This window comes from Uloborus diversus, chromosome 10, assembly GCF_026930045.1.
Source record: "Uloborus diversus isolate 005 chromosome 10, Udiv.v.3.1, whole genome shotgun sequence".
NCBI lineage: Eukaryota > Metazoa > Arthropoda > Arachnida > Araneae > Uloboridae > Uloborus > Uloborus diversus.
Window position 1 is genome coordinate 1,735,115 of NC_072740.1, and position 288,358 is coordinate 2,023,472.

Consider the following 288,358-nt stretch of genomic DNA (forward strand, 5'->3'; position numbering starts at 1 on the left):
TCATTTTTTAGCACTATTTTTATTATTATTATTTTTTCCCTATATATTAGGCCATAACTTTCCTATTTTTTAATTTTTTTCTCTCCAAAAACTCTCTGCGGGCCCTTCATTTTATGTTATTCAAAAGATGTATTTCTCCATCAAATAATTATGCTTGAAAATGAATAAGTTTAATTTCTAACATTTCAGATGAAGGTATCGATGAATACAGTTTCCCGCTGCTTGATGAAGAAACGATCCGATTGTTGATTCCAAAAGCAGGGCCTCGATTAAAATTTCTAAAACTTTTCAGAACAACTCATACTGCAGAAAATAAGCCAGATGAAATTGGCTGTGAAAAATGTGACTCGAAAACAGAAGAGAAAAGTAAGGGAGCGCAAGAAGACGGAAACTTAGTCAAAAGTTCTGAAGCAGAAGAAGTTAAAAACTTAGGGAAAACTACTTCAACAGAGGAACTTATTTTAAAGAAAATTAGAATAAAAGAACTGCTCGAAAGAAAATTACCGGAAATTTATTTGAAGCTGGTAGCCGGAGTACCTGGTAGCATAAACATAACTGCCAAGTACAAAATAAATCGAGCTGTGGTGGATGCCTATATCTCAAATTTCGATAGTCAACCTACAACACAAACGAAACTACTGCTGGCAAAAAAGATCGTCGAATGCTTTCCTGTCTTGAAAGGGTTAGATGGGGAAGGGCATGTAAGTAAACATTCCTTAGTCATTAAACATGTTTTTCTATTTGCATGAAATTGTGTTCCATTCGCAAAATTTTTTTAAAAAGTTTTTAAAGCATGTATTCAATTACATGTCTTCTTTTTTGTCAACACTGTTTACTTTTGTCAATTTTTCTTCATGATGTCCTTTGTGCCAATTTTTGAAGATTGAAATGACAAATGCATACCTGCCAACTTGTATAGGGTTTAGCCGTACAATGTACGGTTTTGGACCCTATTGTACGGTTGTAGGGTAAAAGTGTGCGGTTTTTTCAAAATGTTTACCGATTTTGACGTTTCTTTATAAATAAAACTACATTTCAAGCACTGAGCTTCTTCAGCATTCATTGTTAGGTGTGTTAATACGGGAAGAAGAACTTGAACGAACTTCGTCATATTTCAAGAGTGAATACGTGCTTAGCTGAATACTGGTTCCCGTGTTTGAGATCGCTATCCTTTTGCATCAAGCAAATATTTTTATATTTCTGGAAACAAGAGATTGTATTAACCTTTGCTTGCTACCCTTAATTAGTTAAACTTTTCATTTAGACAGATTATTTTATTTTTATTGTTCATATTTTTTTTCTCAAACCTGCTTAATTTAACATACTTCACAGAAAATTACATAAATGAAACAAATTTATTTAACTGAAAATTGAAGTAAACCTGCTGGAAGTGACAGTCATGTAATTAAGATCTCATATATAACGTCGCATTTTCAGTTAAAAATGTTATTGTCTTTGTACAGTTTTGTCGAGAAAATTGTAGGGTTTTCGAAGTAGACATGTTGGCAGGTATACAAATAACTAAAAAAGTGTAGATACAGAGATTTTATAAACATTAAGTATGTTTCATTTCTGTACTAACAATTTTATTCTATTTATGGTTATTTCTTGATTGACATCTTATTCTAAAAAATAATAGCATACGTTAAGAATTTAGTTCAAGTTGGGGGGGGGGGGATGCATGCTTAATTGTTTTACTAATGAAAAAAAGAAAAAAAGATCTCCAGTTAATATCTACTGGGTTGAGGTTAATTCTATAATTGCTCGATGATTAATTCCGAACATGTAGTTTGTATTTACCATAGAGTTTTATTTATTATAATTGTCAAAGTCTGTGTACTTCGACTCTGCTGATTTTGCAAGAAAAAAGATAATTGTCAAGTATTTGGCGAGCCATAAATTCAACTATTGAAATATACCCAAAGAGGCAGTTAGTTGCTTCTCTGAAATGGAAATGAAATTTCATCCGTCAAACCTTGACAGGCTTATTTCCTAATTACTAATAATACTCATTATGTAGATTTGTTAAAATGCTATTCTACAATTATTTCACTTTTTTAAATTAATTTATTTGCTGTTTTTATATTCTTGTCGTCTTCATTTCGGAAAATGTGATATTTTTGCATCTGATAGGATAATAGAAATTTTCTCAAGTTTGATGCTTTCTACGTTTTTTTAGGAAACAAATAAAAGAAATTTCTTTTTATTTTTGTTAAAGTTGTAAAAAAAATTCAAGCAAAATTCTGCATTCTGTATTAGAGTTAAACCGTGAATTGCTGGTTTAATTTTATATTAAGTCAATAGTTATTAATTATATGTTTGTCTTACACACAAGTTTTTAACAAGTTTTGTTAAACAAGTTTTGTTTTTGGTTTAAGGGAAAAGGCCCTCGCATTGAATTGAAATTTTATCAATTTTGTTCGGAATTATTTTATTTCCCTCTGCATAAGCTCATTGCAGTCGACTTTTTTTATTGCTTAGGAACAATGGTTTACTGCTGGTTATGATGGCTCGCCTGCAAGAGGCTTCATAGCCGAGCGGTTCAGAAATTTCAGGCTGAGAAATTTATCGACTACAGAAAGGAGATAATTAGGAATACCTAAAAAAAAGAGAGAGACTCCAGATGTACGTAAAAGATTTTCGGAAGACAGCTCGTTGACATTCCTACAAAGGCAACAATGGCTCAAAGAAAATTCTGAGCCAAAAGAGGAGGTGATATTGCTTATGGGCCAGACTTTTGAAGGACGACGTTTCCAAATATTAGAGAATGCAGGAAATGTGTTTGAATCGTGGCCTAGACTTTTGAACCAACATATTGTAAGAAATAACTTTTATTACTTCCTTTTATTTAATATGTATATAGTTAGAAATAGAGTTATTTTCAGGAAGTGTCTGGAGTACCTGCCCGCGGAAGGGTCTGCAGACTGCACCACAGACATTTTCAGAAGGGTGCTCTAAGGGGTATTTTATCTTTTTTTTTTGGGGGGGGGGGTGTTGGAGAGCGGTTGGAACAGTAAATTTTTGTATACACTTGTCAGGGGTGCTGGGACGGACATAGGTTACTTATTTTTTCCGTTCAGGTGTTTCAATTTTTATCAGATTTTAAACTTTATTTACGAAGGTTTCTCATTGAAACGAACTGTATGTTTCAAGTTTTAACTTAAACAGGTTTTTTTACGAACTGTGGCCATTATTCCGACTTGTGGCAACATTCCATCATTTATTTTCCTTTATACAACTTTGATTGTTGGACACGTGGCACTTGAGATGTTTTATTTTTGAGCTATCCTGTGTTAGTCAATAGAGTTGATAAAAATCACAAATTAGTGTTTAAAAAATCAAGAAAATAGGATTTTTTAAATTTAAATCAGACTCGATTTGATTTTGGTAGAGTTTTTAAAATTTAAATTCTGTCAAGTGCAATATTTGATAATAACAAATAACTTGTTTAAGTTAGATTTCTAAATCTGATAATTATTTCTCTCTAAATCATCAAGCAGATTACCTTCACAATTTATATTATTTCCACTAGCGGTAGGAAAAAAGGTAATCCCTGGGTCTGGACCTCTCCCTTGAAGCTCGAAATTAACCTCCAATAATTTAAAATCAACCTACTCCCTTCTGTTTAAAATAATTTATTATTAATGAATAGTTTATTTATTGTGTCAAGACATTTTCTAGATCGATGCAGAATTTAACCTGCTCTACGAAAACAAAGGAAACTCGTTCTGTGCTGACTTCGGACTTCTAGCTACATCTCTAATTCTGCAAGCGAAACACTGCGGAAGGCTTGCTGCAGAACAGTTTGCGAATGGTCTACAGTTAAATTTTGCTACAATAGAACCTTCCAACGAAAGTATGTCATGAATAATTTAGCTTGTCTCTTTTAGAAAATGTAAAATTTTCAGCTACAAATATTTTGTAAAAAAAGCAGCCGAAAACTTTACTATGTAATGAGTAAAATGAGCACAATGTGTATAAAAGTACAAATGAAACATTTAAAAAGAGTTAAAAAATGAGCATATGCTGAGTTTTTAAATGTTTCATGTGTACTTTTATACACATTGCATTTCTGCCAACTTGTAGGGTTTAGCCATACAATGTAGGGTTTTGGTTCATTGTGCGGTTGTAGGATTCAGGTGTAAAATGAGGGATTTTGCAAATTTTTACCAATTTTGAAGTTTTTTTTTACAAACAAAACTAAATTTCATGCACTAGGCTTCCTTAAACATCGTTACGTGTGTTAATATGCCTGGGAGAACATGAACTTAGTCATAGGCGGATTTAGGGCTGAGTTCCTGGGGGGCAAGGTTTATGTTTTTATTATTTATTTTAGGATTTGGCATGCATGCTGTCATTACTTAAAGTCATCTCAAAATTACTGGGGGGGGGGGGCAATGCCCCCCCCCCCATAAATCCGCCCATGAACTTAGTCACATTTCAACAGTGAATTTGTACTTCGCAGAGTACTGGTTCTCTGATTTGAGATCGTAATGCTTTTGAATCGAGCAAATATTTTAATATTTCTAGAAATTAGAGAATATATTAGCATATGTTCCCTAACATGAGTCTATTTAACTTTTTATTTAAATAATTTATATATGTATATATATCCCTCGTTAAATCGAATCTTGTGTTAGAAATTACATTCTTTTTGCATCATTCTTTATAATATTTTAATATTTTTGGCAGTTTTAAGTAATTTTGGCAGGTTATTTTATTTTTATTGTTCAATTTTTTTTCTCAATCAAGCTTAAATTTGACATAAATTTGCAGAAAATTACAAAACTTAAATAATAAATTCATTCAACTGAAAATTAAAATTAAAAAAAAAAAACCGCCTTAAAGGATTCATGCAATTAAGATCTCCTATATAATGTCTCATTTTCATTGTAAAATATTGTCTTTGTACATTTTTGTTGAGAAAATTGTAGGGTGTTTGAAGTGGACATGTTGGCAGGTATGATACTGTGCTCATTTCATTTATTGCATATTTTCTATTATCTTTTTAGAAACTTGTGCAGCATTGCTGCTGCTTCCACTGATGTTGCCAGAAGGAGGCTTTAAAAAGAAAGGAACTAAGACGAGAAAGATAAAACCTACGGGCGCTCAGTCGCAGGATAATTTTATACAGTTTCTCCCTGTATGTTCCATTTTTTCTCAATTCATTAGCTATATATTTTTGTCCCAAAGCTAATGTAGGAACTACGTGTTTGCATATTGTTCATAATACTCTGTTGAATACTGAGGAAATTATTTCTAATTTTATTGCTTTGGAATATTTTTTGTCGAAAATAGCAGTTTGTGATGCATGTAATGTGCCATACCAGTGGTACAAAATAAATTAATGTGGAAATTATTTTTAATTTTATTGTTTTGGAATACTTTTTGTCGAAAATAGCTTTTTGTGATGCGTTTAATATTCAGTTTAGGAAATGAAGTTTTAGTTACGCCTGCTTTTTTAATGTAACATATACCCCTGATAGGTATTTGGCTTTTTTTTTTCTTCTCTCTATATTTTGTTTACAAAGTAATTTTTCATTTAAAAAAAATGATATTTGATATTGTCTAAAAAATATTTCAGCATTTTGTATCAATGCTACGAATTACAATAAAAAAATGTTATTGCATGAGCTTTGTGTTTGTGTCATGTTATTTCATATTCATTTATTTAATAGGTAAATGATTTTCTAACGCGCAACGAGTCCCACACAATAGCATGCGAGATGGCATTATTTCATTGTTGCATCAAGTAAAATTCGGTAATTTTGTTAATAATTTGATAATATTTTATGACAGCATTTGAAAAGCAGAGAATTCGCTGCTATGACAAGGGCAAAACTGGATTTAGTAACTTAATTGTTTTACTAATGAAAAAAAGATCTCCAGTTAATATCTACTGGGTTGAGGTTAATTCTATAATTGCTCGATGATTAATTCCGAACATGTAGTTTGTATTTACCATAGAGTTTTATTTATTATAATTATCAAAGTCTGTGTACTTCGACTCTGCTGATTTTGCAAGAAAAAAGATAATTGTCAAGTATTTGGTGATCCATAAATTCAACTATTGAAATATACTCAAAGAGGCAGTTACTTGCTTCTCTGAAATGGAAATGCATTTTTTATACGTCATACTTTGACGGGTTATTTTATAGTGAATATACTACAGTCTGCGCTCATTATAACAACCATAAAAAAAAAAGCCATCCCATTAAAACGAACTGTGAGGAAAGTCCCAACTTATATATATTCTATGTTAATTTGCTTCTGTTATAACCACCACTCGTTATAAAGACCTTTTTTCTGAGGGACGGAGATGGTCGTTATATCGAGCGTTTACTGTATTATACATTCAAGGGAAGCAAGTTTTGGCAGAACATAAAAAGCAATATGGTGCATATGCTTCGATAATTTCGCATAGCAAGTTTCAGTCTTTTATTGCATTTTAAAAGTTTCATGTAAGGAAAAGAACTCATTTTTGCCTGTGCTACTTTAAATAAATTTGTTATGTATGCTTTATTTTAATTATTTATATATTAGTATCTAAACCTTCAGTTAACAGTGCTTTTTAGACATTCCAGAATAAAATAAATGCAGAAATATGATGAAAAAACTGATGCATTGAAATGCAGTATTTTATTGTATTAAACAAGAGTTATTTTTGCTATTACAATAAAAATAAAGACACATGTAGCGAAAAATAAAATTAACATATTAAAAAATGAAACTGACATACTGAAAAATGAAACGAAGAAATACTCATAAATGAAAATACATACTAAAGAATAAAACCACAAATACTAAAAAATGGAAACATGCACAAGCTCACAAACGAAATAGAAACATACTCGAAAACAAAACAACGTGTGCTGAAAAACGAAACATACATATACTCATAAATAAAACTTCACATTTTCAAAATCAGAACAAACACATACTCAAAAATAAACCACACATACTAAAAATTGAAACCTACACATACCCATAAACAAGACAAACACATTCTCAGAAATAAAACTACACATACTAAAAAGTGAAAACATGAACATATTCAAACACCACAAACACATTTTCAAATATAAAACTGTAAGTACTAAAAAATGAACCATACCCATACTCATAAACAAGACAAACACATACTCAGAAACAAAACTATACATACTAAAAAGTGAAAACATAAACATACTCAAACACGACAAACACATTCTCAAAAATAAAACTATAAATACTTAAAAATGAAACGTATACATACTCATAAACAACACAAAAACATTCTCAAAAGTAAAACCACACATACTAGAAAATGAAACACAGACATACTCAAAAAATATCAGTAACATATACTCGTAACTGAACATACATACTCGAAAATGAGAAGTCTCATACTCAAAAATGAGTATGTCAACAAATACAGATTAAATACAGCTCATTTTTTTGAAACTCAACATACTCAAATAAGAGTAATTTTGACTCAAAATTGAGTAGTTTTGACTCGTTTCTGAGTACTTAAAATAGTTTCAAACCTGAGCACATTCGAGTTTCATATTTAAAACCCATGTAGTCGGAGCCATTATGAAACGGTGAAGTTTTCATAAATGAGTAAATTTGACTCGATTTTGAAACTTTTGTTACGAGAGTGTTCTTGCGTGCTTTTTTCTTCCCTTCGCATTTTAATTAATTTATTTTTTTTTTTTTTTTCAAAAACAATGATTTTCATAGCTGCGCGCATTTGAGGTAAGGTTAAAAATTTTCACCTTAACCTTAGCTTCAATATGTATTAGAAATGTTCCATTAAGGTATTAGAAAATTGTCTTTGAACACAGTTTTCACAAAGTTCTTCAATATTCCTAGAAGAATGAGCATGGGTGGAATCAGAAATGGGTGGACAGGCTCATTTTGGGCATTTCTCTTCCCAGAATTTAAATTTCTTGAAGTCCATTGCGGTTTGCATGTAGTGAGATTTTCTATATTAAAAACAGGGGTCGAAGTTAAGAAGACTGTCAGTCCTACGGGGGGTGCTTCTATCTGTCAGGAAAAAAGAGCATTAATGAGATTTCAACACCCTAGTTGTATTTTGAAAACTAGAGCTAATCTGAACTTTTTATGGTGATTTTCGTGTTTGGCGAGGCAAAATACTTTGGAAACAACTATTTTTTGAGTCGGATGGATTTTTGGTGTTGACTAGTGTAATTAGATAGTCATTTGAATAAAGGAGAAAAGTTGGTCCCCCCTCACTTTGAAAATTTAAATATACATATATATATGTATATACATATATTCGCACGATTCAAGGGAAAAATACACCGGACTGTAACTGGAACTCGACGTGGAAAGGACGAGGATTTTGGAATCGTGGCTTTATTGAACATCGCCACATGGAATGCCAGATGCTTAGCAACAAAATAATCTAAAATAATGAGAGGCTTAAAGGAAATGTCTAGCTGAGGTCTCTAAAGAGCTGCAAACTTAAGGACAAAATAAGGAATGAAGATATTGGAGCATAATTGAAAGGTTTTAGCCTCTGTGAAAGAATCAACTTATATCGCATTGATAGGAAAGACCATATCCATTGTACGAAACGATGGAGATTTACTAAACCAGCCCTTTGGGCCGCTTAGAACCAAGTCGGGCCCCTTGTCATTTTGGTCATCGAACCCCCCCCCCCCCCCTCCATAAAACTTATAAAAATTATATTACTTTGATTTCAAACCGGGACCTTTGAGTTCATTTAAATATACTAGTTCCCTATTAAACTGGCATAGTCTCACGTCGACCCTGCTTTTACGGGTATAATTGTAGTTCTTACAGGCGCTCATTTTCTCCCGTCTGCGTGCACATATGCAGTATCTTTTTCACTTTGTCGAATAGCTTTCCTTCTTTTTTATTAATGCATTCAATGATTACACAAACATTTGACGATGATGTTGACCTATCTAACGAGCAATCAAAGGCCAGGGTCTAGAGTCTTTACATATATATATATATATATATATATATATATATATATATATATATATATATATATATATATATATATATATATATATATATATATATATACAGTAGGTGCCGCTTAATGTGATCACGGTTAATGTTATCATTCGCTTAATGTTATCAGAATCACGAAGTCCCGGAACACTTGTATGTTAACACACGTTAAAAAAGTCGATATTGCAATCATCATCGTCTTTGTTTATTGTTATCACTTTTTCATAAACTTTCAATTTTTTCTCCTTTTTTATTCCTCAATTAACAGAAATACATAGGCAAAACCTGACGAGACTAACTTTCTGTGTAGCATTTTGTGGTTTTTAATAGCAGTTCAAAATTTTTCTAGGAATGAATCTACAGAAAGTTTGCCCCCAGCGACCACAGACACCCCCTAAGAAAACTTCCTTTTGCACCTAAAAAAATTTAGTCGCTGGACATGTGTCAGTCATTGATGTAGGACCTCCATTGTTGCCATTACTTTGTAAACTATTAAAGAATTGTGTCGAGATTGAAAACAAAGCGAAGTTAAATTAAAATTTAAACAACAAGCAAAACCATGCTGGAAAAGATAGAAAAGCTGAATGTGCTTTGAAACTGGTTTACGAATGTCAGGGAAAACGGTCGTATTTTACTTCACCTATTACTATGTGATTAAAAATTGCATAATTTAGTTTTAACTTTTTATAATTCAGATCTTTCCATTCTGTTGATTTAATAATTTGTAATTTAAAACTATGTTCAGTTGAGTCATTGTGATTTTAATTTGAGGTTGCCAAAATAAATGCACCTTAATTGGAAAAAAAAATCATTATTTTGTGTCTCCTGGATTTTTTTCGGTTATTGTTATCAGTCGGTTATTGTTATTAAATTATATTTGTCCCAAAGTGATCACATTAAGCGGCGCCTACTGTATATGTATATATATTTGCTAGTAATTGAAGAAACGATTTTCGTTTGAACTTTCCGATATGTTCAGTTTTTCATCAGAATCTGTAAAGCTTACTTTTCCTTTTTTTTCTTTTTTCGTCAAAATTCAAATGATATGATTTTTATCAAAAAATCTCAAAAGTATCGATAAAACCCACTATTTAAATTATCAGTACCTGACTTTCAAACCACTAATAATATTTCTTAGGTGACGTTCCTTCTTAACTCAAGTATTTTCGTTTCCTTAACACGAGAAAGATCGACCTGGGTGGCCCCTAGCATAGCTTTTTTGTTTAATAATCGAAAAATAACGACTTAAACGGAATGGAACTTCCTGAGTTTTAATAATTTGACCCTTTGAGTGCTTAGTTAATATTTTAATCATTGGCTTCATTAGAAGTGTATTTATTGAACCATGTACCTAGAAAGACGGGAAGGGACACAGTGGCCACTGAGGTATTTTGCAAAAAAAAATAGGGAAAATTTTCCTTTCTCAAACATACTGTAGCATGAAAAAGTACTCTTCACAGGGCCGGCTTTAGACTTAACAGGGCCCTAAGCTGTTTCTAGTATGGGTCCCCTTTTGTAGTTTGTACAACGTTTCTTTCGGTGGTGTAAGAGGCATTTTTTAATTGTTGTTGTATTGTTGTTGTCGTGTGCCAGCTAGGCTGGCAATTTGGGGTGCGTTGCTTCACTTTTTCAACTGTACCGTAATTTGGTGTGAAGTCCGACTTCCACAGTACACACATGCCATAAGGACCCGTTTATAGGGTAGGCAACCATTCACAGCACAATAACAAATTCTCACAAAGAAAGGACAAGAAAGAGAAAGGACGTCCATGCCCGAGCTGGGATTCGAACCCGAACCGTCTTGTCACAGTCAGACATCTCTGACCACTAGACAAGGCAGGCGGCATTTTTTAATTTTTTCCAATTTACTATGTTAGTCTCTATCCTCTGATACATAGAGCAATACTTTTACCTTTTTGATCGTATTTTACTGTGTCTTCCCTCATGTCCTATTTAGATTGACCTTAAACGGTATCAAGAGAATACCATATCAAGAGAGACCCAGGACTCCCCTTTAAGTGGAGTAGAGATTATCCCAAATTGTAGGGGGCCCGGGGGGGTTTCCCCTGGAGGAAATTTTGAAAAATAGATATAAAATTCTGCATTTTGAAGCCTTATAAGATGTAGTTGGAACTACAAAAGTATCAGGACAGAAATAGGCAAACAAAACTTTTTTAAATATATATACCCTTTTGAAAATTAAAATAATACACAGTAAAAACTGTTTTTGATTCGACAAACCAATGACAGCAGTTGACAGAGAGGAAGAGCTCGGGAAGAGAAAACACAATGCATTGTTACTTGCTCACATTGGCTTTCGGTACAATTAGTTTTTAATTACCCCTCCAAGTCACCGATAAATGCAACAATAAATTAAATATAAAATGATCGATTGTAAAAATGCTTTAAAAGAAATGGTACACATATTTAGAAAATAGGTAATTCATAATTTATACACTTGATAAGAAATGAAATTGGTGCCTAACTTTGCTTAGGATTATCAAAAAATTATCCAACTATTTTCAAGGACTTTAGAACAATTAAAATTATTTAACGCACTTCATTTGTACTTTACAATCTGATTTTTTGTACCTGACTGTAAGTTTTTACACTCCTGTTCTAACTTTGTAATAAACAGCTGTATTAAATTTAAAAGAAACTATAGATTTCTTGTGACAACTTTTCTTCAGTTGCAAGTGGGGCAGAAAATGAAAAGGAATAGAGGTAGCGTATTTTGTTCCGTGCTAAACAGATTAACAATATGCAGAAGTTAGATAAAATCAAGCAATAACAAAAGAACCTCCAAAATACTGCATTCGGAGTTATATAAATAGCAAGATATGAAACCTGTGAGCCACAAAAATGTGTAATATGTTTCACAAACGTGAGAACCATGGTTTTTACATTTTTGCTTCAAAATGTAGCAAGGAGCTGAATTTCATATATACTAGCATTTCTTCTCCCTACCCCCTCCCATTTGTGGTGTGTAGCCGCACTTTTTCAAATTTTCAAGGAAATGAAAAGAGAAAATGAAATTTATTTCTTCAAGTTCTTTTCTTTTTTTTCTTTTTGGAACACATGATGCTAATTTCCAGGAGTTAGGGGCCCCTAACAAAGCGGGGGCCTTAAGCTAAGTACGTAAATCTGGGCCTGCTCACTCTAGTTTCACCTTTTTCTTCCTATTTTTGCAGTCGAATGAAATTTCAAAAGCGAAATACTTCCGACTCCCCACAATGCCGCATTGTAGGGACTATTCTTTAAAAGAGAAACTAACACTTTACATTTTAGCGTTTAAGCAATACATCACAGAAATTACTATGAATTCATTCCTTATTTGGTCATTAGAGTAGATGCATGCGGCATGTAGACTCACTTAGAAAGAAATTTATTAAGAATTTAATAGGAAATCACGAAGGGGCCACATTGGACCCTTCCGTCTTTCTAGGTATACGGCAAATTTCAGTCTTTCTAGTGTTATATAAAACTTTATTTTTTACTTTTCTTTTCTTTCATGTGAGAAACTCTGAAATGAAATATTTAAATTCTGAATGCGTAATGGAATATACTACTGGTGGAGTCGTATGCAAAATGTTGAGTCACAATAATGAGTTAAATTTTGGTAGAAACCTTAACAATGTATTTTTCTTCACACAGAATTTGCTAATGATTCAACAACACATTCTTAGTCCACTTCACAACAATCTCAACATACGACTGGTGATAGGAAGATGCCAAGTTGTGGAAAAAATTGTTCACAAATATCTACCCTGGAATCGCAAGTAAGAAAACTTTTCACAGCTCTTTTACGTACAAATCTGACAGGTCTAAAAAAGCACAGGGTGACCAGAAAAAAGCGCCCCAAAAGCAAAATGAAACGACAAAAAAAGTGTGAACAAATATGTTTTATTCCAATAAGAGAAAAAGTTATGCTTTATGAATTTATGAAATCGCCAATTCGATATGTTTTCCTTCCCGTGCAATGACGTAAAGCATACGCAGACCAAAATGTTGCATGACAGACTCTAGTGTTGGCTTATCAATAGACTCCAGTGTTGGCATCAATAGACTCAAGTGTTGGCTTATCAATAGACTCCAGTGTTGGCTTATCAATAGACTCCAGTGTTGGCTAATCAATAGACTCCAGTGTTGGCTAATCAATAGACTCCAGTGTTGGCTAATCAATAGACTCCAGTGTTGGCTAATCAATAGACTCGATTTCTCTTTGAATCGCAGCCCAGAAACCGTTTGAGGATTATTCACATAAACTTTTTCTTTAAGATTTTCTCACAACAAAAAGTCGCACGGATAAAAGTATGGAGAATAAGGCGGCCAGTTAATGTCCGTTCCTGCTTGATCCGGATAATCACGGCGAACATTAAAGTGATCTTTCAGCAGAGCAAACACGTTGGAGATGCGATGTGGTTTATCGCCATCGTGCATAAACAACCTCCAACCGAAGTTAGGATCACTTTGAATGGCCGGTTCAAATTACTGACCCAAAATCTCAATCGTGTAATTGTTTTCCTTTTACAAATGCTCTTAGGACGGTAACGGGGCTTTTCTTGCTTTCGTAAAATGTTTTCACGATGAAAATACGATCAGAAATAGAATATCTTGACATTTTGGCAAAATTGCAAAGAAACAAAAAAAGAATTACTTTTTGCGCAAAGTAAATTTGGTTGTTAGCACTGTTTATTCCCAAAAGAATTTGACTGATCTATGTACAGTGGTTTTCGAGTTCTTACAGTTCCTTATTGGGGCGCTTTTTTCTGGTCAGCCCCCATCTTTCAGAACTGCTAATTTTTAACATTTAATTTTAAATTTAATTCAATAAGCCTAGAAAGGCAAGTTTTTCTAGTCATTAGAAGCATGTGCTTGGCTAATTTAGGATGTAGAAATCTGTGTTGAATAAATATTGGTGCTAAAAAGTGGAATGATTCCGCTTCGAACACCTCAAATCGTCGCCGTGTAGAAATTCCGCAAACTAAGGGGTTTAAAGGAGGAGATATGACGCTCATTCAAAGCGGAAAATGACCGATTTTTTGCGGAATAGGGTCCTTTTAAAGAAGTTCAATAATATTCCACATTTCCTCTGTTGACGACTTTTAGTTAACACCTAAAAACGACAAGAGTATAAATTCTGCGTTTTATGACAAGCTGTACTAAATTCAAGAATATAGTTACAGTCTTTTGGAGTGACTTTGAACCTTGCGGCTTGACTTCGTGTGACTTCTTACTTTTTGATATATTTAATAATGAATAATATTTATAATGATAATAAACTATAGAAAACCAAATGCTGCACGCTACTGGCAAATTTTTACTATGTTTGTTTTTTAACTTTTTATTTTACAAAATACTTTAGTATTTTGTAAAATAAACTTGAACTGTGCACCAGTTCAAGTTCATTGTATAATCTAATAGTTCTGAACTGATTGTTTGGAAGCTTCTCTTCAAAGCTGATTTGAGTCCTTGGAATCTCTTGTCCTCTGTATTGTATTTTTCTAAATTACAAAAATTTTTCAATGGTATGAAACAATAGTGGGGAGATTTTAAATGTTTAGAGATATTGCATTTCTGGCTCATAGTTCCACTACTTTTATTAACATGATTTATTTTATATCGCATTTCTGAGATGGCCCAAAGTTACTCCAAGTGGAAAAATAATTGAACCAGGTTAATAATTCATTTTCAGCGACTTTTATAATAATTACTTCTCAATATTTGTTTATTACACGATGCTCTGGAGCAGCGTTCCTTGAATTGTGCTCTCCGTGGAGATCATTCAAGGATTCCATGAAACTCGGATTTTTTCTTTCCCTAACGTTCAAATTAAGTCATTTAAGAAACCAATAAATAATGCATTTTTTTTTTTAAAAAAGGGCGGAAAAGAATCTCAAACAACCGTCGGTCACTCACCCTACATCAGTGTTTCAACGCAGCAGTCAACATAAACAAAGAACTGATTTTTCGAATAAAATCTTGCAATTTTCGTTATGAGTATATTAATTGACTGATGCATCAGGACTAGCAAATTTAATTGAATTCGTTAGGTACCAGTACGAAAATGCATTTTTGGAAGATCCTCTGTTATACAAAGAAATGTCAAAACGACAGATAGAATAGGGAATACTTAGTCTATTCTTAATTTTCTTCGAAGACAAAATTTTTCCATGGCAAAACTGTATTAATATCTTTAGTGATGAAGTAATGCCATGGGTGGCAAATTAATGGGGTTGAGCAGCTTATTGAAAATAATGTTAGAACTTTTCTGGAAGCTAATAAATGATTCATGTGTGTGCACTTGCTTCCTCCCCCCACCCGAAAAAACCCCTTAAGTCCTAGTTTTAAGACGACTATTGATGAGGTCGTCAAAACCATTAACTACTGAATTTCGGTCTGCAAATCATTGCTTAACCGGAGAACGTGAAATGTGTACTTAAATCTCCTCTTTAACATACTGAAATAAGATGGTAGTCTAAAGGAAAGATGCTGACCAACTTATTCTAGCTGGTGGCTTTTTTTCAGAAACCAATTTCGAACTAGAAATTCGACTTTTTGACCAGCACTGACTGACTCAAACTGCCTGTTTTTACAGGCATTTTACTAAAAGTAACGAACTTGGTGTTACTCTTCATGAAAAACTTTAAAGTGTATTTAGTATTCAAGTGTTAATGAAAATATTGTACTTTCAATTTTTGAAGTTTTGCGTGCATTCAAAAGACTTTACTTTTTCCCAATAATAAAAAGTTTAAAAAGAGGAAGGTGTTGAAATTGGAGAAAGATATCTGATTTTTCCTTATACAGTGGTACAGCAGGGGGAGGCAGAGTAAGTCCATCGAATCCTTGATTTTAAGCAATAGTTCCAATCTTAGTATGGTAATATTAGCATATTGAGAACTGTTAGAATTAGTGATCAAGTGCGCCCATATGGGGGCAATTGGGCCTCAAGGCCCCCCCCCCCTCTTTGAAATTAGAACTTCCTTTCTTTTAGTACTTTTTTCTTCGCAAAAATGGAGAAACATTTCTTCTCCAGCAATTAATGAATAAGTTAATAAAAATGTCCAATTTTAATAACTCCAATCTGTACTGATATCGGTTTCTATGGAGAAAATATCTGAGCCCCCCCCCCCTTAAAATTTTGCATATGGGCGCCCTTGATAGGGATGTGCCCGATCGTTAAGTAGATCCACGGATGCGGATCATTAGCATCAAGATCCGCGGATACGGACCTCAACATTTTTTTACCCTAATCAACTACCCAAGCGTAAAATTTGTTGTGGAATGTATTCTCGTCATGGTAATGGCACTGATTCTGCAAAAAATGTTATCTTCGGCGAAAACATAATCAATACTATGATTTACTATTTAAAGAACTCTCTGTTGAAATTGAGGGAGAGCTGGAAGGAATGGTTAAATTGGATAATGAATTAATGCTTAGATATAGAATGTGAAAAATTATTTCTAGCTTGTTCGGTAGATGTAGGATACAGGAGCAAGAGTATAAAGCTGCTTCTGGACAGGCTAGAAATAATTTTTCGCATTCTATTTCAGCATAAATGCAGCGCTGACCCATTCCACGCAACTTACCCTGACCGACGAACAGGGCCTCAATTCCCAAAAGGCTCGGGAAACTTCTGCTTCTCCTCAGAATTTTTAGGGGGCCCAAATATGGCTGTAAAACTGTGTTCCAGTTTCTGATTTTAACTGCGTTTTTTAAAGAGATTGCAAACATTTGAACTTGCTAAACAAAATGTTTGAAAGAATTAAATTATTGAAAGTGAGGACACATTTGATAAAATGTAGCTACAAGCTAGATTTTCAAATGTGAGATTTCAACTTTATTGCAAAGGAATTTTATGATCTTTAATTTCCTTTGTGAAGTGTCAAATATGATTTAAAATGTTACTACCCAAATTTGCTGAGAATTCAAGTGCAATATGTATAATAAACAAAAAGTTTCTGTCAGTCGGTAAAATGAAATCAACTCTGAATTTTGCTGGGCCACTTAGCATTAAGTGTTGTATCAATGTGCATACAATGTTAAGTAAAATTACCCCAAACAAAAAGTGGGGGGAGGGCAAATTGAGGTCGAGCTTCCTCTAATATCAGAGGTTAATTGGGCCCTGCCAACGAAATAATGAAGCCGGTACCTTTACAAACAGTAAATAGAGAATTTTGTCTCACCTTTTTTTGAAGGATGTCGAGAAAATCCAAAATGAAGAATAACACTAACCCCAAATCAATTACAAAAACCAAATCAATTACAAAAACCAATATTAAATTAAAAATTTAAAAAAAAAACATGTCCCAGAGGGCCAACTTCATATTAAGTGAATTTCACGGGTCAAAACACACATTGTTAACAAATATGAACTGACAGCAGATAGAAATTTTAAATTGAGCTTTTCCTCCTTATCTTCCGACTATGAAATCGCTACTAATCACGCGTATAAAGGCTCAGAATTGCATTTAAAATTTTCTTAACAAGATTTACAGCTTCTACTAACTTGAAAGTTCCAAACAAATATCAAACGCAGAAAACTTCGTTCTTTCAGTTAGGGCAAATATTTTTAACGTACGGGTGAGTTTTTACTACCATAATTGTGAAAAACGTTAAGTCGGTTTTTAATTAATATCTCCGGTAATTAAAGGTCTACAAAAACGAGGTCAAGCTAAGAACACTTTCTATCAAGTCACCTTTTGAACGAAAAAATTAACTATTGAAATCAGTTCATTTGCTTAGGAACTATGATGCCACAAATAGACATACAGATACACATTTTAAATACTTATTACGCCTTCCTTTTTGCGACTGGGGGTATAAATTGGCTTCGGAAATGATACCTTTTAATTTACGAATAAATAGGGAATAAAACCTAATTTAAACGGAATTTCGTCTTTTATTCAAAGATTAAAAATTTTTTGGAACAGAAAAAATCAGTTTAAGATGCGTCAAAAAAGTAACGGATATGGGTACTGATCCTTATTTTTCCTTGGATATCCGCGGATACGGATATCTGGAACATCACTCTAGTTAGGACCAGGATATCCTCCTCCATGAGAAAATTCTAACTGCGCTATTCCTATCCTTTCAACATAAATTTAGGTTTAAACCGCTTACATAATTCTGGTGCTCATTTAAAAGATGAATGTTCTTGATTGTCAGGACGTGTAGACACTTTTACCATTTGCTAATGCATAGGAGAGGGTGGCCCAAATCGGATAAGTTAACGTAGAACGCTCGAAAGTTGTAGTTTTTGGATTTTATCGCAGCCATTTCGGTTTTATTTCCTAGCAGGGCTCTTGAACTTTAAAATAAAAGTGATTTTTGCATTATTTCAAACCCAATATTTATTTATTATCAAACATTACAAAAACTTGGAAAAACCCGTTTTGCCCAACTAAGGGGCCTAAAGCGGGTAAGGCGTTTGACTAAAGCGGGTAAGCTTCACTAACAGTGATTTAGTACATTTGCCAATCAAATATGAAGTTATAAATGATTAAATTAATTGACAAGCCGTTATAAGAAAAATATTAAAAAGTTATACTTATCCAATTTAAATTGAAAATCTAAGTCAGCACATTTGTTTACAAAACATAAAGAAATAACTGATTAAATTAACAGACTAACTAATTGTCATCATTAGAACTAACTTTTTAAAGTTATACTTATCCTATTGAAATAGAAAATCCAAGTCAATACATGTGCCAAGAAATTATAAATAAATATATTATTAAATCTTATATCCACTTTGCCCTGCCCGCTTTGTCCGAAGGCACGTTTTTATTTCAATAATTATAACCTTAAATTTAGGAAAGAAACAAACAAAATGACCATTGTATTTTGTAGGTGGATGGTGTCAGAATAACGTAATACTATTGACATTTAAAAAAATTAACTGGTGTTCGACTAATCACAAGTTACATACCTTCAGTTTTTTTAGATATGTATCATTTTTCTTATTTTAAACCTAGTTACTCTTCGCTGCTGCTTCGCTGTGACTGATTGAAACTCGGGGGTGTTCGGGTAAACTCGACATACGCATACATCGCAGCTTGCCCACCATACGGTGGCATACTCGCTTTGAGCCAATTGTGTACAAAACGTGGTTCTATGCTTATGTTATACGTCGACAGAAATAAATATCACAAAGGGCTTGATGCCGAGCCTAACCTGAAATTTCAACTTTCATACAAAAACAATATTATTAATCATGTTTGCGATAACAAAAATAGTGTCACTCAGTTCTTAAAATAAGAATTCTTTTTGTGAATTTTTGATATTTTTAACATTTTTTTTTTTTGACAGTTCCTTTACTATTTTTAAAAAGGGGGAAAAAAAACCTTAGCTGTTCGCAAAATGTTTTTACAAGCGTGTAACGGGCCCCGAGTCAAAAGGGTTTTTTTTTTTTTGCAAGAAAGAAAATAGGGGAAAAACCTCACAAGTGTGATAAAATTTCATTTGTTTTTAACGGTCAGCAAATCCAAGTTTTTTTTTTTTTTTTCAAATAAATAAAAAATATAAATAAATAAATAAATAGAAAGAAAAAAAACAGAAGAAGAAAACTAATCACCGGTCCGTGACTTTTTTTAAATAGCTCTGCCGGTCCGTGGGTCAAAAAAGGTTGAGAAGCGCTGCTCTAGATAGAGATATCTGAACGAGGTACTCGGTAAAATCACTGTACTTTTGAGTTATTAATTGTATTGTATATTTCACAGCGTGCTTCCGTATTCGAAACTGATGCCATTCTTGATCGATGCCCTTCAACACCCTGCTTCTTCAGTAAGAGCAACAGCAGAAAAGATTATACTATTTCTTTATGAACATGACAGCAGCAAAGTTGGAAAGTATTTCCCTTCTGATTCAGATGTTCTGAAAAGGAACTTAACGTACCGAAGACTGCTTCAAACTTTTGATAAAGTGAATAAGAAGGTAAGTTCTTTCTGGTCGATTAAAAACCAGATCTTGAAGTCGTCTCGAAATTAATTCTGCTATAGGTGAACAATAATAATACTATGAATAAGACACACTTCCTAGTTCAAGGTTGTTGTTTTTTTTTTTTTTAATTGCAACGATTATCCTGGCTCTGCTACATCGAGAGATATACTGATAGTCGTGTTGCAAAGCTTTTATATTGCAAAAAAAAACGAACAATAAACTCAGAGGAAGACTTAAAAACGGCTTGATGTTCTCAAAGAGCTACAAATCATAAGGATTACCAACTGGAGAAATTAACCAGTGTCGCCTTGCACATGAGGCCAACTAAGAATCGGAAAATGCCTAATAAGATGAGATAGCTTTTCTTGAAGCTGTACCAAAAGCACAATGATTTATTTGAAAACAAGCGTACCAATTTACTTTTTATTCCACAGATATTTTAGCTATATGCACGCTTAATTGTAATTAGAAATAAAGCTTTATTAAAAAATAACTAGATGCTTTCTAGGTCGGTAATGTGACTTCCATTTTGAGATCCAGATTTTCCTCACGGAAAATAACCAATGTAAGACAGCCCTGTTCACATTTCTGGTACAGTCAAGTGCCCATACTTGGGACAGGTTTGAACTTTTGCCTTTAGTTGCATATTAATCATACGTTTTTTATTCAAACGAAGTATTCTATTTTTAGGATGTGCCTTAGTACTTCACCTTAGGACATGGTATAGATGCGTAAATATGCGCCTTTAAAAATAAAACAAAAAAAAATGTTCATTCCCAATTTAGGGATCCCATTCTCTAACTTGGAGCACTTAATATTTTGATAATTATTTCATTTATGCAGCAATAGAAAACTGTTTGAGACACCAACTCTCATTTTAAGGAAGTTTATTTTACCACTCAATCAAGAAAAGTATATCATTTTATAGAAATAATAAAGTATTGCAAATGTTTTAACAATAACAACTTTTGTGTATGTTGTGACACATTTATTGTCATCTGAATAGTCATCATTTGAAAAAATATTTGTATTTATGATTTTTTTCTAATATAATTATACACTTTATTTCCTTAATGTTCTGTACAGACCCTTGTTATGCCTTAGTACTCTTAGTCCCAAGTTTGGAGCGTGTTTGCAATTTCTCAAATTTATGAATAAATTAGTTAAACTGAATTAGTTAAGTGGAAATGAATTTGCTCAAATAAGGCACAGGTACATGGCCAAGGTGAAATGTGCAACGAATTCAAATTAATGCTGCTCTGTTAGCGTAAGTAACCAAAGTAATTTCCATACTTAAAAATCGCATATTATTTCAAAATTTTCAAAATCATTAAACTAACCCAAAAAGCTGCCATATTAAAGTTTAACTCAAATAGCCTCAAAAGATAACTATTCCTTTATTCTGTTACACCATTTATTTCTCGGAAAAATGTCCCAAGTTAGAGTAGTGTCCCAAGTATGAGCACTTGACTGTATCGATTTTAACTGCCACAGCCTTTTTTTTACAGCTTAGTTATGTAGTTTTCTCTTACATGGAGTTGCCCTTTAAAAAGCTTTTTCAATACATAATTCTCGCAATATGTACATTTGATTTACGTGCTCAACAATTTATTATACAAAAACAAATTATAAACGGACAAAATATTTTGTCTTCATTCGTTTTTGCTCGACTTCTATTAGATGATACGAAACTGTAATTTTAATAATATACTAGTAACAAATAAACTAAATACAAAAGATTCATTTTCATAAACAGTTCTCAAGTTTTCATTCTTTTTAACATATTTGATAAAAATATGAGTTTTAGATTAAACATCTTATGCAATTTAATATTAATGTAGAAAAAAGACACTAGGAGGAATGACATCCAAACTTCCAAAGAAAATTCTAAGCACAGTAAAGAAGGTCAAAGTACTTCCCTCTCCAATGGAAAAGAACACTTGTTACTTAAGTGAGTGTTTAAAATTGTTTAACTTTTTTTTTTTTTTTTTAAGTTTTTTCAACTGTAGGATAAAAGTTTGAGTTTTGTTTTTGCATGTTATTGCAGAACATGTATTTTTTGTGAGAAACAAAGTGACCAATTTACGGCAGAAGGTTTAGATGAACATTACGACAAATACTGCCCGATGCTCCTTCGATGTTCGAACTGTAAGCAGGTAAGAATCGACATTTAATATTTTGACTCGTACAAAAAAAAAAAAAAAACTCTCCTTATTATGCCTAAAAGATTTTATGAAACAATTTGGAGCTTAACTTATTTTCCCACAAGGCTAGGTTTTTCAGTAATAATTTTTAAAACTGTTTTGCATACTTATTTTTTAAGGTTATAATTAAAATTTAACAGTAAAATTTTAAAGTCTAGGGTATTTTTGGAGTAAAATAACATTGAAATAGTAAATACTATACTGTTTTGTAGTAAGTAAAACACTACATCACCTAACCGTTTACTCATTCAAGTGGGATTAAAACTTATGCGAGAAATACAATGTGTACGAAAAATACTTGACACATTTAAAAATTTCACAGAAAAACAACAAATTTTGGCAATGCGATTTTCGAAAGAATATTTCACATGGTTCACGTTCTTTTTTGCTTTCATTTGTGTAAAATTGTTTAGCATTGAAAATATGAAAATTTCAAGCTACCTATAAGTAGGTTTAACTGTTGGAACATGGAATGAGCTCGAGTACCGATTAAATGTGTTTCGATCAACAAACGCGCAATCGTTCAACTGATTAAAGATATTGCTTTCTATTCAATAAATGGTTAAACACCTCAAATTACGTTGTTTGTTTACTGTTGCGGTACAACGCTACCTTTAAACACACAATTTGGATTTTTTTTTTTTAGGATGTCATAAAGAATTCGTCAACTTGAGAAGTATTCCTGTGCAAAACGCATATTCATACGACCGACGGTTTGCTGTTTTTTGATGATTTTTTTAAAATGCGTCAAAGGCTTTTTCGGACCCTCTTATCATGCAAATAACATTTAGAGCAATTCGAGTAGCTACTTAAGCCTTAGAATTGTAATTAAAAGCACTTTTTGTACACTTTACGTAAATTATTCTTATTTTTTTTTAATCCTTTTCCTTTCTTTTAATTAATTAATTTATTTTATTATTACTATTATTAATTTTTTTGCTGTTATTTTACACTAAATTATTATTTTGTTCATCACTTATTCACATTTCATGGTTATAGCTCAATTTTTCGGAGTTCATTACTTTTGAAAGAGAGGGGTATTTTAGATTGATAAAAACAATTCATTGCTTCAATCCAATAACATTGCATTCTCGTTTTATTCATTACTACATTCAACGTAAACATGAAACGAGATCACATTTAGGAGCTTTCTGCTAGTAACTATTTTACTCCATTGCTCCCTATGCTGAAATAAAATTCTGGAGGGAACTCTTATCTATTCAATAATGCACACAAAAAAGTACCAGCCTTTATAATATCACCAACAGTGGACGAATTGAAACCGAAGTTTAAAAAAAAAAAAGCCAACTTTGTCGCCAAGTTAGCGACAAAACATGGCGATCAAAAGATTGGCGATATATCGCCAAATGTCCGACAAATTCCACTTGAGTTTACATCGAAATCAATAATGATTTCCCCCAAAAAAGGGGCAAAAGACCCCCTTAGAAACATCCGAATGCAATCAAAAGGGAAGTTGCACAACTAAACCCCACTAGAAGTTCTAATACCAAATTTCAACTTTCTAGGACATACCGTTTTTGAGTTATGCGAGATACATACACACATACATACGTACATACGGACGTCACGAGAAAATTCGTTGTAATTAACTCGGGGGTCATCAAAATGGATATTTCGGTCTGTGTAGGTTCCTAGGCATATATCCATGTGTGGTCGGGTCGAAAAAAACTCAACATTCATTCGGGGGTGAGAATAATGGAAATTAAAGCCGATTTTTCATTTCGCGAATACAATACTTCCTTTTTTGTAAAAGGAAGTAAAAATGACCTATAATTAATATTTTACTTTCACTGCTTGAATATGAATAACAGAGTGAAAAAGCTTTAAAAATCCTTACTGATCGACCAGTATTAAGAAATGAGTCATGTGACTTACAGATCTGTTTGTGAAACTGGAATATGTTATGAAAGAAGGAACCCAAACTTAAAGCTGAAACCGATTAAAGAAAGCCCTAAACTTTTCTGTTCCTTAAATTTAAAACATTTTACTTCCTTTTACAAAAAAGGAAGTATTGTATTCGCGAAAAAAATTTCACTCAAAAATCGACCTTAATTTGCATTTTACTTACCCCCGAATGAATATTGAGTTTTTTTTTTTTTTTTTTTTTCGACTCGACCACACGTGGATAAGTGTCTAAGAACGTATAGATACGCGAAATATCCACAATGACGATTCCCAAATTAATTACAACGAATTTTCTCGTGACGTCTGTATGTACGTATGTATGTGCGGATATGCGTATGTATGTCGCTTAACTCAAGAACGGTAAGTCCTAGAAAGTTGAAATTCGGTACGTAGACTCCTAGTAGGGTCTAGTTGTGCACCTCCCCTTTTGGTTGCTTTCGGGTGTTTCTAAAGGGGTCTTTTGCCCCTTTTTGGGGGGAAATTGTTAATTTCGATGTAAACACGAGGACACTTGACGATTTATCGCCAGTTTCTTGGTCATCAAGTTGTGTCGCCAACTTGGCGACAAATTTGGCGATTTTTTTTTTTTAAATCTGTTTCAATTTGGCCACTGTTGGTGATATTTAGAGAGTAAACTATTGAATCACATTAAAATTGCCAGTAATGGGGAAATGACATTAAATTGGAGTAAAAGGAAGTCATGTGATGCACACATCAGCTCGGTTTTTTTTTTTTTTTTCAAATAGCAGAACTAAAAAAAACTAAGCTTCAGACGCATGGTTTATATCCTTCCTCTTATTTAAGTTTGATAGGCACACTCATAGGCAATAAGTAATTTTACATTATAAAGTTCCTATATATCAATTACAAATGCAGTTATTTTGTACTTGACATTGAGTTTTTTCTTCCAGATTGTTGAAATAGCCGGATTGACAGAGCATCTATTAGATGAATGCGATGCAAGAAATAATTATAAGCAGTGCCCAATATGCTTAGAAGCAGTTCCGTCACTCAATTTCGAAAATCATGTGAAAATTCGAACGTGTGTTAGTAAGTGAAATGAAAAGAACTTTTAGCTAAATTTTTGGCCATTCCACGGAAATGCCGTCAGTTTGCCCCACTCGTGCTAACTGACATATTTCATCAAATAAATAAATAAAAGGTAACAAATTAAGCGCTTTTGTTGAATGAATCACACACAGATTAGTGATTTCTGAAGTTAGAAAATGGTGTTCATTATATTTTTTAACTATTATTTTTAACGCATAAGCTCTCTCAAACTGACAAAATATCAGTTTTCCGTGGAATGGACCAGCATAAGTTTTTTTACTTCTCATTTTCGCGACCAAAACAGATATAGGGGTGAGTGTTGTACCTTGGGACATTTTTCATATTTTAATATTTAACGTCAATTATTTGAATCAAATTTAAAATATAAAAATCAAACTAAAATTCCCCAACATGCTTCTATGCAATATATATATTTTTTAATTCAGACAGTTTGAAAATAAAATTTTGGCAGCCATTTAAAGTAAAACTTCCAAGCTGTCCCAAGGTACAACATCCTATTTTACCTTGGGACACATCCTGTTGTACTATGGGAAAATCTTCATGATCCAGGAAACAGCCATATACTTGAACTAATTTTGCACCAGAAAAAAAAAAAAAAAATATTTTTTCATCGTAGTGAATTAAATCATGAATATTTAATGATGAATTATGAATTATTATCAAACATTAAATGTGCTTAAAAGACCGCATAAGATTAGAGCATTGTTCCATGTTCCTTAACATATCTTAATTATTAAGAACCATGCGTATGTTGTACCTTGGAACGTGTACCAAGGTACAAAATGTTTGGCTGTTCCCAGGTACGATCACCACGTGGTTTAAGAAACACCAAAATAATGGTCAATCTGGATGCACTATCATTATTTTCTCATAAGCAAATTATTTAAAGTACTTCTCTTTTATAACAAAATACAATTCAGTTGATTAAATTTACAAATACAAAGACAGAAAATTAAATAAAAATGAAGAAAATATTTACTTTTGAGGCATGAAATTTTCTTTCTCTCATAAAATCGTCAATTTTGATCATTTGATGCTGATTTTTACCATGGCACCATTCAGTGTTGAAGCTTACTGATACAGATTATAAAAACATGGCTGACAAAATAGATTCTTAGAAATTAGTTCTGTCCCAAGGTACAACACTCTCCCCTTTTAACATTAACGTCAAAAAACCTCAGGAAGGAAACCCCAGCCATTTTCATCGTTTTAGATATAATACGAACTGTAGCGGCTGTTTTTTCAAATTGGTTGTATCTAAAGATATAGAGCATTTATTTCGCTAGTATTATTAGTTTGACTTCCTATACTTGAAATTTATCCTCCCCTCCCCCCTCTCTATGATTATTTAATTTTTCCCCTTCAAACATTTAGAAGCGCGGTTGCGTTCCGCGATATTACAAATCATCCTTTTTTTAAAAATTGCAAATGATGAACTTAATTGGCATAAGGGATTGTTCAAGAATAAATTGTTTTTATCAAGAACTCTAGCGAAGAACATTGAAAGATTGAAAGCAAGTATCACTAGCAGTTTGCAGATCATCGCTTACGATCACCTATTCCAGAATGATGGAAATACAACTAATTAAATCGCCGATATCTTATTAAACTTATATGGTACTCAACTGAAATTTCTTTAAAGGTTGATACATATACTTAGCAACGAAATTTAAATGTTTTAATTTGAAATCTTTTGCACATCAGCAATGAAAAATCATTTCCTTTAAATATTCGTATTTCATCAAACTTTCAGTAATTTAACTTCAAATACCAAGATGTTTCACTTTTATGTTATCAAGCTTTCTAAAAAGTGATAAAGTTGGGTACAAAGCTGTGTGTGTTATGAGAAAAAACCTTGCAAAAGAAATTGATATTTTTTAAAGAAGTGCTCCTATCTTCGTAAATATGAGTGTTCTTACACGAAAATTCATAAAATAACTGCCCAAATAATTTATAGTAATTTGAAATTTACAGCTTATTTCCAGCTTTTATCGATTCAGGAGGACCTGTTATTATTTTTTTTCGAACTGTTGTCCCCTAAATATGTATGTGATTTAATTTTTACAGGAAAATGAGTTTTCCCCCTTTTTTATAACAAAAGTTGCAGAATAATTGGTATGGTTTTTCTCGACAAATTCGAAAGAAATGTCAGTTTTCAAAAGTCCGGAACGTAAATCATACAGTATACTCGTATATACACTCTATAACAAAAAAAAATAAATTAAATAAATAAATAAATAAATAATCGACGCACCAAGGAGGAGTTGTCAGAATGAAACGAAATTTTACACCCGTGAGGAAACATAGGAAAACATAGGTGAGGAAAACATAGGAAGGGGATTACAAAATGAAAGCAAAATGGTCATTTATTACTGAAAAAATCTCAAATCAAAGGAGATTTTAGTATCCGATTGAGAAATTTCCAGTGTGAATGTATGAGGCAATACAGTTTTTCCTACGTTATCTCGTACACAGTTACTGTAAACGCGCCCAGGGCCCGATTAACTAAAAGTGAGACCAAAGGCCCACACTGCTTTAGAGGCCCCCTCTCTATTCTGTTATTTTAAAGTTCATGCAAAATAATGTTCAACATTTAAAAGAGGTATGTTTTCAATTAATAAATCGTTAATTTTTATTATTTTCACAAAAATAAATGATTTTTTAATGCTATGCATACGTTTTTGAGAAATTCGGGGCACCTTAGGAAGGTGAGGCCCCATGTCCAGGCCGAGTTGGCCTGTGCGATAATCAAGCCCTGAACGCGCCACTAATTTGATCAAAATCATAGGCCGTCCAACTTACCGTCTCAATTGATCCCGGAACATGCTCCATTTTGTGACAAATCAGGTTATCGCTCTGGCTTTCATTTCGTGTACTTATTAAATCACTTACGTATTCATATATTAATTTATTTGTTTGCCCTCACTTAGTAATTCAGTTATTTATACATTCCATCACTAAATTTTCTTATTTATTCACTATTTTATTTTTTCTCACATATTGCATACCTACTTTGTTCATTTATTCGGTTATTGCTTCATTATACAACATACCCCTACACTCATTCTTTTATTTTCTAATCCATATAATCAAAAATATTTTCAATTATAAATTAAGTACTTTTTTATTAGAAAAATATTTTGTTTTTTACTTCGCGACATCAGAGGCACCCCGATAAGAGGTCATGGAAAGTAACTGTAACCCTCCGAAGAACCTTATTCGACAAATTTTGCTGACGATTCGGCAAATTTGGTGACAATCTAGCGATTCTCTTTTTTTTTTCCTTTATGAAAAGTTCCTTAAAATGTTTTTAACGATGCTTAATATATATGTATATATGATAACGTATTTTATCATTTGTCAAAATTGGAATTTCAGTCGGCAAATTGAGAATATTTGTCAACCCAATCATTTGTTCGGGGCGCCCCTGTGCCCCATGAAAAAACGAACTGATATGTGCATCACATGACTTCCTTTTACTCCAATTTTTATGTCATTTTCCCATTATTGGCAATTTTAATGTAATTCACTAGTTTACTCTCTAAATATCACCACCAGTGGCCAAATTGAAACCAGATTTAAAAAAAAAAAAAACGCCAAATTTGTCGCCAAAACTTGGCGACCAAAAAACTGGCGATAAATCGCTAAGTGTCCACCAAATTACAACACCACTTGAGTATACATCGAAATTAACACTGATTTCCCAACAAAAAGGGGCGAAAGACCTCTTTAGAAACACCCGAATGCAACCAAAAGAGGAGGTGCACAACTACGCTCCACTAGGAGTCTACGTACCAAATTTCAACTTTCTATGACACGCCGTTCTTGAGTTATGCGACATACATCCGCACATACATACATACGTACATACGGACGTCACGAGAAAAGTCGTTGTAACTAACTCGGGGAATGTCAAAATGGATATTTTGGGTGTTTATATGTTCTTAGGCACTTATCTGCGTGTGTTCGGGTTGAAAAATAAACTCAACATTAATTCGGAGGTGAGCAAAATGGAAATTAAGGCCGAATTTTGAGTGAAATTTTTTTTGCGAATACAATACTTCCTTTTTACTTCCTTTTACAAAAAAGGAAGTATTGTATTCGCGAAAAAATTTTCACTCAAAAATCGCCCTTAATTTCCATTTTGCTCACCCCCAAATGAATGTTGAGTTTTTTTTTCGATTCGACCACATGCGGAAAAGTGCCTAAGAATGTATAGACACGCGAAATATCCATTTTGACCATCACCGAGGTAATTACAACGACTTTTCTCGTGACGTCTGTATGTATGTGCGTATGTGTGTATGTGCGTATGTGCGTATGTGCGTATGTATCTCGCATAACTCAAAAATGGTATGTCCTAGAAAGTTGAAATTTGGTACATAGACTCGTAGTGGGGTCTAGTTGTGCACCTCCCCTTTTGGTTGCTTTCGGATGTTCCTAAGGGGGTCTTTTGCACCTTTTTGGGGGGAAATCATTGTTAATTTCGATGTAAACTCAAGTGGCGTTATAATTTGTCGGACACTTGGCGATATATCGCCAGTCTTTTGGTCGCCAAGTTTTGTCGCCAACTTGGCGACAAATTTGGCGGAGTTTTTTTTTTTTTTTTGGTTTCAATTTGGCCATTGTTGGTGATATTTAGAGAATAAATATTGAATCACATTAAAATAGCGAATAATGGGGAAATGACATTAAATTGGAGTAAAAGGAAGTCATGTGATGCACACATCAGCTCGTTTGTAAAAGAAATTAAAAAGTTGACATTTTCCCCTCTTTTTACTTCCTTTTACAAAAAAGGAAGTATTGTATTTGCGAAAACATTTTCACTCAAAAATCGGCCTTAATTTCCATTTTGCTCATCCCCTGAATGAATGTTAAGTTTTTTTTTTTTTTTTTTTGACCCGACCACACGTGCATGTATACTTAAGAACGTATAGACGCCCGAAAATATCTATTTTGACGCGATTCCCGAGTTAATTGCAACTATTTTTCTCGTGACATCCGTATGTATGTGTATGTATCTCGCATATAGTCAGGGGCCCATACTTGGGATAGTACCCTAACTTGGGACATTTTGCCGAATTTAGTTTTGAGGGCTGGTACAACCGTTGGTATTTCACCTAAATAAATGGTAATATATAAATAAATTCACTTCAAATAAATGGTGTTACAGAATAAATGAATAGGTATTTTTTAAGGCTGTGTGAATTAAACTTTGATATATAAGCTTTATGGGTTAGCTTAATGATTTTGAAAATTTCGAAAAATGTGATCTTTAAGTATGGAAATAACTTAGGTTACCTACGCTAACTGAGCAGCATTAGTTTGAATTCGTTTCACAATTCATCTCGGCTATGTACCTTAATAGTTTTCTTGTGAGGCTATGTGAGTTGAACTTTGATGTATCAGTTTTATGGGTTATTTTTATAAGTTTGAAAATTTCAAAAAAATGTGCAATTTTTAAGTATGGACATAACTTTGGTTACCTACCCTAACTGAGCAGCATTAGTTTGAATTTGTTTCACAATTCATCTCGGCTATGTACCTGTGCCTTATTTAGACATATTCATTTCCACCCAACTAATTCAGTTGAACTTATTTATTCATAAATTTGAGAAATTGCAAATGCGCTCCAAACTTGGGACACTGTTGTAAGTTAGGATACTAAGGCATAAAAAGTGTGTATAGGGAATATTGAGGAAATAAAGTGTGAAATTGTATTAACAAAAACGTATAAATACAACATTTTATTAATTGGGGCTATTCTGTTGACAATAAATGTGTCATACCATAACAGGAAAGAACAGTTGTTATTGTTTAAAAAAAAAATTGAACCTATTAATAAGCAAAAGACGTTTTGCCAAAATATTACATATATCAGTTCTACTAATGACAATGAGTATCAAAGTATAGATGAGGCTAATTTATTTGTAGTGAATTTCACGCATCATGAAGGAATGAAGATGAATGTGAAATAAGGAACATGGAGAGCTAAAAGTAAGCGGTGTTAACAATTATTTGGGTACACCAACTGCTTTTATGTTTCTAAATATAGAAGGGAAAACAGAAATATTACATTCAAACGAACTACAAAGGCTGGAGGGATATTCAATGTTTTCATTAGCTTGTGTACATTCTGAAATCATTGAAAGCTTACAAGATTATATTATTTCTATCTAATGATATTTTTTTCTTTATTGGGTTGTAAAATAAACTTCTTTGAAATGATAGTTGGTGTCCCAAGCTATTTTCTATTGCTGAATACATGAAAGAAAGATCAAGATAATAAGTGTGCCAAGTTAGGGAGGGGGGTCCCTAACTTGGAATAATGTGCCTTATGTTATTATATGTACCTGTGCCTTATTTAGGCAAATTCATTTCCTTAACTAATTCAGTTTAACTAATTTATTCATAAATTTGAGAAATTGCAAACACGCTCCAAACTTGGGACTAAGAGTACTAAGGCATAACAAGGGTCTGTACAGAACATTAAGGAAATAAAGTGTATATTTATGTTAGAAAAAAATCATAAATACAAATATTTTTTCAAATGATGACTATTCAGATGACAATAAATGTGTCACAACATACACAAAAGTTGTTATTGTTAAAACATTTGCAATACTTTATTATTTCTATAAAATGATATATTTTTCTTGATTGAGTGGTAAAATAAACTTCCTTAAAATGAGAGTTAGTGTCTCAAACAGTTTTCTATTGTTGCATAAATGAAAGAATTATCAAAATATTAAGTGCCCCAAGTTATAGAATGGGATCCCTAAATTGGGAATGAACATTTTTTTTTGTTTTACTTTTAAAGGGACATAGCTATACATCTATAACTTGTCTTGAGGTGAAGTACTATGACACATCCTAAAAATAGAATACTTTGCTTGACTGGAAAACATGATATGCTACTAAAGGTAAAAGTTCAAAACTGTCCCAAGCATGGGCAGAAATTTGGTAAGTAGACTCCTAGTAGGGTCTAGTTGGGAATCTACCCTTTTGGGTGCATTCGGATGTTTCAAAAGGGGTCTTTCACACCTTTTTCGGTGGAAAACATTGTTAATTTTGATGTAAACTTAAGGTGTTATAATTTGGCTGACACTTGGTGACATATCGCCAGGCTTATGGTCGCCAAATTTTGTCACCAACTTGGCGACAAATTTAAAGATTTTTTTTTTTTTAAATCTGGTTTCAATTTGGCCACTGTTGGTGATATTTAGAGAGTAAACTATTGAATCACATTAAAACTGCCAATAATAGGAAAATGACATTAAATTGGAGTAAAAGGAAGTCATGTGATGCACACATCAGCTTGTTTTAGTACAAAGTCACTCCTGTTAATTTAAAATAATGTTTCATTGCAAGTTTCATCATAAAATGCATTCTTCTTTCTAAATGTACCATAATTTTCAAAACAAATTTCCAATTAGTTCATTTCGAAAAAAAGTAAGTTAGCTTAACGATTTCGCTTTCTCCACACATTCCCCCACTAATTTTAATTTTCGGAAAATACATATTTCTCTTAACTATGATAAACTGATTTTCATTGCACGAAGAAAGAAAAATATTGCGTAATTAAAAGGGACAAATAAATATGTCTATCGGATATTGCTGCGTGATAGTTTTCACTTTAAATTATTTTGTTATAAATCACCAAAAATAAAACACAAAATGTCAAGTTCAATAAATATCGGCTACACGTTATTTTTCGAAAGAAACCGGAATAGAGTTCTGACAATAACATAGTGCAGAAAGCACTGTCTTATAATTAGCATTTGTCCGTTTGTAAATGTACTGTCATACAAAATGAATGTTTTTTGGAATGAAAGCAGACCTAAAATGTTTGTGCTTGATTCTCCGAGGCACACTTGTGTACCTCAAAGCCAGACTGACGTACGTCCAAAAATTTGCATTTTTCCGTTTATTAGTGCATTGTATGCAGAAGCCTATTCCGCATCGATCCGATGTGAACGAAATTCTTTTAAAAAAAGAAAATCATATTTTTACCAGAATTAAAACAGCGCGCCCAAGCCTTTGCATGCGTCAGAAAAAAAAAAGTTCTCTCCTGTAAAATTACCATACTGTGCCTTACGTCCTTCTAGCTCTGAAGTACAAATATTATCAAATTGGCTTCCGAAACTTTTGATTAATGGTTGAGTACTGCAGTGCAAATTTTGATTACATCACACTATTTTTGTTAACATTACGCTTTAATTTGTATTTGAGAGAAATTACGTTTTAAATCGAAATGTGTACTTGAAATGATTTTTTTTAATCGCTAAATTTTAATAAAGAGAGTTCATAATAACGAGATCCATTGCTGATTGAGAAAGGTTGCGTGTATTTTTCCGCACTTTCCAAATATCTTCATACCCCGCTTTGATGTTAATGACATAATTATGACCGATGCTATTCTTATGATCAAGCCAAATGCTGGAAAGTACGATTGTTTTAAATTTGTTGCTCTATGTTTTTTCCCATGAAAGGTATATTTAGGGAAACTTATAACCTCATTATTGGTTGATCAATCCCTCAGTGGTATTTTGCATTAAGAAGCCATTTCAGAATTATTAGAGGATTTCAAGAAATTCAGCGTTAAAGGATACTGCATCTTTCAAGAAAAGTTTGAAGATATTGGAATTTGTTAAATTTTAACCTCCAGTTTTGAGGGAACTAAATTTTAAAAGTATACATGTTTTAGTCACTTTTCGTTTAATGTGGTGTTTTTTCAATGAATTTTCATTGATGAATAGCTAAACTTTTGTGATATAGGCCTAATCATTTGATTTTACCTAAGCAATCACTCTAATATTGTGAATATAATGGCCTGATCTTTTTTACTTAATGGATAACTAAAGTATATAATATTTTGCTCTCATAAATTGTTTTTATTTGACAAATAACTAAAATACTAATAATGTTTAAGCGCAATGATTTGTTAATTTACAAAATAACTGAAATATTGTTTAGGTCTGAGCTAATAAAGTTTTGAATTCGACTTCTGCCTTTCTGCTGATGTGGAGTAAGATTCATTAAAATTATATGTGTAATACTTCCCTCAAAGAGTAAACATTTTGTACATTCACTTCAGATATCACTTATTAAAACAAAAAACACTATTAAACTAGAGTTTTAATTTTCAATATCTTTGAGTCTTCTTACATTCATGAAGGGGGTCGTGTATCCCTAAGTGTTGGGGCAAGTCTCCCTAGATTAAGGGACACTTGGCTCATATGCAGACTTGAGGAATATAATTTTTTTTGTAGCATTTTTACTAAGAATTATGCTATTATTTTTAGCCATAATCATGTGCAAAATAACTATGTATTTATGTATATTATTTATTTCGTTCTAACTATTATACAAAAAGGGGGGGGAACCAAAAATTGGGTCAAGTCTTCCTAGTTACCCCTATACCTTGAAATGAACTGTCCCAGCGCTGACTGACATAGTTCCTAGATTAGTCCAATCCTTATCTCAATATATTATAATTACTAAATAATTTTATTTAATTATGTATTTTGAATACAGGCCAATATTGCAGCTCAGTCTGAATGATTTGAAAATAGATTTCATTTCACGTAAAACTGAAACTATTTAATTTTTTAAGTAACTAATCTTATTGCTTGATTCATTTATTTATTTATTTCAACGTTGTTTGAAACTAGCAGGTATTAAAACGATATCGGTACCCTTCCAAAATTATAACATAAGGTAGTCCAATGACTTGAATCTTCTTTTTTTTTTTTTGTCAAAAGTAAGGTTCCGAAAGTTTTTTCTTAGATAAATTGAAGTAATATCTTTCCTCTATACCAGTGGTGCGCAACCTACGGCCCACGGGCCAAATGTGGACCGCGTACCTGACCCATGTTGTCCGTCGTTGTTTTCACTGTTACAAAACGAAAAATATGTTCTGAAAGCTTCCAATACTACTAATCATCTTCTTCCGGTGTTGTGATTAATTGTTGCAAATTTGAAGCCAAGTAGTCATAAATTGATTTCCAAAATACAGATACCAAGTTCGTATCACTAAAATAAGCAAGTAGTAATGACGATAGCAATTTTGGTTTGTAATTGTCTTTCATTTCCCTTGTTTTTACATGGTATCTAGAAATTTAAAACATATAATTAAATTTTATATTTGTTCTGGCCCGCGAGATTCCTATTAATGTCAGTTGCGGCCCGCGGGTAAAATGAGTTTGGGCACCACTGCTCTTTACAATTTTACAACCGAAACGACAAGAAAATGTTTCGTCGTTACGAGTGTTGCTGCAGTTTTTTTCCCCCCATTTCAAACACCTCCCCTCTCCCCACCCCCCAAATAATAATAAAAAAAAACAAGACGCAGAACTGTACATGTTATCCATTTCTTTAAAAAATAATAACATGTAGCAAACTCACTAATACGATATAAATGGTTTAACAATGAGCACTTTTACACATGTTGAGTACTATTTATAAAATAAATGAAACAAAAAACGATCACTCTCTGGATCTGTTGTGTGTTGAGCACTTTTAGAATTGTAGAAGGGATCCTATTTTACCGCAACCATTTCCAGCATTTTTTTTTTTTTTTTTGAAAATTTATGCCTTTTTTTTATTTTAATCAAATTTACAAAATATTTCCCAGACAATTTGTTTTCGAAATGCTATAACTGATAAATGAAGAACAATTGCTTCGACACGGTCAATTCAGACACTCACTCAAATCCTTGCAGAACGTTTTGGTAATCAAAAAATATCTAATTTTTGATCAACGGTAATGCCTGATGGTGTATTTTAAGATCCACTTCGAAGTAGAGCAATGGCTTTCACAAATTTTGCTTCATTTAAAACACAATAACATTTCTATGCTTCATGGGTCTCTTTTATGAAAATTTCCTGAAGCCTAGCGAGCCAAAGAGTTAAAAAAATTTTAAAACAAGACATTAAGAATGACGAAAAACATTTTACTCACCAATTAAAGTTTCTTTGATGAACTTGAACTTGAATTAATACGTTTAAAGATCTTCCAAACAGTCTTAAATATCATCAGTTTATTTTAAATTGATTCAGTCAAATAATATTTTGTAAACTCTGTAACACAATCCATTTCACTGAGGTGTAAATAGTGCAATACGTTACATAAACCTTCACTCACGCAGAAAAATGTTCTTGCGATTCTATATAAATCCGCACAGAGGCTAAATGAGACTTAATTCTTGTCCGTACTTGAAAAAAAAAACGTTAAATCAAAATGTGTCATGGCAGTGCTTCGAAATTTTGAATCACTATTTCGGATCGCTACTTTCTCGGGAATAAACAAACGGGTTACCATGTTTTGGCACCAATCATTCAGTGATATTTTCTTTATTTGAACGAAGTTCAAGTTGTGAAACTGTACAGCTCGGAAAAATAAATTAACTACTTCAAGTTCAGGTTCAATCGAGTTTCACGCAATTTTAAGAAGACTGCGAACTAGAATAATTTGTTTTCTTTAATAACAACATTTTTTTCGCAATCACAAATTGCAACTAGGTTTTGAAACTTTTTCTTTTTAAGTTATTGATTTTCCGATTTTTGAATTAAATATATATATGCTTTTTATTTGATTACTCCATGTTTCTGAAGTAACAGTTATGTACAAATATCAGGTCATATTCTCAGATTTTTTATTCGTAGGAAATAGGCGTTGAAATAAACGCTTTAAAAATTATGCAACAATGCACAAAGCAATCACAAAAGAATAAAAAAAATATCAAATAATACATTAAATTAGAATCTGTAACCGGTAATCATCACACGCACAATATATGTATGAATATATATATATACACAACATGAGATACATTTTAAGAACATATTTTAAATATAAATTCAAAGTCATTGAAAAAAATGAAAGAATAAAAACTAAAGTGTACTGTAATGCCAGCGCAAAGCTGCTAGAAACAAAAACAGCACAAACATATTCATGAATAACAATCTAGATATAATTGAAGATGCAAAAAGCAAGAACATCAAAATGAAAAAAGGTGAACCGGGGCCCGACACTTTCTCAAGGGGAGGACCAGTCCCTAAGTTCACAAGGCCCTTTCTGTTTAGCAAGAGGGAAGGTCCCAATAACTTGCTATTCTCTCCGAGAGCCTTGGAGGAAAATTGAAAACATACCTGAAAAATAATGAACGAAAGCGTTTTCAGATGAACCATCAAAAGGAACAAACAAACAGAAAGTAGACCCTGAAAAAGAAATGATATGCACGTGCAAGGCAAAAATGCATTTAAGACACGTAGAAGTGTCTCAACTGCATGTTTGCCTTGCAGCAAGTCTAAAAATAAGCAATTATATAACACCGATGACGTTAAGGTAAAAGAAGGATGGGACTCACTCCTCCAGAATTTTGTAGAAACAGAAGTTCCAAAAAAAAAAAAACAAGTCAATTTGAGACGATCTTCAATTAAGTTAGGAGGTGAGGGTTTGGAAATTAGTAAAAGGGTAAAAAAATGAAATCAATTGCCCCCTCCTTGAATACTTTCTGGATCCGTCCTTGGATTCAGATGAGGCCACCGATAAACTGGTAAGTAACCAGAAATGCTTGCCAAATATGTTTAAAATGTTAGATGCAACTAGACTACACGACTACAGTGTAGTAGTTTCCGGTTAACGAGCGCAACAAGCTCGAATCCCAAAGGGTTCCGCATGGAACTGCAAAGCAGTTTCGGAGCGGTGAGGTTCCATCTGACCCAAACTGTCAAACACATCAAGATAAGCTTGTCACGTGGAGAACACCTACCTCCTAATAAAGAAAATTGAAAGTCTGGGCCACTCCATCGCCATCTTTGCCCACTGTCTAAAATAAACTGTTTTGGCGATCCCTAAATATCGATAAATGCCAATACTTGGTGGAAGGATTGCTTGCAATGGAGGTAGGAATACAGGAGGGAACATGCTGTGTTATCTACTCCTATTGTCGAGGGATGGTGAGAAAGGGGGGAAAGACTCGTATTACTATGGCGAAAATTTCGCGTGTTTTACTTTTCTCGCTCAACTTGATAATGAAAGTATTTATTGCCTATATAGAAAACAAAAAAAAATAATGCACAACACAATTATATTTTAAGCTTAAAATTTCCAAACTATAAACTAATTACATAATTAATGTCTTAAGTGAATTAAAATTATTTTAGTGACAAATGAATGATCAACTGATTATAAATGCTATTTTTGTTTTCAATAAAACGCAATGATTTTCCCATAGAGAAGTTTACAAAATTATCGAAATTATCAAAACTATGCAGTCTATGTCCAGATTATAAAATTAGATTACAGCACAATGAAAAAAAGCAGCTAGAAATCAACAAGGATAAATAAAGGAAAAACATAAATGAAAAACTTATTTTGATAAAGTTACCAGAATGAGGATAAAAAAAATAAAACTAATAAACTTTAGATTAGTTTTTAAAAAAGCAATCCCGGGTAAATAAATGTTAAATAGCATAAAATTCTAAACAACTTCTTGAAAACCTATCCACCCAGTTCTTTGAATTTTGATGATTCATTCTTTCTTTCTTTATTATTATTATTATTATTATTATTATTATTATTAGTTTAGAGATGCACGGAATACTTGGTATTCGGTATACTGTATATCGGCAGACAAACCGACTATTTGTTTTGGCAGAGTAGGGGAATGTCGGGCAAAGTGAAATGGTTAGGCTGACTGAGCTTTTTCGAAATGAACAAGTCAGAAATTTGTTTTGAAAATTACAGTACATGAAAGAACATTGTATTTTATAATCAAACGTGCATTGAAATGGTATTTTTCATTTTTGGCAATGAATTTTCGCTTTCAAAAAAAAAGTGGAAAAACTTCGCTTTATTTTTTCATGGGGCAAAGTGAAAAATGAAATAAGTTTGAAATAAAATATTTTCTATTCGTTTATAAAAAATATTTTTGATCAAAGGAATCAGTAAATAAAAGGTTGAATGAATAAATGAAAAGATGCTGCAAGAAATAAACGAATATATAATTAAATAATTTAATTAATGTATGGGGACAAATAAACGAGTGAGTAAAACAGTGAATGAATAAGAAAATAAGTGTATAAATGAATAAATAATTAAATTACTAAATTAAGGTATGTTAATAAAGTAATTAATAAAATGCGTAAAAGATTTAATAAATGATTGAATAATTAAACGAAATTAATTCTCCACTTTTCCCGCATGTACTTGTCTGACTGTGCAAAATAATTAAAATATTAATAGGCTTAATATTAACTAAATAAATGTTACATCGAATATTAGGTCTCAATTAATAGTTCAAATGTTAATTACAAGAAATTTATCATTTAATAATACCTAGAATAATTTTCGACTTACAATAAAGTATTACAGTATGAGAATCATTTTTCGAAAATTGCTTGTGTTATCATATTCTATGATTGTCAGAGTTATTCTTTTCTTAGCTAGAATAGGCTACATTTTTTACTACATAGTTAAAATATTACTAGATAGGTAGCGCTAACAGCAGAGTAAATATTTCACCATTTCACTTTTCCCCGCTTATTCACTTTGTCGCATATTCCCCTACTTCAACATTCGACGACCGCATAGTGAACAAATTTAAAAATTCGAAAATTTCCAACGAAACATTTTTTATTCAATGAATGAAAGTATCAGTATAATACCATGTCACAATATTAATTGAAATTCTTACTTATTATTTTTTTTCTCATTTAAATTAATTTAAATGTTTAAAAAAAATACTTAGACCTTAAATTTAAATCTTGTTGCTTTTCAATGTTTATTAAATCTTCTGACACATTACATTAGTTTTACTATTCTAAACAAATATGACACTATAAACAGAAAAAAAAAATTCATAATGTTAATTAGTTATAAATGTAAAAAAAATATTAATTTATTGCTAGTTTACATTAACTGCTACTTTTTTAACTTAAAATCATGGATGTAATGTAAAATGTCCAGCTATTTTTTTTTTCTCTCAAGTACAGTTTCAAAAATTGAAAGCGAACGATTTGATCAACATTTATATGCTATACATTAAAGGAGAGCAAATTAATTCTTTTCAATTATTTTAAAGCATGGGATTTTAAAGTATTCTTACTTATAAAATCCGAACTATTGGAAAACTTGATATTCAAGTTTAGTTTCTAACGTTGTATGCATCTTAGGTTAGCAATGAAATACAACGCTAAATTTTCATAAAAAGGAATTAGTATTTCAATCAATGTTTTGAGGTTTTCCACATTCCCATTAGTTGGAGTGGATTGAAAAAAAAATAAAAAATAAATAAATAAATAGATAAAAAAAATCTAGGAGTCGGAGTCGGCCATTTTCCATCCGACTCCGCAGCCCTGGTTCAAACGAACCTTTTGAAAGCGATTTGTCAAAAATCGATTTTGAAATATGCGATTAATAACAGATTTTTTTTTTTAAATACTAAGCACTTTTCATAATGCACTCAAAAGGACAAAATAACTTTTCCGGGTCAGAAAAGACAATGTAAGTATCTATGTAGTTTTCAACTATCTAAGAAAAAGGTTTTACAAACGAAGTACGGCTCAACGAACGGTCGTACGAAGTACGACGTACGGCTCAAGTCATGTAGAGAATGTTTTATCATTTTCTAGCTTTCAATCATAAATTTGAGGGTTGAAACATGCATACTTTTCTTAATGGGAAAGTTTGATTTGAAATGACTTGAGCGCACTTTTCTTCGTTAGTGAAGTCTTTTTCTTGAAATAATTGAAAACTACAGGAATACTTTGTCCTTTCTTATATAATTGCCTTTCTGAATCAAAAAAGTTTTTTTGTCCTTTTGAGTGCATCATGTAAAGTGCTTAGTATTTTTCAAAAAAATCCGTTATTTTGAAGATTTTCGCTTTTAAATAAAATTTTCATTTAGCGTTATGTTGTACCTTAAGAGTAAACAAATCATTTAGTGAAATTCCGAAGTCTCGAAGTTAGCTGAGATATAAGCAAAAGAATGGTTCACAACATACGTTTTGTGATAAAGAATCTAATATGTCTCTTTACTTAGCCCTGTTATCGATTTTTGGCATGGATGAGGATAAAAACCCTAAAAAAGCAACGACAGCGAATAAATTTCATTCTTGCTTCATTGAAGCCTTGATTCAAAATAGTCATTATGATTACGATTAACAATACTGTTTCAAGGCAACAAAATTTGTAAGAATGGGTTTTATATTCAAACATTTAATGGGGAAATTGCATGAAGTTTGCTGTTTTCCATCCTAACCGAGAAAATAATTTGATTTTAGAATTTTAATTTTTCAGCGTTTAGCTGTACCATTAAATTAAGCAAATCATTAAAAGAAATCCCGAAATCCGTAAGTGGTTTAATTGCTGAGATATGAGTGAAAGCAGGCCTCAGATTTTTTCGTGACAACCAGGCCAAGTAATAAAAGTGCTTAATAAAAATGGGGTTATTTATCCAATTTTCAATTTAAATACGCTGGAATTGGTTACTTGAAATTTGATGATGTTGCTAAAAAAAGTAAGTTTTAGCATACTTTTTTGTGTATTTCCTGAAAATAATTGAACTCAGCGAGCATGACCAGTTTTAGTTTTTAGTATGGCCCTGGCCCTTAACTCAGGGGCGTGCACAGGGTGGGGGTGGGGGGGGGGGCTCGGGATTTTTAAAGGGGGGGGGTTGAAATATAATTAGCACCGTAGGAGTTAACAATATGGAAGGGCGACCGTAAAAGTCATGTGCGACGAACCCAAAAATTTCTGTGTATGCCTCAACCATTACTAAGCTAGAGTGACAATAACTGGCCAAATCAGTGCATTTCAATTTATGTCAGAAAAAATGTATGAATCGTTGTTGAAAATTAATGAAAATTTCACAGCTGTAAGAGTGCAAAGTTCTATCACCATGAGAATTAGTTTTTACCAAGAACCAGAACTGTAACATCACAGTTCAAAAACAATCTAAGTTAAAAAAAAAAAAAAAAACTAAACTATGCCCATAGTTAGTCATTTAATGTAACGCAATTCTCCTGATTTTTTTTTTTTAATTTTTATTTTGTCTATTATATGCTAGTAATGACAAAGAATATTAATGACCTCTCCAAAAGTGGAAGCTGAAGCTGCTTTGATGTGTGGGAGAGAGAGAGTGTGTTTTGTTTGAAAAAAGTTACTATATGTTTGGAAAAAAAAATGGCATTTGAATCCATGCACTCCACCATTTTTTGTTCTCTTGCTAAAATATAAATAAAATTATTGAGGTTCATACAATGTAAGTGCGGCTTACTAAACGCTTGTGTTTATAAATCAATACGAGTTATAAACTTCTGTTTGCACATTCTACAAAAAGTACAATACAATTTTTTTAAGATCACTTTTTTTCTTTTTACTGAATTTTTAAAAAAAGTCAAATGCAAATGAGAGACTTTTGCTGGGGTGTCCATCTCTAAACGCAGAAGTATTCTCTGCTGCATTCAAAAGTGAATATTTGATCCGATCGGCTAATAATACTAAACTTTATTTGGAACTTAGAAGCATATGAGATGAGAAACGCGGTTTTCGAGATGAAAATATATTTTTAAGTTAGTTGGCAAAATCGTCAAATACGACCCCCCCCCCCCTCCTCCCCCGCTGAATTTTGCTTAAATGCACAACTGATTATGTGCAAAATACTAATTATCAATTATTACAAACTAATTATCAATTATTACAACTGTTATTCAGAAAAATTTAGAGAAAATAGCTTCCAAGTTCCTGATCAATCATTCAATGAACGCTAAAATTAGCTATTTTAAAAAAGCGATTATTTGCTCTTTTTTAATAAAATATTATTACTCGGTTTTAATAAAGGAGATTATTACTTAAATTAGCATTTGATTTTTTAGTTTGAACAAATAATTAATAAAGTCATTATACTTAATTTTTCAGTTGAAAATAAACTATAAATGTTTATTATTTTCCTTAGAATTAATTAATATTTTATCACTAGAATGTTTTTTAACTTAATTGGAGACGCCGGTTTTCCTTGGAAGTGGATGCCTGAGCCGAATGTTATTTCCTGTCTGCTACCCTGACGATTGCTCTCAATGAACTTTCCCATTTTGCATAGACACGTGCAACCAGTTTCACCACGTGGAACTTTTCAAAAGACCCCCCCCCCCCGAATCCCGAATGGTGCAATCCCAGTTGCTCTCTTCTCTACCACTTTGAACTTTTCAATGGCAACCCACGCTCTGAACCCCGAATGGTGATAAAAATTGCGCCAAGCTAAGGCGCCAGATTTTTAAGCTTAGAAATTTACTCTTGAAAACAGCCTTGAATGTCCGAGCACGTAAGCCCCTCCCTTCAAACCCTACGTAGAGTTGGAATACACCCGATTGGTCAATCGTGTTTCCGGTCAGTTGGGCAGAGCCCCCCGTGGAGAAATTTTTGAACCAAATGGGAAAACACCTTTCGGAGCGTTGGAGAGCGGTAACGAGCGGGGGCGGTAGCCCCCAAGTTAAATTCATAAATCGTGACAAAAGCACGATAGTCAGGTGTTTTTACTATCTTTCTTTTTTTTATTAATTTAATTTTGTGTTTAAAAGCCGGGGAGATGCATGTGCACTGCTCTCTTCCGACCCTCATGCGAGCGGATAGAGTGTGTGCAATTGGTTTTTACTTTAAAAAAAAAAACTCTTAATTACGTACTTTATTTATTACGCGAAATTTATGAAAAAAAAAAATAAATAAATAACTTTGTTGGAAAATTAGTAAAGTCCTTCTTCACTGATATTTGACACAGAAGCGACTCATTTACTTCATTGGTGTCTATTTTCCCTTTGTGACTTTAGTGGCCAAATCAAGTAAAGAAGCCAATCATTGTCCTTTGTGTCACATAAATATTGAACCAGGAGAGCAAGGATGGAGAAGCCACTTAATGGGACAATCGGGGTGCGAGTTCAATTCTCGGAATATGAATAAAAGAAACCAGAGGAAAGGTAAAAACAATGCATCTAATTGTATACTACTTTTTTTTTTCTTTTGAGCAATCAAACTTATTGCAGCTACTTTCCCGGAGATTGGCGCTAGTTTCCTCTGCTTTGTGATTGGTAGCGAGTCGCTTAATACATTGTCATGTGGCCAATCAAATTCATAGCTGAATGGAGGAAGTGTCGTAACTGGTAATAAATATTATAGTCTGCTTTTTTTCTCAAGTAAAGTCGCGTTAATTTTTTCTTTTTCTAATGACAATTTCTTTCTGATTGGATATTACTTGTATTAGTTATTACTCGTATTTCTATACATGATAGAAACATTAGTTAGCTTTAAACGCTAAGACACGGTAATATTGAAAAATTATTCTTTTCATCATATCTAACTAAAGAATTTATTCTTAAGGAAGACATTGAATTAATGAAAAGTATGTTTTTCATTTTCAATTTTTCTATGTATTTTTGGAATATTATTTAACTTTCAATACTTAGTAAATGTAAATTTGAATGCAATTTTAAATGCAAATATGAATTATTGTTTCTTAAATCTTGTCTAACTTGAGAATTTCTTATGAAAAAAAATATTTAAATGAATTTATTTAGTACTGGTATTTCTAAAGTAAGTGCCGCGGCACCATGGGGTGCCAATCAGCGACTGCATTTAGTAATATACAGTTGAAGTTCAATATTACGAACTCTTGAGAACCATGAAAAATGTTTATTAATTCCAGATTTTGTAAATTTGAATAGCCTTTGCCAGAAATAATAATTCTTCAAGCTGTTCCTAAAATCATTAAGGCTTGTAAATACATGCTTGTAAAATCGGGCATCATCTGTATATCCGAAATTCAAACTAATTTCAAACTATTTATGTATGAAAATAGGTTTTTAAGAATATACAAAATGATCATGGCTCATCTTATCAGAGCCGCTACTTTAATATCAATTTTTGTCTTAGCACCACTCAGCCACCAGCAAAAGCCTCACATTCCTTCAGTAGATGTAGTATGGGAATGTTGGACAAAGTAAAATAGTTAAGATAGCTTATTTTTTTCAAAATGAACAAATTGAAAATTTGCTCTGAAAATTACAATACATAAAGAACAATTTATTTTGCAGTAAAACTTGCATTGAAACATTATTTTTTTTTATTTTCCGCAGTAAATTTGTTCTTTCAAAAAAAGGTGGTCATTTTTCACTTCTTTTTTCATGGGGGGTAAAGTGAAAAATAACGTTTTTTTTTAACGAAATATTTTTTATTCGATTCTTAAAGATATGTTTGATCAAATAAATGAGTAAATAATAGAATGAATGAACAAATGAAAATGGAATGAAATAATAAACGAATAACTAAATAAATAAATAAGTTAAAATGTGGAAAAAAATAAATGAATGAATAAAATAGTGAATTAATAAGAAAAAAAGTGAATCAATGAATAAATAACTGAATTATTAAATGAAAGAATGTAAATAAAATAATTAATAAATGAATACATAAGGGATTTGATAAAGGATTGAATAAGTAAATGAAGTGAACTATTTCATTTTGTTTCATCCGTTTTGCAGCGCATGCACTGACTACCTGTACAAAGTAATACAAATAAGCTTAATATTAAGCAAATAAATACTGCACCAAAAATTATAAAATTAGTAGGTCTCAATTAATATTTAAAATGCTGAATAGTTTAAGTTTCCCTTTGCTCCGCTATTTCACTTTGCCCCACATTAACCTACAATGTCATGCAGTGCAATTCTCTTTCAGGAGTAACATGAATTTTAAAAAATGCCTAGAATAATGTTCAAGCAAAAACTGCAATTATGTTTAAAAATTTATAAATATATAAAAAGTTGATGGTGCGATTCTTTTTTTTTTTTTTTTTTTTTTTTTTTTTTTTTTTTGAAGAACAGATCTTGCGTGTAGGTTTGTGCACGTAACAACTCAATTTTTGAAAAATAATTTTACTAGTTTGTTTATTTAAGTTTTTATTTTATATCATACTTATAGGCATACTTAAAAAGAAATGAAAGATGAAGATTGGAAATTTGTCTGAAAAATTGTACAGCAACGAACAATTAAAGTAAGAGTTAAGATATCAAGTTTATTCACATGTAACTACCAAAATCCGCCAACTCAAAATACAAACATCTCAACAAAGGGGTTTTTTTTTTTTTTTTTTTTTTTGTAGATAGAGTGCCGAGGAGGAAAACCTAAAAGACGAACCCAAGGAGGGCGAGTTGTCAGCGAGACCAGAAAAATTAAAATAGAAAGAGCCTTCTACTCTCTTTAGTTTTGGAGAAAAGAAATAATTAAACTAATGCAAATACAGATGGAATAAATGCGACAGCAGCTTTCTATTGGAAATAGCATTTTTTTAATTAAAAAAAAACGAAATCCATACTTGAAAATATGTTGCACAAAAAGACCTTTTCACTGTTTGCAGTTAAACTGAACTGACAACAAACCATTCTTTTTTTTTAAGTAGTTCAGAGCCGTCTCCAGTCTACGGCTACAAAACCGACTACTATAATGATAATAATAACAACAACAATAATAATAATAACAATAATAATAATAGGAGTGGTAACTTCTGAGGACGGCAAATTCAAGAATAGCGTCCAGGTGCAGATCTGAAAGGGGATCATGACCCTTCCTCTTTCCTCTTGATGAGATTGAGAGAACCGTAAACTGCGTTTTTAGGTCTTTAGCTTAGGAAATTTTCCATAGATCTCCTGACTGCCATGCTCTTCCGTTATTTCACCAAAATCAACTTAAAATTGCATTTTTGAATAGTCAATTTCGAAAAATATTTCGGAGGACAGCCACTTTACATGCCCTTCTCCCGTTATTTGGCCTAATATAGCCTAAAATGTTGTTTTGGGGTTTTAAACTTCAAACCGTTTTCTGGTAGAAAATATCCCAGTCAACCTAATCTCCCTCTGTCTAACTTTTTCAAACGTAAAATCGTCTGCAATTGTGTTTTTAAAGCTTCAGTTTCACAATTTTCCGCAGAAGATCCCTTAAATCCGTCGCTTCTCATCTCCTAAAGCTGCGTTTGTGAAACTCCAGTTTCGAAAAATTACCGGTGGGTGGAACATCTTTTGCCCTAATGTTACTAATCATGGCTTATAATCAGTAATCACATTTTTAAGACTTATAGTTCAGAAAATTTTCGGGAATAGTCACAAACTCTACGGCCCTTTACGCAACAAAATATTGTCTGAAATTGCGTTTCTGTAACTTCAATAACGAAATATTTATTTGTTTTTATTTCTATGTATTTGTGTGTTTTCTTAGTCAGGCATTTGCTAATCATAATGCGAATGAATCGGCAAATAAAATTTCCACAATATTGTTAATTCATTTCCCAAAAGTTTTTTCGAAGCTGGCTCTAAATTTCACAATATTCTTCACGTTAATTTTGTAATGACTTATAGAAATCTCGAACTTGACTGGTACAACTAGCTATGCTTGTTGTGCCCCTCTCTCGTTCCTGACGAAAACAATTAAATCTGGATTAAAACCTTTATTCATTAATTGCCCATTTTCCTACTTCAAAGATTTTGGTCAAAAGATTAACTTAGGTGTTACTTTTGCATTCACCTAAGAAAAACGAAATCAACTAGTTAGCCTGCCACTAGACAGCAAAATCAGGAACTAATTTAGAAGGAAAATTCGTTCAGGATGGGTGGTTCAGTAGCACGTTTGGGGCTGAGAAAATCGTCTCTGTTCGTCACTAATACTTTGTCACCACTCACCGTATTCCAGATCCGTTACTTCAAACTAACATGGATTTTCGAATCAAAATTTGGACTTGAAGTAAGAAAGATATATTTCTTTTTGACTTTAAACAAACTAGTGGATATATATATTTGTAATCTAAAGGTTTGCATTGTAATAGTAAAAATCAATTTATTGTCAAGCTGAATAGTTATTAACAAAAGTCCTAGGATTATATTTGAAGCTCGCGAGAGAAACTTTTTCTTTCTTTATTAATTTATTTATTCATACAGAAACAAAACAACTTCACATACACAGAGGATTTGTGCAAAGGGCCTCACCTCAGCGCAAGCACAGGAAAGATTTACGTCACAAAGAAAAGGAAAGAACGCCTAGGTCGTTGGCGGGAATTGATTCTACGACCTCTGTCTTATTAGAAGACGAAGTTTCTACTTGAGAGCCACGGAGCGCGCCACCTTTTTTAAAGTGAATTTTCGTCAGCTATTCTCTTACATTTGCTATTTTGAAGTGATTGATTAAAGGTCACGGGATCTATACTATTAAAATCTGTTTGCGTCTGTCTGTCTATAAGTCTGAAACTCGATTTTCTTGAGAATCGCTGCGAGTCGAGAGCCAACGAGCAGTGCCTGATTAACGCACGGTCCGGCGGGTCCGCGGACCTGGGCACCACAAATTTAGGGGCACCAAAATAGCCTAGCCTAAATTCACTTAGTTACTTTTTAAAAAAAAGATTATCTTACTTTTTCTCAGCTTTAAGGGAAAGGAGGCTCAATTTTTTTTTAAAATCAGCTCAAAACCTCATAAAGTTAAAAACATTTCGCGTAAAGAAGTCGTTGTCCCATAGCTCCGGAATTTCAAAATAATTACTCGAATGACATAGATGAACATTTTCCAGAAGAATTAACACACTTTAGAAGAATTAACACACTTTCAAATTTTTGCAAAAGGTAACCCTTCTGGGAATGTTGAAATTTCCTGGAGAATGTTTTAAAAGGATAAGATCACTAAACATTACACATACATTTCCGAATGTGGATTCAGCCCTGCAGCTTCTTCTTACCTTGCCTATCAGCAGCTCTTCCAGTGAACGTTCCTTTTCATTTTTGAAAAGAATCAAAAATCAATTGAAAAGCTGCGTTTCTCAGGATACTTTACAGGCGTTTTCCTTATCGATCATTGAGAATTCTGTGACATCAAACATAGATTTCGATTATTTGATCAACACATTTGCCTCTGTTAAAGCCAGAAAGAAGTCTTTTTAAAGCTTGATGTCAAAATTAGTAAGATTTTTTTTTTTTTTTTTTTTGCAGTTTTAAATTGTTTTTTAACTTTTTTTCGTCTTAAGGTAAGGCAATTTTAACTGTGATTAGTATGGTGATTATCAAGTGTTTGGTATTCAAATCCCAGGTTTCCTTTCAAATGTAGTAATGTTCCTTTAAAATTAGTTTCTAGTATATTAGGTTTCTAGTATGAAATATTGACTTTAAATGGTGTACATTTTCTCATGGGGGGGGGGGGCCTACGAACGAGGCACCAATCGATTCAAAATTTTCCAGAAAATCTATACTATTAAAATCTGTTTGCGTCTGTCTGTCTGTAAGCCTGAAGCTCGATCTTCTCGAGAATCGCTGCAAGTCGAGAGCCGAACGAGGTACCGATCGATTCAAAATTTTCCAGAGAAAACAATGAGACCAATCTCGTAATTGTACGACTTTAATTGGCGGCGATATTAATTAAAACGTTAATTTCTATTCTATTTCTATTCAAGAGTCACAACTGACTACAACTGTATTTATGTCGAGGTCTGCATACTAGTGCCTTGCCTCCATTATTTTATATACCGATAGATGGCAGCACCATCACCGGATCGAACAGTTAATGAGAATTTAGAACTAGTCCAAGAGCTAATAGCTACCTGGTACTAGCACCCCCAGAGGTATCGTTTCACTTGGAGGACATTGAGACCACGAGCATATTTAACGTCGCCCAGTCCCCTTTAATGACGACGGTGGGTCTTCGACCAGCGGGGAAAACGTTAATTAACATTACGCTATTCAGGAATTTTTATTTCCTTCCTGTTGCCATTTTGCATATGGGTGAGCAAACAAAATTACAATAATTATTTTAAAAGGGATTTTTTGGCTGCTGTCCAAATCTTAAAACAACGTTTCCATCTAGAATTTTATTTTAAATTAGTTTAATTTCTCGTTTATCGTTCTCGTTATAATATATAAATTTATAAATCCTATATGATGCATAAATCCTAAAACTACGCTTTAAAACATTTTTTTTTCGCTTAGAAATTTATTCGCAACTCCAACGAACTATAGGGGGCACTGAAGTCACTGTCTAATGGCGGACTTAAAAACTAAAACAAACGCACATGGTAACGAAGAAAATGCTAAAAGTGTTGTGATTTTTGTTCGTACGTATGATTTTTTCGCTTTATTCTTTTTAAATTAATTTTCAAAGTCTTGTGAATATTCTGGCCCACGTAGAAAGAAATGAGAATTCAAGAAGCATTACTAAACGTCAAAGATTAATGCAAACTACGTAGGTCGTAGTTCTAAGCAGCTATTTCCACGATGTTGAATTCGATATTTATCAATTCTTGATAAAGCAAAATAATAATTGTGGCCTGACAAGAATAACAATTAATGCTATAAAATTCAATATGGCATTACAAATTGTTATCGAAAGAAGATGATACTTTTTTGCCTTGCTTGGCTAGCGCTTATTGTTTTCCATTTGTAGCTGAGTTATTTCTCTCGAATTCCCGAATCGGTTAATTTAAAATTTTTCTGTTTCGATTTTTCTAATTTCTGAGTTACGATTTAATTGTGTCATGTTATGCAAATCATCAACAAAATTCTCACGGATATATGGTGGTAGTTTTCTTTTCAGTTGATTGACCATTATTTCTTTTCACTTATCGAATTCTGTAATCTTACTACCATTTTATTCCACTCATGATAAAAATTAAAAATGGTTTAACTAAAAACGCGAAATCTCGCCAAGGCTACTTTGCTCGCACTATACTAAAACTATAACCCTTAACAAATTTGGCGAAACCTTTCAGCTGAGAATAAAAGGAATAAAGTAAATTCTTTCTAGGTTATTCATTTTGTTCTACGATAATATATTCAAGAAAATATTTTGCATACTGTCCATTCCAACTAAATGCTGCTGTAAAATATGGTAAGTTTAATTAATTTAAGATTTAAAAAAACCCCATATTCTTACAAATTCATACAAAACAATAAAATTTTTTACCTTGTATAACGTTATCCAAGTTTGTTAATCCAGAATTTTCGCTTTCACCAGTTATTAAGGAAATAATGAAAACTAACATTATTTTGAGAAGCTCGAGAATACTACTAAGGGACGAATTAATTTCTGTAGCTGAAAGCAAACTAAGACACATCGATTGCGTTAATAAATACTCAGAACAAACTGCCTGTGTTTACGTCAACAGACACACGTGGAACGCAACGTGGCAATGTTTTAGTTTCATTTGCAGTTTTGTAAATCACCGCAAGGTAGCGTATTCGAGCGCTGGAGTTCCGAATTGTAATTTAGCTTCGTCTCTTTTACTCTAAGCAATAATTTTTATTTCTTTCTCTTGCCATTTTACATTTCTGTTAATAAATAACATTTTAATAATTGTTTCAGTGGGACTGACGTTATCAAAACAACCAACCGGGTTGCTCTATTCGGACATAAACTTTATTTATCGTCTGCCCTTTTTAAAAAATTTTACAGCCAACGTTCTTAACTCTTTTCAGTATATGAAAAATATTTCTTTAGTTATATTTATTTATTGTAGTGTAAGTTAAGCATTACCAGCGTCATAGTTCGATAAATTTAAGATGTACGACTAATCTGTTTATTTTGTTGAACCCCCTTCACATGGGTGAGTTTTCGAATTTCCGTTAAGTTAAAAGAACAAGTTGAATTAATATTGTTTTCCATTTGTAGCTTCCATTTGTAAATTAAGATTGTTTGGATTTCTTAAATGGAAACAGAGTTGAACACAAAAATTGCTGTTAGTGATTTTATATAAAGCTTAATTGGAATCTGAATACTTGGTATTAAATGAATGCTTAATGGTATTCATTAAGTCTTAGTGCTTTAGTTTCACGTAATCAGTCTTAACGCGTTTGAAACTGATGTCGGAGTACTACAAAAACGTCAACTACTGGAAAGCTATTAACCTCTTTCATTTTTTAGGTAGCCCGTGCAACGCCGGGCCCACAGCTAGTATAAATATTAAGAAAGGATATTTTCTTTGCTAAAAATGAAATATGTTCTTTTTATTTAGTTTCTCACAGCAGCCTAGATTTTTTCTTCTTTGATATTAAAGAGAGTTAAAATAAAACAGAGAATCAGCAAAATTTTTGATGAATTTCTTTTTGCATAACTGAATGAACACAAAGATATCTTTTTATTAAAGTAATATTTTCCTAGAATAATATTAAACTGGTTAAACAGCAAAAATAGAAATTAATGCAAAAAAATAAACTAAAATAAAAAAGGGATTTTGAATTTTATAAGCGTTAAGGTAAAATCCTCCTATATTCCAGGTTAAGCCAGCAGTTAAATTCTGACTAAGCTAGTGGCTGTATTTATGAATTTAAGCTTCCAAATCATTCAGTTTTTCAAAACTATTACTAGGCTTGTAATTAGCAATGAGTTTGGGTGTTGTGGCAACTTAACAAAGGAGTTTTAAGCCCGTCGTTGACAGTAAGACACTTCGAAATCAACGTATTTATAGCCATATTTATACTACGAAGAAAATTCGTACCTTAAAAGTAAAAAAGTATTTTAAGCTTTCTTAAATGGTTCAAAATAACAGCATAAAAGATGAAAATACACTCAAATTTTTTTCATAATAATTTTTTGTCCCAAGTTAATCATGAAGTGATCCTGAAAGTCTCGATTCACATCAACACTGCAGATATTGGAGACTTGATAATCATTGCATTGATTTATGTCCTTATCAAGCTTCTGTCTTCATGGAAGGAGTAAAAGAACTCGTTTTTAACTGTGAAAAAATGTATTATTTTCGTGAAGGTGGTCACATGCGAAATGACCTCTTATATTTGAGGAGAGGTTTTTTATTTCTTATTCATGAAACACATGTATTCAATGGTTATTAGAACATTTGAGGCAGTGAGAAGCAAAGGGATGCAAGTGGACAGTTTCAAGTTTTGAGTAAAACGCGTTTAAAGATTAGCTCCTAGGTAGGCTTTCATTGAAATTTATTTCTAAATCATGCTGAAAAGCAGCAACTACCAGGGCTACTAGTACCATCTCTTGCCCCAAGACAGAGTAGAGGTTCAACTACTAGTTATCTCCAAATTTTTCATTTTGCCACTTGCATCCCTTCACTGCCTAATTTGTAACATTTGATATGACTTTTTTGAGGCTGGCAAGTCTTGAAACTGCTGCACTTAATGTTCTTCCGTCAAGATTTTATAATGAATTTCAACAAAGAACTTCCACAGAAAAAGGGTAAATTTGCCATCTTTCAGAGGTTGCTGCCTACAGAAAGGGCTCCACCTTGCTACCATGCTACCTCCTAGATCCGGCACTGGCCAAAGATATTGGTTTGCTTATTAATTATTGTGATTTATGAAACCTGAGAAAGGACAGAAATTCTAAATTCTTTGAAGGCCTTAACTGTTTACTCTAGTGTGGGCTGAAAAAAATCAAATTTCTACAGAGCACTTAGCCTTAGTGTGGAAAATTGTGACTCCCTAACTCTAATTACTCCGCAAAATTTCGTGACTCTGAGTTAATGTCTTCTGCTCCGGCAAGAGACTTGAATGTCTGAGATTTTTAGAAAAACATCAATCTGGATTTTGAGAATCTATATAAATAAAACAAAGAATGTGTATACACATTTGTATGTTTATATGTTTCGTATAAAAATCCAGTTTTTGTCTGATCTGGAAAAAAATCGGCAGGAAGGTACTTGGGCACCTGAGAAGGAATATAGGGGGGTTTTCAAACGCCAAAAAAGTACTAAACCGTTCGAATTTTAATTTTAAGACTTGAAAATGGCATTAAATGGCTTTTTCAACCCAAAATAATTATCCGACCAGTTCAGTTTTGGGGCCATTCGAAAGCTCTCAAAGAATACCCATATGGTTCATTTATTTTCTTCGACCTGCAAAGAAAAAAAAAAGCTGTAAAATCACTGGGGAAAAAATTAAAAAGCATCATTAAGCCTAATTTAATAGAAATTTTGTGTCTAAAATTTTTTGTTTGTACAATCTCATTTTAAATGAGCGTGAAAACAATTCAGAAGGGTGCCACTTTTTTTTTCTGGACTATGACTACATAAAAATTTGTGTTTTTATTTTGAGATAGAAATTTTCCCTTTTGATTATTATTTCGCAATGTATCATTTTTTGGGGGGGGGGGGGGGGGGATTTTCGGTGTTACATTTATTTAATTAATTCAGGAATTTTTGACTTGCCGTTTTCTTTCTTTAAGAATGATTATTTTGTTGGGAAATTCACAATATTTTTTTTCTTTAATTGAAGTCAGAACTTTACATAAGTTCCTCAAATACGAGTGACACATTACAAAGTAGCTCCATTCCCTGCAATACTCTTAATCACATCAACAACATAATACCACCCCTTGAACCAGGTCCTTTCTTTAAGGGATTAGGGTGAAGGGGGTCAAAATGCCCCCAATTACTTGAAAAAAAACTGACGTTTTTACATATAAATGGGCGTGGTTTTGTAGTTTTTGATAAAATTTCATTGAGTTTACGCCCTTTATTCCCCCCCCCCCGAAAAAACCGAAATAACTGGCTTTTCTTGACCTGAAATATGCTTTATTTCGTTGTTTATGCAGGAAAAATGATACAGAAGTGATGTGGTTTAAATATTTTTTAGAGTTAGTCTATTTTATCTGATGCATATTTCAAAATATTTTCAATTCACTAGATTAAAAGCTGGAATCATTCGCCAATTGGAGCAAAAGCTTCACAGGCCCCCCCCCCCCCAGTGGGTATTTTCCTTTTACATCTTAACAAATTCTCATTACGGCATCTCTTCCACTTTGTTGATGGTTCAACATCAGTCAGGTTCCAAATTGTAATCCAGTAAAATTAGATAAAGGCTGTGCAACTCTAAGAAGCGTCCCATAGTTGGTTTTCAGTGATTAGATTGCAAGTTCTCCCGACGATATTGAGTAAAGGCCAACAATATTTATTACTAATACCACATGTCGTAAAATAAGGTGTATGCTCTCCTTACTAACCGCGATTTGGGGGCGCTGAATATGTCTCGCTGTTTGAAAACAGCTAATAGAATATTGAGATTGTACACTTCAGCTATAAAACCAGCAACTGAGTTTCAAATCTTGGTCAAGTTTATAAATGTATATACTCCATCCTGGTTTGGGATAAAAACTAACCATTCCATTAGAAACGAAACTAAGCATGTGTGGGTTTTTTTTTTTTTTTTGCATCAAGATACTTGCCAAAAAGGTATTAATGTAATTGATTCTGTCAATTACCCGAAAAGGTACAATTTGTAGTTTTACTGACGCATAACTTACAAATTTCATAAGTAATTTTATAATTTTTCTTCAATTAATAGAAATCTATATCCTAAATGCAGTTCTAATTTTTTGCATATTTCCCGGACAATTTTTGTAACGTTATAAAATATTGATTTTTAGTCGAACTTGTTCTTACATGCAATTAGATTACAAAGACCTTGTAAATTTTGAATCTCTACCCACTTCAATAGCCACACACACACACGATTAAGAAAAAAGTTTTTTCTAATTGAAATTTAGACTTCTTGCCAAATCACAGGAAATTAACCCAGATTGGAAACTTTGTATAACAATTTGTGTTAAGCGTTTACAGAATTAAAGACATTCCTTTATTTTGAATGTTTCCAGGGGGGGGGGCTAAAGAGCGTCAACTCAATATTTTATTGGAAAACAACCATGCCCAATTATACATAAAGTGTTAGTTTTTTTAATTTGGGGGGGGGGGGTACTGACCCTGTCCCCCCTAAAATTTTAAATGCTGGATCTGGTTTAAGGGAGAAACTGATGTTGATGTGATTAAAAGTTCGAAGTATTGCAGCGTATTCGGATGTAGCTACTTTGTAATGTGCCACTTGTATTTATGGAATTTTATGTAAAATTCTCAAAATTCAGGTCTCTTGCCAAAGCAGAAAAAAATAACTCACAAGCTTGAAATTTTACGCAGTAGTTTGTGTTAGGAAGTTAAAAAATTCCCGCACTTAGGCTTAAAGTTCAGCGGAATTTAAAATATTTTGCAAATTTTCTCTTTATTTTATGTTTTTCTTAAAATCTCAAACATCCAAGTCTCTTGCCAGAGCAGAAGACATTAACTCAGAGTCACGAAATTTTGCACATTAATCAGTGTTAGGGAGTCGCAAATTTTCTGCACTAAAGCTAAGTGAGCCGCAGAAATTTTTTTTTTTCGGCCCACCCTACTGTCCAACGCCTCTTATAAGAGGTTCAAATTTATAAAAAACTTACGAGAGGCCCTGCCAGCCTTGTGGGAAACCAGGAAATTGGCTCTGGGGGAGGGGTCTTGTAATAGATAGGATATGTTTTATGGGCCCGACCTAACTGATAAGGGGCTCACCTTTGCTCTTGGTGGCCTCAAGGGCAGATCTAGCTTCTGGTTTTTGAGAGGGCCATCATGTCATATTTGAGCAAAAATGGGGAGTCAGGGGCAAATTTCTTGAGATAGAAGTCCCAAAAACTTATTTTTTGGCTATCATTAAACCTTGAAACAAAATTTTAGCAAAATTACTTTTCTTTGCTCAGTGAAACCATTCATTTATTTAAAAAAAACACATAAGATATCTTAAAACGAGTTGAATGGCATTGTGGATTCCAGCATCTCATTGTTGACCAAATGACACTATTTGTCTCAAAAGAAAAATTAATCAAGTATTTGAACTACTTAATGATATTTTTTTCTTTTGAGGTAAGCAACTATTTTTATATTGCTTCTTCTTCACACATTACTACATGCATGTTTTTCACTGACTTGAACAAAATATATTGGAAAATCATATGAGGTTTGTGAAAGGAGAAAGAAAATTTTGAAAAAAAAAAAAGAAAAAGCATATGATTTACAGTGGCATTGTGCATTTATTAAATGTTGTAAAAATATTTTTATTTCTTCCATAATTTGGTCCTTTAAAAGATTATGTTTCTCTGCCTGAATTAAGATTAAAATCAAACTCAAGATTCTTTGCTATATTTTTCCTTTTGTTGGGGATTCCGATTACCTAGGGGAAGAATCTCTGGGCTTTTTAAACAAACAGGATAGTGCAACAGGAAACAAGTTTGGCAAATGCACAAAGAATATTACAGAAGAATTGAGGGTGTACAAATAATAGGTTTAAGATTTTTATTTTTTCAACATTTTGTGGTATATAATTAATATACATTTTTTATAAAACAAAACATTAACATAAACTTTAAGCAAGTTTTTATGTACAGGTTGAGTCTTAATAAAGACCATAACTAATAAAAATATATTATAAAATGTGTATTTAATAACATTCTTTCGCTCCTACCATTCTTCATTCAAAACAAACTACATTTCATCCAACTAAAATGAAAAAACAAACAAATTATTAGATGTATAGTTCTTAAAATTGATCAAAATAACAAATATTTCTGATTAAGAAAAACTTGTTACAACAATACATACCAGTGCATCATAATCACTATTATCAACAGATGCAAAATCCTCTTCATTGTTTACATTTTCAGTTTTAATGTAGGGAGTTACAGTTAAGAAGGCTTCAGCTTCTTCTGGACTGACGGCACTTGTTCCCACTTCGCTCCTCGATATTAAACCAATGCTTTCTGAATGAAATAAACTCAACATCAAAATAAAATTCTGTCATTTCCAATTAATTTTGAAATAGATACAAAAAACAAAGCTCACAAACCATTTCTTATTTTCATCCAAAGATCTGGATCAATTTCAAAAAGCCTGCTTTGCAAAGTCGTTATAAAAGTATTGTAGTCTGTAGTTTGTTTAACCTGAAAAAAATAATATATATATATATATATATATATATGTATATGTATATATATATATATATATATATATATATATACACACACAGGGTGTCCGAGAAAGATCCGTAGAACTTCAAAAATGTACTGGAAAAGAAACAATAGGGTTACATTGAAACTAATTAATACATTAGATAGAATAACTCAAAAAGTTATTTTCCTATAACTTAAGTTATTACCTTAGGGAATTTCTACATGAGACCCTTTCGTAGCACAAATAATATCAAGACGATGATCCAATTCCATCCACGACCGTTTCAGCATGCTAATATTAACAGTAGCTACAGCTGTTTGGATGTTTTGTTCCGTTGTGTTTGCGTATCGGAATTTGTTTCGGTAAACCATACAACACATTGAGCTCTCTTCACGGGATCAGCCATTGAAATAACTAAAATGCTTTAATATTCCTTTGCGTGACATGTAGCGCCATATGTGGTCAGAAACATACTGCAGAAAAAAAACTTTTTGAGTTATTCTATCTAATGTACTAATTAGTTTTGCTGTAAGCCTATTGTTTCTCTTTAAATAGATTTTTGTGGATCTTTCTCGGACACCCTGTAATATATAAACAATTTAAAAAGTACAAAAGAAAGCAAGAGGGGATAAAAAAAATTGTACATATATGTACGGCTCATATTCAAAATATTAGAATAATGAAATGTTTTGTACAAATTTAAAATATCATTTTCCAATGTAATGTCTTTTAATGCAAATATGCAATAGAAAATTTTATTAAGGACTTATTGTTGATGAAACTTATTTTTAATTTAAAACTAATATCAGACTTGCCAACTTTTCAAAACTGGCATCAGTAAAACTTTTCACAAAGCATTTAATAAAACCGAGACAAATTAATCAACGTAATATAACATTAGATTATGTAATTGCAATATTTAAAAAGAGCTAATTACTGCAATTTTAACATTAAGTTGAATTTTAGTTTATGGAAATTACACAAAATCTAACCAAATATGAAAAAGAATAATCATATAATTTTGCCATGGCATTAAACTTAAAGCACGGCATTGTACTTATAATATAAATTAAAGAATGGAAAAGACCCAGGCTTTTTTAGAAAAAATTTTTGAAAACATGAAAACCTGGATTCTCTCCCCCCCCCCCCCCCCCCCCCCCGGTGCAAAAAGTTTCTGTATTCATCAAATTACAAGCAAAAATACGCATTTAAATTTTGTTTTGAAGATACAGAAGGACAATACCCCCCCCCCCTGATTGCCCAAATGACAGGCCTGTATGAGGGTAAATAGAAATTGAGAAATGGGGGATGTCATGAAGACTCTTACAGCTTTCAACAAGATCATTAGTCAACAATGAATAAACTAAAATAGAGTGTGTAGCAACGTAATCCAACTTTGAAATCATGTTATTCTAAGTCAAATTCAGTACACTTTTAAACAAGAAGTAAATTTTGATTTCCTTGTGAAGAAAACCCAATGTATTAAATACTTGGTTAGAAGCAGTAATAAAAAGTGGTACCAACATTTGGAATAACTAGACTAAATAGAATAAAGGTTTCTTGAAGCTTTGCTGAAGCAAATAGTTTAGCAAAATGAGCAATAGAAAGAATAATCACAGGTTTAACGCTCATTGAAATAATTTGAACTAACGTAACTATTGAAGTATTACATCTTAATTCCTTACAATGGGAGTGTTTATTTATTGCCTATTGAATTGCAATCAGATCATTTGTTATATCAATTTCATCCACGTTCCACGATTTGATATAACAAAACCCGATAAATTATCATTTGGTAATGACAAGTTGAATATTAGAACTTATATTCCAAACGCAACAACGGACTGAATTTACACCGTTTTCAACCACTTTTGAGAATTTTGAACAAAAATCAACATTAGCATCAGTAAAATGATGAAATGACTCTTTTTCTCAAAAAAATGTTAAGACACAAATTTTAAACATTTTCTTCTGCAGAAATAACGTTAGAAAGGGAATTTTTACCCAAAACAGCTAAATTGCCACTCTTTCAATACTTTATTTTAATTAGTACTTGATGAACATTAGAAAATCTATATTAAGTACTTAGTCCACTACTGGGTAGATCGACCAAACAGTATAGAGCCAGTGGTCAATCTGCCATGGCTGACTATTGGAAATGCATGGGAATTCAGTACCCAGTGGTTGGCCACCCCTATATAAATAGAGTCTAAGAAGGAGTTAATTTTTTAATCGAAACGTTATGTTATACAATCCATTAAAACATAAGTAAAAGCTAGTTTACAGTAAAACATAAAAAAAGAAGGGTATTTAACATTTAAAGATGTGTCTTCTTAACAAAAAAAAAGCAGAATTGCAAATTAGGATGGTGGGCCCACCATTTAAAATAAAATGACTCATTACTACTTGATGAAAAGTACTTACAACTTCATTGCTATTGGATGATAATTAGGGACAGGTAAATTAATGCGGGAATGCATCATATCCAATTTTTAGTTATACATATACTATTTATATGCAGTTTTATGTCCTTGTGGCCGACTACTGGAGCAGTTACCTACATAGGTGTACAATGGTATAGTATTATATACAAGAACATACACTTTACTTCATTGCTCTGCATCCACTTTTTACTTAAAAAATGAAACAAGCTTTAGTCTAAAGCTATGTTTATGTAGTAAAGAGCTTTCACCCTTTACACCTCTCCAGTTTACCTAATGTTACTCCAAAAACTTAAATGCAATAAACAAAGTATATTTTTATGATGTATGAAAAAAATATAATTCATACAAGCAAAGCCTTATTTTTTTCAGAGAAAAGTTATGGAAATTTCAAAATACAAATACTACATGCACAAGAAGATTAGAAATTTTAGAAAAAAAAAAGAGTGTACACCTACTAGTGGAGAGAAAGCATCAATCAGATAAAAAGCGAACAACTAACGTTTTAAAAAAAAAGTGACTGACTTGAATACGAATACCTGCACAGTGAAATTTTGCAAAATACAGAGTTCAGAAGAACAACAAAAACATCCAAACCAATTAAAAGAAAATAAATGCAAGTACAGAAAAAAAAGACATGCAAACTGAAGATGAGTTGGGGGATTATTTTTGGAGGCCCTAACTTGAAAACTTTTAATGTCAGCCTGCCAGAGTCAGCTGTTGTAATACACTATTTCAGTAGAGGTATTTTGTTGCAACTTCAATTGCTTCCTTTTTTTTTCTTTTTCAAATCTCTATTTCTTGTAAATGAATGATTGATTAAAAGTTTCTCAAAATGCTCTAGAGTTTCAGATTCTTTACTATAAGGTGTATCATAATACTGATAGTGAAGAAAAACATCATAAAAAAATGTCATTTGTATTCTGTTTTTACACTTTATCAAATTTATCATATGAATTAAATAGCAAACAATTTAACATTTTTTTGGAAAAAAAATGCATGCTTTCATACAAAGCACAGAAATAAAAGACTAAAATCAAACTTTATGTAAGATTTCTCCTTTGAGCTTTAGGTTTAATAAAAAAATTTCTCACTAGAATGAAATCAAATATTTGTGTAGTATAAAAATTGTTGAAGAAAAGAAGTTGAAACAAAATTACCGAATTTAGCTTCCCGTTCAATACTACAGCAGTTATATTAAAATAAATATTCAAAAAAAAAAAAGAAGTTGAAATGCAAAACAAAAGTAAAGAATATATCTGTAGCCAAAACAACATAAGTCACATAATCACAATTTTACAGGAGAGAGGAAAAACCATTTTCTGGCACATGCAAAAGATTGGACATGTGCTCTTTTAACACCATTAAATAATTACAAAAGAATACTTTTTTTTACAATTATGCTCTAATGGCTTGATTCAGAATACATTTCAACACACAATGTGCTAATTAACTGAAAATCACTCTTTTTGAACTTACGTTAGTCTGGCTCTGAAGTACAGATATCTTTTAAAAAATTGTTGTATAGTATACAATACAAAACTAAAGAATGTTTACACTAAAAAATATTTGATTGCTAACATTATGTACAATACAAAAAATGTTAATTTTCACTTAAAAATATAAATAGGTGTTCCCTTAATTTCTGTGCTTACTCGCCTTCAAATGAAACCAATTCTAACTATCAGAAATAAATTAATCTAATCTAGGACCTTTCCCGTGACTCCTCATATTATTCCTTCAAGCTTCCTGCTCAACAATAATAGCAGTCACCAAAAATCAAATAAGAAAGATATTTTACGTCCTTTCTACTTTAAAATGCCCTTTCAAGTAACCATGGTTGAGCGTGTTTATTGGTATTCGCTTTCAACTGAGTATTCAACTACATCCCAGACAAACAGATGGCGTTAACATTCCAGCATTGCCAGACAGTAATGGACATGATGTCCGTAACAATGCCCTGATCATTTAGTAATGGGCAGGTTTGTTTTGTATTGTCAATATCAAATTTGTAATTGATATTCCAGGACCACCATTAGCATACTCTCAAATTGCATCTTTCAAGAACATTCCCAAACACATTTTTTCCAAACATAAGTTTTTATCTTCAGTGTAATTCATTATATTAATACTGCTTAGTCACCAATAGTGATTTTCTTTTCTTTTTTTTTTTTTTTTTTTTTGCATTTCAGTTTTTGAAGGGTTTTTTCTAAAGGTCCAAGATAACTGTTTTTTTTTTAATCAGACTACAGTTATAATAGCATATACCTTACATTCCTTACATTACATACTGTACATTTCTCAGCTTTTTTGTGATATATAGGTATGTTTTTGACATTAATTATACAGGCCTGCAAAATTTAGGTCAAGAAAAAGGGATTGTACGGCAATGACCAACTTTTATACCATTTGGTGTGCTGATTTTAAATATTGCATCCATTTTTCTCAATCACATATGGATTTTGAATAAAATGGGCTTAAATATATGGGTAAAAAAGTCTATTTTGCATATTCTGGGAGAAAGAAGATCTTTGAAAATCAAACGATTGGAAATGACATGCTGAACATATATATTAGTTTTATAGTAATAAGAACCAATCTCTTACAAAAGACTTCCAACACCAATATTTACATCAAGCTCCTGAAGTCATGCAATAAGAATAAGATGATTGATATCATCAGGGAAAAAAGGCTTCAACATTTAAATAACACATAATAAAGATTACCTCAACAATTTAAAAGCATAATAAAAATTATGAGGTTGCTCTTATGGCACAATTGAAGTGTGCATTTGCAAAAGTAGGAGTCTCCTATTAAAATTTTTGCTACAAAACCATGTTTCCATACTATTTTCATTGCAGTAGTTAGGTAGGCTAACAACATGAGAATGTGAGAGTTTGAAATGGTCCCCTAAAAGATTTAAACAAAAAAGGGAAAAGTTATTGTAACTTGTATATTTTTGAAGCAACAGATAGATGAAATTTTCCAAAAAAAAAAAAAAAAACTTTTATGGCAATGCCTACTTTTGCAACCACAAGCTTCAAATGCAAGTAGCTTATACTGTAATCATTATTTACTTTTTAAAATGGATATCTAACAGTGTGGAAGTTTGACCATTAACTTTCATTTTTATAATTTAGGAAAACTCCGCCAAATTTCAAACACATTAATTTGGCTTAAATTAAAATGGAAGTTTTAGTATATATATATATATATATATATATATATATATATATATATATATATATATATATATATATGTGTGTGTGTGTGTGTGTGTGTGTGTGTGTGTGTGTGTGTGTGTGTAATTATTTTTCAAATAATAATATCAATCTGACTAAATGAATACAGAACACTAGTTCAACCTTGACTTAAAGTAAGTTTGAGAAAAAAGAAATCTTTTGACAGAAAAAAGTTTTAAAAATGATGTTTGCTTGAGCGTTAATCATTTTAAACTAAAGAAAATAGAGATAATACTTGAGTAGCTCTTACTTTGAGACATGATGCCCTTAGCTCTTTACAAATTCCAAGAATTTTTGAATGATATAATTTAGCACATCTTTCGTCTTTCAAATAAGTCCACACAACTTGAACTATTTGATGAATAGCTAAAAATTAAAAGAACTTTATAAATGAATCTAGAACAAGAAACTTGGGACAAAATTTCAACAGGGTTATGCAATTAATACTGCATAACAATATACGGCATATCCCTGTTTAACCACCTACACCTCTATTTTCAGAACCGTTAGTCCTAGCTGCATATTTTTAATTACAGAAATGGTCAAAATACTGTGCAGAGTTAAGATATTTAAAAGTTGAAGATAAAAAGACAATCAGTGAAAAAATATGAAATCTAACAGATTATATTACTAATCTTCTAACTTACATTTAGGGAAATAATCTCCATTTAAAAAATAATTCTAAAACAAAAAAATATTTCACAGTTACAAGCAAAGTCAAGGAGATACAAATACAAATGCGACGACCAGCAACAGGCTCTGTGCCCAACAAGGCTGGTCCTCAAGGGAGGATTCAGGGGAGGGTCAAGGGGTCAGCTGACCCCCCTGTGATGAGAATGACTTATGACTTGTTCTTTGGGGTGGCTCAGAGAGCAATAGCACTGCGACCAATGATCTATCGTACTAACCCTTCCCCCTCATTATGCTAGGAATGACCCAAAAGAGAGGTCACCGGCCATATATCTCTTAGGATAACAGAAGAATAATCGTTAAATCCGAAAGAGACCAGTTGCAGAGGTGAACTTCAGCAGAAGCTTAACCTGTGATGAGAAACTTTTCATTAGTTTATGCACCATTAGCAATAGGTAGGAGATGGCATAGGGTAAAAACGTTTCAGTAAAATAAATTTTAAATCTTTTTCTTTCTTTAGTTATAATTATTATTGTTGAACTTCAATTTTAGTGCTTTTCTCAATTCAAAGAGGCAGCTAGCTCAGTTCTTTGGAATACTGTTGTTTTGTGTTTTCGCTCATTCCCAGAAATTGTTTTTTTTAGAGTATTCTTCTAACTCTAACCATGGGCCATGCTTGTTTTTTTTTTTTTTTTTTTTTAAATTTCCTGTGAAGTATTTTGTAGTTGTGATTGTGTGCTTCTTTCTCTCCTTTGTTCCAGGCTATACATATTAAGACTTGTTAGTCTGATTTCATAATCTACATCTGAAAGTTCTCTCACTAACCTAGTAACCCTTCTTTGAACCCTTTCCTATAAAGAACTATCTTTCAAGATTATATGATGTGATATTAGTGTTCAAAATTTTAAAGGACCATGCAAAATATGAGAGTGGAATCCATCCCCTTTCAGAAAAGTTGTCAAAGTAAGAAAAACAAAATATTTATAGTTTTCTTTGCTATTGAAAAAGACAGTTAAATAATGTTACACCTAATACCAATACAACAAATTTCCATTTCAACTAAATGAATTTTCACTCCTGATGTAATTGCCATTACATTGCTTTTATTCCGTTACAACGATATTCCGCTTTCAGGGAACAACATTTGTGGCCCCTTGAAGTACATTGTAATGAAAATGAACATTATTCAACATTAATGCTTTTCATGAGCATTGTAATGTAAATGAAAATGTTATGCTATGATATATAAAAACAAACAGCTCCTACAATTTGAAAAAAACTCTATGCACACATATATTTTGAAACCTTTGTTAGCTACTGTGTATTTCGCCAGTGGCACACACAGGAGTTTTTCAAAAAAGGGGGGAGGGGGGCAGGATGGAAGGTCCACCATTCTCATATCATATTCCAATACTCATCCAAACATATTCTTTTGATTTTATACATTATAACCCTGATTTAATGATTCTCAAGGAGCTGGGAAAAAGTATCATTAAATCAAGGCTGTTGTTAAATCAAGGAGCATAATCACTCAATGCAGTTAAATCCAGACCAGTTAAATGTATCATTAAATTGAGAAAATTGCTAAATCTGGTATCGTTAAATCGAAGTTATACTGTACACTGACGGGAACAAAAACATTTTAATAAAATAAATTTTCAGATAGTAAATTTAAATACCAGAAAGCATAAGAATAAATGTTTTCTCATAATTGAAATAAAAAACAATGAAGCAAAAGCATCATTTTAGAAAAACTTTTGTTCACATACAGTTTGCAGGGGGGAAAAGAGAGAAGTGATTTTTTTTTTTCAATTTATTAAATCTGAAATTATTGTCATCTTTGCTTGAAATTATTTTACGCAGTACATAAAAAAGAGAAAGTCATTTCCAAAATCAATATTTAGTAGCCAATAGCGAGGGCAATACTTAAGCCCTGTGATTCCCATCGAAAAATTTTGGTGCTGCGGGCGAGGAATTTATGTTCAGCTCTAAAATTCGTTACTTGAGGAAAACTCACGCTATAGCCATTTTGGGTAAGTCAAATTGCATTGTAGCGTGTCCTCTGTATAGGAAAAATATTTTAAGCCACAATACTTGAAACAGGTAGTTTGATTGTTACTTATCAGTTTGGGCCCAGTTTTGTTTTTGTAAAACAAACTGATCACCTTTTTAGGTTAAAATATTTATTAACGTTCTTGATAAGACAAAAATATATATACTGTACAATGTGCATGGGTTTTACTGTGAAAATCAAACTTTATTTGCTAGAAAACATTGAATCTTAATCTGTTTTTTATTTCAACAACATGGTGATTTTTATAAACGATCTCAATCTGTATTTATGAATATTAAGTATGTTATTTTAGATTGTTTTTATCTGCAGCTTTTATACAAATTGTTTTCAAACTATTAAATGATACTCAAACTATCTATTAACTTAGAAATGTACACATCACAAAACTAAATTTAAAAAAAAAACATGATTTTTATTCAGTTGGGTGTTATTGAACTCATCCACAGATTTTTTAAATGTTTCTATAGTATGTTCAAACCTTTTTTCTCTAGAAACATGAGGTTTCTATAGAATATATTCCTATAAAATATTCCATAGGCTTTCTATAGAACTTTATAGCGATATGAAACATTTTCTACGGGTTTTATAGGATTTTTTCCATAGGATATTTAAATGGTTTTCTATAGCAAAACTTCCTACAGAGCCCACAGATAAATAGGTCATAATTTTATGTGATTCTATGGATGGAAAGATCTATAAGTGTTTTATTATGGAATTCTACAGAAAATTTTTATAACAGAGGGTTGATAATAATCATCAACACAAAGTTATTAATGTACAAACGTAGATTCGCATAGTAGACAGAAATCAACAAGTGTTACAGAAGTGGATGCGATTGGATTTGGAAGCCCATAAAAATTAAGAGCATAAATAATTATAGCTAAACTATGTTCATTTCTTATCAAATGCACAAAAGTTGGCAGATATGTAAAAATAAATTCTACATTGCACTATTGGAAGCATCAAATTAGGTTTTAAATGAGGGTTATTTTACTTGTTGCTTAAAAAGTTATGTAAAATTATGCTATTATTTTTTTTACTGGAATTGCAAAATTCACCATTTGAGAAAACATGTAATTCTGAAGTAGCCTTGGAAGTTTCACCAATGAAAAATATAATAAATAATACTACAGAGCATTGACAAGAACAAGTGCTTAAAACTTACCATCAAAGAAGTCATGTGGATCCTTACTTTTAATCATTTCTTGAAAGTCTCTCACAGGATTAATAGTGCCTATCTATATATGGAACAAACATCCAAATATATTTTTCTTGAAAATGAAAATATCAACTACATTTCTGACACACAGCATTAAGGGGTAAGTAATTCCATTAAAAAAAACATAGATTCAACTTTTTTTTATATCCAAGAAAGGAAGCGCATACATTATTAGCGCCATATATCAAAAAAGATATCTCTTTTGGAAAGGGTCCAGAGTCTTTCAAGGTCTTTCAGATTTAGATTATGATACGAGACTTAAATGCTCAATACGTACAACCTCGAGCAGCGTTTCATAATTTGTTTGATAAGAGGAAGCCTTTTGAATGTTGACTTTTTTCAAGAAAACCCATTTTTTCCTCGATAGTAAAGTTTGCGTGCAACATTCTAGGAATTGTTTATTTTCAACAAAAGCACTTTCTTATGTTAAGAAAAAAATTCTACTTAAGAAAGATATTTCAAACAAAGAAAAATTTTCCCGAAATGTATACAACTGGTTTTAATTAAAATTTCAAAGTTTTAATTTTAACACCTTTAGGTCTGAGCAATTTCGACTGCATATCTTCCTCCAGACTGGGGTTTTTTGGCGCTTTGCAAGATTTTTAAAAATATACTTGGAAGAGGTGTATTTCAGTAATTTTTATTGCATTACATAGTTTAAGATGTTTTCTTTTATATTTAAGAAACTATTTGAATGAAAAAAAAATCAATTTTTAGTAAGAAATTGTCGAAAAAAGTATGTTTGAAACTAAAAAAAAAGTTCCGCATAGGAAAACATAATTTTTAACCATAAAAGTTTACCAAGACTCAAATAAACTCTTACCTAAATCTTGAACAAACATCTGAAAATAGGTTTAATTTGAAAATAAACATTATTTAATAAAATTTGCTTTTGTATAGTACATTTTAAAGCACTAACTTGAATTTAAACCCCTGATTATATATATATATATATATATATATATATATATATATATATATATATATATATATATATATATATATATATATATATATATATATATATATAAGTAAAAAGTTTGTAGATAGTATCTAAAAAGGTTAAAAACTTATAGAACTCATACTTTTATAGCTAAGAGAGTAAAAATTTGACCCCGAGAGAATCTCGCGCTTAGTTCCCTTCACCAAAAACCGCAACCCGAGTGACGCTTGGGCATAAACCTCAATGATATGAGTGTTAATGATATGAGTGGTACCTGTTTCTGCTACGACAGATACAACCTTTATGGATGAAAGTTGCATTTTCAGATCAGGTTCAGCACTACATCTGTATGATATATAGCTTTTATCAACAGACAAGTTGAAAACATAAATTTAATTGGAAATGGTAAACCTTTTAAGAAGGAATTTCGGGACATTTGGGAATATTTATTGAAAACATTCATCTCTTAAATTGTACCAGAATTTCTCTGAATGGCATAATTTTAAATTTTTGGTGTAAGGCAGAATCAAGTATCATTTCAGTAAATAAGTCGTATTCTAGGGCTGACATAATTGATGGCTATACATTGAGAATAAATGGGTTTTTAATCCACTATTGATATTTTTCAGCCATTTATTCAGAAAGTACTCATTGAACACTTCACTCAACCCACTATTTTTTACGTGACTAAATTGAAAGTTTTGAAAAAAGAAAAATGTATGTTTCATGGAACCCTTGAGCCCCATGAAATCCCGGGGTTCCATGGAACACCATTTAAGGGGGGACTGTAGAAAATGAAGAACAAGCAAAACAGCTGCAAGAGGATCTAGATCATATTACGGAGTGGTCTAATAAATGGGGTATGGCTGTTAATGTTGGGAAATGTCAAGTACTACATTTAGGACATGGAAATAAGTGTACAAGTTATTATTTGCAAGGTTCAGTCATTAGTCAGGCAGACAAAGTTACTGATCTGGGGGTCTTAATAAGTCAGGATTTAAAGTTTAGCCGACAGTGCAGCATTGCTAGTAACAAGGCCAATAAGATGCTTGGGTTTATCAATAGATCTATTTCAAACAAATCGAAAGAAGTTCTTCTGACCTTATATAGAAGTTTGGTAAGACCTTATTTGGAGTATGCTGTTCAGTTTTGGTCTCCTTATCTTAAGAAAGACATTAATGTATTGGAAAGGGTTCAAAGGCGGGCTACAAGGCTAATAAGTGGACTTTCCCACTTAGATTATGATTCCAGGCTTAGAAGGCTAAAAATGTAGTCTTGAGCAAAGAAGAGACCGAGGGGACATGATTCAGCTGTTTAAATTTATTAAAATAAAAGATGTTACGGGGCTGAAGTTTAGCACTGAAAACAGGACAAGGGGTCATTGTTTTAAGCTATTTAAATCTCAGGCTAACATGGATGTTAGGAAAAACTATTATTTTAGCAGGGTAGTGGAACCTCGGAACAGTTTACCGGAAGAGGTGGTAATGAGCAAGGGAGTAGATAGTTTTAAGAGGGCCATTGATCTTCACTGGGGATTATAAATTTACTAGGATCAGTCTAGCTGGGCCCAGAGCCTGTTGCTGGTCGTCACTTTTGTATTTGTATTTGTATAGTAAAAATCAGCATCAAATGAGTAAAATTGACGATTTTGTGAGAGAAAGAAAATTTCATGACTCCAAAGTAAATACTTCCTTCATTTTTATTTCATTTTCTCTCTATGTTTTTGTAAAACTAATCAACTGAATTTTATTTTGTTACATTAAAGAGAAGTACTTTAAATATTTTGAGTATGAGAAAATAATGATAGTGCATCTAGATTGAGCACCATTTTGGTTTTTCTGAAACCACATACTGATTGTACCTTGGGACAGCTAAACATATTCTACCTTAGGCCATGTTCCAAGGTACAACATATACATGGAACAATGTTCTAATCTTATGCAGTCTTTTAAACACCTTTGATGTTTGATAATAATTTATAATTCATGATTTAATTCACTACCAAGAAAAATAAGTCTGTTTTGGTATAAGTATATGGTTGTTTCCTGAATCATGAAGACTTTCCCATATTACAACAGGATGTGTCCCAAGGTACAATAGGCTGTTGTACCTTGGGGCAGCTTGAAAAACTTACTTTAAAAATGGCTGGCAATATTTTATTTTCAAACTGCCTCAATTTTTAAAAATGTATTTAAATATGTTGGGGTATTTTAATATGACATTTGGATTTTAAATTTGATTCAAATAATCAACGTTAAAAATTAAAACATGAAAGGTGTCCCAAGATACAACACTCTCCCTGATTCATTATATTTTTATGAACATATTTACAACAAGAAATGAGAATGAATAACTAGTAACTGAAGTGATTACCTATAAGAGGCAATATTTGAAATACCTCACTAAATTCAATTTTAACATTTACAACAGATATGAGGAAACAAAGAAAGTAACACAAATAGAATTTTAAGGGGGTATTCTAGTCTAGAGGCTTGATTTTGAGGCAATTTTAGGGCGTAATAAAAAAAAAAAAACTATAACCATTTTTTCTATCAATTTTTTTATCAGTTTTTTATTGATACTTGAGAAGTATAAAAATGTATAATAGTGAGAAAAAAATCAAAATTGAAATCAGTAGAGGCCAGCAAAGTCGGGACTCAGAAAAAAAAAAGGTGTCTACTGGTTGAAAAGATTCCAACCCTCCTGGTGATCTGAAACATGAAATTAAGGTTGATTCTTATTAATCAAGGATGCAGAATTGTCTGGATGTTGCCGATTTGGGGAAAAAAATGAATACAATGGCCTCTTTTTGGAAAAAGCAAGGTTGTTTTTGCCTCATTTTTTCATTTTTAATAATTTTTTTAAAATAGTAAAAAAACAAAAATACAGAAACCCCGACATGGAGACAAAATTGATAGTATTAAGAAAGTCTGTACCAAATTTCAAATAAATCAGTGCATTAGAAGTTGAGATATCTTGTCAACCATATTGAAAAAAGTGAGTTTGAGAAAAACTCGTTTAAAGTTTAGTTGAATTTCGGGCAGTCTAAGTAGTTTAATGGTATGCTATACTTATATTATTTTGAACAGCCATCCCTGTCTTATACATTGTTTCTTCGTACACCTCAAAAGCTTCCTTTTTTTTGCAGATCTTTCAGCCATAAGAGCAGTTCTGCCTTCTTTTGAAGCTTCAGAATCTCGTACCTCAGAGCGTTTGTCACTCTGTTGATCTCGTTTGCTGGCTTCTTCATCTTAAAAAAATAACTATAACTCCGAAAATAATTCAAATTTCCATAAATCCTCTTAGAGGCTTATTCTTGAAGGTCTAAACTTAGATATTTTAAGAAATTGTTGACTACTTAACATAAGTGCAATGCTATGTTACAGAAAGAAGATACTGTTTGTAACTTATGATTGTTTAAAAGTGCCCCCCCCCCCCCATCATGAAAATTCATGAGTCACAAAACCCAATTATATGCAGTCTAAGTAAATCAAGGGATGATTGTGAACTTGTTTAAATGTCAACTATCAATGTATTTCATAAATAAGGTTATGTTTAAGAAAGAAAAAGGATTTAACTTGTTTTAAGAAGGATTTTAAAAACTGACATTCCATTTTAAAAGTAGATTACTCTTGATTAACCAGAATAAACAGGATACGGAAAAAGTTGAACAGCAAAATTTTATTTAAAATCGGATACATACAATATTGAAACAGTAGTTAGAAGACAAAGAAAAAAAAAACCTTTGTATAGGAAGATAAAATGAGAAAAAACAATATCAATGTAACATAAGTTTTAAAAAATACACTACAGTGGGTTACACTACTATAGTGGGTATTTTTGAACTCACTATCAATTCATAAAGATGTCCTGATATGACTAACTATACACATAAAGGAATTTGTGAGATTCTCAAAACACCATAAGAAGTTCAAAACCCTTATACACAACATTTGTTAAAATTAATGCTAAATAACGAAGAATTTGTAAACATAGACACTAATCATTCCTGACCCAAAACCTTTTTTTTTCCCGAGCATGCATGACATTCATCTGTGTGTTAAAACTACAGGGCAAAAAAGGCAACTTCCACAGACAGTAAACTTAGACTGATGGAAACATGGTACTTTTGATGAAACCCAAATTTTGCTTGATAAAAGAACTAGTTTTATCTCTTGTTGTGTTCTTTTTTTTTTCTTTTTACTGTTTGCTTGCTTCTTTTCATTTTGAAAAAAAAAACGTATAAAGGGAAAAGTCAGAATTAAACACCTAGCCAATACACATGAGTTAAGCCAATATGCCACGTTGACAACTCTTCAAGGGATACTGGAAGTGTGCATGGTCAGTTTAACAAGCAAGGCACTCAGAAGACTGGTGTGATACCACACTCAAATCATTATCAACACTTTATCATTATCAAACAGCAAAGAACAGGGAAGATTGAATTTTCTGGGTAAATTTAATTATGACTTGATTGGAGCATCTTGAATGGACATGTGATTCCAGCTATGTTCAGAAAGAACCGAAGTAATCAACTGGTATGTAACTGAACAGTTAGAATGCTTACTTTTGTGACTGGATCAATAACATCTTCAATAATGCTAAGCTTGCTGTCTATTCCACTATCATCAGACAATTTTCGTTTACGTGTATTTTCAGATTTTCTGAAAAGATACATTTGAAAAAGAATATATGTACCAGCCTTGCTAGGCCTTTCTTTTTTTCAAACTGAGAGAAAAGACAGAACAATTAGCTTTTTTTTTTCTTTATTCCAAAAAAAGAAAAAATATATATATCAAGAGGAAATATTTTTATAACACTAGATGATCATTTTCTCTCAACATTTATTTTTATGTAACATATTTTGAAGCACAAGCTACTTTAAGAGATAGTGGCAGTATCTTGAACATATTTCTCTAAATGTAATTGTTTTTACCATTTATAATCCAGAAGTTTTTTTTCTGATAGTACAGTGAAACTCTTACATAATAGACACTCCTTCAAAGCAAACCGTCCTCATAACAATTTTCTCCTTCTTTTTATTGTTATTTATGATTAAAACGTTAACTGTCCCATTTTCAGCTCATAGGGTTCCTATTCCAAAATTGAAATTAAAATGAAGCACTCTATTTTTTTCCAACTAGGGTTTTTCATCGGGTTCTTGGTACATTAAAAAAATTTCATATTTTATTTATTATCAGAATTCATGCCTATTCCAGGAGATCCCCATAACAAATAGGAAACCCAAAAATCAAATTTTAATAAAGTAAACTGGAAAAATTTGGATCACACCATCAAAGTATGTTAAGAACAAAAATGCTAAACTTATGCTTAATGTAAGATTATCAACCATTAACAAATGATTTGAGAATTATTTATGGTGGTTTTGAGAAGCATTTTATGATTTTTCAAAGCAGTTCAAAATGATGTATAAAAATCATTGAAAAAAATAAAACCATGTACCTAAGGCTTCTGTTTGTACTTTGATAATGATTTAAAACATTAGCATAAAAATAATCATAAATAATTGATTAATAACACATTTATTAAGTCATACTTTCATAGATGTCACACAATTACTTGAAAATTCTTATTCTACACATTTTGGCAGAAATGCAAAGCAAACTTTTATGCTGTCTCTTTTGTTATTGCAGAGAAAGTCTGAAAAATATGGAGTAGTTGACAATCCTGTTAATGCATAAAAGCGGATAAGTGTGCATTTATTACCTGTTTAATTGAACTAAAACATAAACAAAGACAGGTAGTTTTCCTAAGACATTAAAAATATTTGATTAGTTTTAAAACAGGAAAAAAAAAAGGAAACTAAGAAATCCAGAGCACAGAACTTAAAAATATTTACTAAACATTCATTTTGGGGGGGAAAAATCAGTTCAAAACATAAGCAGAGATGGACAGCTTTCCTTAGCAACTAGCAAGCAAAATGTTTTGAATATGTTCTGTACAAGCGGTAGAAAATTAATCTTGAAAAGGAAGAAAGGTTACAGTAACAGTACTAAAAAAAGTTTTGTTCCTAAAACAAAAAGTAATGATCGAGGGAATAGTATTAGAACGTAATGATCTAAGTGGAAGACCTTACCCATTAGATAGCAGATTAAAAGTTGTATCTGGATTCTTTTTCTGTGATGTTTCTCTCAAACTGAAAACAGATTTCACCCTATTCAAAGCAGAATCGGCAATTTTGAGCACCTAATATAAAATTAACCTATTAAAATACAAGCTAATGAAATGAGACAGTCACATCTTTCAAAAATGATTCCTTAGTTGAATTATCTTTTAAAAAACTAATTTTTTGAAACATATTACTGATTGTGAGCGTTCGCTGATTAATAAAATAAAGCATTTTTTAGTATTTAAAGTTGTTGCTAACAGTTAAAATCAGAAAGTTAAATGTAATTTGTCAACACACATGATACGTCAAAACCTCTGTAAGTCAAATATTCCTTTATCTGAAAACTTTCATTGAGTCCCAAATTCTTGAAAAAGCAGGAGGAATTTCCCATAACTGGAAGATTTTAGCTGGTAATTTGAAATTTTGAATAATCAAGAGTTAACTGTAAAGTATTTTGTACAGAGTGATACTAGTTAACCAACTTGTGGGTCCTGATAGGATAGCTCATCCATTTGACGTGTACCAAACTAATGCCCAACTTCACATGTTAAAGCTCCCCTATTGTCATGCAGTTAAACAGGCATTGTCATTGAATTTAGTGCAAAACTGTACACAACATGAGTTTAAAGAATTTGGAAAACACTTTTTAGTTGAAAAATGTCCAAACATGACACTCTGTCAACTCCAATCGAGTATGTTGATGTTATTTTGAAATTTTTTGCTCATTTTAAAAGGAATTTTTGAAACTAACTTCCTTATCCAGATAGATAATTTTGAAGGGAATGTCGACATTATTTAAAAACTGTAACCCTTATTTTCACAGGGATTTTTTAGAAACAGATGGCCTTGTCCTAATAGGTAATTTTTAGGAATGCTTTTCTCTTTCAAATGGAGAGTTTGGGTGACTAATGGGAATTTTTAGGGGCTGCTGACTTTACTGATAGAGATCTTCAAGGATTAGTGTCCTCACTGAATAAGGGATGCATTAGAGACTAATGTTGAGATGGTATTGAAGAATTGAGGGGGGGAGAGGGTGCATTGTCCTTATTCTAATGAGGATACAAAGGGTCTGTTGGCAATATCGTGGGACTGTTGCCTTAATTCTAACAATCCTTTAGTCTACATTTCTCTTCATTTATTCCACTATTTTTATTTTTAGGGAAGTGTACACTCTATTTACTAAGTTTTCTCATTCAAATGAGCAGTTTTTGGGATTAAGGTTTAAATTTTAGCAGGGAATTTTCGGAACTGTTGCCATTCTTTCCACGGGAAATTATACATCATTTTTTTCCCCTTTTATTTAACACTGACTGTTGAACATGCATTATTTGACGTAACTTTTATTTTTGAAGTAGACCATGCAAAGCCGCACAACCCAGCTAGTACATACAATAAATTCAAAACACAATGCTAATGCAGAAATATACTGTCATTCAAGTTGATTCTTTATTGATATACTCCTAGTAGATACATGAAAATATTTCCATATTTTTTTATCAATATGCAATTGAATATGTTTTATCATATAATTGGACAAATATTTTCCAAAGTAACATGACCCGCAGGGCACATAAAAAAAATTGAATGTAGATCTTTGAGGTCTTGGTGAAATTTCCAGATGAATCCAACATAACAACATGTATATCATTATGAGGAAGTTCCTGCCTGTAGTTGTGAACAGCTGAGTCCACATAAAAATTGTTTACAGCTTATAAATACCATCTTTGTATTTAAAATTATGAATGTTTCGAATGGAGAATTATCAAAGTAACTAATTAAAATTAACTAAAAAATCATGATGACGCAACTAATATTAGAGGTAAGTGAACAAAATTAGTTGAATCTTCCAAAAACGTATAAATTAAAGAAATGAATTTGTTAAACTCACCTGCAAAATGCCAACTTGTAACAACACTTGCACTTACCTTTTCTGATGGATTAATAATGGCTTTAATTTGGGGAGAGATATCCGGTAATGGCTTATCAGGATGAAAAGCTTTAAATTGCAAACACTGTAACAAAATAAGCATTGCTTACAAGATATTTAATTTCCAGAATTACTTGGATATTACTTAAGAGCTTAAACAAGTCATACTTGATACAATCTTTGCAAATAAGGATTAACTGTATACTTTGGTTTCAATTCTTCATTTTCATTACCATCTTCATCACTAAAACAAAGAAATATATAAGTATGGAATAACACTAATAGTAAAACTTAGGGACCAGATATCACGAAGAGCTAATTTTATGCACAATGTTTTATAAAAACTTGTATGAATTTAAAAAAACTACACATTGTTGCGTCAAAGCAACTGTAGGATATCTTACTGTCATTGATGAGATTAGATATTTTTCTGTTGCTCTAAGGCGATGATACCTTGTGTACATGTTTATGCAAGGTGACTAGACGTCCCACTTTTCAACACTTCGTCACACATTCCAAAGCATTTAAAAAAAGTTCCATTTTTTTAAAAGGTGCATGACAAGATACAGAATGGCAGGAGGATGGAAAGGTGGTTTCCGGCGGCCCTATGGCTATTTTGCAAGGACATGATTTTTATACTATTTGTGTCACTTATATAATGCTGAACTTAAATAATAACAAATAATTGTTGAGAACTGCTTATCAAAGCTTGCATTCTTGAACAGTTGTAATAATATGTAATATGAAAAAAACCATTATTTGGACTTACTGAACAATGACATTTTTTGGCATTGACAAAAACTACTAACTATACATCTCTTTTTGTTATTTATTTTGTTGTAAATTGTACAGTATGGGACCCTAAATCCAGACTGCCTGGGACTGTGAATTTTCTGAATTTTTGATTCTGATTCACAAAAGAGTGAAAACTCTCTGGCATTTGCCATGTTTTTCCTAGTTTTTCAAATGTTGGAGTTAAATTTCTTTTATTTTTTGATCAATCTGAAAGGAAGTATACTTCATTAAGTACAACAAAAGTCGAAGATAATTTTTAACCGCATATGATTGTGGATGTTGATTTTTATTACTATGCAATATGCTGATTGATAAAATAAATACAGGGTGTAGCAAAAAAGCTCGGACAAAGTTTGCATCATCAATTGGGAGTAAACTAATTTATTTTTAATGAGTGTCTTTATTTAGTTTTGTCTTGCACTTTAATTAGAAAATAATTTATAATATTTTCCTAGTTTATGTATTGTTTTTTAGTTTTCTTGTAATTTCAAGCAAAAGAGCAGTTATTTTAAAGTTGTTTTACCAAGGAGAACTACGATTTATTTGCTTGTTGAGCCTTGGAAAACAGTATTCGATGCAATATGAAATTTCAAGTAGCTTGGAAATGAGAGTCAATGGCCAGGAAGTATACGAAAGTGAATAACAAACATTTCCTTAATTGTCAGGCTACCCAAAGGTAAGTTCAATGAAATTCTCGTGTTTCCGTGAGAGAAGTTGGTCAGGCAGAAGCTTTACAAGTTCCAAAAAGTTCAGCCTTTTGCTGAAGAAAACAAATTTGTATAACTTCAAAGATGCCAGAAACGTTTGAGACGTGCCACAAGTCCACTCTGGAAGCGATACTTTTCACTGATGCGCAACTTCTTGACAGTTCAACTTAACTCATGAACAATATGATTTGGTCTGTATTTCAAGTATTCTGTTTGACATTCCAAGTACCTTAGCAAATGCTGAACATTGCCATAATCCAAAGTCAGGCTTTATCTGAGATTTAATTAGCACAAGCAGCAAAAAATCTTGATTTTTGAGGATAAGGGTGGTAAAATAAATCAAAAAGTGCATCAGAAAGATATTTTAAAAAGCTGTTGTACATCTGTGGGCCTAAGAGTACTTTGGTTAATTTAGACTGGATTTTTCAATTAGACTCCACACCAGTTCATAAAGCCAAGGGTGGTGCCAAGCAGATTTTCACTGGACCTCAATCCCATAGATTACACTACATGGCCAACCTTATGGCTAACTCGCTAGACCTCAATCCCATGGATAACTGTATTGAATTTTTAGAGGCTAAGGTCAAGCCTAAACTACATAAAAGTTTGGACTCTCTAAAGCAATTGCTTTTGAAGGAATAGGATTGATTAAGGGTAAAAGAATTGCGACCCCTTGGCTGAAAATTTCAGTAAGTAGTAGCGTCTCTGTATCATTGCAAAAGGATGCCAATTCGAAACCAATTAAATTTACTCATTGCTAAAGACCTACTCATATTATTATTTTTTATGTTTTGCTAATTTATTTATTTTTAATAAAGTTGCATGGAAAACTGTTTGTCTGGATTTTTTCGCCACACCTTGTGAATCAATTTTTTATAAATTGATGTTAATTTTGAACTTCTGTTCAATATGCTTTGTATTGCATACTTATGAAAAGAATTATCGTGAACTGAACATGGATGCTAAAAGACTGCTGCACAATAAAAGCAAAAAGCCTATTTATGCAACTAAATATGTAGCATCAAAAAAACGTTTGAAAAACAGATGAATTGAGGGTACTGTGTTTACAAGTAATTGTCGAACATTAGCAATTTTGAACTTTTAAAACTGGATTTAAAAAAAAAAAATGAGTAAAATAGGTTCTGGATTTCGGGATTCCAAAATTGGAATCCCATACTGTACTTATGTTAAAATTTAAAACATATCTATAACAAAACACAATTTTCGCATTCTGAAAAAATATTAGGTGCTCCATACAAACCAAGCTTTTAACTAGTAGCCGCCCCCCCCCCTCCGGGCCAAAGGCGGCTTTATCAATGTTAAATTCTGGTGCCTTTTTCAGGGGTTTCAATAGAAATTTTCAAAATGTAATTAAAAATTTTGTTTGATTACAAACAGGTAGCCTGACCATAAGTAACTACATATAACAACTGACTAACCAAGCTGAAAATACATTTCATCCCTTATAGTACTTTCACAAAGAGGGAGTCAAAACAAAAGTGAAATAATAATTTTTTAAACTAATTTATATTGAGCAGCCAGAAAGCACTTGAATTTATAGTTATCATCTTTTCAAAATTCATTCTTTTCACTTTCAAAGATGTGCAATTCAAGTTTTTGCAATTGACTAGCTATTACAGATATTAAATTCTGTTCAAAAGTCATTTCCATAACGTCTCGCCTACAGCGGCTCACTAGTTTTTTTTGTACCCTCTTTTAATTGACATAGAGCTAAACTTTCATTTTTTTAAAATCATTAATATTTTTGTTATTTCAACAAATCTGCAAACCAAGATTTTTTCCCCCTAGTTGATTCCTTTTCAAGTTGATTCTTTGTCATTTTTCTTTTCAAGATTCAATACAGTGGTGTGGAACCTAGGGATTGCGAAGTTGACCCATGCAGCCTGTTATGCTCATTGTTACGACTCTTTGAAGCGACAACAATTTTTAGTTTTTATTTTTCTTCTCTTCCATAGTTTCAAATGTTATTTAGAAAATTAAAAATAAATAAATTATACACATGCTATGACCAGTGAGATTCATCTTTGTAATTGTAGGCCAAAGGTTAAAAGAAAAATTTGAACCTATTGAATTAATGTATTTTTTGTGATATTTTTAATAATCCTTCACAAGAACTCCTTCACTTAATGCTAAGATTTAAGAATGATAATGGTTTGAATCAATTCAAGTACAATAGGATTGACATTTTTGAACTGGAGAAATTGATGAGTTTACAAGTCCTCTACAGGTCACAGAAAACTAAGCAAGGTTCAGACTAATGATAAAAATAAAATAATTGATTTCCAAATGTTGAAATTACAGAGTAAATTAAAATGAGCGAGTTTTACAGAAGAGAATGCAAATGGCTTCTGAGATTTGTAAATGATCAGGATAGGCATTTAAGAAAGTTAAAATGCTAAAAATTTCAGGCATTGTATGTTTTTTTCAGGTAGAGTTGTAAACATCTGTTTTAAACATAAAATGGTTTGTTTTTTCAGAGGAAGAATTTTGTGTACGGTCTGTTATGAAAGGTAAAATATTGTGAAGGGTCTGATTTTCAACAAAATATTTTATGAACTGTCTATTCATTAGATTAAGTAACTAGGGGAAAGTTTGTAAAGTTTGTTTCGTGATAAAATATTTTGTGAATTTCTCCTCCTCCTAAAAGACCACTTAAGTTCTAAAGAGATCACTGTGAAATTTTCAATTTTTTTTGAGCAACACCAACAAAATTTTAGTACAATTTTAGGAGGTGAATTTTTTTTTTTTTTTTTTTGAAATTTAGGAATTTTAGGGAGAATGAGAACCCTGCCTTTTGTAAATGAAGCATTTTCAAAACAGTAAATTAGAAAAGATTTTTTTTCTTCAGTTCTGAAACAAGAAATTACATTCATAAAAAAAAAAATAAATAAATGAAAAAATAAAAATAAAAAATTTGCAATCTCTTTGAAAGAAAAAAAAAAAGAGTTAAATCAATCAAACAATATCATTCAACCAGTATTTCATTCATTAATACAGTTGCAATTTCAGGGTAAACATATTTTATTATTTTAAAACAAATTTTGATGTGATACTACAGACTAGCACAAGACATAGAACATTACGCCTTTTTTTTTTCAAAAGCAATTTTTAAGGATAAAAATACCCATGATTTTAAAATATTCAAATATAACTTAATAAAATTTTATGCTTATATTTTCGTTGAGTCTCCAATAAGTGTGCACTTCATGCATACATTAAAGGGCCAGCAAATTTAACCTCAAAATGTTATAATAGATTTTCTGAAAGCAGATATTTTTTCCTACCATAGAAAAGAAGCATTTATAGTTTTGGCATTATACAGGGTGTCCACCCTATTGATGGACCAATAGCTAATTTCTAAACCGTCAATGATAAGCATATAGCTCCAATTGGAAAAAAAAAATTAATTCGGTAAGGAATCAAAATTTCTGAAATTTTTGTCAAAAAATCAATTTTTAAAAAAATTACAAAATCTAACTTTTTATACAGTTTCCCAATCCTAGCAATTATGTTTAGTAAAATATTCTTGACATAATAACATTTAAAACTTTCAAAAAAATCACTCTTCTACCACCAAAAATTGATATAGGAATAAAGTTTTGAAAAATCAGTTTTTGATGATTTATGACATCAGCGAAAGAGTTCTTAAGGGCATGTATGCGAATTGACAAAGTGTGTTAATAGGTTTAAACTTATTTTGGGTTCTTGTCATCAGGAGGCAATATTTAATGGTTGAAAAGACTCTGCAAGTACTATTTATAGGACAAAGATATATTTATGATTAAAAGCTTTTTTTTAATCTTTTCAAGAATATCTAATTTTTATACATGAATTTGATTGGAAAACATGTTTTGTATCTCAATTTATGTAAAAGGTTATCACTGTATTTAAATTTAGAGTAATGATAAAGGAAAAAAATAGTATATTTAAAAGAAAAGGAAAACCGTAAAAGTTTGAATTATTTAGAGCTTCTGTTATGGTAATTCAGAGGGCAGACGATAATTCTGTAATGTTAAAAAAAAAAATGTTTTTCTTTTTACATATTTTATTTAATGGTTGTAATGAAAGTTTCTAGCCAAGAAAGAAAAAAAAGTTGTGCAGACGATAAAAGCATTGGCTTGTATCTTTCGCTACAACATAAATTCTTTTTCCGAAACAATGCTAGACAGGTGCTCTTAAACTTAAATGTTCTCGTTAGTCTTATTCTCCTCATTCTTTTAGAAAAACTGATTTGATTGCTTGCCGTGTTTCATAAATGAAAGGGTGCGAATTTTTTTCTCATATCCGTCCCATTCCATTTGTAGAACCAAAGAAACTCAACGAGTAGGGTCTTATCATAATTCCTGGTGGTGAAGAACATAATTTGAATTTAAGATGTTAAAAAAAATTGAATTTAAATTTTCTGGAATTTAAATTATGTTTTTCACAATCACAAATTGCAAAAGCCTATTTGTTGGGTTTCTTGTTTCCACAAATGGAATGGAATAGAAATGACTAAGAAATCTGTACCCATCATAATATTATGACTTAATTTTCTAGAATAGGTAATAGGACGTGTATCCGTAAAAAAGAAGTGGTGATTAGGATGCGGTGATAAAGATTTTATAAGCCGATATACACCAGTACACTTATCATAAAGATTATTTACAGCATAAACCTTCATGTACTTTTATTTCTGATCAATCATAAATTATGAGAATTGGTAATCTCCAAATTTTGTATGAAGATGAAGTGTTGCTGTTTAAGTTCATCTATGAAGGTGTTTATTCTGAAAAAACGTAATTTTAAGCACAGAAACCTTTTTCTTTTTAATGTAAAGTCTGCTTGAGTTATGTGCTGAAAAAAATATGAATAAAATCAAACCACAGATGATTTGTAACTATGACGATGAGAATTTTACTCCCTAAATAAATATTAAAAACAACCATTGTCATGGCAATCTGAAAAATCAGAGCATCATCAATTTTGGACAAATGAGGACAGTAAGCAACTCGTGATTGTTGAAAAAATCCCCTGACATCAAACAAAAATACTTTTTTGAAACAAAAAAAAAAAAAAAGAATATAATTGTTTTAAAAATATTTGATTTGAATTTTAAGAAAAAAGTCCATTTACTTAATGATATTCAGAGGATGGAATTTAGAGAGTCTTAAAACAAAACAACAAACCACTTTGACACCCCCCCCCCCCTTTTAACAATAGACTTTGAGCTTATAAATAGCACTTGCTAAGTCTTTTCAACCGTGAATATTGCCTCCTGATAACAAGAACCAAAATAAATTTAAACCTATTAACACACTTTGTCAATTTGCATGCATCCCCTTAAGAGCTATCTTGCTGATGTCATAACTTTTCTGAAAATCATGATTTTTCAAAACTTTATAACTCAGTCAATTTTGGTTGTATAAGAGTGATTTCTTTCTTAGTTTGTCAAGAATATTTTACTAAATATAGTTTCTAGGACTGGGAAACTGTATAAAAAGTCAGATTTCATATTTTTTTTCAAAAATTTGATTTGGTGACAAAAAAAATTCATAAATTTTGATTCCTTACAGAATCTAAAGATTTTTTCCAATGGGAACTATACATATCTCTTAACAGTTTAGAAATTAGTTATTGGTCCATCAACAGGGTGGACAGACATCCTTTATGAAATTAAGATCTTCTTTTAGAAGCTTTGAGCTCTAACAATGATACTAGTATTTAATTTTTTCATTTCCTGGCTCAAAGCGATGCCTCAACACTCACTAAAAGAATTACTCAAAAACCAAAGAAAAAGTAATGAAACTCAAATTTATAAGCCGTCGGAACATACACTGCAGCACACTATGAATGTTTTAAGCTATTCGTTAGCTCTTTCAAATAGTAATAAATCAAATGAAACAGAAAAAAGTTTGTCAGCTTAAATTTTGAAGATGCAGCCAGTTTAATACACTTCAACCTCATGAACATGAAACTCACAGGACCATGAAATTATTTTATGCTAACAGGATACCATCTTATTTGATAAATATATAAGTGGGCTAACTCACGGTACCAAATGAACATTTCGTGTTAAGCCTAATTTGATGCTACGGGATTTCACGTAATCAAACGTCATAAAGACGCAATTTAAAATAGAGTTGATAAATAGTTTATCATATAGGATATGTTAATGACAGCTACTATTCATTTTTTTAAAGCTAGTAATAACATTCACTAACAATGATAGAAGTTCTTAAAATAGGCACAAATGCCAAAAATATTCCTCAAAGTGAAGACTGATGATCAACTTAAGGTAAAAATACTAATTTTTACTCACTAAGTTGCAGTTAAATCCATTGCAGTAATAAGTTCATCAACAGCATTTAATTGCTCATCTGAAAATTATGCAAATACAAAGATAAACATCATTCAAAATGCCTGCGGAAAATCATAATAGAAATATAAATATTAATAAAACTACCGTACCTGATGGTAAGTTGTTTGGATTCCCATCTAATGGCGAAAAAACAAAATGTCGAAGATCTTCCATAAATGGCAGTGTTATAAATACAAGACACTGAAAACATATAAAAAATATATAACATAGAATATTAATTTCCTTTTCAACACATATCAAGTTTAAGCAAAATAAGGAGTATGTTTTATTTACTTCATAATGTTGCTTTATTTTAGGAGCCAAAAATCCAATCTTTGGAGCAGACCTAGCTGAATATACATATCGAACAACAGCAACCATTTTCGTATCATGAAGTGCATGAATAAAAGGAGCTAAAATTACACCTGCAAGCTGGTAAAATATAAAAAATATTTTATTATTTCATAATTTAAGAAATTAAAACTTTAGCATAAAAATAAAAACAAGTCAGATCAACAATAATTATTTTACAGTCAAAACCATAGCTGCGGAGTCGGAGTCAATCTCATTTTGGGGTAAACGAGTCGAAGTCGAATATCTAAGAATCGGAGTCAATCATTTGTCCTCCATGTATACATTTTTGCCAAAGCTACGAAGTCAGAGTCGAAGTCGGGGAGTCGGAGTCCGATTAATTGTCGGGCACAGGAATCGGAGTCAAGTGCCCCTAAATTCTCGGAGTCGAAGTCCGGTGTTTGGCGTCAAGAGCTATTTCAAACAAAATTTGTTTGAAGTAAATCCGCTTTCAAGTACGGAATCTACGTTGACTTTCAGTTTCGCCGTATGCGCTAATGTTAAGGGATTTGAACAGTTCAAAATTGAACGGAAAATTGTTCAACTCAAAAAGATATTTTAAATACAAGTTTTTCATCAAAAGTTTTTTCCTACAAAGTTTGTTTGCAGCAAATTTGCCTCACAGTTCGGAATTGCCTTGAATTTCCCCGTAGGCGCTAGCAAATGTTAAGTTTTTTTGAACTGTTCAAAATTGAACAAAAAATAGTTCAAATCAAAAAGTGAAATATGGGAATGAGGTGTCCTCGCCGAGATCTTTCGAACAAAAAAAAGTTTGTTCGAATCGGACTATTCATTCAAAAGTCATTGGGAGGACAGACAGTCAGACCGGCAGACATTTTCCCCCATCTCATTACCCTACTTTCCAATTTTTAATTTTTCAATATTTTTTTAATTACTTTATTTTTGACTTTTTTTTTTGTTTTTCGCGATATTTTTAAGATGCATTAAGCCTTCTTTCATGCTTTTTTTCTTCTTTTTCTGACTTTTACTGGGAAAGTAGGCTAAAAACGGGAATACAGGAAATATAGGACGATTTTGATGCTTTTCTTGAAAATATAGGAAATATAGGATATATAGGACTAGAAAAGTCAGACAAAACAACGTAAGTAGAAGCACAAATTTGTAAATTACAGCAGACACGTGTTTCGGCGTTACAGGGAACGCCTTTTTCAATGCAAAAAATAATGAGCTTATGGATGAAAAGACATCCGACAAAAGCCAAGAGCAGATAAGCATGCAGCTTAAAAGATAAAAACAGCGGATTAGCCAAACACCAATGACAAAGTTATAAACCGATCAGGAACCAATAGGAATGCGTGCAAAGGGCAGGAGCTTTCTCTCAGGTACAAACCCAGAAAGAAAGAATTCAATTGGACAAAGATTAAGCCGAAGCTTAAACAAAAAGAAAAGAAATTGTCAGTAACTGTGAACCGCAAGAAAGGAAAAGCAGAATGGAAAACCAAGAAATAAAATAAACCGAAACAAAAAATATTCAAAAAAGGAAAAATAAAGATAAATAGAAGAAAATTGAGGGGGGGGGGTGTCAATCAAGACAAAAAGGTAAAAATAAACAAAGGAAGATAGATAAAAATGAATGGGAAAAAAAAGAGGGGGGGGAATGGGGAAAAGGACAGTATTAAAGATATGGGAGCCAAATGTTAGAAAAATATGGAACTGCACTAAGATCGTTAACTAAGTTTGGCTCCCATATCTTTAATACTGTCCTTTTCCCCATTCCCCTCCCCTCTTTTTTCCCATTCATTTTTATCTATCTTCCTTTGTTTATTTTTACCTTTTTGTCTTGATTGACACCCCCCCCTCAATTTTCTTCTATTTATCTTTATTTTTCCTTTTTTGAATATTTTTTGTTTCGGTTTATTTTATTTCTTGGTTTTCCATTCTGCTTTTCCTTTCTTGCGGTTCACAGTTACTGACAATTTCTTTTCTTTTTGTTTAAGCTTCGGCTTAATCTTTGTCCAATTGAATTCTTTCTTTCTGGGTTCGTACCTGAGAGAAAGCTCCTGCCCTTTGCACGCATTCCTATTGGTTCCTGATCGGTTTATAACTTTGTCATTGGTGTTTGGCTAATCCGCTGTTTTTATCTTTTAAGCTGCATGCTTATCTGCTCTTGGCTTTTGTCGGATGTCTTTTCATCCATAAGCTCATTATTTTTTGCATTGAAAAAGGCGTTCCCTGTAACGCCGAAACACGTGTCTGCTGTAATTTACAAATTTGTGCTTCTACTCACGTTGTTTTGTCTGACTTTTCTATTCAGCACAAAGGTATTTATTTATCTTATATAGGACTACTTCGACCCCTGATTTAAAAAAAAAAACATTATTTAGCCCACTTTTGGGTTTTTTTTAAATTTTCTGAGAAGTTTTTTAAAAAATTAATTAATTTAAATACTTTCTCTGTTTAAAACCTCTTTTTTATTTTTTCTTCACCACAGACAATGGACACAAAAAATGAATTTTGAACTTTGTATTTCTTAACTCTTAACGGCATTAAAAAAAATACTTCAAAGATTTTAAATAAATGTATTTAACTTTTTTCTTCACTGGTCTATAAATAACTCAAATTATCTTGACTAAGTCCTGTTGCATCTGATTTTCTCAATATTTGTAGATTGTACAGAGGAAACTACTCTAGCTAAAAGGCTTTCATGTGAATTATTTTCTGCAAACCAACACATCACAAATCTCGAATAAACAAAATATATATTTTTTAGAAATTAACAGGTTTTTCAAACTCTCGACAGAAAACAGAGCAGGATGTACAGTATTTTCATTATCTTACGAAAAAGTTGAATATCTCTTACTCTATACACAGAAATAGAAAAACAGGCAACATAAAATTCAAAGAAATGTCTTGATTAAGCTGAAATTCAGTAAAAAGGGATTGAAAGTACTTGAGGTTCTACAGTAGTTTTGCATAACAAAATGAAATACAATAAAGTAAAATGAAAAAAAAAGGGTAACTAAAAATGAACAATAGATTTTATCACTCGAGAAGTAACTTTGCCTTAACTGTTGATAATAATGAAAACTAAAAAATCTGAAACTTCGCCATTCTTGGGTTTTGTCGTCTTTTATACTTTTCTTCAGAAAATGCTGAATTTTAACTAGTTTTTCAGCGTTTTTTACCCGAAGACAATTTTTGGATCAGGCCTTCACGTTTTGATATGCCAAGTATTAGGAGTGAATATCCTGAGTGGTATGAACTTTCATCTTAAGTTTTATCAGGACTATTCTATTTTTAGGCATTGCACTCAAGGTGGACTAGCGTTGACTAGTTCGTTAAGTTTGGGAATTGAACGATACTGTATTATATGTGTTCCTATAAATGTTCTTGTGGGGGGGGGGTTACTTTCCGTCAAAATGTTTGTGGGTTTAAAAGTAGCTTATTTACCCTTGCTGATATTACAAGTTTTAAGATATATTTATCGCTATTGAATAAAATTGTTTTTGACTGTTAAATGTGTTTTAATTCCATTTTTCCCTGAGCAGATCACTCCACAATTTCTGTTGGGCTTGCAACAACCCATTTTAGTTCCTCGAACTTCGAGTATTTCATTCACGGTAGAACGCAAATCCAACAAATACTGGATGGTTAATTATTGAGTACAGTTGTTTAGTTATCAGTAAGTCCTATCCAGTTTTTAGCTATGAGCATAGGTGGTATCATGAAAAAGAAGGGTTTACTGTCGATATCTGATATTTTGCCAGCTGAGTGGAATACTGAGTTTCTGAGTCTTTGTCTAATGACAAAGAGTTTGACGTTATCTACTGATGCAAACAGGGCATATAAGCTCAGTAACACAAAATGGGTGGGCCATAGATTTTGCATTAAGTTAGTAGAGTCCTACTATTAAGAAAATAGTTCCACAGTAGAGCTTTTTTTTAAATTATTTTCTTGGAAATGTTGTATGCATACTTTCCAACATCTACTGAAAAAAAATCTAGCAGATGATTCAGACACACAGCAATATCACATTCTTCACTGTATTTAGGGAAAAATAGAACTTTTTTACTATCCATCAAAGCAGAATTAAATGCAAGTCCCTTACATTGCATACACAATTGAGAGAAATGCTCAAAATGAAGGAACTTCCCGGAAAAACCAGTAGAGTAGGCAGGTATGTGTATGAAAACAAGGTATCTGATGCTAAGTTTAACAAATCCCACAAGCAAAGTACTTTCTATATGCCAGCAAAGTTTTAACTTTTACCTCTAAATAATATGTATGTACATAAAAATGCCACAAAAAAAAAAGCTGTTTAGTTTGTCTCCCACCTTTTTTTTACTTATCTTGAAATTGTTTAGCAGGTCCAGACAATCACTATTTTATGGTGGATTTACCCACCAGCATTAAACATTTACAACTGTAAACTTATTTCATACATTTCTTTACTAGCACAAAACATAGATGATTTACCTCTCTGTTTTTCTGTCCGTACACATACATAGTTTTGTCCCCAACATGATGAAATCTTTGAACCTGAAAAAAATGAATAATAAAACTCAGAATGAAAACCAAATAAATGATTTAGTTGCAACTATTTTTAAATTGTTACAAAAAATGAAGCAATCTGTTTAACAACCAATTGAATTGCATATTTTTGCTATCATTAGTAACTTTTATCAAAGGAATATAATACTAAGTTATTGCATTTTATAGAAGAATTACACATGTTGAGGTTATAAATAAAAACAAAATTATCCGAAAATCTCAGCAAGCATTTCTTGAACGTTAACAAGTTAATTGAAACAAAATACTTCTTGCAAGGTGGCAAACTAGCCTTGTTACTAAAAATTTCACACAAAATTCTACAGTTAGATTTTAGCCGCATCAACAAAAGAGTTTCTAAAAATGCTTCTAGGTATCCAGAGTTCCAAATAAAAACACACAACACTGTTATAGTTGTGCTTACAAATACATTTTTTCTGCTGTTTTGGGGGCAATATACATTTTTTGGAAAATGCAGATGTTAACTTCTTTGGTATAAGCAAAGGAATCTAAACAAAACTGCTCTATTTTGAAAAGAGTCGAATGAAACTAGCATATTTTATATAATTATTCTAGGTCTCTTAGAAAATTATCTGAAGTTATTTTATTTACTTATTTTTGTGAAAACATGATAGACAATTACCAAACACTCTTACATGAACTGACATTGAACCTCTGAACACATGAAGAATTTTTTTCCAGTCTGTCTACAGCATCAGTCACTGGCAAACAGCAATTAACTAAAGAAGTAGGTCGCCTTTTTTTTTTTTTTAATTTCAAGGACAATGAGGGAACAACTAGAGCAATGCTAATGCATCTTATTTTGTCAGAAACTGTGTGATGGTCAAGAGGAAAGCATTCGGAAGAGGCTGACAGCTTTCGATGATGATTTTCTGGCACTTTTTTCTCACGTGATTTAGCTTTCTTTGCTGAAAAAAGACTCCTGTGGTTTAACAGACTTCGTACTCTACTGATATAGCCACCCAGGACTTCTGGCTGTTTCCTGAACTCAAGAGGCAATTGAAAGGAACAAAAATTCAAACAGGGGAGGACATTATGGTTGCAACAACAGTCGAGCTCTTCTATCAATGGATAACTAATAGAAGAGCAGAGTCACAAGGTGACTACTTTAAAGAGGATTAGAATTACTACCCTCCAGATTTGTCCAATAAATGAATACTTTTCTGTATATATAACAGATCTTTCACATGTACATCTCTTAAAAATACCTTGATGAAAACCAATTGCTATGGTTGCTTCATAAACCTCAAAGTGTATTAAAATAATGTTGGTCCAATAGTCTGAATGCAGTAAAGTTTAATTCTTAAGCTGTAAAATAATGGTCTTTAATATAAAATTTTGAAGCCCATTATGAAAATTTTAAATACCTTAAAAGAATCTGGAATTGATGTCAATTGGCATCTTGTTTACCAAACACACATGATGGCTAAGTCTCACCTCTTCTCTCCCCCCCCCCCCGTTCCCAAGAGTGAAAGGAAATTTAAAAAATAAGTCTTTTAATCATGTTTAAAGCTTTTGAATAAGAACTAAAGCCTTCTAGAAAACATTTAGTTTTTTGTTTTCTCAAAGCAAATAAGGATCCTGCCTTAAAAAGAAATTAAATACAGACTTATAGAGGTTTATTTCAGTGTGTGGGGAGGGAGGGGATTCAAAGGAAATTTTTCCATCTCAATTTAAAAATGAATCTAATGTATATACAATTTGATGCTAAATTATTTATTTATTCAACATCATACAGGGTGTTTCTGAACTCTTGGGCAAAACTTTAAGAGGTGATAGTATATATCACAGGACAAACAATATAAAGGTTAAAATAAGGGTCCCAAACGCCTTCCGAAGGAAATAGGCACCATTAAAGTTTAGGGTCCAAAATTTCAAATGATCATAAAAAACGGAAAAATTGGTTGATTCGTTTGCGGTTTTCGTTAAAATTATTCTTTTAACCAGTATTTTTTTTAAATAAATTTTGAAGAAGTAGTTTAAAAAATGCTGATAGAGGGCGCTTTAGACTTTGGAGTAATGAACAATTATTTTTTACTGCTATTTTTGAATCTCATTAGTTTTCTAATGCTTGGATTTAAACTTAAATTTTCAACTTAAAATCAGAATCATTGGGAGTGATTATGTTGCGCAAACAAAAAAAAATGTATGCATCAAGAATTAATTGAGATGCAACCAACAAACTCTGCAGGAATGTAGTTTGGTATGAAATAATTTAAATTACTTCGCCAGTGAGGAAAGGTTAAGCGTGCAATGTGCATACAGGATATGCAGATAGGTATGATTGAAAGTGGGTAAGTTTGTGTCAAAGGGCACCTCAAACGAAACTATAGAGTTGTAAGGACGCTATTGTAACAAAGACATCTTTTTAGAGGTATACGAGCTATTGTTGGACTTTTTAAAAGGACATACAGTAGGTCTCAGAGAAGCAGGTTAGTTTAGCGAGCGTATCTGCCATCACCTCGGTCGGAGCGATATGCTAGTAGCTTAGTGTAGGTGAAAATAAATGAGTTACTCCATTGCGGTCAGTTAAAACATTCTAGAAACAGAAATAAGCGCGAAGATCGCACATCATAAGAATGGACACTACCATATCAACAAGGTCGCTAACATAGTTCCATGCCGTCAACCCCTTCCAAAAAACTGATCGTATGAAGAAAAACAATCTGGAGTCGACTGGAAGATTCTGGTATCCCGAACTGCTGTTTATTGAGATAGATTGGATTTCGCTGCACTTGATTAGTCGAGTTGTGACAGACAGAAGATGCGTTACCTTCAACAATAAATCCTGATTTAGTTCCAGTGGTCATAAGTAACCTATTTCACTCCATACCACAACGTGTTTTGTCTTGTATAGCTGTTAGAGGAGGCTATACTACTTCCGGTTTTGTAACCTTTATAGTGTCATAACTTCTTAATAAAACAATCTTTTGTTCTGAATTTATAATCATTTCCATATCTTCTAATGGAGTACATGCATTTTAAGTTTCCTTAAGATCGTTCGTTTCCTTCCGGGTGAATGTTTTTTTTTTGTGTGACAGAGTGTATTTCAACTTCTGAACACAGTTCAATTTGTGCAACTTAATCACTCTCAATGATTCTGGTTTTAAGCTGAAAATTTAAGTTTAAGTCCAAGCATTAGAAAACATTTAATGAGATTTAAAAATAACAGTAAAAAATAGTTGTTCATTACTCCCAAGTCTAAAGCGCCCTCCATTGGCATTTTTAAAACTACATCTTCAAAATTTATTTTCAAGAAAATTCTGATAAAAGAATAATTTTATCAAAAACCTCAAACAAATTGACCAATTTTTCCATTATTTATGATCAATTGAAATTTTAGACCCTAAATTTTAATGCCACCTATTTCCTTTAGAAGAGGTTTGGAACCCTTATTTTTACCATTATATTGTTTGACCTGATATATACTATCACCCCTTAAAGTTTAGCCAAAGAGTTCAGAAACACCCTGTATTCGAGGGTAGATCAAATATAAAACTAAATTTGGGTATATCAAATATAAAACAAAATTTGACTTAATGCTGTTGTTAGTTATAAATCTGGGGTGGAACTTTGCCAATTTGGGGATGTCTGAAGAAGGGTTTTTGAGTTTGTACACACTTTGGAGATCTGGGCTGCTTCAGTAAGCCATGAATGAGCAAGAATTCCACACCACTGTTGGGCAATGCATAATTAATTAAATTTCTCACAAAAGAAGGCACCCAACCCTTTGAAATTTGGAGACAGCTTCATGCACAGTTTGCAGAAGAAATACTTTGCACACTCAAGCGTATGAGTAGGATTATAAATACATGGCAGAAAGAGAAGCTGCAAAAAATGAACCTGATGGAAAGAGACCACCGAGAAGAATCACTGTGGACAACATTGTTGCCATTTGTGACATTATTGATGAAGAACAACTAATGCAGGCTATTAATGTCGCCTTTTGGATAAAGCCGAAGTTGCATATTGCAGCAGACAAGGATGCCAAGTGATAAGTAATGTGATTTTTCTCTATGAAAATGCAAAGCCACATACTGCGCTTTAAAGTGAGAAATTTTTTAGAAATTTCATTGGACACCTCTGAAACCCCTCGGTACAGTCCAGATTTATCGCCTTGTGACTGCCATTTGCTTCTAACACTTAAAAAAGACCTAGGAGGACAAAAAAAATAATGATGATGCAATTGCATTGAGGAGTTCGTGTGCAATTCGCTCTTCACATGTACCTCTTCTTTCTATCACGACAGCATCAAAAACTAGGCAATTTTATAGGGAAAATGTGTATCAGAGAAAAGACAATACGTAGAAAAAAGATAGCTGGTGTAAAAATCTTTTGGTTGATACAAACAATTTTTTAAAAGAAATTCCAGTTTATATTTGATTAACCCTCGTATTATTAATAAATAATTTTAAAGTACTTCAGTTTTCAACTCAATTTTTTTCCAAATAAAAACCGCATGATATACTTTACGTTTTCAGCTTTTGTGAACCCAAGTACTTTCATGCCTTTTTCTCCAGACTGGTACTCCATATTCATTTTATCTTCTTCTGTGTATGGTACTAAAGTAGTACCATACCTGTAAGCTAAAAAAAACGCAATTATAACAATGAAACAAATTATGGTAGAAAAAAAAAATCAGAATTTGATTCACATTTAATAAGTAACGATTTCAACGTATGCTACAGTGCAGTTAACTGAATTATGCATCCATTTTTTGGAACAAGTGAATATGGCAAGTGTAACTCAGTTGAAAAAATCTGATTAAAATTATCAGTTCAGTTTGGAGACTTAATTACTGAATTATGATTATTTCTAAAGTTGCAACTACAAACTGCCAGGCAGTTTAAATTGAAATTTGGTGTGGAGGAAGAAAAACATAATTCAGGTTTTATTGTCTGTTAGAAAAAGGAAAAAAAAAAACAGAATTCCAGATTTCTCATCTTGTTTTCAACTTTTCAAAATTTACAACTATTTTTGGCTTCTGAGTTTGGTGATCAAGTATTTCAATACATTAAAATTTATGTGCTGTGCATTTTAACACTTTCTTAGACACTCATTATTTGTTTGTTCATTCATTTTATTGCAGCTCCGAGCTATAATTGGCCAGGCATGAAAGGAGATTAAAATATCCATGGACTCCATGTTATCTTAATTAAAGGTTTATTAAGGTATCAAAAAAAGCAATTCAGAATTGTTCCTTTGAGATTGGCTAACTGTAACCCTCTAACTGCCTAACAAATGAAACTTGCAACTGAAAGTACAGGTTGTGAAGGTGGTAGGTAGATGTATTATGTATTCTAGAGGACGACCACATGCAAAATATGGATTTGCTTTTATGGTTTTCACTCTTTGGCTATGTTTATTGCTTTTATGTTGATGATTTGGACCGCTACTGACAAGATGGACATGTATTTACTTTTTGCCAGGAACTTTACAAGTGCTCTTTCTTGGTAGTGGAGTGATCCATTGGAGTCTTTGCTACACTTATCCATTTGGATGTAGCAAAGCAGAAGAAACCCCCACTCACATAGATTTTTTTCCTTTAATTGAATATTTCCCAAAATCTAGTGTATTAAACCCACACTGGACACATTCAACTTTTTCTTTTCAAAATTTGGTTGCCTATGCAAAGTATGCATTCTTTGCATTTTGTAGTGTGTCAGCCTGATTACAATTTTATATTGCTTTGTTGATCTGGTATTTGTTACTTTGAGATTTTCAATGCTGATGAGTTTGATCTTAAAGCAGCCTTCTCTTTGTATTTGACTTTTTTAATTCATCTCCTCCTTTTTTCTTTTTTAAGTGTACTTTTTCTAGAATTTGTTTCTTTCCATTATTATACTTTGTTTTGTTAATTGCTGCTTTGCACATTTTTAAGATAAAGCACCTTTATATGTCATTTTTTTTTTTTTTGCTTTAATTACATTCCTTTTTTTTTCATTTTTTGTTGGCTTAAAAATTGCTTACTTCCAGCATATATATATATATATATATATATACTAGCCACCTTCAGCGACCAGCTGGCTCGTCTTTTTATGCTTAGTGTGGTCCCTGAATGGCAATACTACAGGTTAAAATACCAGACTGACAAACAAATTTACAGTCAGTGTGTTTGGAATAAACAGGAGCGTGCTTCCGCTGTCATAGGAAATCGCTCCCCTGTAGGTATAGGTCCAGTGAGTCTAGGCTGCAGACAGTTTGGTTGCAGGCTCCTTCTGACCAAACACAACCATCACTAGCATCAAGGCAGAATCTGCGTTCATCAGAAAACACCACGGGTCTCTACTCCGTCTTCCAATGAGCTCTGGCTTGCAAATGACACTATCTTGGCGTCAGTGGAATACACACTACAGGGCACCCAGCTGAAAACTGCCCATGAAGTACCCAATTTCTGACAGTTGATCGAGTCACTGTGGTGCCAACTACAGCTCAAATTTCTGCTGGGAATGCAATATGGTGTGCCACAACCGTAAACCGAATGTGCCGTTCTTCTCTCTCAGTAAAGGTCATGTGGCCGCCCAGAACCTGATCTTCTTGAGGCAATACCATCCCTGGACCATTCCTCCTAATGATCATGTACAGTAGATACATTCTGGGAAAGTCTTTATGCATTATCGCAGAAAGAAAATTGTCTCAATCGAATTCGGTGAGCTGATGATAATGGCTTTTTCATCTTCTTAAACGTATTCTTGTCAAACATCAACTTAATATACGTCTAATTTCTTAGAAAAATAACAATCAAGAACTCTACAGTACGCATTTAAAGAAACCATATTGTAAAAACTATCAGTGCGGCTACTGTCAACACCACAGTACATAAGGAGCATGAAATTTTAAGCAATGTCTTTTTCAGATGTATAAACATGCCTATTAAATTTGGTTTGTCGTGCACAAGTCTTTCTTGGTGTTGGGATTTTTCTCTCGCCAGTGTATATACAGAGAGAAATTGAAACTAACAAAAAATCAATATAAACAAGGCGCAAAACGCAGTGCTTAGACTTACAGTGGGTGGTCAAATTATTAGGAATACTTCTCAAATTCTCTATTTTCATGTTTAGGCTCACTTTTTGAAGAAATAAATCACAAATTACAATTTTTTTTATTCTGAATTGCTGCTGTTATCATTATTGTAGTTTTTTAGAAGTGGCAACACAACCAGTCTGGGTCATTTTACAAATATTTGATGTTATTCCAGTTTTAGTCTCTAATTATAAAAAACTGCTGTTGTCATGAGGTTATGTTAAGTATTTGAGAAGTATTTCTTCAAAAGTTTTGGTGTCTATAGTTCATATGTAATTAATGCTTATTAATAAAGCAATGTTACAACAGTTTGAGATTAAATTTCAATATTTGATTTATATTGTTGCTTGATATTGTCAAAACTGTTTTTTTAAGAATGGGCAGAGCTTCAAACATGTCTCCTAGAAAATATAGGGAAATACAAGCATTGCTACTTCCTTCCACACCTACCCAGAGAGTTATTGCAAGTATAACAAGTATTTTAAGGTCACTAGTTGGACATATCAAAATTGAAATTGTCCAAAACATGCCACTGGAAGTGGATCACTTAGGAAAATGAGGCAGAAAACACATCATCAATGCTCGTACCCCAGCCACAGATATTGATATTTATCTCAAAAATCGCAAAAGGAGTGTAGTCTCTTATTTATGAATGAACAGGGCATTGAAGTTACCACTACTGTCCAGAGGTGATTGGTCGAAGAGTAAAAAAAACATGCCACACCAAGGCTGTGAAAAAGAGAAAACAACCCAAAAAACGTCTGATGAGGACTGGAATCGTATAAGTGCTATTAGTAAATAGTGCTATTAACAGATAATGTTATTGGTTTGATTAGCTTAATGTTTTATAGGTATGCTTCTCCGACGACTACTTTTAGCATTTTGGTTGAAAAAAGCTCCTTTTATCAGTACCCTCAGGCCACGTGTGACGCCACCTGGGGGAGCTACTCCATCCAGAGTGTTTTTTTAGAGAGAGTTAAATATGTCCAAAAAAGCACATATCCCTGATTCTACAGCCAGCACAAGGAGCAGTGATGTGTTTTCTGTCACATTTGTCTATGCGATCTGTTTTCAGGGATTAGTTTTGCTCAATTTTTAGTTTTTGATGCATGCAACTACTGACTTAAAAATATCTGTTAAATTGGCATTAGCTTTCTAGAAATGTAAGGAAAGGAGTAGTAATGCTATTTCCCAACATTTTCTAGGGGACGTGTCTGAAGCTTTGCCCATTCTTAAAAACACAGTTTTGACAATATCAAACAATAATATAAATAAAATATTGAAATTTAATCACAAAATGTAGCAATATTGCCTTATTAATAAATCTTACTTATGTATTAACTATAGCGGACACCAAAACTTACAAAGAATTAATACTGGAATGCTCAATATAACCTCACGACAACACAGCAGTTTTTTCTCACTACAGACTAAAACTGGAATAAACTCAAATATTTGTAAACTTACACAGTCCGGTATTTCTGGTATTCATTTGGTTTTAGAAGTGGTAACTAGCCACTTCTAAAAAACAATAATCATGATACCAGCTGCTATGCAAAATTTTTAAAAAATGTGGTTCCTGATTTATTTCTGAAAAAGAATGAGTGTAAACTTGAAAATACGAGAATATTAGAGTAGTGTCCTTAATAATTTGACCATGCACTGCATATCAAATATTTTATTTATATATATATATATATATATATATATATATATATATATATATATATATATATATATATATATAAACATATATTACTTACCTGGGATAATACCTTCTTTTGGAACTTCAGCTTGTGCATCATCATTTATGAAATATGAAGTGCCTCTTTCTAACTTTGCATTCAGTTTATGGGCATATGCATTTTTCCATGATTTGGGCTTGAACTCATTAACCTAGAACATTTTGAAATGTCATTTCCTTCAGTAGATTTCATTAGTTCATACAAAAGTAAGACTGGATTTCACAAGCTAAATAACATACATATGTTATGGGATCAGTAAGAAACAATTTTGAAACTAGTTATTGTGGTGGTCCCAGAAACAAGTTTTCTAGGCATAAAATTGAAAAATCTAGACTCAGTTTCCACAAATGTTTAAAAGAAAGAGTCCCCAAAATGGAAAAACAAGTGTCTCATGCGCTGAACTGTGATTTATTAATAGGGCATCAGTAACTTTATTGGAATTTGCACTTTTAAGTATTTTGAAATATATATTCTAAAACACGTGGCTTGGTACTAAAATACCAGTCAGTTTTAAAATAAGCATAGTACAAGACACGAAAAATTTTGCATTTTCTCAAAAAGGCATGAGTTGCAGACTGATGCTGTTTTAACAAAAATGGGATCAATAGCCTCATGAATGATTAAACTAAATGATTTAACATAGCAGCCAGCGTGTAAATTTTGTTGTGAAGAATAATTTAATTAATCAAGACTTTTTCTTTTAAAAATTAGTCATCCATGTACACCAAAAATACTTTGTTTCTGATGATACTCAGAATACTTGGAAGGGGGGGGGGAATGATAGCATCAGCAACTGCTCTTATAATTTTATTTCAATATGATGCTATCTCTCTTTTAGAAGTTTTCATTAAAGAGTTTCCAATAATGAACTGTTTAATTAAGAATATTTTTTCACGAAAAATAAGATAGGGCCATTATCTCCCCCTGAATATTGAATTTGAAAATGGTACAGTGGCAACAAAGGAAACAAAATAAACCGAATATTAAGAAAGTGAAAAAAACTACCTAGATCTAAATTTTTCACAATTGAATGAAGAATTTCAAAAACACACACACACACACACACATCCATTAAATAGCAATGAAAATAACAGCTCAGAAAAAACGACATAACATATTACTACACATACAGATAGGCTAGAATGAAAGTGCCTTAAGTCACAAATTTTACAGATTGATTTAACAATGGGTTTGAATTGCTCTTTAGTATTTCCATTAAGTGTACCAATGACTTGGAGAACCCAAAAATATTCCACTAACCGAAACACATACCAAATGTTTCTACAAAAGCTACAATAAATGACACGATGACTTATGCCTCTCTCATTATAGCGACAACATATTATTTTTATATACAGGGTGATTATAATTAAAGTTCCACTTTCAAAACGCTGTAAAAATATAACAAGTGGTCAGAATGGCCTCAAATTTCAGCGGAATATTATCGAAGAAGGGGAAAAACGTATGGCAAAAGAAAAATAAATAGTTGGAATTTTTAGCAATAGATGGCGCTGCAAGTGTCAGAATATGTAAATCAAAACACCTGTCATGCACCCGACTTATTGAAGTTGTTATAAAAACGCCAAATACACGTTTTTTTCCTCATTTCGTATCTGAGAAGTTCACTATGACTGTCTCAATGAAAGACCTGGCTGTCCCGATCACCTGATCTTAACCCATGTGACTTCTGGATATGGGGCGTTGTGTTCAGTGCTCCGATTGCAAACTTTGCTGAGCTGAAGGCATGCATTGCACAACACATTCCAAACGTGATCCCGGAAACACTTCAATCGGTCGTGGAACATGCTGTTTCTCGATTTCAACTTGTTACAGAAAACGGGGGTACATTATATTGAACATCTTTTGGGCCAGTCTCACGAAAATTAAAGACCGATTTGACTTTTACTGATGCTTTTTATGCGGTTTTCGGCTTCAGGACAATTAAAAACCGATTTTTCCCATCCGATGTGATATGACCTTTCCGTGTTGCATGGGCTTACTTAAGTAACAGTATCACACCAATACCCTCATGCACGCTGAGTAGTACGGTGTTTTAACGTATAGTTTACACCTTAGGTAATATTTTATGATTTATTTGTCATTTGTAGTCCACCACTATTTAATTATGATGCTTATAGCGCCATCTATTGCTAAAAATTCCAACTATTTATTTTTCTTCCGCCATCAAGTTCCCCCCTTCTTCGATAATATTCCGTTGAAGTTTGACCTCATTCTGACCAGTGGTTTTATTTTTACAGCATTTTGAAAGTGAAACTTTAATCTACCTGGAATATTATAATCACCCTGTATATATATATATATATATATATATATATATATATATATATATATATATATATATATATATATATATATATATATATATATATATATAAAATATGCAAACCAAATAACAAACATTAAATAATTTATACAAAAAATAATGATGAGAAAAAAGGAAAATTGCAAGCAGCTATTTAATAGGAAAAGACAAACTATGAATCCAGAGCTCATCAGCCATGGAGGATTCAATAAATATGATCAAAAGACCAAAAAATTTAACTATAAACTAAAAGAGAGTGTCTAAGCTCCAGTATATGAAATATAGAGTAACATTGGGCAGAACGCACCACATGTTCAACAATAAACAATAAACAAGAAGGCCCTAAAATTAAAAGCAGGGGGTTTCACCTTGACTAATTAGGAAAACAAGTTCCGAATAAATAGCCATCCATGGGACAGTACATGCGAATAACTAAAATTATCTTACCTTGAGATCCATTTATAACAGAACCAATCCGATATTCAACTTGATGACTGGAATGAATTTTGTCAAGTTGAATATCGGCTTGGTTGTGTTATATTGGTTCTGTCCCGTGGATGGCCCGTGGACTACTATTAGTCAAAAATTGAAAAAAAAAACTGATGGAGAAATTGTAGAATTAAAAATCCACATTATCTTCTGACAATTAATATCTGATAGGAAATTGGCAAATTAGCTTATCGGTGCATCCCTAGTTTCTAATCTGTGGGATGCAATCTCCTTAGTTTATTGTAATGGGGCATGCAGTTGCTACTGAAACTGAACAAAAGAAAAAAAAATGTCAGGGAAAGCAAGAATCAGCTAAATGCCATCCCTATGGCATTGGGGTTTGAGTGCCTGCAGCAAAGAACAGCAATGCCATGCATATGGCACTATGGCTTGAGAAAATTTGAGCCTAAAAATAAGTCTACCCATCACATTTATATTCCATTAATATTTCACTGCTGTCATTGAAACATCTAATTATACCTCATTTAGTACAATTTATCAAATGTAGTAAAATATTAGTACTCCTGTGCCATGTCGTAACTAAATATGTTTTGGTGCATAAACTCTTTTATATAAGTCTAATCCATTAAATAAATTATGACAATGAGATATCAGTTTTAAAATCAGATTATTTCAGAAATGAAGGAGGGAAGGGGGCAGAACAAGTTTTGCATTGCAAAAAGGGGGTCATGAGCATAAAAAGTTTGGAACTCTGTGTAGCTATATTAAAACAAATATTACTTCCCTCAGGGTTTGACTATCATATTACTCATGTACAAATTTATGCACAGGGAAAATAAAATACTAATAGTTTTCCCATTTTTAAGGACTTTCCTAACATTTTACTATAGAAGGAATTTTTGATATTTATGACTAATATGCTTTATAATTTTAATTAATTTAAAAAGAAAAATGAACCTTTAAAGCGAAAATGAGAAATTGTAGAAAAGAAATAGCTGTCATGCTTAGTATATGCAAGAAATTGCAAGTAATAATGATTAAATTTTTCTGACATCCAGATTTTTTCCATTTTTTTAGAGCAAAGTATAAATACTATCAAACTAAATTTAGAAACTGAATTTGTAAATGCGAAAATGAGAAGTTTAAGTTACCTTTATGTATGCACTTATAGGAATTGTCAAATTAGTTCCTATGTCTAAGTTTGCATTCCATGGAATAGGCTGAACTTTCTTCTTTTGATAATATATTAAAGCAGGAAGAACATCACTATATAAAACAATAAATGAAAGATGTAATTACCTGAGTTGGAGCATCAAAAATCAAAGTAGATTAATATGTAGATAATGGCACAGGTATATGCTACTTGATAGCTAAATGCATCAAGATCATAGTAAGACAGGAGTTGAACACTTTCGGACATAATATAAATTTAATTAGTGACTTTTTAGAGTTTTAACTTTTTGTTACTGTAAATGCTTTGATTTTTTTAAAATTTTAATCCTCCTCCACACACATAAAAACATTGTAGACAACTGACATGATCTAGATTTCTCTCTATCTGATTCTTTCTACCTGAAATGTGTTTTCTCTCTATCAACTCAGTACAGTTTTAAATCCAGTATTTTAAATCAAGGAAAATCACTTTCCTACACAAGATGTTAGGTATAATTAGTTCAGAAGAGATATTTTTAGATTCAATTCATATATTACTTATATATTTCAATTAAGTCATACTTAAATCCAATGTTAATGGTTGAGAAAAATACTAGCATCAAATAAAAATTTAAGAGGAAAAAATGCTAAAACTCAGTTTTGTCTGGCTCAACCTTCAACATCTATAATTCCTTTTCACTTGTATAACATTCCTAAACCTAAACAAAATAAGGCACACTACTGCTCATTAATTTCAATACACTTTCAAAAAAGTGTTCAAATAATGTTTTTGATGTGTTCATCCTCTGAAATAAGAATTCTGTTTCTGTAAAATGCAGTGGTAGGATTAATCTCAATCCCATTTTGTTGAGATTGATAAATTATTCATTCTTAATACTTTAAAAAATGAAAAAATGTAAAACAATATTTAGGAGAACATGGTATAAACAATTAACACACTTAATTCTGTAATCAATATGAATTCCAAATAACAGAAACCATATTACACACATTTAGAATTGTATACACTTGTGGTGACCGGTGGGGTACACCCAAACACTCCTGATAAACACTTAAATACCTTAATGATCAAAAAAGCTTTGAGCTACAATTTGAATAAAGTGAAAAACCAAAATAAATACCAAACAAAATCTCAAGAAAATACAGCATATATTGTTTCAACTGTACTATTTCAACAATAGACCCTCTACATCAGTGCAAAAACTCAGCACACAAAAAGAAAGTCTTGGGAGGACTGAATATCACAACGTGGACAATGATATTTATACCAAAAGGATCAATAGGAATTCCCGACAAAAGATAACATCCAATCAATGAACTGCAAGTCAACTCTGGGCGCATAGTCAGGGGGATGCAACCAATTAGAAGTCGAGAAAACAAGAGTGGTGTAGTATTGTTACAATGTGAATGGCAACATTGAATATTGATGGAATCTGTGTTATTAATAGTTTAGAGCTGGGTTTGATTTATGCTTAGATGCTGAACTAATTTTATATGCTATATTTTGGCGATGAGAGTCAAATAATTTGCGAAAAAAAGTTAAAATAAGTTTGTTTTGAAAGAGATGGATAGATTAAATGAAAATATTCTGAAATTTCATCCATTGGGTGACAAAGGAACAAGAGTTATCAGATGGAGGAAATGGTTGCGATTTTTTCAATTGTTTACTGAAGCCAAAGGTATTACTAATGTACATTGCAAGAAAGTCTGTTTATTACATTATGCTAGAACAAATGTTCAAAATATTTTTGAAACATTGACAGCACATGAAGAGGATGAAACTGACCTGGCTGATGAATATATAGTTGCCATTTTTATGCTAACAAAGAAATTTGCGGTTTCTGGAAGTGAAGCGCTTGAAAGTTTAAAATTCAGAGATATGTCTACAAAGGAAAGAAAAGTATGGATTCATTTATAATTCAACTTCGTCAACAAGCAGTTTTAAGTGGAATAGTAAAGAATGGAATTGATTGACATATTCCAGATATATTCAATGTGAAATGCCCGTATAAAGAACTGAGAATTAAATTGATTGATAAACGAGATGTGTTATCTTTAGAAAGAGCTGAAGTCTGTCGTTCCTATGAAGTCCCGTTTGGAATCAGCTGCTATAGAAAATATTTCATTGCCAGGAGAGCACCTCAATGGATTGAAACTGAGTTCAATTCAAAAGAAGAAAAGTAATTTCCGTGAAAATAAAAATTTAATTTTTTGGAAATGTGGAAAGATGGCCATAATTCAAAATCACTAAACTGTCCAGGGTTTGATTTAAGTTTAGATGCTGAACTCATATATGCTATATGTGAGATAAAGCAGAAGACTCAAAAAGAGCAATAGTTAAAAATTGCTTCGAAATATTAGGAAAAAATGTGGACTTGGTTACGTTGGTCAGATAAAACATGCTCTCAAGCATCGTCTGAAAGAGAATGAAAATCATGTTAAACACAGGGAACTTGCTCGTTCTTCCATTGTTCAACATTTTTGGACTTCTGGTTATTGTTTTGATTTTTCATCTGCCCGAATTATTTGCAAATATTCTTCTGTCCAAGACCTCAATTGATTGGGAAGCATACTATATTCAGGGGTGATAGTGGGTTCATCAAAAAATACCTGAAAGTTTCAAAGCTAGAACGGGGGGGGGGTAATCTTTGGCCCCTATTACTTAAGTGCACCTATGCCATAGTATTTAATAGTTCAATAGTCGGTGTCAAAATAGTGTCTGTACATTTGATTAAAATTTTAATGGGTTACAAAGTTACTTTTGAGCTGGTGTTATACAAAATTATCCTGACATTTGTCCATCTTAAGGCTCTTGCAGGTATATTTGATGAGTTTTATACAATTTTTAAAAAATTGTGGAGTTAGGGAGATAAAAGCATAACAAAAAAAAACATAATTCTGGTATTTTCGGACATAAAAATACCGGAAATACGTCCGTAAATACCGGAAATTCAGTAAAATACCGGAACACAATCACCCCTGTATATTTGGAAAAATTCTCATTCTCTAGCCAATGATTCTTTCTAGCACTCCATTTTGTCCTGATATTTGGAAGCAATTTTCATAATTGCTTTTTCCGGATTGTTTCGTTTTCTCCCACTTTTTGTTTCTCGGCTTTTGATTGGTTCTCCCCTCCCCCACTGCTGGATTATTTTAACTGAAAATGGCAATTTTCAACAACACTTTGAGCTCTTTATACAACTAAATTGATAAGTAAAATCCAACTTAATTATAAATGATTTTGTTGCCTAATTTATAAGTTTTGATCTCTGAAAGATTACAGATACTAGAAAAGTAATTTTCCCCAGTTTTCGTCCCCTCAGATGAAGTTTTGCATGAAAAGATCAAGCACTTAAGCTTTGGATTGGACTGGGATGTCTTGAATTTAAATTTGTCAACTAAAATTGCTTTTAAGAACCCTGATGCCGAGATAAAACTGCAGAAAAGCATTAGGCATAAACTAGTCAGGAATGCAGTGAAAAGTTGGCACCCTCAATGCAAGACCATTGCAAAGTTATTTCCACAGCTTGCAGAGGATTTAATAAATACTGAAGTGATTATCACGAATGTATGAAACGTAACTGCAATGTTTAAAAGTCAATTGCAAAGATCAAATTTTAAGAAATATTAATTCTGATTCAGTTGCAACTGGAAATTATTCAATTGCTTGGCAACTGCTTGAAAAACAGAAAATTAGAAATGCATGTCTTAGAAAATTGTTTCATTCACAAAAATTACGATAATCTCATCAAGCAATTGCAAATTTAACTTTCAACATTGAGATCTGCTCTGAAGTTATTGTACATCATAAAATTGAAGAAGTCACAGAAATGATAACTGTTTATGCAAAAGCTGAAAAAGTGGACAAAATTTTGAAGTTGATGGGAATAGGAATCAACAATTGATAAATAAGCAGGGGTCAGAGTTCAAATTTAAAAATTCCATGACATAATTTTAATAAAATTCTAGGACAATTCCAGAATATATTTTTATAGACAGCTTATGGAGCACATCTAACCTCTAATATATTACCATCAAATGCACGTTTAAAGAATGAAGAATTGAATTAATAATAGTGTTTTATATTTTTTCATAAAAGTAAAAATGAAGCTTTGAATTGGACGGAATGAGTCTTACTGTGGGCCTACTGTGCAATTTTTGAGGTTGTATCCTTAATGTTTTAGAGAAAGTCCTTTAATTAATAATGAGGTTAAAACTCAATAGGGAAATTTAAAAAAAAAAAGGTCAGCATTATTGGTGCGGGAAAACCTAGCCCCTCCTCTCCCCACCTCTTCTTTGAACACCTACTTTGTTTGTGCACCAGTATTTATAAATAGCACACAAATTACATATGAGGCAGTAAGAAGCAAAGGGATGTAAGTGGACATTCACCAGTATTTATAAATAGCACACAAATTACATATGAGGCAGTAAGAAGCAAAGGGATGTAAGTGGACATTTTCAAGTTTTGAGTAAAACGTGTTTAAAGATAACATTCTAGGTAGGGTTTCATTAATTTTTTTTTCTAAATAATGCTGCATAGAAGCAATACCAGGGCTATTACTACCATCTCTTCCCCCAAGACATAGGACAGGTTCACCTACCATGTGTACTGGTTACCTTCTAATTTTTAATTTTGCCACTTACATCCCTTTGCTTCTCACTGCCTCATTTGCAAAAAAATCAAAATAAAATCCTATCTCTTTTACAAGTAGGATTTAAGTATTATAAATATTATCCGCAGAAATTAAAACTACTGATCATAATTATTTCAATTAAATTTAATTATTTTGGAAGAAAAAAGTTTTTTATTTTCTCATTTTTGATTCATTTATTATTCATCTTCTTTTTTTTTTCATTTTTAGAATTTTTTAAAAATTTTATGGGTAACTAGCATTTAAGCCGACATGATTTCTAATATTTCTTCTAACGTCTAACTAAACAGATTGAATTCTTTCCTTTAAAACCTTCAAATATATGACATAAATACACAGGTCGCCATTGATTTTGCTCTATCACTCAGTAATGGGCACCATCGGACCACCTGATCAACAAACGCAACTTTCTACTGTGAACTACATCACTCCCATGCTCAAACAGTGCAAGCCTCAGGTCCAGATGTAACTGGGCTGTGGGCATGTACTTGTACTTATTTATATTTTCAAAATACAATTTGAAAGTACTTACTTAAAAGAATAAGATTCCCCATTTACTTCTTTCAGAATTTTTTTAATAGTATTTTCAGCCTTGATTTGAGTTGGAGTTTTGGTGGAGTACGTCGTTGAACAACTTTGGCTAGTTTCTTCATCAGCATAAGAAACAGGTCCTCTGAGAACAGAAATAAAAAATGAAATTTTTTTAAAGGAATGCCACTGATACAGTATTTAGAAAGAGACGGCTAAAAAGTGTTTAGAAATTTCTTGTTTACTACATCACATAAAAGTTTTATTTACATAGAAATGGTAAAAATATAAATGCTAAGTACAATCTGTTTCAAGCAATGCAATGATCTTTACAAAAACTACAATTTTTTAGACATTGAATATCTACCTAAATAAATGTATAATCAAATTAAATGCTTAAACAAATTTTAAGAAATAAACATATCTTGAAATTTGCGCTAATAATGCACAAAAATTATTTTTGATAATTAAAGAATGAAGTAAAGTTATATCAATGTAAAGAACCTGTTTAGGTCTTAAAAATGAACTGTACACAAAAATTAGTCACAAAAACTCTTATTAAATGATTGCAAATTTAACAAGAGACTTTGAAAGAATTTTGAAAATTACAAATTAAATCAATAAATAGAAATAAGTATGAGATATTTCATTATATGCAATTCATATCTACAAGTAACTTCAGTACTTTTGACTGCATGGACTAAAAAAGGTATTTATATTAGAAAACTAAAATTATTTGCTACAACTTGATACAATAATTCATAAATGAAAAATGGAACTGATTTTTTCTGAGTTTAGTTATAAAATAGAAAATGAAAAACTTGAACCAAAAAAGCTCAAATGACTCACTAAACATAGCAGTTTTAAATCTTTTATAAACACTGAAAACAAACCTAAAAATTGCCAACCACAGCTTAATTTTCCAGAATTAAGCATAAATTATATTGTGAGTCCATTTTAAGAGATGAAATATACAAAAAGACAACTTCAACAATTACATGCAAAAAGCGGATATCAGGCAGGAATTTTTTTTTGTAATGCAAGTTATAGGGGCCAACCACATTGTTTCATGCAAAGAGGAAAACGTCAGAAACCAACAGCTGCAAAGTAAGTTTTTCCGAAGCAGACCAGCCATTTTTAAAAGAAATATAAACAGTAGATCTTACTTTGAAAAATAGCAGATTTTTAAAGAAAAAAAGCATGCATTGAAAATATTGTAAAAAATTAAATTTAATGAAGTTTTTATTTTGTTCAGATTTTAACTGATTAACAGATATTAACAGATATTTGAAAACTTGAAATGATTGCAGAACTTTATTTATCTAAATTTAGATTTTAATGAATTAACACAAATTTTATTCACTAGCTTTTTTCAAAGCTTAAAATTAAATTTCAAAAAAAAAATCTCCAAAAATAATACAAAATTTCACATTTTCTATGAGAAGTATGAAAATGGCAAATAAAAGAACTTTTAAAAAGAATTTAAAAAATTTAGAATTATTTTAACCCGGCCATGGGGAATAAAATGTAATTATTATCAAGATGATAGTTGGAACTTTTTGAGTAAATTAAAAAATAAAGGAAAAAAATCTCTAATTTGGACCAATTCTTGCAAATTTTACTTGCCTAAACAAGCAGGGGGTAGGTCCTATGAGAAACAGTAGATTTGGCAGGTATGCCAAAGTAAAATATACTTCAGGACTTTCTTGCTACCTTAGACTGGACAACAAAGAAAAATATTGGGTGAGTGCAAAAGTTCGTGCGGAGTTGCAATAGATGGCGTTAGAACGGCCGTAACATGTTGTCATCAATACCACTATCTACATAAGTCAGATCGTTGGAAAGGTGACGTGTGCAGCTTTCATTCCAATCAAAATAATTTGTGCAGATACAAACTGCTTCGAGAAAGATTACTTTTAAAATGAGTGTTGATAAAGTGCATTTACGGCATGTTATGCTTTACGAGTTTCGGAAGGGAATAAACGGTGCAGCAGCCGTAAAAAACATTCAAGATGTTTATCAAGATCAAGCACCAGCTAAACGAACTGTGGAAAAATGGTTTGCAAAATTTCGTTGCAGAGATTTTAAGCTGGAAGATGAGCCACTCTCAGGTCGACCTCCCGACATTGATGACGACGTTTTGCGTTCTTTAGTTCAGAATACTCCGCAAACTTCAACAGAGGAAGTTGCTACAGCACTTAACGTTGACCGATCAACCGCTTTTTGGCGTTTAAAAAAATCAGATTTGATTTAAAGCTCGATATATGGGTGCCCCATTTGTTGACCAAGAGCAACAAAATTTAGCGAATTTCTGCTACCGTATCTTTACTCGGGCAGTTCAAAAACAAGCCGTTTTTGGATCAATTAATGACGGGCGATGAAAAATGGGTCCTGTACAACAACGTTCAGCGCAAACGCACATGGAAACAGTCAGGTGAACATGGTGTTGCAAATGGCAAGCGATGCAATGGCCAATTTGCCATTGGTGATGCAATGGCAAAGGTCAGTTTGCATCCGATGAAGGTGATGCTCTGTGTTTGGTGGGATTGCAAGGGAATAATTTATTTTGAGTTTCTCCTCGCCGGCCAAACGATTGATTCGAACAAGTACTGTCGTCAATTAACTAATCTGAACCGAGAAATCAAACAGAAACGTCCAAGTTTGTCAAATCACAAAGGCGTAGTCTTTCATCTAGATAACGCTAGACCACACGTTTCAAGACAGACGCTACGCAAACTGAACAGCCTGAAATGGGATGTCCTAACTCATCCACCGTATTCTCCTGATATCGCACCATCGGATTATCACTTATGCCGGTCATTGCAAAATCATTTAAATGGAAAAAACTTGACTCTTTGAATGCCTTACAAAACGTTGTGTCTTTGTTCTTCAAATCTAAACCACGCAGTTTTTATGATCAGGGCATCCGTATGCTGCCAGGACGTTGGAAGAAGCTTGCCTAATCACTGTATGACTTTCTTTCACAAACTCCGCACAAACTTTTGCACTCACCCGATATTAGGGAGCTTAAGAAACACTTATCTAACTAAAATAATCAAAGGTTGGCTAAAATTACATTTTCGGAGCTTCAAATTTGAAAATTGCTAGTCCCTTAACATTAGCAAACATGGGTCTACAATCACTATTATTCCATTGGAGAATCCCCCAACGTTCCCTATTCTTCATATCACTGGAGATTGTCTATAACTGCATTTTCAGAAACACAATTTAAAAAAATTTACTGGTTAGGGGCTCTGAACCTTTCCTCCTCCAACATTAACCAAGATTGTCCAAAACTGCATACTTAAAGCAATAAGTTTGAACAATTTGCAGAGGAGAAATCCTTGGAAATTCTTATTTCATAGTGAGTAGCATACTTATGATTGGGTCCAGATTGCTTATACTTAGATCTGATAGCGACTCCTTCCTAAACCAAAAGCTGAACCAATTCACTCTGTATATACACATATTTCTACATATGCTTTTAAAAAAATAAGAGGTCACCAAACTGAAACACCCCCAAACTTTTTTTTTTGTAAACCTTGTCACACTCCTGATGATCAAAAGGACATTTTTCTGTTGCAATGATATGCTTGAATTTACTATCAAATTAGCATTTTGATGACAATCAAGAATTTATTTCAAGATGAATTAAGTTTAGTTTGGGAACCTCCACTTTCATATTACTTTTGGAGAACAGAAAAATAAAGATTTAGGGAACTAAAACTTAAGAGATAGTTGAATGATACAGAAGAGTTGACCAACAGTTTAAAACAACACAAACTTGTAATGATTGCAAATAAAATCACATTTAAAAAAAAACTTATGTAAGAAGTACAGTGATCTCTCGCTTATACGCAACCTCTGTTATACGCGTTTTTCACTTATGCGCGTTTTTCTCACGGGCCCGGCCAGCCATATAGGAAAACAATGTTAACTATTGTTCATTTATGCGCGAAACCTAAAATGCACTTTTCACTTATGCGAGATAAATTTTTTTCAATTTTAGTTAAATCGCCTAATTTATGCTTTGCTTATCGGAGGATTTGTACCCTTCTTGTTCTTTCTCTTGAAATACATTCACACGACGTTATTCCATTGTTCAGATTCTTCAAAGAACGTGTTTTTTTTTTTTTTTTTTGCACAATTGTGCAATAGGGGGTGGAATTAGTCTTGTGATTGACTTTGAGAGGGGAGAACAGGTTACATACAAAAAAGTTGACGTCACTAAAAATCGTGCTCAAGCGGTACGCGTTGACATAGCCTATCGAAAATCTTTTGCATCCTCGTAGACTATAGCACTGATCACGCGACATTTTTTTAGGTTTTGGGGAATTCGCTTACGTACTGTACAGTGCATAAAAAATGACAAAACGTACAACTTCAAATTTGGCATTTTTATTAAATCACAATGTATAAATGGAAGTTATGTGCGAATTTATTCATTAGTATTAGTAGTATACTATTAGTATTACTATAACTGATGTTAACTTATTGCATTTAAGCTAATTTTTGGGTTTTTCACTTATACGCGAATTTCACTTGTGCGCGAAAATTTCACTGTCCCGTTTGGTCGTGTATAAGTGAGAGATCACTGTATTTAGTAATCTGCTGTAAGAAAAATACCAAAAGACATCCTAAGTGTTACCTCAAGCATTAATAATAATCATTGATATTCGAAGTATTGATATTTAGTTAATAGTTATTTTTTCAAGTTAGCCAAGTGGTTGATTACATTTATTTGTCGATGAAACTATGCTGTTTGCAGCTTTTGAAAGAAAAAAAAAGGGCCAAATAAAAAAAAATGCAAAGACAGTACAGCCTTGTTTCTTTGAACTAACTGCAATCAAAGGCAATCCAGACAAACAAAAATGTGGATAATCCACGTAATATGGGTATTATGTAAAACACATTCATAAATAAGCAGACTTATCTTTTATTACAGCAAAAAACGATGCTATGTAATAAAATTACAAAAGATTATTACTTGCAAACACATTTATACAGCTACAGTGGTATTGGACTGACACACCAAATATGCCATGCTGTTTATTAGATGACTATAATTTATTGTGCCACCTTTGCAGGAGTTGCACATTTAATCCAAACAAAGAGCAAATATTTAGCACAATTATAGTACTATTCTTGCTATAGCAATTTTGAGTTGTAATTTAAGTGAATTTCAATTCTTTTAAACTTTACAAATTTGATTTGGATAAACAGGGGCTGTGTAAACAAGGCCTACTTGAAAACCAGACTGTACTTGAAAACCAGAAAGTCTTTCAGTTAACAATAAGAACTTTTGCTGTCCTTAAAGAAAGAGTCTGTATAAAGAACAAAAAGTTTTAAAAATTTGGACAAGTTCATTAAAAAAAAGCAAAATTAAATTCAGTATTTTTGAAAGAGTGTACAAACCATGCTGCCCTACTGCAATTAACGCCAGAAAAAAAGGGGGGGGGGCAGTGATTTTAGGTTCCAAAAACTAAGAAATAAGATTTTTTTCGTCAGTTATTTCAAACATACTTACATGACATTTAAATCTATCTTGTTATTTGTCAGTTCTTTACATAAAATACATACACTCTCATCACTGAAAGCCCTTAAGAAGTTAGAAAAAAGGAGGACTCTTCGGGAAAAAAACTTCTTTTCATTTGATGGACTTTTCAATAACTCTACTGCAGCAAGAAGTGCTTTTTCCATGATAACTTAGATTAGTGTTAAAAGAACTTTTTTGTAACTAAGAAACATTTAAATTCAGTTGAATAATTAAAATGTAACCATCAAATAAGTTTGCTTGTTTGCTTCATTTTTGACAAAATAACAACATACATTCTAAGAAGAGTACTGCAACAATTTCTCAGTTCAGTTTCTGTACATTAAAATACATATTCAAACTAAGGCTACATAAATAAGGTTCAAGTAAAGAAATATATCAAAGCAAATAACATAGAAAACAGGAGACACGTGCATATTAATAGCATTCATTTAACTGAAGATGAGGGGGGGGGAATTATATATACACTTATGTTACTGAGGGGGATATATTGTAGCCTGAGAGAAACAGTAAGACATTGAATCAAAGAAAAGACAGTAAGATATTCTACTGCTGCTTTAAGACAATGATATATCGTCATGTCAGAGCAACAGTAGGGTATCTTAGTTTTATTCCTGGGACTAGATGTTTTAGTGTTGCTCTGAGGTGACAATATACAGTAACCTCTCACTTAGGGATATCTCAGTTGTATCCATTTTCACAACCTCCAGTCAAAAGCATAAAAATAAATATTTAACTTTCATTCATGCATCAGTTTTAGAGGTATTTCTCAGTTTTGCTCTGGTAAAATGTCTACACTACACCCTTTTTGTACTCATTATTTACTTATTTTTTTAACTTTAGAATTTCAAAAATAGTTTTGCAGAAAATACAGATGTATGCTTTAAAGCAGGGCTCTCCAACCTACGGCCTGCAGGCCAAATTCGGCCCATGAGCAAGTTGTTAACAACCTGCAGGAAGCTTACAAACCGTGGAAAAAAAACAGTATTTATGACAAAAAAATTTAAGGAAATTTTAAAAGAAAAGAAAGCCGAGAAAATCTCAAAACCCATTATTGAGAATGGGCATAACTGGAGGTGGGCAGAGAGAGGCAACTGCTCCTCCCTAAACATGTCTCTGACATCCCCTTTCATCATTAAAGTCACCAATGGTAGTTTAAAATTTGCATTTCAGGGACTTTAAGTTAAAAAAAAAAAACAATTATTGAGGAGAGTCGCTTACCTGTCTCTCAACTGACCCAATATACCCCTCAATATACCTCAATCAATACCCCTCTATTGACTAAAAATAGCTTGAAATTGTGTTTTTATGATTTTAATGTCAAATTATTTCCAGGGAGAGTCACCATCCCCTTCCCAAACGTTTCAACAAATATAGCTTAAAACTACATTTATGAAACTTCAATAACAAAGAAATTCTGGAATAGCTCCTGAATTCTGACCATTCTTCTTAACATCGTCAAAGATATCCTGAAATGTGGGTTAAGGACTTCATTCCCAAAAAGTTTCCGAAGAGTCTTAACTTTCCTCATTCTTTAACATCACAGACCAAAGATAGTCTAAAATTGCGTTTTTAAAATTGTAATTTGTAAGGGGAAAAACCTTTGACGTCACCAAAGATAAACTCAAAATGACTTCATTTTTGAAAAATAAATTTAGAGAAAGAATTTTCCTTAAATTGACTAAGATTGCATAAAAAAAAATTTTGATATGGATTTTGAAAATTTCTACAGAGACTCTGAAATCTGTCCTTCTTGACCATCTCTAAGTCCACGAAAGGTTAACTGAAACTGCCTTTTTAAGACTTCCATTTGGAAGATTCCGGGAGACATCACTCGATCCCCACATCTCTGTCCTTCTTCTGATTCAAAGATAGCCCGATCCTTTTAAGGATTGTAACTTTTGGTATCTATCTTTTCTTCAAAGCAATAAATTGTACAATGAATTTTTCAGGGTTAAAGTTATCTTTAATTTTATAAAATAAGGCATGGGGGGGGGGGCAACTAAAAACCGCCATCTTGTAGTGCTTTGGTGGAGGTTTTATTTAATTTTAAACTAATTAAAGCTCAGGACCTGATAATATTTACCTAAAAATTTTAGTTGAATGTGCAGAGGAATTAATGGATATTATTTTAAATATTTTCAATGCTTCTTACAACTCAGAGACAGTGCCAGAGGACAAGAAGCTGGTTAACATAATGCCGCAAATAAAAAAAGGGTGTGAAATTAATGCAGGGAATTATAGACCTTTAAGTTTAACCTAACTGGTTTGTAAATTTTTTTTTAACTTTGATCAAAATCAAGATTATGAATTTCTTAGAGGACTAATAGTTATTTGACTAGTTTTCAGTAAGGTTTTAGGGAAGGTAAATCATGTGCTACTAATTAATTGCATTTCTATGACAAGGTTACTATGGCTTTAGACAACCAAAAGTGTGTAGATGTTGTTTATGTTGATTTTTAAAAAGCTTTCGCTAAAGAACAAAGGACTGCATGTTGCTCTTCTCAACAAACTAGCTGATATTGGAATAGGAGGGAAAATTTTACTTTGGGTAAGAAATTGGCTGACTTGAAGGAAACAGAGAGTACTTGTACGGGAAAATCATTCCAAATGGAGTGATGTTTTGGGTGGGGTTCGCCAGTTTTAGGGCCTCTTTTGTATATATTTTCATGGAAGAGTCCTGAAAATATTTTTGGAAACATGAATTGTTTTGTTGATGACGTCAAGGTTATGGGGGTTGTAAAACAAATAAATCAGCTTCAAGAGGATTTAGATCATATCCCTAAATGGGCAGATAAGTGGGGTACAGTAGTTAGTGTTGGGAAATGCCAAGTGTTACATTTAGGTCATGGATATAAGCGTTCAAGTTACTTACAGGGTTCAGTCATTAGTCAGGCATAAAATTTTATTGATCTGGGTGTGTCAATAAATCAGGACTTCAAGTTTAGTAATCAGTGCTGCATTGCAAGTAACAAATCCAACATAATGTTTGGGTTTATCAGTAGATCTATTTCAAACAAATCTAAGGAGGTTCTTCTGGTTTTATATAGGAGTTTGGTAAGCCCTCATTTGGTGTATGCTGTTCAGTTTTGGTGTCCTTACCTCAGGAAAGATATTTCTATTGGAAAGGGTTCACAGATGGGCTACTGCACTAGTAAGGGGACTTTCAGATTTAGATTATGATACCTCACTTAAGTCATCTGTATAAGGATATGTATAGCCTGGAGCAAAGGAAAGTCAGAGGGGACATAATTCAGTTGTTTTAAATTTATCAAAATGAAAGATGTTAATGGGTTAAATTTTTGCATGGAAAGCAGAACAAGGGGTCATTGTTTTAACCTATTTAAATCTCAGGCTAACCTAGAAATTAGAAAACATTACTACTTTACAATACCGTGCAAATTAATTGGGACAAACACATTATTTAAGAAAAGTGCTCTTTTCTTGGGGATTTTCTATCTCAAACCAATTTTATCTGCATTTTCTTAGAATGTGCGACTACCCTTGAGTAACGTAAACTGAGTTGACTACATGATCATAATAAGTAGAAAATTTTCCCTTCAGTTGCTGTAAAAAGTGGTTGGTTGCATGAATTGTCTGCTTCTGACATGCATTTAAATAATGGATGTCACTTCAAGGAAAAGAACTAGATATGTTATTCTTAGTCAAACTTCTATGACTGTGAGGGACATTGCTGCAGCAGTTGGAGATGGAAAATCCAGTATTTCTAGGATTATTAATCAGCAACAGAATTTTGGTACAGTGTCTCCAAAACAGAAGGGTAAATGTGGACGCAAAACGCACAACCACAAATCTAACAGACAAATTTTCTGTATGAAATATTAAAATCCATCTTGAAAAACAAGTACAGATTTTTGGAGAGAATTATTAGTTACTGGTGTGAACATGGGTTCATCAACAATTCGACAAAGACTTATTGAATCTGGGAGATTTGCAAGAACACCAATCAAAAATAGCTATTAACGCCTGCAATAAAGAGAAAGCGTTTTGACTGGGGGAGGCAATATCAAACCTGTACTGCACAAGAATAGAAGAAGGTTGTATTCAGAGACAAAATGCATTTTATTGTAGAAGAGTTTTGACCAAGATTTGTGAAGAGAAGGGATGGAAAACTCATTAGAAAAAACATCTTGCTCAAATCATAAATCATCCTCAGGAAGAGATATTTGGGGCTAACTTACTTCTGGAGGACCAGGCAGTGTAATGACTAGTTGTATGGATGATGAGCAACAAAAAATATATTTCTGGTAATAGAAAGAAAAAATTGTGCATGTGATACAAACATTTGCTGGTGATGTTCGTCAACAAGATCTCCTTTTTTTTCCTCTTAAGAACAGATATGAAGGATTTTGAATTGTTCTGGTTATTCTCCTGATATAAACCATGTCGAAAATTTGCGAAGGATTATAAAGAGACTTGCGAGTAAAATGGGCTGCTCAACAAAGAAACCAAAGAATGTTATAATACTTTTGTTTGGTAAGTACGAGATCTCAAAAATGTATGTTCCAATTTAGTAAAATCCTGCTAAATCAGGGACGGGATCTCATTCAAGCTAGAGTGGGACATATTTCATATTAGATTGCTGTACCATGCACAGGGTTGCCCCCCCCCCCCCCAAGAGCAAGAGCACCCCCCTAAATATTGCAAATACCGCCCTTCCTCCCAAAAAAGCAAGACCATCAGCAAAAAAAGTTTAAAATACCCCTCAAAATTTCATTGGCACAATCTGCCCCATGAACCCCCTAGGTGGGCACCCCTGCCATGCATGTAAGTTAACCTATACCAATTGAGCAACATTTAAGAAAATGTTTGAGCTTGTCCCAATTCATTTGCACAGTACTGTAGTAGGGTCATGGGCAGTTGGAACACCTTACCTGAAGATGTGGTAATGAGCAATGGGGTGGACAACTTTAAGAGGGCCATTGATCGTCATTGGGGACTAATAAAATGACTAGGAACAGCATAGCTGCTCCTAGAGTCTGTTGCTGGTCACCACATTTGTATTTTATAAGACATTTCTTCACGCAGAACAATATTTTATTATAAATTCTGCATTTTTAGTTGCTACAGGTACGTTACAGGTTATGTACATTTACTACACTAAACTTCAAACAAGTACGGGAAATTTTTTCAGACACACATCTGCAAAAAGTTTATCAATTAGGTCACAAAGGTTTATCAATTTCAACCACAGGAGATTTTAAAAAATTGTATTCATAACCCTAATAAACCTGCCATGCCTGATCCAAATTTATTGACTCTTGAATTGAATGACCCATTATATTCTCAGAACACTTTTTCTTTTTGGTTTATTCATTACGGCTGGAATAGATTTTACCGGGTTCAACTAGATAGTACTTTTATTTTGTTGAGAACTCAGCAAAAACTACTTTTTCTGAAATTACTTAGGTTATTTTATTTTTTGAGAAAGGTTAGTGATGCAATCCTTGAATCTTCTGTTGGTTATCCGAAATTTTAACTCAGACACCTGCAAGAACAAACCCTGTTTTTTTATTTTATATTTCTGTTCTTTCATTTATTGGTTTTTATCGATTCCTCATAGTCCAAATCATAGTATTTTCTGTAAATGACACAGAATCTAGTGTATCACAAGAGTTAATGTTGAGTTCTTCAGTTAGTTTATTAACGTTTTTTACAAATACAGTTGAACTCGGTTAATACAAACTGCCAAAAATTCACAAATTTATTCATATTAACCATTATTCTTAACATCTGTGACTAAGTAATATGGGGAAAAATTTAAAAATGCATATGTAAATTTAAAACAGAGTTGCTTTGCAACTCATTTACAATGTGTCTTTTCACCATCTTTAGCTTTTAATGGGCTACCAAATAAAGCAGCATTCAGTTTATAAAAAATGTAGGACTGCCAGGCAGGATAGACACTACGAGTAGGCAGGATAGACACTAGTTTTCTTGCACGAACTAGAAAAAGCTAAGCCAGTTTACGGCATGAAATAACGTGCTTTATCAATATTCAGGAAGAGACTAAATAGAAGGGTCGGAAACAGTAGGACAGAAATTTTTATTGAGTAAAACAGGTGGCAATACCCAGATGAAATGCATGGGCGGATTTATGGGGGGGGGCAGAGGGGGGCAATGCCCCCCCAGTTTTGGGAGGACTTTATGTAGTAATAACACATCTTCCAAAAATTAAAAAAATATATATATATTTTCTTTTTTGAATAGTTCAGAAGGGCATGGGTGGATTTATAGGGGGGGGGGGCATAAGGGGCAATGCTCTCCAGTTTTGGGAGGACTTCATGTAGTAACAACACATTTTCCAAAATCTTAAAACAAAAAAATCATGACTTTTTCTTTTTTGAATAGTTCAATAAAAAGGAAGAGAAAAGCAAATGTCCTTTTCTGATGGGAGAAAAGAAAAGGAAAAAGAAAAAAAAAAGAACATTAAATACAAATAGTACAGCTGTCACTGGGGTGTTGAAAATGTGTCTAAATTCACTATTTTGGACTGAAAACCATTTGGGCAAGTATATGAATGAAAATATAAGCTAAATGAGCTATGCATTAAGCTGCAACACTTTTAATAATTGACGATTTTTTTAACAAATTAGAACCTAAAGCAAAGGGGAAAAACTCCCCCCCCTCCCCCATTTGCGCTAACAGAACGATCTACTCGTTATGATTTGTGTCCACATTTCAAGTATATTGTGCATAATATTTATGTTCCTTGTACATTAATTGGCCTTTTGAGAAATTCTAAAAAACATAAGTTTTTTTTCCTTCTTCTCTTAAAAAAAAGAGAGAGAGAGAGAATAAATACTATCGCAAACTGAATAAATTTCAGTTATCTGAGTATTCTGAATTGAATGCATTTTTTTACTTAGAGAGAGTACAATTTTACTTACTTTATAAATACTGTTTAAAAAGCAAGCTAAGTCATAATCATCTAAGTCTAAATGAGTCAGTCCTTGTCATTTTTGAAATCTAAATAATTGAGTCATCAAAAGTTTTGGAAAAATTTACTGAAATTTTATAAAAGTCTATAAAAACCTAACAAAGATTGGTAAAATTGTAAAAATCCTTTAACCGTAAAAACTGACGAATTTTCGTACAAATTACAAAAAATCAAGCAAAACTTTACAGGCAAGAGTGAATTACAAACAGGATCGAATTTGCCTATAAGATAAACAAGCTGTTGCTTAAGGCCTCTGCTTTGAAGTGGGACCCTAACTCCCAAAAAAAAATTCATGATTCGTTCCTTAAAAAATGGAAATTGCTTGAAAAAACTAATTTCATTTTCAAGTGCTTGAAAACCTTGAATACTTGGAAACGTGTGGCTACAAACCTTAAATTTTAAAATTTCTAACAAATGGTAGAGGGGGAGGAATGCCAACATATTTCAAATTCAGCTCCTTGCCACATCCTGTATTAAAAATGTAAAAATCATGGTTCTCACGTTTGTAACATATTATTTGAAATAAATTTTTGTGACTCACATGTTTCATATCTTGCTATTTATTCAATCCCGAATGCAGTATTTTGGAAATTCTTTTGCATTGATTGCTTTTATCTTATTTCTTCTGCATTTTGTCTATCTGTTTAGCACGGGAAAAAAAAAAACACTTCTATTTCTTTTCGTTTTCTGCCCCACTTGCAACTGAAGAAAAGTTGTTGTCATGAGAAATCTATGGTTTCTTTTCTCTTTTAAAGTTAAAATAGATATTTCTCCCAAAGTTAGAACAGGACTGCAAAAATTTACAATCAAGTACTAAAATAAAAGAGACTGGAAAGTACAAATGAAGTGTGTTAAATAATTTTATTTATTCTAGAGTCCTTGAAAATAATTAGATAAGTCTTTGAAAATCCTAAGCAAAGTAGGCTCCAATTACTTCTACTGCATATTGTTAATCTATTTAGCCAGGAAAAAAAATGATACACTACCTCTATTCCTTTTCGTTTTCTGCATTACTCATAATTAAAAAAAGGTTGTTGTAATGAGAAATCTAGTTTATTTTTTCTTTCAAACTTAAAATGGCTGTTTCTTACAAAGTTTGAACAATACTGTATACCTGTATAACCTAATTATCAATTTCTATGTCTATCCAATTAACCTTTATAAGGGTTCAAAATGCAGAATTTTATATCCATTTTACAAAATTTCCTCCGGGGGAGAAACCCCCGGCCCCCTAAAATTGGAGGTATTCTATTTCCCACTTAAAAGGGAGCCCTGCGTCACTCTCTTGATACCAGCTCCCTCTCTTAAGGTCAATTCAAAAAGGACAGCATGGAAACACACATTAATGAAAACGACACACAAAAAAGTAAAGCATGGACTTATGCATCACAGAAAACAGACAAAAACATAGGAGTGGGGGCAATAAAAATGTTGCTAAAATAGATCCTGCCCCCCCCCCCCCAGGAACTCAGTCCTAAATCCGCCTATGATGAAATGATAGACGGTTTTATCCCCAAGCAGACTGACCAGTCTAAAAGTAAACAGGTGTAATAAGCTTTAACTCTTTCAGAATAGAATTGTTCGTCTTAACCAAAACTTTCATTTTGATCTAGGTAACATCCGTGACATTTTTGTTGTAATTAAATAGTAAACTAAAATAATTTAACAAAGTGTTCATTTTAGCTGTGATTTCGTATGAACCATGGTTGTATTAACAGAGTTCAACTGTGGTATATTTTAGAATAATTTTTAGTTCGGTGTTTTTGCACTCTGCTCTTTATTTTTGTTCAAGACTTCCAGCACAGTTCTAGTTTAGTCTCATTTTCACTTTTTAGCCTAAATGCATTTTTTATTTTAATTTTTAAATAGATTTATGGTTTTGCACACATATTAGCATTTTTAAACTTAAAAAAAATATTTTATTAAACTCTCTTTTGTTCGTTTCATTCTACTATTTGCACTACATATGCATTGCCTTTAGTGCTAAAATAACTATCTTGGTCCCATTTGACATTCTTTTCTCCTTGAAAATGTCTGCTATCAATTAAACTTTTAGTCCTATTCAGAAAAACCTGAAATTTTTTGAAACTGGCACAAATTAAATGAACTTTTTTGAAATTTTATTGTTTAAAAATGTCCTTTTAAAGTCAATTATTTTCTGCTAGTCTGTTGCTTTATGAGGGTAAGAATTTTATTAGTGGCACCTATTTATTTATACCAATACAAAAACGACACTTGCCATCTTTTTTTTTTTCTTCTTTCCATAAAGTAACCAACATTGTGTACAACTCATTCCAACAATAAGAAAGTCATTGGACACCTGCAGTATCGCCTTTTCTGTTGATAGTTTGAATGGAGCTACTGCATGAATCTCTGGAATCATTCTGAAATGAATTCCACGATGTGATTCCTTTGTCTTAATGATCAAGTCAAAGTCACTACAGCTTATGTCTTTGGGACTGACTTAATCCCTTAGACATAGGAACCATTTTGTGGAATACATTTCAGAACTGTTGAAGAGTTACCTGCGGTAGTAGACCACTCTGTTTGATCTATTGTATAACGCAAAAGTATTCCAAATTGTTGGAAACCAGATGTACACAATGATGTTGACTATATTGAAGGACAGTAAACCTTGGTGGCATGTGTAACTTTTGTATTAGGTGAAAATAAATATAGTCAACTATAAATAACTTTAAGTCCCTAGGGACCGGCTAAAATATTCGAATTATTGGTAGTTTGAGTCAGTGGAAGTTTCTACAACAGTCTCAAGAGTTTGGAACCTGATGAAAACTTTGAGAAAAGGGAATATTCAAGTTATAAGCTTTGAATTATTGAGATTTGATTGTAGTTGTCTTAACTGAAGTTTCAACCCTTGTACACTCAAAGAACTCAAAGAATAACTCATTATGCATTAAGATATGTTATAAAATATATATATATTAAAAGTTATGAAAAGTAATTACCTTTGTGACAGCCATGACATGGAATTAAAATTACAAGAAAAATGACATGCATGCACTTGACTTTATAAAGAATTCTGTCTTTGGGGAGTAAAACTACATGACAAAGATTTGACATACACATACCTTTATTTTTTATACACCACAGAGGTAGGTTCCTTAGTTCAAAAACTATGTGAATGCAATTTGTACTTTGTTACATATTTTTACTTCCCAACAAAGTAAACTAGTACTTTTTTTAAACCTAAAAACTAATGTGCTTGGTTTAATCATACAACCCTGCAAAATTAAATCTTTCGAAAAATACAAAATAAGTTTTGGCAGATCATTTTGTTATTTGGTCTCCTGATTTATTGACCTCAATTTTTTTTTTTCATCACGTCAGGAATTTTGTAAAATTTATTTTACTTTTGCTAAAATTCTGCATTCTGTTATGACAATGGTCAATGGACCGGAATATTACTATGCACAATGGTTAAGATCAAAAAAATATAACAAGCAATCAACATCACAACTCATTGCATGTGTGTCAGGCCTGTAATAATCTGGGGGGGGGGGTTCTTTTTTGTAGGTGTGGCATAACTCCAATATTTCCTAAATATGATATTTGAAGATTTTTTTCACTGCCATCAACAAAAAATAAACAAACAAGTCAATTTTTGGCTGTTATTTGAAAAATTAAAATTTAAAAAAAAAACGATTTTTGAAAGCATGCTGTTGAGCACGAATGCTTCGCACAGGTCAGCAACTTTGATGTGAAATTAACATTTTTAGAACAACATTTTTCATCAATAATATTTAACTAAGCATGTGCAAGTCAACATGTGCAGCGCTAATCCTCTAAAAATATCATGAATTCACCTTAATAACAAATATTTCCATTAAAAAAAGTATATAATACTATTCTTTCCACAAAGTAATTTTATAGAAGCCTATTATGAAACTAAAAAGTAATGAAGTTCATAAATAATGCAAAACACTGCATGACTTACAAAAAATTTCTTTATCCCATTATATCGCTAGTATTTATTTTTCCACAAGCAACTAAAACGAAAACTGAAGCACAGAAAATCCTAGTCTATTGCCATAATGAATATTATGAAAATCCGGTTTGAATGTTTTACTATTTCAAGAGGGGCAATACTTTTAAACATTTCAGATGCAATTTATTTTTTAAAAGAAGCTAGGAAAAAAATAATTTAGTGTTTTTTAAAACTATTTTGAAATACTAAGAAAATGATTAATTAAAAGCAGGTACTAAAACGTTACTGCACTAGTGTGCTCAAAAAATAAAAGCACACAATTTGAATAAATTACTTTTAAATTAAAAAAAAAAGTCTTCAAAAAACACTTAGGAACTAAAAAGCAAAAAATAACTGATAACATTTGCATACTATTTCCAACCCAAACTTAGAAATGAAATTTATTTTACAATTCCAGTACAAAAATCAACTAAACTAAACACTGAGTTATAAAATAAACACTGATTTTAGTTACTATACGATGAATTATTTTAAATACCTAACTAGTTATATACAATCTCTTAATTTTTAATAACCTTTTCAAGTCGGGGCCTCCTATAAACTACTACCTAACGTAACTGAGAACCCACCGAATCCGGAATTAAACACTAACTTAATTAAACACGAAATTAGTATTTAAAACTAAATCTACTCAGTTACAAGGTTTTTTTTTTTTTACGGTCTGATCCATCGCGGAGTGAAAACCAGAAAGTCAAGCTGATTACGCTGTGTGTAGATTTGTTGCGCAGTCTCTCAAGTAAGTTTGTAGAGTGCATCAGGTCGCTGTCGTTGTTTCGGGGCAAGCAGTGAATGAGGAAACATGCCTCAAACAATTGCATCTCCCACCAAGTGTGAAGTGTGCGCTGTAATTTGATTTTTGAATGCTGAAAGAAGGGCAATTCAGAACAAATGTAGAGGAATGTTGTCATCAGGCATTGTCCTTCTGCACGACAATGCGTGCCCACACAATGCTGCTTTAACTAAAAATCTCCTACAACAGTTTCGCTGGATAGCGTTTGACCACACTCAGTACAGCCCAGACTTGACGCCTCTTCCAATTACCATCTCTTTGGTCTCATGAAATGCTGGCTAAGAGGACAGTTGACTCCAACGTCGAGCTGCAAATCAGTGTACAGAATTGACTAAAAGCTTAGGTGACCGCCTTCTATGACGAGGGTATCGAAAAATTTGTATCACGCTTCGACAAATGTCTTAATCGGATTAATGCTTTTTAGCGGTATAAATAGCACAGCGTCTTGGAGACTTTCGCCGACTGTGAAGAAAGGCTTTTTCAAATCCGTAACTAAGTACAAAAAAATTGTCTTCATCATTAGTTAAACTTTATCAAAGTTTGCTTTCTGAAAGCAAATGCACGAGTCACTAAAAAAAAACAGAAATTGCTTTAAGCTTAAATTAGTAAAATTGTAAATTTTAAAATTGTAATATTGTAAACTGTAATTTATGTTTCATAATACGTGTCATGTAACTTGTGATAAAAGTCCCATGTTTCTTCACATGGCTCCACTATAGTTGAAGATAAAAAATTCCACTAGAATTAATTTTACGTTTGCTTCAGAGCATCCCCTTGATTCAAATTTTTCACTATGATTACTCTTAATAATAATTTATTTCAGTACTTTCTTTAACTATGGGTAAAGAAAGTACATAACTTTGTTTTATGGCGTTTTTTAAACAATAGGTTTTATATTTAATCGCTTGTGAGGGTTACATGAAATTTATTGCTTTTTACCCATAACTTTTCTCTAAAGAACAAACAGGGTAAATCAAAGGTTTGAAACCTAAGTTAGACAACCCCTACACAAAATACCACTAAACAAAAAAATCATAAAAACCGGTTCACTAAGTGAGACAATACACAAGAATAATAAAGTACAAATCGATTTAAATGTGAGTATGATATTTGAAGAGTTCCCTCAATTTCATCAAACCCGAACCTGATTACCATTAGACCGCAGAGGAAGTGTACCGTTTTAAACAAAAAAAGAATTTTCCTTATTGGTGCAGGCAGGGGAGTGCACAGAAATTTTGGAGCCCGTCACAAATGACTTTCCCTAGTCCCTCTCCATAATGTTTACCCTATATTTCACCCCCAGTTTTAAAAATATTGGGCCCCCTTCAGGCTCGGGCTAACAGGTGCCCCCCCCCCCTACCGTGAACGCCCCTGGGTATAGGTGTCTTCAAGTATTTATGGAACATTGTACAAAGAAAAAACAAATCCGACAAGTTCAGAACCTCCTCCTTTTTTCGAAGCCTGCTGATTAGTATAACCCTAATTTCAAATTAAACTGGCGGCATCGTGAGATAGTAAATCTAGAATATTGGTCAAACTTCAGAAATCAGACACCAGTTATAATGTATATTATTAAAGAATATAAATAAAATTGTGGGAGAGGGGTGTTCGGTATTCAATTTCCCCTTAACTACACAATAAATACATTTAAAAACTGGAATATTAAATAAAGAACTTTATATTTTAGTGCCTAAATAAAGTTATTTATTAGTGAATAAAATATTAAGGTATTTTATTCAACTATTAAAGTAGCAAAATATATTTAATTTACTGCTTTGCTACGTAGTAATAAATATATTAGAAATAATTATAAAAAAATAACAGGCGGCGCAGCGTTGCAAAAATTAATCATCCATCTGCCACAGAATTAAATATCGTTAAAGAGGAAACTAAAACCTTAGGTGAGAAAATACACTAATTACAGCAAAACCACATGACCTGTGACATGTTCCGGCCGTTGATGTAAGTTGGAATATGTAGCCGCGACATGTGAAATTTAAAGTCTCTTGGATTTCTCCGGGACCCCTTATCAGATCCAGAACAAATTACCATGTGACTATCTGGAAAGTATACCCTTCCAAACAAAAAAAAAAAGAATTTTTCAAATTGGTCCAGTATTCTTGGAGTAATACGAAAACATACATAAAAAGCCACAAGACGAAATCATAACCTCCTTTTTTGAAGTCGGTTAAAAATACAGCATTTCAATGCATCAAAACTGAAGGTATATGATTTTAAACACAAAAATTGTGTTGAATATAGCTCCTTATCTTTGAAAAGTTAGAACCAGATAATCTTTGAAATGGCATCTTATGATGGCCCTTAGCGATTTATACATGAAGAACAACTAGAACCCGATCTAACGTTTTTCCTTGTAGAACCCAGAAAAATCCTGATAGGAAACAAAATTTTACACAGGAGTCGAATAAAATTTCATTAAGTAATGTAAAATAATTCAAACAGAAGCATATTCAAACAGTAAGAAACATATACAATGTATTTATTGTGTAAATAAAATAATTTCAAATACTCTCTGAAATATAGAATACCTTAAGTAAATAAATTCCTTTATGCTGAAAAGTAAAATAAGAAATAACATTAAAAAGCACAAGTTGTAGATTACTGCAGACACATGTTTCAGCGTTACAAGGAACGCCTTTTTCAATGCAAAAGAAATTAGCTAAGAAAGAAATTAGTAAAAGCAAAATTATCTCAACTTCTTGGATTTTACTCATTCACTGATTGCTTATTATTTTATATCTTGTTTTGTTCTATTTCACCCTATCAATTTTTTAAAAAAAAATAACAGAAATTTGTCAAAAGACTGAAAACTTTCACAATTGACATGCTGAACAAAGAGTATAAGCTTTTTTTTACATCCACGGGTATGTAGAACAATAAAAAAAACTTCAAACCTATTTTAACGATTTATTACCTTCTCCTCATAATCACTAATTCCCCTACTGCAGTGCCATAAAAAAAAAATTCCAATCTTGAGAAGCATTGCCAACTGAATAGAAAATGAGTCGTGGAAAGAAAAAAAAACGCGGCAGAAACTGAAAGCAGAAACCAGACAAGAACTTGACTAGCAAAACTACATGAAAGACAAAATTTATCCTGTTGCTTTCTTACAATAGCAGCACTGTTATTGACACATATTTGCACTAAAATGTGTATTTACCTGCAAAGAGGTACATGCCAAATAACAGGTTTTTTTTTTTTTTTTTTCGTTAATGGAATTTGACTGGTTTCTGAAAAAAAATGGTTTATTATCTACTTGTTATTTTTAGAAATAACACCAGAAAGACAACTTACGTTACTTGTTATAAGTAAATTTAGTCAATCACAAAATGACTTCTGAGAACTAGGATGGAATGGAATTGATGGATGAGGAAGTGTTGTTATTGATTGCATTTTTTTATGCAATGGTTTTTAAGATCTATCTTCAATGAACAAAAAGTTATCTAATTGAGAATCCAATGTTTCTGCTTTAGCTAATAATGCGAATGCGAAGATAGAAATTTTAATACAGTGGACGCTCAATGATATAACGATCATCTCCGTCCCAGAGAAATAGGTCTTTATAAACAGTGATCATTATAAGAGATAGAATTTAAAAATATATGCACATGCATCATTCATGTTTTGTTGCTCCAATAAAATTGGCACTTTTTCAAGAGTCCAGTTAAATGCCCGAATTATTATTTATCATAGAATTTTTTAGAAAAGTTATGGGTACAAAATATTTAACAGATTTTAAAGTTGCAAAACATTTATTGCATGCATATTATCATTTGTTTTCTGAATATAAAATAAGAAACAGTTGTTTGCATTTTTAACGCATGTGATATTTTAGGAAAACATAATTTACCATTTCAGTTATAGGTGATAAATAGTGTTTTTCTTGCCTTTCAAAGAAACATTTAAAAGTCCCTCGAGCATCCGAAACATTTTTCATACTAGGAACTTGGATCTCAATTTCTTCTTCTTCTTCATTTGATCATGATGCATCAATTTGTTTTTGTGCACAATATCGAGGAGATAGCTCATCTTCTGACAGATGTTTGACACATTCTACATCATAATCGAATTTATCATAATTGTCACCAATTTGATTTTCTTAAAAAAAGCATTTCATCTTCTTCATCGAAATTTTCATCTTGGATTGCCAGACCAATCAATTTAGCAAGAGATTTCGTTTCTGTTTGCTTTTTAAAATCAGCATGATGGAAGCAACTCTTTATGGTCTTTTCTAGGGCTTCATTCCATGTTGCTTTAGACAGATGCAAAGCTGTCAGGATGTCTATTTTGTAATCATCACCTTCGTCGAATGCAGAAACAAACTCTTAAAAACCACGTGATTCAAATATCAAACTAACAATACATCTGTCAAACCCTCTTCCTTAGGAATCCAGGAATTTTACATTTTCATCCCTTTATTTTTTCTGTGCTGTGGTGGTAATTCCCCTCTCACCCTCCCCCTTTCTCAAAGTTGGATTGAACACTAAAGACTCCATGCAGCTGTCCGTAAAAATCAAAGTCATTTCAAGTTACAAATTAGTTTTATTGGAAAAAAAAAAATACTGGAAATAGTATCCACTGAATTTGGACACTGTATTGGATTACATGATGTAGAATGGTCATTATGCTGAAAGCAAATTAATATCGAGTTCATAGGGACGAAGTTGGGCTTTTATCGCCGGTTGTTATAATGGAATGATCTTTATAATGTGTGGTCGTTATAATGAGCGTCTACTGTATCTTAATTAATGATTCATTTTGTCCACCCAAAATGAAAGGTTTAGCTGTACACAGTTTAAAAAATTCAATTTGAAAGACTAGCATATTCTCCCTTTGTTCCTAAAAGACTCACATTTCGGCACCACCAGTGGATATTTTCTGTTTGAAAACTGCTGAATGAAAGAAAAAAAAAGAAATGAAATTTTTAAAGTGAATTCATGTATTTTTGAGACCAAAAGAAAGTAGAATTTCTGGAATGAACATATTGCATTCAGTGATAAAAAAACATGTTTTATCCTGTTATTAGTTATTTTTCAAATTACCATTTGTAAAAACATCAGAAACATTAGGCCGGCTGGTGGCATGATAGTAAGGAGTTGGCCTTTTACGTCTTGGACCCAAGTTCTGACCCAAGGTGTCCAGTCGGCGGTATGTAAAATATCTTTCAGGTATTCGTTTAGCTTTGAATTCCCTCAGCAAAGTTAAGTTCATAGTGCAGTTTTGCATCAGAGAGGTGCCTCCATCTGGTGGAAACTGGGCATCAGCGCCTTAATGGTGGCACATGCAAGACTGATGCCTTGTGGGGGAGCGCACTAAACCTTTTAAAGGCCAAATGAGGCAGCGAGAAGCAAAGGGATGTAAGACAGGGGTCTGAACAGAGGAAATTTGGGTCCGTTAACGGACCCTTCACAAAAATCCGTTCAACCAAAATGGACCTTTCACAAAATCCTGATCAACCAAAACGGACCCTTCACAAAATTCTGATAAACAGAAACGAATCTTTCACAAATTATTTACTGAAAGAGCAAATCAAAATAGTGCAGCATATTTCTGTGTGTAAAGACGATAATGTTTGAAACCTTTTTTAAAGTTAAATTAGAGGGATCAACTTATACAAAATCTGCTAATTTTACAAAAAAAAAATGGCACTCTTGTGATGCTCCTGCTAGCGATAAATAACTACTACGGCTAAATATAATGCTTGTTGTTGGTTTCTTTGAAAGAAATTAACAGCTGAAAGTCAGTTTGGTTTACAATTTTGCTTGTTTGTTTTATGCAGCAGTGTTGTTGTAAACCTCTCTGAATAGGCGCCGTAAGAACTTTTCTAATGCAGTTTGCGCCATCTCAAAATTCAAAATTAAAAAATTTTGTAAAATTATTTGATTTTTCACAAAATTAATAGATTTTTCACAAAAGTGTTTGATTTTTAACAAAAAAACGGACCCTGTGAAAAATCCTGGACAGACCACTATAAGTGAACATTTTCAAATTTTCAGTAAAACGCGTTTAAAGATAACGTCCCAGATAAGTTTTCATTGATTTTTTTCTTTGAAATTATGCTGCAGAATGGAACCTACCACTGCTACTAGTGCTATCTCTTGCCCCAAGACAGAGGAAAGGTTTCCCTACTATTTGTACTGTTATCTCCAAATTCTTAATTTTGCCATTTACATCCCTTTGTTTCTCACTTCCTCTAATGGCCTCTTACACAGCCCCACTGGAAAAAAAAATTCTTAAACATTAATTAGGATATTTTTAATGCAAAAATAAACATTTTGGAGATTTTTTTTATTTTTAACTTTGATTTTTACATGGGGGGAAAAGGTGTTTGGCCCACAAACAAGATTTTTGTATGCTTTTGCTGCAGGATGTAGCAAGAAACTGAATTTAGTGTATTTTGTTTCTGATTTTCCACCTCTGCATATCATGCAACAATTGTAGCATCTTCATTATATTTTATTAAAACGGGTATTACCTTTCAGTTAAAAATTTTGCACAGAGATTAGATTACATTTTTAAAACACAAGAATTTAAAAATTCATACTTACAAAATAAGTAGTTCCATCTTGTGACGTTTAATACTATTCAATACTTTATTAAGCCCATGAATATTGAAATCACCTCCAAAATTTGAGAAAATTAATATTCTTTGAGCCACATTTTCTGATCCATAACAATTGTTATACAGAATGTCCATAGCTACAATTAGCCCATCAATAACTTAAAATAATTAGGGAATTTTCTAGAACTACAAAGTATTAACATGCCAGAAACTAAAAATATCATGCAAATAAATAAAATAGCTACTTAATTAACTGAAAGTTATGAGAATCACTAATTAAAAATAGAAAAAACATAAGAGTATTGTACTTGAAATTTATACACATGTCAAAGTAACTTACAAGTGCAACTTTTGCAGAACAATCAATTTATGCACAACATTGGATTTTAAGATCATTAATGCCATTTTTTCTCCCCACAAAGATATATATACATATAAATACAATAAAATCTTGCTGCAACAATACTAGATACAAAACTAAATTTCTCGACAAAATACAATTTTATGAAGTTATATGAAATGTAATGCAAATTGCCCTTCAGTTTTATAATATTTTTCCCAATTTGCAAAATCATGTTTTCTCCAAGAAAAATTCCCTTCTTAATTGTTATTCCGTTTAATTGGGAAAAGGAGGAACATTTTTTTGTTCTTTATATTCATATAATTCTATTTGTTGACAAGTAAATGTCTGTTTACAAATAATGAACTACATGCTCACCTCCAGTTTCTATTTTGTCTCCTCTGTCAAATACTGAGCACCTACAGTGGTGCTTATTATCCTCCAATAAAAATTTTTTAGAGTCTTTAACTCCCAGCGGAATTCATACATCTCGCATGTAGTGAATTAATTATAAAAAAGAAATTTTTAAAAAATCAGGAATTAAATTTGTGTGAGATATACAAGGTGTTCCGTTTTAACCTGCAAGACCTCTATTTTCGCAACCGTTAGTCTTAGATGCATACTTCCAATTGCAAATGTTCAAAATCAGATGCAGAGTTAATATATTGAAAGTTTGAAGCAAAAATATAAATGAGCCAAAAAATACAAAATTTAACTTTTTATATGAGTCTAAAGGTCCCCTAACTTATATTTAGAGAAATAATCTCCATTGAAAACTATTACCCACACAAAAAACTTGCCATTTGTGCAACCCACAAGGGATATTCCAGTTCTAAGTTTTAAGGGACTGTATAGAAGATGAGATTGAAATTTATCGCCCTTTCAGAAGAATGACAGGGTGTCGAAGTAAAAAAACAAAGTATATTTTTCATTGCTATCCAAAAATAAATGCAAATATTATGCCATGATACGCAAAACACACTGCAAATTTCAATCAATTTGAAAAATGACACTCTGAGCACACATATAATTTTAAATCCTTGTTAACAGCTATATTTTCCCCCAAAAGATGTTATTGACGGCGATCGTCAAATGGTTTAAGTCACAACACGTTGGGTTTCATATCTTGGCGAATATTGGTAGTACAAATGCCAAACTTTTTGTGTTGGAATTGTTTTTCAATGGAGATTATTTCCCTGAATATAACTTAGGGGACCCAGGGCCATATAAAAAGTTAAATTTTGTAATTTTTTGACTCATTTTCATTTTTGCTCCAAACTTTCAAAATCTTAAGTCTGCATCTGATTTTGAACATTTTTGCAATTGGAAGTATGCATCTAGGACTAACGGCATCTATTGTGAAAATAAAGGTCTTGCAAGTTAAAACGGAACACCCTGTATAAAATGAAATAAATGTACAATAAACTGAAAAGATGAACTCACATTTGAGGACTAATTTATCAAAAGGGAATATATCCATTTTCCAAAAATGTTCAGGAGATGAGAAAAACGAATTAGGGTAAGAGCAAAACAGTTTTATCAACTTCTCTGGGTTTTAATTGAGCACTAAAGCACAGCAAATCATGGCTCCGAGTAAGAAATGTTTGCGTAAAAAAAACAAGGAGATATTGCCACCTAAATTTTGGATATGTGCCCTTTTGAACGAAAACATGAATGTTGAAAATTCGAATTTCACCAAAACTCTTAATATTTCACCTTCTTATATTCTCTTATTGACGTATATGAACCTAAAAGTAGTGGATTAAAATTTGAGGATTTTGGACACGTGTTCCTTTGGATCTAAAAGTTTTTGTACTATAGATTCTTTCAGGAAATGTCCCCTTTTGTTCAAAATAAAATGTGCTGAGAACGGATGTTATCTTTTGATCAAAAAGCCACACTTTACCCTTAAATAAAGATGAGTTTTCTACGTTTGGACTTCTTGAGAGTAAGTGATTTGATAAAGGTCATCTCTGAAAGATTTTAAAAGTGTCATAAAATGAATTTTTCTAAAAAGTGGATATGTTCCCTTTTGATAAATTACTCCTCATTTATGACAACAACTACAATTACAAGACAGTAATTCACAATTAAAAAAAAACACCATGTACTAAAAAACATTTTTAAAAAAAGTTTTTGCTATGTCAAAAAATATTTATCCTATCATGACAGAATTAGGCATTGAAAGAACAAACTGAATGTAAGAATGAAATGGCAATCAGCAGTTCCTGGATCTACGTACCCGATGACACTAATGGCCCACAGCCCTTAGTGGTATAAATACCCAGTAGACCGTTAGGGGCCCTGCTGACTTTTTGCAGCGGAGCCCAAAATTTATGGATCCAGGCCTGATTATCAGCAGGGGTCTGTCCAGGATTTTTCACAGGGTCCGTTTTTTGTGAAAGATCAAATAATTTTGTGAAAAATGAATTAATTTTGTGAAAAATCAAATAATTCCCCCCCCCCCCAAACAAAAAAAATTTTTTTTGCGAAATTATTTGATTGAAATTATTGTTAAAACGAAATTTTAGAATTTAGAGATGGCACAAACTGCATCAATTAAACTTAAAGTTGAGTGTTTTCCTCTTCTATGTGAAGAAAATCATTCTGGAGTGGTCTGATTTTTGGCGGGGGGGGGGGGACATCGCTCTCTCAAGTATCAATATTTATCTACTGCATCAATTTATCTATTATCTATTATTTATCTACTGTTCTACATTATGTTAAATTATACTAGAAATATTTCTGTACAGTATTTAAAATAATTGTAACAGAAAAATAAATTAATAAAATAAAATTCAGAATAGGGTTCAGCATTTAACTTTTTGATCCAAGACTCTTAAAAAGCACAGAATTTCGTTTAAAACTTATAAATCCCGTGATTTTAACAAAAATAAAAAGATATTTTAATTGTTTACCTCTTAACAAAGCGTAATAATCATCAAAAATTCTAAAAATCGGATTCCCATAGCGGATGCAAAGAGATCGCAATTCTCAAAGTGAAGGCATCAAAAGTATGAAAACGGCTCGTGAAAGAAATATTTTTGATAAAATTATTTTAAAATTGCATTTTAGAGTCCTATGATAAACATTTCATTAGTATCTGTGGACACAGTTGAAGCAAAAAAAAAAAAATAATAAAATAAATAAAATAAAATAAACCATCTATTCAGCATTTTAATTTTTGACTTAATAACAGAAAATGGAATTTTGCTTTAAAAACTTGAAATGAGAGTTTTAACAGAAATAAAAAGACTTTTCATTTATTTGCATCCTAATAAAGCGAAGTTAGCTTGAAAAAAGAACAAAATATGATTCTCATATCGGATGTTAAAAGATTGCATTTTTCAAAATGTAGACATCTAAAGAAAAAAAAAACGGTAATTAAAAGAGTTTATTTAAAGTTAATCATCCTTGTTAGCATCGAAAAATCAAAACCCATATAATTTTCTCCCAAAATAACAATTAAACATCGCACCGCACCCACCGTAAAAACGCAAATATTGACAAGCTGGTAAAATGATGAGAATATTTTCTAATCAAGTCATTATAAAGGTTCAACGCCAGACGCTAAGTGGTGATAATTTTGAAGTTGGTAACCCTATCCGAAGCGATCATATTTTTTCTCCCACCCTTACTATCCCTTTGCAGTTATAAGTTCATTTCGCAGATATATATTATTATTGTTTATTAAATCATGAGCAGGGAGAAAAGTGCTTACCAATGCCTTTTCAGAAAAGTTTACAACACTGCTGCTAATTAGCTATGATAAAACAAACAACCATTATATTTATTTGGCAGTAGCAATTATTTATCGCTTGAAAGAGCATCGCAAGTGCGCCGTTTTTTTTTTTTTTTTTTTTTCAAAATTAGCCGATTTTGTATAATCTGATCCCTCTAATTTGACTTAAAAAAAGGTTCAAAAAAATATTGGTTTATACACAGAAATATGCGTTATTTTACTTTCAGATTTGCTCTTTCAATAAGCAATTTGTGAAAGATCCGATCTTGTTCATCAGAATTTGGTGAAGGGTCCGTTTTGGTTGATCGGATTTTTGTGAATGGTCCGTTTTGGTTGATCGGATTTTTCTGAAGGGTCCGTTAACGGACCCAAATATCCTCTGGCCAGACCCCTGATCAGGTAGTATTTATTCAAGCAAAAATAAAAATCTGTTTTGGAACAACAAATTTCCAATTGATTCTATGAAAAAAAGATTAAATTATTAAAAGATTATTAATCAAATCAAGCTATCTACTAGATTTGTGCAATTTACTGTCTCGGCAGGATGTTTAATTTAGGTATAAATCCTAATTAAAATTATGATAACATTAAAATTCTCAAGGTCTGCATCAGGTTTTAAAAAAAACAAGTGGGGGGAAGTTAAGCCTGGGATCTCCAACCGACGGTCTGCGAATAGATTTCTTGCGGCCCACGGAAAGCTTACAAACTGAAAAAATTTATTTGATATTTCCTTTTCAGCATTTTAAAAGATAACTAAACACAGAAAATAGTAAAAATGACCACTCAGTGCCTACTAAAAAAAAAAATAGAAACAAAAATTTGTAGGCATATGGGGGGGGGAGCGTCAAATACACTATCTGAACAGAAATAGAAATATTGTTGGATTATTAGGTTGCCTTGCCCCCCCCCTCCCCCGAAATTTTAATGTGAGGCCCTTTTGAGTGAAAAAAAAAGACCCTGAGTTTGATGTGACACTTCATTATATATTTTTAAGTACATGAATAAATAAATACAGAACATTATTACTAGATCTTAGGAATGTCTCCTTTCTCATTAGTATAATATTCACTTCAAATTTTAGTTTTAAAGACTCCGTTTTAGGTAATCTTTGGTAATGTTAGGGGGAGGAGAGGCTCAGTGTCCCTTCCACCGGCAAAGTTTCAAAATTAAATCTCTAAAAATGCAAGAGTTTTCGATTATCTTACGGAAAGGGGAGAGGGTTAAGGAGCTCTGATCCGATACTAAAAAACTGTTCCAAATTATTCAGTAAGTTACCGTCCTATAGCCAGAGCTAAGACAGAAATACATGAAATACACCGCCAGCCAGTGTATTTCATGTATTTCTGCCTTAGCCCTGGCTATAGGGCGGTAACTTATTGAATATACCTGCCTTGCCTTCAATATTCGAGTTAAACCAAGCCATTGCTTTCGTCATTTGTCTGGTCATTGCTAATTCTGTATTAGCTACCAGTTTGTTTGGCACTCTTGGCTTCCTTAAGAGGTTTTCCACCTCCGTCACTCCTATGCTGGGCTGAATTTGAACTGTTGTATGTCTACTCTGTAACATTTGTATTAATGATGAAAAAAAAGTTTCCTCTTGAAATTTTGAAGATTGAGTAAGTTTTAAAATCATTTTATGCTTGTTTTGTAATTTTAACTTTTCTTTAAGGTAAGAACAATTTTTTGAGGAAATTTTGTCCACACTGATGCACAAAATTTACATAACTAATTAACCATAAACCAAAAACTATAATGTATTTTCGTGAGAAGAACCCTTACTGGAAATTTACTAGAAACAGCTGTTACTTGCAGGAGGAGATGAGTTTTAAGAGGACTCTGGACCTTCATTGGGGATTGATAAAGAAGTTGGGTACAGAAACTATTCCTGGTCATCACTTTTATACTTGTGGTTTTATTGGGTCCCCAAAGTATTGTTGCATCAAGGTATTACTGAGTATATGTATACATAGATACATACAGTAAAGCACTGTTTATAACTTGTCCACAGGACTGCTGAAAATGGATGCATAAATGAAGAAATGGATAACTGATTTTAAAACAATCACTATTGATTCTCAAATTTTTTTCTACTGAAATAAAATTATGAAAATGGAATGTCTTTCCAGGTTTTGAGGAGAGTACTAGTTTGTTTAATATTACAACAATGTATTTCTCCAGATAAGTTTAAATTTTTCATTTTTACAAGTTCTGGACTATCCTTGGGTTTTTTCCGTTTTTCAGACAAATTTTTGAAGTGGAAATTTGAATGCGCATTTTTTTTTTTTTTTTGCCAATTCAACTTTTGTTGATCTTGCACTTTTCTCAAATTCTTTTATTAATTTAAATTTTATCTTCCAATAAGGGTGCTTTACATCTAGATTTTTAGCAAGCAGACAAAACAGAGGTATAGAGTAATGTTGTTGCTATAAGACAGGACTTAGAAGATGCATTGGATTAATGAGTCTTATGATTCCCTCTCCAACCTCCAGCATTGTGCATCCATTGCATTTGCATTGTGGGAAAAGTTTTCCAAAAGGATCAGGATGAACAAAGAAAAAATAAGTGGAAAAGAAAATTTTTAACTTACATAAAGAAGGAAAGTTATGTATAACCAAACTTTGCATTATACAAACAAAATACCTCAGCATTACAGTTGCTACAAAAGAATTGGGTCTAGGATAAAAACACTAATGTAAACAATGTATTGTAAATGATGTATAAATGGTGCTTTACTGTATATACACACATGTAAGACTGTTATGAAATGCCTGAATGTTAGAAAAAGAATAACGGTGTGGGGGGGGAGGCAAAAGGGGCATGCAAAACTTCAAAAATTTTAAAACACAAACACACCAAAAAATTAACATTTATGAGTTAGTTTTATTAAAAGTATTCGCAGAATGTGGTAAAAATTAGTACACTAAAAGGATAATGTTTTGTTTTGAGAGTTAGTTAATATTAAACAGAATAATTATAACAATAATTAGTCAATACAACTAACAAGCAAACTAACAACAAATTAAGCAACATGAGCAGACCCACCATTCAAAAATTTTCCAGAAGGGAAAGGATATACACATAAATTATAAAACATCTTCAGGTAAGTAAAACATTTTCAGTTTGTAATTTAAAATTGATAGTTTAAAAATTCATCAGAGTTAAAATGTAGATTTCTGTTCAGTCATTGTAAGTGTAAAGTGCTTATGACATTGAGTTCAACTTTTTTTTTTTTTTAATATTCATGAAAAAAAGAAAAAAATCATATGCATAAAAATGAGTTCATTTGTTAAGTAACTATATTATTGGATTTACTACTGTCTCTAGAGATTGGAAAAACTGTTGGCATGTGGCCATTTCTAGATGTATTTTACTATATGACTACTTCATGTGATCAAATATTACATTTTTACTTTTATAAATCTACAGACATATTACATATATACAGACAAACATTTATTTCCTAATTTTAACATCATAAAAAATTACATACCTGAAACTTAAAGAAAATATTTAATCTTGCTACTTCAGTATTTAGGCAAAACTACATACAAAACAAAAACTGACACTAGTCTGACAAGAACAGTAAAGTCTTGATACTACCAGTGTGAGAATCTCGCTATTATAAGTGATTTGTGAGCCACCATCGTTAAGCTAATTTTAAAAATGAAAAGTTATGTCTACGAATGAGTTTAAAATTCTGTTTTCACTATTGAAAAATGTGAGATTAAGCAAAAATTGTATTCTATACACAATAATCTGCACAAGAAGATTAAAAGATTTTATGCATTTGATATTAAGCTATATGCTTTAATGATGAGAAAGTTTATTATTCTTTAAACACTTCTGCACTAGAAACGGCTGTTTTCCACTATGTACAGAGTTATATAATTCAATCCAATATTTGTTATTAAAAAAATTTATTATTTAAGCAAGAGCGCCCATCTCCCTATATCCTATCTACCCTTAATATCACAAAGATCCCCCTCCTCCCAAAAAAAGAGAGAAACACCCCCAATAACAACTCCTCCCCTAAAAATTTCAATGGTGCAGTCAACGGCAAGACCCCCCCCCCCAAACTCAGCTCAGATAAGACATATATTTGAATGAAAACCATAAAAAAATAGGGAGGTGCCCTCACAAAGAAGACTCCCTAACAGGGTCTATTTAGGGATCATGGGAATCTAGATGAAATTAAGAATCCTCCTGCAAAAACGTTTTATCCCCACTACTCTCAACAAGATAAAACTTTTATAATAGAATATTATTTCATGACAAAGATTTTAAAAAAAGAAATCATGATTTTCAAGTATATCTCCTCATACATTAAAAATTAAAGACACACACAATGATTAAACAATATTTCTTTGAGAATCATTAAAAAGCAATCTTTGGGTATACTTATAAGATTATTAAGATTAGTAGCAAAAGTCGAAGATTTTGGTTCAATAGTTGTATCAATTCCATCGCAGGAAAAAGCAAATAGAATATAAGCTATACAAGTCATTGATAAAAATATTTTCGCAATGAAAGATAAAATAAACATATACATGTAATTTTAGCAGAGCAATTGAATTTCTTATCTCATCAAAGGATACAATCAGCAGATATGGTAGTGCCCTTAATTTTATTGACAAACTCTAAAAGTTCCCAGCTAGCAGGTTTTAACTCTTGACACACTTCAACATTTTGATATTGACTCTTCCTTTTATCAGCTAAATTATTTTTTGTGTCTTGAGATCCAAATAATATCAGTGCAATTTCATCTTTTGATTCAGAGAAGATCTGCAACATAAAAGTGAACAGATTTAATTTTTTCCAATATTACATACCTCAACAACAAACAAAATACTTCAAGAGTACTGTCATAAAAATTAAGCGCTAGAATTATTGTGGTTTTTGTGAATCTAAATATATGGCGGGGGTCAATTTGACCCTCTGAGAAGAAATTTGTATAGCTCCCTACATAATGTTATATATTTGTAAAACTTATATTTTAAATGCATATAAGTACAGTTTATTTAAGGAATGCAAAGATTTTAAGGATGTATAATGAAGATTATTAACATCCTTAAATAATCAATAATCATCAATAGATCTATTAACAATAGATCTATTTCAAACAAATCTAAAGAAGTTCTTCTGCCCTTATATAGAAGTTTGGTAAGACCCCATTTGGAGTATGCTGTTCAGTTTTGGTTTCCTTATCTTAAGAAAGATATTAATGTATTGGAAAGGGTTCAAAGGCATGCTACAAGGCTAATAAATGGACTTTCCCACTTAGATTATGATTTCAGGCTTAGAAGGCTAAAAATGTACAGTCTTGAGCAGAGAAGAGACCGAGGGGACATGATTCAGTTGTTTAAATTTAATAAAATGAAAGATGTTACGGGGCTGAAGTTTAGCACTGAAAACAGGACAAGGGGTCATTGTTTTAAGCTATTTAAATCTCAGGCTAACATGGATATTAGGAAAAATTATTATTTTGGCAGGGTAGTGGAACCTTGGAACAGCTTACCGGAAGAGGTCGTAATAAGCAAGGGAGTAGATAGTTTTAAGAAGGCCCTTGAACTTCACTGGGGATTGTAAATTGACTAGGACTAGTCTAGCTGGGCCCAGAGCCTGTTGCTGGGCGTCACTTTTGTATTTGTATAAGTATTTTAAAAACGCTTAAAATACCTTAAAAATAACAAGCGTTTTTTCAGTTGCATTTCAGAAACTAGTGGCTAATGCTCCATTTTATGCACAAAAACATCATGAATGCCTTGAATGATATGTTCCAAGAGGCATTTTTGAGTTTGTTCCATTTCAACATCAGTAAATGCATTTGCTTTCTTTTTTTCTCAAAGGAGTAAAAATCACACAAGTCTCCACTTCTAGGCATAGCCCTTTAGTTTGAGTTCAAAAAAAAAAAAAAATCTTGAAAACTTTACAGGGTTCATAACCCTTCAGGGAGAAAAAAATTCAATTAATTTTCAAGTACTTTTTAAGAAAAGAAAATGTTTTTCAAGGCAATATCGTAAACTCATACTAAAAATATTGTATGCAGATTTCATTTAATGCAAACATATAAATAGGCAATATAAAAAGTATAGGAAATCAAAATTTTATTTTTTACGACGAGACACTTTGATAAAAGATCTACTGTGTTAAAAGTTTATCTGAAAGTGTCTGAAAAGCTCAGTCAAAAAGAGGAGCAGATCACATGAGGTTCAGTTTTACAATCTTCATATTCAAAACAGTATATTTTCAAGAATCAGCAAACTATCACTTAAAAAAAACCTTTCACATGAGTACTTTTAACTTTTATGGGAAGAAACCAAAATACCTAAGTTCAGTGGCATAGCTAGAAAGGAGGTTTTTAATATAGGTTAATAATTACACAAAACAAATATTTAATTTTTTATTTATAAAAAAAAATAACAAAACAAGCTAGTTTGATGTAACATGCGTCAAAATAATTTCTAATTGCTAAAAACATAAAAATATTTACAAGATGCAAAAGGATTGAAATCACAAACAAGGGAAGCAAATTTTCGTGAACCAAGTTCAATGTTGGCATGTTTGAAAGAGTGAGTAAAAATTTTCTGAAGACAGTGTGAAATTTTCGGAAACTATGAGGAAACTCCATTTCAACATCAGTAAATGTATTTGCTTTCTCTTTTTCTCAGAGGGGTCAAAATGACACAAGTCCCCACTTCTAGGAACAGGCCTTTAGTTTGGGTTTAAAAAAATAATAATAATTTTCTTGAAAACTTTACAGAGTTCATAACCCTTCAGGGAGAAAACAATTCAATTAATTTTCAAGTACTTTTCAAGAACAGAAAATGTTTGTCAAGGCAATATCGTAAATTTGTACTAAAAATATTGTATGCAGATTTCATTTAACCCAGGAGAACTATAAGACGTGCAGGGGTCATTGAATGACCCCAGATCTAAATCTAGTTCTATATTAATAGAAACATTATTTATCCACTTGTTTACTGTTGAAACCATAACGTTGCATTTTTTCAGACATAAACATTTACTTTTAGACGCATGTAGAATTGATAAATTGGCTTTATATCACTCTTATAATGAAAGCATTTCTACGTTTGTTCTCTAAACACGTTCATAGACACACTGCAGATAATAACGCTTTATGTGAGTTTGACAAGCTATAAAATAATACTGGTACTTTTGATGCAGAAGATGTAGAATTAATGCTAAAAAAGTTTCGTTTTTTATTAAAACTAAATTTTTAAAAAATCGTTATGTTCAAGACAATCTCAACTCGATTTAATATTCTTTAAAACCAGCTTTTGCAAATGACTTGCAAATTATTGAAAGAATCTCCACCCTCTTTCATTTCTGTATCATATCCACTAAAATTGTCTTGATTTAAGAAATTATCTTCTGAAAAAACATGACCATAATTTTCTTCATTGATTAAAAAAAAAACACTTGAGTTAATTTTAGCAAAAGAAATAAGGTAAATGACCTATTTCTTTTTTTTGTGTGTGTGTAGATTTGGCATTGCTATACACATGAAAAAATCAATGTAGAACTTATTGAAACAAACTAATTGCGTAAAAATTTTTGGTCTGTGGAACGAATAGTATGGGATGTGTGGGTAACCGACCCCCAGTAACCGACTAAAAAAGTATAAGTACACTAAAACTCGACTAAATCCCACCCACCCCCCTCTTGTAAAACTGTGAAACTCTTCATATATGCATACAAAAATCCTTGGGAAAAAAAAACATTTTAAAAGTTTTCTTTTTTTTTTTTCTTTTTAAATAATTTTTCAGTTTTTAAAATGTGTTGTCAGTCCAAAATTTTTGGAAATTTCGGATCACAAACATCTCTGCATGTTTCCCATAAAATATTTCTTTCTTTTTTAAACTAAAATTTAACATAAAATATGCTAATCCAAGTTTGCATATGTGAAAATAACTTTAATAAGCCAAATGTTTAAATATTTTGTCGACATGTTTCCCACAAAATAAATTTATTTAGTTTTTATTAAAATTAAATAAAAAATATGTTAAGTAAGGTAGCATAAGAGAAAATAACATTTGATTACACAAAATATTTAAATGTTTGCAGGATGCAAAAAGATTGAAATTTCAAACATAAGAAGCAGTTTTCCCTGAACTCCGAAGTAAGATCAATGTTGTCATGGTTTCTAAAATAATTCCTTTATTAATTATTGAAATTAAACACAAAACTAAGCTAATCTAAGGTAACATATGTGAAATATTTACAAAAAGCAAAAGGATTGAAATCTCAAACCTCCCTCCTGCAAACATCGCCCAAGATAATCTATAATTGCGTTTTTGGAGCCCAGTCCTCCCATCATCTGCAACAATATTACACCTTTTTCTATGCAGGTGTTCGTATTACTAATTCTTTTTCTCCACATTCGTAAAGGTAATTCTCCTAAATTGAGTCCTCGAATTCAAGTGATGATTCTTTCCTAAAACTAAAAGCTGAATCTGCTTTGTCTTTTACATTTGAAAAAGAAAAGGGGGGGGGGGGGGTTCCAAATGATATTATCAATTCTTTATGTTTATTTTGATATATTTGGCTTTTAAAGCCAAATTAAATCCCTGATTTCATTCATCTTGCAAAGTCACAAATGCTAATTCAATGATTGTAACATATTTTCCGATCTTAGAAACATGCATGCCTTACGCCATGAAGTGACTAAGTTCCTTTTTCATTTGATTGGTTGCAGGGCCCGATTAAGCTATCAGGGGGGTCCTAGGCCATATGCTTTTTCGGGGGCCCCTTTGAAGTCAACCTTTACAATTTTAGCCATTGGCGAAAACAGTTTCAGCTTTTGGCTTTTAAAAAGTAGCAATTTGGGGGGCCCTAAAAAGTGGGGGCCCTGGGCCATGGCCTAGTTAGCCTATTCAGTTATCTGGCTCTGATTGGCTGCCGTTCTAACATCGGGAAATGCGCATCTTAAATGCATGTCTTGAAATCCATGCAAATGACTCTGGCTGACTATATATGTTGCTTCGGTAGCTCAGTTGCTCTCTCTTTTAAGGCGCAATATTTTAGTTTCTCTTGGTCAGCCAAGTCGGCTCTTACCCATCATGCTCTCGATTAAGCATTTTAAAATTGTAAACTTAGTTATCAAACCTTATGTTTAAAGTAATGGAACCGCCGATTAGATAAATAACTCTTCATTAGTCATATTACAAATTTCTCAATAATGGTTTTGCATGCTTACTAAATTATCTATGCTTCGAGAGAACTTGTTTTCCAATCTCATATTTCATATGTAAATAGTTCGCCAAGGATATTATTGTATTATGTCACCATGGAGGAAATAAAAAGAAATAATTTCAACCACAGGTATTGTTTTCTACAAAGGACTCCAATTACACTCTGCAACTCAAAAGGGAACTAATTAAATTGGACATTGGTGCGATAACTTCATTTGATCTAAACTCAACGCACAATAGGGGGAGCGACGATCAACTCTTTAAGGGCCAGCTGGCCTGTAAATGCCAACACCTGTTCATGCTCTCCCATCTACCACTGGTGTTATGGAAATGTGCAACTGATTATTTACTTCCTTTATAACTATTTTACTCCTTTGAAATGTTTCAACAATTAAATAAAAGTAAATCACTTAATAACCAAAAAATTATTTAAATACAAATAATTCAAATCTGTCATGTTATAAAATTTTCTGATATTTTTAACTACAATGCTAATTTGTTAAGAAATAAAAGGGTTTAATCTTCTATTTCATTTAGAGAGTTTTTAAATGCTATTACACCTGTCCTAATGATTTTGTCAAACCCATCACAGACATTTGTCACACGCATCACACCAAATTTTCCCAGAGAATAAATATTTGATCAAAATTTAAACATTGTACTCCTATTTAGACCGACAAATATTAGAACTTTGGAAAATTTCATGTATTTCCATGGAAGAATGCATTTGCTATGGTAACATAAGCATCTTTTTTGTGACGGGTGTGACAGCGAGACCTTGTAACTTTATTTATACTAAAAATCCTGCTAAATATTTTGTTATGAAAATTAAGCATTCCAAAGGATAGACAAATGTCACAAATAGCAATACACACAAACATACATACAAAACTTTCCTGTTTTAAATAGTAATCCTGGGCGAATGAAAATATTATGTTTTCCCTAAATACAAGTTTATTATATTACATTAACTTTAGGCTCAAAAAAATAATAAAAAGTAACTTTTATGAAAATTTTCTTTATAATCTCATGAACCTCATGTTATTAGCTTTAATTTGATGTATTACTTGTAGCAATAAAACAATTTTTTAAATTTCAACCCTCATGTTCACTTTTTCATGGAATTGCCCTTAATGCATTTATTGTGGAACTTTTGCTTCAAAAATAAATTTTACATGGAATCTAACAAGAAATTACAAGAATACTATATGCACTGAGATAAAGGGAAAACAACATGGTTAAGTACAGTAGAATACCTTTATAATGCCAACCTATATAATGCAATTCTCTATAAACCGCACAACTTTTCAGAAGTAAACAATAGGTTTTTAAGTTTAAAAAATCCCTTTGTTTTGCCTTGCTATCCTAAAAATTGTTAGGAAAATTAAATTTTGAAACAGTTTTTTCATCTTTCCAGCTTAATTCAAAGCTTTTAAATGAAAATTAATATTCACAGTTGGCTCTTGAAAATGCAGCTGTTATGCAAACTATGAAGCTGGCAGAAGTGCAGGATAATTCACTTTATTTTAATTGCAAAGCATATTTCTTTGTGAATGATTAGTTGTATAATTAGTATTTTAATACTCATTGCAGATGGAACTTATTCTGAAGTGCTAATATATATATATTCTGAATATTAGTTTCAAAATTTGTGAAATGACCTATATAACGCGAAAACCTGTATAACGCAAAAGCTCTGGTCCCAAGGTGTGCGTTATAACGGTCTTCTACTGTACTAGATATTTTTCGCAAAATCACTTAATTTTGTCATAGGTAGAGCCATGAGAGTAGTACTAAAGTTTCCAACTAGAAGACATTTAAAGATTCCGTGATCCTCAGATGAAGTGTAACATGTAGGTACTTACCTTCCTCTGAATTATCATATTGATGCAGTTCTTCGCATTTTCCAAAACAGATGGTGTATCTCGAATATGCATATCCAGTCCAACATCTAAAACTATGGCAATTGCTTCCTGTTTCAAGAAATGAATATACACATTAGGGTGGCTCAAAATTGTGAAGATGAAATTTTTTTCAGTTTTACCCTTCCATTTGGTTCTATGCATTACAAAATAAGTGGGACAAAATTGAATATCATTTCAATAAAATTTAGAGGTAGCTGAAAGAAGATGAAGTTTGCATCATTGCTGAACATAAATATGATTGCTATTTCCATTATCAGAAATTAATTACAATATAAAATTGCTATTTTATGTACTGTTTCAACACTAGCCAGAAAATGTGTTCTTAGATACAAATTTTTAGTTAATATTGCAGTTTGAGCAATTTCGTAAAATTCTTTGTAAGTTCACAAAGTGTTGTGCTTTGACCAAAGGAACATCAATAGTGGCAAAAGGAATAGCACTTGTTTTACGGGTACAAAAAGAAATGAAGAAATTCTGGAATATCAAAACCACACTACGGAATTTATTATTGGTGTCATTTTTAATTAATGCATAGGGTTCTCTTCTGTACCAAAAGTACTTCTGTAAACGATTGCAGATTTACCGGTGAGCCCAATAGCAGAAACTGAGAGATGCAAGATGTGCGCTGCAGATTTTTCAGCGGCCTGCAGATAATTTTACCAAAGAACAAAAAGAAACAAAGAAAAAATAAATAAATAAAAGAAAAAAGAAAAGAAATACAACTTGTAAAACATTGTTTTTTGACCGGAAAGGCGATGGATGCTTCAGCATTTCAGCTAGAAACATAGTCACCATATTTGGTCATTCACAAAACTGAAGTAGATAAGATGTTTAACTGCCAAAGTTTTCAAAAATGAAGCAGAATTGGATGTTTTATTTAATTGCAAAACAAATGAAAATAACTTAAAATGTGCAGCAATTTTTTTTTTTTTTTTGATTTCTTGATAAATTTTATATTTAAAATTTCACCTTATCCTCATTGCTTTGGATGCAAAAGTGCAGAAAACTTTTCAACTAAAGTGTAGTTTTATGAGGATTGTTATTTTAAAATTATTTTTTTGCTACAAATTCAAAAATTTATGTCTTACTTTTTGGTGTAGTTGCCATGTTTCGTCATTCCCAAGACAGTGGTACATAAGAGGGTCATTCCATGTCAAGTGACCCAAATTTTGTGAAACTTTTTCACTCACATTTTAGTATTTCTTTGAAATTTGGCTCATTGATTGCACCCTTCAAGGTAACCAAAAGTCCAAATTTTTAGATTTTTATCTCTTTTATTTTTCTATTTATGAGACTGATCTTTAGAAAAACCCTCTTTTTTTCATGGATGCTTGAACATAAACTGGATGAGAGCTCAGCACCAAATACAGATAGAAAGATTTGGTAAAAAGGATTTTAAAGTATATTAGTTGATGTTTAATATAATATGCAACATGACAAATTTTGTAAAAATTTCAATTTTTGAAATTTAAATTTCTCAAAAAACATATAATGATTTTTTTTTAATTCCCAAAAAAAATTTTGTATTTTATTTTCCTTTGTGCAAAATTTCAAGTTGGGATCTCAATGGGATCATATTTTTATGAATTTTTTAACAAAATTTGATTAAAGAAATAATGATACTTTTTCAGATTCTATTTAGTTAAATACGACTGCTGATGGTCAAATTAGTAGTAAGTAGACATGACTATGCTTGAAATGAACTAGCATGAACAGGGGCGTAGCTAAGGGGGGGGGGGGTTGGGGGACAAACCCCCCCCCCCCCCCCCGAAAAGTTAGTCTTAAAAAAAAGAGAAAAAGAAGAGAGAAGTGAAATAAAAAAAAAGAAGAAAAGGAAAAAATTCCAAGCGATTATACATATATATATATATATATATATATATATATATATATATATATTATATATATATATATATATATATATATATATATATATATATATATATATATATATATATATATATATATATATATATATATATATTATATATATATATATATATATATATATATATATATATATATATATATTATATATATATATATATATTATATATATATATATATATATATATATATAAAAGAAGTAACCCCCCCCCCCCCCCCCCGAAAGTCGGGTCTAGCTACGCCACTGAGCATGAACTTCTAGGCGGCAATCTGAAAAATATCGCTAAATTTCTTAAGTCAAATTTTATTCAAAAATTCATAAAAATATGATCCCATTGAAATCCCAACTTGAAATTTTGCACAAATAAAGATAAAACACACAAATTTTTTGGGAAATTAAAAAAAAAATCCTTATATGTTTTCTGAGAAATTTAAATTTTAAATTTCAATTTTTAAAAAAGAAAATTTTTACAGAATTATTCATGTTGCACCTCATATTAAGCAGCAACTAATGTACTTTAAAATGCTTTTTACCAAATCTTTTTATCTATATTTGGTGCTGAGTTATTGCTCATTTTATGTTCAAGCATCCAGGGTTCGAAAATATCGAATCTTCGAATATCATATTTTCCAAAATATCAAAAATATCTGATATTTTGATACATATCCGATATTTTCAATCAGCACAAATTCAAGTCTTCAAAATAGTAAATGAATCCTCAAATCACTTTTTATTTCCCTATATTGTTATTACAATATATTGACTTAAAATTCAAGCTTCTTTCATTATTTACGTCTAATATTTCATTTAAAATTTTTATCAATTTTAATGGCATTAATTTAGCATTAGCTGTTGTACTCATTTTTCTTTTGTTAGCTGCTTTTACACAGTTATATGATTCAGGAATAAAAAGTATGCATTAGTCCGTGCACAGTCATAAAACATTTTCTTTTTTTTTGCACCAAAATTTAATATTTAAATAGGCAATTTTAATATGAAATAAAATTGTTACATTACTAATAATTATATGAATATAAAATAAAAAAGGAATATAATATTACTTTGTTGTATTAATGATGTATAAATACATCATAAAAATATGGTACACAACTTTTTGGTTATTTTTAATAACAAATGAACAATATTACTATGATTAATGTATTTTTTACATTGAAAATGCCGTAGTTGAAAAAGTAAATATCAAAATATCATGATATTTTCAAAATAAATATCAGATATATATCATGATATATATCGACTGATATATACCGGCGAACCCTGCAAGTATCCATGAAAAAAAAAGGGTTTTTCTAAAAATCAGTCACATAAATCAAAAAATAAAAGAGATAAAAATTAAAAAATTTGGACTTTTGATTACCTTAAAGGGTATAATCGATAAGCTAAATTTCAAAGAAATACAAAAATGTGATGAAAAAACTTCGGATCACTTGACATGTAATGATCCAAGACTCTTTAAGTGCCTACTGCCTACGTTTTCATAACCATTATTATAATGCAAACTGTTGAAAATTATGCAAAATGTGCCTTTTTTTGGATAATTCTTAGTTATTGTCTTTAAAAATGCAAAATTTTATCTTTAGAATATTGTCTTATCATCCTTGCTTTAGAGGCTAATGTACTAAAAATTTGACTATTTCATCTAAATTGTAAATTCTTAAAAAATTTTAATTTATTACTACTTTTACGTAACAAATTCAAAAGTCTATTTATTATCATGAATTTTTCGCGTAGACACCATGTTTGGTCATTCGCAAGATAGAAATAGACGAGACTATTACTTGCCTAAGTTTCTAAAAACAGAATTGGATGTTTACCTGAATACAAACTATTGAAGATAACATAAAATGTACAATAAATCTTTTTTTTTTTTCTTTTTTTTTTTTTTTTTTTTAAATTATTTTCATGAAAAATGTGAATTATTATCTGCACAATTGTATTTGATCCTCATTGCTTTGGAAGCTTTGCCGTAAACTAAAACATTCATCTAAAATGCAGTTTCCTGCCAACTTCTCATTTACTAATTTATTTTTTCATTTTTTGAAGAAAACAAATCGAAAACCTATTTTTACTTAAATTTTCCATATTTAAATAAATATGTACTGAATAATTATTTTTCATAGTGCACAGAGTTCCTAAGTTTTTTGGGTCTAGTGGCCACTGGCCACTTGGAAAATTTCTGAGTTTTGACCTTTACAAGGGACTTCTGCATTTTATGAAAACTTAAAAATAGAACTAATAATAATGCTGTAGATTTTTTTCAACTGCCCAAAATAGTGTCGCAGACTGGCTAGAAAGTTTCTGCTACTGGGTCTGAATGGAGGTAGTATAAGTTTTGAAAACTTTATAGGGGGAGGGGATGCGGAGACCAAACTGACGAAGGGGGCCACATTAATCTTCGGCGGCCTTGTTAATTTTCCGTTTTACCATAATTCAAAATTAAATATTAAATAACTGTAAGAATGCAGATAATATCTTGAAATTTCAAACACTCACCTATCACAAAGAGCTATGGAAGATTATACATTTTCAAGTCGGTATTTTAATTTCTCTGTAGTTTTAAGTCCCATATTTTCTTTTCAAATGATATGTCGGGCAGATAGAAATCTAAATATCGTTATCGCGTTAGTAGATATATCGATATATGAAGGTATATCGCCCAGTAATAATAGAAACATAACAGGTATATACAAGGGTGATTGTGAGTTCATCAAAAAATACCTGAAAGTTTCAAAGCGAGAATGGGGGGTGGGGGTAATCTTTGGCCCCTATTACTTAAGTGCACCTTTGCCATAGTTTTAAATAGTTCGGAGTCAAAATATTGCGTGCACAATTAATTAAATTTTTAATGGATTAAAGGTTCTTTTGAGCTGGTGTTATACAAATTATCTTGACATTTGTCCATCTTAAGGAATAGTTGTCCATCTTAAGGCTCTTGTAAGTATATTTGATGAGTATTATATAATTTAAAATAAATTGCGGAGGTAGGGAGACAAAAGCATAGCGAAAAAAGAACATAATTCCGGTATTTTCAGACATGAAAATACCGGAATTACGTCCGAAAATACCGGAAATTCGATAAAATACCGAACCACAATCACCCCTGTATATAGTAGTCAGACATTGCTATAAGGTCACTCTTTGAAACTTAGTGAAAGTGACCTGTATCCTTATAACCAAATCATACGTTTTTTAACAATTAGCACGTATATAAATAGCAAAATTTTTTGTTAAATCTATGCTCCAAATTATTAGTTTATGAAGTTTTAGCTTTTTAGCAAATGTCTTAGCAGTTTATTAAAGGTCGAAGAATTTGTCAAATCCAAAAAAAAAATTTATCAACTTTTAGGGTTTTTGACAACTAAATGTAGCCTTTAGAGCAGCCTCGAGAAACAATACTTGAAAATAGGGGCTTTTGAGGCCCCTGAGAGACCTAAATATGACATATAAGAAGAGGTTAAAAAATTACTAAACACAAAATTATTAGTGCTCAAGTGGAAGAATCACAAACTAAAGAAAAGCAAATGAGTTTTATAGAAGTAGATGCAATCAAATTTCAGAATGCATAAAAATTGTGACTTATGGGTAAAAGCATAAGAAACAGCTAAGATCAGAAAATTTCACCAAACCTGTAAAATTTCGTGCACGCAGGTGCCCTTCGAATAACAAGGTTAATTCTTTTCGTATGGTATCAAAACCGTGTTATACGAGACTTTTTTTAAAATAACTTTTTAACTTATTTTTTACACTAATTAATCATTACATAGTAAGAAGCATGTCAACATGTATCGTGTTGTATCGAAAACGTGCGTCGCGTTATATGAAAACCGTGTTATGCAGGACTTAGAAAATGTGATTTAAGAGATGTGTTGCTATATCGAAACCAAGTTTCATAAAAACAAATTAAAAACTTCCTAGAGTTATTATCAAACATTAACAGAATGTAATTCACAAAAGTTTTTAAAACATTCAATCTTTTTAAAACATAACTTTCGTGTTACATCAAAAACATGAAGTATTAAATTCAAGTATCATACCGTGTAATGTAAACTATGTTATAATAATCACAAATTTGGTACCGTGTAATATCGAAACCGTGTTGTACAAGTAATGTGTTATACGAGGGATGCTTGTATATCCAAAATCCATGACCAATGAAAAGATTTCCTGATCTTTGAGCTTTTTTTGCGGAAAATCACGACTTTTCAATGACCATTTTTGATTGTGATCAAAATCCATGACTGTCCATGATTTTCCCTGAACTTCCAGGTGTATGGATATCCTGTGAAAGACTTTAGGTAATTTTTGGCTGGCTTCAAGGTTGACATTTTTTATAAAAGATGGACTGAAATTGGAAAAATGCTCTTTATTCCCATGAATCATCCATGGAAAATTTTCGGCAATTCTACCCCTGCATATAATTGTCCTCCCCTTCCCCAACTTTTAACTTCAATTTAGGTTCTAAATTTGTTGACTTATACACAAGTACATAGAGTCATCAAAATCAACAGATGTTAAGACTCACATTTCAGAGGGTTGTAATGATTTAAACAAACTAATAATTTTAAGAAAATGTCAAATTTGTTAAATTGTTTCATATTCGATTTTACTAGCAAAATAGAAAGCCCATGTGAAACTAAAAAAATAATTGTATTAAATAATCACTGTTATACATAGGGACAGACAAAAACTAAAATTTCATGTGCCGGGGGAAAAATAGGTGCCAGATCAATTATTTTTCAAAGTTTCAAGGAAAATTCAACGTATCATGGCTGCTGAGAGATACCAGCTCTGAATAAACTAGCCACCAAGGTATAGTTCGGCGGTCCTGCTTTTTTCAGATTCTGTTTAGTTAGACTAATTAACTAATAACATAGTAAAATGAATTAATTTTCGGTTTGAAAAGTAAAATCAAAGCTTAATACTTAAATATTTACTTGAAAAAAACAAACATTTTCAACGCAGTAGTACAACAAATAGAAACTAGCAACAAAAAAAAGATAAAAACGTTTATTCTTCAATAACACTGTATATTTTCATGAAAAACTCTGCTAGTGGTCGTCTTTTTAAATTGGAGAATATTTTCCATACTAATTTGCGCAAAGATGATCGGAAATATTTCTCAAGGCACGCGAAATAGATTTCGAATAACACCAAGAGCACTTTAAATTTCGCATCATGTCAACCCTCCTATAACAGATGTTTACAAAATGAGTAGGGATCATGTAGAAATTTCTTCTAGTAACATTTGTGTACGGAAAGAAAACGCGGGAAAAGGGCAGAAGAGAGAAATCGCTACATTTCAGCAACACAAAATACAATAGTTTCGGACGATTTCCAAAAAAATAATGATGCTAAACCGGAGAGTTAAATTGAACTAAGATTAAATTTCTCAACGTACCTTCGTTACCGCCATTGTTAAACTAAACGAAGAGTTAGGTGGCTATTTAACCAACTGATTCGTAGCCTACGAGGATCACAAGCGTCTAGGGGCAGGACAAATCTCTAATTTTAAATACTTCGTCGTTTCTCCTCATCGTCGGGTAGGGAAAACTGCAAGCGTCTAGGGGCAGGACAAATCTCTAAAAACTTCGTCCTTTCTACTCATCGCCAGGTAGGGAAAACTGGTTTCTGACTCTTGGTAGGAAAGGGGAAAAAGGGAAAATCTTCCATGAAGTGCAGAACAAATCCTTCCAAACTGCGATAGTCTGTGCTGCGACACTGCAATGGTGTGATGGAAACGATCCGCAATAGGGGGGGGGGGGGGGCTGCTGGTTGTGATGGGAGTGCTTGTCTTCCCTTTTATTAAATGGGCAACCATTCGTTAGTTATGTAAGAAGTCCAATTGGCTGGATTGGATTGGTCTTAAAGTCCCTTCTTTTTTTTTTGGATTTTTTTCTCTCCCCTTTTCCCCCTTTTTAGGTATTCAATATATATATAATAAAAGATAGATATTTAGATAGACAAGAAGGGGGTAGCTGCCGCCCCCTCCCCCCCCCCCAAAAAAAAATGAAAAAGAATTCGCTTAAAAACACACCCTAAAAAAATTGATGACCATTGGAGAGCTCGTATGGTGGGGAGCGGGAGCATTCGTCCTCTCACTTTTTAAATAAAAAAATCCTTAATTGACATACAAAAATGATTTTTTACTGGGTGGATTGATTATTTTTAGTTAAAAGTTCGAAATAAAAACTTTTTTATATCATTTCATAAAAATGGAACTTTCAATTTTAAGGGGTCTACAGATGTACATCTCTCCCAAGACAGCTGGCGCACTTAGCCCCCCCCTCCCACCCCCATAAAACACAATAATTTCCCCAGAAGAATGAGAGGCATTAAAAAGAAAAATAATACTCCTGAAAACAACCCATTAAAGATTTTAATGGTACAGCCTGCACCCGGCCTCCCCCGGTGGGCACCCCGAGAGTGTACTCTCATCATGCGCCCGAATTTGTGAGGTCATTTAATCAGTACTTTTAAAATAAGATAATCAAGACCATTATATAGTTTTAAAAAAAACTTTTAGGCGGTCGAGCCACCAAAACTTCCCATATTTCATTCGATTCTCCCTCCCACTCTTTTTGCTCCTCCTTCTTGTAAACACCTCTGATATACATACCTACGATAAAAATTTCAATCTTGAATAAGAAATGCTTCAAAAAGTTATTACCCGTGTTTAGCATAAAACCACACCTTTTTTGCATAAAACCCCTAATATATGAAACAAGAGAGTTAGGTGTTAAAGGTTCGCCTTCAGGGGCGGACTGGTCCGTCGCGAAATTGGATTGGGAGCCGGGAACATTGGGTGCCGAGCACTTTGGGCGCCGGGAACATTGGGCCCCGAGCACTTTGGGCGCCGGGAACATTGGGCAACGAGCATTTTGGGCGCCGGGCATATTGGGTGTGGGGAACATTGGGCCCAATGTGCTTGGCGCCCAATGTTCCCGGCGTCCAAAGTCCTCGGCGCCCAATGTTCCCACAGCGCCAAAAATGCTCGGCGCTCGAAGTTTCCGGTTCCCAAAGTGCTCGGCGCCCAAAGTTCCCGGCGCCCAAAATGCTCGGCGCCCAGGCCCGCCGCCGGACCATCGGCTCGTGGGCCGATGTTCCCTCCCACCTTTTTTTTTGCGCCTTTTGTTTTCCTCCTCTCTACCCCCCCCCCCCCTCTTTTTTCATGCTCTCAAACTTGTGCGACTTTGTTTTTTCTGTTTTTTGTCCTTGAACCTGAGCGCCCTCCCTTTTTTTAGCCCTCGAAACGGTGCGGCTTAGATTTTTATTTTTTGCGCCCTCAAACCTAAGCGCGCCCTAGGTTTCCTGAACTCTCGAACCAGTGTACCGTCATATTTTGTGCCCTCAAACCAATGCATTCAATCAAACCAATGCATTCAAGCAGAGCCGGCCTTAAGCCGATTAGAGCAAAAGGGTCCAATTGGGCCCCGCGCCAGCAGGGGCCCCGCTCTAAAAAAATCTTTTTTTTTTTTTTTTTTGCTCTCGAAAATAAATTAGAAAAAAATAAATTAAAAGTTCGAATGAACTTAACTGACATAAATTATAATATTTTTTTCTAATAGTTAAACTGGGAGTATGGAGCTACTTTCAGTAGGGGAGTAGGGGGAATTTCCTGAAGCTTTTAACTTCCCTATTAAGATTAGCAAAATATATTTTCAAAACTATTAGTCTGAAATAAATTTCCGGAAGAAAATGTTAAAACATGTAGCCAGTTGAACATTTTGAAATCCATATCTAATGCCGTACCCGCTGTACCCTATTTTCCGGTAAAAAGAAAGGAACTAGTGGGGAACCAATGTACAATTTTTCTTATGATTATCGGCAATTAATACGGTAAGCAATAGCATAAAAGGATCAAGGGCCCCTGTCCTAGGGTCTTGCTATCACATGTGCAATGCGGATATTGCCCCGAGACCCCAAAAATTGCAGAAATTTCCAAAGCTATTTATTTTATTTATATACTTACTTTTATTATTTTTTAAAACTTTATACCTGTTGATATAAAAAATGCTAAAACTCAGCAGCAATGACAATTTTTCTAATATAGAATTAACACTAACGTAGGTGCAATTACGAAAAATACATGAATAATTGAACAAATAATAAAAATCAAATACTGCGTGCTTGATATGCGCAACACATCACCATAAAATTCTAAAGAACGCAAATTGCCTATAGCTTCCAGTCTTCTCCTAACGTATAGATAGCCTGAAATTTGGTTTTTAAATCTTCAATGCCAAAATATTTCTTGGGGAGCCACCAAATCCCTGCATACCTTCAAACGTCACTGAAAATGCGTTTTTAAGACTTCAATTTCAAAAAAAAAATTGGGAGGAGATTACTTGAACGCCCACCCTTACCTCAACTTTATCACAAAAAACTGACAAAAATTACAAAATTAAGTTTTGATTTTTAAAACATTTCCAAGAAGAAAGATTCATGAATTTCACAACCCTCCTCCCCTTATTCTCCCCTAACGTCTCCAAAGGTAGCCTGAAATAGTGTTTTTAAAATTTAAATTTCGAAACATTTCCGGGGAAAGGTCTTCGACCCCTTTTCCTAACTAATGAATCCTTTAATTAGCATTAAAACAATAGCTTAAAATTTCCCTTCTAGAAAATGCTACTGTGAGAAAAACCATGAACCCTTCCTTCCCAAGAATAACCTAAAATTGATTTCAGTTTCGAAAAAAATTCCGGAGGGAATCTCTTCCCGTTTCCTCTATCGTTAGCAAACAGGGTCTAAAATTGTGTTTTAACACTTCAATATCGAAAGATTTTCGAAGAGTCACTGAATTCCCTAACGTCACCAATGATAGTCTACAATTGCACCTTAGAGCCTTTGATTTTGAAAGTTTTCCCCAGAAGATAACCAATTTGCCTATTTCTTCTCCATCAAACATCACTTAACTGGGGCTAAAATTTCGGTAGGCCTCTGTCTCTCCCCCTTTCCCTTAACTTTACAAAAAATGGTTCAAATATGCGATTTCAAACGTCAGCTTTGACGACTGTTCCGTGGACCATGGGCAGTTTGTCTGACCTCTAACGCCTCCCCCCCCCCGCCTCCAACCTCACCTTCGTACCAAAACTACTTTTTTAATCTTCAATTTTGAAAAATGTCCAAGAGCTCCCCCGTTCTCTGTAACTCCGAATTACTTCTGACATCCCAAAGATTGTCTAAAATAGCTTTTTTAGAACTGGCAAATTTAGGTGCATTTTACTTTTCCGTCAAAGCTTTAATTTGTGCATATAGGCGGCTAGTAGGGGTGGGGGGGGTCTCACTTCCAAGAGTGAAGGGGTCGTCAGTTTTCAAGATCGATAGAAAAATAATTTTTTATTGGGTAGATTGATTTATTTCATGAAAATAAGAGCTAAAAATTCTAACTAAATGGACTTTTCTTTTGTTATTTCACGCTAATCGAACTTTGAATTGGAAGAGGGAAGTCTACGGTGGCCCTCCGTCCCGATTTTGGAGGTCATATTTCACATTTCATGGAGACGATTTAATCAGTCATGTTCAAATCCCATAATATAGTCCGATTTTACGAAAAAAGAAAGAATAAATCACAATATCAGGATAAGAATTAAGCAGGACGGATAATTGCAGCTGTTTTGAATCCTTTAACTGACTCGAAAAAATCTACGGCACTTCTCAAATTTGTACAATCGTTCTGTAAAGGGCCCCATCAGAATTCTCCAATCGGGCCCCGCATGTGCTAAGGCAGGCTCTGCATTCAAGGTTTTTTTTTTTTTTTTTTTTTTTTTTTTGACCTTGATTCTAAACGCCTTTGGGTTTTTTTTTTTTTTTTTTTTTGTACCTCAAGCCTGTGAGAGTGTTTTTTTTTCCCGCGCTCTCAAACCTGAGCAACATCGGTTTTTTCGTGTCCTAAAATCTGGGCCCCTTTTTTTTTTTTTTTGCCCTCGAAAATTTTCATCTTTCTTTTGTTTTATTTATACCCTGCAAAATTTTCATTTTATTTTGTTTTATTTGTTCCCTCAAAATTAATTGTGCCCCTTCTTTTTTTTTTTGAGCAATCACGATTGCTTATTGTTCTCACTTGACCATCCTTGGCGTTGCGGTTCCATTTTCAGCTTGGACCCAGGGACCTCTGCAGCACCACCGACCACGGCCTCTGCAGGTGCGTCGGAATCCGCTTTTCCTGGTCGGAGGCGTCCATGCCCTGCACACACACATGCTCACACACATACACACAGGCCTATGTGCATACACACAGGTCTACGCACACACACAAAGACTACACATGCATTCACGCGCGCCTACACACACACAACTATGCACACGTAACCGGGAGGGGCAAGCTTGGGGAACAGGAGCCGTTTCTAGAAACAATGACTGCAATGAGTAGATCTGTCTCGTGATTGCGAAATACCTAACTTGAATTCAAAATAATAATAATAATTATTATTATTATTATTATTATTTTGCTTCTTGAAAACTGCGATTTTGTCCCCCCCCCCTTTTTTTTTGTACCCTGCACACCTGCGCGAACTTTTCCTCGTTTGCACCTTTAAACCGGAGCCCCTTCGGTCTTTCTTTTGCACCCTCAAACGGGTGTGGCTTGTTCCCTCCCCCCCCCCCCTCGTCCTCGAGCCCTTTTTTTGGACACAAATTCTATGCCATTTTACTTTATTTGCGTCCTTGAACGTGTGATCCTCTGTACCCTCAAACCTGTGCGCCTTTGTGCAAGCCTATGCGCTTTCGGTTTCATTTCCTTTTTTTCTTTGCGCTTTCGAACTCGTGCGCCTTTGTGTCGTTGTCGGTTTCTTTTCTTTTGGCAATTTCGGTTTTTTTTTAAATATTTTAGGTTTTATCTGTTTTTATTAATTTATTTTTAGCGCCTTCGGGGTTTCTTAATTTTATTTATTTATTTTTCTTTTCTTTGCACCTTCGGCTTTTTTTTCTCTTTTTCGTGCCTTCGATTTTCTTTTTCTGCGCCTTCGGTTTTTTTTCTGTGCCCTTTCGGAGTCAATGTTGGCACCCTCTTGAAAAGCCCAGTCTATTCCTGTTCACTCATTCCTCTTTTTCTCTCTCCGAAATACAGTTGGGGTATGTGAGGTAAAGTGAAATAATTAGGGTTACTTACTTATTTCAAAACGAAGAAATTGGAAATTTGTTCTGAAAATTATGGATAATAAAACTAGAACAATATATTTTATAATAAAACTTGCATTGAGACATTATTTTTTTTTAGTTTTGACCAAATTTATACCTTCCCAAAAGGTAGAAAATTTTCATTCCTTTTTTTTCATGGGACAAAGAGAAAAATAAAAAAAAATTCAATTAAATATTTTCTATTCGATTGTTAAAGATATTTTTCATCAAATAAATAAATAAATGAATTAATGAATGAAAATGAAAAGAAACAATGAACGAACAAATTAATAAATATTAAGTTAATACGGTAGACCCTCGAAGCGGGGGTTACGTTCCACAGAAATGCCGCGTAAATTGAGACCTAATACTAGTGTTAAAATAGGGGTTTGGTTCTGTAGATAACAAAATACTTCATTCTAGTGATGACTAATTGTATAATAAGTTGAATGTGTACTCATATCGACTTTTATGCACAACATGCATAAAGAAAACATAAATTAATTTCGTGTTCTGTTTGTAAAGCGGAGCTGGCTTTGATAGTCTTTTGGCAGTCATTAAGAATTTTTCTCTGTAATTCTTTGCAGAGCATCAGCGCAGCCATGATCACATGCGTCATTTGCATGACAGAATCTTCCTTCACTAACAGATCAGAAAGATCATTTCTAATGTCTAGGAACACGGCTCAAAATTTCCAATGTGAACGTTTTTGGTTGTGCGTCACCGACGTCGGCATCCTCGTTGGTTTTGATCTCCTTCGTCACTCCTAAAAGCTCTTCTTCTAGTGAATTCTAAACTGTGTGAGTTAAAATTTAGAAGTAGTTAGAATAACTTTACTTCTCGAAAGTGCTCTGGAACCAATCGCATAAAAAGTCTCCAGTGGCCCAAGCTCGAGTATTAGCACGCCAAAATGCAGTTGATTACGCGTAATTTGCAGTCTTTTAGAGTTTGGATTTTGAAAAAGGGGAGAATTTTATCTGTTTGCATTATCGCATTCGAATAAAACCGAAACTCGCGTAAAGTAAAATAAAGGTGTCAAATCTTAAACCACGTATAATCGAAACCGCGTAAAATAAACCCGCGTAAAACGATTGTCTACTGTATATCAAAAAGGCAAATGGATGAATATATAAGGGAATTAATGAACGAATGTAAATGAAATAATTAATAAATGAATATTTAATTGGTATGATAGAGAATTAAATGCGCAAATGAAATGAACTATTTCACTTGGCCCCACCCGCTTTGCCTATCCGTACAAAGCATTTAAAATACAAACAAGTTTAATATTAAACTAATAACTACTGCACTGAATATCAGTTGGCCTCAATAATTATTTCAAATCTTAAAACAAGAACTTTTTAATAAGTGACAAAAATATATTTTGACTCACAACAAAATATCACAATGCATATCAAGTTTTGAAAATTGCTTGTATTATCAATTTCCTTGATTTTCGGAGGTAATTTTTTCCTGGATGGAATTAGACTACACGCGTTATAACATAGTTAAAATACTACTAGGTAGCTGGCTCTAAAAGCAGAGTACTATTTCACCATTTCATCTTGCCTCGCTCTTTCACTACGTCATGCTCTTTCCATTTGCCCCACATTCCCCTACTATAAAGTTTCATCTTATTTGATATTAAAATAATGTTTGTTGTCGCCAAATTTTGTTTATAATAGCAAAATTTACATTTCATTTAATATATTGCTTATAGATGGCTTACCCTGAAGATGGAAATAATAGTGTTTCAGGTTATTGCGACATAAAATGCTTTTAGATTTTGGTGCGCGGGGGGGGGGGGAATAGAAAAAGCTACCCTAAAATATCTTCTGACTATGGACTTGACTTGCCATTCGTTGCGTTGTTTGTCCGGAGCTGGAGACAATAAAAAAGCATTGTTTGCAGAAATGCGATACGACTGAAGTCATATAAATCTTAATATAATGATAATATACTCGTAAATGAGAAGTATTTGCTTCGAAAATGTAAGTTGCGAACAATATTTTTATTAAAAAGTGAATAAAATCTTCACACGTACTTATTCTGTTTGAATGTTTCAGAAAGTAATATTTTTCTCCAAACGAAAAATAATCGAAAGTTGTTAACTTTTCTTTCTTAAAATTTGTTATCTGTTTGTGGTCAACAATCGTATTTTCTTTCTTTCTTCTTCTTCTTTTTTTTAAAAAAATTTGTGAGACACGATAGTTTTTAACCACTAAGATGTCCAAAATGTGAAAACATGAATTTATTTTCTACTTATATATATATATATATATATATTTTAATTATTATTCTATTCTATTCTATTCTATTCAAGAGTCACAACTGACTTCAACTGTATTTATGTCGAGGACTGCATACTAAGTGCCTTGCCTCCATTATTTTATATACCGATAGATGGCAGCACCATCACCGGATCGAACAGTTAGTGAGAATTTTGAACTAGTCCAGGAGCTAATAGCTACCTAGTGCTAGCACCCCCAGAGGTATCGTTTCACTTGGAGGACATTGAGACCACGAGCATATTTAACGTCGCCCAGTCCCCTTTAATGACGACGGTGGGTCTTCGACCAGCGAGGATCGAACCCGAGGCCCTCTGGTCCCGAGTCCAATGCCTTACCGATCAGGCTACCACGGCCCTTATTATTATTCTTTCTTCGTTTTTTTTTATATATCATACAGGAGAGACGCAAAAGGATGTGCGATACGAGAGGAAATATTTACATGAAAGAATAATAATCTCACGTTTTTTAAAAGCTGTTGATGTAAATTTTCTGTAAATCAGCGTATTTTTATTATCATAATTGCATATTTCACTTGAAATAAAAGCAAAAAAGAGAAGACTGCGTCGGAATCAAATCTCGACGCTTTTTGATAGTTCATCAATGAAATCAATTTGTAGCATTTTCTCCTGCTTGTACGTTCTTCGTCTGAAATACTGCGACCACTGATGACACAGATAGAAACGTAAACAACTGCACGCGCGCATTTTGCCATAAACTATTCTTTTTTATTTCTCCTGTGCGGCAGCAGACACAAATATTCCCTTTCCCCTGCAGAATAACGTGAACTCCGTAGATTTTCCTTAAAGTCGAGAAACGGCAGAGTTTTTATCATTAGGATTTGTCCAGGCCCTATACGCTTTTGTCATACAGAGCACACACAACACCTAAATATTAACAACGGTTCATAGAGGAAAAAAAAGTATCCCCCCAAACGTGTATAAGAAATACGGAACGATGAAAGCTGAATCATTTACCAAAAGCCAATTCCATTAAATCCTTTTCAAAACCAAGATTTTTGAAAAGTTTTTTCTATAAACGTAAATTGAGTTAAAAGATAGAATAAAATTAGGATAGTGAAAATACATGAGAAACTTGATCGCTTGCTGACATAACTTACAAATAAAATGATCATTTTATTTATAATTCTGATTTTTGGATACTTGAGTATCCAAAAATCAGGATTAAAGGCTTCTGCTGCCAAAAACTTTAAAATAACTACAGTATAATAAACGAATAAAAACATTAATTTAAATAAATGAATTCAAAACAAGGTAGAAATATTCAAGCAGTAAAAGCAAACAACAATCACGCGTTTAAAAAATTAGTTATTTGGGGTTTGGGGAACAATCCAGTGGGCGCCGAGCATTTTGGGCGCCGGAAACTTTGGGCGCCGGGAACATTGGGCGCCGAGCACTTTGGGCGCCGGGAACATTGTGCGCCAAGCATTTTGGGCACAGAGCATATTGTGCCCAATGTTCTGGCCGGTCTAGGAAGATTGAGCGACGCATATTGGGCGCCGGGAACTTTGGGCGCCGAACACTTTGGGCGCCGGGAACTTTGGGCGCCGAGCACTTTGGGCGCAGGGAACTTTGGGCGCCGAGCATTTAGGGCGCCGGGAACTTTGGGCGCCAAGCACTTTAGGCGCCGGGAACTTTGGGCGCCGAGCATATTGTGCCCAGTATTCCCGGGGCCTAAAGTCCTCGGCGCCCAATGTTTCCGGCGTCCAAAATGCTCGGCGCCCAATGTTCCCGGCCGCGAATTTTGAAACGCTCTCAATGCTTACGTTACGGTAGCTACCGGTTAGTTAACCACGTGACAGCTGATGGTCACGTGCTCCAATCAACTGTTTAGAATGGCAACCGGTTGATCATAGAACGCTGCGGTTAGTAACCGGTCGACCGGTGAGGTTCGTCGAACGCAAGGAATGCTTGCGTTCGCCGTTCTCAACTGGTAGCTACCGGTTAATCGATCACGTGACACCTAATGATCACGTGCTTCATATTAATACGGTAACCGGTTGTTGATAGAACGTAGCGGTTAGCAACCGGATACTCAGTGGTCGACCGGCTAGGATCGCCGAACAAAACCAATTACAGTACATTGGCGAAATGAAAAATAAAAACGAACGCGTTCTATTAAACAGCATGGTAACCTGGATACATTAATGCAACCCCGAGTAAAATGTAAACAGAGCCGCCCCTTTAAATTGTGAGGTAGAAATTGCAATGCGAAATATTGCTGTTTAAAGTTTTAGTTCGTTTTAATTTCACGATTTACTGTTTTTTGTGTTGTGAAATATTTCCGTTTTCGTAGGGTTTCTTCTGAATCTTAATTTACGTCTGTATTGTTGTTATGTTTGGAAAATTCTGCTTGCTGTAAACATTCGCAATAAACTCACATTGAAAGAGACGCAGAACAGATTTTAACATGGTAGATAATACATGCTGTTTCAAAATGAGTTTCATTGACTGTTGATTTTTTTTATATTCTTGAGAATAGTAACTGAAATACAATCTGAGTGTGCTTCTCTTATGTTGTTGATGTTTTAATTTATTGGTTTTCTCTGAACAATATGTTGAAGATTTTGGTTTCGTTCATAAAGTTTTTTAACAATAAAAATGTCGTGAGAAAATCTGTAAAAAATACTACCATTTTATGATCTAAGAAATACATTTTATCTCAGGAAAGAATATAATCCTTTTCATTTAATTTAATTTCACCTTCATCTGTCTCAGTTTTTAGTTTTATAAAAAAAAAAAAATAAATAAATAAAAAGGGGAAAGGATGGGTGTGAAGATGTTGAGTCACTGCTCTTATACTCTGTGGGGCTCGTGAGAATTTGAGCGACCAGTGTCAGCCTTTGCACACTCCCCCCCCCCATTTCCTAGAAAAAATTAAAATGACACGTTTTGCTACCACCCAACTACTCGCAATCAGTAGTCATTGGCCCCAGGAACTGTAAGCTGTGCCATTTCGATTGTTTTATGCTCCGAGCTTGTGTCTCTCCTTAACTGTACTAAATCATTATAGTCTAATAGGTGTGAGTTCATTTGTATGCTAATGATAATAATATATTCAGAGCTCTAAATTTTTTTTTTTTTTGGCCTTGTTAATTTTGCCTGAATGAACTGATAATTGATAACAATTTGTAGATTGCACCAAAATCTTAATTATATTAAAATGTTCCCTATCAAAGGAGTTTACAGCAAATATTGTATAATTGACTTTGAATTCATAGCACCTGTGATAGTTAAGTTAGAGGGGGGAGGGGAGCCAAAGTGAGTGCCCTTGGCTAGTGCATTCTTGCACCCTTTGAACTTGTTCGTTTCCGTTTTTTCCCCTTACATTCATGGCATGTGAAGCAATCCGGAAAACTTGCAGAAGGGGTTGCTATTCATATTGTATTGTAATTAACTCTGAATTTGGAGCACTTCAGAAGTGATGGGTAGTCGGGGGAAAGGGTTCCAAACATAACAATACAGACGTAAATTAAGATTCAGAAGAAACCCTACGAAAACGGAAATATTTCACAACACAAAAAACAGTAAATCGTGAAATTAAAACGAACTAAAACTTTAAACAGCAATATTTCGCATTGCAATTCCTACCTCACAATTTAAAGGGGCGGCTCTGTTTACATTTTACTCGGGGTTGCTTTAATGTATCCAGGTTACCATGTTGTTTAATAGAACGCGCTCGTTTTTATTTTTCATTTCGCCAATGTACTGTAATTGGTTTTGTTCGGCGATCCTAGCCGGTCGACCACTGAGTAACCGGTTACTAACCGCTGCGTTCTATCATCAACCGGTTGCCGTATTAATATGAAGCACGTGATCATTAGATGTCACGTGATCGATCAACCGGTAGCTACCAGTTGAGAACGGCGAACGCAAGCATTCCTTGTGTTCGACGAACCTCACCGGTCGACCGGTTACTAACCGCAGCGTTCTATGATCAACCGGTTACCATTCTAAGCAGTTGATTGGAGCACGTGATCATTAGCTGTCACGTGGTTAACTAGCCGGTAGCTACCGTAACGTAAGCATTGAGAGCGTTTTAAAATTCGCCGCCGGGAACAATGGGCGCCGAGCATTTTGGACGCCGGAAACATTGGGCGCCGAGCATTTTAGGCCCCGGGAATACTGGGCACAATATGCTCGACGCCCAAAGTTCCCGGCGCCTAAAGTGCTTGGCGCCCAAAGTTCCAGGCGCCCTAAATGCTCGGCGCCCAAAGTTCCCTGCGCCCAAAATGCTCGGCGCCCAAAGTTCCCGGCGCCCAAAATGCTCGGCACCCAAAGTTCCCGGCGCCCAATAGTCGGCGCCCAATCTTCCCATTTCGTGTTCCGGCACCCCAGATGCCTGGGCGACCAATGTTAATGGCGCCCAAAATGCTCGGCGCCCAATCGACGTCGCCAATCTTCCTTAGGACTTATTGGAGGTTAACCCAAAAGTTACTGATCCAGAGGCCTGAGTGGTGAAAAAAAAAATAAAACAAAGGATACTTAACTATGTTTAAAAATCGCATTATTCAAGATGAGGTCTGCAACCATCTTGAAAAAATGAAATAAAATGCTGACATACACTTGCAATGAAAGAAATTTCTCGAAAGAAGGACACATATTTTAGCGTGCAACTAAAGAATTCATTAAAGTATATTTGAATTAAAAATGCATTAAACAAATTTGAAGAGTGCATTACATTTTTTAAAAATGCCTTGATTGGCGATTTTGGTTTTTGCCAACCAGTGCGCAAAATCCATTCTCTCTGCCACGCCAACGCTGAGGTTGGCGAACGTTCTTGTAAAAATTCGCCAAGATTTGCTGTGATCAACCTAACGTCTCCGTACATGTGCGCATAAGGGTGCGAATAATTGGTTTGCCGAGAATCAGAAGTGAGGTATATTAGACACTTGTTTGGGGGCTATTAATATAAATTTGTATTATATTGTGCTTTAAATGGAAGGAGATTTCACTAATTGGCTCTCAGCAAAATTGAGAGATGTTCATATCGATGACGATGTTTTGGGTTCCTACCTAAGCAGTATTATAACATCCGATGAGCCGGAAAATGAAAAGAAAGAAACTATTCAGGACCTTCTGCTGGGGTACTCAGTAAGTCCTTATTACTGAATAATCATGTTACTTTTTTTTTAAATTTCTATCTTGGGTGTTCTTTCGATAGTTTTTTTGTTTAGTTACAAAGACTATTGTTACATCTCTTTTGGAGTCGAGCTACAATTCAAACCAGCACAAGTGACATTGTTTTGAATCTGCAGTATATTATGATAACGTAAATTGACGAAGTTAAAACCCTATAAACAATGTTAAAATTGCAGTTTTAAAGCAGAATTGTATTTTCTTACATCATAGCTTCAAGTCATCCCTTTTTCATTGCCCCCCCCCGCCCCCGGAAAAAGGGGGGGGGTGTATAAAACATCCATATTTTAGAGCTGATAATACCTTAAACCCCTAAAATTTAATTTCATTCCTCAGTTCAGTTACCACTTAGTATTTATTATGAACTATGAATTTCCGTTATCAATAATGAAATAATAGAGATCTTGGGTTTTTATGTCTGAAAGAAATGGGAAAAATACCACATGTGAACCTCAGATTATTTGTACACTAAAAACTGCACAGAAACAATTAGGCTCAAATTTTAAGCCACCAAAAGCATAAAATGTACAAAATTGCGAGTCTCACTTCCACTATAAAAAGTTGTGAGATCTCGTGTAAAACTATGTCAGTTGTTTTAGCAACTTGAGAAGGTAACAATTCATGTCAAAGTTGCACCTATTTAGCAACTTTGACATGAATTGTTACCTTGCAAAGTTTATAGTGACCACATTAGCATTTAATTGCTTTATTTCTATCATAAATATTGTGACTTGGCAATCGCTTGCTAATAAAGTAGAACATAATACATTAGAATGCCTTTATAACGCCGAACTATTCAACGCAATTCTCTATATAAACCGCACAACTTTCTAGAAGTTAACAAAAGATTTTGAAGTTTAAAAAATCTCTCTGTTTTTTCTTGGGAACATAAAATTGTTAGGCTAGTTGAATTTTGAAACAGTTTTTCATCTTTCCATCTTAATTCAAAGCTTTTAAATGAAAAGTAGTATTTACAGTAAAAGATAATAGGAAATGGCTCTTGAAAATGCAGCTGTTATGCAAACCATGAAACTTGCCGAAGTGCAGGATAATTCACTGTCTCTTGATTGTCAAATTCGAGGATGAAGAATTGTATAATTAGTGCTTTAATACCCATTGAAGATAAAACTCATTCTGAAGTGTTAATATGTAGATATATTCTGAATAGAATATACATACAGAAGAATAACATTTTTTTGCTGATAACGTTTGTCGGGGCTTAATTTGCATGGGAGGTCGCAGGGGCAGAGCTTCTGCCCCATTATTCGATTTCAATTTTACATTGTGGACAAAATTCAGTTCATTTTAAATTCAGAAATAAATTGTGAGGAATAGAGGCATCCTGTACTTTCGCTAGAAATCAAGCTCTGATAGATCAGAGGAGATATTTTTAAAAGATTTTTTTTCGACTAAAAAAAAAGTCTGTTTCGTCAAGACTAAAATTATTTAAAAAAATAGCAAGATAAAATTAATATGTGTTTGCTATTAATAAAGGTCATTTCCTATAACTTTAGTTATATGACAGTACATTGAACAGGGTTCGCCGACAGTAGCGGATTTTAGGGGGGGCACAGGGGGCACGTGCCCCCCCAAAAGGATTAATTAATTTCACTATTTTATTTATTACTTTTTAACTGACCTTTCCTTTGCACATTTTTTACGTAGCAAATTAAAAAGAACACAAAACACACACACACAACATATTTTGAATAAAAGCATTTTTGTTTACTAAAGAAGTATTACTGGAGTCAGAGGCCCAGAGTTTTGCAGAATACATTTAACTCATTGGCTTCAAATTCAAGAGACCGCATTATCGCGATTCGTCCATTAATTCTTCTTTGATGGAATCAATAATTAACATTTTTTTTTTAATGTGTAGAAGCACCTAAAAGAGTCATTTTGATCTAGGAACCTCTTTGCAAAATAATAGATTTCTTTTTCAGCTAATAAAAGATGCAAAATGAAAAAAATCATGTGGTAGTTTCTGATAGAAAAACCATGATTTTTAATAGAAACGGCATGTAGTATCAATATATTATCTCAAACTGTATCATGGCTTTAAGAACAAATCAGCAATTGTTTTGAAATTCTCACAGAAATAGTTTCTGAATTCTTCAGTGAAACTTATATATGTTATGAAGTTATGATTAAATTAATTTTAAAAAACTCAAGAGGTTATGGATTTATTTAATAACCTTGCCCTCGTGTTATAATCATTATGACAATGTTCCTAGGTAAAGCCGCTCATTGTCTAGCATCTTGGTGACATTATATTGGGTTTAGTATTTAAATGGCTTGAAACGTTAAAGATGTATTCCGTCCACATTCAAAGTATATTAGTGCATAATATTCATGTACTTAGAAGTAGAGATTCATTAACCTTAAGGAATCCTTAAAAAAAAAAAAAAAACCATGCACATTTAAAAATAAAGTCGTCAAAACTTTGTTATGAAACATCGAAGGGGAGGTATTCAATTTCCCGTGCCCCCTCCAAAAGATTTTTCTGTATCCGCCCCTGTTCGACGATATATATCAGTTAATATATATCACGATATGTATCCAATATTTATTTTGAAAATATGATGATATTTTGATATTTTCGATATTTATTTTTTAACTACCGTATTTTCAATGTAAAAATTATATTAATCATAGTAATATTGTTCATTTATTATTTAAAATAACCAAAAGTCATGTACTATATTTTTATGATGTATTAATACATCATTAATGTAACAAAGTAATAATATTCCTTTTTTATTTTATATTCATAAAATTATTAGTGATGTAAGTTTTCATTCATATTAACCCATTAACTGCCGAAGCTCAAATTATTATTTGTTTTATATAAAAAGTCACAAAAGTTATTGTTCTGATATATAGTATAGATTCTCTGAGTAGTTTTACCAGAAACTATTCTTCAGTTTCAATGCGTTTTATTCATTGGAAATTTTTATAATCTGTATTATGGTTCAGAAATGTACAGAGCACTTTAGAAGCAACTAAAATAATCAAATGCACTTTAGAAATTTTAAATTTAAGAAAAAAACTTAATTTCTTATAGTTGCACATGATAAGCTTCGCTGAAAACATGATGGAGAATAATACAAACATTGCTGTGATAAATAGTCTGGCTATGGTAATACTTGCAGCATAGTCATTTATTGTGCGTGACTTTCCGATAAAATGTCCCCCCATGGTTGGGTGAATTTGCTAGGCCGTCCTGTAGCTAGACTTTTCTACTTTATGTCACCATTATAGAGGGTCTGTAAAAGATGAGGTGTAACTACTCATCTAAAACTCAACATAGTGACATTATATTTTTTCTTTAGGTAGTCTTGAAAATTTCCAAGCATTTGTTAATACAATATCAATATAATTTGAATATTGGCCAACCCTAATTTTTTCCCACAGACTCTGATGCTGTAGTTATGAACTAAATTATCACATAAATCAACGCCAGCTATTTTCTTGTTATATTCAGGGGTCTGGCCAGAGGATATTTGAGTCCGTTAACGGACCCTTCACAAAAATCCGATCAACCAAAATAGACCCTTCACAAAATTCTGATAAACAAGAATGGATCTTTCACAAATTGTTTTTTGAAGGAGCAAATCTGAAAGCAAAATAACGCATATTAAACCCATAATTTTTGGAACCTTTTTTAAAGTCAAATTAGAGGCATCAGCTTATACAAAATCTGCTAATTTTGCAAAGAAAAAAAAATCGGCACTCTTGTGATGCTCCTGCAAGCGATAAATTGCTACTGCCAAATAAATATAATGCTTGTTGTTTGCTTCTTGGAAAGAAATTAACAGCTGGAAATAAGTTTGGTTTCAAATAATTTTGTTTGTTTTATCAGAGCTAATTAACAGCGGTGTTGTTGTAAACTTTTCTGAAAAGGTGGTTGGTAAGCACTTTTCTCCTCCCCCCCTGCTGATGATTTAATAAACAATAATAATATACATGAGCGAAATGAACTTAGAACTGCAAAGGGATAGTAAGGGTGGGGAAAAAATGTGATCGCTTCAGATAGGGTTACCAACTTTAAAATTATCGCCATTTAGCATCTGGCGTTAAACCTTTATAATGACTTGATTAGAAAATATTCTCATCATTTTACCAGCTTGTCAATATTTGCGTTTTTATGGTGGGGTGCGATGTTCAACTGTTATTTTGGGAGAAAATTATATAGGTTTGATTTTTCGATGCTAACAAGGATGATTAACTTTAAGTAAACTGTTTTACTTGCCTTTTTTTTCTTTAGATGTCTACATTTTGAAAAATACCTTTATCTTACCTATAAATCTTTTGACATCCGATATAAGAATCATATTTTGTTCTTTTTTCAAGCTAACTTCGTTTTATTAGGATGCAAATAAATGAAAAGTCTATTTTTGTTAGAACACGCACTTCAAGTTTTTAAAGCAAAATTCCATTTTCTTTTATGAGTCACAAAATTAAAATGCTGAATCAATGGTTTAATTTTATTTTTGCTTTAGCTGTGTCCACAGATATTAATGATATGTTTATCATAGGACTCTAAAATGCAATTTAAAAATAATTTTATCAAAAATATTTCTTTTACAAGCCGTTTTTATACCTTTGATGCCTTCACTTTGAGAATTGCGATCTCTTTGCATCCGCTATGGGATTCCGATTTTTTGAGTTTTTGATGTTTATTACGCTTTGATAAGAAGTAAACAAATAAAATCTCTTTTTATTTTTGTTAAAATCACGGAATTTATAAATTTTAAACGAAATTCTGTGCTTTTTTAAGAGTGTCTTGGGTCAAAAAGTTAAATGCTGAACCCCCTCGTCTGAATTTTATTTATTTATTACAATTATTTTAAATGCTGTACAGAAATATTTCTAGTATAATTTAACATAATGTAGTATGGTTATTGCTACTTGAGGGAGCGATGCCGCCCCCCCCCCCCCGCTAAATACTAGAAAAACACCCCAGAATAATATTCTCAACATAGAAGAGGAAAACACTCTACTTTAAGTTTAAATGATGTAGTTTGTGCCTGCTCTAAATTCTAAAATTTCGATTTAACAAAAAAATTTTTTTTTCTTTTTTTTTTTTTTTTGCGAAATTATTTTATTTTTCACAAAATTAATTCACTTTTCACAAAATTATTTTATTTTTCACAAAAAACGGACCCTGTGAAAAATCCTGGACAGACCCTTGATATTGCTTAATGGTTCAAGATTGAAGAACTAAAACCTTTCTTTTCTGGTGTCTGGAGTAGTTAGAAAGAGCGCAGTTAGCAAAAGGATTGAAAAGAATCTTCTCATATAGGTTTCCGTTGTTTTAAAATCTACGAGATTTTTCTGCTGGGGGTATAAATTCGTTTGTTCAGCAAAATGTGATAAAACATCAGAATCAAAATAAAGATTAGAAATATCTACTCTAGTTCTACCTTCAAAAGTGTTTCTTACAGTCTGAATTTTGACTTGTTCTTAATTTTTTGGTGGATACCTATCAATTGGTTACTGTTTTGTCCATCGACCTCTGTCTTTCGTTTTTTATTATTTTTTTTAGGATTCATGACGGCACCATTTTTTTGACCACATTTTTTTGATGTGGACTTCAACGTCACCAGCAATATCTCCGGATTAACTCTTCATTATAATTATTCAAAATGTTGTCATTGCCTTCTTCCTCATCATTAGCTTCTATTATTTCTGGTGGTACAACAACAATATCAGTTTCATCATTTGAGTTTTTTCGAAAATATGTTCCAATGCGTCTTCCAAAGTAAAACATTTTGTTCTAGGCATTTCAAAAAGTCTATTAAAAAAAAGAAAACAAAGCTTCTGCAGTCAAAACGCACATAATAGAAATAAAATTTATTTCTACCCGGAAAGCAGTTTAGCCAATCAGTCTACCCCTTTTCCCCTGATGTTACGTCAACGCAACACCTGTTTTTACTTGCCCCTCCTCCCCCACAGAAGCAATTCCTTTGAAGAATTTTCTGATAAAAAGTGACCTTGACTAGAAGTATTTGATATCTAAACCAAAACAACTTTTAATTTTAATTTTTTCTGAAAGAAAACTAGATCATAAATTTAGGCCAAAAAAAAAAAAAAAACATGAGAATAACAATTTTTATTATACATAAAAATATATTTTTAATCCAAATTTTTCAATTAACATGATTATAATGTTATTTTTAAATCCAAAACAGCGATAAACACAGAAATTAGTTTTATAGTGAACGTTTTGTGATTATTCTTACTAACTGTTGCGTCAACGCAACACCAGTGGGTAATGGGCTAAAAGTGGCTAGATTAAATATTAAACATTGGTCAGAAGAAAAAGAAAATGTCTTATGACCGTGCACCGACTAATTCATATTTTTAATTTCTGAATCTTATAACTCTGTAAAAGTAGCTAACAGAAGAAAAATGAATAAAAACAGCTAATGCTAAATTAACACCATTTAAATTGATAAAAATGTTAATTTAAATATTGTATATAAATAATGAAAGAAACCTTACTTTTAAGGTCTGTATATTGTAATAACAATATTAGAAATTAAAGAGTGATTTGAGGATGCATTTACTATTTTGAAGACTTTAGTTTACTGTGCTGATTGAAAATATCGGATCTACAGTGCTGGTAAAAAAGTTGCATTACCCTCGCATTTTCACAACAATGGGATTATGTGAGAAGTTTTGGTCGACCGATTAACGATGAATGTATGTAAAATTCTGCAAAACTTATGAAATAAACATTTAACAGCAGGAATCCGATAATTGTTTACGTAGATCGGGGCTGTTTCCGTTCCAAGACAAACTACTGACCCCATGCTCATTTTTCCATTTCTGAACCTGCGTGTGAATTTAGAGAAAAAAATTATTTAACCCCATGTCAATTTAAGTCTAATGGCAGGATAAAGGTTTTTAAATTGTTACATATCAGTTTTGCCCTATAGCACGGAGCAGAATCATATTGGAAAATGACGTTTGAAACTGAAGTAAAGTGATCTTGTATAGCAGGAAGCAATTTCTCCTCCAAAATGCCAATATACACCTGAGCATTTACTGTTCCCTGCACAAAGTGAAGCCCACCAACTCCTTGATCAGAAATATATCCCCAAATCATCGGGGACATGGGATGCTTGACTGTGTGTTGAATGCATTCGTCTAACTGTGTTGTCTAACTATGTGCTGTCCGTCGGACCCAATTTGGACTCGCCCGAAAACACAACTGATTTCCATTGATCAACAGTTCACCCTTGGTGAGCTTTTGGCCAGTCTAGACGGTGTTTCCTTATTTTTTTGGTCAACAATGGCTTTTTCCGTGGTCAACGTCCCACCAAACCCGCACCACACAGTCATTTTGGTACAGTAGACATGGGTGCGTGAACACTCGATTCGATTTCTCATGCTGCTCTAAGGATTGTGGAAGATGATTGTCTGTTCCGAAGACTGAGTCGTATCAAATACCTGTCCTGCGCTGCATTGGATATTCGTGGACGACCACTGCCACTCTTTCTTAGTGTGCTCTTTAGCTTATTCAGCACTTGATCAACAGTCGATTGCAAACAGTTTATTCTTTTTGCTATGAAAAATGACAACAATCCTTCTTTGTCCAATGCAATGGCAACGCTCTTCCTTTGTGGTGTCAGTTGAATGTATTTCGACATACTGCAACTCATAAGTCCAGATTGTAAATGAATGCGTCAAACGTTCAACTGGTTTTTTTATATAGTTAGAAGGATGATGCAATCTAATGCAATAGCTTGTGTCATGTACCGATGCATATTCATGTTATATGATGCAAGAATTGTTAAATATTTCACAATTACTTATAAATGCTAAAAATATTTGGATTTCACGGGTGATGCAATTTTTTTTTACCACCACTGTATCGCAGGAAGCGTGAAAAAAATGTTTAATATTTTTAAAATTGCATTCAAAGAATTTCGTAGGTGAAGCTTGGCAGCGTCAGGTCAAAAAAAAAAAAAAAAAAAAAAAAAAAAAATCAACAAAATGAAACTATGCAACTTAATTGTGCTATGTGTAAAAGAAGAATTCACAAAATTTGTGCTGAAAATTTCCCTTGCAGTTAAGTAAGCTTTAATTTATTTTTTTGGTAAAAATTAGCTTTTGTGTAATAATCAGAATGAATTATTTGCATATTTATTGTTTTTCAATGCACACATTTTATTCTGCACTTTAACCATAAGGACAAGAAAAGTCTTCAGCACTCAAACGATTATTGTATGCATTATATTGTAACCAAACAGCAAAGCTCTCTCAGTCCTTTTCAAGAAGACGCACAAAATTAGAGATCTTCCTAATTTTACTGGAAGAAAAAATATAATTTTGCTAATCTGAGGCAGTTCCCTGAAAGATATTTTTGAAGATCATTCTTTAATTGGCTCCTGATATAGTGTTACAGATAAATCCACCGCTGTGTCAGAACAACGCACTAAATTTTTTTTAACCTTTTGGGAACCAAGTATTTGTGCCAAACTTTGAGCCTCTTTCTTTGTATACAAATAATACCCATTTAAAGAATTTTTTCAAAGTTAACCGAAGCTCAAAAAAGAGTAATTACTGGGTTTGGTTTTCTGTTTAATTTGTTTTGCATTAATTGTCTATAAATATTGCTACAAACTAATATGATCTTGCTTTTGTAATATTGCATACCTATTGACATGACAGGAAAATGTCAGGATACATTGACATGACAGTATGAAATCAGCACGTTTGCAAGGTGTTTTATCTATTTATTTATTTGTATTATTTTCACTTTAAACTTGAGAATTAAATTTCATTCTTTAATTATTTCTGTTATTCTTCAAGATAGTTTTCTAGCCTAAGAATATTTCCTTAAAGCTGACATCTGATCGGAAATTCATATAAAGGTATTAATAGTACTCGCAATTTAATTTAAAAAATGAAAGTTTCTTCGTTTTGCTTAATACTTGACTTATTTTTTAAATTCATGCTTCTAATTGTATTATAAAGACATAAAATGCCTAGTTAGGAATAATTGCGGAAGTTTTTATAACACATTTAAGAGTAAAGAAAGCAAAATAATAAATAAGTACAAACACATGCATTTATCTTAAAGAATAACATAAATAACCATTGAATAAAATTAATCTTACTCATGAGATTGAAGTGATAATACGAAATTCTGGGCTTCATGTCCTTTGTTTCAAAGTCTAGGGACGAAAAAATTATTTTCGGCCATTTCTAACATTGATCGCACATCGTCTGCAATATGACTTGTTTAGTACTATATTAATAAACAAATGAAGTTATCAGTCATTCATAAGTTATTCCTAAAACAATACTATTCCACACTAATAACTAAGCAACCAACTTAACGAAGCCTAAAGAACGCAACGCCAACGCCACGTGCAGCTCCTCTGAACCGACTGAATCGTAAGTGTTGACCTAACAAATTTTGTCTAACTCCCGCAAGGAAGGTAAACACTAAGTTTAGCAGATGCCTTCTGTTTCACATTCCTGTAGCTATCAAGTGAATGAAATGTCAGAATTCAAGTTGTATGGCTAAATCATTTTATTTATAATTATCCTATAATTAACAACTATAAAAACAAAAACTATAACATGAGTAAATTGTATAAACAAATATGAGGAATTTCAACTCTCAAAAACATCCTTCATGTTCCAAAAGAACATCTTCCAAAAACACATTTGACACCCTAACTTGACTTATCCTAAAAAAATGTTTCAAAAATTTTAAGTCCCTAACTCTCATGGCGAAATTCTAAAAGCCATCCCCTAAGTGCAGGACGTCGCCACAACAGCGAACGATCCTCTCAAAAATATGACTATCGTCAGTCGAAAATGAGAAACGCGAGCAGAAGAAGTGATTTCCTTCTCATTTCCCCCCTGCTTATATAATACGGCGCACTCTATGCACGTCACGCCGGATATGCCTACGTAAGAGCTCAGTCTGGATGCTTCCAGAACATTCGATTTGCCACGGAGCTATCGGGAGATTACATCATCTCCGCTCATGCTCTGACGTCACATCCTTCTTCCTGACGAAACACGTCGTTCGAAGTCGCTCTGATGTTTACAGGTTGATTCTCCCGTACGCGAATTGAAACAAGCGTCCTTTAAGGGACAAGATTAACTGCCTTTTCATTATTAAAGAAATACAAGTGAGTAAAAACATTTACACTTAGTTTTCACTTAGCTTTCATATCGAATTGTTGAGAATATTTCTCAAATAGACATTTTTGGCTATCAATGCCCTCCCTTCTCGACAATTCATTTGATCTCACATATTTATTTAATTTCAAGCATTATCTGATTTAAATTTCCAAAAAAATTCTCACTCTTCAAAATTTCTTTAAAGACAATTTATCACACAAAAAATTAGTAAATTTTTAAATCTAAATCTCACGTTAGTTAATTTTTATCGTTTCAAAAATTCGTTAGTTTCAACATTTTGTAAAAACAAACACTTAATATTCTTCTTGAATTTAAGTAAAACAACATTTGCACATCACAACAATAATATCACAAAACATAATTTTTAAAGTCCTATAGGAGTCCTAGAGAAAAAAAAAAAGTTCAACCATATTCAGTCCAAAAATTCTCAGTCACAATCGTATCTTCACAAAATGTCACTGATCTTAAAAAAACGCAGTTGACAAACGCTCATGTTGGTGGACAGACATCAGATTTAATCTGAAAAATAACGATAAAAACCACAAGTAACTGTTCTAATATCAGCAATTTAACAACAATTGTATAATATGTATAATCATAATAAACAGTTTTGAATATAAGTTCAAGCTTCATTTTTGATCAAAAAAAAAATAAAAACAGAAGTATATAAGCTCATTTTTACATTAATTTAAGTTGACAATCCATACTAAAAAAATTTAACAAAAACATAAAAAATGACTTTCTGCACACGTTTTTCACAAATGACTGCTCATCATGGAAAAATGATTATCAAAAAATTACAAACACTTTCTACAATAGATTAATCACTTGAATTGAAAAAAATTTCTTGGAAAAATTTTAAGTCGTTTTGGGTTCGTGGCTTCGTGAAAATATCTGACAAGTTAGATTTACTTTCTACATATGAAACAGTAAAAATATCTTTAGCAATCAAGTCACGAATAAAAAATAATTTCACATCAATATGTTTACTCCTGTGATTTTCAATTGGTGATTTTACAAAATCCAAAGAAGCTTGATTGTCTACATAAATAATTGCTTTTATTTTTATGAACTTTAAAAGTTTATTTTTCAAACATTCTTCCAGAATTCTGTCAAACCACAATGTTTCTTTTGCCGCTTCTGTCAATGCTATGAACTCCGATTCCATAGTTGATAAACTAACACTCCGTTCTTTAAAAGTTCTCCATTCAATAGGAGCTTTGTCTAACATAATTATTTGACCCCCCAAAGAAGTTCTGTCATCTTTATTTGATGCGAAGTCTGCATCTGAAAAAGCTACTATTTGGATTTTACTGCATTTTAATTTTAATTTTAAATTTCGGGATTGATAAACATATCCAAACAATTTTAAAAGGCCATCCCAATGACGTTTTCCTGGGTTATTCTGAAATTGACTAAATAAATTTACAGTGTATGCAATGTCTGTTCGTGTTCTATTGGCTATAAATGCTAAACATCCTAACAAATTACGAAAAGGAAACTTAGTCATTTCAAAATTTTCATTTTCTGTCTTAGGACAGTCAGAATTAGAGTAAACAATGCCTTTACTAATTGGAAGAGAGGTAGATGGGAATTTGAATTTCTTAAAACGATCATACACTTCTTCTATATAGGAAGTTTGATGTAGATACAATTCTTTTCCCATTAATTCAAATTCTACCCCTAACAATTTCTTTGTACTTCCCAATACCTTCAAATCAAAATGTTTACTTAAAGAATTAATTGCACTGTTTATATGACTTTCCTTTTTACCAAAAATCACAATATCATCAACATATACAAGCAATAGAACATTAGGATTAAAATATACACAGTTACATGATTCAAATTTCTTAAAACCAATTTGTGATAAAACTTGATCTAATTCATAAAACCACAAGCTTTAATTTACAAAAATAATCTTCCTTTCCTTTTGTTACAAAACCGGGAGGCTGGCTCATATATATCAAGTCATCAATTGGTGCGTATAAGTAAGCGCTCTTTACATCGCACTGTATATTTAACCGATTTGCACATGTAATTAACAGAGAAAAGAAAAATCTAATTATTCCAAAATTACATACTGGGCTGTATGTCTCATCAAAATTTTGGTTTTTGATCTGATGCATGCCTTTTGCTACCAATCTGGCCTTATAAGATTTAACTACCCCTTTCTCATCTTTCTTTAAAGTGTAAACCCAGCGAGACCCTACTGGAACAACATTTTCCGGTAATTTTGCCAAATTCCAGACTTTTCGGCTATGCATAATTTCTAGCTCAGTCTCCATTGCTTTTTGCCATTCAGCACTTTCTTTTACCTTTAAAAATTGTTTGTAAGTCCTAGGGATTTGAATTTCATTTTCTAGTCATAAATTCTTATTGTTTTTCTTTGAGCTTACAGACACATTATTTACTTGCCCCTCTGTTAGATCTTTCCCTTTAAAACTAAACTTATCTGGATCGTATTTTATATCTTTTAATTTACAATACTTTTCAATGTCATGTTTAGATCTTAACCTTTTCTTTTCCCCTTTCTCATAATAATATACATCATTTCGTGTGCTATCCGGTCTTTTCACTACTTTTCTCACCCAAACTGCATCGCGTAGGTGTAAACCACTTTCGCTGTCAGAATCCTCAGATTGAGAACTCGTTTCACTTTCCCCGCTAGCAATCGAGCTTTCAGAATCGGTCGAATCTGAACCCTGCTGTTCATTTGCCGTTTCATTCTCGCTCAAGGTTGCAGGCGGAAGTGCCATGGGCCACGATAGAACTCGATTCTCCCCCTCATTTGACTCATTTCGAAAGTCAGTTTGGAAAAAATAGTTTTCTTTGAACGATACATTTATTGATTCTATGATTTTGTTGCTGTCGGGCAGATAAATTCTATACCCTTTTCTATTAAACGCGTAACCTATGAGAACACCCTTTTGTGCTTTTAAATCCAATTTCTTTCTTAATTGTTTGGGCACACCAACAAACAATATTGTTCTGAAAGCGCGGAGATGCCTTATAGAGGGTTTTCTCCCCCCATAAAGTTCAAATGGGGTTTTAGTCTGATTGGCATGGCAAACCCTATTCCAGGTGTACGTAAAATACTTCATTGCCTCTGGCCAAAAATTCTGAGGTAAACCGCTCTCCTTTAAAATCACCCGCGTACTATCTGCAATTGTTCTGTTAAAGTTTTCTGCCGTCCCATTCTGTTCAGGAGAATAGAAATTGGTTAATTCATGATGTATACCTTTCTCCTTAAAAAAATCATCTAACTCATGGTTTACGAACTCAGTTCCGTTGTCTGTCCTTACAGCCTTGACTTTCTTTCCCAAAAAATTTTCCGCTTTTATGATATGATTCATCAAAATTTCGGGTACTTGGCTTTTAAACTTTATAGGGTATAGAGAACTTATTTTTGAAAAATCATCTATAACAGATAAATAATAACGTTCTCCATTTCTACCCTCAACATTGCAAGGCCCCCAAACATCACAAAAAAGCAAGTTCAACGGACTGTCTGACTTTGTATCCCCAATAGGTTTAAAACTCACTCTTCTGAATTTTCCTAATTTACAAGTGTCACAATTAATTTTAACATTTTAAAATTCTGGTAAACCATTAACAGCTTGTGAACTCCCTGTCTTTTGGATACATTCTGTATTTATATGTCCGAAACGTTTATGCCAGGTTTCAATATTTATATGATTGGACTCTACAAAAGTATTTTCATTATCAGTATTACAAATAGGCAATTGGTTTGATTTTACAGAATCAACAATATATACACCATTTTCTAAATTTGCTTTAAAAATCAATTTACAAGTTTTATCTAGTACTTTCACGGAGCCACCACCCCCTTCAAATTTAGCACCTCCCAAATCAAATTTGGGTCCGGACAATATATTTCTCCTTAACCTCGGTGAATACATGACATTTTCTAAAACAACAGATCTATTTCCGAAACGAACTTTAATTTCCCCGCTGCCTTCAATGGGAAAAGTCTGTTTCTTGACTGCTACTGCCATTTGAACATCCGTTAAGGGAGAAAATGTCCTAAACCAGTTCCGGTTATGGGTATAATGATGACTGGCCGCCGTGTCAAAAATCCATGTCGATTCCTTTACCCCTACTTCATTTAAATTTGCCTCTGATAAGAAAAAGGATCTATACTCACATCTGTCAGTTGATGGAGATCTCCGCCGGTCCGTTGTATTTCTATATCTGGCTCCTCTCCGTCGACGATTCCTTCCTCCTTGGTTCGATCTTCCCCTAGAATTTCCATGTCCTGTGGTGCTTCCTCTCTCGTTGACTGGACTTGGGGACTGGTTCGTCGTGGGATTTTGTTGTCTCAGCTCTGGGCAATCCTTCCTGAGATGTCCAATGCGGTCACATCTGTAGCATCGCTGCCGATTATGAACTGTCATCACCTCAAGCCGCTCCTTAGTTTTCGTCTTCAAAACCATGCGGTTCTCTTCAATCACAAGATCCACTACCAGTTTTTCGAACTTGAAATCCTGGTCACTCCTTGTAAGCATTGCTTGGACTAGATGATCATATTCTTTAGGCAAGTTCTGTAAAAGCTGGAAGCAGATACAGTCCTCAGGATATTCGGGATATGTAACCTTAATTCGATCAAACAATTGTTGTAAACGGGCCGCAAAAAGGGAAATATTTTCATTTCTTTCAGGTTTTGAATTTTGCAGTTCCAAGAACAGCTGCATCCGGGCGCATTTGTTATCCGGGTAGAAGAACAATTTCAACTTTTTCCATGATTCTCGGGGATCTTCGCAATTTTCGATAATCTTCCTAAGTCGTTGCTCAATATTTAAGAAAATCATAGAAACTGCTGCTCTCCTCCGAACATGGTAATCTTTAATATCCGCTTTTGTGATTCCTTCCTCTTTGTTCTCGATCGGTTCTTCTTCTTCACCAATAACAATTTTCCAGCAGTTCCTGTCCATTAGCAGGAACTTGAGGTTTGTCGCCCATTCGACATAATTCGAATCATTCAATTCTTCAATTTTAACGGTTTGGATGGACATAGTTCTTTACTGGGCAAAAATTTCGTATCGTTTTCAATTCATAAATTCTTTCATCTCTTTGCTTCGATGAGATCGCTCAAAAAAATTAATTTCCAAATTTCTAATCGATATTTCATCCAACAACATTTCTTCTTCAAATTCACTTTCTTCAGGCTGATGGAATGTGAATAGGGAAGGGCAATCTGGGCCCATAACCCTCTTGTTGACCTAACAAATTTTGTCTAACTCCCGCAAGGAAGGTAAACACTAAGTTTAGCAGATGCCTTCTGTTTCACATTTCTGTAGCTATCAAGTGAATGAAATGTCAGAATTCAAGTTGTATGGCTAAATCATTTTATTTATAATTATCCTATAATTAACAATTGTAAAAACAAAACTATAACATGATTAAAATGTATAAACAAATATGAGGAATTTCAACTCTCAAAAACATCCTTCATGTTCCAAAAGAACATCCTCCAAAAAAAACACATTTGACACCCTAACTTGACTTATCCTAAAAATGTTTCAAAAATTTTAAGTCCCTAACTCTCATGGCGAAACTCTAAAAGCCATCCCCTAAGTGCAGGACGTCGCCACAACAGCGAACGATCCTCTCAAAAATACGACTATCGTCAGTCGAAAATGAGAAACGCGAGCAGAAGAAGTGATTTCCTTCTCATTTCCCCCCTGCGTATATAATACGGCGCACTCTATGCACGTCACGCCGGATATGCCTACGTAAGAGCTCAGTCTGGATGCTTCCAGAACATTCGATTTGCCGCGGAGCTATCGGGAGATTACATCATCTCCGCTCATGCTCTGACGTCACATCCTTCTTCCTGACGAAACACGTCGTTCAAAGTCGCTCTGATGTTTACAGGTTGATTCTCCCGTACGCGAATTGAAACAAGCGTCCTTTAAGGGACAAGATTAACTGCCTTTTCATTATTAAAGAAATACAAGTGAGTAAAAACATTTACACTTAGTTTTCACTTAGCTTTCATATCGAATTGTTGAGAATATTTCTCAAATAGACATTTTTGGCTATCAGTAAGTCGAAGGAGGAAGATGTGCCGGCAATGCGAGGGACGCTGGGTAGAAAGAACTGTGCGCATGCGCAAGTATCAACGAAGGTCCACCTGTTCTATTGTGTACTAATTACCTTGACGGTGACAGCATGAAATCAATACATCTTGACGGTACAACATGTATGCAATGTTGTTATTGTAAGGTAATATCAATATTCATATTTTAAGATGAATGCAATTGTTGCATACGTGTTGTTATTGTAATATTGCTTTTTAATCTTTATGCAAGCTTTATGTAGTATGAAACATGTCAATATTGACGCCGACAGTATAATATCAAGATCTGTCAAGATTGATACAAGAAATTTTGCTAGTAGGGTGTACTTTAATAGTTAGCAATTTTGTTTTCTTTCTTGCTATAAACTATGGAGACAAATAAAAAATTAAAAATGCCCAGATTTTATTGTGTGCGTGTGCAGATTTTTTTTCCTTGTTACTTCTTTCTTTCTATACAAGGGGTTTGCCAACTTCTTTCAGATTTTAAAAGGGGTGTGGGAGGAGAAAAAGGTTGAGAACTATTGCCATAGCCTGTACATCTTGTAGTCACGATGTTCTCCACCTTTTCTTAAAGTAGGATTTTGTTTCATCATGAAATAACATTTCTTTTTTTATTTTTAGGAAGATGTTGAATCTGAGCAGTTATGTTGTGAAATCATTGACAGATGGCAGCAGATGAAAAAAAAATCTTGTGCTAACAAAAAAGAGGAAGGTAAAAAAATGATTGCGGATTTTAAGTTACATACTTCATAAAATCTGAATCTCCTGATATCCATTAGTAAAATAATCATGTTCTGTTGATGCATTTCAGTTGACTTTGCTTGCAATTATCATTATTTTAGTATAGTATCCCCAATAGGGAAAACAAAGAGATCAATGCATTTACTAATATTGGAAATTGCCGATTTTTGGATGCTGCACAACCAAAACATGACAGGTGTAAAAACTTTCCAAAAAATTACTTTAACTGTTGTTTTAGAAAGTTTTTAATCTTTCATGGAATAAATATTGTATATACTCATGAATAATGTTCAGCAATTTAGCTCAAAATTGAAATATTGATACGTTAGGTGTGTAGCAAATTTTCGAAAATTTTTCTTAACATTCTCTAATTTACATAAATCCTTTTTACCTTAACACTGAAGAAATAAACACTGATATGCTCTGATATAATTTATATTGTCTAACTGTTGATTAAAAATGTTTACAACATTTAGACCCTGACCCATTTAAACCATTAAACCCTGACAAATGAGTAAATACCAAATTCTGGGCTGGCAGATCTTCTAAATGGTAGAAATGACATAAAAATTATGCCTCATTAAATAAATAATAATGATAATAATTAAAAATAAACATGTAATAGAGCCAAAAAAAATTATAAACAATTAACAAAAATCATAATAGTGGAAACAAACTCCTTTCAAACACTCAATTGCAAAAATAAAACCTTTTCATTCATACAAATATAAAAATTATTCACTTCTGGTCATTTTTAAAACATGTTTATGACACTTCATTTGGTTTCATTTTAAAAACATTTTTCCCTCCAAAGGTGTTGTTGTAAATCAGTTCCCATATTTTTTGTTTTATAATTTTTTTTCCTTAATTGAAATGGAACTTTATATCTTTCAATAATTTACTTACTAAAGCTATTCAAAAATTCTGGGTATTATTTGTATGTTTTTTCTGCTAACGGAATATTTGTCAAAAAAAAAAAAAAAAAAAAAAAAAGGTCTCTGTCTTAAATTTTTTTATATATCCATGGTCATGCAGCTGAAAGAGAACCTTTCCCTTCAAAGAAGACTGAATCAGTCCAAGTCCTTCCTTAAGGAAGTTAGTCTTTGCTGATGCTTAAGAGTCTTCTTTTTTTTTTTTAAACTGGACAAAGTGAATGGAGGCCTGTTAGTTGGCACCTTCAATTTTCCTGAAACTTTCAGGATATTTTACTAATATTGTGATAAGAAAAAGTGAAGCTTCTTTCCTCTCAAATTTGATTTGTTGGCTCTTGAGAAGAGGTTAAAGTTTAAGGTTATGATTGCTTTGCTTCAAAAGCAATAAGTGAATCAAGCATTCTTCTAAATGTGGATACTACTTGATACTAGGTACATTCTAGCACAAATATTTTGGTGACTCACTCATGGCTTTTAGTGCAAAGGTCAATTGAAACCACTTGTGACACAACTGTAGTTATAGTCAGAGTGGCATAGTTTAAGGTTCAGGTTAGAAACCCATGGCAACTAATCAATTTTTTTAATTATGTGGTCTCAACGTTGATAATTTGAAACGAAAAGAGTCAAAGTTTTAGGTCAAGTGCTCTAAAACGCCTGAGTCAATAACTTTGGTGCAAGAGCTGTAATTATGCTCTACGTGGTGTAGTTTTAATCTCATGTCAGAACACCATGAGATCTAATCATCTTACTTAATTTGACGGTCTCAAAATGATGATTTCAGTATAAAAGAGCGTTTTATCACGAGTTTATATGCATGCTACTCAAAATCTTATGAGCTCAAACTCACATAAATGCTAAAACGAATCAACAGCCAAATGTACTTTAAGTTCGCAAAATTTCCTGCTTCCAGTGCAATAAAATTTTCTGTAACCTTAACCACAACATAGCGATTCTTGTTACAAAGCTGATCCGGCATTTTGAAGCACTATATTTTGGAGATCCTAGATCCTCAGAATTCGTATGTCAGAGGCTGAAAATTTGCATATGTTAGTTTCAAGGACATCTCTGCACCTCTATAAAATTTCATCCGATTTGGAGATGATCGAGCAGGGACAATGTGAAAAATCAGGTCAATTTACATGGAATCACTCTGATATAATGTGTCAATTCACATGCATCTTTTGTTATTTTTGGCTTTATAATGATCATAAATCAATCCCAGTGAGCAAAATATCTTGCCTCCGTATTGCATACAGGTTGACATGCAAGAAAAATCATCTTCCATTAATGCTGCCTCAGTATTGTTATGTTACTCCATTTATGCTGTCAGCAAACTGCCACAATATTGACTGACAAGGTGTATGTAGCAAAATATCAGGAAAATATCAAGGTAGGCTGCTTTTGTAATTCTGCATACATATTGATATGACAAGATAATATCAAGATGTTGTCATGACAGTGTGAAATCAAGCTGTAGACAAGATGATCTTTCTTTTGTAATATTGCATACATATTGATATGACAGGAAAATATCAAGATGGTTTCATGACAGTATGAAATCAGTATGTTTGCAAAGTGTTTTATCTATTTATTTATTTGTATTATTTTCACTTCAAACTCGAGAATTAAATTTCATTCTTTAATTATTTCTGTTATTCTTCAAGACTGATTAGTTTTCTAGTCAGAGAATAGTTTCTTAAAGCTGACATCTGATCAGAAATTCATATAAAAATATTAATAGTACTCACAATTTAATTTAAAAAATGGAAATTTCTTTGTTTTACATAATACTTGACTTATTTTTTAAATTCATACTTCTAATTGTATTATAAAGACATCAAATGCCTAGTTAGGAATAATTGAGGAAGTTTTTTTTTGTACATTAAAGAATAAAGATAGCAATAAATAAATACAATAAAGCATATTTGCGAATGGATGTCAGCATTAAAAATACATATGAATTTATCTTAAAAAAATAACATAAATAATCATTGAATAAAAGTAATCTTGCTCGTGAGATTGAAGTGGTAATATGAAATTCTGGGCTGCATGTCCTTTATTTCAAAGTCTAGGGACAAATACCTTTTTTTCGGCCCTTTCTATCATTGATCACACATCGTCTGCGGTACGGTTTGTCTAGTACTCTATTAATAAACAAATGCAGTTATCAGTCATTCATAAGTTATTCTTAAAACAATACAATTCCACACCAATAACTAAGCAACCAACTTAGCGAAGCATAAAGAATGCAACGCCACATGTAGCGTGGAGCCTCTGAAACGACTGTATCAAAGATCGAAGGAGGAATATAACATACCAGCAATGCAAGGCACGCTGCGTATAAAGAACTGTGCGGATGCGCAAGAGTATCAATGAAGGTCCACCTGTTCTATTGTGTCAGCATGAAATCAATACCATATCGACAGCGACAGCATGAAATCAATACCATCTTACAGCGTCAGCATGTATGCAATGCCGATATTGTAAGGTAATATCAATATTAGTATTTTAAGATGAATGCAATGTTGCATCCGTGTTATTGCGATATTGCTTTTTAACCTTTATGCAATATGAAACACGCCAATATTGACGCCGTCAGTATAATATCAAGATCTGTCAAGGTTGATGCAAGAAATTTTTATAATAAAAAAGGCTATATTTTAGGAAGAGGATTGCAATTGGGCAAGAGATCAAGTTTATAATTACAGTAGAATTTGCATATGGGCAGTTCTCAAAAGGTGGGAACAAAAAAGTTAACTTTGAGCAATTTCAAAAATTTTCGAATTTGACATCAATTTTGATTTTATTCTATAGTATGCATACCTAGAACACAATATATGAACATGAAAAGACAGCAGGTATTTGTAAAAATTGTTAATTAGCAAATTAAATCAGCAATCTGTAGGTAACAGATTTTGGACATTGCTTTCCTGTAGGTAACGGATTTTGGACATCATCATAACGTAAGTTTCATCATTTTTGACAATTGTTAATCTGATTTTTAACTTTTCCAATGAAAATTTTATTTATTACTTTTTAAATTTTGCAATTTAATAATAAAGAGGATATTAATGAAATACTTGAATGGCTATACATGCTGCTCCTTACATTTAATAAAGTTTTGGAATGATTTTGAAGAAATTGATGCAAAGTTAAAAAAAAGCTTCAAATTAAAAATAATACAATTGTAAAAAGTGACATCAGTTTTAATAATGAATATTTTTTCTAATGTCATAAGAATTAAAATGATGTCTAAAAAAATTATTGAAGAAAGAAATTCGTATTTCTATTTGGAGATCGTTAAATTATGTTTCCAAAAGAAAGAAGAGAAAAAGAATTCTAAAATAATAAAAGCGGAAAAAAAAAAAAAAATTGCTAGCGCAGGTGATAAATTCGCCAAAAGTGGTACAGCTGACGATAAACTACATTTGTCAGACTGGAATTCCCCTCTGGTAACCTTTAGCGTATCGTATAATGTGTTGTCGCCAATGTCGCCAGCGGAAGTTTGCTTGGCGATGTTAGCGCAAAATGGCTTTCGTTCGATCATAGAAAGCCATGTTACTACTGTAATTTATGCATTGTTCAATGTGTAACGTATTAATTATGCAAAATACCAATGGATTAAAAAAGATAACATTATAATAACCTTTTTTATTGAGGTTAGAAGACAGTGGATCATCAAAAATTATGAATAAACGGACAGAATTATCGGCATCAAGATCGTAACGCCATTTGGACATCTCACATGTATGTTTAAGAAAAATCATTTTTCTTCTAAGATACTGCATAAAAGCTTATGAAAACACTTTTAAACAATTAAAAATTGATTCTGAGGATCGATAAATACCTTTAAAACAAAAACATCATATACTTAGTTCTCAAATAATAGCATTTTAAAGATCGCAACTTTTGGACATACATCAAATTTCAAAGTTACGTTTTTTTTAAATCGTTTACAAAGTAAATAATCTATCTTTGTTTTTGTTATCTGTGTAAAATATTAACAAAAAGTTATTCAGTGTAAGATTCATACCTTTAATTTTTTTTTGAAACGTATGGAAATAATTAAAGAAAATTTTTTTTTAATGGTACATTTGCTCAGTTAACGTTTTGGTATGTCCAAAATTGTGCCTTTTAGCAAAGAAAATATTTTTTTAAGGGCATTTGAAGAGCATTTTTTCCATAATTTATGTCAATTCTTGTCTCTATACAGTATTATAGTTTAACTCAAAAATTTTTGAGTTAATTAAAATGAAAGTTATTTGGTGTTGAAACTTCAAAGTTGAGGTCTGTGTTTGTTCCCACCTTTTGAGAACTGCCCATATACATAGGAATAAACTTTTATAAATAATCAACTTTATTAATTAAGGCCCAAAAGTAAAAATATAAATGCAAGGTCAAAAAAAAAAAAAAAAAGGAAAAGAAAAAAAAAAAAGAAAACACAGATCTTTCAGACAATAACAAAGATGCAGGTGAAATGTGCATAATGTGTATATCAGAGTGACTACACGTAAAATGACCTGATTTTTGAAATTGTCCCGACTCTATCATCCCCGAATGGGATGAAATTTTAGAGGTGTAGAGATGTCTTTGAAACTAACCTATGCAAATTTTCAACTTCCGAGTTCCGAATCCTGAGGATCTACAATTTCCAAAATGTGGTGCCCCAAAATGACAGATCAGCTTTGTGTGAAGAATTGCCATGCTGTGGTTAAGTTTACAGAAAATTTTATTGCACTGGAAGCATGAAATTTTGGGAGCATAAAGTATGTTTGGCTGTTGATTTGATCTAGTTTTTATGTGAGTTTGAGCTCATAAGAGTTTGAGTAGCATTAATATAAACTCTTGAAAAAACGCTCTTTAATTCTGAAATCATCATTTTATGAGACCGTAAAATTAAGAGGATTAAATCTCATGGTTTTCTGACATGAGTCTAAAACTACACCACATAGAGCATAATTACTGCTCCTGCTCAAAGTTATTGACTCCGGCGTTTTGGACTAATTGACCTATAACTTTGATTCTTTTTGTTTCAAATTATCAGCTTTGAGACTGCCTAATTAAAAAAGTTGATTAGTTGCCATGGGTTTCTTGCCTGGACCTTAAACTACACCATTCGGACTATAACTACAGCTGTGTTCCAAAATTGTTGATCCGTTGCACACAAAGTTATTGACCTCTAAACTTGGCCATTTAAAAAAAATCATCGACTTTGAGACCGTTTAACTACTAAAACCAAAAGAAACGAAGCTATTTTATGTTTTTCTTAGTATTATACTGTGGTGAGTAGTTAATGATATACTTATTTTCAAGGGTTACTCAGGGCTTTAGCAGATATCCGGGCCCAAACAAGGCAAAAAAAGTAAAAAAAACAGGCTAACATGGATGTTAGGAAAAATTATTATTTTAGCAGGGTGGTGGAACCTTGGAACAGTTTACCGGAAGAGGTGGTAATGAGCAAGGGAGTAGATAGTTTTAAGAGGGCCATTGATCTTCACTGGGGATTGTAATTTGACTAGGACCAGTCTAGCTGGGCCCAGAGCCTGTTGCTGGTCGTCACATTTGTATTTGTATTTAATTGACCTTTGCCCTCTAAGCGATGAGTTAGCCACCAAAATATTTATGCTAGCATGTACCTAGTATCAAGTAGTATCCACATTTAAATGAATTGGCTTGGTTAATTCATTGCTTTAGAAGCAAAGCACTCATATTTTTAGCTCCTTTTTTTTTTCACAACCTTAAACTTTGACCCCTAGTTTTTCACAAAAGAAGCTTTACTTTTTCTTATGATCGTAGCACTAACACATCCTAAATTTTTACGAAAATTGATGGTGTCAACCATCAAAAGTGTCTAGTTTAAAAAGCAAAAAACTCTTAAAGGCCTTTTTCTCATCAGTTTCTTTTGTGCTTAACATGTATGCCAGGCAAAAGATGCTATTCCATGGTTTGCGTAATAAAACTTCGTCAAGACTTTCTCTACTATATTTCTGCAACACTATCATTCACACTTAGCATATGTGATATAGGACGTAGGAGATTTAAGAGATAAAATTTTTATCAAGAGTATGAGCTATATTTCAAAATTCAGTTTTCTTTTAATAGTTTTAATTCATGCATATTTCCATACACTTACAGCCTATCTACTTTTTATGAACTATAAAAATTTTTATGTCACAAAAAATCCTAGTACACTTGTGTAGCAAAGCTTTCAGTCCACCTAATTCGATCATTTTTTGATTTCCTATGGTTTCCTTTTTTTCCAAAGTTTTTATCAACTTTGTCTATTCTGTTAGTGAATTATACAGAGTTTCCACTTTAACCTGGATTAGAGGACCAATATTTTTACAACTGTTGGTTCTAGATGTGTACTTCAAATTGGAAAAACAGTTAAACTGAGATAAGAGTTTGGATTTTCAAAATGTAACTCAAAAATAAATGAATAAAAAGTGAAAACTATTCAATCAAAAGTTTTATACAGCTTACAAGTCCATGTAGTCATGTTTGGGGGAATCAGCTACATAGGAAAACAATACCTTCACAAACTAAGTGTAAACATTTATGATCAAAATTTATGAAGATACTCATAATCAAAATTCTAATAGCGGTAAAAGAATTCAGATTTTAATACATATCTCCTTGTTTGGACAAACAACAAGCTATTAGACTAGGTATGACAGACCTGCCAACTTCCCGGTTTTTTGCAGTTGTCTCCCGGTTTTACGCTTAAGTATCAATTTCTCCCGTTTTTCTTCTGATTTTTAATCTATCGTAATTTATCGAGATTTTCGTTGGTAAAAGGAAAATCGTTTTTCTAATCCTGATCAAACGGCACCGCCATAGCTTCTCAACCTTTCCAAGACCCGATGGCACCTCTGTTCTGTACAGTATATCGTATGCACATGAGAAAAAGACTTGAGCAATTTTTTTTTTTCAGCATATTGCAAGTGATTGGGCAGCAATCTTGGCATCTGTTTCTGGTTTCTCCTTTTTCAGATAGTTTTCTGAATTATATTCTGTGCAATGCCTATTTAGCTGAAATTCAAAAGTATTTTGGCATCCCTTGCTTTCAGGTCCACTGCCCAAAAAATTGCCTTTGAAACAGAAGCTTATTGTTCTACTTGAAATGTACTGCTGTACAAAACTCTTTGGTACACAATGACAGTGTTTTAACCAAAGGTTTTTGGGACATTTTATGTACTACTCACATTTTAACTTAAACATATTATTTTGGTACAGATATTCCCATCTTTAGATCGTTGCTGACTACATATTTGAACTTCACAATCCTCTTTTTTCACACATTTTTTGACACATAATAATAAGGGAAGAACAACCTAAAATTGTACTTTAAAGGGTGGGGAAGTAGACAGTTCTATAGTTTTCTTTTGTTAAAGGGCACTGGAAAAAAATAAACTGATATGAAGTTTAATGTGGATGGCATTTTCAAGTATAAATGATTTATAACTGCTAAAATACTTATCTTATGAACTTAATTCTTATCTTATTCGACTCAGCCTGAAATACACTAGAAATGATATCCAATTTTTCCTAGATAGCAAGGTTGAAATTTCCCCCCAAAAAAGGGGGAAGCATACAGCAGAAAGTTGGGAACTTTTGAGGTGTCTTTGAGGAAGACATCAAAGTTTTTCCTGGAGAAAAATCTTGGGTTTTAACTTTTTCAAAGAATAACCCTTTTTGGCTAATTTTGCTGGACTAAAAAGCCATTAACATAGTCAAAAAGTGAAAACAACCTTAAAGGTGAATCCATATTTCGTTCGTGGTCGTCCTCTAAAATACATAACATATCCACCTACCGCCAGGGTTGGATACAAGAGTAAAAATCGTGGTTTTAACCATCCAGTCCAAAATCTTTGTGTCCTAAACTGTCCGAAAGTTACAAAAACTGCATTTTTATTAAAGCTATATTTTGTGAGAAAATATCAAAAACAGAACAAAATGTGTCAAAAGTTATGTTTTATATTGAATATTTATTCAATGGTGAACATTCAAGTATAAATATATATGTAACTTATTTATAAAGCTGATCTAAAATCAGGAATAAATGAATCTAGTTACATTGAACTTGAATTCTTCATTAAAAAATTCAATTTGTGTACGCATGAGTGTTTTTTTTTTCATAATATAGAAACCACATTTTTCAACAATTATATGCAGGTGTGTAAATGAAAACATTCAAAATATAGTGCAGTAACTCACTTAAATGCAATAAATGCAAATTTTTTGTATGTGAAGAATGTATTATATTAAAAATATGAATGAAGAATATTATTTCTTTTTTTTTTAAAGAAATTGCATAAGTTTAAAAATATAAGTGCACATGACAAGGAATACAAAACGTTGTGTAGTGTAGCACGAATAAGCAGATTACTGAACATGTGTTTCGGGTTTTCCAGGAACCCCTTTTTCAATTCAAAGTTGTGAGCTTCTGGATGTAAAGACATCTGGTGCATATATTTAATCTTCAATTTATTGTTCTTGAATCTGATTTAAAAAAATAATTTTCGTTAAAACATCATGTAAAACTTATTTGCAAAAACCATTAAAAAAAAAAGCTTTTTTTTTTCTATTTTTTGCACCTAAATATTACACATTTAATAACTTTCCTTTGAGTTATAAATGGAACTGAAATTAGCTGTCTTGGTAGCGACGTGAATTTCCTTTCGTAACTCTACCAACCGTAACATAAGGAAGTTTTTATGGAAAAGAGTTATTGCCAATTTTTTTAAGTTAAATATTTTTTTTAATGAATATTTCAGAGAAAAATATTTTCAAATACTAATTAGTTAAAACTTATTAATATTTATATTTATGCATAACAAATATTGCAGTAAATACTAATTGATTAAATTGCACATCTTTACCTTTAGCATACTTTTGGACAGTTTAAGATACTTTCGGTAAAAACCACCTGTCCTGTTCTAAACCAGTTTCGGACAGACCAAAACTCAACACCGCCTACCACCTTCACTTCATGTGCTTTCAGTTGCGTGTATCATTCATTAGGCAGTTAGGGGGTTACAAATAGACAATTTCAAAAAGAATTCTGAAAATTAAATTGAGTGAATTTGAGTTCGATCTCAAAGCAGCCTTTTCTCTTTGTGTTTGGCTTTTTAATTTTTTTCTCCACTTTCTACTTTTTTCTCCTTTTAAGGGTGCTTTTCCTATAATTAGTTTCTTTTGATAGTTGTACTTTGTTTTATTAAGTACTGCTTTGTGCATTTTTAACTTAAAGTTCCTTTTTATGTTTTTTTTTTTTGCTTCAAATTTGTTCCTGCTGTTTACTTTTTGTCAGTTGATCGAATGAATGAAGTTTTTTTTGTGTTTTTATAATAATATTTTTTTTTATGTACAGAGTCTCATCTCGAATATGACTGTAGGAACCTGGCGGTTGTATACTAATTTAGATTGCATATTTTGCTGCTATTTTTTTTCTGTCTTTAATTATTAATATCTTAACTCTACATCTGATTTTGACTAGTTTTATAATTGAAAGTATGAATGTATAGTGGGAGTAAAACAATAGGTCATTCAGGTCATTTAACCTAAAGGACCTATAGTTTTGCAATCACTAGCTCTAAATTTATACATTCAATTATAATGGACATGCTGTATATTATTTCTAGAAATACTTATAATATTTAATTTTAGGAAAAATTGATATTGTGGACAAAGTCGCCCTCATAATGGAAAAGCAGGCACAACCGGTTCAAAAAACTATTAATCGCTCAACAGAAGATGAAAAACTAAGAGAGGCTATTTTGACTCGATGCACCTATTTTTCATCTGAAGAAGAGTAAGATATTACTTTTTATGCATTTACTTTTTTTTTCTTTGATGTGGCTTTTCAACATGACATGTGACATAGCTTAGCTTGCTTAAACTGTTTGTTTGTTTATTTTTAGCTTAAAGGAGCTTTGTAAGCCAACTTGAAATTTCCAATGTAATTGTAGCTCTAGTGGACAACTTTTCTCACCCTGACTGATTTGAAATTCCGATTTTTTTTTGATCCACCCTAATGCACAAAGTCACAGTTATCGACTTTTAAACTATAGAAATATTGGAAACAGTTATTCAGTTTTTAAAGGAAGTTTTAATGAAATCTGAGGCACCTAATTAAAAAAGTTAATTTTTGTTGTTAAATATCTAAATTACTAACTCAAACAATAAGAAAAGCAATCTAATGAAACTATACTTTGATATTTTTTGTTTTCCAATGTAAAAACTGCTCTGTTATACTCGATTGCAAGTTTTCTTGGCTATGGAGAAATGAGCTGCGGCCAAGTGAAGGAAATAGTTCCTTGCGCTTTGCCAGATAATCGGGGGAAATTACGCACTTTGCTTTTGAAATCGGATTAGTTAGTTAAACCGACGCAAAAGGGACATTTTTTTGTCATAATTTCTGTGAATCGTTAAATATTTTCAATTTTAAGAGCGGTGCAGCGCGGATCCATACATTCATTTGCAACTGAACGAACCAGCCAATCAGAGCTCACAAACAGTTGGCGATCTCCGGATATTCTGCGTTTGGCGCGATTTTGCTCAAGTGCTCCACTCTCGTTCGCTCGTCGTCCGCTGTAGTTCACTATTTTCGCTCGTTTTATTTTCTATCTTACTTGCTCGTTTTTCTATTTTTGTATCATTGATAATGGAATCTACGACGCCAAAATTGAGCTATGTGTTTCAGCCACACAAGCAAGGCAGCGCTTTGAAGAGCTCTGCAAAGACTATAGTTATGAATGTGTTTCATAAATTGCAAGTAAGGAATCCCAACGATTCTGTCACTGAAATTTTGGACAAAACTTCGGACTTGACAGGTGTTTCAACCCGCAGCATCTTACGAATGCAAAATGAATTTAAGATCCAAGGCTCTTTTTCTACACCTGGGAGAAAAAGGCCCGCAAGAAAAGGCAAAGCAACGCGAATGCAAAAGTTCGACGACTTCGTCCTGTCTGCCATTCGAAGGAAAGTGCATTTGTTTTTTAAAAGAAACGAAATACCAACGGTGGCGAAAGTCATGAAGACTATTAACGAGGACACTGACCTACCAAATTTGACAATCGCCACAACAAGAAGATTGATGCAAGATTAAGGGTTTGTGTACAAGAAGAGATCAAGGAATTCTATGCTGATAGAGAGGGAAGACATCCAAGTCTGGAGACGAAAATATTTGAGGCAAATTCGCCACTACCGAAATGAAGGAAGGACTGTGTACTATACAGATGAAACCTGGGTGAATTTTGGCCACACAAAGCAAACAGTGTGGCAGGACACTTTCATCAAGAGGCCGAAAGAAGCATTTATGTCTGGCCTCTCAATGGGATTAAAAGCTCCTACAGGAAAAGGATCCAGGTTAATAATTACTCATGCTGGAAGTGAGAAAGGCTTTGTGAAAGGAGCTGCTGATGTATTCAAGGCAAAAAAAAGCAAAGGAGATTATCATGAAGAAATGAATGGAGATTACTATGAACAATGGTTTAAAAATAAATTGCTGCCAAACCTTGACCCCAACAGTATTATAGTTATCGACAATGCTTCATACCACAGTGTTTTTGTGGAAAACATTCCCAACACTTCCACCAAAAAAGATGACATTCGACGATGGCTGACATCAAAAAATATCGCTTGGAACTCGGATATGCTGAAAGCTGAACTTTTGAATCTTGTACAAAATGTCCGCAGCAAGTATGAGGAGTACCGGGTTGATAGGATAGCGGCTCTTCATGGTCATACTGTTTTGCGGCTTCCCCCTTATCACTGTGAGCTGAATCCCATTGAAAACATATGGAGTGTTGTCAAAGGGAAGGTGGCAGCAGAAAACAGAACATTTAAAGAAAAAGAAGTGGAAGAGCTGACAAAAAAAAGCTATTGATAATGTCTCAGATGAAACGTGGAAGAACTGCGTTGGTCACATTATTAAAGAAGAAGAACTAATGTGGGAACTTGATGGAATGTGCGATACTGCTGTTGATAACTTGATAATTCATTTTGATCCCGATTCGACCGACACTGCTTCTGAAGGAATGCTTAGTACAGAAGAAGTCATGTCATCCTAAAAATTAAGGCTTCTGTAATTGCGGGTGGTATTTTGTCGAGTTTTTTGTAAAAGGTCTAGAACAGCAAAAGATATTGGACAAAATGAAAATCCAGATCTATGTTAATGAGTAAAATTATGGCTATGATGCAATAGAACTATTACATAATTCAATTCAATTAAAACTTTATTGCAATATCAAATATTTTATAATGTTTCGTAAAATATTTTTAAATTGATCAACTAATAGAAATAAAACGATTGTATATGAATCATAATCTTTTACATTCCCAAAGGAAATGCAAATAACGCTTTGGTTGGACTAGAACATTTTCTTTATCAACATCGACTAGTTAATTCATCCTATATGACTTTTAATTCTAGATTCAAAAAACTTCAGACATTTTTTCTTGTTTTAGTTGTTTACATGCATTATCGAAGATGAAATTACCATGTGACAGAGACTAATATTTTAAAATTTACAGCAAATACACATGTTTTATTAATTGTTATTTAATGTATTTTAATTTGATTTCAATTATCAATCTCCGAATAAACATCTCGTCGTAAAAAAAGCTCTATTTTCACTTCAAGTATTTCACACACAATTGTATGTAATGAGCAATTTAAATGTGCTATTTTGTTTTATAAATTGTTCCTTAAATGAAAAGAATCAACATATTCATTTATAGAGATGCACCGAATATTCATGCTGCGTTTTTGGTGGATAAAACGTATATTGGGTTCTATCGAATACTTCAATGTTCAGCAACTAATAGGAAACAAATTCAAATGTTTGATAATTAGAAATCAAACTTTTTTTGTCATATATTGAATGAAAGTTACAGTATAGTATAATTCAAAATTAATTGAAACTGTTACTTAACAATTTTATCATATTATAATAATTTTAATGAGAGAAAGAAAAAAACTCTTGTTAAATTTAAATTGTGTTGCTTTTCAATGTTTTCTTAATTCTTAATCATTATTTATTATCATGTTATTAAAATTTAATAACCCTTTGCACTTATAGAGAAATCAAAAATATCTATAGATAAATCAAAAATATCTGGCAATGTTGGACTTTCTTAATTTTAATGATGATCATACAATTTATCAGTTACCAAAGAGAATAACATACCACAAAATCAGTTGAAAAAATTGTAATTTGTAATGATAATTTAAACAACTTTGGTTTCTATTTGTATGTAAGATAAATGCAAGATTCCTTATTTATGACATAACAGGTTGCCATGATTATGAGTTCTCAAATCATATACAGTGTTTATATGAATCATGTTTGTTCTAAACTGTAAAGCAGCTAATTCAACAAAGCTGGGTTTTGTTCGGATTTATTTTAAACTTTATATATATATAGATTAACAATTACACTTAATGTGGATAAATTTGCGATGTAAAATGGAAATGCGTTTACATCCCCCCCCCCCCAAAAAAAAACATTGGCATAAAATTAATATTTTGTCTGGGGCAGTTTTTTCCAGCGCGGAAACAACTGACATGAAAAATAACATATTATAATTAGGCAAGACATTAAAAAAAATTAAAAAATTGATTTGAATTTTGACATCTTGAATTCAAATTATGTTTTTCGCAATCACGAGTGTGTGTTTGTGTCTGTGTGCAGGCATGTGTGTGTGTGAAGGTATGTGTGTGTGCAGGCCTTTGTAAGTGTGTGTGTGTGCGCGTGTATGCGTGCGTGCGTGTGTGTGAGGGATATGAACGCAACCTAGAGACGGTGCTCGCTAGAGGGGCAGCATGGGAGAGGCAGGTCGAAGGTGGTGCTGCAGAGGGTGATGGCGGGGGAAAAATCATCTAACATCATTCAACAGTCAAGTAAAAGCAATAAGCAATCGTGATTGCTCAAAAAAATGAAATAGCAGAAAATAAACCTAAAAAATACATTACAATAAAAAGCAGAAAAATTTCGCATTAAAAATATAACACTGTTATAAAATCAAGTATCAGAACGAATGTGATTTTTATTAGCGGCTGGTGCTGCAGAAAAGAAAATATTACAGCGTTAAATCCAGGGCTGTGGAGTCGGAGTTGGACTGATTTTGGGGTAAAGGAGTCGGAGTCGTTAAAAAACATGCCGACTCCGACTCCAGGATTTTTTTTCTTTCATTTTCACTGACTCTCCTTACATTTTTTGAAAACTGACCACTAATTGGTTCGATTACATGTATAAAAAGCTACAAATGAGAAAATAACTGCCGTTATGGCAATCAGCTAGCATGAGCGCTTACCGAACATTCTGTAGCCGTCCCCTAGTTTGCTTGCTTTTTAACTTAACTAATAGCAACTGTCATCAAACGGTTTTGTTGCCTAGCATTCCCAAGTAATCACTTTCAAATAAAAATAGAAGTATAGTGTTTTGTTCGATCTCAGTTATAAAATAGTAAAAGGAATGTAACAATTTAGTAAGCGGAGACCCGTATCTCGGGTTTAAACTTTTGAGGGTGTTCGGCAAATTCAAATAAGTTCTGGCGCGAAAGCACGAATCCAAAAGATCCGATGAAACAATCTAATGTTTTTTAAAAATTATTATTAAGAATATTTCTATAAGCTTAGTTCTCACTAAAAAGTATGGAACAAAATAAGTGTAAATGATTTCTTGGTTACAACACTCAATAATTAGTTACTAATCTTAAAATATTCATATTAAGGGTAACTCTAAAGCAGCCAATAAAATTTAAATTAAAAATTTTTAAGCTAAAAAGCTATATCCATATTTCAGTTTTAAAGGGGTGACCCACTTTCCCCAAACAACCCCAAAAGTAATTTTTAAAAAAGTTTCTTGAATATTTTAATTGCATTGCATTGCTTGAATATTTATCATTTCAAGGGCATTTTAAAGGAATTTCGAGGTTATCAAAAACTTACCAGTGGGAATTATAAATATATTGTGTTTTTTTACCCATCCCCCTTCTGCTTTTCTTTGTTTCAAAGTCCTTTTTATATATCAATACAAAAAATACTTTCCTGCAGTTGAGGCTAACCTAACCTGGCAGTGTCTAATGCTGTGATTAGGATCTGCGTAGAATTTATATTGCTGCCAAGTTAGGTTTGCCCTAACTATAGTGATGTATTAATGAACAGTTATTAAGTCATAGAAACTTTGGTTGAATATATTGAATGATATTTTTACATTAGAAGTGAATAAAAATAAAAATCAATAATTTTCGATTTTGACGATTCCCCAGTAAATTTTTCTGGCTGCGCTACTGACCCACGAGACCGAGTGGATGCCCCCCCCCCTCCTTGAAAAAAAAAAAGAAAAAGTAATCATTATTCATTCTCTGTAGTGTAACATACTTGATCACATAATAAATTTATGTAGAAAGTTTATGAAGTACATTTTGCAAGTTTTTCTTATAGCGTAAGAACATTAATCACATTACTTACCTAGGTTTCTTTTTTTGAGTAAATTTTAATGCATTACGATTGTTTTTGAGAAAATTTGTCAGGCTTTTTTTGAAATAAAAAAAAAGTAATAATTTCTACCAGTAACGACTTTTATATTTCTGAGAAGAGGAAATAATTTTTAGAACAAAATACTTGAATTAAATACCGTTTTTTATAAAGTGGTGGGGGGGGGGGAGTATTTCTTATTCAATCAAATGAAAATCAATTGCTATTCTGTCATACCGCTCATTGGTTTCTTGACTGAAAGTAGATCCTGCTTAATAAGTCCCCCCCCCCTTCTGCCGAGCGTACCAAACATTTTAATTTCTCATTTTTATCCCATAAAACTGCGATTCCATGTACGGGCCCGACTCTAACATAAAAATCAGTTCCGTGTGAAGTATGCCAAAGCGGATTAATTCGCCAAGCAGGCAACTGCGAGTGCGGTGTCTTATCGGAGATCTTCCTTACAAACCTACAGGCGGTCTTTTCACTCAGTGTTTTTCCTCCGCCCGTAATGACGTCACTGACAAGTTAACTTGCAAGCTAGTATAGTTGTTGCATTTATGCTTAAATTTTTAAAGTTATGTTCATAACCTATGCAATTTATTCTGCTTCTTTATTCTTTGGATAACACATACAGATTGAGTTTTTAAAATCATAAAACTTATCATTGATTCTTTTTTTATATTTTTCCAACTATCAGATTGCAAATATAAGTTCTTTTGATTTACAATTTAATTAATTCGTCAAATCTTTTAAGAAAAAATAATCACTATACTGTCAATTTAAACCTATTATTTCATATTCAGGTAAAAACTATCATTTATTCACCTTTTGCATTTTTTATTTTTATTTTTGCAAAATACAGTTTTTGGGCATTTACCCGATCTTAATCACTTATCAAGTCTAATTCATGTTTCACTCATTGTAACATTTCACATTCTAATGTTCAATTTCCAACAAGATAGTCTCTTTCCCCACTTGCATTATTGCAACTTTTTGTGAGTTCCATTAAAAATAGTGTGTTTGTGCCCCTTTTGGTGTAGATATGATTTACAAGATTTATGTCAGAGATCATCATGGCATTTGCTACCATTGATCGTGACATGTTACAGCAAGTGAAACAATAATGCAACTCTAGACTTGATAACTACCGCGTCTGAAAGGTTCACACATTGAACATTTAGGAAACAGAATTTATATTTCTTTCTCCAGTACACTCAACTTTGTTGCTTGTATTGGTAATATGCTGGTTTTAAAAAGCTTGCCAAATCCTTGAGCGATGACACAACCTGTCTGTGTAGCACAAAATACCCTTTGGTTTCTTCAAACTTAAAAACTTTTAACTGGTTGGACTGTTAACAGTATTCTATAAGTTATATGTGTCCATATAATTTATCAATAATGTTTCCATATTATTTGTAATACCAGATATACCAATTTTAATGTTAGACATTGTTCTTTTGTCTCTATTTCAGTTTAATCTCATTTATAAAACATTGCCATTTATTGTTTTACAAATCTTCATTTTGATATTATTCTTCTCAATATTAATTAAATGTTTGTAAAACTCTTTTAGGGAAGAGCACTCTGAAGAAGAAACAGTATCATCTTCAAAAGGTATCTTATTATTATTTTTTCAGTACATATTTCAATTATCTTTTTTCATTAGTCTGTAAATGTTCAAACTGACCGTAACATTATTACTGCTTCAGACAAAATTGATCTTATTTTATGGGCTCAATCTATTTTTGCCATTCTTAAGTTTCATGTTGCAATTGTCCTGTTAGTTTTTATTATGAGCAACTATAAGATTAATACTGTTCTTACAATTATTATTTCCAATCATGAGTACTTTAAAACTCATAACTTCAGGCTGTTTTACAATCTTCCAAATAATAATAATAATAATAAATAAAATTCAGATTTAAATTCTTAGCTAGTTTTCCTGTAAGTATTTTGTAGTCGTGTAAAATTATTAAGAATAACTATTGAATCATACCAATTTTCCTAAAATATTGTTATAACAGTTCTTTTTAATGTAAATGAGACTATGCATGTAAAAAGGGAGAATAATTACTTTGTTCACAAGTATGCATACCTTTCATACAAAAGCTCATTACCTTTTTGTGTGAAGCATTTGAGTTTTTGTTTAGCACTTGAGAAATGATAGATTCTTCCCATAACCTATGCCAGGGATCTAACCTGGTCATCTTGATGAAAAGCAACAATTATATCCACTAGACCCTACTAGTTGCACTGCGGTACACGCACATGAATGCCATTATAATGGTGTGGTGGAAACACTTATTAGGCAGGTATGCATTGTCGTAATTCATATTCCTGTGTTGCGTCAAAATGTATCAGATAATCATCTTCTTTACATTCCAAAATCATTGGAAAATGCAAGTATCTACTCTTTGACTATGAAATAAAAACAATTTTTCTTATCTATAACATTGATTCTCAAAGATATATACATGGAAAGTTTCTAACTTCACTATATATATATATATTGTTATGTATTTATGCCTGCACATTCCATTTTAACTATTTTTGTTTCAATTAAAAATTTGCTAGTATTTTTCTTAAACTTTGAATGACAATTCTTTAATTAAGTTTATAATTAACTTTTATCCTTGCTTTCAAGATAATTGGCACAGAAAAAACAGCTGGGGTAATGGCACCAGTAACCGTGTCATAAGTTTGGATTTAAATAGTAAGAATTTTAGGTGGGTAAAACCGATGTTGCTGTGACCCATGAATACAGTGCAATCACCTAGTCTTATCAGAGTGAATTTTTATGAGCCAGTTGGTATTTGGTATTTACAAAGCAGCGGTGGAAGGTTATGAACAGATACAACGAGGTCAGCTGGTGTTTCATTTTCGATTGAATTAAAAAAGGCATTCTAAAAAGAAAGAACTTTTGCTTATTTTGAAGAAAAAAATGAATGTCTGTTACTAGGGGTCCAACCTTTTTTCAAAACTGAGCGGAAAAAAAAAAGCATTGACTAATTCAAATCATCCAGAAGCAGCAAGCATTAGATGAGATGTAGTAGATGAGAAAAAAAAGTAGTTTCAAAATTTTAAACACATTGGAAGGCTCAGAAAATTGATTTTACCTGAGAGCAATGTCTTAAGCATGTCTATTACCAGTACCGTTACCCTATGTTATGAGGACATGGTAAAAATATTTGTTTTTGAAAGTACAATGCAATATGTTTTATTTTATACATTATGTTTGTAAGTGATAAGTAACTATTCAGTTATTTAACTTTTTCCACTTAGTATTACTAAAACAACATTTAAAACACTTTCTTTTTCATTCACTTTTTCTCTAAGTTTGCATGTTGTACTTTTAAAATTTCGATTTAGTGCATTTTTTTTAATCCAACATTTTTTTTTACAGTGAAAAATATTTTTTTATGCATATGTTATTCACATGTCTCAGTCTTTAATTAGTAATAAGGAAATGGAGGGAGCAAGTGCAATCATTGGCTTAGCAAAAGCTGAGGCAAGGACCCCAAGTCACGTGACTCAATGATAAATGATGGACAACTTTTGCATTAGAATAGTGAAAGAAACCTGATTTTTTTTCAGTTTTTTGCATTAAAATTTTCACTTGACTTGGGGGGGGGGGGGGGGGGGCTTTCTTTCCCGGTCTCAATATATCAGTTTTACAATTGAAAATAGATGCTATCATGAGATTTAGTCTATTTTGAAGCTTTATAAACCTGCACTTGCTTTTGAAAGTTTTGTTTACTCCTTCTTTTGGTATCTTCCTTACCAAGACACATTTTACTATTTTCGTCACTTTCTAAGAGCATGGACTCTTTGCTGCAATTTGGCTTGACCTTACATTTTACAAGTCTATGAGATGTTAGAGCACATACAGCTCTTTTTTGTTTTGTACTCTTTGATAAGTTTGCCAGTAATTATTCTGCCTTTTTTTCCCCTCATTCATTTGCTTTTTTTTTTTTTTTTTTTTGCAGCTTAAGTTTGTGATATATTTTTCTGTAATTTTCTACCCTTTTCAGGGGCATTCCAAGAATGCAACTTTTTCTGTATTTTGTGTACTTTGTTTTTCTTTAAATTTCTTAATCTTTTTTCTTTTCTTTTGTTATTTATATTGTTTTTTTGATTCATGAAAACCTATTAAAAGCTTTCTCTTCTTCTGATCTGCCAAACCTCTTTGATGTAACTCTTTGTTTTAAAATTTTCCCCTCTTTAGTTTCCTTATACTTCTCAGTATTCTCTTAGGTTTTTTATTCTACTCTCTCCCCCCCCTCACAGAATTCCTTTTCTGCCAATTTCTAATATTTTTTTTTATCTTTTAAGAATATCTGACAGCTGAACAACATTTTTTATGACGTGTCTGAATGTGGTTTAAACATAAAGGGGAGTCAGTACCTCCTATATCATCAATGTGCACAGGTTCATGTACCCTTTTTTGAATATCTATTAAAGGTACAGTTATGAAATTTTTTCTGTACCTTAAGTAGACTCTTTTCTCTATACTGAAGTAAAATTCTACAGAAAGAAAGCTTAGTTTTTTTTTAAAAAATTCTAATGCGTCAGTCACTTTATTTTTTTTTAAAAAATACCAATTACCAATCAGCTCTTAAAAAATATTTTTCGAATATGAGAAAAATTTACTTCTGTATATGTAATTAGACATATGGAATAAATACAAAAGTGATGACCAGCAACAGGCTCTGGGCCCAGCTAAGCTGATCCTAGTCAATTTACAATCCTTAGTGAAGATCAATGGCCCTCTTAAAACTATCTACTCCCTTGCTCATTACCACCTCTCCCGGTAAGCTGCTCCAAGGTTCCACTACCCTGCTAAAATAATAATTTTTCCTAATATCTATGTTAGCCTGAGATTTAAATAGCTTAAAACAATGACCCCTTGTCCTGTTTTCAGTGCTAAACTTTAGCCCTGTAACATCTTTCATTTTAATAAATTTAAACAACTGAATCATGTCCCCTCGGTCTCTTCTTTGATCAAGACTAAACTTTTAGCATTCTAAGCCTGGTATCATAGTCTAAATGAGAAAGTCCATTTATTAGCCTTGTAGCCCACCTTTGAACCCTTTCCAATACATTAATGTCTTTCTTAAGATAAGGAGACCAAAACTGAGCAGCATACTCCAAATGAGGTCTTACCAAACTTCTATATAAGGGCAGAAGAACTTCTTTAGATTTGTTTGAAATAGATCTATTGATAATCCCAAGCATCTTATTGACTTTGTTACTAGCTATGCTGCACTGTTGACTAAACTTTAAATCCTGACTTATTAAGATGCCTAGATGAGTACCTTTTTCAGCCTGACTAATGACTGAGCCTTGCAAATAATAACTTGTACACTTATTTCCATTCCCTAAATGTAGCACTTGACATTTCCTAACAGCTTTGCTCCAACTCTCTTTTCTGAATCCGTACCAAATACTTAAATTTATGCCTTACAATATTGGAGCCTATCTGCACAGTGACCAGTTTCTTTAAACCTATGAAAAGCGACTTTCTTGTAATTTAGAGCGTATTTAGTTTCCCTGGAGAACCACATCAGCCAAATTTTTGTGTTGACACCCTTTCTCCTAAAGGGAACATAATCCCCAACTGTTTTCGCTAGATTTTCTTTAAACTCTGCCCACTGAAGATTCACATCTCTATTGTCCAATCCGGAGGAAGAAATTACTTTCAAACTCTGCCTAAGTGCCACAAAATCAGTATTTCTGAAATTGGGCACAAACCTAAAATTCTCTACTTTGTGCATATCAAATTTAATCCCAAACCTTCTATTGTTGTGGTCACTATCTCCAATGTATTCCCCTACACATAGCCCTTGAACAGAACCTTCCATGTCACAGAAAACTAGATCCAAAATCACGTCCTGTCGAGTCGAGGCCTTCGAGATAGGAAGGCCATCCAACTAGCAAATGACGTCATCGTTTGTCGATCCACAATGATATTGGGAAGTGAGCACTTCGATTAATATTTTGGTTAAATAAAACTATTTGGTTTATTTATTATTGACTTCTGTTATTTTAGTAGCATTACAAGTTCTACTTTTTCATTTGAAAACATAAAAAGGAACCGATAATCATACATTAAAAAATACACTGAGCTTAATTCATTATATTTGACATAAAAACATTTATAAGTATTACAAAGTATTCAAATAACTAAACACGATTTTATTTTACAATCATGTTAAAACAAAGTGATAAATAAACACAGTTTTATTTTTCATTGGAAATTGTTTTTTAACTAATCGCATTTTAACTAATAGTATATTGTATTGAAACATTAAGTCTTAAGAAGTATTCAAATAAATAAATGAACTTTCATTTTACAATTACATCAAAACAAAAAATAATATTACTATTGTATTTGAATAAGAATTAAATGAAATTTTAAAAAATAAATAAACATTTTTACTTAAGAAAGCGGGAAACATGACTGCAATATGTTTCAAAGACATAACATCAAATTAAAGTACATAATACCATATTATTAATGTTAACGTAGCTGAGCAAATTTATGCTTTTCAAAAGACGTGAATGCTTGGGTGCCATCCCCCAAAGTAGACGGTGCCCTACCCCCTTCAATTATGAAAACTTCAAAAAAAAAAAAAAAAAAAAACCCCAAAACATCTCCATCTCCCTTAAAATTTCAAGGGCACAGTTATTTACAACTATAGCCGTTGAAAAGCTATCATGACTATGAGACTATGATTCCGAACCCCCCCCCCCTTCGGTGGGCACTCTCGAAAAATTACACAGGAATTCAATTTGAAAAACGTTAATTAAAGAATGTATAATACAACATCATGAATACTGTATGTTGTACATCCAAAAAATGTATTCAATATCTAAACAGCCTTTTTTTTTTTTGGAATTCGGCTACTTTTCCATTTTTAGCTTTTTCTGCTGCTAATGATTCTTGTGTGTGTGTGGGGGGGAGGCTTTAATAGTTCATCATTTTAGGCTTTTGAAAAATTATTTTAAAAAGCATTAATTGATGACAAAGTAACCTTTTTCAAAAAACTTTTCACAGAATGACCATTTTAGCAACTTTCTTTAATACTTAAAACCTCATATATGTTAAATTTAGATCAACATTTTGCTGAGTATGCTCTTTTAGGAAATCAATGTGACAGGGGGAAGGGAGGGGATAACAAGAAGTGTGACATCACGCGTTGTTTATAACAATATGCTCATGTTGAACAGCGTTACATGTAACAAGGAGGAGGGGGGGGGGAATTTGTTCAAAAGTTTGCATAATACTTTATAGACAGCCCCTTAATTCAATTTGTTACAGTTTCAGAGTTCCTGAAAGCTTATTAACAGAAAACCCAAGGAGTTCAAAAAATATGTACTTCAAGATATTTTGCCCTTTTTAAGCATAAACAAACAAGCACAGAGCATTTGGCAAAAACACGTTGTGTATCCACTGCTCAAAACTAATCTTTCGCAAGCCCAGAAATTATGAATACCGTTAACTTAACCACAATGTGTGCATAAATGTCATAAAACTTAAAGACAACAGTGAAAAAAAAAGTATATATTTTTTTAATTTACGCACAGAACCAGCTTGTTTGAATAACATTGCAGGGGCGTAGTTGGGGGGAAATGTTTGAGTATCGGACCCACGACCTCCGGCGTTCAAATCTAATCTTCTGTCTCAGAACTACGGTAGCCCATCAAGGAATGTTTTTTGATCAAAATAACACATGCTAGCGTATGAAACAATTTAATCGAAACGGAAAATATAAGATTAGTTCAGTTAAAAGCCTGTTTCAATAAACTTGTTTACATATTAACTGAATATCAACACCAAGTTACGTTGCTTCTGATAGCAACAAGTATATTTGCAGAAAATTTTGACACATGTATATTGTCAGCTTGGAAAATCCATTTCGAATAAATGCGTGTACAAAGTTGAAAAAATAAAGAAATAAAAAGTTGCAAGTTAACCGTTTCAAATATTAAAGCAGTATACTAAAATTACAAATTACAGACAAAGATATCAGAAAGGAAACTGACAATTGTTCGTGTAATGGAGGAAAACGTAAGTAATCTTAACTGCATAAAATGTAAATTTGTTTATCTGAGAAAAGTACTTACCTCCGAACTTTAAAATTTATTCCATGAGACGCCCAGCTTTTTTCTTCACATGCAGTTTGTTCGGAAGCGGAATTCGCCGACTCGAATTCACTCAGCAGACACTTATATTATATATATATTTTTTAATTGCCTCTACATTCCGGTACGTGGAAAGGATGAGATAAATCCAACAGTATTGTATTCAAAAATGTGCAGTCGAAGTTAATATTTCCTATTTCATCTATTTCAACCAGACCAAGAAGCACTATTGTTTAACTGGTAGACTGCACTGCTCTCAAAGTTTCGCACCAAGTTCAAAGATCGACTACTGGTGGCGTAACGAAGCGGGGGGGAGGGGAGTTGTCTGGCCTGTTATCACGTGGGTCTCGGTCGAGTACCCTGAGTTACAATTGGATCTAAGAAACAGTCACCAATTACTTTCAAAAATTCCCCTTCTCTGCTGTTACTGTGGTAAAAATTATTCCAATGAATTCCTGGAGAATTAAAATCTCCCATTATAAACAATAAACAAGAGCTCAAACCTAAAACTAAAGCAAGGGGTTTCACCTCGACTAATTAGGAAAACAAGTTCCGATAATTAGCCATCCACGGGACAGTACCTGCCAATAACAAAATTATCTTACCTTGAGATCCATTTATAAAAAACCATTCCGATGTTCAACATGATAGAATCGGAATGGTTTTTAGTTTAGCATGTGGTGCATTTGCTCAATGTTACTCTATATTGCATGTACTGGAGCTTAAACATTCTCTTTTAACTCATATTTAAAAAATTTTGGTATTTTGACCATATTTAATGAATCCTCCACGGCTGATGAGCTCTGGATTCATACTTTGTCTTTTCCTATTTAATAGCTATTTGCAATTTTCCTTTGTAGCATCATTATTTTTGTATAATTTGTTTAATATTTGGAATTTGGCTTGCTTATTTTATATTTACTTGGCTTTTTAGTTTTGCTGTGTTGCACATCTATGGGCTTTTGGTGTGGTCTTTTCAATATTTTTCAATTTTATTATAATTATATATATATATATATATATATATATATATATATATATATATATATATATATATATATGCTAGAGGACCCGACAGACGTTGTTCTGTTAAAACTTTGTAAAATGAAAAGTTGAAAATTTTTAGTTAACTATCTAGTGTTTCAACCGTTTTGTTCAAAAAAGTAAGTAAATGGAAAATTTTTATGCTGTGTGCTTGGTGTTAGAATGCGTATATTTATTACAACTTGATTTATCTAGTGCCCACTAAGCAGTTGTTTTATCAACTATTTTTTCTCACATACTTGAAAGATCTTCAGAGATTGTATGGTTTGTTCCTTAGCCATACTCAAAGGATAAAAATCATCCTCAGATATTAAGTATAAAAAAATCACTACCCATCTAGAAAAAACGGGAAATCCCGCTGCAACGTCCCCCATATGAAAAAGAATAAAACAATCGAATTGATATCATTTAAAAAATGATAAATGTAAAAACAGTTCCCTGAATAAGTGAAAATCACTCCCCCCCCCCCCTTCCCGATGTAAAATAAACACGTTCTTCAATTAAAATGACTAAAAACCAAAAACAATACTTTGCAATTTAAAATATTTCACCAAATGAACAAAAAATACAATAAATTACAATAACAATAGTAAACAAATAATCACGCAACAGTATTGTAATGGCCGAGGTCGCCAAGCCACCACGTTCCTGTAATCCAGCCGATCAGTGAGCGAAGCGAACTCCGACCGATTAGCGGTCCCATCTTTTGAACGAAAACTTTATATATTTGCCTAATTGCACTGATCTTGTGTGTACAGAACTACCCTGTTGTAATTAATCTGGACGAAAAGAAAATTTGTTTCGTCTTCAAATCCCACCATCTTTTCCTTTAATAATGTACTGATTAGTTTGATAATCCTTAAAGTACTGTTGCCATTGGTGCCAAATCGATTTGAACCGAGAAACAAATGTTGTTATGTACGGTACTACCGATTATTTGGTTAGGAAAGCCTAAAGCAAAGAACCGGTCACATGGTTTAACTACGACGAAAAATACATGTTTTGCGTGAACCTAGTGAAAGAAATCCGATTTCTTCCAGTACTTTACTTTAAAATTTATCACTGGACCTAAAATCGTTGCTTTCAAGAAATGAAGGCTTCACTCTCTCTCTCTACGTTTTATCTATTCTCAATTGACACAGTAGGAAATTTCATTACAAAAAGCAGAGCTGGCTTTCTTATTGTCCTTTGGCAACGGGTTAAATATTTATTTCAGTTCTCGCTCAACAATAGGTTAAAATAAATATTAATCATTTGGGAGAAATAACCATCCAAAGTTTAAATTAATTAACAAAGACGTTTTCAATTTTATCCATCGCGCTTCAAAACCATGCTTGCCACAACTTAATTACACACAAAAAATTTGATCAAAATCGGTCCAGCCGTTTAAAAACCTTGTGGTGACAAACGTCCGCACGGAAGATTTTTATATATTAAGATATATATATATATATATATATTTATAATTTTTTTTTCTTGTAGCTTTATTGTATAATGGTTATTTATATCAAGTTTTCTAGTACTATATAAATAAGAAAAAGCTTCTTATCCCATTGCAAAGGAATAAAATGGAAATTAATTAAAAAGATCATTAAGATCAGTGAATACACCTGAAACAAAGTTTTTTGATGTTTCCTGAAACAAAACTGTTCTGATGAGTTTTTGTCTTGTTCTAACAGTGTGAGCAATCATTTGGGCTGGTGTTGCTTTTAGACAAAAATAATTTAGTAAAAATGAAGGCTTTCATGGCTGATTTCAATAAGATTAAAAGATTCTGGGGCTGTTTTGCCATGGTCCGATTGTATTAACTCCAAACGTTTCGACTGCATCTGCGGCAGTCATCTTCAGTGACCACCTGGATGAAGCTTTCAGGAAAATGACATCTTGGCAACTGCTGAAGATGTCAAAGTTTTGCCAGCATTTATTGGGCAGCGCTTTTTTAAGCCTACCCACCAAGTCTCCGATCTCCTACAATCAGTGAAGATGCCAGAAATCCTTTGTCTGTTTTAGGAGTTTAAAAGATCCCTTGTTCCTGCAGATTGGCTTACATTGAAATGACAAAAAGAGGCCTCAATTCAAGAATCGAAGAACATCAAAGAAATTGTCATTCTAATCGCTCTGAAAAGTTGGTAGTCACGGAACACACTGTTAGTGTGAGATCCATGCCATTAAATTCAAAGAAACAAAAATACTTTCAAGGACCTCCTACTATTATGCCAAATTAAACATAGAAGCTTTCTAGATTTTCAAACATCCAAGCAATTTTAACAGGAAGGAAAAAGGAATAAAGCTCAACAAGCTCTGGCATCCTATACTCCGAAAGAACCTGCAGCCAACCTGAAAGGAGGATAGAGGTCCATCAGGCCAATCCCCATCTAGAACAAAGAGGCTGCTTGTGCTGCCCCAATAAATACTTGTTACACTTCGACATCTGCGTCAGTTGCCAAGAAGTCATTTCCTTTGAAGTTATGTCCACTCCGCCACTGAAGATGACTGCTGCAAATGTAGTCAAAACATTAAGAGTTGATACACTCAGACCTTGGCACAATAGCCCGGAATCTTTCAAATTTATTGAAATAATTTTTAAACTGATTTCAGAAAATTATAGTACATCCAAGTTTTTTGAACATTTTGAAAAAAATGTCCTTTTTTTTTGTGCTTTTTGATAGAATGCGAAATTCCAGCTTTATTTTCCATACATCACTTTTTTTGTGTCTGATATTTCTGAAATATATTTGAATAATCAAACTAGCTAAAACGATGAATCTAATCAAGCATGGAAGTTTACTCCCTTTGATAACTCCATAGTTTGCACAGCACACATAGGGAAAGTATCGAAAGGTTATTTGATAGCTGTTTGAATGCTCTTAGTTTAAAAGTATAAATGAGATTAATTATTTTTTGAACTTGGGCTTTCAAATGCTGTAAAATTAAGCATTAAATTCTAATATGATCCCAGATTCTTTACCTAACTATCGCAGTGGCTTTTTAGCCTTACTCTCTTACATGCACTGTCATACTCCTTTAAAGTTACACATTCCAGCTGCAGAGCTACTTTGCATATTAAGATTTAATTCAGCACTTTTGTTTTAACAGTAAGTTGTTTCTATTTTTGTAACTTTTTCTTTATTTTTGGAAACCAGTGTACTTGTCTAAAACTTGTGTTGTCTTGTGTCATGGTAATCAGTAGTGTTTTGCATGGGCCTGTCAAGTTATTTTATTAATTTACATCTGGCGTATGTGAATTGAAGTTAATGAAACATCTCAAGAACTAACTTGTTTATTTGAAAGTCTGTGTACAGAAGGATGATTCCAAGCAATTACTTTTAATTTTGTGATATTTGAAATTTGCAACTCTGATGTATTTACATTGAAATATTTGTTTGCATTAGTATTGCATTTACAAGTAACGAACTTTTTTAGCTCCATGTCAGAACCAAAATGCCCAAGCTGTGATACAAGCCGAAAGAGATAAACGTGAATTACAGAAACTTGAAACGGAGAAAAAGAAAGTTCAAGACAAAGCTAATCGTGAAAAGCAGAAATCGAAGCAGGATGAAAGACGTGAGAAAGAACGTAAAAGAACCCAAAAGCGCGAGCATAGGCGGTGAAATTGATTCTATAATGTAACAAGTTTTATATTTTTAGCTAAATATTTTTGTTTCAGCTTGTATTTTTAACATTATAAAATGTAACCTGTTAATGTGGCTAAAGTGAGAGTTGTAGCCTTAAAGCCAGCCGTGTTGCTGGTTTTGTAAAGAAAAAATGCCTCTTGAAAATATTTTTATCAACAGTAATTCAGAGCTCTTAAACTTAATAAGTAATTTTTTGTGATTTTAAAACAAATTCTACTAAAGAAGCTAAACAATCCCCAAAAGAAGCTTATTTCTTGCTGTGAAGATAATGACAATGAGATTTAAATTACTGATATTGTAAACAAAATGTGTTCACATATGTAAAAGTATTAAAAATTCATTTTTGGGAATTGCTGTTAAAAAAAAAAAATAATACACATATCCAAACAGTATTATTACATATCATAAAAATAAAAAGGCTGATTTTCATTTGGGAGGAGGGGTAATTTTTACTTCATGTTACTGATTATTATTATGCCTAAGCTACAAGAAGTGCTTTAAGAATTTTCATTGGTAATATTAGTTAAAAATTACAACTAATGCAAAGAAATTATTTGACAGCAAAATTTAACTGCTTAATATTATATGTTTTTTTTAATGCTTTCTTAAAATAACATTTAAAGACTTTTTTTCTGATACTACTCTAAAGCCACCGATCAAATATGGTTCAAACCAGCTTTTAGACAAATAATTTGATTTAGCTTGATTTGAAATTAATTTCTTGTTCCCCCACTCTTTCTTTTCAAATATTTTCTGGTGAATTGCTACCAAAATGAAATAAATCCATTGAAAAATGTTTGCTTTTTGACTACCTTTGAACATGTGAGCTATTCACAAAAAAAAACACAATGTAGCGAATTTTCTGGAGAAGCGTGAAATAATCAAAAATTAATGTAATGGTTATTAATGTTTTTACATTTCACTCAAATTTGACTACAATCATTATCAATCCATATTAATAATGTTTTTGTGAATGTTTCAACATAAAAGAATAATATAAGTTTATTGGGGCTAGTTATTTTATAAAGCTATTGAAAAATATTAGGGGGATTTTCATTTATACTGAGATTTTTAGGCTATTGTATTGAGTCAATAGAAGTTTATTTGTTTATTATTGTAATCTTCAATTGAAATTGAATAAATAGCTTTTTATTTGCACTATTTCTGTGAGTCATTCCCTTCATGATGTAAATTATGCTCTGTATGTTCATGCTTTTTAATGGAGTCAAATTAGATTAGGGATGTAGCAAATACTTTTTGATAATAAAAAAATAAATAAAACTTATTATGTGAGTCAAGTAATGACTTTTAGAACTATAGCTTTGAATAAACATATTATTCTCTTCATAAACTCTTTACAAATTATCCTTAACTGGGGATTTTGGTTCTAGTATATAACATCCCCTTACAAGGTCCCCAGAAAAAATAATCAGTGTCACACAAAATTAATTATTAAACTGGTTCAGAATTATCCTGCTATTTAAGATAACTTTGATTCAAGTGGGAAATGATGTAAGGTGAGTTTGGGTAAGTGTGTACCCTAATTTTCAAAGATCACTTTCGGAAAGATGGTGCTCTGTTTAAAAATCTTGTACATTTACCAAATTTTAAAGAAAAGACGTTGAAAATGAACCTTTAGGGCTTCCAGCATATACTATGTCAGTTTAACAACATGCAGAAGCTTTAAGATTGCTTTTAAGGCTGTTCTTACAAGGGTTGCACTAGCCCCACTTGGCAGGGTAAGTGTGACCTTTAACCATTTTCGTCATGCATTTATAGTTACTTTGAATTGGGCATGAATGTTACACTGTATTAATGACATTCAAAGTGTATTTTCTGTTAGGATCCTATATGTATAGAGTAATAGTTATGAGTTTAAGCTGATTTAAACTAGAAAAACAAATGAAATAAGGTGGCAAACTGAAACACTACTGTAAAAATAGATACTTTATTTTTTAATAAAAAGAAAGAAGTAGCTACAAGCTACATGAAAAAAGAAGAAAAAATTGTAACTATAAAAGAATATGAAAAACCAAGACACTATGCCTTAAAACTAATGAATGTAAAAAAAAAAAAAAAAAAAAAAAAAAAAAAAGCTGGCTTTCTTCAGCTCACAGTTAACCATAGGAGAATGCAGATAATTTAAACTCAATTACTTCTTTTGCATTTATTTTCTTTTTACATACACCTGTAGATGAAGAGTACAAGTAGCACCAGAAATATTATTTTTAGTTTTTTGAATAGACTACATAGCACACTCTATTACAGATTGACTTGATCTCTATTATACATATTTTGATTTGCCCCTGATACAGAAGACATGGTTCAAATCTCCTTTCTTGCTTTTCTAAATATTTAATTTCTTCATCTTTACTGATTTATTCAGCCAGTACAGCTTTATTCTTGATTCAGGGTGGCAACAGATGAAGGAAGTTTATTAATCAGGGAAATGTCAGGGAATTTCCAAAAAAAACAAAAATTCAGGGAAAATTGATTACATGAAGAAAATTTTTTATATTGTTTACTTTGAAAAATTAAGCATCCTAATTACCTAAGCATTTCCCACCAGTTATCTGTTTTAAAAAAAAGTAAAATTAATGAGGTGCGATTATTCACTGCCATATTATTTGTGCATCATTTTACCTCAATTTCAGGGTATTGAATCTTAGCTTATTGACCATAGGATGAACTTCCTAAGATTGCTTCAGTGTCTGTAAAGTTGTTTATTTTATGTAGCTTGAATTTTCCTTTCATGCGTTCGATGCTACGTAAAATAAACAACCTTACAGACAAAGAGGAAGTCGACAGAAATGCCTTAGCTCCCTTGCCAGTACTCATTGTCTATAAGTAATTAGCGTACTGTAATCAATCTGCTTCTTAAATTAATGCTAATAAAAAATTTTAAGTTATTTCTTCTTTGCATGTTAAATTTAATTGCTAAAATTGAATGAAAATCAAAATCAACTTTTTTTTGTAGTGGTATTATTCGCTTCCGCCTCAGATTATACGAAGGGATTTTTTCAGATTTTAAAAATTCTTTTATTTTAAAACTAAGTTATATATGCATGTATTTTGAAATTAATTTATTGTTTTTTTTTTGCATTTCAATGTTTGTTACAAATGTAATCAAAGATTTTTTTCAACAAATAGTGAAATAAATTGATAGAGAGTAACCTTGTGCATAATTGTAATACTCTATTTTAGCTATTAAAAATATAATAAAAATATTTATTATTTTTAATAGCTAAAATAGTGTATTCTTTCATTGAAACCTAAGTTCTTGATTGTAAAATAGTTTAATACTACTGGTTGTTAAAATGTTTCGATTTGTTTTACATAAATATGTCTATCATTTAAGTAAGTGAATCTACATCACTTCTGTACTTCCACTATTACTTGTTATTCTTGCAGCAATAATTTATTATAATGCTTGAAAATTTAGTTCAAAATTATTTCCATGCACACTTTTTAGTTTTATCATGATTCAATATGTCTTTAAGAGTAGTTTTAATAATTTTCCTAGAATTCTTATGCTAACTGGTTACTGGAAGTAAAGCTTTTGTTTTAGATTTCCTATGATATTTCCCTGTAGATAAGTTAATATACTATTTTCAATAAGAAAAAGAGCATCTTGTCAATATATATTTTTAATTAACGGCTTAAAAGGTTTTAAACACTTCATTTTATTTAACATGCAATGGTTTTCAGGTACGGCAAAGAAAGGAAACCATTATCATAGGTAACATAAATCAGGGAAAAGTCAGGGAACTTTTTTTCACAGTTCCAGTCGTCACCCTGTGATTGCTTTTAAACTCATTTCTGTCACATAATCATTGTTTTCATCTGAACTCTGTGTTCTTTCTATCAATTGAAGAATTGCAGTAGCTCTACCAAACAAAGATATCTAACTTCACCTAGCTTTTAAATTGTCTGCAAAAGTTCATTTTGGAATACAAAGTTACCTAACTGCTGTTTTAAAATTACCTAATTGACATCTCATTTCTCATTTTTTACTTAGACTACTTAGACTAACTTGCTTTGAGGTTATCCTTCAAATGCAATTTCTCTTGATCATTCTTTCCAAAATAGGTTCTCACCATTTTCCAAATTAAATGCAGAGTTGGAATTTAGAAGTTCAGAAAGGTAAATAAAAAGTGAACTGAAAATAAGAATTAAAAGCGATTTACATGGGTTGTGCTTGCCCAGTGGCGCCGACTCCATGGGGCTTGAGGGGGCCCGAGCCCCCTCAAAAATATTTGAGGGGGCAGAGCCCCCCCAATAAATTAAGAAAATTATAAGTTACATTATGCTTTCTAAACTCATAAATTTATCTTTTATTTTCCTTGTTTGAAGATAGTTTACCTTGTAAAATATATTTAGTAATGAGTTAAAACAAATAATTATTACGGTTGTGTAAGCAGGTTAACTGAAAACGAGTGGTGCGAATGATGATAGTGTTACAGTGCTGCGAGTACTGTAAAAATTTGTCCCAGTGCGCGAACTTATGGGTCAAGTCTGTTGCCGGTGGGCAGCGCTGCGACGCGCTCACCTAAGTGTTGCTGATCTGGAAAAATATATATGAGAGTTTGATTTGTATATAAAATGGGAGGCGTGATAGTTTTGAATACTTTTGGGAATCGTGTTTAAAAGAAAACCTTCACAAAATGATGATCCTTCCCTTCCTCGGAATCGACGTGTACCAAAGAAGTATGAAAACAATGAAGGCAGCTCACCGCACACTTTCAAAATCCCAAAGGAAAACATTTGACTCGCGCTACTTATGCGAAATAGCTATAAACACGATTTTTTCTCCAGTATTCAGACCTAACGCGAATTCCTCACCGCAACACGAAAATCCTCGGAAGGGAATCGTGGTGTGTTCGTATCGGCTTTGTTATTGGCTATTAAAAATTTTTTTTTCATGAATGGATCTTTATCCTTTTAGCATCGCTGAGAGTAGAAGTTCCCTTTTCATTTTAAATGCGAAAGTTAATGAAATATAATGACACCTAAGAGCGCTGTTTCATCTAAAGTTTGTGAAGATAAAAAGAGAAAGTTTCATGACAATTAAAGAAAAGCTAGAGTTCTTGAAAAGCTGATGGTCAACTAAAAAATGCGTTGAAGGTAGCACGGGAATTAGGTATGAGTGATTCTTCCGTACATACAATTACAAGTCAAGAAAAGGAAATCCGTAAAAATTCACCGAGTAGTGTCTTGCAAAAATTTATGAAAATGGAAACTACTCATGTATTGTGTACGAATATCATTAATTGATCGACTGTACAGTACAACTAAAGATGCATTTGCTTTTCTTACTATATACTGTGTCTACCGTATACCGGTTTATTTTTTCTTTCTTTCCCATTAATCATTGATTTTGTACATCGTAGCAGTATTTTATGTTGAATAAAACGTTTTTTTTTTAATACAAGTAAACATTCAGTTCTTTATGTAAGAGACAGTAATGTACAGTTAGTTAAGAGATGGTTTTTAACAGTTTGAGGGGGTGTTTACAAGTGTCTAAAATAATTAGGTACATTTATAAAAAATTTTACACATACCCTTTTCCACAACGCGAAAATTCGACCTACGCGAGAGGTCTTGGAATGCATCCCTCGCGTAAGACGGGAGTTGACTGTACTACAAGGCAATATACATTGAGGTTTGTAAAGTGGTGCAATTTTGCATTATTGGGCGATTTACATCAACGGACGCACACAGGTCATTGCAGTTGAACAAGAGTGCTTGCTTTTATTAAACAGAGGTGAAAGAGAAGAGAACATTTTGAAAAATCAACTGAGTTTTTCAAAAATGACCTAGACATTGAGAGTTTGCGTTTACACTTGAATATGTTAGCCGATATCACTAATGTAAAAACAACTGGTCTTAAAAAGCATGCGTAAATTAAATTTCCTTTTTACAAAAATACTGTGTGTGTTTGTATTTTTTCTTCCGTTTTTCGAAGCCAAAAAATATGTGTCGGGCTTGTCGAGTTTTCGAGGTTCTAATGTTGATTATATGATTTTAAAAAAAACTTTAAAACTCACTATTTTTCATCTCAAATTTAGAAAATTTCCTGCGGCATGCCCCTTTTCCCCCGATATTTTTTAAGTCGGTGTCTCTGGCAGTGCCCTTCAATGCAAGTCAAGCGCCCTACCTTTTCCATGCCTAGCTACGGCACTGCATGACTCCCAATAAAATAGAACAAAAAAATGTCTCTTACTACTTAAGTGACATGATCTAGTTGAACCAGAAAAATTTGTATACCAATTTTTGGATTGTTTTACTTTGAAAACGCCGTGCCACATACTGTTTGTTTTTTAAATTATACACACCAGAAAATATGTAAATTGGCATTTTCAAGGCACAACAATCAACCTTTATTTGGGGGGCGGGGAACCTCCATGGGATTACATAACCCCCTAAACCCCCGGTGATGACTGGGCCAGCCCCCCCAATGATTTTTGCAAGTCGGCGCCCCTGTGCTTGCCCCACAATATGGAATGCACTGACCCCAGCTTACTCTTAAGAAAGGGAAATTCGCTGCTCCTCGTTTAAACAAAGTGGTAACAGTAATTAATCACAAGACGCTATGTATGTTAATGTTACTAGTAACTTATTACTAAAAAATACAACTTACACTTGCCATCTTCAGTTGTTTGATGAGACAACAAAATAAACAAAACTCTCACCTTCTCAATTTTCACATTAGAGCTCTGTACATGACATGCAAGTTATCACTGATTGTGTTCTATCTATGCAAACCAGTTCCAATCTCTAATTACAGGAATTATCAGTAGACATTCTCCCAACATATTCAATGTATGTCAGAAGTCTCTTCAGGTCAGCATTTCCAACATTCTCAGGGGAGGGGGGGGGGCATGTACCTCTTGGATGCACTTACTCAAACTCACCTTAAATTATTCTACATCAGTAAAATAATTTATTTTAATAAAAGTACTATGACTTTGAATCATAAAAATTTCTCAAAATGTTTAAAAGCTCCCAATTTGCTTTTCATAGCTCTGAATGATTTCTATTATTTAGCATATTGCATTGGATAGTAAAGCAACATATTTCAATATTTTAAAACCATTATTCAAGGTTAATTTCTAAGCTGTAACTTGAGAATTATTGGACAATACCATGAACTGTGTGCAGTGTTGCCAACTTATTTTGTAAAATACTAGGTGGCTCCGTCCTTGGTTTGCTGATGCTCACCAATCCTCAAAGTTGGCTGCATAATCTTCCTTGATTCCCAAAGATTTATATCATCTGCTAGGAAGAATCTAATTGAAATATATGTTATATATGAACACAACAAAATGAAAATCCTGCTGCCCTTACCTTAAAATATAGAATTTGGGTAACGAGCTCATTATAATTAGAACAATATTAAAAATTCGGTTCTCACCCAAAGAAAAAAAGAACTTGATAAAAATACTTTTAAAAAATTTTTATTAATAATTTTTGTTACAAAACTTTTAGAATCCAAGTTCTTAATGTATGGTATCTCATAAATCTTTGGATTTTATTGTATTAAGATGAAAAGATAAATTTCAGCAAAAGAGAATTTGTAACCTTTTATGAACCTTGAAAGCCTGTAAAAACCTCGCTGAAAGTGAAACTTTTTCTAAAAAATAAACATGGATGCAAACACCATATCTAGGTATACAGCTCAGCAATCTTGGTTTCATTTTATTACTCTTGCATTTTATAACTTCCTTTGATTTCTGTCACCCAAATCAGAGTATGCTGTACGCTTAGGAAAATAATTATTAAAAAAAAAAAAAAAAAAAAAAAAAAAAAAAAAATTAGCTCATTTAAAAAAAATTCTTAAAATTGGACAGAAGAATGACTTTAATTGCTCGTCAAACATTGCTAAAATCAATATTGCTGAAATTTAAAATTTGATGATTAATATTTAAACAAAGCAAGCCATTAAACAAGATTAAAATATACAGTGAAATAAAAAAATCAATCCACCAAATAAACTAAGCCATTAGAAATATAACATTTGGATGAGTCAGAAGATCTATGTTACTGTTGGGTCTGTTTTAGCCTTAATAGATTTTGATTCATTCTCTGTTGTATTTTTTTTAAATTTTCGTGACAATGAGGGCTGTTGCTGTAATATTGATCTTCATTTTCTAAGACTACTTTTGAAAAAAAAAAAAACAATTTCATCAACAAATTCACAAACTGCTCTTGATGAGAGCAACTGCATAAAAATTAAAGTGTGAAACACTTCAACGAGCACCCCTTCCTCCGGGGTCCAAAAACTAACTTGTACTAAATTTCACAGCTATAGGTGCTAGGGGATTGCTAAACATAATGGTTATTATTCAAATTTGTAATCTCCTGTAACATTTTGCTTTTTAGCTCTCGACAGAAAACAAGTTTAGCCTAGGACTTTCGCTAAAATAGAAAGCCTGATATCTGCTTTTCTAATTGATTGAGAAAATTGGAACAAGCCCTATCTGATGCAGAAAAGAAAGCTCTTTCGAACGACATAGCATATTTAAGGGTGTGAAAAATTTTTCACCATGAAGGCAATAATGTGATTTTTGCATTAAGAGGCAATTTATGTGAAAATTTAGCTAAAAAGATTTGGCTGTAGGTGGTATGGGGTCTCCTGGATGCAGGCCTGTTTCAGACAGAATTTCAATTTCTCTGACCTTACTTTTTAATTTATAATGAAATGTTTGAAAATCGATATTGTAACCTTGCCAGTGATGTGAAGCATTGGACCTTCTAGTGTCATTCCAAGTCAAAAGGAGGAGGGGAGGGGGCACTAAAAACTATAAGGTTTCTATTTTGTTCAAAATTAACCAGGCTGTGTAAAAACCTCTTGCCAGCTATTCATTTGTCCAAATGCCCTTTTCTGCCCCAATACCACTATAACCAAAATAAGACTTATGTGAAAGTCACTTGATTTCACATAGGATTCATGTTGTGTCACAGTCATAATTGTAAAGTCATGAGCAGGTTACAGCAGCTTTCACATGTCATTTCCCAGCAACCTCATAAAGTGACCAGTTACAAATCATTTGTTGTCAAGGTGTTGGAGTGAAGTCACATAAACAGTGGCGCTGGGTTTTGGAAAACAGAAGGGGTGCTGAAAAACTAAGTCCTGGGTGGGAGATAGTGGAGAAGGGGACACAAACAAGTCAATTTTTTGAAATGTAACTTTCAAAAGAATGCTTTAGTTTTTTAAAGAGAAATATTTGATGGAAAATGTCGATTTCTAGTCAAGGTTTGGACCACAAAATAATTTTACAAGCAGAAAAAGATCAACATAAATGTTAAAATACAGTTTTACCAGAGAAAATATTATTAGTGAGAGTCATAAGTTATAGAAACACAATTGCCTGATTTGTTCTTTTTGTGATGCATAACTGAATATTAAAAAATACGTTAATAAATCTGCAAATCCCAAAAAAGATAAATTGCACAAATTTGTCTTTCCTTAACTACAAGGGAAAATGATTTTTTTTGAATATTAAATTCCTAGATTAATATTTTGTCTTTTGTTGGGCAAAAAACACTTACATTGAATATTTGCAGAAGTGCAGAAAAAAAAAAAAAACTAATTTGATTAGTTATCCACGTCATGCTGCATAAAAGAATTATAATCTGTCCACAAAGAACACAAAGAATTCATTTGAATTGGTTAATGCATGTTTGAATTTTTGTCTTTTTTTTTTTTTTTTGTTTTATTTCATAGCGTAAGTTGCACAAGTGGATTTTATCCAAGATTTTTTATTTTGAGCATTCTTCTTTCGTCTCTCCATTGACATAAATGATGTAAACCAACAGAAAAATCTGTTCAATTGAACTCTAAAAGAAACGGTTTAAAAAAAAACTGAAATAATATTTTTTCCTCTGAAAGCTTCGATTGATATCTTGTCTAACTTTCTCACTTGCAAATATCTTGATTGAAAAGAGCAATGAATTATACCCATCAAATAACTCACAAATTTAAAAGCTAAGAAGTAGTATAGTGCGAGAATAAACACTTAGAAATTCCATGCTTCTTTTTTCAAAATTGGTGTTAAATAAATGTTTAGTGAAGTGACCTTCGATAGTTTTCACTTAGACAGAAAAAAAAATACATGAAGTTCAAATATAGCATATAAATGAGTAAACATTCTTGCTTAACTTATAAGTGAGAATGAATTATATGAAAGGTTAAGATATTTGGGCGTAGTACCATTAAAAGGAAAAAAAAAACCTCTGCCAATAAAAAATTTCAAGTTACTTTCCTTCGCTGCAGGTTTCTAAGCCGAAGGTTATCCTTATTTTGGAAATAGATTTTTCTTTCTATTTTTTTCTTTTGTCTCTTGTTGATAAGGTGCTCAAGCACTACAACACACCCACAGTTGACGCCCCTGCATGTGGAACGTCATAAATGTTTCACTGCATGTTGATGTCAGCTGCACTCATGTCAGACATCACTTCTCTGTCACTTTGACTGACTATTTAACACTTATGTCCCTGTAATTTTTCCGTGACATGCTCTCAGGGTTTTGCTTTGAAAAATTCTTAATGATCCTGAAATGCACATCTGAAACTATTTGTAACTATTGTGTCTTTTCAACAGCTTTAAGGTGTTGCTTTTTTTCTTAATAGTTTTTAGGTAAAAATTATATCAGTGAAAGTAATAGTTTAAATAGTTTGAAAACTTCTTCTTTCCTTAGGCAGATAATACTTTTCTTAGTTGGGTAAAGTATTTTTCAATAAAATTTATTCGGGGCCTATGCTTGATTTTAGAGTTCTTTGCTACCTGCAAATATTATTTGTTTCTATTGAGAAAAGTTTATATAGTGCCCTCAATAATTACTGTAGAACCTTCTTGTACCATTTCTAGGTACACTGAGGAATAGGCTATTCGGTGGATGCTATCATGTGTTCTGTTACTTAAAGAACTATATGGAGGAAAAATGCATCAATAATAGGCATTCTACCAAAATTATTAATTTCCAGTATATCCTCAAATTTACTAAATACTATTTTTTAACAACTATTTGAAACTTCTAATTAAGCTGTACTTTAATTAAGAGAGCTTAATATTATATTCCCACTAATCATTAAAATAGCTGATTGTTTGCACAATAAACAAAATTACTACTTTCTCATTAAATTGGCCTCAATTTTTAAATATTAAAAGTTTATTTATTTTTTTTTTTTATTTCCTTGAACAAGGCATGTTTTTTAATTTATGAGAAAAATAATTGGAACTTAGCAGAGCCATTGTGCATGGTTACTTCTAGTAGGTAGCACTTCCATGTAAGAATCAATAAAAAAGAAAACAAAAGGTTTCGAAATAGAAAAATATTTGCGTTAAATAGTTACGTTTTCAGGAGAAAAAACAATGTCAAAACCAAATTTCTTCAAAATCTTTGCAACTTAATTTTCAGATAATAAGGTAAAACAATAGTATAGGAGGCAGTAACCTTGCCAGAATTAGAGGTCTTAATTAGCTTATTATAAATTGAATCAATAATGCTAGGAGAATAACCAAGATCCAAAGCCACTGCTTTAAGATAATCAAGTTCAGCATTTAAAGAATTGGAGGAAGAACAGCTGCTCAAAGCCAAGCAAAGTTTTAGCCAAGCAAAACAAAGCAATCATCAATATAACAAACATAGAACAGAAACGTTATGGTTTCAAAAAGTTTAAGCCTCAAAATAGTGCATATTAATATCACTTAAAACAGGACTCAAACTATTACCCATTGCTAAACCTTCAGACATGCGAAAGTAAGTTCCATTGAACACAAAAGTATTCTGCTCAAGACAAACATGAGTAAGGAAAACAAGTTCATCAATCTGAAAACTTGAAAAATGATGCTCTTGGAGTCTCAATTTGAGACAATCCAATGCTCCAATAACCGGTACATTAGTAAAAAGTGACTTCATGTCAAAAGAAGCCATCGTTAAGCCATGAGGCTTAAAATAACCTAACTTCTGAACAAAATCAATGGAGTTTCTGACAGTAAAAGAATTGCTAATCAAAAGAGAAGAAAAGATGGAAACAAAATACTTGGCTAGTTTATATGAAACAGTACCAATGTTTAAAACAATAGGCCTAAGAGTAATGTTGGGTGTATGGACCTTTGGTAGAGTATAAAATTTGGTACAGTGTGCAACAAAAGGAATTAAAGACCTTTTTGAAGACTCACTGATGATAGAAGATTTCACAACAGTTTTAATCAGTTTAATCTCTCTAGTACTATAGTCTTTCTGAAGTGTCACGTAAGAACCAACCTTAATTAACTCATTACATTTATCTAAATATGAACTTTAGTCAAGAATAACGATTTGGTCACCTTCATCAGCCTTGGTAACAACTTAGCAACAAGTTATTTAACTTAATGTTTGAGCAACACATTATTTTATTTTGATTTGTCCTACCAACTCACAAACTCAAATTAAAAGAATGTGCTAATCAAAATGCAAATAAAATAGTTATGGCAAAAAAAGTATGTTACAGATTCTACATTTGTCCAAAATCCTGTGAAATGGCTCAAGTGCCAAAATTGATGCCTAAAATTCTGGATTACTTTCATTTTTATGTTGACCCATGATTGATCCAAATTAGTCATTTCAGTTTTGATTTTTTTTCAAATATATATTTTGTGTTATCCTGGATATTTGCCTTTTCCTTTTAATGGATTTCTCACATTTTATGTATTTATATAATATACTGAAAAGGTCCTCTTGATTTCCATTTTGACGCATAGGAAACTTTTCCCAGGTGTCACTATGACCCCTACATTTGAACCCTAATTTCAAAACTGAATGCAAAATTTTTACAAAATCAAATTTTCTTTTATTTATGCATTTCTGTTAGATGAGTTTTGTAGAAAGGGTAAAACATCTGGAAAGCACATTTCCCTGTTTCTGCATCTAGTACAAAGAGCAGTGATGCATTTTCTGCCTCTGCAATCTGCTTTCAGTGACTTGTAATGGTCAGTTTTAGTTTTTTGATATATGCAACTAGTGTTTTAAAAACATCTGTTGAATTTTCAATAACTCTCTTCTAGAAATGTGTGGAGGTAGGAAATAAGCAATGCTGTAGTTTCCCTATATTTTGTAGGTGACCTGCTTGAAACCTTGTCCATTTTTAAGAGAAAAGTTTTGACAATATCAAGTAATAATATAAAACAAATATTGAAATTTAATCACAAACTGTTGCAATATTGCTTTATTAATAAGTGTTACTCACTTATAGACAATAGCAGACACCAAAACTTATGAAGAAATATTTCTAGAATACTTAATATAATCTCACTTTGTTTCCTAAATAAAGGGTAAAGTTAACGATAAAAACATGGATGTTTTCAATTGCAATATTGAAACCAATTTTTAAAGGTTAAAGAAAAATTTTTAGCTATAGTAACACTCATGAGAGATGGTAACACTCATGAGAGATGAACTCATGAAATAATTTACTGTAGAGTTTTGGCTGTAATAATTGCTCTAAAACATAGTTATTTGAATACTAAGGTAAATCTGGGGAAGATGCCACAGTTAAGGTTTTTTCGATAATTACATTGAAAATGGAAACAACAAGCTCATGAAAAAAAAAACACCTTATTTTTCAATATTTAATTGATTATGTATATAAGTTAATACTCTTCAAAGTATAAAATTAAATAAAAAATTAATGTCAAAAAAATCGTTTATTTGTGGCATGTCCCCCCCCCCTATATATGGGGAAGATGCCACCAGTTATGGGGTAAGAGAAAAACAAATTAATATCAGTCATAATTAAGTTGTGCAAAAAGTAATAACAGCACAGGCTCGAAGGATAGCCTAGACAACAACTTAAGGCAAATGATCATCGATGCAACCTTCATGCAACCATTTGTTGCATTCAATGCACTGAATCCAGTCACACTTGGGACCTTTTTTAGCATAAAAGTACGCTTTACACACAGCACAAAAGTCGTCACTATTATCCTCATCAAAACTTACCGCTGGTATCTAGAGGAATTTCTTAACTTGAGGATGACGAGCTGACATGTCTCTTTTTCTTCTGTATTTTCGAAGGTTTCTTGTTATGTGTTGTGCCCTTACCCGCCTTTTCTAGTTTTCCTCGGGCCTTTTCCCGCATATGTGCTCTCCTTTTGGAATTAGTTAAGACTTCTGATGTTTATTCTTTTCATCTTCTACAGATTGCAGTAAATTTGATCGTGACCAAGAAGCACTTTCAGTTTTTCTTTTGTAGTTTCGAGGCATTGTCTAAATGGCAATGAAATGAGAGTTCTATTTATTAAAAGTTATAATGCCTTAAACGAAAGCATAAAAAAATCATGCAAGTCATTTCTTTTCTATTTTATACGATACTATTCAGTGTTATAAAATAAAAAATGAATAAAATAAAGTTCATTTCATTTATTTCTTAACCATGTTGCATCTTCCCCCGAGTATAGAGGGAAGATGCCACACACACTTTATTTCCTTATTGCTACAGTGTTATGGCCCACTTCTACATGCATTGTGTGTGTAACATCAAGCATAACTCACTTATATTGCTAATATCTTATTCAAAGTAACAAATACGTTTATGCACTTCAAGTATGAGGAACGGAATATTATAAAAGTTGTACTCACCATGTTGAATGCTCACGAGATCAAAAATAACGGTGATTAAAAACTATTAATTCAAACAATGGCCAAGCCACATCTGATGTCGGACCAGACACTTCACACAAGTGGCTCAGTATTGTATTTTGTATTATGAACGAACTTGCATCTTCCCCCAACTTACCTTTTATCTTAAGAATTACTTTTTTCCTAAACAATGCACACGAATTTCAGTTTTGCAAGCAGTGTGCTAGTGTTCACTCTTCAATTTTTAATAAATATCCATTTATTATATATATATAATAAATATCCATTTATTATATGTGAAAAAATATATCTCTTTGGTAAAGGTGCAAGTTATAGGCAATTCAATATATTTATGGATCTACTCATAATTTGGGTCTCTTTTACCATGAGTGCTACTCCCTTCTCATGAATGTTACTGTTCAAAGTCACACTCATGAGATTTATAGAACAATTCTTCGCTAGAATATATTCTATTGGTGTTTTTGACAATTTAATTAAATCTCTTGTTTCCTTAACAGAAAATACATTACTGCCTACTGTATATTTCTATACTTAAAAAAATATTACAAAATGAATGGGTAACACTCATGAGAGATTAAATACTCTTTACATTGAATTGTACATTTCAATATACAACATATAAGGAATAAATATATCCATTTTTAGACTTAAACATTCTAAGAAGAAACAAATATGGCTTCCCCAACACTGTTGCTAACTGTGATAACGAAATATTTTTCACATAAAAAATTCACATAAATCATTCACATCACATCCTGGAAATTTTCACATTAATTTCCAGGGGTAAAACTCATAAGATGCAATTAAGAACGCAAACTGCATTGAAATTTTAAAACAGATGAGCAGTTCAGTTAAACCACTTTCAGCTGTTTTTAACTAACAAATATTACTTCTTTCTTTAATGCTCAATAAATAAATAAATAAAATAAAAAAGCTGCTTGAAAGCGTAAAAAAATGATAAAGTTTATGCGAACTGTCTTGTCAGGACAAGGAATTTTGCATTACTAGCTAACTTTAGTAATAGAACAGGCTTATTAATTTACAACCATCAAAAAAGGCACTGAATGCAATGAAGTTAATGTAAAACAATGCCTCAACTACAATTTTATGCAATGTCAAAAAAGTAATTTTATCACCCTGTCATTGAACAAGAAAAGTCAGGACACCAAACTATCAATCGTTCGAAAATCACCCATATAGCAGTTCAAGGGATGCAGTATGTGTGATCCTAATGCATACAGTCATCACAATGCAGACCAATCCTTTGTTGCTTGTTAAGCGCCAGTTTTTTTAAGAATCAGGCAGTCTGAATAGTTGTCATTTGATGCAGTAAGAAACAAAGGGATGTGTAAGTGAACTTTGTAAAGGTTCGGGAAACATGGGGGTTGAAGTTCAGATCCAAGGTAGTCTTTCATTGAAAAGTTTTTCTAAATCATGCTGCATTACAGGACCTACCGGGGCTACTAGTACTGTCTTTTGCCCCAAGACCCCAGAGGAGATGTTCACCTACCATTTGTTGCACTGGTTACCTCCAAATTTTAAATTTTCGCACTTACATCCCTGTGCTTCTCACTGCCTCACACACACATTTGTGACTTTGCTCAACTATTCGGGATTTGTTCTTTCGGTAAAATGTATTGGACACGAGTTTTTTCATTTTGCACATTTTATTTCTTTAAGTTTTGGGAGGTCAAAGTGGGATTTTGCTTTTTCTTTAAGAAGAGCATACCAAATCGCATTTGCCAATACTTTTTGCCGAAAGAGTGAACCATAGCAGTGACAATTATTCAATGTTCTACTACATCCACACTTGCTGTAAGAGCATAAATACTTGTGGTTGGTTCTTGGCCAAAAGGTCAAAGGTAACTGAAAGTTAATGCAAAAATGTTTTTTTTTTTTTTTTTCACTATTTTGGACCGCCAAAACCTGTTTGCTTCAGCAGTGAACCACAAAAGTACAGGGGAGGCCTGTTAATTGAAGCAGTGGTTTATTGAATAAACCACTTAAATGAATCAAATTGTCAGAAACAGAACAAAATCCAGCTTTATTGAATCAGCCGCTTTATGGAATGAAAATTGTTTAGAACAAACGTGATTCATATAAGCGGCGGCCACTGTATATATTTTAGTTAAAATATATACTTTTGTGTATATATTCATTACATACTGCAAAGTAGTAACCAAAAGGGTAAAATATCTGTGGTTGACTTTTGGAGCACTGAAATAATCGACTCCAAAAATGTAGAAATCTCAAAATTATATGACTTTCAAGATCAATAACTGCTTACGCCAAGAGTGACCAGATATGAAACTAATTGGAGAAGGATCCTTGATTCTAGCAGAAGCACAATCTGCTAACTGACCAATGATTTTATAAGATACGGCTCTAAGCTTTGCTCAAAGATTGTTTATTAACACTTATTAAAAAATACTTATGACTTTTAGTTTAATATCTATTACTAATGTTTACTACGCGTATTGCATTACATTTTCTTTAACTAACTGAATAGACATCCAAAACATATTATATAGTTGGGGGAAAAATGGAAATTAAGTACTACTAATACTGAATTATATGACAAAAAATCGTACGCCAAATCACATTGCCAAATGATTTCTCTTATAGCTTCTCTTCGTCTTCAGCTCATCTGGATCTTGCGTAGATCTAGCTAATGGCAGTTGCACATTATGGTTCGCACCAAGCGTTGTAAGCAATTGCTGTCTTACTTGTTGTTTTAGTTCTTGTAACAAATGAAGACAATGAATATAAAGCTCATATCACATATGAAATTTGAAATAATATATTTTACCATGCCAAATTTATAATAATAGCATAATATATTACAAATAAAAAATATATAAAAACTTCAAGAATAAAAAAAAACAAAAACACGTGTCAATTAATTTTACTTAAAGAACATATCCTGCAAATTTTAGTAAATTCAAAATATCAACTATTCAGAATGCCTGATTCTGCTCTGTTGACTCCTAGCTCTGTTTTGACAAGTGGCATGGCTCATATGACGACAAAAAAATGAGTGTTTACTTGTTTTTAAATATCGTTCATTTAATAATTACAGAAACATCAAAAGCCACTACTACATGTTTTTAGAATGTTTGAAACTTAAATGATATTACATGACATTAAAATCAAATAAATGGCAATAATAATAAGAAATGGTAACTCTGTTACATAATGATGGTGGACATAACTGTAGAATTTCAAACTGCAGGTAAATTACGAAGAAAATTCAAATCCTGAAAATTTTGTTACATATTGAAAAAAACTTCAAACTAAAACAAGACACCAATATGTATATTCATATATATATACTTTAAATGATTCGGCAGATGTATTATTTTTGAAGTCTATATTTTAATCATCATTCACATCATTGCCAAAGCCTTCATTATGCTTTGCAATGCATGTTATGATTATATATAAACTTTTTTTTTTATTTTTAACGAAAAATACTACGTTTTTGGTTAGAGGAAAGTACTCACCGTTTAGAAAAATGCGTCTTCATCAATAAGAAAAATCACTGAAAAATACTGTATTATTTCATACTATAACCACCCCAGCCCTACTAGCAAAATTTCTTGCATAACCTTGACAGATCTTGATATTATACTGACGGCGTCAATATTGACGTGTTTCATACTGCATAAAGCTTGTATATAGATTAAAAAGCAATATTACAATAACAACACGTATGCAACATTGCATTCATCTTAAAATATCAATATTGATATTACCTTACAATAACAACATTGCATACATGTTGACGCCGTCAAGATGATATTGATTTCATGCTGTCGCCGTCAAGGTCATTAGTACACAATAGAACAGGTGGACCTTCGTTGATACTTGCGCATGAGCACAATTCTTTCTACCCAGCGTCCCTCGCTTTGCTGGCACATCTTTCTCCTTCGACCTCCGATTCATCAGTCGGTTCAGAGGAGCTGCACGTGGCGTTGCATTTCTTTAGGCTTCGTTAAGTTGGTTGCTTATAGTTATTAGTGTGGAATCGTATTGTTTTAGGAATAACTTATGAATGACTGATAACTGCATTTGTTTATTAATATAGTACTAAACAAGTCATATTGCAGACGATGTGCGATCAATGTTAAAAATGGCCGAAAATAACTTTTTCCGTCCCTAGACTTTGAAACAAAGGACATGAAGCCCAGAATTTCGTATTATCACTTCAATCTCATGAGTAAGATTAATTTTATTCAATGGTTATTTATGTTATTCTTTAAGATAAATTCATGTGTTTTGTCAATGGGATATTTTCAATGCTGACATCCATTTGGAAATGTACTTAATTGTATTTATTTACTTATTTATTATTTCGCTTTCTTTACTCCTAAATGTGTTATTAAAACTTCCGCAATTATTCCTAACTAGGCATTTTATGTCTTTATAATACAATTAGAAGCATGAATTTTAAAAATAAGTCAAGTATTACGCAAAACGCAGAAACTTTCATTTTTTAAATTGAATTGCGAGTACTATTAATACCTTTATATGAATTTCCAATCAGATGTCAGCTTTAAGAAAATCTTGAAGAATAACAGAAATAATTAAAGAATGAAATTTTTGCTTACTGGGAGTAAGCAAAATATCTTGCCTCAGTATTGCATAAAGGTTGACATGCAAGAAAAATCATCTTGCATTAATGCTGCCTCAATGTTGTTATGTTACTCCCTTTATGCTGTCAGCAGGCTGCCACAATATTGGCTGACAAGGTGTATGCAACATAATATCAGGAAAATATCAAGGTAGGCTGCTTTTGTAATATTGCATACGTATTGATATGACAGGATAATATCAAGATGTTGTCATGACAGCAAAAAATCAAGGTCTAGGCAAGATGATCTTGCTTTTGTAATCTTGCATACGTATTGATATGACAGGATAATATCAAGATGTTGTCATGACAGCATGAAATGAAGGTCTAGGCAAGATGATCTTGCTTTTGTAATATTGCATACGTATTGATATGACAGGAAAATGTCAGGATACATTGACATGACAGTATGAAATCAGCACGTTTGCAAGGTGTTTTATCTATTTATTTATTTGTATTATTTTCACTTGAAACTCGAGAATTAAATTTCATTCTGTAATTATTTCTGTTATTCTTCAAGATAGTTTTCTAGCCTAAGAATATTTCCTTAAAGCTGACATCTGATCGGAAATTCATATAAAGGTATTAATAGTACTCGCGAATTTAATTTAAAAAATGAAAGTTTCTTCGTTTTGCGTAATACTTGACTTATTTTATAAATTCATGCTTCTAATTGTATTATAAAGACATAAAATGCCTAGTTAGGAATAATTGCGGAAGTTTTTATAACACATTTAAGAATAAAGAAAGCAAAATAATAAATAAGTAAATAAATACAATAAAGTACATTTCCAAATGGATGTCAGCATTGAAAATATCCCATGGACAAAACACATGAATTTATCTTAAAGAATAACATAAATAACCATTGAATAAAATTAATCTTACTCATGAGTTTGAAGTGATGATACGAAATTCTGGGCTTCATGTCCTTCGTTTTGAAGTCTAGGGACGAAAAAAGTTATTTTCGGCCATTTCTAACATTGATCGCACATCGTCTGCGATATGACTTGTTTAGTACTATATTTAAAAACAAATGCAGTTATCAGTCATTCATAAGTTATTCCAAAAACAATACTATTCCACACTAATAACTAAGCAACCAACTTAACGAAGCCTAAAGAACGCCACGACAACGCCACGTGCAGCTCCTCTGAACCGACTGAAATCGTAGGTCGAAGGAGGAAGATGTGCCAGCAGTTCGAGGGACGCTGGGTAGAAAGAACTGTGCGCATGCGCAAGTATCAACGAAGGTCCACCTGTTCTATTGTGTACTAATTACCTTGACGGCGACAGCATGAAATCAATACATCTTGACGGCGTCAATATGTATGCAATGTTGTTATTGTAAGGTAATATCAATATTGATATTTTAAGATGAATGCAATGTTGCATACGTGTTGTTATTGTAATATTGCTTTTTAATCTTTATGCAAGCTTTATGCAGTATGAAACACGTCAATATTGACGCCATCAGTATAATATCAAGATCTGTCAAGATTGATGCAAGAAATTTTGCTATTAGACTGTTGTGGAAAAAGGAGGATTGTCACTAGGGCTCGACCGATGGCATTTTTTAGCCGATGGGCCGATGCCGATTGTTGGCCGATTGTTCAAAGATGGCCGATGGCCGATAGTTTCCTCCAAATGGCCGATTGCCGATGGCCGATGGCCGATGCCGTTGGCCGATGGCAAAAAAATAATAATAAAAAGATTAATTTGAATTCTGATATGTTTAATTCAAATTATGTTTTTCGCAATCACGAGTTGCGACAGGACCCTACTTATTGGAGTTATTGTTTCCAGAAACTGCTCCTGACCCCCCAAACCTGCCCTTCTCCTGAGCGGTTACGCGTGTATAGTTGTGTGTTTGTGTGTGTGTGTGTGTGTGTGTAGGCGCGCATGCATATGTAGGCTTGTGTGTGCGTAGACCTGTGCACACATGTAGGCGTGTATGTCTCTCTGTGTGTAGGTGCTTGTGCATGTGTAGGCTCGTGTGTGCATACTTTTGTGTATGCACATGGGCGTGTGTGTGACCAGGGGCCACTTACCAGGAGAAGCGAATTTCGGGGGACATTGCTCAGGACCGGAGGAGCCGCGCCTGCAGAGGACGGTGGGCGGGAGTGCGGCAGAGGGAAGCGGGGGGGGGGAGGAAATAAAATCAGCCTAACGTCAAGGACAGTCAAATGAGGACAATAAGCAATCGTGATTGCTCAAAAAAAAATCTAACAGAAATAAATTGATAAGATTGTCAGGGATTTGAAGGATCATTGAAACAAGTATAAGAAATACGCAAAATGACATTTCTTAGCCAAAATAATTAATCGCTAAATATTTAAGAAATGTTTGAAATGACGAGGGTAGGTTTGGGGGGACACCCTCTGATTTTGGAGTAACTCACAAATTTAAACTTCGGCCCCAACTTCAGTCTCATTTTTTTAGTACAGAACCGCTACCACCAACGCCTCGGAAGAGTTTCTGATTCTACTTCAGCACTTCCGAAGAAAAAATTCAAAAGTGCCTTTGATTTCCGAATTATGTCACCATTCAAAACGTCTTTAATCAATTTCTTACATTAACCCCTTCAGACCTGGTGTCCGATATACCGGACATACTTTTAAACAGCTCCTAATCATTTAATAATTGATTTAATTAGTTGATTATTTTGTAGTTGACTCTTTACATTCTACTTATTATAATTTGAAGTAATTTTTCTTTTTGGGTTTGACAACACTGACATATAAGGATTGAGAGATAGAGAGTGGCCCAACAATGGATTTTCATTTGAAAAGCGAGGTTTTTTCCTGATTTTTTTTAAAATATACAAACACTTATATTATGTTTTATAATTGTTTGTAGAACATTTTATAATGAAGTTTGTTCGGTATTTTATCGTTTTTGTATATGAAATATTGATTTCAAAAATATAAGTCAGGAATATTGGATGTGCCATAACTCTTTTAATTTTTCTCCTACAAACTCAACATTTTGTCAATAAGATACCCTTTACCATAGTACACTGTGTACCAATTATCAACATTTTTGGTTCAATATTTCATAATTCCGACTGAAGGGGTTAATGCTCTAAATTCTTCCTAAACAATATATAAAGCTTGAAAAAAATATTTCCAATTTTGAGAATGGTGTTAGTTTTAAACAACTAAGAAGTACAACCTAGAGTTTAATTTCAGAAATTGAGGGAGTGGGAGGAGGGGCACGCAAGTGTTCTCGGAAATACAAAAAATAGTCATAAAAATAGAGTTCAAAACAATCATAAACATTGAGCAGAAAAACCCTTTTAAAACTTGCACCCGAGTTTGTTTTGACGTGCAGTGGCGGATTTAAAAAATAGCAAATGCTGCAATTGTGCGAGAGGCCCATAACCATAGGGGCACCGTAGGAGTTACAAAAATGCTTATAATAAATGTTTTACAACTTCTGTGATAGAGAAATAGGGCCCCAAACTTGTAGCTCCGCCGAAGCGATACAGAAAAGACTGCATTTCTGTGATTCATATTACAAATATCGAAAAATTAAAAATTACCGTCGGTTTAACGGGAGTCTAACAAAATGAAACTAAACCGGTTTCGCCATCTCATATTCTTTCCATGGCCTCCAATTCGACAATACATCACCAAATGATCGTCAGTCTGAGACGCTATATTAATTTTCCATTGAAATAAGTAATTAATAGCCACAAAAAATGAGTAAATAGGCTTTTTTGAACACCCGATCGAAAACAAAAAGGGAAGTGCACAACTGGAACGTACGCACATCCCATATGCGAAAATTTAGCCTTCTGCAGCTTACCATTTTTGAGTTATGACTTATGAGTGATCCATACGTACATCCAGCCGCAAGAAACAACGCAATAATTAACTTGTTTGGTACCTGAATGCAGTATTAAAAACTCTTTCAAGGGTGATTAAAATAGAAATTCATACTGAAATTTAAGTAAACAATTTTATATTAAAACAATAACTCCTTTTACTTTGTATTAAAAAGTAAAATAACAAAGGTCCTTTTTTTTTTTCAAAAACATCGGCCAATTCCATCGGCTTTTCGATGTTTTTTAAGGCCGATGGGCCGATGTTTCCTGCAAGTTAGCATCGGCCGCCGATGCCGATGGCTAAATTGTTGAACCATCGGCGCCGATGCATCGGCCAGGCCGATGCATCGGTCGAGTCCTAATTGTCACATCTGCTGAAATGGATTAATTTTTTTTTAATTAGGCAAACACTTCTCTGCAAGGTGTGAGGTAACCACTTCACCTGTCCGATACCCCCCCCCCCCCTTCTGCACAACTAAATGACAATCAAAGAATTTCTGACTAAAATAAAGAACGAAATTTATTATATGGTTGCAAGTTTGGTGATTTGGTATGCTTTCAAGGCTGAAAATAATTTGAGTTCCGCCCTCCTCGCACTATTCACATACTTACTCAAGGGGAAAAAAAAAACATGTTGCTGATTCTAAACTAGGTTCGAGTTTAACTCATTTTTTTTTAGCAATTTGGATCCAGTTTTATGTGTAGTATTAACACAGGAATTCGATCTGCTCAGTAAATTTTTCGAAATTGCAACTCTAAAACGTAACTTTAGACTATTGCCAATAATGTTAGGTGGAGGGGGTTCGAGGAATCTTTAAAATTCGAAGTTCATAAAATGTAATTTATTGACGATCTATGGTGCTGTTACGAAAAGGAGTTTTGACGGCATTTCCCTGAAATTTTTCGTAATTGAAATCTTAAAAACGCTCTTATAAGTCATCTTGGGCAACGTTAGAGAAAATGCATTTTTTTTTGAAATTGTTCCAAATCTGCAACTTTAGACGATCTTCGATTATGCCCAGTACTAAAGAAATCGCGGGTTCTGTTCGTTTTTTTTTCCATTTCGCCCCACTTTTTTTGGCGAAATTGATGTCCTAAAAGTGAAACAGCAGGTCATTTATTGTTGCTCTTATCGTCCTAACGTATGGGGCGAAGCGAACATTAAGTTAAATTTATCATACTGGTAATTCTCATTTTAATTTCAAAACGCAAACAGAAATTAGTTATGAATGGTTGTAGTTATATCACCCTTTGCCATGAAAAAAAAACCTCAGCTCATTTTATTTTTGGACTACTCTGCCGATTTTTTTTCTTCTATTTATTTGATTTCAAAACTTTTTTCTTTTCTTTTTTATAGCAAGTTAAATTTACAAAGATCATTGAATTAACAATAAATATTTCATGAGAACCCATTCATGCTCATCAAACTTGGTGGAATTAAATTCATTGATAATTTGATTAGAATTAATGATTAAAAAAACAATCACAATTTAGAAAATGGTGCGAGAACATGTCGCAACATTTTTTTAACCGACTTCAAAAAGGAGGCGGTTATCAGTTCGTACCGTATGTATGTTTTTTTTTTTTTGTTTGTCCACTCACAGCGTCTCACCTAGTGAACCGATTTTAATGATTTTTTTAATGGATAGGGGATGGCTCAACTTAGGTCCCATCACTTCGTTTGACCATATTTGTTCTTTAGAAAAAAAGTTATGGGCAAAAAACAGTAAATTTTATGAAAATTTCCCTATTAAATGATTAAAATGATATGAAACCCATTGTCATAAAAGTTTGGTACCATATAACAGTAACATGAATAGTAATTGTAATGATAATTTTGAATAAAGGCTTCTCTGAAGCAATACAGTGATATAGAGCCGAACTTTTTACTAGGTAACTTCTTACTTTTACTGAAATATCTACATTTACACTAAAAAGAATAAAATAAAAAAATTTTGAAAAAAAAAAAAAAATAGAACCGACTTCAAAATTGCTCTAAAAAGTGAAAAATAATTTTATTCTTTAAACACCATCGATAATACTTTTAAACATAATTTTTGAAGTTGGCGCAAAAACGATAGATAAGATCATTCACAGCCATAACTCAGCTACAACTATAAATTTAACCAGGCCTAGTTTCTTCACTACCACATACATTATGCATTGATAACAGCATATTTGAGTAACGATATAAATGTTTCGTTCCTAACTTTTGGATGATTTTCTGAAAAAAATATGAACGAAGCATCGTTACACTGGATTTTACTTTTTGTTTTCGCGCCAACTTCAAAAATTATGTTTAAAAGTATTGTCGATGGTGTTTAAAGAATAAAATTATTTTTCACTTTTTAGAGCAATTTTGAAGTTGGTTCTATTTTTTTTTTCAAAATTTTTTTATTATGCAACATAGTCTGTTCCTAATACGCGATACCACACATTACTAAATATGCGACAGTATCTCATATTAGGCAGCCATGTTATGTCGTGTGAAATTTTTGCCCTTTGAGTTAATAAACTGAATTAAGTTAAGGTTACATTGTTGAAGACTTTAAACATCATACTTACATCTCGATTGTCCAAATATCGAATCAAAACCTTGTTCAGGATCCAAAACAGCAAGCAAATCTTTCTCTTTCTGACAACATCACCTAATATAGATAAAAATTGCAATAGTTAAAACAGAAAAAAAAAGGAAAAGTATTACGACGTTTTTCGAGGAATCGCAAATCAATAAAGAAAGTGGAAGAAAACTCTGAAGAGATCCTCAGATTGCCAGTGCTTTGCATGTAAAAATTCTGATAATGATTATGAAGACTCACAAACAGATCATTTTTCCTATGGCCTGTTAGCTAGATATGGGTACAATGTGTTCGGGGTTATCGTTAGGCTTACAAATATTGTTGGGTTAAATTGGACACTTTTGTCTGTCTTTCATAGTGTGAAATTGAAATGCGAATGAAAAACACTATACAAAACTTGATTAACGTTAATGTATTAAATCTCCCCTATTAAATTGAGTGGAAGTCTGTGTGTAATTTCATATCCTCGATAGCTAAAAGAATTGCAAGTCGATTCAGGGACAAAAAAAATTCTTAATTTTTGGGCACCTTAGATCGCCCTGCCTCACCTCTGTTTGTGGGAGACGTTAATTAAAACGTCAACTCTCGGCGACTTTTAGTCTTCTCCGAAAATTCAGTTTACCAACAGATCCATCCTCTGGTTTGAGCGAAAGTGGATTGAGTTAGACGAGGGAAGAAAACACTGGACAACAGCAATTTTGTTGTCTTAAAGCTGTGACTTGTTTTTAACTAACTTTTGTCTCTGAATCTCAAAAAAAAAAAAAAAAAAAAAAAAAAACTGCAGTTTTTGTCTATTACGTCAGCTTTTCAACCTACAAGAAACCTTAAAAAGTCATACAAATTGTGCATATAAGGGGGAAAATAAAGTAAAAACTTACCAAATGCACGGTTTACAATGAATAATTTATTCTTACAAAGGCTATAATAGTTAACACAAGTAAAATTGTGTATATATACATATCAGGGTAAACATTTTCGCTTATAGCGTTTTCTGGCATGTTAAATTTGTGGAAATTCGTGCTTGATGTTCCAGCAATAGTCAGCCATCCTATGTGCATCCCATCTTGATATCATGTTTATATGAATTTCCAACCGTGGTGGAATCACTCAACCTGTCTGCTTCATCATTGACTGCACCCAAAATTTTCGGGTAGTTTGCAAGATGTCTGTGTAAAAAATGCTATTTGATGCTCATTTGGCAACCAAGCATTTTGAAGCTGTAATTCTAGGCTCGTATATTTCCAAGATAGTCTTTAATGGTGTGTTTGAATGTCAACCAAGCATTCTTTTGAATTTTTGACATTGTTCTGATCAAAAATTCATCTTTAACAAGCTGCTGAATCTGTGGAACATCAAAAACACCAGCCTTTATCTTTTCAAATGACAAGCTAGGAAATGCCAAAATGAGATATTTGAAACAGTCTCCTTCCAGTGGCAAAGCTTTAAAGAACTGCTTCACGAGACTCAATTTTATACGCAGAGGTGGAAATATAATGTTTGTTCTGTCTTTCTGATGTAGAATGTTTGGATCACCAGGTTTCAGGTGAGATCTTGGAGGCCAGTTTGACTGCACTTACTGTGTCTCACGAGCTCTGCTGTTCCACATACACAAAAAGCAGGGATACTTGGTAAATCCGCATTTCCGGACAAAAAGAAAGCAAACCATTTTAAGGTCAACGCAAATGATTCATTGGTGCATTTGATATTGCAACAAATCAATGACTCTCTTTATGTCTTCATATTCTTCACTCAAACGAACTGAATGGCCTGTTGGGATTGAACCAAATCAATTTCCATTGTGAAGAAGAACACAATTCAAGCTCTGCTTTGAGCGATCAAAGCAGAGCCTATCAGTCGCCATTCAGTCTCCAGTCCAATAATGCTTCTTATGATCCATGCTCAATTCCGTGGATAGTAGTCCCATTCTCATAAGAGAAAACTTGACATGTTAGAAGCAAACTAACTATAGTTTTGGAACCAGCATGCCTAATTATTTATAAAACAGCTCAAAAACCAAACTCAACAGAAATTATTTTACAATTGTTTCCCAATGAAATTGGCCTCTGATTAATTCCTGGTTTGAGTGAAAGTATATTAAGTGAGACGCACGGTTTCATTCGTCGCGGCAAGAGAGGAATTAATGTACCGTGTTTGATTCATCGCGGCGAGAAGGGAGCCAAAAAGACTCGGAAGCACACCGCCGACTTACTACGCCGGCAAAGTTTATTAAACACGACATTTAATTTCACCTCGCTGTGGCGAAAGATGCCGAATATTGAATATATCGTCGCCTCAGAGCAACAGTAATATATCTAATCCCAGAAATAACACTGCTACTCTGAGGCGACCCCCTCCCTCCCCGATATGTTCTTTACGGTTGAGGTCTGGAGACCTGCTGGCCAATTAATCAGGCGAATATCCTCACTAGCGAGAAATACGTCGACAAGAAGAGCTGTATGTGCCTCGCGTTATCGTACATTAAGATGAACTCAGGGCCCATTGTACACCGGTAAAAGGCGAACATAGTGATCCAAGACCTCATCCCTATACCTCACACCAATCACAGAGCCTCTGTCAAAGACGTGGAGAGGTGTGCGGCCATCCAACATAATGCCTGCCCAGACCATTGCACCGGCACCGCCATAATTGTCGATTTCGCGGACATTGGAGGGTAGGTAGCGGGTCCCTGGCTCTCTCTATATGAAGATACGTCGAGAATCAGTCCTTAGACTAAAACGGAACTCGCCGATGAACTGAACGCCCTGTGACTTCAATTTGCTTCATACTCCAATCATTATGCTGCCTGCACCATCTAATTAGACTCTATTGTTCGTTGACGTAAGTGGGACGTAAAGAGCCGGCTTTCTAGCAAACAAGTCTCTCTCATTCAGTCTTTTGGAAACCCTTACACGAGTTCCCGAGGCTGCATACAGGTCCCGAAAGAGCTGAGAAGCTGTAGCCCCTCTGTTTCGTCTCGCTAAAATGTACCAATGGCGTTCTTCTGTGGCCGTCGTAGCACTTGGACGACCTTACCCGGGCTTTCTCTCGATGAATCCAGGATCCTGCAACTCTTTTCATAGGTTACACACAACTCTGAGTGTTAAATTAAACTCTCTGCATATCTGGACTTGCAATTTGCCTGCCTCTAGCCTCCCCAAATTTCGTCACCTCATTCAATCATCTAAACGTTGGTGGTTACTCATTTTTACTGCTCCAAAGTAGATTTAACCGATTTCTGCAAGATAACACCTTGGTGTTATCTTGCTAAGGTGTGCTAGCGAACGAAATTCGTCTTACCCTCCACGCGCTTATGAAGCCTGCCTTTCTGCTGGCCCCGCCTACACACTTGTATACGCTTACGAATTTGCAGCATAAGATTTGCATTTTTTAAATCCAGAAGCAGTGATTTGTTCTTCCGTTCAGTTCTTTTAACGCAATTCGTAAAAATATGCAAATTCTCTTAATTTAATTCAGTGTATTGGTATGTTCTAATCTTAGTCTCAAATTAGGAACCTTTCATTTACCCCTAGTTTTAATTAAAATTATTGTCGCGTAGATTTACTCTTTTAAAAAGGCATTCTTTTGTATTCAGTGAATTTGGATTAACTCACCCATGAGTATCTTAATTAAAACAACTACTGCTCTTTGGTAACCTATTTCCTACATCACAGCAGCTGTTAAGCGATCTTTTAATGATACTTAATATCACGTGAGCAACGATGATAATCAACTACAATGAACCACACCTAAGATTTAGGCTCAATATATGAGTTTGTTCAGTGGACGAGAAACATTCTGAGAAAGGAAGTTTCATTCACGAACTTTCAGTCTAGTGAGAGGATAATTTTGTGAAGTTAAGTTTTTTGCTTTTGAGCGCACGATTTAACTCAGAAATTTTATTTACATAATTATGGCACAATTGTGTGTGTATGTGTGTGTGTGTTTTTTTAGACGAAAAAATAATCAATTAAAAATTCGTTTTACAGCACTCAAAAGCATTTTAATAACCAAGTATTTGAAATTAATTCCTTAATTTGTTCAAGGGCTCAAAACAATGTCCAACATTTTTCCACATCAAGAAAGTACGGTCAACTCTCTATAACTCGAATATTCCTTTATCTCGAAGTTTTCATTCGGTTCCAAACAATTTTGTGTTTTCAAAACACAGTTGTCTCTGTATCTCGAATGTAGTCCTTTTAAGTTGAAGTTTTAACGAGAGTTTGGTTTTAATTTTATGCATAAAAATTAGGGTTTCCAATCCTGAATCCCGCATATTTAGCGGGATTGAGAGCAAAATCTCGCAAGATTTCCAACTCCGCAAAGTTTTCCTTGCAATCGTTTTCCAACTTTTGCCGCACATAAAACGAATCTTTTCACAAACATATTGAATTTTGAATCACTTTTCCTTGTATTTCTTCAAGAAGAGCAAGACAAACTTAGTATCTCATATAAAAAAGGTTTATGCATCAACAAGGTTGGGTTGGGTATTCTCAATGCAAATTAAATTGGATACTGCAATACACAAATCAAAGAGACATCGTTTTTTTCTAATTTTGCTGTTCTTGAGCAATAGTCAAACTAGACTCCCATAAGAAAAAAAAATCTATTTTAGAAGGCTTTGAAGTTTATGGGGATCTTCTGCTAAATATCCACAATTACTTAAACTCTGTAAAACCAACTGCAGTGGAGCTAAAGCACCTGTCACGGTGTTAGTTGTTGAACTCCTCCGAAACGGCTCCACCGATTTTCATGAGTTTTGTAAGTTGTATTTGGTAGGTAGGAGAATAGGACATAAAGTATATCTAATATATAAAAATCTCCTCTCCCGGTGTTAGTTATTGAACTCCTCTAAAACGGCTCCACCGATTTTCATGAAATTTTTTAGGTGTATTTGGTAGGTATGAGAATAGGAAAAAAAGTATGTTTCATATCGCTAGGTAATCAGGATGTCCCTATCCAGAATATTTTTTTTTGAAAATCATTGTAAAAACCATTGCTGAAAATCATTGAAAAAACATTGTTAAAAATCATTGTAAAAACTATTGTTAAAGACCGTCGTAAAAGCCTTGCTTGAATTAATTACAAACATTTCATTTGTAGACAAATCGAAGATGGCACCAAATTTTTTTAAAAATCTAATACATAAAAATCTCATGTCACAGTGTTTGTGTTTGAACGACTCTCAAACGGTTCGACCGATTTCAATGAAATTTTTGATAGGTATGAGAATGAGCCGTAAAGTATATTTCATACCGCTAGGTAATCAGGGTGTCCCTATCCAGAATTTCCTTTTTTGAAAATCATTGTAAAAACCATTGTTGAAAATCATCTAATATATTAAAATCTCCTGTCACGGTGTTAGTTATTGAACTCCTACGAAACGGCTAGACCGATTTTCATGACATTTTTAGATGTATTTGGTAGGTATGAGAATAGGATATAAAGTATATTTCATATCTCTAGGTAATCAGGGTGTCCCTATCCAGAATTTTTTTTGAAAATAATTGTAAAAACCATTGTTGAAAATCATTGAAAAAACATTGTTGAAAATCATCGTAAAAACTATTGTTAAAAACCGTCGCAAAAGCTTTGCTGGAATTAACTACAAACATTTCATTTGTAGACAAACCGAAGATGGCACCAAATTTTTTTTTTTTTTAAATCTAATACATAAAAATCTCATGTCACACAGTGTTTGTGTTTGAACTCCTCTCAAACGGCTCGACCGATTTTAATGAAATTTTTGGTAGGTATGAGAATGGATCGTAAAGTATATTTCATGACCTTAGGTAGTTAGGGTGTCCTTATAAGAAATTGTTTTTGCTACCAAATATCAAAATGACCTCTGGTAAAACAATGAAAACCCTCAGTGATTTAAAATTTTTATTTATTGCTATCCTCTATTTGTTAACAAAACAAATGTTTGTAATTAATTTAAGCAAGGCTTTTGCAATGATTTTCAATTTAAATCTTTGGGAAACTCGCGATTAAAAAATAGGAGAGTGCGAGTGGGAGGGTAAAAATTTGCAGATGCCAAATAAAAACAAATATACGAAAAAAAAAGAGTCAAAAAAGAAAAGGGGGGGGGGGAACCTGGATAGAGACATCGTAATTGAACCCCTGGGCAGTTTCGGTGAGACAAAGCGGGTTCTTTTTTTTTTAATGCATCAATTAAATTCAACGCCTTCATTCAGTTGGGACTTGCTATGAGTCAATAAGTCGCAAGTATAAGCGATATGTGTGTTTGCGGCTTTGATCTGGACACACAGTGTTTTTCACACAGGCAATTATATGTGGCTTTAAATGTATAATTGTTGTTTAACGTCATTTAACTTTTAAGAGATCGAACAATGAATTTGTGCATTAAGTTAATGAAATACATTGTATTGAGAAATGAATGGTTGGTGTTTTTTTATTTTTATTGGCAATCATCGTCTTCTACAGCGCCTCATTCCTCTTTCTGTAATAGATTCCATCCCCACTCACTTGCAATATATTCGTTATTTTTAAATTAAGAACCGAAATATTCACTAGAAATAACTTATGTGGCAGAACAAGGTTTGCCGGGTCAGCTAGAAAATATATAAATTAAAAAAAAAAAATAATAATAATAATTTGAATTTCTACATGTGGAATTCAAATTATGTTTTTCGCAATCTCAAGTGTGTGTGTATGTAGGCGTGTGTGTTTGTTTCTGTGTTCAGGATGAGTGTGTGTATGCATGTGTGTGTGCGTATGTGTGTGTGCACGCGTGTTTGCGTGTGTGTATGTGTGCATGTGTGTGTGTGTGTGTGTGTAGGCGTGTGTTGGTGTCTGTGTGCAGGCATGAGTGTGTATGTGTGCACGTGTGTGTATGTTTGTGCGTGTGTATGTGTGTGTATGTTTGTGCGTGTGTATGTGTGTGTATGTTTGTGCGTGTGTATGTGTGTGTATGTTTGTGCGTGTGTATGTGTGTGTATGTTTGTGCGTGTGTATGTGTGCATGTGTATGTGTGCGTGTAGGTGTGTGTATGTATGTATGCGCGTGTGTGAAGGATATGGACGCAACCTAGAGACGGTTTTCGCAAGAGGAACAGCATCGTGAGGCCGGTCGACGGTGGTGCTGCTGAGGGAGGCGGGGGGAAAATAAAATCATAGGAATTCAAAACAGTCAAATGAGAACAATAAGCAATGTGATTGCTCAAAAACATAGCAAATCTTTTTGATGAAACCAGAATGTGAATTGTCTCTATCTTTCGCAGAAAACGGTGAAAAAAAATCTTTAAAATTATGCCTTGCTTATTAAGGTTGATCAGGTAATGTAGAAGTTATAGCGTCTCCACAAAAAATAGCTTTGAGAAATAATATTTTTGACAATAAATACGTAATTACATAAGCTTCTTTTTTTTTCAAATTAGGCGATGCAAAACAATAAATGTCTGATGCATATATTTAAAATATCAAACATTGAAACATTCTACAAATCAATTAGAATTTCGTAACATCTTGAGATATGTTCCCGACTAATGCAGGAACTAAAAATAAGATATTCAAAGATTAACATAATTTAATTAGAGTAAAACAAAAAAAAATATTTTGAATTAGATAAAAGGGGCATTCAAATGAGACCCGGTCACTAGTGTAAAGGAACGGTGACGATTTTATTAAAGCAAAAATAGTCGCCAAAACCCTTCGCACATTTATCCCAGTGCGACAATAGTCGGTCGATTCCATCTTTGAAGAAGCTAGTAGACTGCTGTCGGATCCAATCGCACACTTCGTCCTCCGTTGTGAATCGATGTCTGCGAATAGCTCGTTTTAGAGGTCATGAAAACATGTCATTATGGTCAGGAAATCATGTTTTGAGAACATGAAAGTCACACGGTCAAAGGTCTGAACTGTACGGTGGATGTTCCAGCGTTTCCCGCCGAAACTGCTGCAATGTCGTCTTCACCGTATTGACCGATTGTGCCTGTCCATTTCGACGTAATGACTCGTCTAAGGTTCTGTATATTGATGGTGGTGCCCCGTTCCAGGAGCACGACAAGCAGTGAGCCTTAGTGGTCCGAAAATAATTACATGTTTCGCAGTGGACAATAACTTGTGTGACCACCTTCTCTTTGGCGCGATACCACACTGTCGCTGTGCAACATCAAACGTTGCGCATACGTCAGTCTCTCTAGCAGTAGATGGTGCCTCCATACACGTAGTTACTTGGCGTCTCCTTAGATTTAATGTGAAGTTAGACGCACTGGGCGAGTTTCATTTGAATGAACCTTATACCACCAAAAAGAAAAAGAGCTACAGTGCAGATATCACTGGTCGAAATTGCCACAAAAGCCTGGTGTTCGCACAGGTTTGGTGGGCCCAAATTTCTTTCTCTTGGGGTAAATGATTAGCTGTGGGCACCCAACCTTAAGTTCGTAAAATATGTTTCAGCAACATCCCATCAGTGAATTTTCAATATAACATCTTTCAAGAAACACGCTCACCATTTTTTTTTTCAAACATACAAGCAAGTCATGCCAGAATGCTGTGCAAATTTTCCGTTAAAACTTAGATCGCGTTTTTTGTCAAGCTGGTACAGTAATTTCACGAAATAAGCATCAAGCAATGATTTTGAAGTTTGAGAAACAAGTAGTTTGGCATTATCCTGCTGGAACTGATTAATTAAAATCGTAATTAACGATTTTTTAGCGGAAAAAAATTTTGATTAGTACATCAATATTGCTCTCAGAATTCATTCTGCCCTGCACAAAAAATATAGGTACAGTTTTCCTAAGTTGCGAACCTCCTTAGACCATTACTGAGCCGTCTCCAAATGTACGATTTGGGATTTTTTTTTTCATTCCTAGAGGTCATTCTAGAAGTAACAAAAAACGTCTAGTCCATCCTAATCAAACTTTTTCTCATCAGACAAAATTACTTTATCCTCCTTTCTACCCATAGTAATGCATTTTTGGCATGCTCAACCCTTGGTCTCATGAACTTTTTTAAGAGTCGGTCGTGACATAGTTTCACATCATGAAACTTTTTCCCTTGCTGTAAAACATGTTCAACAGTTCGAGAACTGCATTGTAACTTTAATTCCAATCTTATATCTCTTTATCTTTGTATTTTTTAGCAAGTTCGTCTTATTACCATGTGTTTATCACATACAAAAACAGAAGATTTCCTACCTCTTCGTCTTTGTGGTCCTTATTTGGCGGAATTTTTGAAAAAAGCTCTAATTGACCGATCTCTATCTATTCAGATTTGTTGCTATTTTATGTACAGTAAGTCGTGAAGTTTTTCAAGCATTATTTTATCCATATAACAGGGATGTCTAAATTCAAATTTCATTCGATGAATACGAAACTCCAATGTATTTCTAATAAAAGTAATAAAAAAATGTTTGTCTTACCATTAGTTTCCAGTACTAAAATTTGCATCACTTTTCGGCCAAATGCAGCCAAGATTTGGGAATTTTTCTTTTGTTTTTATAATTTTGATCAAAGCTGTATCTTCCTGATAATTTAACTTATCTTTGATTTGTAGACAGTTTAAAGTCAGCACATTACTTCAATGCGCTTATATAGTGATCTATGCAGTTAAAATTGGGTACTTTCTGAAAGTGCGAGTTCCATTATCTGTATCATTTTATACTTGTCCCTTTCCGGCTCCGGCACACCCAAAACTTACAATAATTCTAAAACTGGTAAATATTTTTATTGTTTGCATTAATATTTATTACTTGATTTGTAGTTATTTATTACTCCAAGTATTGGTGAAAACACTTATTTAGTTTTGTTAAACTTTTTAGTTTCCTTTACTTTGAAAGAATTTTCCTTTTGTACGAGTCTCATTCCGTCACGGACATTTTATTGCATATTTTTGGATCATTATCTTTAAAATTATTAATTTTTATTTTATATGTTATACCTACAATAAATCACCAAAGCAGTTTTTTCAAGGCCTTGCTAATCTTCAGTCAATTTGTTTGCTAAATGAAGAATGAGCAGTTTACTTTCTCATTTAAGGAAATCATTAGTTTTACTAAAATGTAACTGAGCTAACTTGCTGTTGCTAATATTAATTTCATTAATGAAACTGATGAGCAATCTCATGCCTAAAACTAAACTAAAATAGTTTATCCTTCAGTACTTTCTGTTTTTTTTTCCTAATCCGTCCATTTTAACTACTACTTTTATAGGTTTACAACTATTCATCATTAGATTTTAACTAATAAAAACGAGTTTTAGAGAAAGTTCGTTGGAAGTTAAACTACACTTAATGTGTTTCACTAAGGACCATAAAGCTTTAAATAGCTTAAGAACTTCAAGAATTAAGTAAAACCAATCTGATATTGCAAACGAGCCGATTCAGAAAAAAAAATGCTAAGTTTTCACCTAAATAACTTTCTCTGAATCTGTGAAATAAACAGAGAAAGTTCACAGAAAGGAAGAAAAAATCACATTTTAGATTCACTCCGCTTTCTGAATCGATTTTGTGCTTCCACTGAGATTGAGAAGACACGTGAAGGAAGTTGACGAATCACCTGAACTGATAACTTGTTTTGTGTAATATGAGAGGATAGCTGAAGCGCATAGTATAAAGTTTTTGTAAGCTATAATATTTCGTATCTCACGGTTTCATAAAATTGTTGCTCCAATCAAATATATTCGCTTGCTTAATGATTCCGAGCCTTGTCGTAGGCTCGGAACATCCCTCTAATAGTAGGGGAATGTAAGGCAAAGTGAAAGACTTACTTTTTACTTCCTTTTACAAAAAAGGAAGTATTGTATTCGCGGAAAAATTTTCACTCAAAAATCGACCTTCATTTCCATTTTGCTCACCCCCGAATGAATGTTGAGTTTTTTTTTTCAACCCGACCACACGTGGATATATGCCTAGGAACGTACAGACACCCGAAATATCCATTTTGACGATCCCCGAGTTAATTACAACGAGTTTTCTCGTGACGTCTGTATGTGCGCATGTGTGTATATGTGTATGTATGTCGCATAACTCAAGAACGGAATGTCCTAGAAAGTTGAAATTTGGTACGTAGACTCTTAGTGGGATCTAGTTGTGCACCTTCAATTTTGGTTGCATTCGTATGCTCCAAAGAGGGTCTTTTGCCTCTTTATGGGGGGAAATCGTTGTTAATTTCGATGTAAGCTCAAGTGGTATAATTTGGCGGACACTTGGCAATATATCGCCAGTCTTTTAATCGCCAAGTTTTGTCGCCAACTTGGCGACAAATTTGGCGATTTTTCTAAATATATTTTTTTTAAATCTGGTTTTAATTTGGCCACTGTTGGTGATATTGAGAGAGTTAATTATTGAATCACATTAAAATTGCCAATAATGGAGAAATAACATTAAGTTGGTGTAAAAGGAAGTCATGTGATGCACACATCAGCCCGTTTCAAAATGAACAAATTGGAAATTTGTTTTGAAAATCACGGCACGTGAAGAAAAAAAAAAAAAAACCCGATGAATTTTATGTTCAAACTTGTATTGAAACATTTTTTATTTTTGGGATTGAATTTACCTTAAAAATAGTGAAAAATTTTCCCTTTTCTCCCCAGGACGAAAAATGAAAAAAAAAAAAAAATTTTTTTTCTAATGAAATGTTTTCTATTTGATTATTAAAAGTATTTTTGATCAAATAAATGAGTAAATAAATGAATTTATGAATAAAATAAGAGATCATGAAACAGCAAACGCATAAATAAATAAATTATTTAATTAACATGAAAAATTAGTAACTAAAATATCGAATGAATACGAATTAATGAAGATATAAGTAAATTATTAACTGAAGGAATGTAAATGAATTATCTAAAAAATGAATACGTAAGTAATTGATTTAGTGATTTAATAAGTAAACAAAATGAACTTAATTACTTTTCCCGAATGCACTTGACGAGGAAAACATTTAAAATTAAAAAAAAAATCTTGATGAATAATGCATTACTACAGTGGTGATCAAAATTATAAGGAAAAAGAAAAAAAAATCGCCAAATCTTGGCTACCACTGGCTGAAATACAGGGTTATTACAAATGATGAACCCAAATTCAAAAATTTGTGTTTATTTAAGTATCATTTCTAAATGAATATTACTTACAGCAAGGGATAGAGGAAATGTCAAAGTTTTTTCCCCGTTGTATATGCGCGGGATTGGGCGGCGGTGGATATGGACACATGGGTCAAAACGACCTGGCTCTAAAGTTCTGGCCACCGATATCTCCTGATCTCTGTGTATGTCTCGGCTTTACCAACAACTCTCGCCGATCTGCGGAACCGTATCACTGCTGCTGTATGCTTGCACGTGGACGAGCGTGAAGACGAGTTTAGCTATCGTTTAGATGTTTCCCGTGCAGCACAAAGGGGACACATTGAACATTTATAAGCATGTTAAAAAAAACTGTGACATTTCTTTAATCCCTTGCTGTAAGTATTATTTATTTAGAATTGATACTTAAATAAATACAAATTTTTGAAATGGGGTCCATCATTTGTAATAACCATACATTATGCAAATTCTATGGCTAGATACCAATGGAAAAGGAAGAATATTAACATCAGTTTTAATGAAAACAGACGAGAATTTCATATTTACAAAATGCTTTTCGGATTTAGACTGCCATGTGATATAGACAAAATTATGAGGACAACTATATTTGCGTACTCTGAAAAGCAAAATCTGTTTTTTTGTCCCGCACACTGCACTACATAACGATATAATCGCTTAGTAAGCGGTTGGGGACGTCACTTTCCATTTTTACTGTAATGCCGCTATGCACTAAACTTAAAGAATTTGAGAATATTCAAGCGGTTGCTTGAAAAACTTCAGGACTTACTGTGCGTCAAATAGTAACAAATCTGAATAGAGATAGAGATCGGTCATTTAGAGCTTTCTGAAAAACCTCCGCGAGTAAGGACCACAAAGACGAACAGGTAAGAAATCTGCTGTTTCTGCACCTTAAACTGGGGTTACCTGGACCCGAAATTTCATATTTTTTGCGAGTTTTAAACTGATATTTTGGTTAAACCCATAATGTGCACTGATCACCTTGTTTTTACCACTTTTCAGACGTTATGCTACCAACTTAAGCCTTTTTGAATCAACAATTTTACTCTTTATATTTTTTTTTCTATTTTTAAAAATTGGGTTCATGTAACCCCGCGCTGGAGCTACTTGGTCCCACTCAACAAATCCATTAGAAAAAGCTGAAAAACCGGTGGTAGTATCAAGAATGACCAATGATTTTGAAGAAAACTCAAAACATACATTCTAGTGACACTAGAACAGTCAGCTACTGAGGTAGCAAAGCCGTTTCCTGCTGCTACTAGCAAGCAAATATCCCGCATTGTAGCCAGACTTTTGAATGCAGTAAGACTATGCGCCCGTCTGCTTGTTTTGTGCATCCCATTGTCTACAAGTCTGTGTTTTGCTTGTTTGTAATGATGTCATCAGCATCGCATTTGAAGAGAAGTCAACTGGGCTCGTGTACTATTCTCAGATGAAAGAGGTTCAGTCTGTTGCCTAATTGTGGACGACAACTAACCTGGCATGAGAGTGGTACAGCATACAAGCCGGCAAACACAAAAGAAAAGGACTAGTATCGTACAAGTTGTGTCATGGTATGGATAGGATTATGATCAATGACCGTACGTCACTGATGTGCTTCCAAACAAGACTATGATGGCAAGTGATACATTAATGTTTTTCTACTGCCTCATGTTCACGTGTTCTGTGTTGCTGTGGGCGATAAATTCGTTTTCATGGATGGCAACGTAATATGTCATTAACAATCGTCGTCCAGGAGTGTCTAACTCACTCAAAATATTCAAGCCATCGGATGGCTAGCACGTTCTGTAGATCTGAATCATATTGAAAATGTTTAGGATGCTTTGTTAAGCAGTCTTTTTGGTCGACAACGCCCTTCAATAAGCAAAGACAACCTTATCAGTGACTGACAGAAGAATGGGATAAATTACCCCCAACAGCTCCTGGATAATGCTGTGTAAAGCATCACATAATGTGTGGAAGCTTGCATAGCTCTCCATGGCAGCCATACCCCACATTGACATCTTACGTCGGAACGCCTGAGGGCGGTAATTACATTTACTCACTTTCAAGTATTCAGCCCAAAATGACCGTTTCGTCCTTTGAACACTTCTCAACGCCTTCTGGATTTCAGAGCACAATAAATTATTGTCATTGCAATGTTATAGAGTTTCGGTATTAGTTTATTTCACTTGGCATCGAATTACACTTACTTTTTCGCGTGCTAGATAGCCCATTGGAATCCGTCCTTAGCAATTGTCTACCAGTGTATAAAAGCATAGCAGCTCTAAATTACACCTGGAACCAGTTACTGAACATAGACAAAAGAATTAAATGTTCTTTATTTGTCTCTGTCATGATTTTATAAAATTCCCTCCAGCAAATGGAAATCTTCTAAATAAGATTTATTTTCAGTTTCACTGAAAACAAATCACGCTTAACCGAAGTGTTAAAAAAATGTAATGTACCTATTCATTTTGATAAAAATTATGAAAGTAATGTCATTTATATAATATATATATATATCATATTGAAAAAAAAAGATCCTTTACTTTAAAGAAATACTTTAAATGAGTTCTGATTAAAACAGATTAAAGGGGTTAAATAGAAATACTTTCAGGAAAAGAAATACCAAATGAGAGTATTTACGGAACGGATCTAAAGCATGGAATATGCATACAGTCCCTAAAAAGGTTCTAGCAGACAATTAAAAAAAAACAAAAAAAGTATGTTATCTTTGGAACACCGTGGGCTTCCAAAGAGGACCCATAAACTCTACAGTTTTAAAATTTGATAACAAACATTTTTTGTTTTCACAAAGAAAACAAACTTGATATGCACTATTCAGTGTAAAAATTGGCGTAAAATATTTCAGTTAAACAGAAAATCATCAAAACTAAACTACAGTCACTTTTGGCTCATCTACCTATTATTACAAGCGTCATTTTCTCAATGCATAGTTCCCTTTATTGTACCAAGAACAAGCTTTTCTTTGTAATGAAAATAGGATTTTAAGCAAACAACATGTACCGAATTGTTAGCGTGGCCAAAAAATAAATGCATAAATAACAACATAGTCAATAGTTGCTTTTTTTTTTTGGCATCTATTTGCATTGGCAAGGAAAACACGTTTACAGAATTCATTATGGGTGTATACAAGTACTGACAAGTTGTTTTCTATGCATCGAAACTCTGCTTGTAAAGAAAACAAATTTACAGAACTCATTTTGCATTTAGCCTATAGGGGAAAAGGCACATGTGAAATTTTTTTTTCATTTCTTTATTTTTCAAAAAATATTATCAATTTCTCTACGCAAAAGTGTCTCCATGATTGAATAAACTTTTCTTTGTGTCATGGAATTTTTGGGATTTTTTTAAAAATTATTTCTTTAATTTATGGTATTTTAAAAAAACGTCTGCAGTTGTTCACACGTGAACACGGGTAAAAAATGCAAGAGAAGCATCATATTTAGAGTTTCGTAACCTGTTCTGATCACTGAATAGACTAGAAGAAAACTTATATGACTACACGATACAAAGAATATTTTATTATGTTAGGGTTATTGTATATACTTTTTGCTTTTAAGCTTCATACATTGTTTGATAATATATTTTAAAATGATTTTCTGAAAATGTTTTGTGTATTTTTTTTCCTGTAAGTATTATATAACACTAAATTATTGATCAACTATTTAGTAACAAAATAAATAAATATAAATAAATAAATAAAATTAAATAAAATAAAAAATATAAACGTAAATAAATAAATATTTAATAATATTAATAACAATAAGTTTACAAACTGAAAATAATAATCATAAATATTTACACATTTTTTAACACTTACAATATCCTACACTGACAATAATACTACGAAGGACGGCTATGAAAACTATTCACTTGTGCCCCTAGATGTTTTGTGTGTGTGTTCACAAGTGCCCCCTAGTCTACTTTAGAGCTAATTCGCAAAAATAAGAAATTTTGAATTTAATAAAAAAATTCAAACATTGTCATAAATTAACTTGAATGATCATACAACGGTTCGTAATACTTGGATTTATATTAGCAGTTCCTATTCCTATTCAGAGTCACAACTGACTACAACTGTATTTATGTCGAGGATTGCATACTAAGTGCCTTGCCTCCATTATTTTATATACCGATAGATGGCAGCACCATCACCGGATCGAACAGTTAATGAGAATTTAGAACTAGTCCAGGAGCTAATAGCTACCTGGTGCTAGCACCCCCAGAGGTATCGTTTCACTTGGAGGACATTAAGACCACGAGCATATTTAACGTCGCCCAGTCCCCTTTAATGACGACGGTGGGTCTTCGACCATCGAGATTCGAACTCAGGACCCTCCGGCCCCGAATCCGACACTCTACCGATCGGGCTACCACGGCCCCCAGATTAGCAGTTATTTTTTAAAATGTTATCACGGGAAGAAAACGGTGATAACATTTTTTCAACACTTGCTAAAACAAAGAAGTTGCCGCCACAGAAGCATTAAATGGCTCATTGCTCTAAATGTTTGTCCAAGAGGTATAACTGGTACTTTGTTTATTTGAGATTTTTCCCAGATTATTTGCTTGAAATGATCTTAGTGAAATATACCATATTCACATGTGCCCCGTGTTCACTTTGCCGTGCCTATCTTTTCCCCTACTAATAATAATACTGCGTGAGGAAAACAAATATTCAAGACGCTTTTTTCTGATTCTTACGCAAACTAATCACCATTTTTCTCTATCACATCCGATTTTTTGCGGTCATGGCACCCTCTCCCCCCCTTTTCTCCAGTTTCATAGCCTATATTTTTATTTGTAGGGGGAAGGAAGCCTTAACACTCTTCAGTGGGGGTATAAAACTGAAGTATAGGACTCATTCTTGTCAGCCCCATGTCAAAAAAAAAAAAAAAAAAAAAAAAAAAAAAATTAATTTGAATTTTTGGCATCTTGAATTCAAATTATGTTTTTCGCAATCACGAGCGTGTGTATGTATGAATGCGCGTGTGTGTTTGTGTACGCGCATGTGTGTGTGTATGTATGCATGTGTGTGCGTGTTGTGTATGCAGTGCTGTGTGTGTACGCGCGCGCGTGTGTTATTAGGCGTTCGTGTGTGTGTGTGTGTCTGTGTGCAGGCATGAGTGTGTGTGTGTGTGTAGGAGTGTGTGTTTGTGTCTGTGCGCAGGCATGAGTGTGTGTGTGTAGGAGTGTGTGTTTGTGTCTGTGCGCAGGCATGAGAGTGTGTATGTGTATGTAGGCGTGTGTGTGTATGCGTGTGTGTGTGTAGGATATGGACGCAACCTGGAGACGGTTTTCGCTAGAGGAGCAGCATCGTGAGGCCGGTCGACGTGACGGTGTTGCTGGCAGAGGGTGCTGGTGGGAAAATAAAATGATAGGAATTCAAAACAGTCAAATGAGAACAATAAGCAATCGTGATTGCTCAAAAAAAATTAATAGTAGCATAGCTTACTGCATGTTCAGAGTCGCATCGCAGATCTTTTGCAAAGAACGTTCCCGTATTATTCAACTTACATTCGCAAATATGTAATTAAAGTTAAAAATTAACATAGGTATGCTTATAATGTAACATTAATGTGCATATTCATATTTCTGGTGATGCGCCCTCCCCCCCAAGTGAATTCTTGAGCATCAAAGGATCTCGTGCCAAATTTGGCAAATATCCGACGTAAACTACGGATTTAAAGGAAGGGGGATTAATAGAAGGATATAAGGAAAACGCCGAGTTTTGTTGCCCCCCATACGAGGAAGAAAACCCCTCAACGGAATTCCTGAGCATCAAAAGATCTGTTGGCCAAATTTGGTAAATTCCGACACAAACTGCGGATTTAAAGGAAGAGGGATTAATAGAAGGATATAAGGAAAACGCCTTATGGAGTTTTGTTGCCCCGCATACGAGGAATAAAACTCCGCAACGGAATTCCTGAGCATCAAAAGATCTGTCTACCAAATTTGGTAAATTCCGACGTAAACTGGATTTGCATAAGGAACAAACACATACCCACAAACATACGTTCAGTTTTATATATGAAACGCATAGCTACAAAAACACTAAAGGGTAAGAAACAAGGTAGGTGCTGTTTGATATCATCATCTTATTGAACAGAACAAGTCATTTGATATGTTAGATATTCATATTTATTTAGTTCTATTGAAATCTTCTGTCACTTTCACATTAATAACATTATAACTACCGTAGTTGTAATGAATAACTGCTGTAGTCGTCCGTTGTCGACTAAAAAAGTAAGAATTTTAATTTTATGATTAATTGACAACGCACGACTACGGCATTTGAGATGAATTATAATGCTATTAATGTGGAAGTGACAGAGGATTTCAATAGAACTAAATAAATAGGAATATCTAACATATCAAATGACTTATTTTACTCAATAAGACGGGGATATCAAACAGCACCGACCTTGTTTCTAACCTTTTAGTGTTTTTAGCCGTATCCCGGTTTCAGTTTTTAACAACTTTTTTTTTATTTTAATGTTTTCCGTCTTAACATCTGGTGCTACAAAAAGAGTGATTTAATCGCATGAGTAGTATATACTTAACAAGCAAGCATTTTGGTTTAGATGTTAATATATCAAACTCATAGAAACTTTTAATTATAAAAGATTAATCTCTCTTAATAAGACTATAAAAATCTATGCCTAACTTGTTTCTTACCTTTCGGTATTTTTCCCGTAGTCAGGGGAAAATTTTTAATAAACTTATTTAAAACTCGAGCTAAAAAAAAGAAAAGAGAAAGGAATCAAATCTGTTAAGGGGTCACAGTACCTTTCAAGCAATTTTTTTTCAATTTAAGTAAATTCTATTTTTTGTTGAAATCATAACACGCTTACTTACTTTATAATCAATAATTTACTTTAAAAATTTTAAAATATTGCTTACTTTTTAAAAATTCAAAACGTTTAGGAAAATTTCAATTTTTAAAAATCCCTAAGGCTTTTTTGTTTTTAAACTAATATAAAAAAAGCTTTTTGCTAAACGATCACAATCATCATCTCTAAAAATCTGTGCATTCATTTGCTTTTGTGTTTACTAGAAAATTTTCTGTGATCAATTACGTAAAAAATCGTAATTTTTTTCAAAAAAAAAAAAAAAAAAAAGATTTTTAAAGGTATAACATGCTCTAAACATTTGAATAATTTATGAAATGCTTATCCAATGCACAGTTTTGTTAAATATATTATCCTAATTGCAAAAAGTATTACTTTAAAGCTGTATCTTTAATAGAAAAAAATCCTTAAGGATTCTTATGACACGAAAACACACACAAAAAAAAAAAAAAAAACGATCATCGAGAAAAATCAAGTGAAAGTTTTCTTTTTACTCAAGAACACATAGCGAGCATGACCTAAAACCACTCATAACTTTTTAAATACTTGAACTAAAGCAATGAAACTTTTTCCCTATGTTTGGACTGGTGTTTAGTTTCGAAATAAGCAATAAAAGTTTTTTGATCGTTTGGTCATTTTTGAGGTACTCTAACCCCTTAAAATCGGGGTTTGCAAGGTAAAATCGTCTTCTTTTATTCTTCAAGTCGGTAAGAATGCAGCCTATGTTACCAGGGTCATAATAGCGAAAAAAATGCACATTATTCATCAAAATCGGATGAAAAGCTTCGGTGCTACGGAGGAACGTACGTAAATACAAACATTCATAGGCTGCTAAAATCATAATCCTTCCTTTTTGCTTCGCCGTAGCTTGGTAAAAATGTAGCCTATATTACCCGGGTCATAATTGCGAAAAAATGAAATATTATTCATCAAAATTGGGTAAATAGTTTAGGAGCTACGGTGGAACATACGTTAATACAAAAACATACATAGACTGCTAAAATCACAATCCTTCCGTAGTCGGGTATAAAGTATGGTATAAGTCGGGTATAAAGTAAGTATCTCCAAAAACATTTTTTCAAGAACAAACTCTATCAAAATCTGTCTTATACAAAAGTATAGTGTTTCCTGTTTTGTTTAGACAATTTAGGGGAACATTTGGATTTGGAAACTCTCTGACTGCCTCAGGTTGTTAGTCGTCCTAGGTATTGAACTGAAAAACTGTAATAATAATTAAAAAAAAATAATTGGAGTTAACTATTTTTGCAGCTATACGTTTCATGTACAGATGATCAGTTATGGATTTCATAAGCGAAATTATGCGCACATAGAACAAACACAGCTGAGGGAACATTTTGTGTCCATATTTTTTTTAAATGTATACTGTATTAAATTTATAATACAAAATTTTTTTTCTTATTCTTTGACGTGTCTTATGGTTTTGTTATGGGGACAACGCTTTGTTTGTGCAGGATCGCGTCGAAACGTCTTTGCCATAAATAATTAATTTGTTATAGCAAACATATTCATGATATTCGATCAATCCATTAATTATTGTTAGTTATTCAGTACAATAATTAATTTTCAAAATAAGCTTCGGTTTAAGTTTCTACCCTAATGATAAATCAAGTCCGAAACGAACATGTACTATTCATAAATTCAGAAATGCTTAACATTAGCATAATGTAATCTAACTATCAGCAGCCAAATTACGAAGCTAAGGCGGTCAGTGCCGACCAAATACCAAGCCGTTAAAATAACAAAGCTGGTCAACTGTTGTATTAGGTTTCATCTGCTCGTGCGTTTGTTTGGATATGAAATATGTAAAAATGTTAATCCAAGGATACGGGGGACTGCACTTACTCGAATATTTTCTCACACACACACAATCTCTCTCTCTCTCTCTCTCTATATATATATATATATATATATATATATATATATACACACACAATAGTAGTACTCACACGGGCGGTGCCAGTGAAAATAATTTAAAAAACGGCACCAGTGGAAATATTGAAGAAGTCGGGAACAATAGAAACAAAATAATGTTTCCTTCGCCAAATAAGAAAAAGATTAAAATAAGCATTACAAACAACAAAATGAAAATCAGCGAAGTAATTAAAACGTTTTTTGAGCAATTAAAATACTCCACTATACATAAAAAATTAATTAGCTTAATAGCGCATTACTCTTAGGAAAAACCCATCCTCTCTTTGAAGAAATAGTCTTATTAAACTACACGTTACAAATAGAACAAAATGAAAGTTCCCCTGACCTGAATTAAAAAAAAAAAGACATTTAATAATCCCTGTTACAGTAAGGCTAAAAGTTCTTCAAACACCTCAATTATAATCATAACAAAACAAAATCCCTTTTCCTCGAAATAAATTCCGAATTAAATAGAAGTACACTCATAAAATGTCCTTTTTACTATGAGAATGCATTCCTTAGTGTAAGTGAAAGGTACTACTACAATAATGGAAACAGCTGGTAAAATATTTTCAGGAGGGGGAGACTAGGTACAATTGATACAAGAGCTTCAGTTTTCGAGTGCACGTGAGAAAGTCTTCTGAAGAAGCAACCGACTTACTATTAATCCCGCAAACAAACGCAAGAGGGACGCGTTTTTTAATTCTTTTGAGAGTTATTCATGAAAAAATTGTTTTTTGTTCGCTAAAGTAGATTTATATGAGTTGCTTTCAACTGCCGCATATGGTTTTTAAGTAAGTATATCATACTTACCAAGATTCTCTTTTAAGAAAAAGATTTTTTTTTTTTTTTAAAGTTGATTGTATTCGAAGCTGTTTTGGCTCCGTTTTTGAGTTAACGTAATGGCGTTATTTGGGTAAAGTTGTTACATAGCGCTTTGGTTAAGCTGATACTGTGTGATAAATAGACTCAAAAGTTTTAAGTGTTTTTTCTTTAACCAGAAGTGCTTAGAAATGACTATAAAACACAAGCGAAGGAAATTACTATTAAAATATTTGAAAGAGCGTATGTCAGAGAACATAGTCAAAATTATGTTTGTATTATCTGTAAATTAAATTTAAGTATTCCATCTAACTCGGATTAAAAGTTTAAACATTCTGTGAGAGTCTTCCGTAAACCTGTATCTTAAAATCAGAACTTTAAACATTCTGTGAGAGTCTTCCGTAAACCTGTAACTTAAAAATTAATTTTGTTGCTTCTTTCTTCAGCATAACAGCTTGTTCTTTTATGTCTCAACCTGACTCACGTTGAGATACTGCAAAAGCACTTACTATTGCGAGCCGTAATTTTCGCGAAAACGAAGAAATGGATGCTTTTGTGAACAGAAAATTTCATCTGAACTGAACTGAAAGTTGAAGAAAAAAATATTACGCTAGGGCTGAAATTTTCACGATAACGATGAGCTCGCGACAATCACAAAAATTACTGCCTTGGGGTTAACCAGAGGTGTATAAATCATTATTTGATAGGAAAATACACTGTTAATAATTTTCCTGAAACGCGGCGCTAAAATGAACTGGCATCCATCTTGCCAGTACTTTTTACCGTAAAAACATATTTTACTGTAAAATTTTACGGTAGAAAAAGTAAGAACGCTGTGGCTAAATGCGCTGAGTAAATAAACGAAATTCAAGCAGCGGGGTTCGAACCTTAGTTCTTATTACTCGCTGACCAATTTGCTAGCCAATACACCGAACAGGTCTCTATTAGAGATCGGGAATGGAATATTTTATCCTTCGTAACACAACTCACGTGGCGTACTAATTGGTACTGTAATTGCGTACTTTTTCCAGTACAATTTATTGTTAACATTTCCTGAACCGCAAACGCTTTGTTTTACAGAAATAGTTACCATAGAATTTTATTTAATTTTTAACAGTGCATTAATAGTATCCCTTGAAAGTTTATTTTGATACGTAACAAAAGGAACAAAAATTAGAAAATCAGAATGTAAAATGTGTAACAGATACTGTACCCCGTCTTCCGTACATATTTTTTATTAAATTTATATCAGAACTCCGTGACGGTATTAAAATTTTAATAATTTCCGTTCTTCGAGTACATACAAGGAACATTGGACTTAATACCTCTAAATCTAAATGAATGGTTTGATATTTTATTCGTAGATCCTCAGGCCATACATTTGACGACTATGTTATGTATTCCGCAGCTTCAGATTTGATGACAGTTAAAGGGCGTTACAAACACATCGGTCTTTAGTAATATAGCTGAATTCATCTAACAAGAAATTCTCATATCTTGCTAAGTCCGGAATTGCTTGCGAAAAGCAAAAAGAAAAAAAAGGTGCTGTTTTAGTGTGCATTTGAACAAGAAGCAGGAGTTAAAAAGTAATTATAAATTTGATTTAGTGTAAACCCTTGGCACAATATTGTTGTTTGGTGCGTGTCTGTTGATTTTTGATTTGGTGCAATCTGACAATTGCCTCCCCTTTCAGGGAAATTTTGAAGAAAAGAAGCTTTTACATTGATGCTTTAAATATTGAGTCATATTCATAAAATTGGAGTCTATGAAAGTGAGGTAGAGGAATGTGGGGCAAAGTGAAATGGTTAACATAACTGAGTTATTTCAAAATGAACAAATCGGAAATTTGTTTTGAAAATTACAGTACACAAAGACAGAACATTTTATTATATAACAAAACTTGCGTTGAAACATTATTTTTAATTTTTGGCAGTAAATTTGAGTCTTAAAAAAAAGTGAAAAATTTTCACTTTTTTTTCCATGGAGCAAAGTGAAAAATAAAATATTTTTCTAATGAAATATTTTCCATTTGATTGTAAAACATACTTTTGATGAAAAGAATCAGTAAATAAAAGGTTGAATGAATAAATGAAAAGGTAATGAAACAAAAAAACGAATAATTAAATGAATAAATCAATTGATATATGAATAAAAATAAATGAGCGAGTAAAAAAATGAATGAATAAGAAAATAAGTGAATGAATGAATAAATAAGTGAATTTCTAAATGAAGGAATGTAATAAATTAATTAAAAAATGAAAACGTAAGTGATTTATATTAAATAATTGAGTGAATTAAATCAACAAGATTTTTCACCTTGCCCCATCCACTTTGCCCCGTATGCACTTGACTAATCGCGCAATTTATTTAAAATACAAATAAGCTCAATATTAACTAAATATTTGCTGCATTGCGTATTAGGAGGTCTCAATATCTCAAAGGATAATAACGAGAACTTTATCATTTTATAGCAACAAAAATAATTTTTGACTTACAACAAAATATTACAGTATGAGTATCAATTTTTTTATAACTACCTGTATTACCAAATGCTTCAATCTTTGGCGGTATTTTTTTCCTGACTGGAATAGACTACATATGGTACTATATAGGTAAAATAATACCAGATAGGTGGAGCTAAAAGCAGAGTAAATATTTCACTATTTCACTTTGCCCCATTTTCCCCGATATTCAATATGTCATGCGCTAACTCAATGGAGCCACTTACATCACTATCTGACGGCAAAACTCGGAGTTGGCGTAGTTATCTCAGAAAAAGTACGAGATACCATTTAGTGGAAAAAATTCCACTAAAAAGTTCTTCATCATCATCAAATTGAGAAGGAAAAGACATCTTCCGCAGAGTAATATTTAAAATGTAGTAAGCGTGAAATACATTCCAGCTACAAGTTGTCGGGTAGAGTAAGTCCGGCGATCTTGCCCCACCTAAGCAAAAACTTAAAAAAGTTAGCGAAAATTAAAAGATAATACCTCCCGCCTCTCTCAATGTAGGTCCAGATGCTGTGTAAAATTTATCGTGGCCAAAAACTACGAATAAAAGTTTTTATTGCAAAAAAAAAAAAAAAAAAAAAACGAAACTGCAGTTTTGGGGCATATTACCTTGACAGTCAGACAATGACCCCACTACACCTGGTAAAATGCCCCACTTGACCAGCATTGCAAAACTTGCTGCTATTAGTAAGAAAGTGTATTAATTGACTAAATTAGTTGAAATAAATACAAATTATAATGTGGGCAACTAAATGAAAAATCAAAATCAATTTAATTCTAAACTGCAAATACAGGTTAAATTATTTTACAAATTAAGCACATTACTTGTGGTTTTCAATAACTTTTGCTTTTCAATCTTGCCACAGCCATTACATCTCTGAGTATACATTGTGCACGTTTCATGCAACCATCCTAAGCAGTCGATACATTTTATCCAATCTACAGTCGACGTCATTCAGGTCTTCATTCAGATGGGGCATAATACCTTTTTGGCAAGGTTAATTGCTCCACTATTGTTCAAACAGCAAGCCGATATGGCTGCAATTAATAGTAACAGCCTTCTTTATGATACTCTTTTACTGTATAAACCGATAATTGAACATAATATTTGAACACTAGTTAATTAAACAAAAGTTCTTAAAAGTAAAATCTTAGATCAAGCGTTAAAAAATCACTCTTACCTTTCACTTTGCTCTGAAGCTGTAATGACCGTTGAAAAATCGCTGAAAATGGCTTTAGTATATGCGTGTAGCTTCTTTATACACAAATCCCCTTGAAAAAGTTGACACAGGTGCACTCTGTTGGTACAATCGTGAAATGCAGTTACTGGGGCAATTTATCAGACGGGGCAAGATCGCCGGACTTACTCTATAGTGGTAGCGTCGAATGGCCTACACGTTCACCTGACTTGAATCCTGTGACTCCTAAGAATACACTCATACCTGTTTTTAAGCGTTTTTTTTTGTGCGGTATATGAAAATTTCAATCAGATTGGGACTCAATTAACGAAATCTATCCTAATAATAAAAAGCTGAAGAGTTTGTTTGTTTGAACGCGCTAATCTCACGAACTACTTGTTCGAATTGAAATATTATTTTTTGTGTTGAATAGTCCATTGTGTTGAATAGACATTTATTGAGAAAGCTTATAGACTATTTTTTTAAAAATCAGATTGACAAATACTATGGTAATTGAAAATTAAATATTAATTAATTGTTTAGTTCTATGACTTCCTAATAGATGGCGGGGTAAAGTATCTCATCAAGGGGGCGCTGGCCGACAGTGTCGATAGTTGCGAGGAACCACGCCGCGCGGGTCAGACGCGTAGTTGGCTACGCCATTGTTGAGGCTGTTGTAGGGCCGATTTTTGAATGCGTTTTTTTTCGATATTCTGGTACCGTAAAGTGGGGTTATTTGAGCCTCCAGGGGCTACTTGAACCCACGAGAAAAAAGTGTTTAAATTCCGTCCTGCTCCTATATTACTCAATGTATCGACTTAAAAATCTTTCTCCATGACATGTAGCAGTACTAGGTGAGCACGAAACAAAGTTTCTGCTATTCCTGCCTTTTTCTGACTGAGGTTATGATTGCAAGTTGTCTAAACGTTGTGTTTTGTGTCTGCAAGTTATTAAAAGTGCACTGGTTGCCTTCAAATAGAGCAACTTGAACCCAGCGTTCAAACAGCCCCAAACTACATTTCATCACTAAATTATGTTAAGTTAGGTTTGTAATCTTTTAAAATATAGAGGTTAGTTACTATTTATACCCCTTTTTTGCAGATCTGGGGATAAAAAGGGTCCGAAAGTAAAAGAGAACCCCTTGAAGTAAGAAATAATGCGGATTATTAAGAGGAAAAATTACAATCGTGTGCAGATTCAACTATTTCCGGAGAAACGTCTTAGAGAGTGGCATCAGCCCATTTTGACTTAAATATATCAACTCTAAGAAGGAAACTAAAGGATCGTTCACAAAATAAGCCTGGGCATCCTGTAGCATTTAGTAGCTAGGAAGAGCAGGTATTAAATAAGATCAGAGAAAAAAAAATCACCCAATTAAATTGAGGGGTTTTCATTCCTTCTAATGTTTAAATAATGAGCATTTCAATTGATTTTAGCTGTAGTTAGTTTGTTTCAACTTGAGAAATTATGTTTGCCTAAAAATATGTTTTTATGTATACCTTGATTTTATATTATTTTATATAAATAATTTGCAATTTATAGAAATAGCTTGCTCACTAGAATGTTAATTTTTAAAATCATTGGCCCTTCTTGATACCACCACCTGTTTTACAGATTTGTCCAATGGATTTGATGAGTGGGACCAAGTAGCCCCAGCGTGGGGCTACTTGAACACAATTTTTAAAAATAGAAAAAAAAATCAAGAGTTAAAATTGTTGTTTAAAAAGGGCTTTAGGTGGTAGCAGAACGTCTGATAAGAAGTAAAAACAAGGTTATCAGTTCCCATTATGGGTTTAACAAAGCATTCAGTGTAAAACTCGCAAAAAGTATGAAATTTCGGGTGCAAGTAGCCCCACTTTACGGTACATAATTTGATTTTGCAGGATTTTTCTATTGAGTTTTGTTTTCCTTATTTCTTCAACGTTTGTTTTTGTTCTTACAGTTGAAGATAGTTACTTATCTAAATAAAAAATTTGATTTGTCGTATTATTCAATTGTGATTGTAGTATATCATTGGATTGTTTATTGGCGAAACATTTTAAATTGCAAAAAAAAAAAAAAACCGCTTCACTCGCTAAATGGCAGGATTACGGTAGCGTGGTTGGTTGGCGCGTTAAGCGATGAACTATACAGTTGAAGGGTCATTTTAAGTTTTAAAGCTACTGTTAATCTTTTTATGTGTTTTGGCGAACAGTTTTAAATTCCAAAGAGAGGTTAATAGGTTTTTTGAAAAAGGTGTGCACGCATTTTAGTTGAGGAAAAATTATCATTTCTCATGAGAAGGGGAGGGGGGATTTTTTATTTAACGGACTTCTTTTAAATTCGTAGCGCGAGCATCGCCGGGCGGGTACTGCTAGTTATAAAACAAGTGCGAGGTAGTATCTTTAAGTGACAAAAGGGACACCCCGATGGGAGGTCACTGTGACCTCCCCAAAATTTTTTTATTCGGAAAATTTTATCTGACGAGACGGCAAAATTATTATCACTTGGTTTATTTTGATTTCGTTTAAAGAAGCAATTTCTTGGTATTTCGTAAGTGTTTAGATTATTTTCTACGCATGACTTCTTTTATGCGGTCAATATACACCGCATAAAACAAATATTTTTTAACTGTGTTGCGAAAACAACATTTTATAACTACTCGTGAAGTTTCGAACGAATTTTTTTTAATGCGATTTTTTTAAGCGGTCTCTATTCTCCGCATAAAAATAGGTTTGGGTGCACATCACAGAGCAAATGTATGTAACCTCTCTACCAGCATTGTAGGAAATTAAAACAGTATTACTAATTCTTATGCCAACGTGAAGGAAGGGCAGTTCCGTATCCAGATGTGTATTTGTGGTGAAATACACCACTTACAAATAGATGAGACTCATATCCCCCAAGTGCAATTTTATTCAACGCGATCAAATAAAGGTGCATTTTTACTATACAATGGAACTCGCTTATAACGAGCCCTCATTTAACGAGAACCCGGATTTAGTGAAGATATCAGAAGTACTAAGTTGGTACAATGTTAAGGCTATGAGAGCAAAACTCGCTTTTAACGAGCCCTCATTTAACGAGAACCCGGATTTAGTGAGGAAATCAGAAATACTAAGTTGTTACAATCTTAAGTCTATGAGAAAAAAACTCGCTTTTAACGAGCAGACCCCGCTTAAAGCGAGCAATGTTTTTGTGATTCGTAAAATATTTATTAACTTCCAGCTCAGCTTATTTTTTTTTTGGTAAATTTTCTTTCTATTCTTAACATTCTATTCTAATTCTAAACATTCATAAGTCAACCAAAGTTATTATTAAGTCATAAATCTTGAGAATATGCGATGACAGCATTTTTTAAAATTTGAATAAGAAATATTTAAAAATTATATGTGTGTACATGTGTATCAATCATAAACAATGACACAAGAAAGAGACATTTAGACAGTTCAAAGAAAAGTAACAGACTTATTTGGTACAGTACAGTGATTAAAAAGAAGAGAAAGAGTAACTAAAATGAATAGTTATGATTTTTTTCACGAACTCGCTTTTTACGAGCACTGTACCTCTTATCGCACTTTTACTTACACTTTTACACTTTCTCTTACCTGCACTGTTTTAAATTTGAATAAGAAATATTTGAAAATTATATGTATGTGTACATGTGTATTCCTCATAAACAATGACACAAGAAAGAGACATTTAGACAGTTCAAAGCAAAGTAACAGACTTATTTGGTACAGTACAGTGATTAAAAAAAAGAGAAAAAGTAACTAAAATGAATAGTTATGATATTTTTCACGAACTCGCTTTTTACGAGCACTGTACCTCTTACCGTTCATAAATTACTGGGGTGACACCGGACTTTAGAGGGTACACTGAACAAACAGAAAAATTCAAGGAGATAATTGAGTTCACACCACTTTTCTTGTTTTGTCGCCAGTTTAAAAGTACTGCTCTCGTATTACCACCTGGATATCCTCGCAACTCCAAATCTTGATGAGTTTATGGTTATTTTCATGCATTAGTCATAGTTCGACGTGCAATATGTTTGGAGATATAGCGCTTCGAAAATGAATAACTCGTTTGTATCAACCTATATGTATAGATAAAGAGTAGCACAAAATTGTAGAACTTAGGGTAACCGCACCAGTAATAGACATGCTTAAGACATGTCTCTCAGGTTAACTCAACTTTCTGAGCCTTTTAATGTATTTAGACTTTTTAAACTGTTTTTCTCTCATCCAACGTTTGGCTGCATCTGGTTCCTCTGAGTTAGTTAATTCTAGTTTTATTTGCTCAATTTCGAAAAAGGTCCGACTCCCTGTAACAGACACCGAAAAAAATCTAATGATATTCAATAACGGATAGGATGGGGTAAGAATGAGTGATGGGCAACTTTTTCTCTTCAAAATGTGCAAAAGTTCTTTATTTTTAGAACTAAAACCTTATTAAATTCAAATGAACATGAAACACCAGCAGACCTCATGGTGGCTGTTCATAACCTGTAACCACGCCTTGTAAATATCAACTGGCTCATAAAATTCACTCTGATAAACACTAGATAGTTGCACCGTATTCATGGGCCATAGCAACATCAGTTTTACCCGCCAAAAAGGTTTATTATTTAAATACAAACTTATGACTGTGTGTCTGTTACTGGACTGGACCCTTGTCTGTTACTGGTGCCGTTATCTTACTTTGTAAAAAATATATGTAACGATATTCCAAAAATTGCAAAAATTAACAAATGTTAACGTGAAAGGCAAAACATTTTTAAAAAAAGTTTGAGTTAGTAGAATTTATTTATTTGTTTATATATATATATATATATATGTAAGGATCTCGGCTGGTCTAGGGGTATTCTTCACACAACAAAGCATGATGAAGGCATCGTACACTAATAAACATTTAATAATTGACAGCACAAGACGAATACAGGAACATAGAACAAGAAACATTAAAACATCGAGAACAACACGTCTTCCACCACACTTCCCATCATTCCTTCTTCTTCAATCCGCCAAAACTGGTCGCGTCACGCACAATCTCACTCCGCGCGTAGGAATACACAAGAGTTCGAGTTCTTAATAAAGTGTCTTAGAAAATAATACATCACCACACTCGTCCATCCTGATTATTCACGTCCTCGTGAACTGGTAAAATTTCGGTGAGAGAAAAAAAAATGAAATGTTCAAAAAAGTTCCTTGGAAAGAGGTAAAAAAAAAGGTCTGCAAATCCTTTGGAGTCGAGCTGGCATCAAGTCGTTGCTCCTCCATCGTCGTCAGCATCATCATCGTTGTCGTAATCTTCATTACGGTAGTCATCAGCATCGTTGTCGTCATCATGGTAGTCATCATCATCAGGTGGAGTTGAAGGCAGCACGACGTCAGTTGCACGCTCCGATCATCATCAAAAGCAGGATTTGAACAGGAACACCAAAAAAAAGAAAAAGAAAAACACTAATATTTTTTTTTCTCCCCCTTTTTTTTAGGGACAAAGTTAGTCGGTTGGAGTTGTCGTCCATTTTTTCATAAAGTCAGCAGCAGATGAAGTCGAGTAAGGGCCTTCGTGTGTGCCAACTTTGGTGACCTCATACCGATTGTTTGGGTTGACTTTCGTTTCTCTGTAGGGACCAAGAAATTTAGGTCGTAACTTCATACCTGTACCAAACTGAGTTCTTTGTATGGCAACAAAGTCGCCTATTTGATACTGAGTAGCAATTTTTCGTTTTTTATTGAAATTCTTCGTATTTTCCTCTTGAATTTTAAGTATGTTTGTTTTTGCTGTGTTACGAAGCAATTCTCTATCATCATGAAATTTTTGTTTATTTTCTTCTTCAAGTAAACTAAGTATTTCTAGATCTTCGTTCGAACGCATTTTTACACCTGTCAAGAGTTCGAATGGTGAAAATTTCGTGCTTCTGTGTTTTGTGGAATTCAGGATTTTCTGCAGTGCCGGGACAAATGTGTACCATTTTGTGGGATTATTTATCGAAAGTTTTGCAAGAACGGGGATCAATGTACCGTGGACTCGTTCGACTTGTCCGTTTCCCCGCGGTATTCCAGTTGTGATTTTTACATGCTGAATATTTTGTTTTATACAATAATCGCTGAATTCTCTTGACGTAAAAGCTGGGCCTTTATCGGTAACTATTCGAGAAGGATTTCCAAAAATACTCTCCTGAAATTCTAATTTTGAAATAACGTCATTTGTTGTAGTTGATTTTGTCGGGTATATCCATGTAAATTTTGTAAATGCATCGATAATAGTCAAAATGTGTTGATAGTTCTTATTTGTAGACATTAAAGGTCCTAAGAAATCGACGTGATAAGTGCTTAAAGGGCGATCATCTTTTGGAATTGGATTCAAAAGTCCATCTTGCTTTCCACGTTTTTTATTTACCAAAATACAATGCACACAATTGGAAATAACAGTTTCGACAGCTTGTTTAAGGTTAGGGATAAAATAATTTTGTTGTACAACATCAACAGTTTTGGCTACTGCAAAATGACCATTTTCATGTACATGTTTGATAATCTCTGTTTGCATACCTTTGGGTACAACGAGCAATTCGCGATCATTTATCAATTTGTACAAAACACAATTTTTAACTACATAGTCATTTACTTTATTTACCTTGACTAAGGCAATTACTGTTTTTAAATTTTCATCATTTTGTTGAGCTGCAGCGATTTGATCTGTCAAGCAATTTTGAGTTATCATCATTACAGGATATCTACTCAAGGCATCTACATGGTTCATTTTTGTTGCGGGGCGATGAATTATATCGTAATTAAATTCTTCAAGCAACATGGCATATCGGGCGATTTTAGGTGATATATCTTTCTTAGATAATGTTTTCTTGAACGCGTCACAATCAGTAACAATCATAAATTTAGTATTCAAATAATGTCGAAATTTTTTAATTGCTTCAATGACTGCTAACATTTCAAGTTCATAGCTTGAATAATTTTCCTGCTGAGGGGTCGTTTTTCTACTAAAGTAGTAAATTGGGTTATAGTTGTTATTCGAAGACTCTTGTAGGAGTATAGCACCAAATCCGTGTTTACTTGCATCAGTGTGTAACTGAAGTTTTGCGCCAGGACGAAAAATGTCGAGAACAGGATAAGAAGTTAACTTTTCCTTCAAAACAGAAAATGCCTGATGTTGTTCTGGTCCAAAAACAAATGGAGCTGATTTCCGAAGCAAATCACTGAGTGGTTTAGCAATTAATGCATAATGCTGAATAAATTTTCGGAAGTAACCAGTAAGTCCTAAAAATTTTTGTATGTCTTTCACATTCTTCGGCAGGGGAAAATTTTGAACTGCAGAGGTTTTGCAAGAAGAGGGCATTATTTTTCCATTTTTAATCACATGACCCAAAAATTCTATTTCTCGCTTGAGAAATTGGCATTTCTTAATATTTAGGTCGAGTCCATACTCAGAGGCAATTTGAAGGACTTTTCTCAACTTGTTTATACCATCCACTTCATCAACGGAAGGAATAAGAATATCATCCATGTAAATAATGACGGTCTGATCAATTAAAAGTTCACGAAAAATGCAATTAATATATTTCTGGAATAATAAGGGGCTTCCACTTAATCCGAAGGGACATTTCTGGAATTCATACTGGGCATTATGAGTGACAAATGATGTATACTTCTTACTGTTTTCTTCAATATCAATATGAAAAAATGCATTTTTCAAATCTAATGTAGTAAATGTCTTTGCTGAACTTAAAGAGTCTAAAATTTCATCAATTAAAGGTAAAGGATAGTGATCTTTAATTGTTTTACGGTTTAGTTTGCGGTAATCAACACATAAGCGATATGAATTATCTTTTTTCTTACAAAGTACGATCGGTGAAACAAAGGAACTACAACTAGGTCTAATAATATCTTTTTCAAGTCAATCAGCAATCTGAGAATCTACGATTTCTTTTTGCAAAGGGGATAACCGACGGGGTTTGCTTACAACAGGAATCTCATCTTCTAAATTAATTGACATCTTTAAATTGGTCGTTTTAATTTTATCAGGCTTATAACTCTTAATTAAATGACTAACTTCTTCACGTATTTGAGGGGTTTGAATATGTGCAAGGTCTAATTCAGGTTCGTTGGGCACAATATTTGCGACATTCAACAAAAAATTTTCATGTTTTCTCAAGTTACAACCATTTTTATCAACACATAAAATACCTTGATTAATAACATCAGTACCAATAATTGCATCCACATTTAAAATATCATCATCAACTACATAAATCAATGTCGAGAACATACAGTCATCAATTTCAATATCAGAAAAGAAAGTGCCAATGGGACAATAAGTTTTGTTTCCCAAGCCGGAAAATGTTGCACTTGTAGGTTTTAAACTAATATTTCGGAAATTTTTAAAAATTTTATTTGAAAGCGCGGTTAGCTGTGATCCAGTATCAATTAGAGTAGTTATAACTGAATCATTTATTTTAGCTGACTTCAGCATGTTGGAGTTAATTTGGAAAGAATTACAAGTTTTATGAGCACAGTCGGTCGTTTCCGTGGGTGAAAATGGAGTCGGATCGGCCTTGCATTTCGAAGAATTCGAAAAAGATCTCTTATCAGTTGTTTTCTTTTCACAATCTTTACTAACATGGCCAAAGCCTGAACAAAAAAAACAACGTTTTCCTTTGTTTTTTGTTGGACAGTCATACTGCAGGTGGGAATCATTTCCACAAAGAAAACAAAATTTGTTCATCTTTCTTTCGTTATGTTCGTTATATCTGGCTCCTAGTGAATTTTTTCCCGATCGAGTTGAAACTGGAAAAGGTTTAAACGCTGTATTTTTTCTCGAATGTGCATCAGCAGACATTTCAGAATATATCTTCAGCTTATTTCGAAAGTCATGAATATTCAAGCAATTATACAAAACACTTTTATTAAATGGCGTATCATCTATTCCGTTTATTATATAATGCATTAATGATGAATCATCAATATTAGCCATCGAACCAATCTGACGCATCTTAAAAAAATATTCTTCGACACTTTCATTATAACGCATTTTTCTGTTCGAAAGCAATTTGTGTACTTCAGCCGGACAACGACTGTCGGAGAATTCCGCAAGCAATAATTTTTTTAACGTCTGCCAAGACGTTGGCAAAATTTCGCTATCAATGAAAAGTTTTGCTTTTCCTACTAGTAATCGTTTAGAAAATAACAAAGCTTGCAAATCACTGAGATGTAGAAGTATGATCGCTTCTTCAACGGAATCTATCCAAATGTTGACGTCAGACATTGCGTCGCCATTGAAACGTTTAACTAGAGTTTCGAAATCAGAAAATGTAACGTACGGTAATGCGGTGTTTGGATTATCAACATTTGTTATTATATTTGTTTCGTTTTCGTTAGGATATTCGGTTTCAGTTTGCACTGTAGCAGTTGCAGCGCCTTTAGGTTTTTGATCTCTCTTTTTGGACTTCATTTTTTCCACACCACGTCTGTATGTTTTCGAAATAAGGAATTGAAAATTGTGAAAAGAGTCACTCACCGCTTAAAGTTGAAGGAACAGCTACACGTTGAAACTTTCAAAGGGGCGAGGTTTCGGAATCAAAGGCCGTGCCCCCATTTGTAAGGATCTCGGCTGGTCTAGGGGTATTCTTCACACAACAAAGCATGATGAAGGCATCGTACACTAATAAACATTTAATAATTGACAGCACAAGACGAATACAGGAACATAGAACAAGAAACATTAAAACATCGAGAACAACACGTCTTCCACCACACTTCCCATCATTCCTTCTTCTTCAATCCGCCAAAACTGGTCGCGTCACGCACAATCTCACTCCGCGCGTAGGAATACACAAGAGTTCGAGTTCTTAATAAAGTGTCTTAGAAAATAATACATCACCACATATATATATATATATATATATATATATATATATATATATATATACACTGGTATGCAAAAATTACGGACGAAGTCGAAAAATTAGCATATCAGCAGAACGAAAAGGCAGAGCGGACAGAAAGACCAATCAGGAGATTAAGTAAGGTGATGTACGGTAGCACATGCGCAGATATGCAGGCAGACGTAATGGGGGAGTGTCTGAGTAGTATAAAGCATGTTGTCGGTGTAAGATCAGTATTTCTGGCAAAGAGATTGCACGCCGTATAGCAGTTAAAATCACACCAAGTTGCTGCCTCAGCGAGAAATGGCGAATAATCAATCTGTTAGACGACATCTGGATGCTTTTACCCGAGGTCGAATCATTGGGAAGTTGGAGGAAGGCCGCAGTGTGACAAGTGTGGCTGCAGAGATCGGAATTGCTCACAGCATCGTTTCACGACTTTTGAGACAATTTCAAACTACAGAAACAGCTATCCGGGGGTTCAGTAGTGGTCGTCCACGAGGAACCACACCCGCAGATGACCGGTATATTGTCTTACAGGCCGGAAGAAACAGGTGGCAGACAGCGCGAGAAATCGCTAGACACACGACACAGGCGACTGGACGACCGATATCGCGTTTTACCGTGGCCAGAAGACTGCACGCTGGTGGTCTGTTTGCACGACGCCCTATACGGTGTGTACCTCTAACGCCTGCCCATCGGAGGCGTTCTCTGTGGTGCCGGGAACACCGGAATTGAAGAGACAATGAATGGGGACGAGTACTCTTTACAGATGAGAGAAGATTCAGTCTGAGTAGCGATTCTCATCGCATACTCATCTGGAGAGAGCGGGGCAGCCGCAATCATCCCTCGAACATCATTGAAAGGGACAGGTATGGAGGTCGCGGTGTCCTCGTTTGGGGAGGCATCATGCTTGGTAGTCGTACAGACCTTCACATCTTCGACGCAGATTCAGTCAACGGGACCCGTTATTGTAACGAGACTCTTCTTCCATATGTGCGTCTTTTTAGAGGCACTATAGGTCCGCAGTTCCTTTTCATGGACGACAATGCACCATGTCATCGCACAGTAGCTGCCGAACAGCTCTTAGAGAGTGAGGATATTGAACGTATGGATTGGCCGGCACGATCTCCGGGTCTCAATCCCATCGAGCATGTATGGGATTTTCTAGGCAGACGCTTAGCAGCTCGTACCTTACCACCAGTAACGATTCGGGAGCTTCGATTGGCGCTGCAAGACGAATGGGCAGCAATGCCTCAACAAGTCATTGACACCCTCATTCTCAGCACGGGCAGACACTGTGAAACCTGCCTAGCAGTCGGGGGAGATCATATCCCCTACTAAAGACCGGATGTTTCTTGCTGGACACCCATCACAGGGATGTTTCGGCCTTCAGTCGCATTGTGCTCCATGCTACTTTTTCAATAAAGCTTCTTTTTATCCCTCTGATTTCTCTTTTAGTAAGTGTTGCTTACATTACACATGTCCTTACGTATTGGGGATCTTACGGTATTAAATGTGTTGATTTGGAAAGCCTTTGTACAAAGTTATATTGAAAAAATCGTCTCGTCCTTAATTTTTGCATACCACTATATATATATATATATATATATATATATATATATATATATATATATATATATATATATTCAAAATATTACACAAATAAACAAATGTTAACGTGAAAGGGAAAACAATTTTTAAGACATTTTGATTTCGGTTTCGTTTCAGGCAAGATCTACAAGTTTAATGAATTTTACTTATTAACTTAAACGTACTATCAGTTGAGGTACGTTCCTCAGGGACGAAAGCGATTTAAAAAGTAAACTGAAATTACATTAGCCAATTACTTAATTAGCCAACTACACAATTGAGCTAGAAAGAGAAACATTTACAGAAACTATTATCAGTTTCGCTGAAGTAATTGAAGGAAACATAGGACAGGGGATAAAACTTGCGCCTGGTACTTCTAAACTGTGTATCAAATGCTTATTTTAATTAGTATCTCACTCAGAGTATTTTAATGCAAGTAGTTTAAATACGCACGTAAGTACTGTTTTGAAAATTTTAGATACCTACAAAATTAATTAGCCTTACAATTGTGCACAGCATTAAAGTACACATTAGCTGAGATCATTTACAGAAATAGGATGATTTTTAGTGTAATAGGGGAGTTTGCTGTGAAAACGATTAGAGTGGAGTAAGTAGTATGATTTAAAACTGTAACATTTTTTGCAAGTATCTCCCAATAAAGTGATTTTATTTTTTAATTTTTTCGGGTAAGATCCATTTCTATAAGGAGTTGATTTGGCAAAACTTCCTTCCTATAGTAGGTAAACTAGAGCACTACTCCATCCCCAAATAGTGTATCCCTAATCCCCGTCAGATAGTGTATCCCTAATCGAGCTCAGTAGGCTGTCTCATGTAAAAATATTTCATTTTTTTCGTTAAATCTGATATTTTCATGTTAAAATCTGTGTTAGAAACAAGAAAAACTCTCTGGCAAGGCTAACTCATAACTGCATAACTGTTTACCGTTAAAATATTAATAAATGGTTTAATTTTAAAATAAAGTATATTAGGGTAATTTACGTTTCCGAAATATCCATGTAGTGCAAACATAATGAGTAACGCGAAGTGATGGCAAAAGAATTATTCAAAATGAAATTTGTATTTGAGTGCTTCCACCGCCACGTGTGGGGCAAATCGGAATTCATTTTGTGTTCCTTCATTTTAATACATATACAAGTTGTTCAGGGCTTAAGGTTAAACATTTGTTGATCTAATGAAAGTATTTTCCTTGCGTGGTTTGTATAGTGAAAAAATGTTTCCTAATATATATATTTTTATTTTTACTTTTAAAATGATGTTTGCTGTCTCGTTCAGGACATACTTTTTGACATCACGTTTCACGGGATGGGGAATCCTGATTTACTGTTTCTAGAAGCGATACTCTTAGAGTACGTATTCGTGCACTTGTAGTTTCTAAAAGTGTACAATGTAAAGAAGAAGTAAACAATATATAGATTTTAAAATTGTGTGTTACAAACTATTGGTCATCTAAATAATGATCTACTTGAATATGTAGTCGAGATAACTTTAAAATGCAGTTAAAAGAAAAAAGAAGCAAACCGAGAGGTAATGTACTTATTAAAAATAAACCAGCATCTGAAAATTATTTCAAATACATCAAAACATTAATATCGAATTCAGAAAATTCGTGATTTCTTCCTTTAATTAACTAACAATTTCCTCTGTTTGATTAATGTTCAGTCACGTGGAAAATTTAAATAAAGAAACTTCAATTTATTCAATAAGATTTTTTCCAAGTTCAGACTTACATGGTTGAATGAATGAAAAAAAAATCAAACAATATAAAAAACATTTTCCAGAAATTATTTTTTACTGTCGGATTAACATTTTATCTTTAAAGAAATTATCAAACTGTATCTAAAAATTAGTATTAAATTAATATTTCTTTTTAGTTTAATTGGTTCTGTATTTATTTTTATATCCTAACTATATTTTAAATGCATTTTTTACGTTATTTTTTCTTCACATTTTGTGAATTGCATGATCATGATATCCACGAAAGTGACGCAAATTTTGCGAAGATATTTATATTTACAACATATGAATTCATTTTATGAAAAAATACTAATGCAAAATACAGAGATTTTTCTCAAAAAAAAATCTTTTGTTGAACAAATCTGAAATTTTTGGTAAATTTATCTTTTGTAATGCTTTACAGTCGTTAGTTTTATACGGTTTAGTTTTAACACATGTATACGCTGCACTTTGCAAAGTGCTCAAATTAGCCAAACTGAGACTGAAGTAAGGTAGATAGGGGCGTTAGTTCAAGGGCAATATACTGAAAAGAAAATCGTGGGGAGAATGAAAAAAAAAATCAAAGCATTTATAGAAATTATTTTCATTATTGCTAGAGTTATACGTTTGTCCGCTAAATTTATTCAAAATTATTCCTGTTTTTTTTTAAATTGAAATAACTGTTGAGTATATTTGCTTTTGTTCCAATTAGTCGTTTATTTAGTCATTTGAACTCCTGGAATTTCACATATGACACAAAGAAAAGGCTGTTTCTTTGAATTTAATATACAGTTAAGAAATTAAAAGGAGGTTTTGAGTTTCTTTAAGCAAATAAAAGACATAATGGGGTATCTCCATGCAAAATTTGATTACTATCTATAGTTTCCTTTACTGAAATTTTTGTGTCTACCCGAAGGCGAAAATCATCATTTTATTCAATATCTTAAAAATTAAAAATTATTTTGAAGACAAAGAAATTAAAAGGCAGCATCAAAATTAAGATATTATTGTTGAAAAACATTTTGTGAAGAGAATAATTTAAAAAAAATACACATTTTTTGATGCATTCATTGAAGCTATTATTATTGCTAGAGATATAAGTTTATCCGATAATTTTTTTTTAAAACTATTCCTGCACATTTTTTTAAAAGGGAGCTTCAAAAGTGAGGTATTATTTTCATGGAAGTGAACACGTTTTTTGGGAAACAATTTCAGTTATACTTCTGAATTCTTAAAAGATTTGAAAAAAATAAAACGTTCAATTTTGCTGAAAATGAAATATTTTTATTTTTTATAGTTCAGTTAAAAGTTAACTATCGTAACTTTTAAAAAGTAACAGTGAATTTGCCTTTCTCCAAAGATTACAGCAATACGAAATTTTTGTGTGTTTACATTAACTAGTTAATAAAAAAAAAGTTTAAAAAAGCAATATTTAGATTTGTGTGAATGCTGCCAATTTTTAACTGCATGTAAGTACTGAAATAAAAAATATTAAGCCAAAATATTTTACATCTTTTTATGCATAGGGATTTTAAAATGTATGGTAACAAGAGTTCAGACGAGTGTGCAGATTCTCTGTATAAACAAAAATTGTGCTGAAGTTAACGAAGATGCTCAGAGCTTTCAGACGGTACCGGTGGATGGAGCTGAGTGTCCACTTACAGGACAAAATGTCAATTATAAATGGCTGTGTTGAAGAAACATGGTCCGCCGCCATTGAAATAAAAAGTGTGACAAGAATTTTGCGTTGAGAGATGGTGGACGTCAGGAGGAAACGGCGCAGATTACTTCTCTACATGGTCATGATACTCGTCGAGGCATTTTTTTCAGTGGTACATCAAACCATCAAAACCGGCATTGAAAAAAAAATCATCATCAAGAATGTGAAACCCCATCAAGATGGCATGCGGAACCGCAACTTCGGTTCTGAAATACTGACCTTTCCAAGTGTTTCTTTAAAGGTCCAAAGAGATGAAAATCACTAGGTGTGAGGTCGGGACTGTATGGGAGGTGATCAAATACCTCTCACACAAAACCTTATCACACTTCTCAGTTTAATGGCAAATCATGTTTTTCCAACGCAGCCATGTTCTAACTGCATTTTGTCCTCTTTGTGGACACCCAGCTCCTACCGTTTGAAAGCTCTGATCATCTTCATTATCTTCAGTGTAGTTTTTATTCATACAGATAATCTGAACCCCCTTTAAAGCTCTTGCAAACCTTACTTTTTGAAACACACTCGTATATGCATAAAACTAACTTTTATACCAAATTTCTATTTCCTGCGACCACTACTTTTCCTCATTTTTGCTCAATTCTTATGGAGTGACCCAGCAGTGGGCCCATCACCGAAATAGCCCACTTTCTCTTATGTATTTCTCAGTTCCTTTAACGTTCCAATGAAATATTTCGTCCGTTTTTTCACTCATTAACCCTCCCCCCCAAGATCTTCTTAAAAATATCCAAAGGTGAATGCAGACAATAAGCCCTCAAGTTGACAAACCTCCTATATTTTTACAGAAACGCAGCATGATCTCAACGATAGTGGAAACATGACTGGACTAAACCCCTAGAAGCTCGGACAAGTAGAAAGCTTGTTTTGCAGTTTTTTTTTTGTCCAAGTTGGAGGCAGGATGTAGTTTAAAAGGGTCTTCGCTTCCACGGATGGTGTAAATATTTTATTCCTTTCCTTGCAGTTCCTCTCAAAAGCCATGTTTGGTCACCGTGTTGCTTTTCTCTGCTTTAGAAAGTGTAGGAAGCATTTTACATCTCTCACACCTGAATTGCTTACTGTTTTTCTTGGCATTTTTTTTTTTTTGCATTTAGCAAATGGTATTCTTTCGCTAAAAATAGCGTCCTCCCCCCCCTAACACTTGACATTTTATGAAGACAATAAAAGGAAAGACATAGAGATGTTAAAGCAAAAATCGTGAAAAGCGACTTAAAGAGACTTCGACGCATTGAATAAAATTCAACTTAATTTACACTTCATCATCAAGGGTGGGTGAGCAGAGTAAATGGTTTTAAAATTTATAAAAATTAAAACGCTTTAAAATTTTTCCTCTAAAAAGAAATTTAGGCTAGTTTTGGAACAAATAAAGAGTCAACGAAACCCTAACCCCTCTTTCAGGCCCCTCACTTGAAAAGATGTGATATGAATACTGTAAGAAAAAGAATCGTTAATTAAAAGAGATAACTTTAAGTTTTTTTTTTTTTTCAAATTTTAAAACTTGTGACATTCGACAAATTTTTACGAGACGGGAAAGAATAAAAGTCATTTTCACATAGTCAAAAACAAGAGTCAAATATTAAAACCTAAAGCATCGAACAACCATACGGATATATTGTAATTTACAAAATTGTTTCCGTTTAAAAAATATAACTTTTTATTAATTTGTTTTTTGTTTTATATAAGTAAAGATAGTTTTTCTGTAATGGTAAAAAAATCGTAAAAATGTATGTTACAGCTTCTGCTGTATGACACAATTCAAAATCCTGAAAATTATTTTTTAAACATATTATTGCAAAGGCCTGCTCATTGCATTTCGAGGTCTTTACAACAAAAGCAATCCATAATCCTTGAAACCCCGAAACACGTGTCTGTGTAAGTAATCTTCAATTTTATGCAGTTAAACGTTGTTATTTTGTATTTTACTTATACGCAGCTCAGTTGGAAATAGAAAAAAAGTAATTCTTAAGTGACAGTTTGGAAAAAACTATTGAAAGCAGTTTGGAGCTATTGAATTTTCTCGAGCTACATTAAAATCTATGCAACGTAATTTACTCCATAACTTTTGGGATACTGTGGAATAAATGAGGGGGGATCATTTGTAAACTTTATTTTTATGGTTAAAATTAAAAAAAATATTTAAAATAATTTATTTTTCATCACATTTTTCACGTGGTCCAAAGTTACCCTAAGAGGCTGGATGGGTTTGAGTCGGAAACATAATTCGTTTTAAACAGTTTTATGCCGATAGATGCAATAACGATTGAAAAATAGATTTAAAGCAGTTAAATTTTTAGAAATTGTAAATCAAATGAATAACTAACACTTTGAATAACTATAATAATTTTTTTTCATATTTTATTCTTAATTTTTAATGATATTATTATTTTTGCGTTTTACCAACTTAATAAAACAAAAACAATAATCCGCGCTCAATTAAAAAAAAATTCCTAAGTTAGTTTTAACTTCTTTCAAACTATATTTTATGTATTTGAATTTCAGTTAAAAAGTATTCTACTAAAGCTAATTTTAATTTTTTTCTTGCATTTTAATAATATATATTTATTTATTTAAATTTTTGTACGTTAAGTTTGGGAAGTTTTTTTTTCTTATTGAAAAAAAAAGCTTTTTTTAATCAACAAAGTTTTTAATTTGAATAATGGTCGTTTCTCAAAAATGAAAACACCTAATTCGTTAATATGTGCTTAAATTTTTAAAAATAAATCACGCTTCACTTTTTATCGACCTCTAAATAGAAAATTCAAGGTTAATAAGTTCGTAGTATATGGTGATCTTTCTCACTTCGAACCCAGAATCCGTAGTTTTCAAAACTAATGAATTATTACTTTGATCCCTTCGTTCCTATCAACTTTACACGTGCTACTGTCATTGAAAGACAGTAATGACAGTCATTACTCGGTATGCTTTTGGATATGTATGAGCGCGCGTGATTAATTACTACCGTTTTGAATCTTTTTCGTGAAACGAGTTCACTTCGGCAGTGGGCTCATTTTTCAACCAAGCCGGCGGATAGAACTCAAACATCGTTAGTCAATCACTACTGATTTTATAAAGTACTTCCAGTTTAGTTTGCTAAATTTGCCTCAGGAATGTGAAAGTACTTCATTCATCAGGACAGCATTTTGGAATTCGCTATCGGATATGTGATTTGCAGTCATTTATCAAGATGAAATTCCTGCAAGAACTTTACATCAGAGTGTCTGGTTAGGTTTTAGTATATAATGCCGTATTCAATTGATCTCAAAGTTATGTGAAGGGCATCGGAGTTTTGACAGGTATAGATCCGTTAAGCTAAGTGCAATAAATTCACACTAATGGCTAGTTAGAAGCATTGCTTTTTAAGATTATGCTTAGCAATATCGAATACTTGGGAAGATTAACTTGAAGCTCAATAGGTATCCAAGTGTGGTTGTTGTGTTACATCGAGCATGTATTGTTTTTCGCCAGTTAAACTAAATGCATTTGGCTTAAGTAAACGAGCACGATCATGGCCAGAGCACAATTATTGACTTCTAGATAAAGGTCATAATAAATATACGTAACAAACAGTCTGAAGCGTAAAGAAAGCACAATGACCAAGTACGAACAAATGCCAAACAGCTCAGTTACAGCATACAGATACTGCAGTTGCGTCCGTGTTTCTGTCTTATCTGTCTCAAATAGCTATAGCCGAGCAGCAGGAAAAGAGCCCAATATAGAAGCTGAGAATATCTTTACACTACTAGCTAAAAATATTTCAGCATACCTGCGAGAGGCTCGCAAAAATGGAACGGCCTCATTAAAACAAAAAAAAAGTTTAAGTGTGAAGCTACTTTGCCGTGAAAAAGTAAAACGCAGCAGCTGCAAAATTTTGATTTTTCATTTATTTTGCATTTTTTCATCTCTTGTATTTAATTTTCTTGTAAAAGTTTTCTTATTTAGTTTCCGCTGAAAATAAAGCACGGAAAAAAAAACCCGTCAAACTCTACCGTTTCACTAAATTTGGGGGGGGGGGGGGGAATCCAACTATTTAATAAACGAATGATTGAAAACATGAGTTTTAACGAAGACAAAAAAAAAGGGGTTTCTAGCCATGAACTAGCTTTTTTTTATACTGTTATAACGAAATTTCATGTATTGTAACCAACTAATTTATCTTAATTCTTTCAATTTAGAACGTATAGAAAGAAATTATTATTTGACCATTTAGTATACTTGGACAATTTAAACCATCGAATAGTTAACTGGAAGTGTAAGTCAAATTACACTTTAAAATGAGTTGCCGTCTAAGAAAGTCAAATGAAAGCTTAGTTTTTGCTAATGTGTAACCTTTCAAACAATTTTTCTATAAGCATACGGAAAATTCTGGTGTAACCCTACACAGAAGTTGGTGAAACCTTTTTGCTATCGTTAGATTATCATGATGTATCCTTTCACAAGCGACGTGTAACGTTACACCAGTTATACGAGTTAAGTTACTCCAGAAAAACTTTCATTTTTCGTTTTTTTTTTTTGCATTTTTTCCTCCTTTCTACTTAATTTTACTGCAAAAAATTTCTAATTTAGTTTCCGCTTAAAATAAAGCTCGAAAAAACGTCAAATTCAAATATTGAATAAACGACTTGTTGAAAGCAAAAGCTGTGCCGAAGATAAAATAACAAGGGTCTTCTATCATGGAAAATCTGATTTTTATACTGTTATAACGAAATTTCAAGTAGGGTAGACTGGGGCAGGTTTACGCATGGGGCACGTTTATGCAGTGTCTTTTTTTCAAAACGAGTTATAACTGGAAAGCCAACAGTCATAACAGATTGATGCTGCTCCCTAGTAAATATCCTCACAAGTGTTTGAGCATCAGTCGAACTTCGGTCCAGCATGCAGAAAGAATAATCTGTTTTCTACCAAGTCGAGTAAATTTTGAGTTAAACGTTTTGAAGCTTATTGTGAATAAATAATATTTAGTTAAGAACAAATTAATATATAAAAAATAACAGAATTTTATCCTTTTTTTGTGAATTGTATTTATATGAGCTGAAATGTTATTAAATTTTTTGGAACGTTAAAAATAAATCCAAACTTGGCGACGGGGCAAGTTTACGCGTTGACGTCTGAGCACCTTTACGCACGTTCTTATTGTATCTTACTTCTAAACATGACCTGACGCTTTTTTTGCTCCAAAACTTCTCAAAACTTTTTAGCGTTTTCAGGCTATTTAGTTTTGAAAATCACCATTTAATTTTTAATTGAGTTACAAATTATAGCTTACAATCATGTAGTGCTGTCTTCATGTCCGTTCAGCTTTGACTTTATCCCCTATTCAGTCTGTAATAAATATGCTTCATTTTAGCGATGGTAAGACATTATGTTCAAAACACTAACAGATCCACGTTAGGTGCCAAAATAATATGCGTAAGCAGCCAAATTGGACTCAATAATATTTTTTTTAACGGTTAAAAGCACAAACTGAGCAACAACCGAATATACCAATTTTGACTCCATTAACTGCTTCATAATACCGCAATGTTTAAAATTTCCTCGGTTAAATAATAAAATTTAGGAAATTCAACGAAAAAAATCCGCGTAAACGTGCCTAGGTGTACTCTATTGAATGATTGAAAGCACGGGAAAAACGTCAAATTCCAACATTTCTCTATATTAGGGTGGAATCCAAAACACGTTTTCTCAAACATCTCAAAAATCCATTTCTGCAGATACTGCGTTTTACCTTTCCAAGGCAGTACTGCTATTGAGGGGTAGTTTTAAGCTCAATAGCATCAAAAACATAAAATGTACAAAAATGAAAAGCTCGCTTCCACCGTAAAAAGTTATGAGATATCATGTAAAACTAAGTCAGTCGTTTCAGTTTGTATATTGTGATACATCTATTTAACAACTTTGCCATGAATTGTCTCCAATTAAGTTCCCTTGCAATGTTTTTAGTGAGCATTTTAATGCTAGACATTTTTATTTCTATAATAAATATAGTGACTTGGCAAACGCATGCTAACATAATAGCATGTTCCTAATAGCAGCAGTCTGAGCGCTTTATTTGTGCTTGCATAATTTAGGCCAGCTAGCACTAAATATTTCATTAGGAGTACTGTATATATATAACAGATGATTATTCTTTACTTTTCCATTTCACGAGAAGAAAACTCGGCAAGCAGACTTTAGGTGCGACAACATTTAGGATATGCATGAAAAATATTAGTTAAAAAATTGGATTTAAATGTTACTACGACGGAGATATTCCGTTTGGCGTCGGTTGTATCACATTTGGTGACTTATTCGTCATCGCCAGCGAAACGGATAAGTACCAGTTATTGCTATGTTAGTATGTTGCCGTGCGATTGCCAAGTCACTATATTTACTATGGAAATAAAGATGTCTAAGATTTAATATCGTCAGTATAAACATTGCAAGGTAATTAATAGGAAACAAATTATGGCAAAGTTGTTAAATAGGTGCTTCCCAAAATACCAGCAAAACAACTGACTTAGTTTTACATGAGATCTCACAATTTTTAACATGGAAGCGAGACTTGCCTTTTTGCACATTTTATAATTTTGGTGGGATTTTATTTCGTTATGTAGGTAGTATTTCCTATAACATTTGATATCACTTGGAAATGAAGGAGTAAGAGAATATTTATTATTGGGGTTTTAGCGGGATCACCAAATTTTCGTTTTATTCTGTCAGTAAAACATATCCTAAAACACATTAGCTCTTAACATTTGCGCGTCCAGAAAACTGGCGACATTGAGGAAAATTGGCATGAATCCCAGTGAACCTTGCAAAAGCAAAAGGATCTTCATATTAACTTTAAAACTACAAATCTGTGCGTTTGTCAAATCTGTCCCCCTACAAATATAAATACCCCTACAAGTATAAATAGACATTAATGCTATATTAGAAGCACTTACGTTCATTTTAATGTTGTTAACATCCGTGAATGAAATTTGAGTAGTACGGGCAGGTTCTTTACTGAAGATCTGTTATCCGACTAGTTTTATGTCAGAAAATAAGTAAAAAAAGTTGTAAAGCAAAAACTTAGGGAAAAAAGATCAGTTTTGATGATCATAAGAATATTTCAGGTGGAAATACCTCCATGCGTCTGCCAAGTTGCTCCGAACATTCATGCTTTTGAACTTTGGACCGCTTGGGAACTTAGGCTAAGCGTCAAATTTTCTACTAAATATTAGACAGACACAAATAAACAACTTCAAAAAAGTGTGCACAGTAAAAAAGGCGTTTAGTATCAATTTACTTGCATAATTTTTTCAGCAGAGGCAAAAAAAATCCTGGATTGAACTGTTTCTTGAAAGAAACCCTGTTTTAGACGGCTCTTTTCTGCATGATTAAGCAGAATTATTTTATTGCGTGGTAGTAACAAATCACCAGGCATTAAATTACGGGACAGAGAAAACTTTTCAACATTCATGCACTAAGCTAGTATTGGTACTCAACACCTCAAACAGTGCTCACTAAAAAACAGATTTGTTCTGGTTAGTTATTTTGCTTTAATCAAAATTGCAACTTTTTATGAGAAGTCAACAGAAAGTACTATAAAATTTTATAAGATATGTGTCCCGCCTAACCTAAGGTTCAGGGCCTAATATCCCGCTCATGGATGGTTCAACTGGCTCCAATATTTGTACATTCATTAAGGGACTCATGAAAAATATAAAAAAAATATTCCAAGAAAAAATTTAAATTCTACTACTTCGTTTGGCAGCAGTTTAGTACAAAATGACAAATTGGCCTTATTAGGAACTGATGAGGCCAACTCTGAAAGCACGCCACAAAGGACTATCAGCCTAAAAAATGAAATTCTATTCTATCAATATAAAACCATATTAAACCAAATTTGATAAGCACAAAATTCAAATAACATTTATGTAACAAACTTCGTTTAATTCTATTCATTACTTTTTGAGTTGCCACAAAAAAGTGTTCACACACACACATATTGAATGTCTTCTGCGGTCCTTAACTTGTAAATTCATTAAAATTTGAAAATCTTAAACTCTCACAACTTTTTCATGCTTCGGTAATACAGTGTGGCACTGATAAACTGAGTGACCTTGACACTGTTTATATCTTTTGGGGAGTAATAGGGAAGGGTAACTGCACTAAGTTGAGTTCGGTTACTTTCTTAGCAGTTTTCCAACTCAAATTCGCTCCTATAGCGCTTCCCATTTTCTCTGAACCTCACAAAAAAAAGGAGTAAACACTGTCAAGGTCATTGCTTAGCTTATCAAAGACATACCATAGATGAAAAAGAAAACTGCGTTGAACAGATTTTTTTTTTAAATCATTCTTTTCAGAAGATGAACCTGTCAGAACAATGTCCATAGAATACAAATGAATATTTACCGCGAGAAACAAGAGGACGTCGATGTGCAAAGTAGCCCTGGGTTATTTCGTACAAAGTGATTTTTTTCCATCCAAAATGTATTTTAAAAAATAACCCATTATAAAAATAAATATTGACAGAAATATGTAGAGAAAAATAAATGAGTTATAAATAGTGAATATACTGGGTGTTTGAAAGTCCTTGATACATTTCAAAAATTCATAGAAAAGCAACAAATTCTAGTATGAATATTCGGTTGGCGTCATAATACTTCGCAGGATCAAGAATTTTTTATGACATCTTAAAAAAATAGAGGGAAGGGGGGGGGATAAAAAATAAAAAAGTGTAAAATTAAGTAATATAAGGAATACTGGTGGCTGTATCATCACAGTGAGAAAAACAAATGTCATGTGAGATGTTAAATCATTTTATTAAACTGAAAGCAATACCTTTCATATACTGGAGTCCAACGTGTGCAGCTCACAATCCAACGTGTGCAACCACATCTAAACAGCCTTAACGCATACGTATCTGTGTTTTAATCGTGTGGTTTTAGCGATATTATGCTGTTAACTTTTTATTTGAGCTCTGATCATCAATGTGATTTTTACTTCTCGTCATAATTCTTGAAATTTGTCGCAGCGAAATTCGAGAGTTTAAAAGCAGAGTGGGTTTGGTAAATTGGAAAAAAGAACATGTATTTACAAAGTAATGGCACCTACTCAATATTTTAAACTTAGACATCATTTGATTTTTGTGTGCTTTATTCTTAAAGATGTCCCCTTTTTACTTCCTTTAACAAAAAGGAAGTATTGTATTCGCGAAAAAACTTTCACTCAAAAATCGTCCTTAATTTCCATTTTACTCACCCCCGAATGAATGTTGAGTTTTTTTTTCAACCCGACCACACGTGGATATATGTCTAGGAACGTACAGACACCCGAAATATCCATTTTGACGATCCCCGAGTTAATTACAACGAGTTTTCTCGTGACGTCTGTATGTACGTAT

General features: G+C 32.9%; 3 protein-coding genes and 1 long non-coding RNA gene across 5 annotated transcripts; 2 read left to right on the forward strand and 2 right to left on the reverse strand.

The window, feature by feature from the left end:
• Window positions 1–2,678: 2,678 nt before the first annotated feature.
• LOC129231567 (uncharacterized) lies at window positions 2,679–5,511 on the forward strand. Its single transcript, XR_008581272.1, has 3 exons — window positions 2,679–2,817; window positions 3,682–3,856; window positions 5,013–5,511. It is a non-coding gene; the product is annotated as an uncharacterized LOC129231567 (long non-coding RNA).
• A 51,747-nt stretch (window positions 5,512–57,258) lies between these two features.
• On the reverse strand, window positions 57,259–153,664 carry LOC129231284 (X-ray repair cross-complementing protein 5-like). 2 transcript variants are annotated; one of them, XM_054865571.1, is made up of 21 exons: window positions 153,594–153,664; window positions 146,227–146,334; window positions 139,745–139,931; window positions 112,701–112,878; window positions 107,178–107,318; window positions 101,969–102,083; window positions 98,063–98,195; window positions 93,750–93,862; window positions 89,184–89,246; window positions 84,690–84,827; window positions 84,506–84,596; window positions 84,357–84,414; window positions 76,701–76,776; window positions 76,531–76,617; window positions 74,573–74,682; window positions 73,043–73,139; window positions 67,479–67,551; window positions 63,860–63,975; window positions 57,823–57,916; window positions 57,579–57,736; window positions 57,259–57,476 (listed from the first exon to the last, which is right to left on the reverse strand). In XM_054865571.1, the coding sequence occupies exons 1-21, from the start codon at window positions 153,606–153,608 to the stop codon at window positions 57,462–57,464; spliced, it is 2,166 nt and encodes a 721-aa protein (XP_054721546.1). In that variant the 5' UTR covers window positions 153,609–153,664; the 3' UTR covers window positions 57,259–57,461. The 2 variants fall into 2 exon arrangements, with proteins under 2 accessions (XP_054721546.1, XP_054721547.1); XM_054865572.1 differs by lacking the exon at window positions 112,701–112,878 and adding an exon at window positions 131,054–131,225.
• Window positions 153,665–166,467: 12,803 nt separating this feature from the next.
• On the forward strand, window positions 166,468–214,179 carry LOC129231342 (coiled-coil domain-containing protein 43-like). Its single transcript, XM_054865632.1, has 5 exons — window positions 166,468–166,712; window positions 183,655–183,745; window positions 194,376–194,520; window positions 201,767–201,807; window positions 212,806–214,179. The coding sequence occupies exons 1-5, from the start codon at window positions 166,557–166,559 to the stop codon at window positions 212,991–212,993; spliced, it is 621 nt and encodes a 206-aa protein (XP_054721607.1). The 5' UTR covers window positions 166,468–166,556; the 3' UTR covers window positions 212,994–214,179.
• Window positions 214,180–270,978: 56,799 nt separating this feature from the next.
• On the reverse strand, window positions 270,979–273,502 carry LOC129231620 (uncharacterized). Its single transcript, XM_054865986.1, has 3 exons — window positions 272,015–273,502; window positions 271,108–271,885; window positions 270,979–271,034 (listed from the first exon to the last, which is right to left on the reverse strand). The coding sequence occupies exons 1-3, from the start codon at window positions 273,500–273,502 to the stop codon at window positions 270,979–270,981; spliced, it is 2,322 nt and encodes a 773-aa protein (XP_054721961.1).
• Between the last annotated feature and the right edge of the window lie 14,856 nt (window positions 273,503–288,358).

Bases quoted from the DNA above. Each gene is read 5' to 3' on its own strand.
- LOC129231284 (XM_054865571.1), bottom strand. The intron at 98,196-101,968 runs GTAACTTAAACT...AAAATGTTCTAG, and splicing joins CTATAAGTGCATACATAAAG to GTTAATGAGTTCAAGCCCAA. The intron at 67,552-73,042 runs GTAAGCATTCTA...TTCCATATATAG, and splicing joins TTATTGATCCAGTCACAAAA to ATAGGCACTATTAATCCTGT.
- LOC129231342 (XM_054865632.1), top strand. From the start codon at position 166,557: ATGGAAGGAGATTTCACTAATTGGCTCTCAGCAAAATTGAGAGATGTT. The intron at 183,746-194,375 runs GTAAAAAAATGA...ATTTAATTTTAG, and splicing joins TGCTAACAAAAAAGAGGAAG to GAAAAATTGATATTGTGGAC. The intron at 201,808-212,805 runs GTATCTTATTAT...GAACTTTTTTAG, and splicing joins AACAGTATCATCTTCAAAAG to CTCCATGTCAGAACCAAAAT.
- LOC129231620 (XM_054865986.1), bottom strand. From the start codon at position 273,502: ATGAAGTCCAAAAAGAGAGATCAAAAACCTAAAGGCGCTGCAACTGCT. The intron at 271,886-272,014 runs GTAAGCAAACCC...GTACTTTGTAAG, and splicing joins TAGAAGATGAGATTCCTGTT to AAAAAAGATAATTCATATCG. The intron at 271,035-271,107 runs GTAAACACGGAT...TTACTACTTTAG, and splicing joins TCAGTTACACACTGATGCAA to TAGAAAAACGACCCCTCAGC.